General features: G+C 43.9%; 3 protein-coding genes across 6 annotated transcripts; 2 read left to right on the top strand and 1 right to left on the bottom strand.

The window, feature by feature from the left end:
- Positions 1–61,366: 61,366 nt before the first annotated feature.
- Positions 61,367–193,916, bottom strand: EBF2 (EBF transcription factor 2). Of its 2 annotated transcripts, none has more exons than XM_063175219.1 (16): positions 193,351–193,916; positions 190,983–191,139; positions 189,952–190,015; positions 189,632–189,687; positions 189,190–189,263; positions 183,305–183,373; positions 98,102–98,183; positions 87,881–87,998; positions 86,008–86,138; positions 84,993–85,119; positions 79,321–79,409; positions 76,902–76,967; positions 76,054–76,231; positions 73,663–73,848; positions 70,857–71,024; positions 61,367–63,689 (listed from the first exon to the last, which is right to left on the bottom strand). In XM_063175219.1, exons 1-16 carry the CDS (start codon positions 193,479–193,481, stop codon positions 63,658–63,660), a joined length of 1,728 nt encoding a protein of 575 aa, XP_063031289.1. In that variant the 5' UTR covers positions 193,482–193,916; the 3' UTR covers positions 61,367–63,657. The 2 variants fall into 2 exon arrangements, with proteins under 2 accessions (XP_063031289.1, XP_063031290.1); XM_063175220.1 differs by having other exon boundaries at positions 61,367–63,585.
- Positions 193,917–229,109: 35,193 nt separating this feature from the next.
- On the top strand, positions 229,110–269,154 carry PPP2R2A (protein phosphatase 2 regulatory subunit Balpha). Of its 2 annotated transcripts, none has more exons than XM_063175275.1 (10): positions 229,110–229,185; positions 231,614–231,688; positions 261,213–261,310; positions 264,145–264,310; positions 264,773–264,885; positions 265,106–265,283; positions 265,908–266,072; positions 266,598–266,767; positions 267,267–267,358; positions 268,168–269,154. In XM_063175275.1, the coding sequence occupies exons 1-10, from the start codon at positions 229,179–229,181 to the stop codon at positions 268,445–268,447; spliced, it is 1,344 nt and encodes a 447-aa protein (XP_063031345.1). In that variant the 5' UTR covers positions 229,110–229,178; the 3' UTR covers positions 268,448–269,154. The 2 variants fall into 2 exon arrangements, with proteins under 2 accessions (XP_063031345.1, XP_063031344.1); XM_063175274.1 differs by lacking the exon at positions 229,110–229,185 and adding an exon at positions 230,949–231,000.
- Positions 269,155–275,265: 6,111 nt separating this feature from the next.
- Positions 275,266–287,111, top strand: BNIP3L (BCL2 interacting protein 3 like). 2 transcript variants are annotated; one of them, XM_063175377.1, is made up of 7 exons: positions 275,266–275,438; positions 279,690–279,876; positions 280,360–280,432; positions 281,705–281,808; positions 282,582–282,731; positions 283,870–283,961; positions 286,716–287,111. In XM_063175377.1, the coding sequence occupies exons 1-6, from the start codon at positions 275,354–275,356 to the stop codon at positions 283,916–283,918; spliced, it is 648 nt and encodes a 215-aa protein (XP_063031447.1). In that variant the 5' UTR covers positions 275,266–275,353; the 3' UTR covers positions 283,919–283,961; positions 286,716–287,111. The 2 variants fall into 2 exon arrangements, with proteins under 2 accessions (XP_063031447.1, XP_063031446.1); XM_063175376.1 differs by lacking the exon at positions 286,716–287,111 and having other exon boundaries at positions 283,870–286,650.
- The last annotated feature ends 1,247 nt before the right edge of the window (positions 287,112–288,358 follow it).

Raw genomic sequence — 288,358 nt, 5'->3', positions numbered from 1 at the left:
GCCTGAGTGTTTGGATATTTATCAGAACATCTGCAGGAATGGAGTGGGGCATCTTGCCATGGTAGTTTATTTCTTGGATTTCTTGGATTTCCAGCACATGGGAAATCGGCTGGTGGGGTTCAGTGCCACCAATCAGCCCTGAGGTGCTGTCTGGGGTGTGCTGTCCTGCCTGAAAGGTTGGAGGTGCTGGGAATGGATTTCCAGCACCTCATCCCTGTGCAGGGAGGACAGTTTGGCTTCATGCTGGTGGCTCCAGTGGTGCCTTTGACCCCGGATGCCCAGATGTTGATGCACCATCACCAAGGAACTCGCTGGGGTCACCAACACCCGTTCCCCTGGGGATTTTCAGCTGCCCTGCTCCATTCCCTGGGGCTCTGTGCAGGTGGGTTCTGCTCAGGCTCACAGAGCTCCCTGTGCTTGGGATGACAGGACAACTTCCCCGCTTTTCCAGCTGAAAATGTTCCTGGACACTCCAAGCCCGTGGAACTCAGCGTGCCAGGAATCTTCCAGTCCCCTCTGGCCAAGGGAGGATTCAGAGTGATGGATTTAAGCTGAAATAGCTGTGATAATTCCCTTTTCTAACGACCTCATTTAGGTATGAGCGTAACCCAAAATCTGGGCTGGGTAATCTTGATATGCTGAGCTGGGAACTCTGTTGGTTCTCCAGCTGCTCTGTGGGTTTTTGGAGATCTCCAAACCCAAGAGCTGAGCTCAGGAGCCCTTTTCCCAGGTGAGAGCCCACAAACAGTGCAGCTGGGAGAGAAATGGCTGTAAATGAAGATTTTTGGTGGCTTCTCCAGGTTGCCAGGGCCATTTCCCCAGGTTTCTCCCAGCTGTAGCACTGCAAGGCCCCTGTCCACCTCCAGCCCCACACCTGGGGTGCTTCCCTGCCTTGAAGAAGAAAAGTTGATATGTACGTACACCAAAAAGCTTTTCCTCCCCAGACAGCACCTCAAGAAATGTTCTGGAGGACACAGGAAGCACAAAGAATGTTGAGCTCCTTTTTTTTTTTTTGCCCCCATGATCATACAGCAAAGCCAGGAAAAAACACAGCTCCAGGGACTTTGCTCTGGTGTTTTCTGTGTCACACTCTGGGTTTTTCAGGTGTTTCCAGCCTGGTGACAGAGCAAAGTGACCAAAGCCCAGCCTCTGGTGAATAAAATGTTCTTTGGTGAGCTCTCCTTGGGAACCTGGGGGATTTTTGCAGAGTAAGGAGTTCAGGAGAGCTGAGATGTCCTGGGAGGGCCATTGTGAGACTTGGGGGTCCTGCCCCAAGCAGGGAGTGGCCACTGCCCTCTGAACCTGTCCCCTGCTTATCAGAACCAATTTTATCAACTTCATCACTTTATCAGAACCACCTCTGATAACCTTTGCTGTGAAACAACAGCATTTTAGTTACCATGTGGGACCAGTAAAGCCCATGACCCCAAACTCATCTGGCACAATTTAATGTGGGATGCTGTCCCTGGCAGGGTGGAAAATGTTCATCCCCTTTGCCTGGGGCCAGAAAATAATGGGGAAACATCTTCCTGCTCCCTAAAAACCTCCATGGACATGAACTGACTTCCCTGACACCTTGTTTAAAGGATAAATAGTGTCAGACATCAGTGTGCTCATTCTGGGGATCTGGGGGGCTCAGTGTGGGGCTAACAGGGGTGATTGAGTCACTTCAAGTGAAGCTTCTTCAAATATTTCTTCTTTAAAACTTTTTATTAAAATAATTTTTTCTTTAATTGTTTTTTATTTGTATTGTATTTTATGTCTCTAAATGTCTTTTCTTTAAACTTTTTTCTTGTTTATTCTCTTGAAATGTTTTTATTTAACTGTTTTTTCTGCAAATGAATTTTTCTGCAAATGATTTTTTTCTTCAAATGTTTTTTAATGTTTATTATTTTAGTGGTTTTTTCATTAAATGTAGATTTTTCTATGGTTTTGGTTGGTTTCCTGTTATTTTGATTGACTGGGTGTGAATGAATATCTCTGTTGGAATTAATATTGGTGCTTGATTCATGGCATCTTCCTTATGTCTTCTCAGTCCTTATTTTTCTATATGTGCAATCATTGATTTTGTGATCATTTTGTCTTTTTGCTGGCAGCAAAATTCAGAGGATTTTTTTTAATGGCATGGTAATAATAGGTAAATTCTAGGAGGAGTTGCCACTTGAGAAGTTCAAGGGGGGTTAATAGATGAAGGTCCAAGGATGAGTTGCACTTTTTTCTGTGGGGAAACTGAGGCAGGGAGACTTTCTGGGGTCATCTGGCAGGTGATGTGAATGTCTGAGCTGTTTTTATTGGCAGACACTGAGCCAATGTGTGATTTAACCCAATATCCATAAATCTCCAGGAGCAGGATTGAGAATAACAACTCCTCCAGCCCCAGCTCCTGCTTCCCTCTCTCGCTGTTGTGAACTGGGAACTCAAAAAGGGCACAAACCCTCCCATTTTTCAGAATTAGCACTGTCCCATGGCGTGGCATCAAATAAATGACATTAAACCCTTTCATCCCTGGGTAAACTGGGAGAGGAAGGGCCAGGAGGGAACTTGGATCACATTGTTCATGACAAAAGAAAACTTTTCTTTTTCCCAATAACCGTTAATTTAGTGCCCTTTTAAATGCCTCAGTTCAGGTTTTCACCCCTTGACCACTGCTTGATCCATGAAATTGCAGAGCAAACCCTTTGTTTGCCATTTGGCACAAGTTTCATCTGCTTTCCCCTTCTCTTTCATCTTCCAGCCAGCTCTTCAAACTAATTAAAGGAAGTTAGACTTGACCCAGGCTGTCCTTTCACTGAATTTTTCAGTCAACAGGGAAAAAAAAGTCCCTTTATCAGAAAAGCAAACACCAAGCAGCTGATAACACAGTGGAATAGGAGTTCAGAGATAATCCAAAGGGAAAGGTGCTGAGCTGGGCTGAGAAGGAGACTTTGGGCCTTTGCTCGCAGCTGGGATTTTGGTGTATATTTTTCATCCACGAGATGGCAACAAGCAGCCACCTACAGAGCCCTGAGAGAGCAATCTGGGCTCCCCTCCTCTCTCGGGCACTTTGCGGGGAGGTTCAGCACGGAGTGAGTGACCTTTGCTGCCTTGGGCTCTGTGGAGAAATGTCTGAGCCGTGTCTGACGCGCTGCCTTTGTTTGAAGAGACCCTGCCAGGGTGTTGGACGTCTGTCACTGCCCCTGGGGAGGATCGCAGCAGAACAGGTTTTTCTAAAAGGCATTTTGTCCCCTGCACATGCAGGGCTGCTCGGGAAGGGCTGCTCCCTGTGCTGAGGGAGAGGCTGCCCTGAGGATGTGGCTTTGGGGGGGACTCTAGGCCCAGCCTCAACTTCCCACCTGTAAAACCAGGGTGCTCAAAATTCATTTTTGTGAAATACTGGGAAAGGCTTGGATGAGCAGGGCAGGGAATGGACATCCCTGGGGTCTGGAGCCCCAGGAGAGGCTGAGGGAGCTGGGCAGGGGCTGCAGAATCCCTGAGGAGCTGGGCAGGGGCTCAGCCTGGAGCAAAGGAGGCTCAGGGGGCCCTTGTGGCTCTGCCCAGCTCCTGCCAGGAGGGCACAGGGACAGGAGCAGAGGGAACGGCCTCAGGCTGGGCCAGGGCAGCTCAGGGTGGGCACAGCAGGAATTTCCCCACGGAAAGGGGGCTCAGGGCAGCTCAGGGTGGGCACAGCAGGAATTTCCCCATGGAAAGGGGGCTCAGGGCAGGCTCAGGGTGGGCACAGCAGGAATTTCCCCATGGAAAGGGGGCTCAGGGCAGCTCAGGGTGGGCACAGCAGGAATTTCCCCATGGAAAGGGGGCTCAGGGCAGGCTCAGGGTGGGCACAGCAGGAATTTCCCCATGGAAAGGGGGGTCAGGGCTTGGAACTACCCAGGGAGAGTTGGAGTGCCCATCCCTGGAGGGGACAGCTGGAGGTGGCACTCAGTGACAGGGTGGAGATTGGGTACAGCTGGGACTCCATGGCTGGGAGGGATTCTCCAGCCTCACCAGTTCCATGATTCTGTGAGTCCATAATGGTGCTGTATGGGGAGGATTGCTGAGCATGTGCTGGGGATGTTTTTGTTTGCTTTGTGCTTTGGAAAGTCCTGTGAAGGGAATTTAAAGGCCTGGTTTGCTGAAAGATGCTGTGGAGCGGCAAAACACTCAACTGAGAATCCAAAGCAGTGTGAGCAGCACCTTCCCTGCAACTGCCCTGGCAGGAATTTCTCTACTGAGGCACAAAACCTTCCAGGATGTTCTACCACAAGAGCCAAAGGGGTATTTTCAGTGTTTTCTTCAGGTGGACTTGAGCATTTTCAGTGCAAGCCTGACACCACCACCTCTCATCCCATGATCTATTCAAGTCCAGGCTAGAAATGGGAAATTCTGACAATTTCTACAAATATTTGGCAGCTGAGGGAACCTTGTGCCCTCTCAAAACCCTGTGTGCTCAAACCCCTGTGTGGATTGAGCCGTGTGTTATCACTTAAAAACCAGCAGGCTCTGGGGTGGGGAGGGGAATGTGTATCCTTCAATAATTAGACTGGAGAGTGCCCAGGGACAGCACAGATGAATCTTCACTGAAAGATGGGCTGAATATTTAAACTGAATGCACACAGCTGGGGAGCTTGCTCTCCATCACAAGGCCCAAAGCTGCTCACCTTGTGCAGGCAAGTCCTGGACACTTCCAGGTGTTGTTGGTATTTTAGGGTTTTAATTTTAATCAACTTTGGAGAGTCCTGGTGGAGGGAATGTGTTTTCAAACCACTTTAAATAGTTTAAAAGTGCAAAACAAGTAAGCAAAGGCATCAAACCACCATTCAGCCAGGTGAACTCTGCAGTGTTTGGTGTGAACACCATGGGCAGGGACACCTTCCCCTATCCCATGGTGCTCCAACCTGGCCTTGGACACTTCCACGGATCCAGGGGCAGCCACAGCTTCTCTGGGAATTCCATCCCAGCCCCTCACACACTCACAGGGAGGAATTTCTTCCCAGTATCCCATCTAAACCTACTCTCTTTCAGTTTAAAGCTTTCCCCCCCTTGTCTACTCTATCCCTTGTAAACAATCTCTAGGAAAAGAAAAATAATAACAAAAACTAAGTACAGTTAAATCCCATGCTTCTTTCTTATGTTTGACATCAGGTTTTTTTCCTTTGTACCTCACATTCCTGTCTTGAAAACCTACTGTGGTTTTATTTTCCCTTCCCTTCCAAGTTCTCTGGGATTTGCTGGTGAAGAGTCTGAAGTTTATCTCTGATGATCTGAACGTTCCTTCTGGGAAGGAGGAAGCCATTGACATCTGGCCTGAATCTCCATGGCTCTGTAGAGATGCTTGGATCCTGAATTAAAGATGTCAGGCTCTTGGAATTGTGCAATAGAATCTGCACTTTGCAGCTGGACTTTGCAGCAAGGGGATTTTTTTGAATCCTGGGAAAGATTTGGATTGAGTATTTGGTCTTAGTCTTTAACTGGCAGAGGTTGAGGATGGTGTTTTAAGGTTCAGCAGTTTGGGGGGCGTTTTATTTGCTCAATAATGGAGCAGAGCAATGTTCTGGCAAAGTTTTCATTTGGGAACCTGGGGGTGCTAAAACCTGGAATGGTGTTTTGGGGTGGGGAGCAGGGAAAAACCAGGGAATAGGGGTCCAGAGCAGTGTGAGGTGCAGAAAGGAAGCTCTGGCAGTTGGGTGCAGATCCACAGCCCACCCTCTGCTCGGGCTGCAGGCACAGACGGGGATTTGTTGGCATCAGCCAGGTAGTGCTGGGAAGTGTGAGATCCTGGAACATATGGGCTGCAATATCACAGCACAGTACCCTGTGAGAGGGAGGCAGCAGCTCAGAAAATATCCCCGCTTTTGTCAGTTTAAATACATGCTGTTGGAGGCAAAACATTTGGATTGGGAAAAAAAATTATAGAAATGCTCTGCAGTGCGTGTCTTGAAGAGGTTCCCCTCCCCCTCCCAACTCGGGTTGTGTTTCTGTGGCTGCAATTAAGAACAAAAAAACCCCAAGAGAAACCCAGAAAAGTTTATTGGTCTAAAGAACAGCTCCAGTGCAAGAAAGTAAATTAAGGTTTTGGGGAGGAGAAGTCAATGAGAGCCTTCATTGCCTGAACAAGTTCCAAGGAATAAATGAAGAGTTTGGTTGGGAAGGAGCACGAGCCCTTCCTGCACTGCCCCTGGCACAAAAGGAGTGCATCTGAGGGCAAAAGCACTTTGCAAATGCTATAATATATATCATATATAAATCATAATACACAGTAAATAATATATAACATATAATACACAATAAATAATATATAATATATAACACATAATCTATAATCTATAATCTAAAATATATAATCTATAATATATGATATACAATATATAATATATAATATATAATATATAATATATAATATATAATATATAATATATAATATATAATATATAATATATAATATATAATATATAATATATAATGTGTAATATATAATATGTAACATATAACATATAACATAACATATAACATATAACATATATAACATATATAACATATAACATGTAATATATATAATATAGATAATACATATGGTTCTGATTAAAAACCCAGTGATTTAGAGGCTACAGATTTTATGATTTTTTGACAATAATAGTTTTTAATTTTGTTTGCCATCAATGGGAAGATGAAATTCCAGCCCTGTTTGTTCTCCCTGCTTTTTGCTGAACCCAACTCCAGCTCTTGTCACTCCTTTGGAGAATTTGGCTTCAAATGCCTTTTGCATTATTGTAACCGACAAGTCTAAGACACTGCCTAATGTTAATGCTGCTCATTGCTGCCAATTATAATCAGAGCTAGTCAAAATAAACAAATTAAACAAATAAACATGTCAAAACATCTCAGTCCTAGAGAAAATAAGCCAAGTCTGAGCCCTCTCAGTGCTGCAGCGGAACCGATGTGCTGCGTGTTATGAAATGTTCCTTCAGGTTTTCCACCTTTTTTGGGGGGCAGGGAAGAAAAGTTGGGTCAGTTTAGAATTATGGCCGAATTCTGCCCAGCTCAGGAGGCTGCAGCTGAAGCCAAATGAAACCCAAATGTTCCTTTAGCTCCTTCAGCCACCCTAATGATCATCTGCTGTGTTTTAACTGGGTTTTAGTGTTTGGGTTTGGGTGGGTTTTTTTTGTTTTGTTTTGTTCGAGTGATTCTTTGCTGTCAGAGTGCCAAGATGCTAAATCATTGTAGGGACCGGACGAGATGCAGGTGAAAATATCCCAAATGTGGTTGTGCACGTCAATATAAAACATGCTGCTGCTGGGACCATCCCCAATGGTAAATGCAGGGAAATTTAAATTAAAAGCACGCCAGGTTTAAAAGAAAAATACACAAAATAGACGAAACGTATTTTTGCTGCACAAAGGGGAAATCACAGCCTGGATTTGCTGAGAATTGGTGGTAATGGGAGGAGGGGGCATTTTTTTTTAAATGGTATGCTAACCTTAAAAATCTGTTGGGAGGTTAAAGGAAAAAGCTGTCGCTTCAGACAGGTGGTTCTTGTAAAGAGGTGATCTTTAAAGTGCACTCTTAGCATGTCAGAGTCTGGGCAGAGATAAAGCTGTAACACAGGTGAGTGCTGGGACTCTTCTGGTGTCTGTCACAGGGCTTTAAAATCCCATTCAGAGCTTGCATTTGGAGAGGCACTTGCTTTTTTTTTTTTTTTTTTTTTTAATAAAAGACACATGCAGCAAATACCTGCTTGCAAGAGCGACGAACCCTGGAAATGTGAAGCACAGAGCCCTCACACACCTTGGGACATCCCTGTGGGTGAGGGGGATCAGAGCCCCCACTGTGGGGAGACTGCTCTGCATCTCTTGTAAGGAGCCTCTGCCTGCTGTAAATGGCAGTGATCCCACTGAGATCAGGAATTCCGCGTGCTCCAAGGGGATGGAGGGAGAGAGATGTCCTTGAGGAGCCACCACAGAGCTGCTCAACAAATCCTCCCTCAATCCTGCAATAAAGCTGGGCAAGCAGCAGCGTCCTGCTGCAGGAAAATTCAAACAACTTCTTTGAGGTGCCATTTGGAGAGAGTGTGAATTCCCCACAAAAACACACCGGGTCCACAACTCTTCCTCCTCTCCCTCCCTTCCTTTTCTTCCCCACACGATGTTTTTAAAGCATGCAGGGGCTGGGGGAGCAGAGGAGCCCCTTGCCTTTGAAATGCTGTTTGCTGCAGACAGTGCAGAGAATCTCAGTTATTAACAGCCTCTCACAAGACAGTTATTTTTGGAGTGGCCTCTGAGGAGGCAACCTCTTGGAATCGAGCTCATTTATTCTGCGTTTCACTGTCCTGCCATTTCCTGCAGAGAGAGGGGAAAAGTGAAACCACATGTTCGGAGGAGCGAGCGTAGGAAACCCCACTGAAGACAAATGACTGCTCCTCTCCCCTGGCAATTAGTCAGGGCCGGGCCGGGTGCCAGCCCAGGTGTTCCCGACTGTGTAGAAATTTGCCAAAGAACAATGAAAATAGCAGCTGATTGTGCTGACAGATTCTTCTGGTAATTTCCTGTTGTTTGGCATCTTCAGGTTACTTTCCCACAATTATGGGTCCTGATGAAGTCCTGGGCCTTCAAATCCACTTTTTTCACTTGAAACAAAGTAATTGTGTGTGTGTGTGTGTGTGTGTAGATCAACCTGGCTCTGCTCTCCAGCCCCTGCCTTTCCTCCTCACTCCCAGATGTTTTAATTTCATTCATTTTGCAAAATACATATTTTAATGAGTCCGAATTCAAACAGACAAACAAAAAAGCAACAAACAAAAACCCAACCAACCAAACAATAAAAAAAACCCCACAAACCTCTTTGCACCTGCACCATATAGAATTTCCTGGCAGCCCCACTGTGGTTTTGCCAGGATTCCTGCTCGTTCCATCACCTAAACCTGCCACTGGGAGGATTTTCCTCTGGTGCCTTCCATTATCTTTGAAATCAGGGCTGGTCAAGGAACACTCGTGGATGGAGCCAAGCCCTGGGCTGGCCATGGGACAGGAAGGGAGATCTGGCAGCTGGAGGTGCTGGGGAGGGGGTGTTGAAAGCTGGGGTGTCTCAGCCTTGGCTCTGCAGATGCAGAAATGGCTCAGCCCGGGTTTCATTGTCAGGAGAGAGGAGGGAGCACAGATTTTACAGGGCCTTAAAGCTCTCTGCAATCCAGCCTGGCAGGAAGTTAGAAAGACTTGTTTGGGTTTCTTGAACAACCTGACAGAGTTTTTGGGCTGGATGGGCACCAGGGGACATCAGCTCCGGGTCCAGGCTCTCGTTCCTTGGCAGAGCAGGACAGGATGGGACAAGGAGGGGGAGTCTGTCCAGCCTTCAGTGACACTACTGTATTCTTAGGAAAGGAAAAAACCTTTTTTGTTCACAGCAAAATAATGTTTTACATTATCTGAAGAAGACTTTAAGAAGCAAATTTATTTGGTCTAATGATAGAAGATTTTTAATGTCACATAGAAAATGTAGCACCTTTTGCAATATCCAGGAAAATATCTCAGCAATATCTCAGCATCCCCTGCCAGTTCAGTTCTTCCTACAAGATCGATTCTAAGGGCGACCCTGAGTTCTGGATGCTTTATATGTGTAGTTTAAATGTACATTTTGGCAAGATCTGACTCGTGTGTTTTTAAATGAATAAATGTCCTTTCTTGGCTAGAAAATTTCCTAACTTTTTGTTGTCCTTAAAGGGAGGAAATTTTGCATTACTTGTGGGACAGGTGAATTGGAAGTGAGGTTGATTAAAACCACCCTGCTTTTAAACTCTTTCTCAGAAAATTGCTGGTTTGACTGAGTTCAACTCTCTGCCTTTCCTTAAAAATGCCAAAGGTGCTCAAAAACACCAGTTAGAAATCTCAGGTAGACTCTCCAAGCCTGGTTCTTTTGGAGGAAGGGAAGGATAACCATTTCTGCAGGCTGAGGACCTTCTCTCTTTGTCTCTTTGCAACTCCCAGTGCCCAGGTACAAAAAATTGTTGAGGAATTAAGTCCAGTGTGTGACTTGAACTGTTTACATGTGTCCCAAAGAGTTCTGTTCCTTGGGGTGACTCATGTAAACAGTTCATGAAGCATCCTCTGCCTCCCTCTAGCACCCATCCCACTGTGAAATTCCTTGGGAGGGATCTCTGCTCCTTCCAGAAGGTTCCTGCTTGTGCTGGCAGCCTTTGCAGGGACCATCACAGCTCTCTCAGCACTAATGGCTGTTACCAAGGAATGTCCCAGGTGGATTCCACCAAGCAGGTTTAGGAAAAGCAGGGAAATAATGTTGTGAAACTCCCCCCTCCCCTCACCCCCTGGTTTGCATCAAAAAAACTGTTTTCGGTGGAAATCTTCTCCCAGCTGGAGTGTCACCTTCTGTTCAGATCCCTAAAATTAGCCTGAGAATCTTCTCTCACTTCAACAAATCTGTGCTGTCTGCCTGGCAGGAATGTTCCTCCTGGAGCAGAGCTGGGCAGCTCTGAGGGGCTCTCTGAACAGGGACAGCCAGGCTCTGGCTCAAGAGGGAGTGCCAGGCTGAAAATCTTCTCTGCCAGGCAGGACTTGCAGCCCATGATGGGAATCCACCTCAAGGACCCATTCCAGGGTTCTGGCTCTGGGGAGCTGCTGCTTTGCAAGCCCCTCAGCCTGATTCAAAGCCTGCTGAAGGCAATTAGAGCCCTGCTGCTAATTATTGTGTGAGCACAGGATGGTGTGGGTTTGAGGGGACCCTAAAACCACTGGGTGGGATTTAAGGTCCCTTCCAACACAAACCATCTCTTGATTCTGTGGTTTCTGTTCCAAATCCTCTGCTGATGAATTCTCCTGCCCCATTTTCCACCCTGTTTCCCAGGACAAGGACGCTCCCTCCCAGTGCTTGTCCAGTTCTTCATCTCTGTGTGGATTTATGCTTTGCAAACACTTCAAACACTGTTGGGTCCTGCCTGAGCTGGGGCAGAGAGCTGGAAGGGAGATCTCTCAGGATCTGCTCCTGCTTCTTTTCCACACTTCACACATGACTTTGGACAGCTCTGGGCCTCCATTTTATGGAATCCTGGAATTGGTAAGGTTGGAAAAGACCTTTAAGATCATCAAGTCCAGCTGGAAGCCCAGGACCAGCATGGTCACCATTAAAACACACCCTCAAGTGCCACTTCCAGGGTTGGGGACTCCACCACTGCCCAGGGCAGCACATTCCAATGGCTTAGGACAATTTTCATGACAAAAATAATTCTTAATGTCTAATCTAAACCTTCCCTGGCCTGACCTGAGTCCATTTCCTCTATCTCTGGCACAGAGACAGGACCTCTGTCCCAAACACTGCTTCAGAATGTCCAGAACAGAGATTGGTGCCAGAGCTGACCATCATTTTATTCAAATGAAATGAGAGCCAAGATGTTTAAGACCTGATTTTGATCTGTCTTGTGACTTCATTCTGTGCCTGTTGGCTTTAAGCTGGCAAAACGGTGCAGAACAGGTCATAAATTCACCCCTAAATGGCCAAAGCTGAGAATTTGGTGTGCAAAGGAAGCCCTGGAGCAGGTGGTCAGCAGAACAGGGGACTGGATTGTTGGAAAAGAAATGAAATTTAGCAAAATATTTAATTCTAGTGAGTTGTGTGTGAACTGGTTTGTTAAAAAGTAGTTTTGTAGCCGTTGAAAGTGTGTTGGGTTTTGTGTGTAACCTAGCAGGCAGTCTTAGGGATTTAATAAATAATGAAACTAGTGCAGGAAAGTAAGAATGCTAACCTGTCTGGAGGCAGCATACAATGCTCTTAGAATAAGATAAGCAGAGGATTAATGATCTTGTGTGTGAACCAAGGAATGTATCACAAGGGGTCTGTGACCAGGCAAGGGGAACGGGGAACTGTTTCTTGGAGACTTTGTTGTGAATCGCATGTATAAGAGGGAAGCACCCAAACGTGAATTTGGGGGCTCGGGTTTTAGGGAGTCCCCCCAGTTCCCCGGGCCCTTAATAAAGCACCCACAAAACTTATCCGAGTTTGGTGTCATTTATCAATCGGGCAACAGGATGAGCCTGTGCTGGAGCTGTTTCCCCTCCCAGACCCCCCCAGCCAAGCCCTGCAGAGCTGAGGAGGTGGCAGGGCCTTTACAAGGATTTTACTTGCACCAACTGGGATTTTTTATTTTTATTCTGGTTTCAATTCAGTGAAAAAAACACTGCTTTCAGGATGTCCCCGTGCAGCCCAAGGAATTTGATCAGGCAGTTCCCCATAAAATGGAGGCAACTGGAATCTAAACCCTGGTGGCTGCAGTAAAAATTGATGTTGGGGGGCTTGGTGTGGTTAGATATCAACACTGCTGAACTGGGACATGGGGTGAAGGAGCTGAGCAGGGCCCTTTGTTCAAATAAACTCCCTGGCTCCTGACAAGTGTTTTGGGTTTAAATCAAACTGAGTTTTGTAAAACAACAAATGCTAATGCTAATTTTTAAATCAAACTAAGTGAAAAACATCCAGGCCTTCCCCAACAGCAGGCTGGGGAGCTAAAGGGAAGTTTTCTCTTCAGAAAAGTATCTTGAAAGAGCTTTTGTGTTAAAAAATAAAAGAAACCAAACTTTTTTGTATTAGACTTTCTGTAAAGCACAGCATGCTAGCAGAGAGTCCACCTGTGTTTCCAGAAAAAAATAGGGAAAACTCTTGTACTTTGTTTTAGCTAAGCATGATAATACATTATAAATCCTGATTATAATGGAATCCTGGAATGGGTTGGGTTGGGAGGGACCTTAAAGCCCATCCAGTGTCACCCCTGCCATGGTGACACCTCTCACCATCCCAGGGTGCTCCAAGCCCCTTCCAGCCTGCTCTGGGACACGTGGAAAGAAATATTTTTGTTGCTATTGCAAGAATTGCATTGAATTGTGTGAGTGGGAAGAGTGGGGATGGGAGAACTCGCTGGGAGGTTGCACTCCAGTGTTTGGGATAAGCCTATTAATGTCTTTCAGCCTTGGTAATTCAGACTGTTTAGGAAACAAACAAAACTTGCTTTAAAATGGTGAGCACAATAATTTCCCCCTCTCAGATCAGCAGGAATTTCCATCCCAGATCTGCTTATTTCAGCTGTAGAATTTGGTGCACAATTTTCTCTGGTTTCTTGGAAAAAAAAAAAACAACACAAAACCCCCAAAATTTTATGTGCTGTGAATGAGAGGTTTTCAAGGTGTTGTTGCAATTTCTGAATGTTTTGAAATTACTTTTCAGAAGAGATCCACGTTAAAGACATTACATAATACGTCTGTTAAATTATCAGAGGAATCCTTCTGGATTTGTCCTGGTAAGAAAGATCAGGCTCTTCCCTCCCTGTTTGTGCCTTAATGTTCTTCCAGTAACTTTCAGCCTCAGGCTTGTGACCTCTGAACACAAACTCAAAAATTAATGATTTTCTCCTCTTTTTTCGAGCCAGTGCCTGCGTTTCTTCAAGTCACTTATCATGTGTCACATGACAAATGAGCTTCTGGAGTACTGAAACTTCTAAGAATATTATTTTTCTTCTTTTTTACTCTGCTCTGTCTGAAAAACAACTCAGTGTTGGACAGAAAGCTGAGGCAGAGAAAATCCTTTGGGCTGCAGTGAATGCCTTCACCAGTGCAGTGGATTTAGGTGTCATTTCACCTCTGATGCACCTTTTTAGCTGCTGGTTCTAAAGGTGGATATTTTATTGATTAATAAAGGTTGGGAACGACTTCCAAGTGAATCCATTCAGTCTTTGAGCAAACCCCACCATGCCTAGTGCATCACTTTGGGAAGGGACACCTCCAGGGGTTCCTCCAGGGACAGGGACTCCAAACCTCCATGGGCAGCCCCTCCAATGTTTAACCACTCTTTGCATTGAGAAATTCCTTCTGATTTCTGAACCCCACCTGAACCTTGCTCAATTTGAGGTTATTTCTCCTTGGGCTGTCATAGTTGGCTGTAAACCTGCATGGAAAGAGAAAATGTTCAATTCTTGCACTGCCAGCAGGGATTTGCTGGGATCCAGCCTCCCATGGGCAGGGGCACATCCCAGCTGGGAGGGCTCAGGAGGGGCCTGAGAGGCATCAGGAAAGGAGCACTTGGGGTGTTGGGTGTTTGTCTGGGTGTCTGTGTGAGCTGACAGAAGCCAGCTCCTGCAGGACACGGCTGTGGGCTGTCCCAGTTGGATTTGCAGAATTTAACTCAGGAGAATGAAATGAATAAATTCATCTTCTACTTCCCAGCCTCGCTTTCCTCAGCTCCTCTCCCTTCTCCCAAGGCAGCAAACCTGGTTTTCATAACTGCAAAGAGGAAAAGAGGGGGGGAAATCCAACAGGACAGTGGTGTGGGGTGTCCCAGTTGGATCTGCATCATGGAGGGTGTCCATCCAGCTCCAGAAGAGTTCATGGAATCACAGAATCCCAGAATCACAGAGTCACAGAATCACAGAATCACAGAATGATGAGGTTGGAAGAGACCTCTGAGATCATTGAGTCCAACCTGTGCCCCGACACCTCACCCAGACCATAGCACCCAGTGCCATGTCCAGGCTTTTGGTAAACACATCCAGAGATGGTGATTCGGTGATTCCACCACCTCCCTGGGAGGACCATCCAGTACTTTGTTATTCTTTCACTGAAAATTTTTTCCTAATATCCAACCTATCCCTTCCCTGAGGTAGCTGGCGACTGTGTCCTCTGGTTCTGTCAGTGCTGCCTGGTGGAAGAGACCAATAGGTTGGACCAATATAAAAGAATAACAAAGTACTGGATGCTCTTCCCAGGGAGATGTAGAATCACCATCTCTGGATGTGTTTACCAAAAGCCTGGACATGGCACTGGGTGCTATGGTCTGGGTGAGGTGTTGGGGCACAGGTTGGACTCGATGATCTCAGAGGTCTCTTCCAACCTCATCATTCTGTGATTCTGTAATTCTGGGACTCTTTGATTCTGTGATTCTGTGATTCTGTGATTCTGTGACTCTGGGATTCTGTGACACTGTGATTCTGTGACTGTGATTCTGTGATTCTGTGACTCTGTGATTCTGTGACTCTGTGACTCTGTGATTCTGTGATTCTGTGACTCTGTGATTCTGTGATTCTGTGACTCTGTGATTCTGTGACTCTGTGACTCTGTGATTCTGTGATTCTGTGACACTGTGATTCTGTGATTCTGTGATTCTGTGATTCTGTGAATTCTGTGACTGTGAATCTGTGATTCTGTGACTCTGTGATTCTGTGATTCTGTGACTCTGTGATTCTGTGACTCTGTGACACCTTCCCTGCCATAGCTGGGCTGTCTCCTCTGGTTCTGTCAGTGCTGCCCGGTGGAATAGACCAACCCCACCTGTCTGCAGCCTCCCCTCAGGAAGGTGTAGAGAGCAATAAAGTCACCTCTGAGCCTCCTTTTCTCCAGGTTAAACAGCCCCAGCTCCCTCTAACATTCCTCACAGGGTTTGTGTTCCCAGCCCCTCACCAGCCTGGATGCCCTCAAGCATCTCAACATCCTTCCCAAACTCATCACCATGGAATGGTTTGGGTTGGAAGGGACCTTAAAACTCCCCCAATTCCACTCCCCCACTCTCTCTTCCTCCCACTCCCACTGTCCCAGGTTGCTCCAGTCCCCACCCAGCCTGGCCTTGGACACTCCAGGGATCCAGGGGCAGCCCCAGCTCCTCTGGGAATTCCATCCCAGCCCTCCCCACCCTCCCAGGGAGGAATTGCTCCTCTCTGTAATTCAGGAAAGCACAAACCACGTGGGCATTGGAGAACTTCTGAACCTTTTCCTGCCTGTGGACACTGGAGCTGTGCTGCTGGGGAAAGGATTTTGGATTTTGCCTGCCCTTGCCCTTGGCTGGAATGCCCAACCTGCTCCGTGTTTGTGCAGTTTTGCTGTGGTTTCACCCCAGGGCTGAACTTCAGCCAAGCGCTGAGGTTCCCTCTGAAACACTTTGTGACTCCATTAGGGAGAAAAAACCAAGATTGATGTTATATTAATGGCAAATCTGGGAGCTAAGTTTTATTTCCAAAGTGAAAAATCTGACTGTAGGTGAATCTGTTCCAGGGCTGTCCAGTTTGACTTATCTGAAAGGGAATCACTTATCAGCAAGGCAGGTGTTTTTCACTGGATTTCACTCTGGGTCCCTGAAAATCATTACTCATGACTGGAAATCTTGTTCCTGTGTTTTAAATTTTCCTTTCCCCCTCTTTTTCTTTTTTTTCCTCCCCTCCCTCTCAATTTCTGAAGCTGAGCAGCCAAATGTTGGGAATTACTGGTCTCTTGGAGACACAGAAGATTTTCAAATGGTTTTCATGTTTTTTGGAACAGTTTACATTTGGCTGGTCTCTTTTAGTAGGAATTCTTGGATTTCCCCCCCTCTTTTTCTCTTTGCAGTTATGAAAACCAGGTTTGCTGCCTTGGGGGAAGGGAGAGGAGCTGAGGAAAGCGAGGCTGGGAAGTAGAAGATGAATTTATTCTGACTTTATCTTTATTTCATTCTCCTGAGTTAAATTCTACACTGCTTCTCCGTGGCCAGCTGGTTTTAATCATTCCAAGAGAACACTATTTATTAAGTGTCTGTTTCAGGCAGTGTCAAATCCTTCAGCTCCTGCTCTATTCTCCATTGTAAGCAGGAACATCAGTAGCCCAGGTGGGCTTTGAATAGCTCTGGAAAGTGGGGAGGTGAGAATCTATTTATTACTTACTGTGGATCTCAGTAGACAGACACTCCAATTAAGGCAGGAAGCTGACACACTTTGCCAAGCAGAGGATGCAAAATGAGGGAATAAAAAATTAAATAAAATACCCCAAACTTCTCTGCGTTCTCTCCCACAGCCTGGAACTGGAATTCCTCTGTGCTTTGCTTTTTTTCTTGCCTCCTTTTGTGAGCAATGAATGCAGGAAGCAGTGGGGGAATTTATTCTGGGGCACAGGTGATGCTCAGTGCTGGAAAATCCATGAGCCAGGGGATAACAGTCAAATTCTTTTACCCCAGAACTTGATCCCCCTTTATCTCTGTGCCTGAAGTAAATGAATTTACACCTCTGAAACTGATAATTGATGTCGTTGTAACTCAATTGTAGCCTAAGATCATGATCAGATTTACAGTATCTCATTTTTAGAGCATCAAATTTATGCTCCTGTTTAGCCAATACTTGCATTCAAATCCACAGGAGAAGTCGAAGATATCAAAAGACAGATTTTTTATTGTAGCAACAAATGTGTGGATTTTAAATACACCAAAGAGCAGGAGGAAAGTAAAAAAAAAAAAAAAAAAATTAAATTACTGATTTTAACTTTAGTCTGCTGACATCTAACTCAGAGATCACAGAATCTGCAGCAGCTCTGGTAATTCCTGCTTTCCTTCTCACAAACCCCAGTTCAGCCACAGGAGTGTCAGCCCTAGGTACTTCCTGTAATCTCATTCCAAACGATTTGATTTGTAGAAATAGAGTTTTTTAAAAATAAGATATTGTTTTGTGTAATGTAGATATAACTGGAATTTCCACACATGACACACAAGCTAAGGCTGGTTAAATCTAGAAGTTATTCACATGCTCATTTTTACTGCAAATTTGATTTTTCTGTAGCATTTCACCCCCGGTTAAACTGCTTTGAAAACAAAGCAGAGTAAAATAGGAAAGAAAAAAAAAGAAAGAGAAAAAAACCCACCCATCATCAAACTTTCCAACTCTGGATGTTTTCCAGTAAACTATTCCTGAATGAAACCAGTGTTCTGTCTTCAGTGTTCTGCTGGCTCTAATGGAGATAAATCAGAGCATTCAGTTACTCCACAGAAATCTTTAAAGGAGAGGGAAAAACCCCAAAGAAAAGAATGATCCTGATCATTACCATTTATTTAGCAGCTCAGGAGGAATTTGTGTCTGGTGAAGCCCAAAGTGCAGCTACTGGTGCTTGAGGAAGAAAAACTCTCCGTGTACTTTTTTATTCTCTTTTTTCTGGAAAACTCATAGGGCTGTAAATATTTGCATGGAGCCCTAACCCTGCATCCTGGTGCAATTCAAAATAGGTTTTATTTCTTCTCCCTACCTCCTTCCAGTTCCTCCAAAAAGCCTTTTCTTCAATCAAAAATAAATTCAAGATGCTGCATTAGGAGATTTTTGGAAGCCTTTTCCCACACCTCCACTGGGGTAGTTCCTTTCTGCACCTGTTGCTCAAACATTATTTTAAGGATAAATCCTTGGCTCAGGATTTGAAGCTTTCCCAAGCTTTGAAATGCTTCAAATTCAGCTGCAATTTTTTCTGCCATTGATGTCAATCTGTGAAATAAATACATAAAAATATTGAAAGCTGTGGAAAGAGTGGCGTGAAAATAAAAGAAGCAGGGAATTATGAAATGGTTTGGGTTGGAAGGGACCTTAAAGATCATCCGGCTCCAGCCCCAACACCTCCCATTGTCCCAGGGGCTCCAACCTGGCCTTGGGCACTGCCAGGGATCCAGGGCAGCCCCAGCTCCTCTGGGAATTCCAGAATTCCATCCCAGCCCCTCCCCACCCTCACAGGGAGGAATTTTTTCTGTCTATCTGAGCAAAATTTCTCTTCTTTCACGCAAATTCACAGAAAGAGTTACAGGGGCTGAGTGAAAGAGATGCTGATTTTTTTTTTTTTTAATTTGAGGCATTTAAATAGCTTTTGACATTTCACATTGGTATTGATAATATAGGGAATTATTGTCTTCTAAAGCAGATTGGAGAGAATTTTTAATCAATTTCTCATTTTTAAGTTTCTGGGGTGGCTGCAGTGAAGTCACTGGAGCTGCAGCCACTGGATGGACTGGGGGTAACTTTGCTCTGCAGAGTCAGCTGTAATCTGATTTTGGGGCACTTAAAGGACTCCTGACTCCCACAAACTTCTGTAAGGGTTGAAAATGATCCCAGTGGTTTTACTGGGAATTCTGTGACAGATCCCCAGCTGGATCTGTTTGAGCATCATTTGGGGGCCAAACGTTTTAATGCAGCACATTTTTGGGGGTGTTTTGTAAAGGGAGAGCTGGTGTGGTCCAGCAGCACAACAATTCAGGAATTATGGAGACCCACCAGCACATGGAGAGGACTTCATTGTTCACACACATCTCCTCCACTTGACATTTCTGCAACCTTGTGTCATCCTGCAGCATACCCTCTTCAGATTAACAGCAATTCATCATTAATCCATTTGAATAACACTTTATTTTTTTTTTCCAACAGAAAGAGACAGAAAACATCTGCATATTGAGTAATATTAGCTGCAGTTTGTGTCTCAAGTGAGCCTAAGTGACAACCCTCATTTGTTATGACTGTGGAGGCTTAATTGGGTTGACGTAGGATTTGGACTTTATGAAAGGAGAAACAATTTGAAAATGTTCCCCCCCCCCCCAAAAAAAAAAAAAAACAAAACAAAAAACCCACAACAAAACAGTTTTAGAGAGGGAAAGATCAGTGAGAGGAGCAGGGGAGGAGAGAAAGAAACACTGAATATGTAAAATAAAATGCTGAATGTCCTGGTAAGGCCCAAACGTTCAGGAGGTGTTTTAATAACGATGCTTAAATGAGAGATTAGTTATTAAGCCATATGGTTTGGATTACAGCTCTCATCTTTTGTTTCCTGCTTATGCTGTCAGGCATTAATGTGATTGTTTTGATTCTTTAATGCCTTAATGCATCATTCCTCCCCATGCATTAGGATAATAACTTTGCTCCTCCAAAGGGCAGCGCTGCCATTCATTACTCTTCTGATTTTTGGCTGACCAGGGACGTGGAAATTGCTTGGAAAATATTCCCTGTTCCAGCATTTCTGGAGGCAGCACGGGGAGATCGCCCAGGAAAGCTGAAGGGCATCGGGAGCTGCTTTGTCACTGTGCTGGTGCCACTCGTGCCATGGCCAGGCCGCCTCCCTGGGCAGGGATGGGATTTGGGCTCAGCTCTGCCCCGGGCACTTCTTCATGGAACCTCAGGAAAACAATGTGAGCAGTTGGGATTTCTGACTGCAGCTGTGTGCGTGAGCCTGGTTTTCTATTCAAACACATCTTTTATTCGTTAACAGAAGTTGCTTTTTGGGTGAATCACAGCAGTACCCACCCACCACAGAGGCTGGTTCTGATCTGCTGTTGTTCAGGAGCTCTGAAGTCACAGTGCCCCTTGAAGCTGGATTTTACAGAGCCTTTACAAAGCTTCCAGCCCCAGGTGAGAGCTGGGATTTCTAGTAAAAGGATCATCCCTGAGGCTGGGAATTGTCCATATTGTCACCCTTCACAGCATAAGACTTTCAGTGCATCCAAGCAGAGTCAATTGTGCAGCTGATTTCATAAGCAAGGGCCTAATTTTTTTATATTCTAATAAATCAAAGCAGTAGTGAAACAGGCAGGTTTATTTTGCAGGGTCTGCTGTGAAGGCTTGACCTTGAAATGATAAAGTTTTGATCAATTCTAAGAGTTTTGATTAAATGATTAATTTTGAGTGCCTGCGTACATGGACAGAGCAAACAGGCAAAACAGACACATCCAAAATACTAAATCATAAACAGTCCTTAGCAACTGGGATTTGAGAAAAATCAACACATTTTCTTCAGGGCCATTTGGTCACATTTTTATAATGGGGTTATTCCCATTTTTTTCCTTCTGAAACCCAGGCTGTGATTTCCCATGGTACCAAAGCTCCACCAGGCAGGGCTGTGGGGCAGCAGTGAGGCTCAGGTGAAATGTGGAAATCACCCAGCAGTGAGGCTCAGGTGAAATGTGGAAATCACTCAGCAGTGAAGCACAGGTGAAATGTGGAAATCACCCAGCAGTGAAGCACAGGTGAAATGTGGAAATCACTCAGCAGTGAGGCTCAGGTGAAATGTGGAAATCACCCAGCAGTGAGGCTCAGGTGAAATGTGGAAATCACCCAGCAGTGAGGCTCAGGTGAAATGTGTGAATCACTGAGCACTCCAGGGGGATGAACAGTGGTGCATCAGCCTGAGATCATTGTCATTCTCTGGTCACCCCAATTTATCCAGCGGGAAGAGCAGAGGCAGAGGGAGGATGAGGATGGAAGGTGTGACAGGCTGCTCACAATATTCCAATCCTGCTGAGCACTGTGGAGCCTGCTCTGAGTTCCACTTGGCTCTGGAACATTCTGTGCTGGGCTGCACTGGAGGAAGGGTCCATCTGAAAGACAAGTCAATGATTTAAGCACCCATCAGGACTGTCACACAGCCTGGAACTGAAACACACAACTGAGAACTTGTCCTCAGGCTGGGAAGGGCAGGTGGGAGAGGATTTTTACCAGGGTGATTATGCAGAGCTTGTTAGGTTTGGGGGTTTTGGGGCAGAGGGTGTTGATGATTTTTGCTTTTTTCTCCTCACAGGACATTTCTGGTGTATCTGTAAGCAAATTGGGCGTGTTGTGCGCAGGAATGCAACAAACCTGGAGACACTGGGAGGAGCTGAAGCTGCAGATTTTATCCTGGGGAAGAGAAGATGAGCCTGGGACAGAACATACATGTTCTTGGGCCCAGCAATTGTTTGTGCTCAGTTTAAAGGAAAAAATGGGGATTCCTGTATTTTGTTGTATCAGAGTTGATATTTCCTGTTGCTTGGCAGAACCATGTCCTTTCATAGACAGCAGCAGAGGCGAAAATGCTTTTAGGGTGGAATAAGTGAGGAACTCATCGAGGACAATCTACGTTGCCTCCTTCCCCTTGAGCCTGACCTAGAACCCAGCAGTCCCTTCCCAGGCAATGTTTGTGCTGATCCTTGGAGTGCTTGGGCAAAATCTCTGGTGGATGAGGTGAAAAAACCAAAACAGCTGAAAAAATATCTCTTTCTGAAAATAATGGGAATAATTCAGCAAACCCTGATGTGATACAAAAGTGTGATGGTGTTTGAGCTTCCCCAGGACAAGGGAAGAGATGAGAATCTTGACTCCATGTTTCAGAAGGCTGATTTATTATTTTATTATATAGATTATATTAAAAGAAAATTATATACTAAAACTATACTAAAGAAACAGCAAGGAGACATCAGAAAGCTAGAAAGGAATGATAATAAAATCTCGTGGCTGACCAGAGAGTCTGACACAGCTGGACTGTAACTGGTCGTCAAGTAAAAACAACCACATGAGGCCAATCACAGATGCACCTGCCACATTCCACAGCAGCAGATAACCATTGTTTACATTGCATTTCTGAGGCCTCTCAGCTTCTCAGGAGAAAAATCCTAGCAAAGTTATTTTTCAGAAAATATGTCAGTGACACAAAAGTGTTTTCGCCAGAGCAAGGGAAGGCAGACAGGAAGGTCTCTCTCAGAGAGGGTGATTTGAGTTCTCTTTCGGCTGCTCAGGGTTACAGGAAGGGAAGAAGGGATCTGGGAGAGGAGGGGGTTACGGCAGCCCCAGAAGCACAAGTGAAGGATGGGTTTGCAGTTGGGAACAAGGACTTGCTCCCCTACCCAGCCCCTTCCCAGAGCTCCTCAGCTCTGCAGAGCGTGTCATTCCCAGACTCTGCATCCTTCCCACCCCAAAATCCAACCCAGCACTATTGGAATAAAATCCCAATATTTCCAGTTAGATTGTGCCTGGGCCTGTCTGACCCTCGCTGCTGGGCCAAAGGCAGAAACTGTGGTGTTTCACCTCAGAGATACCTTGGCTGGCTGGATGCTGCAGCTGGGCACTGAAACAAACCCAGGCTTGTAGAAACTCAGTTTACCTCAGGTGGGAAGGCTTCAGGCGAGGGTGAAGAGGAAAGGGGGATGGATTCTGTTGGAGGGTTAATATCCAGAGTTTTATTCCATGGTCACAGAAGTCTGAATCTCAGGTAACAGCTCCAGCAGAATCCTGAGCACATGGTCCTGGCTCAATTTAAGCCCAGGGACAGGGGGAGGGGAAGGGATAGGTGAGCACCAACCAGGTGAGAGGGGCAGGGTCTCAGGGGACAAGGGACACACAGACAGGCCAATGACCCCAGGCCTGAATTGCATCCTTTGAACTCGACCAACCACACGATGGCCTTGCTGGAATGTTAAGCCTGATTGAGAGAACTCACTCGGCAAAGGGGCGAGAGGGAAGGGGAAGAAAGGTATTGCCACACCTGGGAAGGGGCTGGGAAATAAAACAGGAAATTGCAACACACTGCAACACAGCAGGGTGTGGGCAGCAGGGGGTTAAAGGCTCCTGGCCCTGCAAGCGCAGCCCTGGCTGTCTGAGGGGTCACCTCCATCCCCTGGGGTGTGGGATGAGCTTGGGCTGTTTGCTCCACATGAGCATTGAGTCATCTCCCTCTGAGCTGCCTGTGCCTGGCTGAGCCCCCAGAGGAGAGCTCAGGCTCTGCTGAATGAAACAATGAGAAATATATTCCAGCTCTTTCCATTTGCTTATTAATAGGTTCTGTGTCTGGTGCTCCAAGGGGATTGTCCTTGCTGTGGAATTGCTGCTGGGGAAGCATTCAAGCATTCAGTGCCCCTAAATGGAGAAAAATGGGGAAGGAGAGCTGAGGCTTTCAGGGAAGGTTGGAGTGTGCCTTCACAAATGGGAGACTTTGCAGAAACGGGGATGCTTGGTTTCCAGGAACTTGGTTTAAATGCTCAGGGTCTCTGTAAATGGTGGGGTTTCCTGATACCACAAGCAATTCCTTGGGCTGGAGCATCTGTGCATTCATGGGACACTCCACTGTGAAATTCCAGTTTAGATCAGTAGGTTCACTGTGATATTGTATGAAGACAGGACTAAATATTTATTTTCTTCCCAAATTTCCAGTGATTTGTGAACATGGGTAATATTTGTGAATGCAGACATGAGTTTTGAGCTCCTCATTCACTTTAAGTCTTTGGTTTCCAGTAAATCCTTTAATTTTTAGCCTTAATATTTCTCAGACATTAAAATCCCAAGTATTTCTCAACTAGTTTTTTTCTTACTATTATTTTATATTCCTCTCTCTCACTCTTCCCTTTCAGCCTTTTTTTAGCATTTTTGTCCCCTGGATTTAAATAATTCAGATTTCATCTTACCTTTGGCATTTCTCTTGGTGCTTGCCAATCTGAGCTAGAAAACAACCTGCTGGAGAATCTCCCCCATCCTCAATATTTTTTATTCAGTAGTTCATTGAAATCAGGGTGTGGCTTCTGGTCTAAATATCCTCCCCTTTATTTCTCCTGAGTGGTATTTTATTTTGCAAGCAATTAATTTGATTTTTAAGGAATTAAATTCTATTTACTCCCCCAACTTTCCCATGTTTTACCAGTTGGCTTTTCCCCATGTGGTGCAAAGCGATGGGAATCCTTTGAAAATCTCAGCTTTGTGGTGGTTGTTTCCCCAGAAATTCCTGGTGGTTTAACAAATAATTATATGTTCCTGCTCAGATCACTGAGGTTTCAGTGTTTAAAAGGCTGATTTCAGTCCATCCTTAGCCTTCTCTAATGGAGTTATAGGATAATTTGGGTTGAAAGGATGTGTGGAGGTCATTGCTCCAATCCCCCACTCCAAGCTCAGCTACTTTTGGATTAGATCATGTTGTTCACAGCCTATAAACAGATTAAGACAAAAGGAAAATAAATCAGGCACAAACCTCAGATGGATGGAAATTTAAAAGTGCTCATGTGATCCTTTTTCAACAGAGATTTTGGAGATTAAATTCCATTGTCTCTCACTGTTTGGGGGTTTTTTCTGCCCCAATTTTTGAATGACATTGTTAACTTGACCATTTTGGAATCCAAAAATTAATTTTCTTCGGAAAATGGAACACAGGCTCCCAGTCTACACACAGACTTTAACTCCACATTAATGAAGTGATTTCCTTCAATTAAACTGTTGAAATTCCTCACATGAGCATGGCCACAATCTCTGGATGATGCTTCTAAATGATCAGATAAATAGATAAACTCTGAGCTGATGACTTTTAGGTGCTAAACAGTGGTTTGAAATCTTGAATGAAGAGTGATAATGGGTGAAGGGATGCAGGACTGGCTTTATGGTTTTCCAACATGATCTTACACAACTTTCTTATGGAAAAACCTGTGCAGGAAACCCTGGGCAGGTGTATCAGTAATTTCATTTATCTGGTGTTGTGTAAGTGACTCAGGAATATTTGCATGCACAGGATTTATGTGAATTTGTGAAGTTTTTATGGATGGAGGGTTTGATTTGCACTGGAAACCCAAACATTTGGACTTGGTGATTTTTGTCGGGTTTGATTCTGTCATTCAAGACTCTGTGATTTTGCATCCAGGCAATTGTTCACATTCCCCTAAATTTCCCGTGTTGGGCACCCATGGGCTGAATGACCCCAAACTGGGCAAACCAAGCATCTTATTTCTGCTATTCCACCAGAAAAAGCAGTGACACCTCCCAGAGCAGCCAATCCAATGAGTTAATTAAGGAAGAATTGTCTATGATTTCATCTCACCTTATATTTCCACCCCCACCCTGTGCAGTGGAGCTGCCTCTTGGCCCCCGTGCCAGGATGATGAATGGGGGGAGCACAACAAGGTCAATTAGCTGGGTCACTTTGGAGCTGAGAGGTGCAGAGTGTTTCTTTATTGAACGCTGCATTCACACTCCAGCCCCTGACCTGGGCTCCAGTGATTTATTACAGGGGCAGTGTTTTGATCACTTACCTTCAGTACCTTACACTGGCTCCAGAAATCAGCTTTTCACTGTCAATTAGAGGCTGGGAAAAGAGATCCCTTCAAAATCCAAAGTGTGAGCCTCGAGAAAAGGGATGGGGAGCCTGAGGATGCTTTTCAAAACTGTCTTTGTAAGTAACAAAGAAATTAGATTGGGTTCTCTCTATCTCAGAGAGAAAAAAAAATCATCCACAGCTGAAATTTTACAGCATTTTTCCCCACTGAGCTGAAACAGAGGAACCAAATCTGTCCTAACAAATTAGGAAGCACTGCTGGGGAAAAACGCCTGCACTTACCATTTATATGGATTTGTGGTGGAAGTCACAGGAGAACAACCTCCTGCTGTTTTTGAAGGGTTAAAAAGCTCTCATATGTCTAGAGAAGGTGTTTATTAATGATTTTTAGCAGTCATGAGGCATCTTTCACCAGAGGATACTGAAGTGAAGCTTTTGTTGATGGAGTTGGGGAAACAAATCTCTGCTGGTCCTCCTTGGAGTGGTCAGACTGGGATATACAGGGGTGGGTTGGAAGAAAAGAGGAACTGAAGCACCAGGCAAAGTGTTTGTGGTTTCGTTTGGGGATTTTTTGGGGGTATTGATTTGTCTTGAGGGTTTTTTTTTGCAGTTGTAGGGCTGGGTTTTTTGGTGGTGGTTTTTTTTTTTTTTTGGAGGGGCATTGGGTTTTTTGGGGGGCAGTTGATGGTTTTTTGGGGTTTCTTGTGTGTATTTTTGTTTGTTTTGTTGTTGTTTGTTTGGTTTGGGTTTTTTGTTGTCGTTGGTTTGGTTTGGGGTTTTTTTTATAGCCCAAATTTCGATTTTTATTTCCCTATTACCTCAATCAGCATCTGAGCCCTTTGCCTCAATCCTTAATTTAGGTCTCATGCCTTGATTTATGAAGGATTTGCTTTTTCTTGTTGTGAGGTACCTGTTGTTGAGTGTGGGCAGAGCCTTTCCTGTGTCCCAGAACTAAATAAATCCAATAACACTAAAAACACAGAGTAAAGATGGCATTCACATGAACTTCCTAAAACATTTCTCAAGTACAGTAAAAACCATTCCAGTTCAGCTGAGATGTAACACAGGACTAATATTCTCTCAGCTCTGGACAAGTAGTTTCATATTTCAAGACACAATAGTGTGTTTTCCCCTGCATCTTCATAGCATTTAATGGTGAATTATTTCCTCTTTTAGACTTCTTTCAAGTTTTTACTGCTACTGCAGTATTTAAAATATGAGCATATGAGAAAAGAAAACGTATTTAAAACTTCACCTGTCCTTGTAGATTTTGGAGTAATTTCCATGGCATCCTGTTTTATTCCTATAGACTGCTGTTGACTCAGTGCCTATTAATTTTTATGAGACTCTCTCCATCAGGCTTTGCAAGGGAGAGGCAGATATTTAGTCCCTGGCCTGGTAAATTTTAATGACAATTTTTGCATGCTTGACTTAATTCCTATTTCTTATGTCCCAGTCGTGCCTCTCCTTCACCTTGTTCTTTTAGGGCTTGATTCTTGTCTTTTGAGGTACAAGTACAAGTACACCCTCAAGCTCTGCTCCCTCAGATTTAACAGAGGATTTTTCCACACTGAGTTGGTCCCCAGATCTCTCTGGATTCCAGAGGGAGCTGAATCCCAGCTGCCCTCCTGCCTTCCACATCAGAACTGTGACACAGGGACAGAAGGAGCTGTAAAACAGGAGGAGAAAATTTCCCTTAGCACTGCTCGAAACCTTTTGAATCTTGCATTAAATCCCACATGCTGAAATAGGAAAAAGAGATGATTTCCCACTATTTTCTATTAAATAAAAGTAAAATGAAACTATGACAGTTGTTCTCCTGCTCACTGTAAACAGTGACTCTGTTCAATGCCTGGTCAAAACTGTCCCTGCCTGGGGAGAATGAGGAGAGAAGAACTGGTCTTCCCTTGTACCAACCAGTAGAAATGTGACCGCAGATTTCTGGTTCTGGATGAGCACTCCCATACCCATTACACGCATCCCATCACTGCCTTTGGCACTGGGACCCAGCTCCTGCCCTGGCCTGTGCCTGGAGAGTTGTACATCCACAATAGGATTAATACAGACTTTGGAGAAGCTGGACCTAGTCACAAATTAATCCAAAATTCAATGAATTGGCCTCACCTCTTTCTGCCTCAGAGGTGGCCTGAAACAGTATAAAAACTATTGATATTTTCTAACACCTGTCTTGGTTTGAAAAGCCAGGTGTCTGCTAAGGAGGGCAGGAGCCTCCCCTGAAATGGAAAATGTAAACCTCTCCCTCCAAATTGCTATAAATTTGAAATTAAGGGGCTCTCAGGCAAAAAATATGGGAGCAGGGAAAAACAATTCTTTAATAGGGAAGAAAATAAAAGGATAAAATAAACAATGCAGTGAACTAAACCAACCCTGCCAGAGTCAGAACCCAGCCTGACACCCTGTGGGTCAGGGTGTTGGCAGCAGTCCCATTGGAATTGTGGCTCAGCCCTCCTGCAGTGTCAGGGCTGGTTCTGCTGGAGCAGGGATCCTGGACAAGGGTGGAGTCTCCTCTGGAGATCCAGGGGCAGAGGCAGCTGCTGCTCCTCTGGGGAATCCAGTGGAGAAGCCATGCTGGTGTTCCAGAATCTCCAGATTATATCCAGGTAGGAATGCTTGGCTGGTGTTCCAGAATCCCCAGATTATATCCAGGCAGGAATGCTTGGCTGGTGTTCCAGAATGCCCAGATTATATCCAGGTAGGAATGCTTGGCTGCTGTTCCAGAATCTCCAGATTATATCCAGGCAGGAATGCTTGGCTGGTGTTCCAGAATCCCCAGATTATATCCAGGTAGGAATGCTTGGCTGCTGTTCCAGAATCTCCAGATTATATCCAGGCAGGAATGCTTGGCTGGTGTTCCAGAATCCCCAGATTATATCCAGGCAGGAATGCTTGGCTGGTGTTCCAGAATCCCCAGATTATATCCAGGCAGGAATGCTTGGCTGCTGTTCCAGAATCCCCAGATTATATCCAGGCAGGAATGCTTGGCTCCTCCCTCTGGGCTCACATCTCCCAATGGGATGCTGTAGTTCTTATCAGCCATGCAGTGACATTCAGTGGCCTCTTATCAGCAGATGTCTCCCCAGAGGGAGGAGTGGGTGTGGAAGAGATAAAGAGAACTGCCCACTGAACAGGAGACAACTGCCATAGAGATGGGGAACAGAACACAATTTGCTTGGCAGCCCAGGACAGCACCCAAAGTACCTCTGGCTGTACCCCTGTCCAGGCAGGTTTGTCCTTCCATTGGTGGCTGAAAAACCCGAGACAGCTCAATGCCTGCAGGCCGTGGACTCCTGCCTGGGAGCTGGCAATCTCAGATTCCAGGGCTGGTTCCCTACCCACTCCATCATAAATCTGGGAAGGTGCTTTTCCCCCCTCTCTGCTCCATTCACCTCTCTTGCTCTTTGTTTATTTCCAGAACCCCACAATGATTTGGGGAGGGACCTCAAAGTCCAGCTCATTCCAAGCCCTGGGATGTTGCCTGATCAGAGCTCAGGATTTGGCTGCAGTGGGACAATTGTTTCCTAGCAGGATATTAGGAATGGAGTAGAAGTAAAGCCCAAGTTGTTTCCATCCCTTTAGAGTTATTTACTGCCTGAGTCATAAAATACAGTCCTGGGCTTCCAGATAATCTCATGTAATTGCTCTTCAAATAAAACTACTGGTTTTCCTTTCCAAAGAGCAGCTTGCAAGCCAAAATCCCAAATTATTAATCTATTTGTCCCCATTGTAGGCAAGATTAACTTGATAGAATGCTCCCCAAGCCCCTGGGTGCCCTCAGGACCTGACCCTACCTGGTTTTCTCCTGTGAATATTTACTTGGGAATGGTGCAGCAATTACAGCTTCTCATATTGGGAATGAAAGCTGCTAGAAATCAACAACCCCCTCTCCTCCCCACAATTAGAAAATAATACCATAATGAATTTTCCATTTTGTGACATTCCTACAGAATTTCATTGAGGATTGGATCCAAACCATTGCATTCCCCAGGACACCCTGCAAGCCTCATCCTTGAAATAACCCACAGAAATGATCTGATTTAAATCCTGGAGTGTTTTGAGGTGTATTTATAGAGGTCCCTTTTGGCTTTCTCCCCAGTAATCACTATAAAACTTTCCCTGAAGGGAACATGAATATATGTAGACCTTGGTGGGAGCAGGAAAATAAAAATAGAGCCATGAACCAAATTTGCAGCAAATATCAACTCTTTTAACTCTCTACAAGATGAATAAAGCAGCTGAAGAAAAAAGGAAAGAAAGGTTTCTCTCCTTTTCTGAGCTGCAAATGAATTTGGGGTTTATCCCTTGTTTTCTGAGTAGTCCCAATGAATTCATCTCCTTTCTTTGTGTGGGCACAGAGCGGGGTTGTGGTAGCTCCCAGCAATGCCTGAACATTGGCTGTGGCCTTGTTTTAATCTGGAACCCCTGACTGGGCTTATGGGAATGATTGGGATCATCACTGGGGTGATGACCAGGGTGGGGGCACATCTGACCCTGAGCAGGGACACCCACCCTGCACCCACAGGGCTCCCCAGCCAGGGCTGCTCTCTCCGCCTGAGCTGCTGCCCTGCACCGAAATAGGGCTGGGGAATGGAGATTTCCCCTGCTGGGAAAGGGCTGCTCCCCCAGCCAGGGCTGCTGTCCTGCACAGAAACCTCCCCTTAGGGCTGGGGAACGGAGATTTCCCCTCCTGGGAAAGGGCTGCCCTGCTCAGCCAGGGCTGCTCCCTCAGCCTGGGCTGCTCCCCCAGCCAGGGCTGCTCCCTCAGCCAGGGCTGCTGCCCTGCACAGAAATCTCCTTTAGGGCTGGGGAACGGAGATTTCCCCTCCTGGGAAAGGGCTGCCCTGCTCAGCCAGGGCTGCTCCCCCAGCCAGGGTTGCTCCCTCAGCCTGGGCTGCTCCCTCAGCCTGGGCTGCTGCCCTGCACAGAAATCTCCTTTAGGGCTGGGGAATGGAGATTTCCCCTCCTGGGAAAGGGCTGCCCTGCTCAGCCAGGGCTGCTCCCTCAGCCTGGGCTCCTGCCCTGCACAGAAATCTCCTTTAGGGCTGGGGAACGGAGATTTCCCTTCCTAGGGACCCCATTCCTGCCCCTGGCATTGCCCAGCCCTCCCAAACAAAGCAGGGCAGAGCCCATGGGGTGAGTGGCATCAGATCCCATCCCATGGCTGCTCTCGCTCCCTTTAAGGCTTTTTCTGTGCTTTCATTCACTCCCCTTCTCCCCATATTAACCTGCTTCTATTTTTCAGTAAAAATTCTCGATTTCAAGGCTCCTTTCAGCCTTAAAATAATTCCACAAGCAAACACAAACTGCTAATGCTACCAGAGAAGAAGGTTTTCTTTCTTTCATTATGATGTTGATAATGATGATGATTATTATTATTATTTGGAAGAAGGTGGTAAAAAAGGGAGAATTTGTCATTACTGTATAATTTAAAATTGCACAGCCTACAGCCCACAAAACAGAGCATGTAATTACACACTTACTAGAGGTAACAGCAGTGCTGATAATTATTCTTTACACAAGAGAATCTCGCTGATATCCCAGAGTCGGAAAGTGGGAACTACAATATCTTTAATACCATCCTTGGAGACCCTCATAAGCAGAGGAGAAGTATGAGGAGGCACACAGGGTCCAGAGCAATATCTTCATCGTGCTGGAATGTCAAGGGCTTTGCTACAGCACAAATCAATAGATCCAAGTACTTCTATTTTTTTCTCTTTTTTTCTTTTTCTTTTTTTTTTTTTTTTTTTTTAAGGTACAATATTTTTTTTATGACCCAACCTTGGGAAAGTGCAGTGAAGTCAGAGGAGCAGCCCTGGGATGAAACAGTTTGAGTGGGAGCCATGGTGGTTTAGGAGAAGAGAGAGCTGAGATTAATTAATTTATTAATTTATTTATTTTTAAGGCATGTTTCTGCTGCAGGAATTTTTAACAATGTCAGAGCTATAGCCTTAATATTTCTCAGACATTTAAATCCCAAGTATTTCTCAACTAGTTTTTTTCTTACTATTATTTTACATTCCTCTCTCTCACTGTTCTCTGTCAGCCTTTTTTTAGCATTTTTGTCCCCTGGATTTAATAATTCAGATTTCATCTTACCTTTGGCATTTCTCTTGGTGCTTGCCAATCTGAGCTAGAAAACAACCTGCTGGAGAATCTCCCCCATCCTCAATATTTTTATTCAGTAGTTCATTGAAATCAGGGTGTGGCTTCTGGTCTAAATATCCTCCCCTTTATTTCTGCTGAGTGGTATTTTATTTTGCAAGCAATTAATTTGATTTTTAAGGAATTAAATTCTATTTACTCCCCCAACTTTCCCATTTTTTACCAGTTGGCTTTTCCCCACATGGTGCAAAGCGATGGGAATTTACCTGCCAATGGTGAACATTAATGGAAGGAGGCTCTAAATTCAGGTGTTCCTGTGGAGATGGGGGTAATAAACCACACAAAAATCCTGGTGGCACCTGATTTTCCTGAAGGTGTCTTAGAGGGCCCTCTGGGCTGCTCTAACTTAAGCCATCAAGCCAGGTCTGCAGTGGCTGCCCAGGGTGAGCTGATCCTGCTCCTCCTGGATGGTCACAGGGAGGCAACAGCAATAATGATGTGCATGGAGCACCTGGGGAGGAGTCAGGGGACAGAAAGTTAATTAAAAAAAATAAATCTGCTCTTCCTATCCCTGCTAACAAATGGAAAACGACATCAAGGTCTCAGCATTGGTGTAAAGGGGAAATGGAACTGCTCCGCTCCACCTCCAGCTCAGGGAGAGCTGGGAGCACCTCAGGCTGAAATCAGAGTCTTCCCTCTGAAAGGGACATTCCAACAGCCTCTTCTCAATGTTCTGGACATCCCTAAACGTGTGGATGTGGCTCTGGGGGGCGTGGCTCAGTGGGGAACACAGTGGCTGAGTTGATGTTTGGACTTGATGAACTGAAGGGTCTTCTCCAACCTGAACTGTCCTGTGATTGCATGGGAGGGAGGGAGAACAAGGGAGGAGAACCCTGTGGGTTCCTCTGCTTTGGGAAGGGGTGGTGGGAAGGTCTCAGTGCTGGAATGCAGGAATTCTCCATTCCGGTCCTGGTGCCCACTCAGGATGCACCAGTCTCCCACCTGCAGCCTGCCTCGGGGTCAGAAATTCAGGTGATGTTCAGCACAAAGTGCTTATTTTTTCCTTTAAAAACCCCTAAATCTTTCAAATTCAAAGTGTCTCGCTGCAGATCTACCACAGTAAATTGTTTAAAATAGCAAAACAATGGAGGAGGAATGGACTTGTGGGAGTCGACTCAAATGACACTAATTTTTATTTGCTCCAAATCCTTGGTGTGGATAAAAACTTAAAGCAGTTGAACATTTTGACTCTTCACACTTAATAAAGTAGGATAAATGGACCTCTGGTAAAAAACCCAACAAATGTCTTGCAAGAATTTAGGACTTTTCTTGAGGTTTATTAATAGTGATAGATCTGAAATGAATCAGGGTCTGGGAAGCTGGAGCAATGTATTTTTTATATATATATATTATATATGAGCTAAAATGCACTGGAGTCCCTTAGAAATCTCGTGTTTCTGGGCTAGTTCTGGTCCTGCTTCATTTTGTGGTTTGCAGGACAGGTCAGAGATGCAGGATATTGAAAATGGGAGCTCTGGGTTCAGCTGGTGGCTCTGCTGGAGGCTCCCAGGGTGACCTTGGGTGAATCACAAAACCCCTTTGGGCTTCAATTCTTCCCTTTCAGAACTTCAATAAAAAAATCAGAGCAAATATAAGCACTAGGTTTTCTAAAATATTCTATGTGCTGTGCAAATGTTTCTTTTACCCTCTGCCTATTGTGCCCAGCACAAAGGGAGAGGAATTAGCAGCACACAGGTGATAGTAGTGGGTTATCAGCAATTAATTATTTATTAATAAAGGATTGTTTCTCCTATGGTTTCTCCTATAATTTTCCAGGAAAACCCCAAAATTTCACATCTCTCTGAATTGGCAGAGGTCAAGTTATTGTCAGAGAAATGAAGTCTCATGGAGCAATATGGGATTGGGATTGTGTGGTTCTGTGCAAGCTTCTTCTTCTCCATTGTTTTAAAATACAGGTGCAACTTCTGGCACTTTGGAATTGTCATGGTTTGGTTTTGAATGACAAAATACTGCAGAACCTCATGGTTTTCTTTGAAATGCTCATGAGGAGCATCTTGGGGCTTTTGAAAAAAATATTCAGATGGTGCTTGGAGCTGGTTTGTGCTGCCAAAATTAGAGCTCCGGTTCTGGCTGCTCTCAGCTTGGTGTTGAGCTGATAACGAGGTGTCTGGGGCACTTGGGGATGTTGTGTGTGAAGGTGGGACATGGGAGGGTGTCTGGTGGCACAGAAGGAGGTGTCTGGTGGCGCATGCATGGGGATCTCCGAGCCCAGGGGCCCAATGCCACACCCAGGGCCAGGTGGGGACGTGCAGATGGCACCACAGGTATGTTGGGAGCTCCATTCCCAATCCTCTCTGTGGAAACTTCCACCTTGTCACCGCATTTCTCTTCACAGAGAAAAGCAAGGCACAATTCTTGCCAAGAATATTTCTGGGTTTCACATTCTCTGAACCTCAGAGAAAGGAAAAACAATTCTTATCTTTCGCCGTGCCTGTGTTTGTGCCAAAGCAGAATGCAATATGGAGATTGTTTACCCACAGTGATGGTGTTTTGGTTCCTTGGCCTGTCAGGGCCAGGTGTGTGTGTGGGGATGTTGGCAGACAAGATGAGCGCAGTTCTGTGCAGAGTTGAGTGCTTGGCAGATTCAGTTTGCATGTAATGTAAATAGTTTAGTATTTACTATTTACATTATAGTAAATATAATAGTATAAAATAATATAGTATAGAATAATATAGTCTAATAAAGTAATTAATTGGCCTTCTGATAAGATGGAGCCAGATGCTTCATTCTCTCCCCTCGTTGGGGCTGCATGCAAACACTTTACCACCTTGCTCCAGTTTTACCTCTCGTGGAGCTGGAGCAGGAGGAAAAGGTCAGAACAGGTCCCATGCTGGGGGCAGGAGCTGTGACAGGCCTTTTGTCCTGGACTTCCTTGTATTTCAGAGTCAGATAAGCTGCTCCACCCGGGCTCTGTCCCTTGATATTTCTCCCCTCGTCATGCTGGGCCCTGCGGGATCCCCCTGTGGTTCCACAGCTCAAGCTGACCCTTTTTTCCAGGACTTCCCTCAAAGCCTGGTGCCAAAAGTGAGGTGCCATTTCCATGTTAATGCCTGCAGACATCAGTGGTGGTGCTTGAGCTGATATCTCTCTTTGCTTTCACAGCTGGACTATATCTGGTTTGTGATTCCCATGCCATACCCCTAATTATTATTATTTCACACTTCATAACATTTTGGTAACCAAAATGCTCTGGGGCTCCAAACTTATCTATTCCATTTTAGCCCAGAGGAAACTTCGCAGCCAGTTCCAAATTCTAAGCCCCCAAATATGAATTTAGATTGGAAATTCTGATGGATCCTGCCCAGGATTGGTGCAGCCCTGATAGAATATTGAAAACACCGACTTTGTTACACATTGAGAGGGGGGTGCTTTCTCCCCCCCTTCCTTTCTTTTGTGTAAATCTGTTTTCACCACAGGAGCACATGCTGTCTCTTCTGGCTACAACACTACTTACTAATTCATCGATTCATCTTTAATGAGGCCCCCTGCCAATGTTTAAATAGCATTCGGAACAAAAAAAAAGGCAACATTTCCAAAACAGCTGCTTCTCCCAGTCTTGACATCTCAGCCTTTCAGAATTTTAAAGGTTTTTTTTTTTTTTTGTGCCCCCCAAAGTTGGTAATTTATAATTTAGGTGTAGCGTTATAATTAATTGTTTGCAAGATGGAGGGGAAATAGGAAGAGCTAGGAATGGAATTAGAAAAAAAGAAAGGAATAAAGTTTCCCCCAGGCTGTTGTGAGACATGAAACCAACACTGTGGTTTCTGGGGCTCACTCGGCATTGCAGATTGAGCAGAGGGAGAATTCTCCTTGGCAGCCAAAATCATTTGTTGTGCGTGGCAAGTTGGTCCAAGGACACGAGAATAAAAAGTTTCCTCTTTTCCTACAGCTTCTCTTTCCCTGGAAGTGTTACAAACGTTTGGGCATGTGGCACTGCAAGATGTGGTTTAGCAGTGAATGTGGTGGTGTTGGGTTGAAAGTTGGATTTGATGGTCTTAGAGGTCTTTTCCAACCTTAACAATTCCATGATTCCAACAGTTCAACCCTTCTCAGAGCTGAGCTGGCTCCACAAACTGCTCCCACAGGGGTTTGGGGCACCTTGCTCACTCCTGTTCCCATCCTGGGTTCTCTTTTACTGAGAGTGGAGGATGATCAGAGGGATGGAGCAGCTCTGCAGGCAGGAAATGCTCAGGGAATTGGGAATGTTCAGTCTGGAGAAGAGAAGCTTTGGGGTGGCCTCACTGTGGCCTTCCAGGACCTGAAAGAGCCAACAGGAAAAATGGGGAGGGAGTTTTCCAAGAGCCTGAAGTGCCAGGACGAGGAAAAACAGCTTCCCACTGCCAGAGGGCAGAGTTAGGTGGGATATTGAGAAGAAATTCTTCCCTGTGAGGGTGTGAGGGGCTGGGATGGAATTCCCAGAGCAGCTGTGGCTGCCCCTAAATCTGTGGAAGTGTCCAAGGCCAGGTTGGAGCACCCTGGGACAGTGGTAGGTGTCCCTGCCCATGGCAGGGGGTGGAATGAGATGAGCTTTAAGGTGCCTTCCCAACCCAAACCCTTCCAGGATTCCAGGATCCCACGAAAATTCTGTGTAATGGTTTCAGACCAGGAGTCTGCTCTCCTGAGCACTTGCATCACACTGAGTTTTGATATTCTGCTAAATCCATGTACCTCTTTCTAGGATTAACTTGCAACTTCTGGATGCTTCCCAAAACAGGAGCACTTCTTACATTCAGGGGCTGCCTGCCCTTGGTTCCTCCTCTGGACTCTCTCCAGCAGCTCCACATCCTCCCAGTCCTAACCCCCAGCACTTAACAAGGCCATGGAAAATCATCCTCGTGTTGATAGGAGAGGTGAGGGTGAGCTACAGGGCTGGACCTGGACCTGCTGTGGGACAGATCCCTGGGATTGCCCAGAGGTGCTGGCACTGCCCAGGCTCCCCAGGAATGGGCACAGCCCCGAGGCTGCCACAGCTCCAGGAGCCTTTGGACATCGCTCCAGGGATGCCCAGGGTGGGATTCTGGGGGCTCTGGGCAGGATCAACGATCCCATGGGTCCCTTCCAGCTCAGGATATTCCATAATTCTGTGATTCTCTTTTCTCTTGACCATGACAGATGCAGGGAAATCAGTGAATATTTTAATACCCACGTGCCATCCAAACTGCAAGGCCAATGTTGGCAAAGGAGCCCCAGGCAGAAGAGGGGAAATCCTTGGAAAAAAGAGGATATTTCCCACTTAAATTAATGCTGCACCCAGTTTGGTTCCCCAAAAGGACATTTCTACATTAAATATCAGCAGAAGTCCTACAGCCTCAGCGTGCACATGCAGCAGACTTGTCTAGAAAGAACAACAAAACCAAATGAAGGCAGTTTGGAGGCATTTCCTGGGAAAAGATTCATGATTCTGTTTCCATGGAAGCGACAGCACATCCCAAGTGGCAGAGGGAGCTGACAGAGCGCGGCTGGGAGAGGGAAAGTGCCATCTCCTCCCTCCCAGCAGAGCAGGGGGGCAGAGCTGGGGGGAAATGGCTTCTGGAAATCAGGCAGGGAAATCTGAAAGGACACATGGACATATGGTTCCACGGGAGGCCTGGGGAGCTGGGCTGGTTCCCAGCTCTGCCATAAACTTCCTGTGTCCCTTTGGGCAACTCACACAAGACGTCTTCCAGTTCCTGTGGCAATCAATAATTGATTTCATTGAGCACTAAATCAGAGCCTTAAACATCCTGGGCAGGGTTCAGGCTGAGTCCTTTGGCTCCCAAGGCTCAGGTCCAAGTCCAACTTGGTTTTCCTGTTGATCTTTTGCTTTCCTTAGGAATGAAACATTCCCCATTTCCCGTGGTTTCTGATCTCCTCAAAATGGGGGTTTAGTATCTGCCCCTCCAGAGCTTTACACAACAACTGTTAAATCCTGGTGACTCCACAGGACTAAAGACTCCTTCAGGGAAGCATTTCCTTGCCTCTGGATCCGACACTTACATTTGTCACTGCGCTTTTTTTTAAATTTTAGATATGGCATAATGAGTAGAAGAGTTAAAGAATGAGAGAGGTGAGGATGGGGAAGGAAATAACTCGAATGTGTGTAAATATTACTGATTGCACTGAAAATTCCTTCTCAGCACCTGGAACCAGCCACATCCAGAGACAGGAGGACCCCGCTGTGCTCATGGAGTAGGATCTGGAATTTGTTCCCTTTAGAAATGAAAGCCCAGTGTAAAAGGACAGAAGAACATCAGACTGCAGCTTATTACAAATATCTCATGTATTTTTGTTCCACATATATCCCATGTTCAGCTTTCTAATTCTTCACTTCTCTTAACCTGAAAAGTATAGCTGGCTCGGGGGGATTCTTTTGGAAATGTTGTAGGGGCATAGAGAGCAGAGGGAAAAAAAAATCGGCTTTTTGGACAGAATTATTTTGGCTGAAGTTTAGTTTGTCTCATATTTAAACTTAGCCTTTGCCCCTGGGACAACGACTGTGATGGATTCTCAGCCTTTCCCCTTCTCCCCTGTTTGACTGAGAGACTTTTTGGACAGCAGCAGGAGCTGGTGAGCCCAGGGTGTGGGGAGAATTCCCCAGGCTGTGCTGCACAGGAGGGGAGGCAAAGGATGGCCCTGCTGCCCTTCAGGTCCAGCACATCACTGCACAGGCTCTGGGCCCACGGGAGGAATTCTGCACACCCCAAACAGTAACAGCGGCTTTGCACAAGGCCTGGCCACAGAGCACCAGCTCTGGCTACCAGGGCTTCCTCCATGGCCAGAGTCCAGCCCTGCCTTGGTCCTGCCCTGGCCAATGCGTTAATTAGTACAACTTCTGAATTTTGATCCTCTTTCCAAGGGCTCTGACTGAACTGGGGTGCTTTAACTGGAGTTCCCAGAGCAGGAGCTGGGCTGCAGGGCCATCCCCAGCAGGCAGGGGAAGGAGCTGCAGTGTCTGGGCTGCTGGAGGCTGGTGGGTTTTTATTTTTAATGGTTTCTGGCACTGCATTACACTGAGGTAAGTGCTTTGTTTCTCCCTCAAGTGGCACTCAGCTCCCTGGGGTTTGCTTATGAATGCTGAAGGAGAATGTCCACTCGCTTTACTTCTGTTGTGTTTGTACTGTACAAGCTTTTGGCTGTCTTTGCCAAAGGAAAAGACAGGTTGCTGCTATTTAGAAGAAATATTTTTAATTGCGTAGTATTGATTTTCTCTTTTCCTTGGTGGAGCATTGCTCTGTTGCTGATGGATGCAGCAGAACGTGGGGCTGGTTTGTGTGGAGGGATCAGCTCTGAAATAATAAAATTGTATTGGGGTTCAAACCCAGCCAGTTTTTTGGGGCAAGTTTTCCTGCTTTGAGCCACACAGAATTTGGCTTTTCGTGACAGATTTAATGAAATACACACAGCTGAGCTTCTTCCCCTTTTTGTACTGTACTTTGTGCATTAATATAAACCATAACAGCCCCACACACTGATGGTATGGCCACACTTGTGTTGGATTCATGTGCTGGATTCCTCCTCCTGCTCCATTCCACAGCTTTGGAGTGGATCGTGGCCAAGGGAGATGCTCTCAGGTTTTTATGTTGTTACCCCTCCCCAAATGAAACAAACTGCAGAGCCCTCAGCATCCCCAGCAACACCTCAAGGAGAAAAAGAGTAATTCTGCAAATCCTTGGATGCAAACAGGCTAACCTAGAGCTGTGGAGCAGAACCATTTCCTTTATCATTGCTCTCAAGTTAGGATAATACCCAGCTCAGAGCTGGTAAAAGGCACATGAATGTTGATGCAGGGCCAGGGAGTTCTAAAATTGTTTTCACATTTATATGTAAAGCAATTACTGATGATTTTTTTTTTCTCTGCCTCATAACCTTGAGAAGTGGAGCAGACATGCAGGAAGTGTTACTTTTTATTTCACTCTGGTAGACTTGTAAAGCAGGCAGCCCTGGTGTACAGAGCAACAGGAGTCAAATGAAACTGGATTTTATTTTATGGCATTACTTGCAGCCCCATAATGCAGGCAGATCCCTTTGGGGTGGGAAGGGGGTGACTGAAGCCCAGCATGTTCTGACAGCCCACAAGCATTTCAAAGGGATTCCTGGTGACCACAGCATGGTCCAGCACCCTTCTCTTTGCCCTGGCTGTTCTGATCCATCCTGTTCAGGGCACTGGGGAACATAATTTCATTTTTTTCACCCATTGAATGCAATTTAATTTTTTTCACCCATTATTGCTTTGCAAACTGCTCGCTCAGACCCTCCTCCAAGCCCACACCTTCTTTCCTGAGCTCTAATTAATTCATTTGCAGAGTGTGTGCTGCTCTCCCTGCTCATCCTGCAGACGTGCTAAGTCTTGCAATCAGAGAGAAGGAACTTGAACAGATTTGTTTTCACACCCTGCGTTCCGAGGCTGATGGAATCAGACCCAGAACTGGAAAAATGAGACATCTCAGAGAGCAGCAGCAGTGTTTGGGTCAGGATTGTCCTGTTTGCCCAGCACCAGCCCCTGGAGCTCTGAGCATCAAACCCTGGCCCTGCTGGGGCTCAGCCCTGGCTGGAGCAGGGAAATCCTCATTTTCCACCCTGGGCTGGGAGCTGAGGGAGGCTGTGGAGTGCATGCCCAGTAATGAATAAATAACCCATTCCCGACACAGGAACATGAGTAGTTTGGATTTGACTTTATGTGCTCATTCCATAGTTTGAATTTGACTTTCTGTGCTTATTCCACCCTTGTAATTATGCCTGGATGTGTATTAAATACACAGTTTAGGGTCCTTTTCTGGAGGACAAGGGGATGTACAGTAGCACTAGAAAGAGAGTCCACATCATCACAGTTATATTTACCAGAGGTCTCCCTGACCAGGCAATTTTGAATGCTCAAGGCTTCAAAAAAAAACCCCAAAAAACAAAAAACAAAACAAAACAAAACAAAAAAAACCCAAAAAACAAACAAAAAAAAACACCCAAAAACCAAAAACAAAACAAAACCCCCCCAAAAAACAAAACCAACAACAACAAAAATAAACAAAAAACCCCAAAAACAAAAACAAAACAAACAAACAAAAAACCAAAAAACCCCAAACAAACAAAAAAACCAAAGAAAAACCAACAAAAAACCCCAAACAAAAAAACAACAAACCACCACAAAACAAATTTAAAAAACCTAACCAAAAAACCCCGCAAACAAACAGAAACAAAAACTAAAACCAACAAACAAACAAACCAGAGGAAAAGTGGTTACTAACAATAATTTATTGTGGAAAAATATTTACATATATAAAAATATTGCACTTGGCACGTTAGGACCAGGAATAAGCCGTCTCTTGTCCTGTAGTTCTCATCTATTATTCGTTCTTGCTGTTTGGCTCTTTTCATTTTGAGATGTCAGAGCACTTTGCAAATGAAGATGTAAATTGTTCTTGTTTTCCGGCAGAGTGGCTGAGAGGGAAAGGACTGCACTGCAGCAGCACTGGGATTGCACCTGGAATGAAGGGGCCTCCACCATCCCAGGCCAGGGTTCTCCACTGGCTTCTGGAGATGCCATTTCTCCAAGGGTAGCAAACATGATGGGATCAATTAGCTCAGAGAAAAATCGAGGTGCAGAGGTTGGTGCCAGGGGGAGAGAAGGGGAGCACAGAACCAACGGCCGAGGGGAGTGAGGAGAGGTGGGAAAAGAGAGGTTGGGTTTTCCCGACACCTGGGAGTGTTGGGGAAGGAAACACTCCACGTCTCAGGGACAGAGGGACATGCTCATGGTGCTGGGGCTCTGAGCTCTGCCCAGTGTTTTGCGGAGAAAAGAAGAAAACCCCACAACTTTGTAAAAGTTGTAACGCCGGTGTGTTTGTTACAGCGCTGGACGCATGTGGAGATTGCTCTCCTCAAAAAGGCATGTGTGCCTCTGAGAACTTCAGGTCCCTTATTATCTCTCTCTCAAATACGTATGTATACAATTTCACAATAGGTTCATACATATTCATTTTTATGGCTTTTGTGTGACATTTACCTCTAGTTCCTTTTTATCAGAAAGAATTCCGGGGTCAGGCTGACTTGCCCTTACAGCAATCCCTGTCTCTCTCTATCATCTTCAGTCTCCCCCCCTTTATCTCTGTCCTTCGCTGAAGTAACTTCACTGAGCTTAGGCCTTGCAGTCAGGCTAAATAACTATGGGTTCTAACCACAGACTCAACTCAAAAATGTACATTTCACCTAAATTAAAATGGATTTCTATCCTGGAAAACTTTCAGTTTGCCTCACCAGGTGTTGGTTTACAGTGAGTGAGGAGTGCAGTGGGCTGACAGGGATGTGTGCTCTGGATCTGGGTGCTGAGAGCCTCTCAGGGAGTGGGAAGAACTTCCATGAGCAGCTGCGTCCATGGCTTTTCCAGCAGCTTTAGGGAATCACAGAACAAGCCGACCTGCAAGGGACCCACAGGGTCATCAAGTCCATTGTAGGCATTGACTTGCAGCCCTGCAGAGGCTCCCAAACTTGTTTTTGTACCTTCATAATTAATAACAAAAATCCACCTGACTTTGCAAATGGGAGAATTCACAGCTCAGTGCCTCACGAGTCTGTTAAAATATGACCCCTTGTCCTTGTTCTTGATGCTGACTCCGTGTACAAATGATGCTGATGGCTCTGCCTCTGAATATCCATAATGTGCCCATCCAGGTGCTGAAACATCCTAAATTTCTGAGACTGGAAATGTCACTCTGGGCCTGGAAGGATGTTTGATTTCATTCCAGGAATTGAGTAACAAATTGCCTTTAATGGCAGCATCACCAGAAATAGGCCTCCCTCGCTTTTTCATGTCACTTCCAAGTGTCTTGTTGATATTTTTAGGGGTTTTTATTATCCAGCTCGTTATGCAGCAGCCAGAGCCATGCCAGGTTCTCGGGGATCAGCAGGCAGGGGGGGCTCAGCTAGAATAAGAACTCCTGCACTCGAGGTTTTAATATCTTTTACTTCAAAGCAAGGAGCTGATGTGATCTTTCATCATCTCAGCTGTTGTTTACCAGCTTCCTACAGATGCTGTTTGAACTAACAAACCCCACATTTCCTGGCTGGAATGAGGAATTCCCTGGGTGGCTGCAATCCCTTCACTCAAGGCTGAGCCGTCCTGATTGAATGATGCCACTAACGAGAAGGGGATAAAAGTTCAGGATCACCTTTCAGGCAAAGAATAACTGCCCAAATTACTCTGGCTCAGCTCCTCAGCCCTGCTCCTTATTTTCTGCTTCCAGGGAAAACCAGCAGCAGCTCCAGGGCTGGGTTTGGGGTCAATTTACTCCATGTCTCAGGGACAGAGGGACGTGCCCGTGGTGCAGGGGCTCCTCTTTGGCTCTGAGCTCTGCCCAGGGGTCGTTTCACAGCAGCCTCTGAAATGAGCTGAAATCCAGGAATTACAGGTGAGGAAAGAGCTGCAAGGTCACCTGTGCCGAGAGGAGCAGAGCAGGGTCTTCAGTGCCTGTGATTAAAGCGTGTGAGAGGCTGGGAGGGAGAAAATAGCAGCAGTTGCAGACAAGTTCTTTTTTTCTCCCCTGCTCCTCCTTTTTCCCCCCTTTTCCCAAGCCCATCAGCGGTGTGCTCCTGCTGCTTTTATCCCTTTTCCTGGAAGTTTGCTCCTGCTGTAGAAGCTGATGAAGCTTTCAAACACCCTGAAATAAATATGTTATAATAAAAAATGGGCTGAAGCTTTTGTGTTCCAGACTGGTCTTCAAATAGGTGCTGATTTTCCTTTCAGGATAACAGGATAGCAGCCAACCAGGACTTTATTTTCCCATTGTTTATATCATAAATCATGGAATTATTTGGATTGAAAGAGACCTTAAAGATCTCATTCCACCCCTTGCCACAGGCAGGAACACCTTCCACTATTCCAGGTTGCTCCAAGCAACCATCCATCCTGGCCTTGGGCACCCCCAGGGATGGGGCACATTCCAGTAACTTTGTGTATTTGTATTTTTATGGGAACATTGTTCAGCTGCAGAGCCACCATGACATCAAACCTGCTCACCTCTCACATCCAGGTAGCTGCTGGTCTGAGCAGGGAAGGGTTGGCAATAAAAGAGGATTTGGGAGGTGATTTGCTTGAGGTGATTCAGTGAGTAAGTGGCAGGGATGGGAAACAGAAGGTGATTTTATGGGCCACTCTTTAGTTCTGTAGTTCTCTAATTGTTTTATTGGTGAAGAAATGCTCCTTAAAGCTGAGATTTGTGATAGACCTAAACAGTGTAAACTGCAGGGAAAATTGGCTGCTTCTGGAAAGGATAGTCTGGCTATAATGAGTTTCTCAGTCCCAAAGAGCAGGGGAGACAGCAACCATCAATTTAAAATGTAGGTAATGATATGAAAATGGATAAATTTGTGGATATATCTGAGTTCACTTGGTCTGAATCCCATGAAGTTGTCAGTCAGTGTGGAGACCCAGGAGTCCACCATCAGAGGATGTGAGGCACCATCACCCAGCTGTGGAAGACTGGTCCCAATCAAGGCTTTTATGTTAGGGTGAGGAACTTGCTTCTCCCATAGATCTTTGCAGGCACATGCTGATTTCTGTAAAGTTATGTTACCCCATTGGCCCAGTTACCCCAGTTCAATCCCTATTACCCATCTTTGGTTAATGTCTGGAATGTTCTCCTCTCTCTGTCCCTCCATTGGCCTCAGTTTGCTGCATTCCTCTGCCTCTGTTTCCCCATTAGCTGACCTGACCTTAACCCATCCTTTGCACCATTTCCCCAAATCCATTGGACCCTGACCCTCAGCTCCACCCTCATCATCCCCAATAAAACCCCGTGCCCTCAGCTTGCACCCTGTCTTTGTGCCTGGACCCTCCCAGCTCTGTGCCCAGTTCCTGCACCAACAAACCCAGTTTCTGGAGACCCCATCCTGCCTGTCCTGCCAGCTCTCCGAGGCAGCAGCGAGCCTGGGGCTCGGTCCTGCTGGGTGCTCCAGGCCTTGCCAAGGCTCCTTCCTTACAACGCTCCCTGTCAGGAGCTGCCTTCCTGTCATGGAATATGAGCAATTTTGTCTTGGTTATGGGCAAACCTGGGGGAAAACCTCTAAAGGGGTCTTTTCGACAAAGCAAACTTACACAGCTCTTCTCCTTAACTGGTTTGGGAAGGATTTCTCAGAGAGAAGTGGAAAGAACCTGTTTATTTAACAGGCACAGCACCCCCCAGCACACAAAATGAACAATACCCGATGACACCACTCTGACACTGCTCTGAAAGAGATGACAAGTTCAGGAAGTCTCTCTTGGCGGTGGTCACTCTGTTCTCAGTCCCTCCAGTGCTGGCAAAGGCTGCGGCCCAGAACAGGCCCTGCTAGGCCACAAAGGGGCCCAGTCTAGAGCAGGCTCGAGTTGGTCAAAGAAAGGGAAAGAAAAAAAGTCCAGGGAAAAATTCAGACTGCTTAGCTAAACTAACTAATGAGCAGAAGCAAAAAGCAGAAGCAAGAGCAAAGCAAAAAGCAAAAGCAGCACCATGTACTGCCCTGTCTCTGTGTCCCACCAGCCGTGGGGGAGTGGCTGATGGCAAAACCAAAACAAAACATTCGCTCTTCAGAGCCAGGTTTGAAGGCACAGAACATGATATCCAGCATGAACAGAACACAGGAATGGGGATACAAGCATCAGAACGTCACCCTAGGACAAATGTCCATGGAAACTGTGCTGAGCAGCCATCACTCCCTTTCCTCCCCATCACACTCCTGCACGCTCCCTTCCTCCTTGTCCAAGCATTTTTGTGGAAAATTGTAGCTTCAGAAACCACTTCTGCCCAGCCAGCTGAAAATGCTCCTTTTTGGGTGCTGGCAGCCTCCAATCAATACCTCCTGTTGGTAGACTCTTGTCTCCAGTGCAATTTTGGTGAACAAAAGTGTTATTGACCTGAAAGAGAAACTAAACTGCTTTTCAAAGCCACCAGTGCTCCTAAGCAAAATAAATAATCTGTAGGGCAACTTCCATGTTATTTCTCTGTTGACTTTCTGGGTTTTTTTCCTGCCAAACAGCCACCTTTCAGAGCAAAAGGCAAAACCACTGTGTTGGAGTCTCCTCTGTTTTTAATATTTCCTAATAAAACAGCATTTTAAAATGAAAAGGAATTTTTTTAAGGAGCAAGTGTGGGAAAATGATGGCAAACCTAATTTCATGCAGATCCAAGAATAATTTTTCCACTGTTCAGGGTGCTTGGCTATTTAGTCTGCATCAGAGGCATGGGACTTTTATCAATCAAAGAGCCACTTTGTCATTAAATGGAATCTGAGAGTTGCTCTGAGATTCAACTCCACGTAGAAATTGAGAAATAAGGGTCTGCTTTTCAGGCACACTGAGGCTTCTTTGTGCACCTACAGTGCCAAAAAAGGCCCCCAAGACTTCATTTCGCTTCAGATCTTTCATAAAATCTATTCACCCAAAGTGCTTTAGGGTTAAAATTAATTCAGTTAATGAGTTAAATAACTGCCAAGGGAGAGAGAAATTAAGAGTCATGGGCAAGGGGGAAAAGAGATGCTTCCAGCTGAGTTTAGAAGAGAGTGTGAATGAGTTGAAGGGGAAAAGAGATGCAGTGATGGGCAAGAGCTGCAGAGGAGAAAGCTCTGATGCCCTGGGGTCAAATTATATGAAGGGAGGAGGAAGAGCCTCTTTCTGCAGGGGAATTGTACCAGTGGCAGCTGATTTAACACTCAGCACAGAAGCAGCAAGAGAAGCTGAAGGTTTGTACCCAGTGTAGTTCCCAATTCTGCCCAGGCTGCACAAACACTCATCTTTTATTGTTTATAATGCAATGGAAATATCATGGAATGGATTCCTATTGCATCAGGCATTTCAGGAAAGGAAAGGCAGACTCTGACTTGATGTTTTGACTCCCAGAGTCATTTGAGAGGATCATGGAAAAAAATGAGGCTGGAAAAGGCCTCGAGGGTCATTGGTCTGTGCCTGAGGCCCACCTTGTTCCCAGCCCAGAGTCCTGAGTGCCACCTCCAGGCCTTCCTTGGGCACTTCCAGGGGTGGGGACTCCAAACCTCACTGGGCAGCTCATTCCAATGTTTAACAACCCTTTTTGTGAAGAAATCCTTCCAGAATTTGAGCCAGACGGAGCTGTAGCTGGTGCATGACAACTTCCATTCTCCATTCTCTCTCTCCTCAGCAACCCTTTCATTTGTAGTGGTTGAACTCCTCTGGATCTGAGTCTGTCACTGGTTTAGATGACAAAGAACATTTGAACAGATGTTTTCCAAGTGAGCCATTCTTTCCCAGTTTTTATAGCACCTCTCACTTCACATGAGGCAGGGCTTAAGTGGGTCTGAACCTCAAAGAAACTGTGCTACACTAAGCTTTAAACAACCCCCAGCCCCCAGCATGGTCAGACTGATGACGTTCCCCACACTTTAAGAAGCCTCTGAGGCTCACAAACAGAAGTTTTACATTTAACAGTTTGGATATGACCAGCCCTGATTCATTTCCCTCCTTTTTTTCCCCTCGGTGCTCCATGACGGTGCATTTATGGTGCAGGAAGGTGCCTTGGAAGCTTGAGAATAGTAAATGCAGGCCTGCTTTTGCTCAGCAGAACTTGTTCAGGGCTTTACAAGAAATTTTCAGACAAACTCATCCAACCAAAGTTGGTTTGAAACAAAAAGAAATAAAAAAAAACAACCCCATAGCCCCAAGTGCCTTATTTGAGGAATGTAAATAAAACATGTCCTGGATGTTCTCTTAACTTTGGCTCATGTAAGAGAGAGTTTGCCCTTGCCTGATGCTCACTTTGTGTTTGCTGCTCTGTCCCGGGTTCCTGGGGGCTCCTTAGGGCAAGGCAGGGAGAAGGGATGGTGAGGGAGGAACTGTGAAGTTCAGGGGATGTACCCTCAATGTCAGACACCAGCAGGATCCCCTGGAGATGCATTTCTCCCCAAGAGCCACTCAGACAGTGGAGGGAAGGATTCCCAGGACATTGTGTTGCTTGAGAAGGTCCTGTAGAACAGCTCTGGGTAAGACACACATCCACAGGGCTTTTCCTGCTTGAAAAGGCTCAGATTTCCATAAATCCTGTGAAACCAGAGGCAAAATTTGGCTTTCAGATGTTGAGTCAGTGTTGCTTTGCCAGGTCTAAAGCAAAAGCTGGGTGCCCGTTCTGAGGGAAAAGAGCAATTAATGCAATTTCTCCAGACTTTTCATATTCAGTGCCCATGGACTCACCCCTCCCACAGGGTCTGGTTTCTTCTCCACTCATGTCTGGTCTCTGTGGCCCAGGGATGAGCACATCAAACTCTTTAAAGCAGGGTCTGCCTGCAGCCTGTTGTTTTTGGATCCTCCTGCATCCCTGTGTTTGATTTGGACATACCTTGAATCACCAAGTGCAGGTCTGAGGGAGTTTCTCTGCAAGCCTCATTTGCTCTCCTCTGTGAACCAGGATAGATAATTCCTGCCTTGTGGGCATGTAAATTTTAATAGTTTAGTCCCCCAGTTCAGCAAAGCACTTGAGTACATTCTGCTGAAGTAAATGGGATTTTAATTCTGTGATTACATTTTTTTGGTGAACCAGGGCCACAATAAAATACTGGGAGATCATTGGAATTAGAGTTGTTGGAGAACTGTAATGTCATTATCAGTATTTTGCAGGAAAAAAACCACAGGGTGATATTTGAATAAATGAGGTTTGGTCATCTTAAACATATAATTTAGATGTGACAAATAGCCTGAGATGCTTGGGGATAATGGTTTGCCTGGTTATTTTGGGTTAGATTTGTTATTTAAAATGCAGTGACTCAGTGGCTTCATGTGCTTTTTGGGCTTTGGGAATAGAGTTTCAGCTCCTTTCTGCAAGTGGCTGTGGGGTGTGTGTGTGTCTGTCAGGGAATGGGTGTCAGTTTAGGATTAGGAGTTCTGTGTTTGCAAAAATAACATCTCAGTAAGCATAAATAATGTCTGGGAATGGCCCAGCCCCAGAGCTCTGGCTGCAGGGTGGGGAAAGGCTCTGTGCCCACAGCTGGCACGGGGCAACTCCAGAGATGTCAGACAAGGAGGAGGAGGAGGCTGCAAAGGGAAGCCCGGTGGCTCAGCAGCTTGTTCTTATCACCTCCCAGGGCTGATGGCAGCTTATCACACCCAGCCCGGGCTCCCTCACCCAGACAATCCCCTAATTGTCTGTCCCTGTTAAGTAGCAGCTCTGGTGACATTCCAGACCTTGACCTCTGCCCTGTCCAGCGCCACAGAAGTGCCATTAGGAATCGTGTAACAAGGGGAATTAGGGGCTGCTGGAAGAGGCCAGGGGTCAGCCTGGAGCAGCAATGGCACAGCCAGCTGCCTTCCCCTCCCCAGAGCTGGCAAACAGGACACCAGGCTGGGCTGGAACGTTCAGGGAAGGAGGAATGGACAAGCCCAGGATTGCTGAGGAATTCCAGCCACTTTATAAAGAGTTTGGGCAATCCTTGGTCAAGAAATGTGCTTTAAATCTTTTATATTTAAGTAGTCTTGGGACTTGGAGAGAAAGTGTCAAAGGTCCTGCCAGCCATAGTAGCAGGTTGTATGTGTGTGTTAGAGCACCGTGAATGCCAGCTGGGATTCAGGGTTGGGGAGATGGGAGTCAGAGCAGCAGCCACTGCTGGAACTGTCCAAGAACCTGCTGAAGGAAAAGGCTACAGAAGTTTGTGATTGCACTAGAAAATATCAGCCATCCAGGACATTTTCTGTATTCAGATCCCTCCTCTCCAAAGGGAACCTTGTGCGTAACTTACCCAAATGAGGATCCTCCTGGCTATGGCCGTCCAAATCCCACATTCTGCACATCCCAGCCCACAGATCTGCCACTGGAAGCGTGGGGTTTTGGCATGCTGGAAATGAGGCACTGAACCTATGAACTGAGGGTCCAGTTCAAGGAGATAACTGAGGAGATTGATAGATTCAATAGATCTCCCATTAGGCATGTCCTGAAACACAGGCTCCACGTCGTCTGGAAATCTCTTATTTAATAACAGCTGCTCTTATCACTTCAGTTTGATTTTCTATGCAGTATTCAAGCCGAGCCTTTTACATAATGAGAAATAAGCTTGTCTGAGCTTGTAAATGTGCAAAAATTCTCAGTGAACCCTCCAAGTGGTGCAAACCAAGGTAACCATTAAAATCAGTGGAGCTCTGCCAGTTTACATCCGTTAAAGACCTGACTCTCTATTCCCAGGCATGTTAGAGGTGTTACTGTGTAAATGACTGCAGAAATTATTGCTGAAAGGTTTTTTTATGCTCCAAAGGTAGATCAGGTATCTGGTTCAGGGAGGGCACATCCATTGCTGCAGGAGGAAATACAGGAGAGAAAATTGGGAAGTGTTTACAGAGATTTTTGAGAAGCTTTATAATGACAGGTCACATTCCCAAGGACTATAAAGTGGCAAATCTAACACCAATTATTCAAGAGGGGCAAAAAGATGCAGCAAGCAATTACAGCTTAACACCAGTTGTGGGAGAAATATTAGAAAGCATTTGAGGGGGTATGGGGAGTGAACAGCTTGAGAAGTGCAATTTGATTAGAGATGGCCAATGTGGGGGTTTGAGGTGGGTTTTAACTGACTGAGGATTCTTGCCAGGTATTGCTGCCAGGGGAGGGCTGCATGGGGAGGGGATGATGTGAGCTTGCATTTTTGCAGTGCCAACCTGGGATGCAGCAGCATTTCACAGGGCTGGGCTGCAGAACCCATTGGAACACGTTTAAATGAGGAGGATGATGGATGCTCTTTGCCAGGAAGGGGGGTGAAAGCCAGATTTGGTTTGAAGAAGTGAAAAGAAGGGCTTGTTTTTTGTGTTTGGCTTCCTGAAAGTCATAAAAGACCATCACACAGGGGAAAAGAGAGAATTGGGCAAGCTGGACTCCCACTCCAAGCTCTGGCACCTGGGGAAGGGTCTCTAAATGAGCTTTCCTGAGTGTCAGTGCAGTTCAGGTGCTCTCTCGAGGTCATGCACAGATCAGGGCAGTGGTTCTGTGCCAGTGGGTCTTTGCCCACACACACAAATCCTCTTTTTTTGTGAGTCACTCGGAAAATGTCCTTTCTGTCGCCTTTTTTAATTGCAGGCTGCAGCTCTGGGGATGTCTCTGAGGGTCCCCCCATTTCTTGGCCTGTGGATCTGGACAGGTCTCTTTTCTCTGCTGTTTATTCCCCCTGAAACCTCCTCTGTAACTGGCAAGGGCTGTTTGGGACATTGTCCTGCCACCTGAGGGACACAGGGAGCACAGGGTGTCCCTGGCTCTTGAAGCTCCTTGGTGCTTCTGGGTAAAAAATTCTGATATTAATAATAATCAAAACAGCTTTAAACAAAGAAACAGAGGTTTCTCCTCCCAAACTACCAAAAAGCAACTTAAGATCCATAATTCACACACACCAGGCCTCTTGGTGGGGCCAGCAAAGGACCTCAGTCCCTGACTGACTGTGCTGGACCCTGGGGAACCCACTGGATTAAAAAGGTAATTTTTGGTTATGCAGAGATAGCCATTTTGGGAGGGAATAACTGCAATATTGCAAGCAGCATCCACAGACTCCCTTTTCTCACTCAAAATGCTTTTTCCACTCAGTTTTAAGCTCTTTGGGGCCAGCTCCTTTGGGTTTTGTGATTATAAACACCTTACAGCCACAGCATTCCCTGGGTGCTGCTCCAGGACAAATAAAAACTGCACAGAAGTGCAAGGAAATGCTTGGGAAATGGTGAGTGACCGTAGGCTTCTGTTATTGTAAACCCAGAAATGTTTACTCATTATATTGAAATAGGTTTGGATCATTGTGGATGAAAGTGAAACAAGATATAAGCCTGCAATGGCATGCATAAATACATAATTAAGTGTATTTCCTTTCCATATGGAGAGGATTAAGTGCCTTGCCTCAGCAGGGAGTTGCTTTATTTGGTGTCTGCTTTGGTGTCCCTTTCTCTCTGACAGCTTACAGGGGACGCTGAAAGGGAATTTCACTCGCTGCCTAATGAATCTTGGAATAAGGACTTGCAGGGGAAAGAATAAGTGATTACCTCAGAAAACAGAAGTTTGGTGACCTGAAGGACCGCCCTGATTTCTCTTTTTGACCTTAAGTGGGCCCTGTGGGATGGCAGTGCCCACCTTTCCAAGACTTATTGCTTAGTCATAAATCCACAAGGAGGGGAGAGGGATGTGTCTGGTAAATGCTGAGGCATCAGCAAAAGCTCCCGAGCTCAGGTTTCATAACTTGAGAAATATTTTATCACCCCTGTGAGCCAAACCTCTGAAAAATCAATAGAACTTGAGAGTTGCCTGTATTGATCTGAAGGCCTGAGTTGTACTGAAATATTCATGGCCCCATGTGTTTGTCTATGTGTGGTTTGGGGACCCAGGCGTGGGCAGATTTCAGAGGGAAATATTCTCATTTTTCACTTTAACTTCATTAAGGTGCCTTGCAAAGCACACCCTTCAGAGGCGCTGAATTTGTTTGTCTCACAACCAGGTTCCTGCCAGCCAGCCAGAAATGCATTCTCATTATTATTATTATTATTATTATTTTTCTTAAATGACAAAGTGTTGGGAGGAAGGAGTCGAGGAGATCTGATAAAATTAGCACCACGTCCTCCTGGGGATCCCCGGGCTTGCTTTGTTTGCAAAGCCAATTTGGACACTGCCTCTTTGATCTTCACTTTCAGTATTTGAGCAGGCATGTTTAGTATCACTCATTTCACTGGAGATTTGGGATTCAAGTTTCCTCAACAAGCTCCAAAGCAGTGCATTAGAAGGGGAATTGTCTGCCAGGCGTCTCAGAATCTCAATACCCTTGATACTAATTTGATGTGATGCATTTCACCAGATGTGTCTACCTGAGCACTGCTTCATGCCCAGGGGGGTTGTGCTACTGTAGAGTATTAAAGTTTGCTCTCCCCCCTCCCCTCTTTCCTTTCCTCCCTTTTTCTTCCAAAAGCAGGTGAATGAAAAGCATCCATAACTTTAATCTGCATAGAGGTGGATATTTGGAAGGAAAAGTGTGTGTGTGTGTTTTTGTGTGTGTGGCAGGATTTATGCAAAAATCCCCCAGTGATAACAGAGCTTCAAAAATATATAAAGGAACTTCAATAAAGCTTCAAATATATTTTAAGAAACTGGTGTTTAAATATAGGCTAACTGATTAATTTATCCTTTCAAACTTCAAAACCTGCCTTTTAAATTTTTTCCATAATTATGGATGTAGAGGGAAAGGCTGAGAAAAGAGAAATGGAGAAAAATAAGGTGAAAACTAGTCTTTAAGAAAAAAATGTTGGCTAAAAGGCTGGCAGGGGACTGACAATACTGTTATGGGACTAAGCACCTCCGTAACCTTTATCACAAAATTGTCGGGTTCAGGCTATCAGGGGTCTGTGGGTGGTGTTGGAGCCCCACATCTTAAAGGGAAGGAGAAATAAGGGCAATTAGAGCTGATCTCTTCCTTAGCTCTCCACCCTGTGCAAATTCATCCATGGTTAAAAATAGTCCTGTGAAATAAAAACAAGCACCCTGGAGAGGCATTGCTCCAATCAGTGCCTCAAACTAAGCAGCAAACAAGGCTTTGGGCACCTGAGATTTGCTGGTGTTGCCAGAGAGACCAGGAACAGCTCGTTCCCTCCATCCAGGGAAGTGTCTTTTCCCCAGGGAAGGGCTGTGAAGGCTCCTGGTGCTGGTTTGGGATCTGGATCACCACAGTTGCTTCCCCACCCCCTTTAAAATCCAATAATCTGAATTATTGCTGCTGTGTGGAGCTTCCCACAAGAGGGAACCTCCAAATTCTGTGTCAACATCAAGTGCTGCTGGAGTCACACTGTGGCACAGTGTGACCAGAGCTGCTCCCGGTGACAGGGTTTCATTCACTGAGACTGAGATGGCATTTTTTGCTTGCAGTTATCCCATTTTTATCCATGTGACTGTTACAAACCTTCCCTAGTAGAAAGCAGGAGGGGATAAAAGCATCCTCAGCATTCTTTATTTATTTCCATTCCTCAATGGCAAAGTAAACGGAATGTTTAAGCAACTGACATCAAAGATGTGATTTCTCTGAAGCTAAAAAGCCCATTAATCAAAATTTTAAAGTGTTCTTTAATTACCCTGTAATAAAACGACACGCGCAGAGCGGGAGGAGAAATTGTGTATTTTAGAGTTCCTCGTGCTTGTTTGTGTTTCAAATCTCCCTGGAAATCCCTGCTGATCCCTCCTGCTCCTGCTGCTTAATTCCCCCCTGCCCCAGCTCCTGTGTCCTGTGCTGTGTGAGGCAGGGAGGGCCGGTATGGTGGCTGGAGGTGGTCATTAATTGTTGTGTATAATATCATATCATATCATGTCATGTCATGTCATGTCATGTCATGTCATGTCATGTCATGTCATGTCATGTCATGTCATATAATATAATATAATATAATATAATATAATATAATATAATATAATATAATATAATATAATATAATATAATATAATATAATATAATATAATATAATATATTTTGTGTATATATTGTGTATAATATTATATATTAATATTATATATTAATATTATACATTAATATATATATAATATTAATATGAGGGTCCCAGGACAAGGGAGATGAGAATCCTGACTCCATGTTTCAGAAGGCTGATATATTATATTATATTATATTATATTATATTATATTATATTATATTATATTATATTATATTATATTATATTATATTATATTATATTATATTATATTATATTATATTATATTATATTATATTACATTACATTATATTATGCTATATTAGCTATACTAAAACTATACTAAAAGAAATAGAGAGATTTTATCAGAAGGCTAGAAAGGAATGAATACTAAAATGTCCTGACAGACTCAGAGAGTCTGACACAGCTGGCTGTGATTGGCCATTAATTAAAAACAATTCACATGCTGGGTAAACAATTCTCCAAATCACATTCCATAGTAGCAAAACATGGAGAAGCTGAAGCTTCCCAGCTTCTCAGGAGAAAAGATCCTGGCAAAGGGATTTTTCATAAAATATGACAGTAACATCTGGAGGATTGGGAATTCCATCCTCTGAGGGAGTGAGTGAGGCACTGAGTTTACTGAAGGCTCGGCAGATGTGGTGTTGAGGGGGCAGGGACCATTCCCATCCTGGCAGTTTGAAGTGTTGCATCAGGACTCCAAGTCTGTGGTGTGTCCTGGGAAAGCTGGACCTGGAATCCTTCCCTGAACAGCAACCTGAGAGAGCAGGAGCAGCGGGGACGGAGCAGGGGCTGGGGCTGGGTGGGACCAGCACAGCTCCTTCCAGGCCTCACCCTTCAGGGTCTCACCCTTAAAATGGGCTCTGGATGGAAGCACTGAGACCAGGAGACACCAAAGGGGGGCTGGGGGACACTTGGAGGGATGGGAGCGCTCCAAGAAGAGCTGTGAGGAAAAGGACGCGGTGAAAACCTGGTTAAAAACCTCTTTGTAAAACTCAAATTCATAAAGGAAGGAGAGGGAAAAGTCAGATGAGAGCAGGTATTCCACTCCTGTCCCTTTGAGGGAGGTGCTCAGGGTTGTAGTAGCAAAGAAAACCTTGGGTACACAAAGTTCGGAGATCAGCAAAATCACAGGCCTCACCTCAACCAAAATCCTAAGCCTGCAGTCCAATAAAGCTTTGCAGGTCCTAGAAACCCTCTGCAAAATTTTTTTTAAACCTGAGCTCATCCATAAAAGTGGGAGCTCCAGCTGTGAGCCCCGTCCCTGTGGGCAGTACTGGTGCATCCTCATCCTGCTGGGGAGGAATAACTGGGAGCTGGAGGTGGGATGGCACCATCCCCTTTTCCACACCCAGCTGATCCAGGCTGCTGTGGTTTGACTGAAATCCCTGCTCTTGCCAAACTCAGCTGAGTGAGTACGTTCTGAGTTGATCTGTTTTCAAACCCAGACAGTTGTTAATGAAACAGTTGCTGTTTTGTTGACAGAACATTAATTACTTGATCTTAGGACTTGGTAATTGCATGGGCCCCCTCTGTATACATCACTAATTACATTAGCAATTATATGGCATTTTAAAGACAAAGAAATGACTGCAGCAATTGCAGCGTCAGAGGGACCCTGCTGGTAAATTCCAATCAAGTCTCTGCAATGGCAGGGAGGTGTTGGGAGAAGTCCTTCTCCATCCCAAACCTGCACAAACCCCGCTCTTGTGCTGCAGTGCTGCCACTGCTTAAACCAGGGAGCCTTGAGAAAAGAAGGGTGCTTGAATTTCTCATCCAGGTTAGTTACACTCTTAAAATTGATCCAAAGCATTCTCAAAAGGCTGCTTGCTGTTGGAAATATTTTTTCTCTAGAAATAACTCAGTCATATCTTAAATTAGGAATAACCAGCAGTGTAAACTAAATAAACTAAAATTAGGAATAGCCAGCAGTGTAAAATGCCTCTCTGAAAGCTGCACTGTATTTCCAGGGATCTTCCCTTTCCTATGAATAGGCCAGAAGGTGATTTGGGAAAGCGCAATAATTCCTGTGCCTCCAGAAGGTGGGGGGCTGCATCCAGATCTCCCTGTGGAAAAGGATGTGCCAAGGGCCAGGCTTGTTCTCTCATGTTTTAACCTTGCCAGACCTGACACAGGACAACAGATCCCATTTCCCTTCCCTGTCAGATCCCAGGACATCCCTCTGGCTGTCCTGGAGGGCTCCAGCCCCTGCCAGGGGGCTCAGAGACCCTGGCACAGAGCCCCAGACCCCTGTCCCCTTGATTTTGACATTACCAGCCTTATATGACGAATTACAAGCCACAAAAGTTTAAGTAGAATGATAGGGTGAAAAGTAGAATTTTAGGGTTTTTAGAATGGGGGCTTGGGGTCCCAAGATGGAGGAATTTGGGCGTGCCTTGTCCTTCTTTCTCCTTCTTCCTAGCCTCCATCTTCTGGGTGATGGTGGCACTTATGGATTGGTTTTGAGTAGGAACACACTGTCTAACACAGGTGATAGGTATTGGGAAGTCATTGTAAGTAAAGTACACATAGTTTTTAGTATAAAAACTCAACACTGTCCTGAGGATGGGCAGCGTGCCACAGACTGGCCTGCTGAACGGACCTCGGCAGATCAGGAAAAGAATGTTATAGATAACGGAAAATAAACAACCTTCAGAACTGCAACAGAGCAATCCTGACTCCTCCTTCTGTTGCTGGGCTGGGACAAGAGACTGTGACACACCTCAGGGTCAGCCAGGACCACAGAGACCCCTGAGACTTCCCCACCTCCCCAGAGCTCCTCTATTGCCTCCATGGGACATCTTTTGGTGCCTTCCCTCTCAGGAGGGACAAGTCTTGGGTTTCCCTTCCCTCATCTCCTCTGGTGTTTGTTCCCTTGCTCTGTGGGCACCTCCAGCTCCCTCCCCAGCTGCTGGTTGAGCCAGCCCTGCCCGAAGTTAATGAGACATTCCTGCCTGAATAACGTGCTGCCATTAGAGCTGCAGATCCTGCACCTCAGCAGCTGTGCGTTGTCACAGAGATGAATATTTTAACTGGGCTGGCAATTCCCTGCCTGCCCTGCACTAGTGGCTAAAGGAGTGGATTTTGTTTCACCATTTATTGAAGTGAAATTAAAATTATTTCCATCTAGAAAATACCCAGAAAGAAAGAAACAAACAAAAAACCAGGGTGGGAGAGGATGTGCTGTTGCAGAAGGCCTTTGTGAGGCAAGGCAGATCAGCCTGGCTGTGCCCAGGTGTGACTGTCCCCTCCCTGGGGAAGGACAGCCTGCACTCCTAGAATTCCCATTCCCACTGCTCTTAGGAAGAATGTTCCTTTGCTCTTCCGGATACTCTGCAAATTCTCAGTGCCCCACCCACCTTGCCTTTGGAAAAGGGCCAGTTTCTGTGTCTGATGTGACCAAAGTCATTCAGCTCTACCCAGAGTTGGAGGGAATGCTGAACATCTGATCTTCCTGTAAAACCTGGTGAGCCAGGATTTAACATGTGAGGAGATTCCAAGACTTTATTGGCCTTAACATTGACCAAAAAATCTCTTTTCACAATGGAGTAAGTCTGATAATGAAGTATGTTCATGACAATAATCTTAGAGAATATTTTTTGCTTTTCAAGATATTTCTGTGAAGATAATCCTGGGTAATCTGAGATAAATTGTCTTGGAGGCAGTTGTTCATGTGCTTATTTGAGTTAAAAACTTGATTTTTTGGTCTGAGACTGTCACACATCTCCTTGTTCCCTCCCTGAGCATTTTGTGGCCCAGGGTGACACATCCCAGGCTGGTGTTTGTGTCTGTCCATCATCAGCTCCTTGAGAGATGCAAGAAAAGCAGGAGTGGCACAGCAGATCTGCAGCTTTCATCTGCCCAGCACATTTCCTCCCTGGGATACAACAGTGGGGCCCTGTTCATTCTGAGAATCTCTTTCACAGGAACCAGGAGTTTTATCACCAAAATCATCACTTAAAACACTGCTGGGATTTCTTAGGGGGGGGAAAGGAGCTGAACAAGACTTTGAGGAGAATGGGCCTCTGTTCAGAGGAGATGAAGGATATTTCATCAGGACAGTGGAAAGCCTGGGTTTCAGCTGCTGATTGCACCTTATCCTGAAAGGAGGAGTGGTGCAGAGTACCAAAAACCTCTGTTTTCTCCTCAGTTTTGGCCTGATACTGCCTCATGTTTTCAGATGCTTTCACTGACATCTGGCAATAATTTAAATACTGACTCACATTTCTGTCGAAAATGTCAGCACAAGTGACCTTCATCATTAAATTTTCATTTGTTTGAACATTTCCAGTAATTTTCATTGAAGAAAATGGAATATTCCTGGTTCAAATAACCAATTACTGTTTTCCAAGCAGTTTTCAGCACTGTTTTGTCCATCCCTGTGGCTGAGACATGCACTCTGCACAAGAGGGAGTCAATATATCCAAATGATTTTTGGGAGCCAATGTGATTCACCTCTGCAGCATCAGTTTGTTGTTTGCTCAGAGTTTTGCCCAAAGACAAAATGCCTAAAACAGGACCAAGCCCAGATTTAGTCCAGGGAAGGGCCAGGCTCAGTCAGCCCCAGTTTTTAATTTTGATTTTGTTCTTTGACCAACTGTATGCTCATAACAAAAAGGGGAGGTGTCCAAAAAGGTGTCAAATTCCCCTGCCCAACCCTTTGAGTCCTTCCTCCCCCCCAAAAAGGACTGAACTCTCACATTTGTTGTCCATTTGTAATAAAGGAATGGTCAGAAAAGACCATTAATTATCCTATTATTCCATGCCCAGCATAATCTCAACCTGGCTCTCCCTAATGTGGTTGGATGTTTTACAGGCAAATCTTCAAATCTTGATTTAAAAACTCTCACATAACGTTTTATACCACTTTTAAGTGTTATTGTAACTGTGAGCGACCCATAACTGAAATTAAGGTAATTTCCCCCTTATTTACAGTACAAAAATTTTATTTTTTTTTTGTTAGGATAATTTAAAGTTTAAAACTGAAGTAGACATACTCATTTTACAAACAAGATATTCTTCCATAAGTAGGACCATTAAAAACAGTAAACAAAAAAACCAAAAAGCTATCTTTACAAAAGCTCTGTGCATAGCAACTTCATACTGTATATAACTGACAAAGCAAAAAATTAAAAAAAAAATAATACAACCCAAAAAAAACAACCAGCCAACCCCAAATAAACCCCAAAACTATACAGGAGGGAGAAAAGAGGCCTTAAATTACAGGAGGGAGGAATGGTTTGGAGAAACCATGCATATTGGGAATGTGCAAAGAAAGAGGGAGAGGAAGATGCTGTACCGAGATAAATTATGAGATCAAACCAACTCTTCAGAAGTTATGATGAAATCTGTCATTACCTATTGCAACACTTTCATCTTCCCAGTGGCAAAGAGGAAAACTCTCAGGGAATTGTCAACAGCAACCACTCAAAGAGGACAGGTTTGCTTCTTACAGTGAAAACATTCTCACACATCAGTTCTGGAATCATCTTTTCCCTTTTGGTCGAGTGTTTTGCCACTGCCAAAGTCCTTTTTCATGGCCAAGGATTTCTGATTGTGTTTATTTAAAGACGTTTTTCTCTGTAAACCTCAATTAATTCTACACTCATCTCTAGTACCATGATTTCCCTGCATGAGCAAAATCCATGTTGTAAATAATTCCTGGGTTTCTTTTCTTTTCTTTTCTTTTTTTTTTTTGCTCAAAGCAAACCAGATTTTTCATATTTGCATCAACACAGGCAATTCCTCTTCTGCAAATGCTTGGAGCAGCTTTTCAGGGAGGTTTCTCTTTTTCACTTGGACTCATGGCAACTGGGCAACTGGACAGAACTAATAAAAATAACTGAAGGGTGAAAGGAATGTTCAGTGTTCCAGAAACTTTCCTCTTTTTTTATTTTTTATTGCCAAACTGTCATTTTCACCCCTGAATCTTCCCAACATTTCAGTGATGTCGTAGATCTTTCTTTCATCTACCTGTGCTAAGCAAAAATAAAACAGAAGGATGGACAGACCCCAGCTTTTCCCATGAAATATCTCCTATTTTTTTCAGTTGGAAACTTTCCTGACTGAGATTTTGTAATGAAAATCCCATTTGTTAAGAAAAAAATAAGAGGATTTAAGGTAGCAAACTGCTGCTCTCCAGCAGGTGGTCTAGAAATTCCCATTGATCTGGAATATTTGCCAGACAGAATATTGAGTGTATTTGATGATCAATTTTAGAAGTAGGCTGTACAGAGAAGGGCAGGGGGAATATTCAGAATCTTCATGCTTCGGAGCTGTTTGGGGTTTTGTGGGAATGGAGGAAGGGATTTGATAGAATGAGCCTGGTAACATAATTTTTGGAATTAGAACTCAATGTGTTTTGACTGAAAATTATGGAAGTTTTAATCCCAACTCCTCCAGTCCTTAATCCATTTTTATCCCTGGATAAATGCATAATTCCAAACATGAATTTGGACTTCCTACTTTGCCCTGCTGGGATATCACTACCTATGAATATATGAAATATTTGGGGGGTTTTGTTGTTGCTGTTTTGCTGTTTGGAACACCCAGGTCAGACCCTGCACCCTGTTGTTATCAGAGATACACTGACAACTCCAGAACTTTTAACATCTCTGATCCTTTGATATTTCAGAACTCACTTGGTTTCAGGGGTGCTGATTGACCTCCTTGGTGGCACGAGGGACACACAGAGAACCCCAAAGGACAACCAGCCTGCAGCTGTAACTAACAGGGATTTATTTCATTTCATTGTTTGTGGAACTCAGTTTCAATACTCCGACTGTGAAATATTAATTATATCCATGTTTCTTAAGCCCACATTATTCCCACCAAATCTCTCCTTAAATTGTCATTTTTACTGGTATAAATTGGGCCTTGAGTTTTAGAAGAGATCAACCCACCTCTACCTTTTCAAAATGGGACTCAATGACATTGAGAAGGCGCCAAATGAAGACCCTGCCAAAGCTCCCAGCACAGTCAGGAACACAAAACTCCTTCCCAACAAGTGGGACTTCCTTTAGGGATGGCCAGAGCAGCCCAGTTGGTGTCTCCAGCCCCTCTGAGATCTCCTGCAGAACTCCACGTGCAGGGAATGGATTTATCCCATGGGCTGAACTGTGCACTGCGCCAGGAAAGTGAACCTGGGGCACCCGGTGCCATCCTTGGAAGAGTTGTTCCATCCCTGGCAGTGCCCAAGGCCAGGCTGGGAGCACCTGGGACAGTGGAGGTGTCCCTGCCATGGCAGGGCTGGCACTGGATGGGCTCTAAGGTCCCTTCCCACCCCATCATTCCAGGATTTTCTGGTTCCCTGCCCTGCTCTCCCAAACCCTGCCCTTCAGCATAACTGGAATTTTTAGAATTTAGAATCACAGAATCACAGAATTTCTAGGTTGGAGGAGAGCTTTCAGATCATTGAGTCCAAGTGATGTTCTAACACCTCAACTAGATCATGGCACCAAGTGCCACATCCAGTCTTTTTTTAAACACATTGAGGGATGGAGACTCCACCACCTCCCTGGGTGGATGATTCCTGTATTTCACCACTCTTAATCACTCCAAGCACCAAGTGTCTGAGTCCAGGTAAAAGCTCAGGGACCATACCTATGGATTGACATACCTGTGTCAGTAAAGCAGTGATTCCAAAGTCTTGCTGATTTAACTGGAATTTAGAATCACAGAATCACAGAATTTCTAGGTTGGAAGAGACCTTTAAGATCATCCCCCTCAGCCTCCCATCATCACCCAGCTGTGGACCTGGAGAGGATTTTTGGCTCTCCCTAATCCCAGTTAGCTCCACAACAGCCCCAGAAGAGCTCAGCCATGTGAGTTGTCCCAGTTTCACCATCCCAAGCCCAGCTCAACTTCTACCATCCCTAAAGATCACCAAACCCACAATTTTCCTTACCCATCCATTAAACTACTGGCAAATGGACAAGTTCAGATCCTGGGGCCTTATTTAGGGTTTAACATCAAGATGTTTCCATAGGAACAACTGTCCATGCAGCCATTGTGTGGATTTTAGAGGGGTCTCTGGAGTGTAGCTGATTTTATTTTTCCCCCCACTAAAAATGGCTTTCCAACAACCAAATTCTTTTGAGTGTTCTCTGGTTTAGTTAGATAATTCATTATTTATTTTATCAGACTTGTCCTCACCTTCCAATTTCAGGAGAGGAGATGCAAAGGAGAACTGAACTCTTTTTTTAGGCTAAAATGCAGAAAAACTCAGAGCGATTGATTACCTCTATGACTTCAATATATAAGTGGCAAATACTTACCATTTTTAATGACTCAGGATAAAAGTGCATAAATCATTCAAATACATGTTCACCCTTTATAAATGCACCCTTAATATGAAGCATAACTGAACTTAAGGTGTTCTAACTACATGGAAAACCCCAGAGAACCCTTCCCCTCCTAATTCATACATTGAATCTATAAAATAAACTCAGTACCTCATGAAAAATCCGATTCATTCAAATCCCTAAGTGCCACTCACTCATCAGCTGGGTCTTTGAGACTTAGCAGTTAATCTTAGTACCTGAATATTTTAATTGAAGCAAAAAATGGAAAGAGGGGAAAGATGAGGAGGGTGAAAAAACTCCTACATGAGCTGTTTACCACAATGTAGGGAAACGTTTCTGAGGGTTTTGTTAATCAGAAAGAATCCTATACATCCTTGCACATGAATTCAGTAAGGGGTGGGGGGAAGTGAGGAGCAATTGCAGCAGTAATAATATATCTCAAAGTTATCACTACATTTTTGCATCATCTGTCTTCATTGTACAACTGGAGGAAAAAATCCAAAACAGGGTTTAATTTCTACCTCTACATACAATAAGTTACAAGTTTATTTATTTAAATAATTGTAAAACATCTTACATTTTTTAAAGAGGTTAAACTATAAGCAAATACACACATACACCAAAGTTCCATCATTCATGTCAGTTTGTCCTAGAAATTCTTTCATGCTGGTACCCTGTTTTGTTGAATTGTTTTTCTGCATAAACTAAATCGATATCTGAAAGGCTCCATAGAAAATAGAAACTTCAACTTTTTTACCCCTACAAAGTAAAACAAATTGTATCCAAAATATCAACCTTGAATCATTTTGCCAATTTCCTTTTTTCCTTTGAATATTTTACAAATCTTAGGAAGGTTTTCGTGTCTTCCAGGAAAGACTTTGCATTTCTAATTCCATTCTGCCAACTCTTGTTCATCCTGGCTCTTGCTGATTCTTCGTTCCCAATGTTTGAGGAGTTGATGTGGTTGTGTCAGAAATATGAAACAGGTAAAAGATGCAGACTTCTATCTCGTCCAATCCATAAAAAATGTTCCTTTTTTTCCCCGGGCCTGGCTTTTCCCCAAAAAAGAGCTTTTAGTGCTATTTTTTTCTTTTTAGTGGTCCATCACAATAAGTAGTTTTGTGCTGTAAAAGAAAAATGAAAAAAAAAGGAGGAAAAAAGGAAGAGGGAGGGAGAGCTGCAAAGCTGCCCCTTCCTTACATCGGGGGAATGACAAGACCAGTCATGGCTGAAAAAGAAAAGTGAAAAAGATGAAATTGTGACAAAATGTTATGGAACAAAATCTATTTGAGCCCTTCACCGTCCTGTGAGCAGTCAGGAATCACAGGAAGGGCCTGATCTGAGGTCACATTAGAGTTTTTGTGTCTGTAAATCTTTTGGTGCTGCGGTGAGATCTGTGAGGACTGACTGTGACACAGGCAATGGGCAAAGGGCTGCTCCAGGGTACAAAGGAATCAGTTTTGTCCTGTGAGGGTGGGGATGGGCTGGGATGGAATTCCCAGGGAGCTGTGGCTGCCCCTGGATCCCTGGCAGTGCCCAAGGCCAGGCTGGAGCCCCCTGGGACAGTGGGAGCTGGGGTGGCTCTGGGTGGGATTTCAGGCCCTTCCCAAACCACTCCATGGTTTTCTGATTCTGTGAAAAGCCCAGGCCCACCAGGGTTATTAAATGGATGAAAAAGGGAGAGGATTAATTCAATTCATGCGTGTGAATTGCAGAAAAACCTTCCCATTTTTGGGTTCTTATCTCTGGAGAGAAGTCCTTGGAGGTGGACATTGCTCGGAACCGTCCCCAAATTCAGACTTCTCAAGCTGAACACTCAAAACCATCCTCAAAACCCAAAACTGAGAGCAGGGTCTGTGCTCCCTACCCACTCAGCTTGGAAGGGCTGGGAGCAGGGAGAGGTGTGGAAGCAAAGGGAGCTCCCCAGTGCTTCTGACAAGATCAAACCAGGGAATTCCAAGCCCTGGGTTTGCCAGTCTGGTTCCAGTGGAAACGACCTCACTTCCTCACTGTGCTTCCCCCAGTGTCTGAGTCACTGCAGCCCTACCTGGCACCCTCCCAGAGCACTGGGCTTATTAATTATTAGTAAATTAATTATTAGTCACCCTCCTGCCTTTAATTGAAGCTCCTGTAGTCACCAGCAGCAGTTTTGGAGCTGCCTGGGACCAGTGCTGCTCCCGAGGTTTGGGGGGTAAGCTGAGTTTGGATGTATTTATATAACAAATGAGTCAGTCACTTTTTCAAAGGGGCCTCGCTGCAGTGCAGGGTCCTAGTCCTGCAAAGATTTGTGTTCACTGCAATTTGGGGAATTATTGGTGTGTTTAAAGGCCCGGCCCACTGAGAATTCATTTCACCCTTTCCTTGAGAGGGTTTAAAAAAGTGCTTTGGGCAAGTTCCTCAGCTAACACAAGTCTGTTACTGGAGCTGTGTTTTTAAACAACTGTGGATACGGTCTGTGATTTAATACAATAGGAAAATAAATATTTTCATATTTTCTTACTGACTGGGGCTAAAGTCCTTGCCAATTTTAGCAGATAGCTGAAAGGGAAAGTGAAACTCAACAGCCTGAAGTCAAACAGATACCTTTTGTAATTGCTTTGGAATTTGCTTCGTATTTTCAATCCTAAATAAAACAGGTAAACACTTTCATGCCTGTTTTTGGGATATGTGTGAGTGCATTAGAAGAGAGATTTTATGATGACGCCAAGGATGCTACTCCATTCCTTCTCCTCACCCCCAAACCCCAAAACTCATCCTGCTGGAGGTGTCCCAGAGTGACATGGAGAGCTGGCTATTGACCCCACGCCTGCCTCTCTGTCCCTAGAAAGGAAAACTTCATTTAGCCTTGGATTTGTGCCCTGCTCCAGGCTCTGCTGGGCTGGAGGAGGAGGTGAGCTCGTGCCCTCTGTGCTGGCTCCATTGTTTTGCAGAGAAAAGAAGAAAACCCCACAACTCTGTGGAAGTTGTAAAGCGTGGTCTGTTAGTTACAGCGCTGGACGCATGCGGAGATTGCTCTCCTCAAAAAAGGCATGTGTGCCTCTGAGAACTACAGGTCTCTCATCTCTCTCTCAAATACATATGCATACAGTTTCACAATAGGTTCATACATATTCATTTTTATGGCTTTTGTGTGACATTTACCTCTAGTTCCTTTTTATCAGAAAGAATTCCGGGGTCAGGCTGACTTGCCCTTACAGCAATCCCTGTCTCTCTCTTTCATCTTCTGTCTCCCCCCCTTTATCTCTGTCCTTCACTGAGCTTAGGCCTTGCAGTCTGGCTAAATAACTATGGGTTCTAACCACAGACTCAACTCAAAAATGTACACTTCACCTAAATTAAAATGGATTTCTGAAAAAAATAGAAAATTCTGGAAAATTTTCACTTTGCTTCACCATCCCACAGGTGTCCCAGGGGAGCAGATCCTCGTGCCCTGCTCCGGGCAGAATCACCCAGGCTGCCTGCAGGAGTTTAGAGGGTTTGTCTGAGGTGTCCTGCCTGGGTCTTTGCCTGAAGCAAGTAAAGGAGCACCTGCACAGACAGTGCCTGGCTTGTCCCCATCCAGGACAACCTTTCCTGGCTGTGGGATGTCTGGGCACAGGGGCTGCACCCCTGGAGCAGCTGAGCACAGCCTAATTTCAGCCATTCAGGAGCTGGTGCCAGTGTAGCTTCAGCTCTGCTCCCAAGAGAAACAGTCCATAATGGCATAAAAGCTGTTTTGTGATGCTATTTTTATTGACAGTATTTTTGCTTTTTTTAATCAAGGAAAATTTCCAGCAAAGCAAAGCAAAGCTAAAACCTGAGTTTCTGCCATGTCTCTTCAAAGATATTTTGAGAAAACTTGTAGATGCATCATTTTGGGAAGTTGCTTCGCTTTAAATGAAAGCCCATTTTTTACTGTAGGATTAGAGATATTAATAATAAATAATGTATGTATTGGAATGGACAGGTTTCCAGAGAAGCTGTGGCTTCTCCATCCCTGGAAGTGTCCAAGGCCAGGTTGGATGGGGCTTGGAGCAGCCTGGGACAGTGGAAGGTGTCCTTGCCCTGGCAGGGAGTGGGACTGGATGGGTTTTGATGTCCCTCCCAAATGATCCTGGGATTTTGTGATTCCACAATCTGATATAGCAAATTCTCTGACACAGAAAATACAAGCAAAGCCTGATATGTGTCACTGGCATTTCATTCTCAGCCTCACCTCCTCCTGCAACAAAGAATGAGTTGGTGCAGGAATATTGGCTGGAATTCTCACCTGGTTTTCCCCAGCTCATCTCTCAGCTTCTCTCTCTTTTCACATACCCTGCTCTGCCCATTTCCACCCCACCTCCACTCCCCGTTGGGGCTGCACTGTCAAAAGCCTATTCCCAGCCTGGATCGCTTTTTATTGAATGTTTGGGAGGTTTGGATTAAGGTCTTACACTGCTAGCAAAGCTGTAATTATTTTTGCCTGTATTACTATATATTGAATCGATGTAACTTTTCAATAAAGGTGGTTCAATGCAGGACACTCCCTGATGAGTTGGGAATATAGCAACCACCAGTCATTATCCCAGAGGGTCTTTTTTTTTTCTCTTGGAGGGAAATGGAAAAAGAATTAGAGATGAGCCTTATTGTATTAACCTTGACAGCTTGCAATTATCAACTGAAACACTTGATTAAAATTGTCACAAGGTTGGGGAATTTTTTTATAAATAAATAATCAAAGATGGGTAGCACCCAGATGATCTGGTGATAGGCACCTTTAATGGGTGTAATTAATAATGATCACAAGCCTGGTGAGTACAAGTGGCCTTTGGAAAACTGTCTTGGAGTGGAAAAGGACTCGCTGCAATTCAAACGTGAGAACTGGGAAGGGAATTAGTGCTGAACTCCAGGATCATGGAATGGTTTGGGTTAGGAGGGACATTACAGCAGCTCTCATCCAGCCCCTGCCATGCAGGAACACCTCCCACTGTCCCAGGCTGCTCCAGCCTGGCCTTGGGCATTCCCAGGGATGGGGCAGCCACAGCTGCTCTGGGAATTCCACCCAAGCTCCTTCCCTCCCTCACAGGGAGCAAATCCTCCTAAAATACAGTCATGGGGAAAAAACACTCCCTGTAAACTGCTGGAATAATGGGAATGCAAATCTGAGGATGAAGATTGCACAACTGCTCCTGCTTAGATTGGTTTTAATCCAGGCTTAAATACTGATGTGGTTAATGTTTATGGAAGCTCTAATCTAGATTTTCATTGCTGCCTGTAAGGAGAGTGGCATGCTCTGAGGGGCTGGTGAAGGAGATGAAGATGAAGAAGAAGATGAAGAAGAAGAAGAAGATGATGAAGGAGAAGGAGAAGGAGGAGGAGGAGGAGGAGGAGGAGGAGGAGGAGGAGGAGGAGGAGAAGATGACAAAGAAGAAAAAGAAGAAGACAAAGAAGATAGAAGGAGATAGAGAAAGAGAAGAAGACTATCATCCTCTAAATGTAGATATATAATTCTATAATATATCTATTATTATGATATATGGAGGAGATGTTTTCCACATGTTATGGGTGGTGAAATTCAGCGTTAATGGGCTTTGGAAAGGGGCCTGCACATATTCACTGCTTGCCCTGTGCTTTTGCTATTCTCTCTCCAGCAGCATTTTTGGATACCTAAGTTTGATAAATAAGTAAATAAATCCTAAATTCCATGCCCAGCACACCTATCCCTGGTTTCCAGCCCCAGGGGGGGCATGGCAGAGGGCATTATCCATCTCCCACTGCCTCAGTCCAGGCAAGAAGCCTCTTTGGGAGCCTCCTGTTGACTTTTTGGCCACATCTGTCTGTCAGCACTGTGGGAACGTTAATTTGGATATCAGGCTGTGTGTACCTGGATCTTTTCCAAAGCATGTGCTCCCCAGCTTGCATCAATTTAAATATTTCAGTTGGAATTTGCATCCATGGCTGAAAGAGTTCAATAGTTACCAAGACCTGGTGTAACAAACCTTGTTTCTGCTTGCTGTGTCACTGAGCAGTCCTGCTTTATTGGATACTTAAATTTATGAGTATAATTATGTTTGTGTTGATGTACAGGTAGAAATCCCACAAAGAAAGGGATGTCGTTAATAAAGTCTGTATCTATTTATCTCTGATTTTGCTAATTCAGCAATTATTCACAACCTTAACTCATAGATTAATCCTGACCAGCTCAGGACTGGACTTTGGTGAGGAGAAATGGATGGATGTCAGGTTTTAGCTTTGAGATTTTGTTATATTTAATATTAAAGCTCAATTTTTAGAATCTCTCATTGATTACTGATTTATAGACTGGATAAAATACGTTGTGAACACCAAATGGCATGGATGGCACCAGCTGATCTCCAGTACTTTATTTCTTTATAGGTTGAAAGAGAGATAAACTCTTTCTAAGCAGAGCATTGAGTGTTACCTTAAGGAAAATTATTAATTTAAATATTTCAGTAATTTCTTAATCTGTCCTTTTTCTGTCTCCCAGAAGCAGCCTGAGTGGTTTTCTCTCTGATCTGTGTTTAGCACCACCTCAGGTAACTCCTTAGTATTTAGGCTTAATATTTAGGCCTTCTTTACATAACAGTTAGACAAGTTTAAAGCAGACTTAAATCTGTGCATTCACATGGTGAGATCAATGGATCTAGCCATTCATGAGAAGAAAATTACCTTAGGAAAGAGTGGATTTTCTTGTAATTGAGGCAGGGGAAGAAGCTGTTCCAGAATTCCCTGAGTTAGCTCTTAAAAATGTTACTGTTTTTGTTCAGCACACTTAGAATTTCCTTATTACACACAATAATCACACTTTCTGCAAGTTCCTGTGGCCCAGCTAAGGGTTTCTATCACACCCAGCCAAACAGGTGCTGTTTGTGGGGCTCATTTGGAATTACCACTGGCTCTTGGCACGGCTCAGTTCCCAGAGCTGTGTTTCCTAGGCTATCTCCAGTGAAGTCTGAAGGAGCCAGATGACTTCCCAGGCCCAATAAAGGCATTTTTTATGGAGACTTGGAGCATATTTATGTGCTGCACACACCCCCCCCAGCCTGTTAAAAGCAAGAATTCGGTACAGGTTTCCATTCTTATCTTACTGCTTACATTTGTTTCACAGATCACCTTTAAAAGGGCTGTAAATGGGCTGTGGGGCTCAATTCCCGGGCTGAGCCTAAACCTTGCAGCAGGTTTGTGTTCTGGACAGAGCTGGGGATTAACTCTGCTCTGTTTAACAGCTCCCCCAAGCCTGAGGAGAAGTCATTCCCCACAAAAGAGCTGATATTCCCCTATATTCCAGGGAAAGGTGTCCCTGCCTGTGCTGGGGGTTGGAACTGGATCTTTAAGGTCCTTTCCCAGCCCAAACCATTCTGGGGTTGAAACTCATTGGGTCAGAACCTTCCTGTGAAAATCAGTGCCTGGCCCTTGCTCTAAAGCCAAAAGTTTGGATTGATCCTCTAATACAGCTGGGCTGGGGCAGGTTTTCACTCCTGAGCCCTGTGGTAGCCACGTGATGGCACTCAGGGTGGCACCTGGTGGCACTCAGTGGTGCCTGGTGGCACTCAGGGTGGTGCCTGGTGGCACTCAGTGGTGGCTGGTGGCACTCGGTGGTGGCTGGTGGCACTTGGGTGGTTTTCCCAATGGAAACTTTGGTGTGAATGAACAGGAGCACATCCCACTGTGATGGGAATGAACAGGAGCACATCCCACTGTGGTGGGAATGAGCAGGAGCCCATCCCACTTTGGTATGAATGAGCAGGAGCCCATCCCACTTTGGTATGAGTGAACAGGAGCCCATTCCACTTTGGGACTTTGGGATAAGTGAACAGGAGCCCATCCCACTTTGGGATGAGTGAACAGGAGCCCATCCCACTTTGGGATGAGTGAACAGGAGCCCACCCCACTGATGGGAATGAGCAGGAGCCCATCCCACTGTGGTGGGAATGAACAGGAGCCCATCCCACTTTGGGATGAGTGAACAGGAGCCCACCCCACTGATGGGAATGAGCAGGAGCCCATCCCACTTTGGTATGGGTGAACAGGAGCACATCCCACTTTGGTATGAGTGAACAGGAGCCCATCCCACTTTGGGATGAGTGAACAGGAGCTCACCCCACTGATGGGAATGAGCAGGAGCACATCCCACTGTGGTGGGAATGAACAGGAGCCCATCCCACTTTGGGATGGGTGAACAGGAGCCCAACTCACTTTGGTATGAGTGAACAGGAGCCCATCCCACTTTGGTATGAGTGAACAGGAGCACATCCCACTTTGGTATGGGTGAACAGGAGCCCATCCCACTGATGGGAATGAACAGGAGCCCATCCCATTTTGGTATGAGTGAACAGGAGCCCATCCCACTGTGGTATGGGTGAACAGGAGCACATCCCACTGTGGTATGGGTGAACAGGAGCGCTTTGCTCACCTCTGAAGCCGTTCCCGTTGCCGCTGGAGCAGGCAGGGGAGGGGGAGCCCTGGGGTCTGATGACAGGAGCAAAGGCACTCTTCTGTTTGACTGCAGGGAACACCGAGGAGGAGAACGGGAGGATGGAAGAAGTGCTGGAGGAGCCGACTGTTGGACTTGAAGACATCACTGCCAAAGGGAGGAAAGGAATTTCTTGTCAGAAAATCGGTAAAACTGTTTCAAGAATCCATTGTGTGATTCCGTGTTTTACCCCTCAAAGGAGGTCACATTCTCTCAGTGAGTAAAATTAGAGTAAGTCTGAAGTAGAGAGGGACTTAAACTGAATAGTTCAGAAAAAACAGTGCTTAATTATTTCAAAATTAGGGATGAGGGTGCCAGAAAATCAAAAATCTTCAAGGGAAAAACAGTCAATAGGAACTGTAATGTCCTGTCCACTCAGTGTCCTTGGAATTTGGAAAGGTTGGCAAATCCCGAGTCTTCTCCAGTTTTTAAAAAATTAATTTTCCTTGGTTTCAAGCTGCTGCTTAGATTTTATTCTAAATTGGCTACTTTTTAAGGAAGTGCCTTGCAATAAAAGAGCCCCTTTCTATGTCCAATAACTTGTCCAGGAACTGTTTGCTGAGCTTCCAGAACAATATCAGCCATTCCTCAGCAAAAGGAGGAATAAATAACAATATTTCCTGTGAATTCCCAGGTCTCTTGGTAGTATTAGTTTGAAAGCACAGTAACACAAGAGAGACCTGGTCCTTTCCTTATGGAAAGCTCCAGAAGAGGGGATAATAATAATAATAATAATAATAATAATAATAATAATAATAATAATAATTATTATTATTATTATTATTATTATTATTATTATTATTATTATTATTATTATTATTATTATTATTATTATTATTATTATTATTATTATTATTATTATTATTAGAAGAAGAAGAAGAAGAAGAAGAAGAAGAAGAAGAAGAAGAAGAAGAAGAAGAAGAAGAAGAAGAAAAGAAGAAGAAGAAGAAGAAGAAGAAGAAGAAGAAGAAGAAGAAGAAGAAAAAGAAGTTTAGCTCTTCATCCTGTTTATATAAATATACATATATAACATATATATAATTATTTACTTACACCATAGCTGGTGGTGTATACATTTTTTGTTGTTGTTGTTTTTGGCACATTCCCTAGACAAAGGGTTATCAAGGTATGGAAGGAAAAGTGGCTGTTCATAGTAAAACAAGCAGAAATTGAGAGATTAATTCTATTATATGTTATATTTCTGGTTATGAAGTTAATATGGTTTCACAGGAAATTAATCCCCAATTCAGCTCTCAGGTATTGATAATGCTTTCAAACTCATCAAGATTATTTCAGAGTGTTTTTTACCCAGGATTTGCCAAGTCTCTGTGCTAAAAGCAGTGGCTACTCCCTTAATAAAGCTGCAAATTGCACCTCATTTCCCACAGTGGCTTCGCCACTCAGGAATCTGAATAAGGATAAAAAAAAGGAGGAAAATAAAATTCAACGCTCAGAAAATGGGAGCTTTTTCTCATTGGGACCTAAGACACCCAACTCCAAAGAGAGCATTTGGCTGCATGTGCCCTGATCCATTTGGGGTTTCTGTGGCAGAGGGGGTCCCTTTGACTGTGTGCCCTGCTCCCCCTGGGGTCTCTGGGTCATTGGGGGTCCCTTTGGCTGTGTTCCCTGCTCCTTTTGGGGTCTCTGGGTCATTGGGGGTCCCTTTGGCTGTGGGTTCTGGTCCCTTTGGCATCTCTAGGTCATTTGGGTTCCCTTTGGCTGTGGGTTCTGGTCCCTTTGGGGTCTCTGGGTCATTTGGGTTCCCTTTGGCTGGCTTCCCTGCTCCTTTTGGGGTCTCTGGGTCATTTGGGGTCCCTTTGGCTGTGTGTTCTGGTCCCTTTGGGGTCTCTGGGTCATTTGGGTTCCCTTTGGCTGTGTGCCCTGATCCCTTTGGGGTCTCTGGGTCATTGGGGGTCCCTTTGGCTGTGTGTTCTGGTCCCTTTGGGGTCTCTGGGTCATTGGGGGTCCCTTTGGCTGTGTTCCCTGCTCCTTTTGGCGTCTCTGGGTCATTGGGGGTCCCTTTGGCTGTGGGTTCTGGTCCCTTTGGCATCTCTGGGTCATTGGGGGTCCCTTTGGCTGTGGGTTCTGGTCCCTTTGGGGTCTCTGGGTCATTTGGGTTCCCTTTGGCTGCGTTCCCTGCTCCTTTTGGGGTCTCTGGGTCATTGGGGGTCCCTTTGGCTGTGTGTTCTGGTCCCTTTGGGGTCTCTGGGTCATTTGGGGTCCCTTTGGCTGCGTTCCCTGCTCCTTTTGGGGTCTGTGGGTCATTGGGGGTCCCTTTGGCTGTGTTCCCTGCTCCTTTTGGGGTCTCTGGGTCATTGGGGGTCCCTTTGGCTGTGTTCCCTGCTCCCCCTGGGGTCTCTGGGTCATTGGGTGTCCCTTTGGCTGCGTTCCCTGCTCCTTTTGGGGTCTCTGGGGGTCCCTTTGGCTGCGTTCCCTGCTCCTTTTGGGGTCTCTGGGTCATTGGGGGTCTCTTTGGCTGTGGGTTCTGGTCCCTTTGGCATCTCTGGGTCATTTGGGTTCCCTTTGGCTGTGGGTTCTGGTCCCTTTGGGGTCTCTGAGTCATTTGGGTTCCCTTTGGCTGTGTGCCCTGATCCCTTTGGGGTCTCTGGGTCATTGGGGGTCCCTTTGGCTGTGTTCCCTGCTCCTTTTGGGGTCTCTGGGTCATTGGGGGCCCCTTTGGCTGCGTTCCCTGCTCCCCCTGGGGTCTCTGGGGCAGGGCACCCCTTTCCGGGTGCCGGGGCCGTACATCCGTAGGGCGAGCCGCTCGGGGAGCCGTTGATGAAGCCGGGCGAGCCGGGCACGCCCAGGTTGCCCATGGGCACGTTGCTGTAGCCGTTCATGCTGCTGCTGGACGTGCTGTAGCTGGACTGCTGCGGGGTGGAGCTGGACGAGTAGCCCCGGGGGGAGATGCTGCTGGTGTTACGGATGTAACCTGTAAATAAAGCACGTTTCAGAACGCCTGAGCGGCTTAAAGCTCCCTCCTGCACACCCCCTGCTTTCACAGATGCCATTGAAACCCAGATTATTTAAAAGGTTCAGGCAACACAATAAATTCAGTGGTTTTTCCTGGTGTAACCTGGAAATGAAGCATGTTTCAGAACCCCTCCGTGGCTTAAAACTCCCTCCTGCACATCCGCCGCTTTAATAGATGCCATTGAAACCCAGATTATTTAAAAGGTTTTGGCAACACCAATAAATTCAGTGGTTTTTCCAGCAGTTAAGGTTCTGAACCAACTTTTTGAAGTGATCCAATGTACATTTTCCCAATCAAATTTGATTTATTAATTTATTCAAAACCTGGACCACAGTGTATGTGCTTATATTTACCTGGGGTAGAATTTATAATATATGGGATTTTCTACCATTGAATGGGAGAGGTTTTACTCTTCAAATTATTGTTGAATTGTTAAATTACAGATAAATTGCAGATAGAGCAAGTACATTACTAAGGGGAAATGATAACCTGTATAAAGTTTGTAGTTTAATTTTTAATTTCCTCTAAGTGGGAGAAAGAATAAACTGGATAAGAAAAACCCACTTTTGTTGTATTACAAAATGCTATCAAATATTTGAGAGACAAAATCTAGCCTTTTTTTACTCCAAAAAGAGAGCTTAAAATGATAGCTACCAGCATAAAAGGACAAAATCAGTATTCCAGCTGTATAAAGGGTCTTTCCATAGAAAAAGCTTTCATTAAAGAGATTGATACAATAATTACATTAAGAGTAGTCACTGTTTAGATATAATATTTAGGTATATCAAGTCAGGTAATTTCTGCTCATTTACATTAAGAGGTTCTAATTCAGGGCTGGTAAGACCTTGAAAAAAATGAGCAAAATTATCTTCATGATGCATTTTAACTGGACAGATAGAAAATTAACTTTAAACGACCTGAGTTTGCTGCCTTAGAGTGTTGAACACAGCCAATTATTAAGATCAACCACAGACCGTGTGTGATAAAATCAAAACGCTCAGGATGCAGAAAAGTTGATAATTCTTTCAATGAAAGTTCTTTCAAGAAAATTCTTTCAGTGTTGATACATTGTTTTATGGGTTGTTTTCCTCACAATCAATAGTGTATCTGGACTAAGTGTAATACATACAACATGTGAATGTTGGTAAAATTAATACTGAAGCAGCTACCTTAAAAACAAAAAAAAGAGGATCATTTCCCACCTCTGTGTGAGGTTTTTTTCCAGCTGCTGCCATTGCTATTTGTGAAAACAGAGATATAATAAAAAAATTGATATTTTAAGGGGGACAGGGAGGGAATTCAGGGGCAAGTTGGTTTTGAAAGTAATCAAAAATTATTTCAAATAAGACACAGGGGCAGTACCACCCTTTGGGATGCCCAGTGTGGGAATCTATAAAATCAGAGGGTTTTGGGAAAGCTTCTTTTTAGGTGAACCAAGAGGGGGAATTGTGGGAATCCATAAAATCAGAGGGTTTTGGGAAAGCTGCAAAAGGCAGGCCTCAGAGACAGCAGAACTGTGATTGGAGCTAAGCAGTATCCATAAGATTGGTCAGCAGAAAAATTATGTAAAAAGTAGAAAAGTAAAGACAAATAGAACAACGGTCTGGGTACTAACACTTGTCTAGACTTACTCCCTAAGCTACAGAAAAGTTTATCTGGTGAGGTTTTAGGAAGTTCTAAGCTTAAAAATGGAGCTCTTTGCATTGTACCTTAAGTCTTACAATGCACAGAGAAGCAAGCATTGTTTTGACCACAGGTATCTGTGTTTATAGTGGTTGATAGAACTACTGTCAATGTGCTTTTGCTTTGTGTGATTGGCCAAAAAGCTTTTAAAGTGAGTTTTAGCATCAAGTTCTTTGTCTGCTGCCTGGGATGTGAGCTGCTGGCATCTTCCCATTGTCATAACCATGGAATGAGGCTGATGCTGGAAAATAAAACGGCTCAAGAGGCGTCCCACAGCAGCCCCATCCTGCTGGGGATCTGTGCACAGACCCCCAGCCAGCAATGCCCAGAGTTAAAGGCACCACTGGGCACAGGGAGAGGTTGGCAATCAGATCTGGGAAAAGAGATTGGGAAGGAGAGGTTGGAAATCAGATCCGGGAAAAGCGATTGGGAAGGAGACTGGGCTGGGGTTTCCAGCTCCAGGAACGCTCCGGGGCTCACCCTGGTTGTTGCCCTGCGCTGACTCGGAGATGCTGACGCCCAGCTGGCTGCCGTAGGAGTTGATGCCCATCATGGAGCTGTGGGCAGGGGAGCTGGGCAGCGCGGGGATCTGCGCGGGGTTGCGGGGCACGCTGTACAGCGCCTCGGCGATGTCGGCCGCGCGCTTCAGGATCAGCTCCTGCAAGGAAACAGCGGGGCACGGCTCAGGCAGGAACGGGGCAACGGGAACCCCCGGGAACCTCCTGGGAACCCCCGGGAACCTCCTGGGAACCCCCGGGAACCTCCTGGGAACTTCCCAGGAACCCCCCAGGAACCCCCCAGGAACCCCTTAGGAACCTCCCAGGAACCCCCCAGGAACCCCTCAGGAACCCCTCAGGAACCCCTCAGGAACCTCTTGGGAACCTCCTGGGAACCCCTCGGGAACCCCCCAGGAACCTCCTGGGAACCCCCTGGGAACCTCCTGGGAACTTCCCAGGAACCCCCCAGGAACCACCCAGGAACCCCTCAGGAACCTCTTGGGAACCTCCTGGAAACCCCTCGGGAACCCCCCAGGAACCCCTCAGGAACCCCTCAGGAACCTCCTGGGAACCCCTCGGGAACCCCACAGGAACCTCCTGGGAACCCTCCAGGAACCCTCCAGGAACCCCCCAGGAACCCCTCAGGAACCCCTCAGGAACCCCCCAGGAACCGCTCAGGAACTCCCCAGGAACCCCTCAGGAATCCCTCAGGAACCCCCCAGGAACCCCACAGGAACCTCAAGGGAACCCCCTGGGAACCTCCTGGGAACTTCCCAGGAACCCCCAGGTCCCCCCCGGGGCCGGCTGCACCCCCACCCCCGGCAGCCTGACCTGGTTGTTGTGGGGCGTCCCATACAGGGCCTCGACCAGGTCAGCAGCTCTTTTCAGCAGCATCTCCTGTGGGGGCACAGGGAAAGAGGTGTTGTAAAGGCAAGCTCTGGTCAATAAAATGAAGTAAAATAAATATATAATAAATAAAGAAAATTAAAAAAAAATTAAATATATAATAAATGAAATAAAAATATATAAATAAAAGAACAATAAAAATAAGTATATAACAAATAAAAATTACAATTATTAAATAAAAGTATATAAATAACAATAAAAATAAATAAGAAAATAAAAATAAATACAAAACGCAATTAATTAAATTAATATGCAATGAATAAAATGCAAACAAATAACTAATTGCAATAAACACAATAAAATGGTAAAATAAAATGGAACGGGAAAATAAATAAAATAGTAAATTAAATAAGACAGAATAGACTAGCCTAAAATAAATAAATACAATAAATAGACGAATGGAATGGAATGGAATGGAATAGAATAGAATAGAATAGAATAGAATAGAATAGAATAGAATAGAATAGAATAGAATAGAATAGAATAGAATAGAATAGAATAGAATAGAATAGAATAGAATAGAATAGAATAGAATAGAATAGATAAATAACTAAACCACGAGCAAGTATTCTCTCAAGTGACTCCAGTATTTGCGTGTGGTTACTCTGAAGCCCGGGTGCGTTCAGGTGCTGTGTTCAGGTGTTATTTGCCAGGTCCCTGAGGGATTTAAGCCCTCCCAGCGGGTCAGAGCAGCCCCCCAAAGCACGAGTCCCTTCGGGGCCAGCGGGAGCCGATCCCTGGCGCGGCCGTGCCGAGCGCGGGGCTGCTCCGTGACCCGGAGCTCTCCAGAGTCCTGAACCCGCTGCACCTCAGCAGCGCCAGAAACGGAGACAAACCCCAGACCAGCCCGCTCCCCCGGGGACTTCAATGGATACCTTGGCATGGACACGTGAACGTGTGTGGGATTCAGTGCATCCCTTTGCATGGACTCACAAACATGTGTGGGATTCAGTGCATCCCTTTACATGGACTCATGAACGTGTGCAGGATTCAGTGCATCCCTTTACATGGACTCACAAATGTGTGTAGGATTCAGTGCATCCCTTTACATGGACTCACAAACATGTGTGGGATTCAGTGCATCCCTTTACATGGACTCATGGATGTGTGTAGGATTCAGTGCATCCCTTTGCATGGACTCACAAACGTGTGCAGGATTCAGTGCATCCCTTTGCATGGACACATGAACGTGTGTGGGATTCAGTGCATCCCTTTGCATGGACTCACAACATGTGTAGGGTTCAGTGCATCCCTTTGCATGGACTCATGGATGTGTGTAGGATTCAGCACATCCCTTCACATGGACCCACAAACGTGTGTAGGATTCAGTGCATCCCTTTGCATGGACTCACAAACATGTGTAGGGTTCAGTGCATCCCTTTACATGGATTCATTAATATGTGTAGGATTCAGTGCATCCCTTGCATGGACACATGAACATGTTTAGGATTCATTGCATCCCTTCACATGGACACACAAACGTGTGTGGGATTCAGCACATCCCTTTGCGTGGACTCACAAACGTGTGTAGAATTCAGCACATCCCTTCACATGGACCCACAAACGTGTGTAGGGTTCAGTGCATCCCTTTGCATGGACACACAAACGTGTGTAGGATTCAGCACATCCCTTTACATGGACTCATAAACATGTGTAGGATTCAGTGCATCCCTTTGCATGGACACATGAACGTGTGTAGGATTCAGTGCATCCCTTTGCATGGACACACAAACGTGCAGGATTCAGCACATCCCTTTGCATGGACTCATGGATGTGTGTAGGGTTCAGCGCATCCCTTCACATGGACCCACAAACGTGTGTGGGATTCAGTGCATCCCTTGCATGGACACATGAACATGTTTAGGATTCATTGCATCCCTTTGCAGGGACACACAAACGTGTAGGATTCAGCACATCCCTTTACATGGACTCATAAACGTGTGTAGGATTCAGTGCATCCCTTGCATGTACACATGAACATGTTTAGGATTCATTGCATCCCTTCACATGGACACACAAACGTGTGTAGGGTTCAGTGCATCCCTTTGCATGGACACAGCCTTTGGGCTCAGGGATGTGCCACCAGGGATAGGGCAGAGCACAAGGACAATGAACGGGGAACGTTCACTGAATTCAGTTTAGCAGCAAAATTACACAGAAACCGTTTGAACTCTAACATATAAAAATCACTGTGGGTTCTACCCAGTCCCATTCTTGCCAGTTTTACAACTAATTGGTGAATTCTGATGTGATTGTAATTTAAGATGGAATTGTGTTTCTTTTATGAATTAGAAGTGAAAAAACACATTTGGTGGGCTAAATGAAATGCTTAAAATTATTTTACCTTAGCTAATCTTTCGGGGTCCCCAGGATGTCTTGGGATGACCTTCTGCAGTCTTTGGAAGCCGTAATCTATGGTAGGTTCATTTAAAGCTGGAAGGAAAACATCAAACCCCACCACATTATATCACTGTATCTAAACATGTATTTTTATAAGGTTCTGTCTCAACAGGGCAACAAAGAAATCATGACTTCTGCACTTAAAACTGCTCCTACCTCCCTGGCTGCCTTCTCATCCTCTATCAAGGGCTGAATGAATAATTTGCAGGATGCAGCAGCATTGTCACAAAATACGCCTTTAAAGATTAATGTTTCACTCTGGACAAAACCATGACAGCAATAAAGCAAATTATGAGACAAATACACACTAGAACAGGTCTTCTCCTGCTGGTTGCAGAGCCAGAAATCAGACAGCCCTGTTTGCTCCTCTAATAAACACATTCCACACACGCCCCCGATGTTCTGCAGTCCTGAAGTAGGGCACAGCTATTCATTAGACACATTCCCTTCCCCACTTGTGTGTTCTGCATACGCTGCCACTTCCCTGTAATGATCTTAATCTCTGGTGGATAAACCAGGATATTTTGACCCAGATCCTCAGTTAGCAATAGCTGGCAGAGCCCTACTGGCATCGCTGATGATTTCAGAAAACTTCAGACACTTTCATAGTCTCTGCTAGGAAACAGCAGCAATAATACTGGGATTTCTGATTGTTCAAACTCCAGTTTAAATTGATGCAGAACCCAAAAGTCAGCTTGCAGCATTCTGTGTGCTCAGGCTCTGCCTCCAACACCTCAGCAGTGCCGCTGAGCACCAGCACAGTTACAGGGATGATTTTCTTTGAATTCCCTCATTCTTCAGAATGCACATTTAGTACAAATGACACATTCATGCTGAGGATTCTGTGAAGAATTCCATGACACATTTAATAAGTAACATATGTAAGTCCTTTAGCACTACCCTCAGTCAGTGCTGGCTTAGACCTTCCTGTACCATTTGTGGTTCTTTTGGGAGGGGAAAAAAATCCTTTTTAAAAATAACTGGCACTGGCACAGCTGAAAACTCCTGATTACAAGAGATGCTGATGGTTCTTACTGAATGATCCAAAGTATCCTGAGCACCTCACAGGAGAACACAGGAGCCCCAGAAGAGACAGACTTTTACACTGATCCAGGTTCCCTGTTTATCCCTGTTCCCTGTTTGTCCCTGTCTGCCTTTGGTGTAACTTCATGAAGGTAAAAGGTCACATTCTCCACTGAGATACATTTTATATTTACTTTTTATTAAATAATTATGGCATGGCATGAAGTTTAAATATTACAGGAGATAATCAAGTGGGAATTGAGCAGAGAAAACCCAGACCTGAGAATTTAGTCTTGGCTATACTTAGAATGTCTTTGCTCTCCACTGGGAGCCATTCTGGTTTGCTCAAGGAGTTTAATAATACACATTTCAACAGCCACAGAATCTACATCCCATTTGGGAAGATGAGTTTTTGGGGGGTGGGCTATTTTGCCAATAATCCTGAGAATTAGAGGCCAATTCTCTCATCATTATGTGGCATTTCTCTTCTTGATCACAAATCTATTCATTTAAGTGATATAGCTAAAGCTAAAGAAATACATAGAAATTCAAACATGTGAAATATACAGGGATTCAAATATATATAAAGTTACTAAAAATAGCTAGTGGGAATATGCAAAATGCTAATTCAGGAAGAAGAAGCTGGCTATTATTCAACAAACATTTTTCCAATGGATTGACATGGACAGTTCCATCCTGACAGATCAACAGCAGCAAATCATTTCCCAACAATGCTGAATTGTTCACAGGGCTCAGCCATCCTGAATCAATGTGTACATTATGTCTTTCAGCACAAAGGTTTTCTGTACAGCCTGCAACAAAATTGCCCACTACTGGTTTTACTCATTAATGGAACAACAATATCTCTGTTGTGAAATCCTGTGAAAAACCAGTACCAAGTATTTGGAGGAGTAAATTGCACCTTCCCAAGTGGAGGCCAAAGATGAAGAATCCACCAGCAAGTTTAAGCGGCTTCCCAACAATTCTGCTTCCACTGAGGAAAGAGCTGCTGGGTCAGGAGTGATTTATCTGTGTATTACATAGAAATATGCTGGAATTATGTCCAAATTCTTTGGGGTTCATGGATTCAGAGACCATAAAGGGGTCTGACACACAAGCAGGCTGTTCATTGTTTCCTAGAAATCAGATGTCTGACATGAAACCCCTCAGAAAATGGACTCAAGTCCAAAATCCCATTGGCAAACCTCAAATCCAGAGTTTCAGGCTTAAGGGGTCTCTTTAACTTCCCAAAACAGTTTAAAAAACTGGGCATGGCATGAGATAATTTACGCACAAAAAGAGAAGCCATCTAGGGAATAAGCTAAATTATCAGTGAGCCTGTAAACCTCCCCCTAGCAAAACTGTTTTAACAGATTTGTTGTATAAGAGTAAGGATGGATCTAAATGTGTCACCAACTACCTGACTTTGTTTATGTGAGGCTCAGAGTCTGGACAATGCCCCTTCTTTGATGTTCTTTACCCCTCAAAAACTGTTTTTTTTTACCTTAAACACGTATTCTGACTTGCTGGGATAGGAGGGGAAGGAGAATTCTCACAGCTGAGCAGGTTCTTCCATGGCCCGTGGCTGCATCTGGCCCTGTCTGCAGGGCCTGGCTGTGACACCCTGCCAGCAGTGCAGGCACTGGGAGGGGTCACTGTCCCACCACCCATCCCAGCACATCACATGCTGCAGGAGGAGGGTGCAGATCGACCCTGAGTGGAGCAGCCTCTGCTGGTCTCACCCTGGCAGATCTGGGAAAGGGCCATGTCCAAGGGTGTCACCGACATCTTCTCATAAAAATCCTTTCTTTAGGATTTTTCCCCCTTCTGAGAAGCTGTGGCCTCAGCAACAAAAGGTAAACAATGGTTATCTGCTGCTGGGGAATGCAACAGGTGGATGTGTGATTGGTCTCGGGTGGATGTTTGGATTTACTGACCACTCAAGGCAGAGCTAGGTCTCGCTCTCTGCTGAGACACAGCCCTTTGTTTATTCATTCTCTCTCTATTCTTAGCTTAGCTAGCTTCTGAGAACTTTCCTTCTATTCCTTTTAGTATAGTCATAATGTAATATATATCATAAAATAATAAATCCAGCCTTCTGAACATGAGGTCAAGATTCTCGTCTCTCTCTTCATCCTGCAACCCTTGTGACCGCTGTGACACAAGGGCCTCAGCACAACTCTGCAGCTCACCTTGGACTCACCCCACAAAGCACAGCACAGGGAAAACAGGAGAATCAAAGTCTGCATATCTCTAGAAATATCCTGAACCCATAAAGCTGTGGCAGCAGGAGAGCAGTTTTTGCAGTGGGCTGCCCAACCTTTAAGGTGTTAACAGAGAAAAGGCACCTGCGACACCCAAGTTTGAATCATGGAATGGTTTGGGTTGGAAGGGACCTTAAAAATCCTCTTGTTCTACCCTGCTGCCATGGGCAGTCACACCTTCCACTTGTCCTGGATGCTCCAAGCCTGTCCAACCTGGCATTGGACACTCCCAGGGAGGGGGCAGGCGCAGCTTCTCTGGGCAACCTGTGCCAGGTCCTCACCACTCCACTGGGAGGAATTTCTTCAGCAAATCTCACCTAAATTTCCCCTCTTTCAGTTTGAACACATTACTCCTTGTCCTGTCACTACAGACCCTGATGAAAGGTCTCCCTCTGGTTTTCCTGTCAGCCCCCTCAGATCCTGGAATTCTCTGTTTCCCCATGCCTTTCACAGGCTAAAGCAGTGACAGCAGGAAATGCTCTGTCACCTCAGCTTTTTCTGTCCAAGGGAACTCACTCTTCCAATTTATGGAGCTCGCTGCATCCTTGTAAATGTTGTCTCTCACAAGCAGAAAACAAGAGCTCCAGTCTCCTTACAAGATTTAGCAAACCAGCACCTTCCCATCTCTGGATCCTGGCACAGAGGCTGATACAGCACAACCTAGAGCTCAGCCTCTCCCACAGATGATTTTATATTGCTTTGCTCTGACAAGGTAACCCCTGGAGGATTTGTGCTCAGCAAGGAAAATTATGTTCCAAATCTCCCTGATATACACATTTCCAGGTTAGCATCTCTGTGACAAAGTAAATGCAGAGCTGTGATCAAAGCTGAACTAGGAAAGCCTACAGACGTGCCCTCAGCTGGCATAAACGGGTGTGTTATTAAAGCCAAGGGAACTATAACAGAACCACTTACAGCAGCAGAGAATTTGAATTTGTGTCATATTAAAAGCAGAAGATGAGGCTACAGCAAGATTAGCAGCAGAGAGCAAATGTCTTTTTATTCCAGGAGCAGCTGATGAAATGAAAGCAATTCAGAACAGGGATGTGTGTGCAACCTGTATCCTCACCAGATGAAGGCACACGCAGGGAACAAGTGCTTGGGTGTGGTTGTGGGATCTCACCCTGTCAAGATTTTTACCTCAGATGCTTTTAGAGAGGGTTTTGACCTCAGACCCATGGTGGACAGCAGACTGAGTGGGGGCACCTAGCTGGGTGACAGTGGGAACTGTGGGTCCCTGGGAGCCAGCATGCTGTCAGGACTGTCCTACATTGGCTCAGCTTTCCAGTTCTTTATGTCTGTTGGATCAGGACCCTTTGCTGATAAGGTTCTGGGTTCACATTTGGGATGGGACCTTTGCCCTCAGATGCCCCCATGCCTGGCTGTGCTTGCCCTGCCCACGAGTCCATGGAATCTGCCTCTGTAAACTGTGGTTGTCACCTTTTGTTATTTTCACTAGTAAAGTTTTATTTTCCAGGCTAATCCATCGCTCCCATTCCTCATTGTTAGCCAGCTTCTCCCAGCCAAGCCGAGCAAGGACATCACAGTGAGCTTGCAGCTCCTTATGTGGTAATTTAAAAACAGGCTTTTCTCTCTCATTTGCAGTATTTCATCTCTTCCTTCAGCTGCTAAAGTTGGTTCAGCCACTGCCATTCCCCTCCAGCGAGCCATTTGTCTGGGCTTTTTCCCAGCACATCGTTCCATGTCTACAGAACCCTGCTGGCCTCACTCCTACAGGAAGTTTTCCATGTGGGAACCTTATGGAAGAGTCCACACATCCCATTCTGGTGAGGAGAGGAGGCTGATGGCTGGGTTGCAGCAGCCCTGAGTGAGAACACTTGGGAGTGGAAGCACTGAGAGCCCCAGAAGTGCAGCAGTGCCAGCACAGCACACTTTGCAGAAGCCCAACATTAAGACACATTAGAGGACACAGTGAGCTCCCACAACAGCCTCACTGTGCCAGTTAGATTTACCCTTGAAATGTGCAGCTAATTTTTATATTAATCTTTCCAATAGTTTCAAACAATCTTAGTGTGACTCCTTCCAAAAAAAGAAAAATAAAAAAGAAAGAAAAGGTCAAATATAATCAGGCTGAATGTAAATATTTGGTTGTATATTCTGTAGGCAGACCCATGTTGTGACAGCAGTTGGGAAAAATATTAATGTGGAGTAAAAATGCCTTATGAAATCTCCTCCTTACACCCCCATGTGTCACCACTGCCAGAGTGGCCTTGGACAAGCAACAGGGTAAATTAATTAACAAATTAATTAATTCAAACCAATACCAGTCACTGACACAGCTCCTGCAGCCCAAATCCCAGGCACCCACCTGTGTAAATGAACCTGCCTGGTGCTCCTTTGCAGAACTGTTTGGATTTGTAGGACAATGTCACCTCCACCACGCCGGGGATGTGCCGGGGCGGCGTCTGCACGCGGATGGCGTGAGGTGTGATCAGCTGGGAACGGCAACACGACAGCACCATCAGGGCTCTGCTCTATCCTTTCACTTCACCAGTAAATTACAGAAAAGTTTGGGTTGGGAGGACCCCTAAAGACCGTCCAGTCCCACCCCCAGTGAACACCTTTCTCTACCCCAGATTTCTCCAAGTCCTGTTCAACCTTGCACACTTCCAGGGATGCAGCAGTGACAGCTTCTCTGGGCTACCTGTACCAGAGCCTACCCTAAAAAATGTCATCCTCATTTCCAATTCTACCCTTGTTCACTTTAAAACCATTCCCCCTTGTCCTACCATCACAGGCCTCAGTAAAATATCTTTTTAAAAAAATTATCACTATAGATCAGCAGAGGGATACACCTCGGTTAGATCCTCGCTTCCAGGGAGAGGATCACACATTTTAGCATGAATTGTCATCAAGAAACTTGTACTGTTAAGCCCATTGGTTAATTGATGGCTTATTCCTGGGCCCAGATGGATTTTTTTCTCCTTCCCAAACTTAAACCCTTTCTTTATTCCTCAACCTTTGCTTATGTAAATAAACCTGTTTAAATAATAAACCCTGCGGAAAAATTGGTAGAGTAGCATTCATTAAGTTCATCAGTAGGTAATAAAAAGATGTGGGAATATCAAATGTCTCCTTCAGCTCATATCAGGAGACAATTTCTAATAATGTCTTTGATTTTATAGACACCTAGAATTGTTCAGTTCCATTCTGGGTATCATTCAATAATATCACAGAGAAAGGAAAACACATTCCATGAACTCCCTTCACACAAGCTTCTGTGTCCCACCTCACAGCATGGAACAGGAACAGGAATTAACCCCGTTCCTCCTCAGAAAAGGGACGTCTCCCCAGCTCAGGAGCACAGGGGCAGCTGTACCCACCTCGCTCCACACCAGCATGGTCCCAAACACCACCTGCAGCCCATCGAAGAAGTTGTCCCCGATGATGATCACCATGGCTCCCCCCGTGGTCCAGCCCTCGCTTGGGCTGATGGCTTTGATGCAGGGCGTGGCTGCACAGAACAAAAAACCATCAAAACAGCTCTTGAAGGTGTCTGTTTTCATCCTCCCAACAGCTTTGAGGCCTGGCTGTAAATCCCTGGAGCAGTTCCTGTAAGTATCAAACATCCCAAGTGATGCAAAACCGGCATCACTGGTGGAGAGCAGCTCCACCCATCCACACCTGGGAATTCCTGAGTTCCCACTGCTAGCAGAGGCCTAGGACAAGTCCCTTCCAGCCATTCACCCAGTGAGGCTTCTCACCACTCCACAAAACCCAGTATGCTGAGAAATAAATAAATAAATAAATTCGTGTTTTCTGCCTTGCAAGTGTTAATTACTTGCCTATTCATTACTGGCACTTAACATCGTGTCATTAAAGCCTAATAGGCCAACTGTAGTGGGTGTAAAAATGAGATGCTTAAATGATTGTGCAGAGGCTGCTTAAAAAAAAACAAAATAACACCCACTGATTAGCATATGATCCCACAGACACAAACCCTCTGGAAAAAAAGGTACAGTCACATTCATTACATTTATCAATGGGTGAAAGAAGATATGGGAATATCAAATGTCTCCTCCAATTCATATCAGGAGATAATTTCTAATAATTTTCCTGATTTTATGGGGCCTTTTTTTTTTTTTTTTATTTCTCTCTTCCATATGCTCAAGGCCTATGGACTATGCATCCCATCAGGAACCCAATATGGTTTCCAGGCCATAACCAAAGTCAATCCATCACTCCATTCCCAATGTTGACAGGGTCAGAGGTGGAGGGGAACTTTGGCAGTGCTCCAAAAACATGAGACTCCTTTGAACAGCCAGTCAATCACATCCAATCAGTCAAGGAAAAACTGGATGGCTTCCTAGGCTAGGAATCCTGGGATTTTCCTTCTACCATTTCACTGCCCGCTGGGGGAGAATTAACACCACTCCGAATTCTTTACTGATTCAATCATTTTCTTCCAGTTCATTAATTCTTCTTTTAGGTTGATACAGGGCACAGTTAAGAAGTGGGGCAGCAAAACATTATAATGAAATAATATCCTTGCTTGTCTTTTCTACTAACATCACCAGCTCTTCTCACTTTCAGTGGCTGCAGGAGAGGGAAAAGCAGACACTGATAGCACTTTCCAGCATTTTCCAGTCGGTTTTGAGCGCTGTCTGCATGAGGGAGGTGGAATGTTTTGGGAACGAAGAGGGAGAGGAGGGGCCGAACGTTTTGAAACTTAACAGATACAAGAATTTGTAATTGCTTGAACACAGTCCCCAACCCATCCTGGAGCTGGCCATGAGTCTGGCTTAGCCAAACAAACTCACATCAATTAGTGTCAGCTCCCTCTGCGCATCGTTAGGCTCCGTGCACAGTTTGTTTAAGGGAACCAGTGACACTTTTTCATACACATCTTGTGCTGGAACGGCTCTGTTTAACTAAGATGTCATCTTGCCTAATTTGCCTGAAATCAAATCTATCCCAGCTGAATGAGAGGGCTGAAATTTAGATAATACTTAGTGTTTCTGTGTTTTTCATCTTTGCAGTACATACTAATTAATAAATTGCAGGGGGATGGGGAGTCAGTCCCTTAGATGTGAGGAGGATCATATTTTGCATGCAGTAGACACTGTTTTCCTGCCTCTGCCTTCCCCAAACCCCCTGAGGCTCTGCAATTCCCCCTTAGCTCTCCTTCCCTCCTGAAAACAAACAGAAATGGAAGAATGGGTAATTTCTGCTCTGCTCTGCAGACAAAAGTCCCACCTTCTGAGGGGTCGAGTCTTCTTGCTCTCCGCCCGTGCTTGGAGTTGTTGTGCACGAACATGTTGTCAGACACTGCCAGCACGTGCCCATCCACGTTCACTGTTGTCGATAGCACCACCTGGATATTTAGAAAGAGAAGGAGAAAACAGCCAGGTAAACAATTTATTTGAAATTCAACTTGTTAAGGGTTAATTATTCAGTTCGGCTAAACTTTACACCCTTGTTTTGTAAAATGGCAGGACACACTGCAGGGGTTTAAGAAGGGGAAAAAATATTTTCACCCTTCATTCAGTGCATTAATTGCATTTAACACAGCATCCTGTGGGCTGTATAGAAGCCTCACTGTAAAATGACCCAGCTCCTGCAGGATGGCAACTCCATGAAAACAGGACCTAATATCATGCCTGGGTTTGATATGGTGCCTCCTGAAAAATCATCTGAGCCTGAGCACCCCAAACCAAGAACAGGTTTTAAACATCAACCTCCATGACTGGGCTCCAATCTGATTTCTTAGAGGAAATAACTCTATATATTAATTAATCTCACTTTAGTTTTTACAGTATCCAAAGCTCTAAATCCCATCAATCCAGATAAAGATATGTGACTTCAAACCACAAACTTTTGGGAAAAACAAGTGTTTTAACTCCTGAAAGAAGATGCCCTCTGACTGACTGGTTTTGACCATTAGTTGGTGTAAATGAGCTTAATTCCATCCCACTGCCACACCTAGAGTACAGCACAGCCATGGAGAGTCAAACCCTGCATGTGTTCATGGATTTTCACAGCCTCAGATGTCACAGCTGAGGTAAGAGAATGTCAAGCTCTAATTGTTGATAAAACTCTATCCAGCACAGAGCAGGAGAGACCTTGCCCTCCCCAGGCTTAGGCGAGCTTAAAGAATACTTTCTTTCTCGAGACAACTCTAATTCATTCCAAAAGGCTCTTGTCATCCTGTACTCTTATACTTCTCAAGCATTCTTGTCACAGAATGTGTTGCTTTTGTGTGCCAACTGATTTCCTCATTCCCATTAGGGTGGGGTGTGACTCCATCCAAAGGGAACGTTTCCCTCATGACATAGCTGAGCCCACTCAGATGCACTTCATTATTTTCCCTTCAACAATGGAAATAAATTTTAGTCTCTCACTGGCCAGCCCAGAACACTCTGTGGCAAAGGGAAATAGGCCTGAATTATTCCAGTGTCTGAGATATTTACGACAAGTGTTTAAATTGCAACCAAATGTAAATAAAAAGCGTGTCTTGTATATACAGTTGCACTATGGAATAGAGACATCTCTGAGCTCACTTACACGAGTGGGGTAAATACACACCCACTTGCTCTCAGGAAGAGAACAGAGGCAGACCTCAAGTGTTCACACATAGAATAGAGTCATGGAATGTCCTGATTGGAAAAGAGACCCGCTGGGATCATCCAGTCCAACCCCAGGCCCTGCACAGACACCCCAAAATCCCACCCTGGGCACCCCTGTCCAAACCCTCCTGGAGCTGTGGCAGCCTCGGGGCCGTGCTCATTCCCTGGGGAGCCTGGGCAGCGCCAGCACCTCTGGGGGAAGAGCCTTTCCCAAAATCCAACCTTTCCCTGATCCCCAACATTTTCATGGTCTCCAGCCTGACCCTCCCTGGCACAGCTCCAGCTGTTGCCTGGTTCTGTCCCTGTCCCAGAGCAGAGGTCAGTGTTGGAATCACCGTTTGGGTTGTGCACAACACAAGGGCCACATTTTGGTGGGAGATGTAGAGACCCCCACAGCAATGGCAGAGTAATGGCAAGAACCAGTCCAGAAGACAAGTGCTGAGCATCACCTGCTCCCTGAGCCAGCAGGAATGGAAGATGCACTTTCAGACCTCTCTCCATGTGTGGCTCCATTTTTATCCACCTCTCCCATCCATGACAGGAGGGCCAGAGCCACTTGGCCTGTCACAGGCTGGGAGCCAGGGTGAATAAACAGAGCATTCTCATGGACAGGACAAGATGCAAAGTTCAGACGTGGAGCAGAACCTTCTCAAAGTTTGGGACCTTTTTTGCTGTAACCTGAATTTCAGCAGAGGTCTTTGTCATTGCTACACCACCACCACCACCCAACTCCTCATCCACGGTATGGAAAAAGGACATGTGAGAACATGGACATCAAAATGACTGAATTTCTTCACTTTGCCCCAGCTGTTCCCTCTTGCCTGATGGAGATCACAATACAATTGTTTTATTCTGGAGATTAAAAGCCAATGTTTTATGGATAAAAGGAGGAGGAATGTGCATTCCACCATGGTCTCTAACTCCCAGGCCCTTCCCTTTCACAAGCCAACTGCTTTCCCCCAGTGAGTATTTCCTGGGTCATGAAGGGTGACCCTTTCCATCTGGAATCAATCAGTCAACTCCTGACAACTTCCTGAAACACCTCACTCCATTTCCTGTTCTCTCCCCCTTCCCTCTTTCCCCCTGGTTTGCTTCACTCTTCAAAACTGCAGGCCACAGCAGCTTAATGTTAGAGGGTCAGACACAGTTAGACTCCAAAACACTACACAAGAACACCTTTGACCTTCAAAAATCTTTACATCTTAGCTAAACAAATCAAGGTCAACATTTCTTACCATTACCTTGTTAACCATTTCTATGCACTTTTGCCAATACCCTCTTGAACACGTATTTATCAACCACACTTGTTCTCCCAATGTCGTAAAATAGTCCAAGCTCTTTTTAAAAAACCCTGAATTTAGTGCTGATGAAAGGTGATGTGCAAACTTCCCTGGAGATTTAAATTCTGACTTTTGCCCACAGTGCTGGCAAATGGTTCTGGTGAGTTTTTCTTCTCCTGCCCTGACGCCACCACTTCTCGTGTATGATAATTTGGCTTCTTTGCCTATTCTCTGTGGATGATCTTTTACCTAACACCAGTTGTTAATGCAAAATTTAATCTAAAGGGAATGATCTGAGAACAACAAAATAGGTCAGGTAGGCCGTGGATTCTGGTAAGTGAGGCTGAGGGCCAAATTTTAGGCACAGACAGCTAAAAACTTAAGATTTCGTGCCACCCAAAAGCTGGACCAAACTGTAACCTCTGCTGAGGTTTCAGAGCACAGCAAGCAAGCAAGAAGTAGAGAGGACAATGTGTTATTCCTTCATCCTTCCAAACACAGACCCCATCTCCCTCAGAACACCAGGGGAATTGAGGATTCTAAGCTGTTTTCACGCTCCTTGAGGTTCTCCCTGCCAATCTGCAAAGGTCTTCTTATCAGCTGAGAGGCCACAGCCGTAAAGCTGTGGTTCCCCAGCAGTCCTGGGGAAATGCTGGAGCTGTATCCACATTATTTTTGTTTCCCAGGTGGATTTCTGTAATGCAATCCTTGCTCAGAACCCACAGGGAGGGTTCACCTCCCGTGACATCCAGCCAAAGTGTCTTTAACACTTTAAACTCGGCTTCTCTGAGCCCTGCTGCCCCTCTGTCACCTCCCTGCACAGCTCAGGGGGTTGGGTTTCTTTACAAACCTTTACCTGGGTACTACAAATTTCCCTCCCCTAGCTGTGTTATATCAGTATTTTTATATTCTAAGGGGTGCTGCTCTTCAAATCACAGATATGCAAATCCATTCACATCCTCAGATATAAAATCTGTATCAGTCACAGACACCTATTTAGACATATGGTACAAACATTCCAGGCATACAGGCATTTACTTACATGTAACATATCTCATCACTGTGTAAATGATCTCTCTCAAAAAATTCCTGTTACCATTCCAAGTGTGGAAAAAATTCTTTATGACATTGTACATCTGGAAACAATATTGGATTCCTGATGCACTTTCCCTTGTAACTCTCTAGTCACAGCACCATGTTATTTTAACTTTTCAAAAAAAACCCCACCCTGTTATGAGGATTTATTATTATTATTATTATTATTATTATTATTATTATTATTATTATTATTATTATTATTATTATTATTATTATTATTATTATTATTATTATCCAGCTGAGTGGAAGGAAAGATGTCAGGCCTCATCCTGCTGCCTGAATTTGGACAGGGCTCCCATTGATGTCAACAGGAATTTTGGTTGAGGGAGTAACACAGGAGGAGAGCCTGGATATGATGGGTTTGCCTCAGAGTTGGATTGGGAATAAGATAAACAATGTGGAAAATGCCAGCAGCCTCGCTCTGCTCAAAACTTCCATGGAATTCTTTGGGAAATCCTCTCCACAAGCCTGATCCTGCAGACGGGGGGGCTGACAGCAAACTGGGCACCCTACCTTCACCCAGGGAAGCTGAAGGTTCTTGGGACACAGGCTTGGACACCACTCCTGGGTCACTGACACCTTGTCTGCTGCTGTTATCCACAGACAAACCACGGAGCTGCTTTCCTAAAATCATTTGCAGCCATTTCCACCTTCTGCCTTTGACACTCGTCTTGTTTTAAAGCCTGGTGATGAGGGAATTTATGGCTCACAGCCTAAATTTATTCCTAGTCAGTTTGTACTTAACATTAGCTCTAACATTATTATTTCCCTTCCTGACCTTCCTGAGGGTAATTTCAGAGAGCAGTTCCACCCCTCCCCAGTGCAAGTATTTGAGCCAAGCTCTTGTCCTGCCCCTGTCCCCTTAATGACCCATTCCTGCACCTGTTCCAATGTCATTTTGCTCTCCTTTGGCTGTAGTTAATCCAGTGTATTGTACCCAAACAAGAATTCAGAGGGGCCCACCACAACAAATCTGCCTCCTTTGTGCTGGCAGTCTGAGGCTGAGTGGATCTCATCTGTAGTTTGTTTTTAATGGATGAGACATCACTCTGGGAACTCTCTTTCCCCATGGATATTTGGCCTTCAGATCTGAGCACATTAAGCTCCTTGAGTACTTTTTCTCTTGCAATTGAGTCAGTCCTTCCCTTACTCACTCAGAATATAAAATAACATCACCTTTTGTTGGGCCAGTCAGTACCCGATGAAGAAATCTGCCCCCACCAGGAACAGGCCCAGGCTCTGCTGACAGCAGCTGCATTTGTTTTGCAATCTCTGCCTGGGAAATTAGTCTCCCATCATGCTTGTTCCATGCAGTGTTCACCTCTACCAGCAGCTCAGTGATCCCTGCCCACACCCCAGCCTGACCACAGGAGTCTCTGGCACTTTCCTTCCCCAGCAGCCTGAACAGGATTCTCATTTAGAGCAGTGATGTTTTATCCTTGCCATCCTTTTGGCTTCCTGCAGCCTTCATTCCTAACTCCCAATATCATCCCACCCCTCTCCATCATTTTCCACGTCCCTGAGTGCCACAGAGCCCTCAGAGCTCTGGATTAGAGCGAGCTGGGTGAAATCCCAGCCCCAGCCAGCTCTGCTCACGTGCCTGATGATGAACTGATCCAACCACTCCGAGGTCAGGAAGGAAACCTCCCCAGGGGTGCACCTTGTTATTTTTCCTTTCTCTTTCTCCCTAGAGCATCTAGAGGAGGGGGGGGGTACCTGCCAGGAAACATTCCATGTCATGTTTTCTGCTGAAAACAGAGGGCAATTACTGACCTTTCTCATTTTGCTCCTAAGAAAGGACATTGGTTCAAAGCTGATCACTGTTAGAACCAATGTCTGCTGCCTGCTACCCCTCCCTGTTTAATCCCTGTGCTCCTGGAGGAAACAGGATTCCCAACCAACAGGAGCCTAATGGGTGAGCACCAGGTCTCAGCTGAAGAGCCTCAGCTTAATTTTACAGAATTATTGTCCCCCTTCACACACCACTCGTTACCATTAAAGTATCACTGGGCTTCAATCAAGTTCTGCAGGAGAATTCCTCATTAAATGGAGGGCATAGTTTTTAGGGGTTTTATTTTTAAGTTCCATTCCTGGGAGAATCCCTCACTGAGAACACAGCCCTGACTAACAATACCTATGTAAACTCAATTTGCAGAGGAGCTGAACTCAAACCCTCTGTTTAAATAAGTAATTTTGGGATGATTTTTGCCTCAGTTTTCCACCCATCAGCTTTATTTGGAAACATTTTAATTTATAAATAACCAATATTTGTTTCAGTTAAACTCACAAGGACATACTGCTTGATCCCTGTGGGTTTTGGGCAGCCATCAAGTAACTATGAAAGTACCCCTTAGTTCTAGAAATATTCCCTTTCCTTTAGTTCTAGAAAGAGTCTCTTTCCCTGCTTTAGCCACTGACAGACATTGAAGAAGTGATTCACAATAAAATCATGTTACTACAGGGGGAAAAAAACCTCACTAAAATAATGATCACACATTCCTTAACTTCTGATGTAAAACATAGTTTTCAACAGCACAAAATCATTGCATTTGGTTAAATAAGGAAGGCAAGAGGATCACAAGGCAGCTGGTGTTGCTCTCCAAACTAAAGAATTATAGTAAAAAAACCACAACTCTTCAGGCATCTGGAGCTGCATTAAATTTACAACACAATGTTAATGCAACCTTTCCTCCCCTTTCTCTCCCCACCCCCCTTTTTTAATGATACACATGAAATCTAAGATTTAATTTATCTTAATATATTACTAGTATAATATGAAATATCTAAATCTTGTAATGGCTCTGGAAGTGAAGCTGGGGCCAGGCTTGGCCACTGGATCCAGTGCTCTGGAGCTTTGGGGATGAGCCAAGCCAAGCCCAAACTGTGCAGCTTCACACCCATTTTAATCAGAAGCATTGCTTGATGCTTTTCCATCATCAGTAACCATTGCTCTGTGCTGGAAAGCTCAGCAGGATGCATTGCAGGGCACTATTTCCACATCTCATATTTGTACTTGTGCCTCAGCTCTGGGCTTTCATTCAGGCTCCATTAAAGAACAAAAACAGCCTTGGACAAGACCCTTTCAAGCCCAGGTTTCAGCAGTGATTTAAATGAGAACTTTGGTAGAAGGATTTTCTCTGCTCTTTTGTTTAATAACCACAGAGGAAAAGGAAGATCCTGATGTCTCCTGGAGGTTTGACAAGCACTACTCCATTGAAAATGAAAATATTTGGTTCTGCAGAAGAACACAGATAGGAATTGAAGCACACTTAGATGAGCATTGCTGCAGAATTTTGTTTGCATAAGGAAAGCCAAGTGCTTGGAAGTGTCTGGGAAAGGAGGGACTTAATAACAACAGCTGTACAAATAATTTATTGGGGGAAAACCAGCAGAATTCTTAGATATGGCCCAAGACTGAAACATAATGAATTAAATAATGAAATGAATAAACCACTCTGCTGCCCTGTGGTTTTTGAGCCTGCTTTTACTCTGCTCACAGGTTTCTGCACTGGCAGGATGCACAACTACCCCTTCAAACTTAATAGACAACTCTGCACATTCATTACTCTGCCTGGTGAATATCTTAACAATTAAAATGAAAATTAACATGTCCAAAGTGTGCAAACAGACCACTAATATTTTAAAGTAATTTTTTCCCCCCACTTTTGACTTTCAGGGTTGCTGACAGGCCATGCCCAACAAGCAGCAGGCAAAAAGAATTTATCAAACTTTTAAAACAGAAAACTCAACAAACACACACACACAAAAAAAAAAATTAACCAAAAATAAAAGAAGTGTCCAGAGGCCACTGGAGTGTTTAAGAACACTCCTAACTCTGGTTATGTTCAGGGAAGTAATGATGGTGTCCTTAGAAACCAGGAGGCAGACAGAAAACAAGCTGTCTTTGCCCATTGTCCTTACTGTTCATCATGGCTAATTTGCTTTGGAACACGGAGCTTTGTTATTCCCAAGGTGTCAAATTTTAGCAATTTGAGCCACTTTTTGTATCTTTTTTTATCCACACTGACCTCTGCAGCCCAGAACAAAGCTCAGCAACCCACGAGTCCAGCTCTGAAGCAGCCTGAATGAAGATCCTGCTCTCACTCAAAACCTCAAGCATTCTGCCATCTGTCTCAAAGGTTTTCATTCTGTAACTCTGAGAAAAGGTTGACATTTTTGGGGGGGTGTTGATATAAACTAAACTGAACTTAGGGGTTTTAATGCCTGATCTTGATTAATTTGGGGGCCTGAACTGAACTCTCACGCTGAGACTCCCATTGACTGAACGTGCAGGAGGGGCTGAAATTACCCCAGAGAAACAGAACCCTGGAGCTTCACTTGGCTCTGTTTGCCCAGCTTGGCATGTCTGGGGGCAGAAAACCCAGCTGAGGAGTCTATCCCAGCTCATTCTCCTCAATAAAGTGCTGATTTTGGTGCAGAAGCCAAAAGCAAGGCCAGGTGGGAGAGCTGCCCTGTGGATGGGCTGAGGAATGGAGGAATTCCATCCTCATCCACGGGACCCTGCAGGATTTGGTGCTGTTTCCCTGTTTCAGGTTTCCCTGGACATCTGGGGCTGTTGGGCTCTGTCACATCCCCATTCAGGTGAGGTGACACCAGGGACAATGCTAAGAACACAGACAGATTGAAGTTTGATCCAAACTCCTCCTTCAGCTCAGCATCTGATGGACATCAAGGATTTGAGGATTTTTTGGGAGTGGCCAGCATGGGTTTGAAATCAGAGCTGAATTTCTCCAATATTCCAATGTGTTTGGGTCCAGGATTTCTCTTTTGGCAGCTACAGCCAATATTCTGTGTATTATGGCAGTGCCTCAGGTCCCCAGGTGTTCATCAGGAGAGGCCTGGGCACGATTTTTTACAAACTCAGAACAAAACCCCCCCAAAAAAGGAGATTATTTATGTTTCCTGACATTCTGCAATCAGTTCTTCTTGCTGGCTCCAAAAGCCAACAAGATGTGTTTACATGCTGTAAAAGAGGTTTTCTTTTACTTTCCAGATTTTTAGCGTTCTTGGCAGATGATAACTAATTGCTGGTTCTTTTCTTTATGGAAATTGCCACTTGAAAAAAAACTTCAGTATAAATTCCCTAACAATGAGCACCTCTTTTTTTCTCATGTCTTATCATCTCTAAAGAACACAGAGTGAAGAAGTCACTGCAGTCTCTTTAAACTACTGGTGAAAAAAATTAGGTTGGTCAGGAATTTTTCTTGAAATTTCTTCATGCTCCAAACTAAAAGGTAATAAAACTTTTTTTTTTTTTTGCTGCATTTCTTTAATTTTTCTGAGCTTTCAGAAGATTTTATTTTGCAGGATTTCTCATAAAAGTTGAAACTTATTTTTAAAATTATTAAATTTTTCAGCGCTAGCCGAAGCGGAAGAAAAATAAAAATGACAGCATTTTGAGAATGCATTTTGATGGAAAGTCTGAAGCAACTCTGTAAACTCCAGTGGAGTTTTAACCCTGTTTATAAATGAGGAAGCTCATGTAAGTAACCCCATTTGGAATCAGCGATGAAAAGAGAGGGAAAATGGCTCACCAAAGGTCCCCCAGAAAAGCTGGGGTGCAGCCCAACCCCCTGATTCCATGGCTGTGCCTCAGCCTTGCCCCAGAGTCAGCTCCAGCCCCACTTTCTGGCATCTGACAGCACATCCAGGCTCTCAGAGCTGCACCATCCCCTTGCTGCTCTACCAGGGGCTGAGCTAAAGGGGAAACTATTTATTAAACAGAGCTGCCGAAAAGGTGAGGGCAGGAGAGCCTCTCCTCTCCTCTCCTCTCCTCTCCTCTCCTCTCCTCTCCTCTCCTCTCCTCTCCTCTCCTCTCCTCTCCTCTCCTCTCCTCTCCTCTCCTCTCCTCTCCTCTCCTCTCCTCTCCTCTCCTCTCCTCTCCTCTCCTCTCCTCTCCTCTCCTCTCCTCTCCTCTCCTCTCCTCTCCTCTCCTCTCCTCTCCTCTCCTCTCCTCTGACATCTCAAAGTGACCATTGCTATTTTGGCTTCTTGGTTTGTTGCTGTTGTTTTTTACAGAAGCTGAAGGGAGGATGTGAGAGTGTTAGAAAGCAAAACATAACAGGGAAAGAGGTAGGAAATGAGGAGGTTGCTTGTGTAGCACGTACAGAGCTACTTTGAACAATTCTGAGGCATCTAAATATCACAGGCACGATCCCTGCTGTGGGCAGCTGGATCTGCGAGTGCTTTGCCCGAGGGTGTCAAATCAAATATCCACTGCTGGTTGGTACAGTACAGCACTTCCCCCTGGGGATTCAGGGTGGAGAAGGAGGGAAGGAAAAGAAAGGAAAAGGGAAAAAAAGGTTTAAACACAACAAATGGAGAAAAACTCGAACGCTGTCTGATATGGCTTTTGTCATCGTGTTTGTTAGGGGCAGTGCAGGGGAGAGGAGATGGGAAAGGAAAAGAAGAACAGAGGCAGACAGGTTAATGCTGAGCCTTGTAAGACTTACCTGGAACCGTCTCATATCTCTTGGGTTTCCTGCTGTTTTCAAGCAATTCTGATTGCACTTGAGAAAAAATTTTAGGAAGAATCTGGAAAGAGAAAGAACCACATCACTTCTATTAACCACAGCAAAAGGTGTAGTTATATTCTGGTTTAAAATGTACATGAAGTGGTTTGCATCATACTGGGTCTTACAGGACTGCAAGAATTTATCAAAACACAAACAAACTAAACTCTAATAAATGGAATTTACAAAAACCAGCAGGTAAAGTATGCCCAGTGTGACTGAAATCCACTGTGGTGTAAGTGAACATCATTCCTCTGATCTACACCCAGTCCCTCTGCACAGGTTTGATCTCACAATTTTAGTCTTTTCTTATCTCTCCCTCACATTCAAGGTCTTTTTTTGGCTGTCTGGAGGGACTTCCCATGAAACAATATAGAAGGATAACGGTATTGTGGAGACCACAAAACCAACAGGGCAACTCCGAGGCAGATAAGCCTTGGAATGTATGAAAAACCCAGGAGCAAACACAGCTCCTGATGAGGGTTCATTCTGATGGTGTTTCTTTCTGCTGAAGATTCCTGTCACAAAAGCAGAGGAACAGAACTGCCAAAAGCCCAGACTGTTCCTACCTAGATTCGGAGGGAGGATATGGAGAACACGAGCTCAAGTGAAACGTGACAGCTCACGCTGTCCGAGCAGATAAACCCCTCAACATCCCACAAAGTTCTTGTGCCAAATATTTTTGTTCTGTCATATACACCCATCTTCATATGGTTTATTATTCTGTGGAGTTTAGCTTGTCATGTACCCAAGTTGAATCTCCAGCCTGTTTGGTGACTCACCCAACACTGCATGGAGATTTTAGAGTTTAGAAATGTTCAGCAGGAATTTTTCCCTAAGCTATTCCACCAAATTTTGTCTCACATCCACGGAGGAAAGGATTCACCCCTTTGTTTTCTGATTGAATCTGGACACTTCAGAGGTGAAGAAATTGTGTGAAAAGCCACAGTTGTTGGAACAAACAAGTTTTCAAAATTTAGGCATAAGCAAGAAATATTTTGGCATCCTCTGTTGCAAGTGAAAATATTCGCCGTGATTCTTTCCGTTTCTATTTGTCAGACAAGATGGGTTTAACCGCAACAATTATAATTAAAAAAATAAATCAAAGACTTTGAGATAGATTTGGAAGGAAAAAGAGTCATATACAAGAAAAAATAAATAGTTGAAGAATTGATTTTGAATACAAAGAACAAGTTATTTATTTATTTCTCTTGCTGAGTGCTTGCCTTTAAAAAAAAAAATAAATCTGCTTTTGCAGTAAGTTAAAGTCCCAGGTGAGCCAGGCCTATTTCCCTTTCTGTTACTATGACAACGATTTTTTACCGCAGTCCCTAAGTCCCTTCAGAACTCACACATTCATGCCTTGAATTAGAACTTTAAAGGAGAAAGATGGATATTTCCTGGGTTTACCAACAACACCCTCCAAACCAGCCCCAGCACAAGACAATAATGCAGAAATCTGCTCCCCTTGTTAGTGCCACTTTCTCTGCACTACTCCCACCACAAGATTTCTCCTCCATCTGCCCAAAATACAAAGAAAAAGCCACGGGTTGGAACCATTTGTGTGTTGCTTGAACAAACCAAACCCCTCTGCAAACCTCACCCACAAAAAATACACAAATTGTACCATATAAAACCACTGCCCAAAACCCACCATGACCAGGGACCCTTTTCAATTAAAATGTTCTCTTTTTAACTATTACTCCCTTTAATATCTCACAAATACGTTAGATATTTTTAAAATGTTTATTTTCTCAAGGTGAGACTGTTATTTTCTCCACATTTCCTTCTCATTTCAGGTCTCCCTTCAGCAGGACATTGAGGTTCAGCAGGACAGAGGTGTCAGTGCTCAGCTCTCGCAGGGCAACTTCTGCCAACAGAGCCCTGGGCACCTCCGTGGCTTCCAAACTAAAAATCTTACAGAATTTCATGCCTTGGGAGCAGCACTGAGTATATTTTATTAAATAAGTCCTGTCAAGTCCATGCTAAAACCTGTGACCTCTTTTATACGAAAGATTTGGTGAGATTTTATCCATAAAAACGTTTTCAGAAGGAAAAAAATCCCCTGCATGCTGACACTCTCAGAGACTCACAGGATAATGTGAGGCATAAATGTTACTCACAAACACTCCTTTTTCTCTTTCCCTCTTCTTAGAGATATAAAAAAGAATATTTGCAGATATATAAAAAGCTTATAGATGTGTCTGTGCAAAGGAAAACTCCAGAATGAAACCAAACTATAAAATGAACCAAGACAAGGAACTTTTATATGAAAATCAATGAGCCTCTGGCTGATCATTCTGCAGGAAAGCCACCAAAAAAAAAAAAAATTCACAAATTGTTACTTCTAAGGAAATAAGAAATAAATTAAGCAGGAAAATGGCCAGCTTATTTTTTAATTTTTTGAATGCTTGCATCCCTTTTAATAGAGATGAGAAAAATTATCAACATGAACCAAAGAACGAAGAAAATGAGCAGGGCAAAGTGTTTGGGAGAGAACTTGCAGTGTCAGCTGGGCTGGTTTTGGGAAGAGGACAGATCCTGGGGGACTGTGAGTGACACAACCCCTAAAAGGCAGATTCAGAGAGGCAAAAACTCCAAATGTGCATTTAACAGCATCCACGAGCAAACTCCGCGGCACGGTGTGGCAAGGAACAAAAATCCCCTTTTTCTGCTAAATGCCTACAGAAAACCAGGGTTCAGCCCCCCAGCAAACGCAAACCAAGAGCACACCTGAAAATGAAGCTGGGCTCCAATTAAACCCGGGCTGATTCGTGCCGGGGGGGGCAATGGCCATTAAAAAAAAAACACAGAAAACAAAACTTGCCCAGTCCCTGAGCTGCGGCAGCGCTGAGGCTCCCAGTCCTCCCCGATTGCTCTGCACCAAACACATCCCAGGCACGGAGCCTGGCACGGCCAGCCTGGGCACTGAGCCCTGGGCATCCCACTGAGGGGTCCCACTGAGGGCTCCTGGAGGTGCCTTCGCTTTCTGGAACTGATGAACAGCTCAAAATGCTGAAAGTTTTGCTGCTTCAAGACATCACAAAATTCAGAAAGGGCTGGGTTTTCTTTTAGTGCTTAAATATCATGGCAGAATTTATATTTATTTTGCTAAGATGTTTGTTGGAGATCACTAGATATGCTGCGCTGTGACAATTTCCCTCCTATCACCCCAAAATTTAGATTTAATTTCATTTAGCTGCCCACACAAGGATTTTTATCTTTTTTAATTTTTTTTTCCCAGTTGAACCACACCTTTCTTTTTCTCTTTTCCAGAGTTCCTTCAGTCAAATTTGAGCTGCAAGTGGGCGTCTGTATGAAGTATTTGGGAGATTTATGTGTATGTATATATATACACATATACACATATATACCCATATACATATATGTGTGTGTTTGTGCATGTACAAATGTGGGGGTATTTTTTAAGATGTTGGATCTGGGAAAGGCATTAATATTTATTGCAGCATTAGAATAAAAATGACTTGGGGGGGAGCAAAGAGGAGGGAAGGTTTAGCACTAAATGAAGCTGATTTAGGGGTAACAAGAGAATTGCAGAAAGATTTTATTAATTTCTTTAAATGAGACACTTTAGCCAGTTTTTGGCCTTAACCTATATATACATGAAAAACAATAATTATTTTTTTAAACAGAATTATAAAAAAAATAGCTGATTTTGATGGCTCTGGCCAATCTTTAGCCTTGCTGAGGACAGAATTAGGGGGGAGTTTAGCAGGGGACTCTGGCTCCAGCCAAGCAAAGTGACCTTGGCCCATGCTCTCAATATTTCAGGGTGGTGGGGGAAAATCTAAACACATTTCAATAACTACCCCTGAAAACTCTGGCATTGCTGTGGAAAAGCAGATTGACTTAATGCACAGACATAAAATTAATTAAGATATAAGTACAGATTTCTGTTCCTGTTGTGTCTCTCTCATCATTGACCTCTCTGGGCACAGATTGAGGCACTTGAGAGGTCTCCAAAATGCCACCTTAACTCTGCCTCCCTCTTTTTAGAGCTGTTTTAAAAGTTACTGCTCCTCCTGCTGGGAGCTCCCACCAAGCCCAGGAGTTCAGCTGGGGAACGGCTCAATTTCCCCTTTTCCACTCCAGGACAACGTCAGCTGTGTTATCTCAACTCTATTTTATTTTATTTCTCAACTCTATTTGAGCAATCCTCGGTGGGGAGCACCAGGAGAGCTCCCAACACAGCTGAGGGGTGCGTGGGCATGGAGGAAGGGTGAGGGCAAACAAAGCCAGGTCTTGCATCAGTTAAACTGTTCCCAAAGCGGGTTTAGACCCACAGTCCCATCTTGCCTGTCTATGCCCAAATAATCAGGTTCTGTGCCTGGCTGGGACTGGAACCTGTGCTCCACACCTGTGAGGATGTTTATCCACCTCAGATGAGTGGGAAGAATCAAATTGACCTTAATCAAATCCTGCTGGAGTCAGAAAAACCTTCCTGGTGACTTTGGCAGGACTAGGCAGAAGCCCTAAAGCTCAGTCCCACATGCAGCAGAAAGTGTAATTTAAAAAAAATAAATAAATCAATTAATAATTTTTATCCCCCATCCACATTTTATGCTTCATTAAAATAGAGGTACAGAATCAAGAGGTCCAACATTGGCCGTATGTTGGGAACAGCCTGTGGATGCACCTAAAATTCTGGACATAACTAAAAATTCTCCCTTGTAAAGCAAATACTTCTGGCTTTTTGGGGTTGCTGTGGAATTTGGAGTTGTGGCCTCAGTCATTTTTTGGCATGAGAAGACACCTACCATCTAGGATAATTCTGAATTTGCCTGCCAGCAAATCCTGTGATCCCAAAACCCAATGAAAATATAAAGATACAGTGCAATTCTGCTTAAATAATTCAGTGCTTCCAAAACCTCACAAAGAGAACAAAGAAAAACCAGAAGTTGCTACTATGGGTATCAGTGGAACAATATTAAATTAAAATATTCTGTGAACTGCAAAAGTGTTATTATTGCAATGAGGGCCTGACTCCAGCTCCATCAGAACAAGGGAATTCTGGATCAGGTCAGATCCTCCCCTCGGGTCACCTGTGTGTGTCTTGGCGTGGCAACCTCTGAGAAAAGTGGGACCAGAGACCCTGCCCAGTGCCCCACACAACTTCAAACTCCTGCCTTTCCAAGGGCCACATTTGCAGGTCGCTCTTTCAAATCAATTAATTGCATTTCTTTGATATCACCATCCTGATTTTAATGAATATCAGAGTGGAAGACTTCTTTGCAATCTGGATATTTATCTCTGGAGTAATTTCGATCTATTATGTCAGGGTGTATTATTAGGGAGCTGATGAGAAAATTTCCCATTTTTTTTTGCAGGAGTTACAGCCAGTGTGGGATCAGGCAGTGCACAAAGGCACTTTAAATGAATGTACACCTTGCACTGTGTGAGAAATGAGTGGGGTTATTGCACTGAGCCAGAGTATTTATATGATACTCCACAAACAGCAGCTAATTAATCTTCACGAAACTCCTGTGCATAAAGTGTGAACCCAGTTTAACAAACGTGAAAACCAACATATGTAGGTCAGGAGACTTTTCTGAGTCTGTCAGAGATTCGCTGGGAGAGAAGGGAGCAGGAGTTGGATGATGAGAGCCCAAGCCCAGGCCAGGAGAAGAGGAGTTAGCTGCTCATTTCTCACTTGGGGTTTGTTTAATAGAAAGACTCCAGTTGCACAGAAAAAACAACAAACCAACCAAAAAAACAACAACAAAAAAAAACCCTGAAAACACACACACAAAACCCCAAACAAAACAAACCAAAAAACCAAACAAACAAACCAGAAAGCAGATTAACACTATGCCTGTTATTCCTACATCCAACAAAAACCACATTTCCTGATGGGACAAACCAGAAACACTTCTCCATCCTCCTGCCTTGATTCAAAGCAATTTCTTCAGCCTGGTTCGACCTTTTTCTAAGTGACTTTTCTTGCAGTCACTCACTCCAATTTAGATTTTAGGTTTAAAGTTTAAGTTTTGATGTGGGAATGTTATCTAGGATCTAATCCCTGAAATGCCACCTGGGGGAAGGCAGAAGTGTCTGATTTCCTGTGGCTCTGAGCTCAAAAAAGCCAATGTTTGAGTCAGGTGTGAAAAAGGAACAAAAACAGGGTTAGGGAGTCCAAGAGATCTGAACAACTTAAAAAACAACCTTAAAGATGCAGCATGGCAGAACCCATCTTAAAACTGCCTCTAATTGTATTCTTTTTGCTATGCCAAGATGTCCTGCTCACACTTGGGTGGGTAATACTCTCTGCAATGGATTAAAGAAGAAATGGGGTGAAAATATTTCAGACGGATCAAGAGAGAACATTGCACACAAGTCCACAACAATGAATCCATGTCCAACTTCCAGTCCTTTTCCTCAGCCACAAAACAATTCCTCCTCAAATATCCCCTCTCTCTGCAGCCTGGAACAACATATTTCTCTCCATCCTTTATCTAGTGGATTTGTTTGTTTTTTGAAAAAAAAAGCATAGTTTCAAACCAATAATAACCAAATGTAAACCTGCAATGTGTCACCCAACCTCCAGACGTGTCAGAAAACTTGATTTTTTTTTCCCTGCGGATTTTCTATATGTTTTGCAATTTTTATCTCTGAAGCAGAATGTGTCCCTCTCGCCCAAAGAAGGGACACACCCCCACAACTGAAATTCACACTCTTTGGGGTAAATAAATGCTTCTTCTGCTACAAAATTATCCCATTTTGAAGAAGCAGGGGCTGGGGGAGAGTGCCCTGCCAGGTACCCAGGCAGTCATTTCTCGCTGCTCAATGTATTTCCTTCCCATGGCCACATTTGCTTGGGGGAAAAAAAACCAAAATCTCCAAGGAAAACCTCCTTGTTTGTGCACTCTGATGAAAACCTGACACCATTAATGAAAATAATAATTGAACTCTATGGGCTCGAATTGAAAATGAAACACAACACTAACAGTGTGTTTGTAATTGCAATTGTTCTCCAAAAAGTCTTTGGAGGACTCTTTGCAATTTGAGCACTTTCCCCTTTATCCTTTGGGCTTTCCCCTTTCCTCCCACACCAAAACTTTCCAGTAACTTCCAAGACAATGGTAAAAGCTTATTTATCCTGTAAGTTCCATATTATTCATGCCATTTGGCACAGGCCCAAATGCCAGAGCATAATCAAAAGTCAATAGGCAGGGAGGTAATAGAGGAGAGGATTGAGCTGACGGGCTGCTGAAAGGGACCTTCAGATAATGCTCCCTGGTTTATTACAGTGTCTGTGGGCCCCAACTGTGCTGGGCACGGCCCAGCCACGCTGTGAAATTGTTATTGAGGAGGGGAGGCACAAAGGACAGCAGGGAGGAAATGCTGCTGTGCAGCTCAGGGACGGGGAAGTCGAGGCACAGGGAAATTCAGAGCCAGTGGCTTTTCCAGGCAACCGCCACATCCCGTCCCTGCAAGCCCTGCTTGGGATTTTACCGGTTCATTTTAATAGTGACACAAATTTCACAGAGCTCATTGCTGCCTCCACACAAAACACCCAGCAGGATTTGGAAAACATGGCCAAATTCTTGTTCTTCACACTCCCGTCAGCATCAGCAGCACACACAAGATTTGGAGCTGGGCCGTGTCACCAAACACAGGCCCAAGGACACTGCAGTCCTGCTTAAATCCAGTCATTTTTGGTATCACTTTACCCTCAGAGCTCTGCACAGGTGCAAATTTATCTCCAGATCTCCTTTGCAGACCCTGCAGATCCCAGAAAGGCTGACAGAGGAGTCAAATGAGCGCCGACCCCAATCCCCACACATTTTTATTTTCCATACTGAGAGAAACCTGCAGTTCCTTTCTCTTGTGACTCTTCCATCCTCCCAGCCCATGACTCTCCATAACCTCAGTGTGCTGAGCCATGCTAGGCTGAGCAGTGAGCACCAATTACACCAGTGGCCCCTCTCTGCTGGCTCTGCTGGTTTTTACTGTTGCTGCCAGATGGCAGAGCCCGGCACACAAAAACTCCCCACCCTGCAGTTCATGCAGAACTTGGAAATAACTTCCCAGAGAGTCCAGGAGATCACAGAGCTGCACTGATGCGAACATTAGGGATGGAACCAAGGCTGGGATCCCATTTTACACCTGCCAGGGTGGAATTCACTCAGGTCAGAGCTCTCACTCATTTGTGAAGGCTCTGTCCCCAAACTGGGTTTGTATGGAATAAACGTGCATTCATTTGCTAAAGAGGCAGATTTACATCCCAGCAGCTCAGGATGCAGGCACATTCTGCCTCCTCCCTTCTGCAGGGCTATTCAGAGGGTAGATCTGCACCTATTGTACTTCTGGGTCTGGGCACAGATGACCTTGAATCCGAGCACTGGTGTAACATTATATTCCTATGACAGATTTATGGATTGGCAGATAGGGGTGCATTCAGCGCATTCCTTCCCTAAGACAGGACAGCATCCAATGTTTGTTAGCATCATTAAACTAAAACTGACTTTTCACCTGCTCCCATACCATATGCAGCTGCAAATTTTTAAATTAAACTATGAAGCCATGCATAAATTTACATATATTACAGACTAGCCTCTCCATTTAACATGCAAATGTACTCCAATGTTTCAGAACACCTTCTGTCGCTAATTAATTTGCTGAATTATAATTAGACTAATCCTGCATAATTAATAAGCACAGATTTTTTTTTAATTTCTAAGCAGCTTGATGAGATCATTCACTTCCTTCTATAAACTGCTAAGTAACTGTTAAAAAAAATCTGGAAAGAACATATGTGAAAAGGTATGTTTGATGTCGCATACAAATTCAAACTAGCGGGCAGGCTTCAAGAAAGTCAAGATTAATAGAGGTGTGTGCTTGAAGAGACCGTCAGCACATTATTTTCAGGGGCATGGACCAAGATTTTCTGTGTCTGTTTTATTCCTTTTTTTTTTTAAATTTTACCCCTCGGACCTTCCAGGATCACGGAGCGAGCAGGGAGGGATGGCAGAGCCTCGTGTAGGATCTGAGGCCACCCCAGGCTGGCTCCCAACCCCTCACCCTGGACATGCTGGGTGTGGATCAGCTCCTTTGATGGGATTTGGAATTGTTTTCATCCCGGCTGCCAAAACCAACCGAGAGCATTTTAGAGAAACAATTAAGTGCTATTAGCACTGGATTCACTCTCTGCTGATTAAAAGGAAGGGTTGTGTTTTCATGTTGGAGAGCTGGGCTGCAGAGAATGGCACGTGCCAGAGCAGGTTTAAATGGGCTGGGTTAGAGGCCACAAACTGATGCACAAAGAATCCTTGTGCCTAAAACAGCTCAGTCTTGAGATCTGAAATACATCTTCCTAAAATAATCATGCAGGGAAAGAGGGAGATCCAAAACAACACAGAATACTGTGCAAACAAGGGTGTCCACAATAATATGAGTCTTTTATTTACAAACACTGGGAGCCCACAATAATATGAGCCTTTTAGTCACAAAAATATGAATATTTTATTCACAAAAATATGATTATTTTATTCACAATAATATGAGTCTTTTATTTACATACACTGTGCCTGTATTTATTTACCTACTTTGGGATGTAGTATTTCAGCTCTACTGCTCCTTGTTTTGTCTTCCCCTCAATCCACCTCAAATTCAGCACCGCCAGCATCACCCTTTGTTTGCCTCAATTGTGAGTAAGCAAAATCTGTGACAAGACCTCCTAATTCCCAACAAAGGGAGCAAGAAAAAAATTAATTCTTATCGGAGGAAATTGCTGAACCACTTCAGGTCTTTCAGTGTGACTTGTCTGCTCCAAACAATGCATGTAACATCCTCATCAGGCACTTCTGCCTGAAGTTTCTGTTGTTTTTATTAACTTGGACAAGTGCCCTTTTTCAGATAAATATATCATTTAAATTGACCTGGGTTAGGCATAAACAGAAAACAGAAAAGCTTAAACAGGACAAGTTCTTGGCACAGTGTGCCAACCAAGCCTCTTTCTAGTATTTCCTACTGGACAGTCCATAGGAAAACACTCTTTTTTAAAAATAAAAATCAAACCAAATAACTTTTTGGCCCAAGGAAGACGGGAAATTATTCTGCTGTGCTTGAACTCAACAGAACCTCTTCAGAGCAGAGAGGTGCTTTGAATGGCACATGTTGAACAAAAGTCTCTCTTTGGGGGAAGAAATATCACTTTGAAATTAAAAATACAAAAAAATTGCACTCTTGGAATCCTGTCCACTCCCAAAGCACAGCAATATCATGAAATCGCCGTGGAACTGAAGGACTGAACATGGAACAGCTCTAACAATTCTGTGTTATAAATTTACAGACAGCCCCAATAGATGTTGTTTTCTTAATAGCCACTGGACACATCAGCAGATGATAAAGGAACTTAAAGGGGAACAAAGAAAACATCTCTCTGCCTCATCCATCTCCATTTCTTATCTTCCAATATCCCAACTCAGCAGACAGAAAAGATGTAATGAGTTATATATATAAAAAAATAAAATCAGCATTAGGCCTGTATTTTTTCCCTCCACATTTCTGCCTGCACTTATTGGGTTTTTTTAAACCACGGATGAATTGGCCCAAAGATGCCCAGGTCCCACGGCTGGGGCAGAAATAGAATCTGTATCTCCAGAGTCATGGTTCTGTACACGAGCAAGTCCCTGACATTCTTTAAAGCTATTCCAGTTTTGCAGCCACAGTGTGAGGCCAACCCTAGATATCAACACCCACATCCTTCAGATTTCTGATGTCCAGGGCTTCCCACCACTTCCCAGCTCTTTGGCCATGCAATCTGCCACAGCTGAAATGATTTTTCACTTTTTTGTAGTTTCAACTCCTGATAAAGACTCTGTGTGTGCACATCTGCCTATGTATGGAGATGCAATTCAGTTTTAAAGATAAAAATTCTGAACTCTGAACCCCACCTTTTCCTATATTGTAACATATATCCTCAGAAATCCACTTGTTTTCCAGAGACTTATTATTTTAGACACATATGCACCATCTTGGGTTTATGAGGAACAAGAAAATACCTTACATGCTGTAAAAAAATGAGTTCATTTAAAGTGATCCCACCCTGTACTGCAATCATTTCATTCATACCTGGGTACTGGCTTCCAAATTTAATTAACTTTTTCAGTACCCTTTGATGCAGCACATACAGAGACCAAAAAGCAGCAGGATTTTGGGGTACAAACTCTGTTAACTTGCAAAGAGGTGATGCATCAGTGAAGAAAGCTGATGTGTTTTTTTCAGGATCTTAATGTGGGGCTTTAGGAAAGGGCAGGAGGTTGTGGGAAGGACCAGGACAAATTCTAAGAACAGGTTTAATGCAAGAAAAGCATATACAGGTGCCAAGTCTCAGCTCCAAAACAGCCCAAGTGTTCCTGAAATTCATCACCAAAACCACACTCCTTAGAGGTGCTTTAAATTGAGCACCCGGAGCTCCCAGCAAGGTAAAATCCAAGCCCTGGGGCAGTTCCTTTGCTGGAAACTCCTGGCTGCAGGAATTTATTTTGCCCCTGGCCAATACTTCATGCTACAGGAGAAATTGCTTCCCTGCCCTCCCTCACGTGTGCACAGACACCCCCAAACACCCCACGTTGTGCAATGATGTTAACAGCAGAGAAAAATTGCTGCCTGCCCTTCCCAGTGATCAACTGACACCCTGGAGCATGAGACTGCTTCCACTGGGGTGAGGATTTGTGGCACTCCCTCCCACATGGCAGCAGACAGTGCAGGACCTGCGGCTCACCTGAGCTCACCTGTGCAGACCTGGCTTGAGCAGGACACACAGTTCTGCTGAGGGAGCTGCTCCTCCTGCACAGGCTGTGTGGGGAAGGTCTCTGTCACAGACATCTTTTCATAAAAATCCTTTCTTTAGGATTTTTCCCCCTTCTGAGAAGCTGTGGCCTCGGCAACAAAAGGTAAACAATGGTTATCTGCTGCTGGGGAATGCAACAGGTGGATGTGTGATTGGTCTCGGGTGGATGTTTGGATTTACTGACCACTCAAGGCAGAGCTAGGTCTCGCTCTCTGCTGAGACACAGCCCTTTGTTTATTCATTCTTTCTCTATTCTTAGCTTAGCTAGCTTCTGAGAACTTTCCTTCTATTTCTTTTAGTATAGTAATAATGTAATATATATCATAAAATAATCAATCCAGCCTTCTGAACATGAGGTCAACATTCTCATCTCTCTCTCCACCCTGAAGGCCCTTGTGACCACTGTCACAGGTCTCAGCTTTGTTTACCCCTTGATCAGCCCAGCACACCTGAGTGCACATTCATGCAGGTTTTGTGTTCAGCTGCAGAGCCTTTCCCTCTGGCTGGAGCCAGGAGCACGCCCAGAGAGACCCTGAGTTACCCCTTGGTAATTTCAGCTCCTGACCTTCCACCCACTGAAGGTGCACCTGCATTTCTCTTGCACCAAATGCAAAAATATCTCATTACTGTGCCCCTTTTCCATGCTGGTTACAGACCTGGCTTTGGACTCAAAATATCTAAAGGGGGCTACAGAAATGGGGAAGCGTCTGGAGGGGCCACAGGAGGAGCAGCTGAGGGCATTGGATTGTTCAGGGGAGACTCATCGGGGTCTGCAGCTCCTCTCTGTTCTCTGGGGCAGGGACAGGAGCCAGGGATGGCTGGGAATGTGCCAGGGAGGGTCAGGCTGGATTTTGGGAAAGGCTCTTCCCCCAGAGGTGCTGGCACTGCCCAGGCTCCCCAGGGAATGAGCACGGCCCTGAGGCTGCCACAGCTCCAGGAGGGTTTGGACAGCGCTGCCGGGGATGCCCAGGGTGGGATTTTGGGCTGTCTGTGCAGGGCCTGGGTTGGATCAGTGATCCCAGTGGGTCCCTTCCAGCCCAGAACATTCCATGATTCTGCATCTCCTCCAGGGGAGTTGCAGGAGGCTGAACACTGTGGGTAAGTGACCAAGCTTTCTATCCCACCCAGTTTCTGATCACACAGCTCCATCCAGTGAGGGACAAAGACCCCAAGGCCCCAACAGCCCCCCAAAGTCACCAAGAGCTGGTCATTCCCTCAGGGGCTGTTTGGGGGCGGTTTAAATTCCATTGAGGGAAGACTTCTGCAAGACTCTGCTTTATGAGCAGACTAATGAGCTCGTGTGAGCACTCCAGATGTTTCCAAACCTTCACTCACTTCAAATCCTGGTATTCCTCCCCAGTCTGTGGAGATCCCAGGGACTGAGGTTGGTGCTGAAGGAGGCATTGCAAAAGTCAGAGATGAGGCTCTGTCAAGAGTGTGGCAGTGTCAAAGCTGGACACAAACCCTCACTGAACTGAGCTTGAAAGACTTATCAGGAAGAAAAGCCAACCTCCTTTATCTCTTGGAGATGTCCAACAAAACATCAATGTGCACATTTCTGTGCACATTTGCTACAAGTTTTATGTGCAGGCACACACACGTCCCTGAGAGCACAGATTGCCAGCCAGCCGTTGGCTTCTTGATTGGAAAATCCTCCTGTTTGGATGCCTTAAATAACAAGGTACCGTTCCAGAGGCATCATCACAACGTGCTCTCCACTGAAAAAAGGTCTCTTGGCAGTTCCCAGCTTTAGGGCTTCCTGCCCACGTCCCTGGTGTGACAAGAGCCTGATGTGTGCAGTGAATTTTGGAATTTTTTTTTTTCCCTTCCCAAGTTCTACTGCAGCCCATAATTCCCGGAGAAAAGTTTTCGAGTGCCTGAAACATTTGCTGGATGTTTTCTTCATTTATGGAATCCAGATGTTTACATTTTAAATAATTGAGAAGCTGCTATGGTAAATAGACATCAAGGAGGGCTAATGGGAGTTGTGCTGTCGTTAGGGAGAGCTTGTAGGATGAGACACTGGATAAGGACTCAGTCCCTGCCCTGTCAGGATGGCTTAGGGGAAGGAAGGAGTGCAGCTTGTTGGAAAACATTAAATCAGCGCAATCCCTGACACTCAGAGAGATGCTGAGCAAGGTTTGGTACAAACTGCACAGAGCTTGTAAGGGAAAATAGATCCTGGGCTTTGCCATTGTGGAAGCTTCTGTTTCTTCATATGGCTTGCTTTTAAAAAAAAAAAAAAACATTTAAAAAGGTAATATTCCCGTTTCTCCACAGTGCAGACCCTCTCACTAAGCTCATGGAACATCAAGGGGGGTTTCTGAGGCTCCCAAATGAAACATTGCAGTTGTTGCTTGACTTAAGCCTAAGTAGGGTTGCTTTGATTTGAGGTTTAAGGATTGACCGTGAAACTTTCAGTCTGAGGAAAAGTGGGTTCTACTCAAAGCACTGGAATTTGCTGTTCTATTTTTTTCCCTCCATTGTTAAACTCTTGTTTTGTTTCAGTTTGAACATCCTAAAAACCAACCTTAGCCTCACTGAAGTCAAGTCAGTATAAAAAGTAACACAATGTGCAGGTCGGAAGTAGCTTTGATAAATTGATTCTTTAAAATCACTTCCTAAATTCTACTGCTGTAACTGAGAATGATGACAGCCTTGTGATGATTGAACTTTCTACTATTTCTTACAGGCCTTTTCCCCAATCTTCTCAAACACTCAGCTATGTAAAGTCACAGAGATATTGTGAAGTTATAACTATTTGGAGCAGGTAAAGTCTTTTATCCATGAAATCAGCTCCTGTCTATTCTCTCTCAACTTCATTGCACAACTGAGGTTTTCCCCCAAAATGCAGAAAGATTTCAATGACTCCACATCATGATGCAATCCCTTGTAAAGGCTCCTTTGGAGCTGTTAGGAAGCATCTCCTGGCATATCTGTGGAACAGCAATTTTACAGGAGTTACGATCTATTGGGCCCAAAATCCATCTTAAAACAGCATCAGGAGAGGGGAAAATGCTCCATAAAAGACCAGAAGATTTTCAAAGGTGTTTTTTGCTATGAAGAAAATTAACTCTGCGAGGTTCCTTCACACCTAAGTGGGCAATTGCAGCCCTGGTGAAAGCTGTGGACTCAGAGCCCCAGAACCTCAGCCTGAGCTGGGTTTGCACTGGCACTGCCCAGAGATGCTTCTGAAGGGTCTCCATGGGAAGTTGTGCATCATTTTTAGTAGGACAACTACAACAACATTTGCCTTGTGAGGCCTTACATCCAAAAATTCAGTTCAGTGCAGAGATTTAGGGCTAGGTGATTTTACAGACATTAATTATTGCAAAATGTGTTTTCTTGGGGACCCACGACCAAAAGCGTACATCTCTTTCTAGAAGAGGATTTAGTATAGATGAACTAAAAGATTTGCACGTCTTAATACTTGTCCTACAAGGATGTGCCACAGCTCTGAAGCTCTTGGGGTTTAAATCTATTGATCACACTCATAAGAAATCATCAAACCAATGAATGCCAAGGCAACAACTCTGATCTCTGCCAGGACACTTAAAAATTTTTAGACAATTAATCAGTTCCTCTAATAATGATCCCAAATCCCTCCCTTCTCCAGTCCTCTTCTTCCTCTCTACCTTCCACCAAAACAAAAAATTGAACAGTTTGTCTCAATTCTGGTTTTGTAATAATTCAGTGAATGCCAACATAATTTTTTGTTGCTTAATTAGACTACCAATTTGGAGGACAGCTTAGGAAAACATTCACTACAATTCTTGAAATGAGGCATTAGAAACCATTTAATCTGTCCTACATAATTACTTTGTACTTACCCATTAGCAAGTAAAATATTAGGGGGAAAGTGTCTTTTGCACACAACAGAGCATTTCTTTCTAATAAAATAAAAGCCTGCTCATTTTCTTTCTGTGTTGAGTAAGCTCATATTCCTGAGCACCTGAGCAAAAATAATAGGGCAGTTATTATGCTTGGCACTGTTTGTGCTGGAGCTTAGAAAAGGACAAAACTCTGGAAAAAGGTGAAATTGGTTTTATTTTTTGTGTGGCTTTTCCTCTCCCATTCCCTGCCACAGTTTGGTTTGGCTCCCTGTGGCTGTGACTGCCTGGGCTGCCACGCCTGGGGACTCATGAACATCTTTCCCTCTCGGTGACAGGAGTTATTTTTACCAAAAGACTCTCCAAAACCTTTAAAGAGGGATCAGGGCCTCGCTGTCCCAGCAGTTATAAAAAAGCAGGAGGCAGAGCAGTCCCTTTCCTGAGCCTCTAAGGATCCAACAACGAGGGGAAATCGCCTTCAAAGCCTTGCTTGGGTCCAGCAGAAGTTTTGTTTTACCAATAACTGCTCCCACCTCAGAGTGTCTGAAGTGGGAGGAGAAGCTGACAATAGGAAATTATTCAAAACTCTGAATCTCCTGGTTAACAAATCCTCCTGCTTTCCCAGAACCAACCCTCCCACCATGAGCATTTTGTTCCTTTTCTGGGTGGGAGAGTGATTTTCATTTTCCTGGAGCATCCTGTGGGGAACTCCCTGCTTGGGCTAAACTTTGGGCTAAATGTTTCAAACTGCCTGTCTCAGCCTTGGTGTCAACCTACCCATTGAATTCTATCCCATGGAACGACCCATGGAATTACCATCCCATTGAACTACCCATGGAATTTCCATCCCAGTGGTGGTGGTTTTGTTTTTGTCATAGCTGTTTACAAGAACAAATCCTGCTCTGACAAACTCAACTCCAAATATTCCAGCTCCATTTCTTACTAAAAGTTAGCAGGAATTCTGTGATGATTAAGACTTAATATTCTACTGCAGCCAGAGTCATACTTGCACACATAGGATCACCCCAAACTTTGCTCTGCATCACATTATCCCCATTAATCACAGCAAAATCATAGATCTGACCATGGAACAGCAGCAGACAGAAGAAAATAGAATGGCATTTATGATTCAGAGACCTTGCAACAGGAATTTTTGACAAAGCCCTACTCAGACCAGGATGGTCCAGCAGCCCTCAGAACTTCCTTGGGGACAGCAAAGTTTGTGCTGTTCTTGCCCTTCCATGTGCATTTTATGGTCAAACAGTTACTGCTCACTAACACCCACCAACCATTGCCCTCTTTGGCCAAGTTGAACTTCTGAACAGGCGGAAAGTCATCCTACAGTGGGGGAAGAAAGAGATGAAACTTGGGCAAGAGAAACTTTAAAAGCGGCAGGTAACAACCATCACATTCACTACAGACCAAGAACTGCCACCTCAGGGGAGAAATGCGCCAGTGTGCAGAATACTCCTGATGAAAGCACACCAATAAATGCATGGGAGGGCCTTGGGGGGGTCTTTAGGCCCTGTGACAGACTGTACACACATGAGTGAGATGCTGGAGATGGCTCATACAAGCACTGAACCATGCTCTGCTTGTCAGGAGTGTCATGAGCTCAGAGCTTCCCTTTCATTTACACTTCAGGCTCAAGGGGAACTTGGGCTTCTTGGAGAGCTTAATATCTTTAAAATCTCCAAAAAATAAACTTCTCTAGTCCTTTGCATTCCCCAGCTTGCCTACATCCCTCTAAACCAGGCACTGTCTGGCCTAGGTCTGCACAAGTGCCCTGAGATTCTCTATCAAGTGCCCACTTTGAGACATCTTCAGATGAGCCTATTTTTTACCAAGACTGCTCACCAGCCTCTTCAGTGTCTTAAATTTAAAATCCAACATTTCCAGATGCTTTTACTCAATATTTTCATGGCTGCCACCAAAAGAATTTTGTTTCCTTACTTGAAGACACTGGATTTTGGTGAGTGTGCATATGCAGAGAGGCTCAGAGGGGCAAGAGGCATAAATCATTCCAAACTACTGCTGTAATAAATGTGGACAAATGAATAAAATTTGTCACCACCCTAATATCACCATCACTGTTTTGTTTAGCTACATTTCTTCCAGTTTCAAAACAGTTCAATACCCCTTTTACCTTCAAGTAGCAGCACTTAATAAACAGTGACGGATGCTTTTTATTCCCTTTCCCCTGCCCACCCCCTTCCTCCCATTCCAGGCTTTCCTGTGTCTTTTACAAGGGGATTGTTTAGCTTGGGGGAGATGTAGATCCTCCATCCTTCTTGCATTGACATGCATCCCTCAAGGAATGACGACCATATTTAATTCATAACCCCCGTTGGCTACACAAACATACAACTTCCCATCAATTAGGCAACACAGAGATGCTGTTAAAAATCAATGAGCTTATTATTAAATATATTTTCTTTTCATGTAACAATAATAGTTATTGCTGCTCCATTGTTAGGGCTGTTATATCAGCTGGTTAAGCAGCTCTAAAAAAAGGGGTTGATTGCTTTTTGATCAGCTGGGGTAATATCAGAGCGTCAGGACATTGTGTGATAGACACTGGCAGATGAAGGTGACAAAAAGTGACCAAATAGATGTTTTTGAATAAAATTATCTGGCGTGAGTGGAACACAGCCCAGCCTGAATATTTACCTGATTGTCATAGCTGTGCACAGATATGTGTCAGTACAAGGCACTAAGCATCCATTACACCCCGTCAAAGCACGGCCAGACTGGTATTTGTGTTCTCACTGTGGTGTGTTTATCAGGAATTACTGGGGTATTTTGACACATGCCACTAGTGAGGGACATCCCTGCCTACAACAGAGATGTAAAATCTGTGCCAGCTCATGCAAAGGTTAAAAAAAAATTACACACACACACTAAAAAAAAAAAAACAAAAAAACCCACAAAAAAAAAAAAAAAAGCCCACAGAGCACAGATTTTGGCAAGTGCATCAGATGCTGTCTGGCCACAGCTGATCTGAAGCGAGTCCCCTGTAATTACGGGAGAAGGTGGAACAGGTTTCCTGCTAATTGGAAAATTCTGCAAATGGCACCACTGAAGTAAATTGACAGTCGTTAGAATATTAGCAAAATGAGGGAACTGATTAGGAAAAAGCTCAGATGTGGATTTCTGGTTTGGAGGGTTTTTTTTGGTTTTAAATAGTGCCTGAATCTACCAACAAATTGGTAATAAAAGCTGAACTTAAAAATAACAGCTGTTATTTGACCTGGATGCAAATAGATTTGTGCAAATATGCATTCATACACATATAGGTGCTATACACACATTTATTAAGTTTATAAACACACTATTCCTGTCACTTTTCCCACATTAAGACAATTACACAGAATGTTTTCTAACTTTTTTTTAGAGAAAAAAATATTTTCCCCAAATATCTACACCTAGTAAGGGAGAAAAGCTCCATTTCAGGACACAGGCAAGAGGCAGATTCTAATGAAACAGTAATCACTTCATGCTCCAAAGAAATCTTACAAGGGAATTGTTTACATCCTTAAATCTTTCAGAGGTTTGTTCTGAGGGGAAGCTGAATTTTCCATTGTAAATGTGGTCTTGATTGACTGCTGGGGAGAATTCCAGTAGCAACTCCTCTTTGTGTTTGAGTTTGAGCTGTACAGGAAGCACAAAGTGGGATTTGGCCACGACTTTGGGCATCCATCAACGGCCCTGGTGTTTGTACTCCTGATTTTCCTCTGCCAGGAGCAGGGGGAAATGAGACATTCTAATTAGAGACACTCCTACAAATGCCATCAAAGCCACCTCTCTGTAACTTCACCAGGAGTCTCCTGTTTCCTTCCCTACAATCCTGGTTTTAATTTCAAAATAATCTCCAGGAACTGATCTTGCTCTGGCTTTTTTGGGAGCTCTGCCTCTCTTTGCTAAGGACTTGTGCTGGCACTGGATGATCCCTCTGGTCACTGAGACCCCTCATTCCACAGAACCCCAGACTGGTTTCAGCTGGAAGGACCTTGAAGATCATCTTTTCCAACACATTTCCTACCTGCTCCACTAAAAGATGCTCAGTTGGCCACTGGCTTTGAGGCAAGAAGGATGTTTCTGGATTTTTGTTCCTTTTTAAAAACCTCAGACATTTACCCCCCCTTCTTGCAAAGAATTCCAAAAGGCACTACTATAACTTAGCCAGAGATTCCTAAAAGAAATTCCTATAAGATCCTTCCAATTTAAATTTAATTTTCATTTAAAAATTAGGTGCTATCAGTAGATTTGCAATATTTTTTAAACAATCCAATAGAATTATGGAATAAAACCACAACTGACTGTGAAATCCTAGAGACAATCCAATAAAATTTCATGTTGTTATTTCATTAAGACTTTTCCTCGTAACAACCACCTCAGAAATTTTTATTAATCCAAACCAGTGCAGACTATGCATTTCTGCTACGAGTTTGAGATTACTTTATTCATCCCAGTGATGTCATAAACTTAATAAAAACTTCAGCCTGGAAGATTATATCCCAGGAAGAACCAAAATAACTGCAGAGTATTCTCCATGCCTAACACAGTCTAACCTTGAATTGATTTTAAGTATAACATTTTCAGACTGCAGAGATTTCTCTTTACTGAAGCCCTTCTTCCTGTTCCTTAAACATTTATAACATTTTATTTCCTTCTGTGTAATTTTTAGTGTAGGTTTGGTGTCTCTTATTGCACTTCACTGTTTGGGGGTTTGTTCTTCTACCTGTGTGTCATCCAATAACAGAAATTTTTATACCTAACACACAACCTAAAACAATGAAATACTCCAGAATTGAACAAAGAATGAGGATTTATAGGCCAGATCCAGAGTTAATTTAAATAACCATATGTTTGGGCTTGGGGAACCTCAGCTGGACCTCCACCCTGAGACACAATGCTTTATAGAGCATTTCCAGCAAAATAATATCAGTTTATATCCTGTTAAAATTCTACAGGACTTTGGTAGAGTGATTTTTTTTTCCAGTACATTTTTGCTTGATCTGATTAGCAGAGAACCTCCTGTTTGCATTTCAGGCATCCCCGTTTATTTTCACATATTTATTTAAACAACTCAGGCAGCCCAAACACTGCCAGCTCCGCTCTGCCTGTGGTGCTCCCTGGATGAGAGAGAGCACACAGCAATTCCCAGCCCCTCGTGCTGTTCCAGCCACCTCAGCATCCCACCAGAGCCGCTTCCAGACCACGGGCTGATCCTCATCAGCTGCTTTTGGGTTTTTGGGTTTTGGATCATCTCTTTGGGCGCCAAAATCCAGCGGAACATTTCCACGGGAGCAGGTCTGCTGTTGCTCGTGGGGAAAGCCAAGGCACAATGGAAGCACACAGGATTCCCTTTTAAAAGTACTGGGAGAAAGGATAGGAATAAAGGTTTCGTGGCTCAGTACATGATTTTCATTACTATTACTGTGCGTGTTGAGCATTCTGTCCCAGTTTCCAGCCCCCTCAGAAGGAATTCTCAGTAGAGAGACACAAAGATCTTCAAGCCATTTGTTGGCAGTCCTAGGAGTAGGTGGGCTTTGACAGCTTTTAGAGGAGTAACCAGACTCCTCTCCATGCAAACCAAGTTTTTCTCTCCCACCTTTGCAATTTTTTTGCTTCGTCTTCCATTTTTGGTGTTCTCCCTTTTCTAGTTTTCATTCATCCTGACAATGAAACAAAAGAAGGGAGGAGGGGGAGAAAGGAAGAGGAGGAGGAGAAATCTACCCAAAATTTAAAAATTGAAAAAAAAAACAAAAAAAAAAAATTAAAAAGAGTCAATCCAGACATTTTGTGCCAAATACAGTTAAGGGTGGTTGGGGAGAGGGGGAGAGGGAAAAAAAAAAAAATCAAGTCACTCTCAATCAAGTGTCACACCTTTAAATAGTGGTTAAATCTTTGCATTATGCAGCTCATCCCTTTTACAACACGGGGTTCCCGTGGAGAATTCCCTGTTTACACTGGGAATTCCTCCAGGAGAGCATCAATAAAGCCGAACAGATGTCGGGGTGGGATGCCAGCGGCGGTGGCTGTTGTCAGGGTGCGCGAACAATGAGCGGCGGCAGCTGCGGCCCCGGGCCCGTGCGGGGCAGCGCTGCCCGGGCCGCCCCCTTTGTCCGGGCTGTGCCCCCCTCGTTCCGCCCCGCCAGGGCCCGCACATGGCACCAACCCGCCCAGAGGCCATTGGTGCGGCTCGGCGTGTGCGGCAGCGCCTGCGACAGCCCTGCCGGCGAGGGACTGAGCCACCCTGGCAGCGGGAGCAACGCGGACAGGAGGGGAAAAATACAGCAAATAAAGGAAATACACCGCCAACCTCACAGGTCTTCCCTGAGACACAATTGGGTGATGCACTTTGTGCCCCGGTTGGGGATGCACTTTGTGCCCCGGTTGGGGATGCATTTTGTGCCCAGGTTGGGGATGCACTTTGTGCCCAAGGTGAGGATGCATTTTGTGTCCAGGTTGATGATCCATTTTGTGCCCAGGTTAGGGATGAATTTTGTGTCCAGGTTGGGGATGAATTTTGTGTCCAGGTTAGGGATGCATTTTGTGCCCAAAGTGAGGATGCATTTTGTGCCCAGGTTGGGGATGCACTTTGTGCCCAGGTTAGGGATGCATTTTGTGTCCAGGTTAGGGATGCATTTTGTGCCCAGGTTAGGGAGGCAATTTGTGCCCAGGTTGGGGATCCATTTTGTGCCCAGGTTGGGGAGGCATTTTGTGTCCAGGTTGGGGAGGCATTTTGTGCCCAAGGTGAGGATGCATTTTGTGTCCAGGTTGGGAATGCACTCTGTGCCCAGGTTAGGGATGCATTTTGTGCCCAGGTTAGGGATGCATTTTGTGTCCAGGTTGGGGATGCATTTTGTGCCCAGGTTGGGGATGCACTTTGTGCCCAGGTTGGGGATGCACTTTGTGCCCAGGTTAGGGATGCACTTTTTGCCCAAGGGGAGGATGGAGATGCCCTGCTTGTAATGAAATCGTGTTTGGTGAAATCTAACTCACAGGAAAAAAATACCCAGAATGGGAAATGCTTCTTGAAGGTGAGTCCTCACGTTTGAAAATTTGATTCAAATGCCTGAATCAAATTTTGGGTTGTAATAAACGTATTAAAAAATGTAAGTTGCCATATTAAAAAAATGAAAGTTACCATATTAAAAAAATGAAAGTTACCATATTAAAAAAAATGAAAGTTACCATTCTCTTAAAAAAAAAATAATCATACTAAGCGGCAGGAATAAATGAAAATATTTACAAGCTGAGCTCTATTTTGACTGCAAATTTCATCACATTAAGTAAAAGCTTGCAATAAAACTCTCATTAATAAGCTCGTACAGAATTGGAACCTCAGTGTGACTTTGCAGTCAGATCTCCTGATAGCTTAAATTACCTAAAAAAAAATAGAAAACTAAATAATATAATAAATGCATAAAAATAATAGAGAAATAAGGAGAGAGAAATTAGAAAGCAGGAGATGGTTGTGTGGTACAAAAGCAGGTTGCATACTGGGGCCCCCTCCCTCAAAACTGGTTAATTGGGTATAACTGAAGATCCACAGTGGAATTTTGACAAAATCTTTATCCTTAACAAGAAATTTTATCCTTAACAAGAAAATAAGGACCATTTGGATAACTTTTCCCCTTTACAAAAAACTTACCACAGTATCCTTCTCCTCCATCAATATTTAAAAGACATTTTAAGATAATCTTCACTCAAAATCTAAAGCCACCCAAGAGAACGCTTAGCTCTGATTGCCTCTAAAACTATCATTCCCCTGCAAACAATAAATCCAGCCCATAACTAAAAATTTATTAATTTTGAGTGCAGGAGTGAAAATATCGAAGATATTGGGGTGTAATAGGGAACCTTCAGGTGGGGAGGTGCCCTCAGAGCAGCCCAGCTGGCACAGTTCCCTCCCTGGTGCCACCAGGCTCTGGCACTGATGCTCACCCCGGGTTCTGCAGCACGGGGACCCCATTGCCAGGGGAGCAGCGCTGCGCAGAGCAATGGACAGGCTGCAACGAAATTTCCACCCAAGTAAAACCGCCTGAGCTGAGACTTTCCCCATCATCTTTTGTCTCCCAGCAACATCCTCGCCGTGCAAGGCAGGGATTTCAGCCAACAGCACCTCGAGTTCCCGGGGAAGGGGAGCCTGATCCGGTGTCCGAAGGGATTTGGGGACGTTCTGGGCTACAACAAGCAGAGTCGAACCTTTGAAATTTCCCCGCTCCACATCCCTTCGTTCTTTTCGAAGTGCAAAAAGGAAACCCACGCGGGCAGAGTTTAGAATTCCTCTCTGATTAAATGCTGGCGAAATAAAAGAGAAATCTCACTTTTTAAAAAATCTTTATATGCTTCAGAGACGCAGTGTTTGGGGTGAGGGTTTTTTCCCCTTTTGACAATTAGAAATTATTTTTGGCTGCTATGTAGCTAGCAAAGGTTAATTGGGTTTGCTGCTGTAAAATGCAGAATTCTGATCACTTGATTAATGAGGTGTCAGAAGCCACAAGTAACCAACACTTTTTTGAAGGGAAAACACTGAAATAAAATGTAGTTTTAAAGATTTTATGTTTCTCCCACTTTTCTTCCCACCCCACAACAGGCAACTATTTCAAAGGCAGTTGAGTTTTTAGTCAAAAAATACAATGTAATAAAAAAAAATCAATACTCTGGTTAAGATTAGAGTAGGCACAAGTTTTTTTGGAGGTGTAACCCCTTTAATCATGACTATGAAATGGGATTTTTGGGCCATGTGATGTGATGAAGCCGTACAGGAGATGTCTGAATTCCCTACCTGCTTCCTTCCCTCCTATTCCCACAATCAATAACAGTATAGAACACACAAATTTGGATGAATCCTCAGCTAAAAAAAACAAAAAAATTCCTGTGGAGAATTTCAATAGACTCCGCACAATTTAAGGAACATAAGTTTATATATATTTGTCAAATGCCTGCAACGAAAAAAAAAAGCAAACCAAAAAACAACCCGTGGTAAATGGTATTCTGCTCCCATTTGACTCCACTCAGGAGCAAAGCAATACCTCTCTGGTTGTGGTATAGATGCACTTTGTCACAATAAACCACTGTATATTATGTTTATATATGTCCTTCAGGCATGTCACAACAGTTTGGCATCGGGGGCTGCTCTACCACTGTGTACATTAAATAGTCATGTAGTTACATTAAACAGTGGGGAGTTCACACTTCACAAGCACTCGGTGCTTTAAAACAGATGTGGGCTGTCTGCTGTCAGCCCGAGAGGAGGCTGAGGAGGATCTTGGTGGGAATTTAACCTCCAGATGATTGAGGGCTCCCCCGTTCTCCTCCCACCCCCCTGGTTCCAGAGGGGGAGGATGGGAGCAAATAAATAAAGGAACAAACAAACACGCGGCCCCACAAGTTTGGGAGCCAGGAGAGCAGCGAGGGGAGGGAGGGAGCCAGGGGGGCCGCTCGGAATTCGGAGGGCTCTGTGGCTTGGAATATTTTTAAGTGGGGTGGGCTGGAGAAAGAGTACCCAGGGATTTACTGACAGGAGAATTTTTGACAGTTGATGGACAGATGAATTCCGTCATGGAAGCGTTAGTCGAAAGCGGCAAGGCCAGATGGAAACTCACAGCTTGTCTTTAATATTAATTTTCTCCCCCCTCCCCTCCTTTTTTTTTTCTTTTGCAGGAGATCAGAATTCCCTAATTCCCTAAAATGTTTCAATGCATCTTGAGGTATTATTTTTCCAATGCCTTTACCCACCTACTCTTAATAAGAAGTGCTCCTTTGTGTTAATGTTATTTTTTTCTCTTTCCTCTCTGCTTATTCCCTTCTTGCCCCCCTCCCCCCACCAAGAGTCAAAAGAAATTAAGGAGAAAGAAAAAAAATAAATCACTTTAGCTACATGGCTGTTAAAAAGTCTGTCTGGCTTAAAATACACCGAGATGCCTCATATCTTAACCTTGTGCAGAATTTTACAGATCCAGATGCATCTCAGAGAGCTTTAGCTAAAAAGAACCAAATAAATACCTGAAAGAAATGAAAATTAGGAAGGAAATCCTAATGACATCATCTGGTTTGTAATGGAGGAAAAAGCCACAGGAGTGGGAGTGCAAGTGTGTCACCATCTAGAGATGATTTTTCAACAGTTGCACAGAAGGAAGTCTCTTGATTAAAAAAAAAAAATAGATATGACAGAGAATCAAATATCAGCCAACAAAAAAGTCACACATTTCTAGATTTTTCTTCCATATTTGTTCACAGGCTTGACTGTCAGAAACATCTCTCTTAGAATCAAAATCGACTCCCACCATCCCACAGTGGCCCTTCAAAAAAAAAAACAGAAAATGGAATATTTTAACAGCTTCATTTCCCTAATATATACTTGTGAAACTGATGTAAATAGACAATGATGGTTGTACTGAAAAAAAATTATGCCACCATCCTTCTTTTCAGAAGTCCTATATTCAGTTGGGAATAAACCATATGGTTCTATCATAATTTAGCATGTAGGATCCTATGGATATTTACTCAGTAGAATTCCAAGAGGGAAGAAATAAATATTTTTTCCAGCTACTACTCTGGTGAATTAATTCACATTGATGCAAGATTTAGAGACACGTTCACAGAAGTGTCAAAATACTTGGAGAAATGAGATTTTTTTTTCAAAAAAAGTCACAGAACTCATATTTAACATTCCTAACAAAAGGAGGCTCGTCCCAGCTCGGAGCTCTCAGCCAGTTCAGAGGGAGTCTCTGTAAGTCTTGCTCCAATCTTGCTGCACATTAACAGGCTCCAAGATTAGTATTTCACATTGAAATTAGAACATATGCACATCCTGTATATTTGTTTTCTTCTCAATCTTGGTTATGTGCAAATATTTGCCAAGCAGGATGATTGACATGCAGCACGATGCCCTTTTGTAATTGCAGTAATTAAACATTTGGCCCAGCTACTGAAATCGGGGGGATGTGATGGAGCTGCAGTTTGGGGGAAGAAGCAAATCCCACTTCCCTGCTGCAGGCAGGCTCATTTCCAGGGATGTGCTTGGGGCAGTAATGGTTTGCACAGAACTTGGGCCCCAGAGCTTCCCTGCAGCAGGAATTGCCATTTGCACACCGCAATCCAAAACCTGGGCAATGTGCAAGGATCACAGAGAGGCCAGGCAGGAGCAATTATTCCAATTTTAATGCAAGCCCTATGCCCAGCCAAAGCATTGCTGCTTTAACATCCAAGCTGCAAATGCTTCATCAGGCACGTGAGATCTCCAGTTGGACCCGCGGCCCTCCTCAGGAGGAGATTCACAATTCCTTGGCTCCAGCACAGCTCTGCCCTCCCTGACAACACGCTGGAAATTCAAGGGTACAAACCTCCACCAGTTCAGGCTGCAAAATGAAGGGAACAAAACAAGCTCAAAAAGAAAAACACAAGGATCTAGACTGGATCCAGCCCAAGGAGTAGCTCAGACTGCAACCTCACATCCCAACGCCCATGCCTGTGAATCTGGAAATGAATCCAAACCTTGTGGCTCAGACACATCCTTATTCATAGCTGCAGCTTTCACATAGTTTCAACACAAAAACAGCCCCATTAGCCACCCCCGCAGATCAGGAAGTCCTCTCAACCTTATTTGCAAATCTGGTCCTGTTTCTGAGTGTGGAAATGCACCATCTTCCTTCTCCAGTCTCCCTGCTAGTCCCACATCTTGCACAAAATATAGGATTTGAAGAATTTTACATGTGCCTTAAAGCAGAGGTTGGGTATTTTGACCTCCCTCCATTGTTAATAAAATAAAACTGCCCAGAACCTTGATTAGAGGAGAGTCCCACCATGTCCCATTTATCCTATGGGCAACAATCTCATGAATCAGGAAAGTTGGATGTCCCCAGAAACTGGGTACCCACCAAAGCAGTGAATGATTCAGGCTGAAATGGGAATCCCATCACACACAAAGACAGCTCAGACAACTGCCCAAACTCAATCAGATCATTTTAAGCACATTGCAAAGACCTGGAGTTTTAAAACTGAGATCAATTTTGTCACAGCCAGAGTTGCACATAAGACAGCAAGATCTGAGCTGTGGAAATATTTCTGATTCCAGTGGATGATAAAACCTTTCAGTCACTGATATAGATCCCATCCAGCATTCTCAGATAAATTAACAGGGTGATTCTCCACAAACCACTGCTTGGCAGCAAAGGGGTTTTTTATGGTGAAGTGGGTGATTAGAAAGAGGTGTCATGCAAGAGTTGACTCATTTTTGGTGTGGGATACAGCCTGTGGAAAGGGAATGAGTCAGGGATTCACTGGAGCAGGGCTTTCAGATAGGGAATGTAACCCAAGCTCATCACAGTGGGCACGAGAGAGCCCTGGGCACTGAGGAGGGGATTCCCAGAGGAGACGGCAGCACCAACCACATCCAAGAGCTGCCCCATCCCACATCAGTTCCCTGACAGCATGAATCAGAAGGTGGATTTTTTTTTTCCAGGCCTATTCTGTCTGCAAAAACTATTCCCCTTTCCTCTTTGTTTTATTTTCCAATAAATTGCTGCTTCTCTTCACACTTCATCCCCTTCCTTTGACCCGCTCTCCTGCGCTCCGTGCAGGGTGTGGGAACAGCACGTAGGGGTGGGAAGGCTGGGTGGAATCCCGGAATCACCAAATATGTTGGAAGGATCACCACAGTCCTGCACAGGACAGCCCCAGCAATCCCACCACGTTCCTTGTGGGTGGAAGGAGATGGAAAGGCCTGTCTGCCCAGCATTGACTTTGGTATTCATGGGGTGAATTTTGGGTGGAGCTGGGAAGGGTTTGGTGCTCTCCTGAGGAGCTGTTTTTGCCCTCATGTGACAGCTCTTGCCTGCCTGACTGCTCTCCCCACCCTCACTGCAATGGGCCTGTGACTCTCCTGGAAACACTTTTGGGGTGACATGTGCCAAATTCTGTAATCTATAGATGATCATTAGTGTGGTCATGTGTTCTCAGCAGCAGACATGTGTCTACAGATGCAGTTTTTCAAAGCATTTAATAAACAACCACTAAATGTCAACCCTCTGCACCTCTCTTGTTTCTCACCTTTTTGTGTCTTGCTTTGTTGAGCATTTTTCTTGCCCTTTTTTTTTTCCAAGACGTTTCTATATTTCAAGATAATCTCACCAACCCCAGCCTCAGGGTTTGAGGGGCTTAAGCATTAATTTTACACCTTTTGGCATCTCTGCCTTGTGCTCACACAGAGTTTTTTCACTCATATGCCTATAGGATTTCTCCTGTGTTTGTCTCATTGGTCCAAATTTTAACCCAGGCCTGGGATCAGACCCAATCATGGAATCCTAAAGAGTCCAAGGCCAGGCTGGATGGGGTTTGGAGCACCCTGGGGTATGAGAGGTGTCCATGCTCATGGCAGGGGCGGCACTGGATGGGCTTTGAGGTCCCTTTAAGGCACCCAAACTATTCCAGGATTCCATGGGGACACATTCCCTTCCCAGCCTACCCAGTGAAAACCTTCAGCAAAAGGAGTTAAACCTTTGAGCAGAGCCCTTCTCCACTCTGCCCTCCCAGCGAGGGAAAAGGGGCAGGGTCCAGGCTCCCATGTGGTGACAGTGCTGCCCAGATGTGCATCCCACCCCTGCACATCTGTTCTGCATTTCCAGGGGGTTTGCACTGGTAGTTTTACAGCTGTTTAGGCATGTAAGTAGCATCTACACTTAAGAGATTCCATAAAAGGAAGGATGGGGGGAGAGGGGATGAGATATGAAGCAGAAATGGAGAAATGGAATAAAGAAGGTGGCCAGATGCTGCTTAAAAACCTGGGATAACACTCCTTTAAATTTTCTGTCCGTTAAAAACACATTTCATTCTGCAGCTTTATTTTTTTCGACAATACCCTGAAACATAAAGGAAATGTTGTGCAACCACTAGTCATAGTTAAGAGCAAAACAACAGCTGTGAAAAGGCTACAAATTCCTTCTAGAGCTCAAAAGACAATAAAGACTTTCTGGAGTGAAGCTACTCGAGCTAAATACCAAATGATGCTTAGATGCCAAAATATCATTTATTTTCTGTTTAATAAAAAATAAAATCTGGAGTCATATAGCCATGTCCTAGACTGCAAAAATTAGAAGTAAAAGAGCAAACAGCCTACAATGAGTTTATTAATATATAAAGTTAATATCTTATAAGTAATACAGAAATTTTTATTTATTATTGTTGGTTTAGGTTGCTTAAGGTCTTCCTTTCTGTAAAACCTGGCTCATTAATTGCCATGATCATGGGATCTAAGCTCTCATGAAGTCTCAGATAACAATTTCTATTGCAATATTTTGTAGAAGCTGATATCACAAAGCACAAAGATCTAGGACAGAGCTCAGAGACAATCCAATTGTCCATATTTTAGCCTCACTTCCCTGATCCAAGCCTTTGAGGCTGACAGCACCTGCCAGAGTTTTCATCAGGACAATCCAGCCTCAGATTTTCAATGGTCAGACTGAAAAAACCCAGAAAGTTTGGGCTGGTTCCACTGAGTACCAGCAAGATGCCAGGGGCTTTAATCAGGAATCTGTCCAGTGGTTACACAAAAATATAAAAATAACCAGGAAACACAAGGATTGGCACATCACATGCAATCCTACCTTGTTCCATGTTCTTTTACAGTAACACTGGGCCCTTCAACCTCAAACTTGCCCCTGACCTGAGCCAGCACCAGGAACCATTTTAGAAGAAAGGCAGCAAAAAAGTTCATCCTTAAGCCTTGAAATGGGAGCTTTAATGTCTCTTCACAGCTTTCTTTTGATTAATTTGATGAATTGCATCTTTCTTGGTAGGAGGGTTAGGGGGAGGGAGCAGATTTAAATCCATATAAGTAGTTCTCTTATTAAATCCCTGTTTTTACATTAAACTTCCTGTCATCTTTATCAAAGCAGTTGTTTAACCCCTTTGTGCTTTGGTTTCCTTTCAATCTCTCCATGCCTTGCCTTTTACTCAACTTCTCTAACCTTTTTTCCCTCACCTGGGTTGAGCCACAATAATACATGAAGTCCTCTTTGTGAACTTTGAAGGTAAAAGTCAAATAACCACTCCTTTGTAGGGGTTATCTACCTTTACCCATGGAAAGGGCTAAAACATCAGTAGCTGGTTTTTTTGCAGGGAAACAATTTTCCTGGACAGGCTCTTTAAAGTCAACAGGGCCTGGGAGAGATTGAATTACAAGATGAGGGTCTAACACCACGAATCCATAAGCCACAGAGTTGTTTGGTCCAGCATCACTCAAAGGCTGCCATTCATTTTGGCTGCTGTTTGCAGGGAGCTCTGGCCTCATGCAGCCCTGCAGGTCATTTATTAACACTGACTGTGGAGCAGACACAAAACACCGACTTGCTGCTTGGCAAATGACACACAGGACAGGGGTCAGCAGAGAATCAGGCCCTCCAGAAACCCACCACGACATTTGTAACAGATTTTATATTTACACAGATTTAACTTGTGAGTTCAAGGCACAAAGCATCAATTAAAAGTAATGACGTTTGTAGGATCTTCAGGGTGAGGCAGCTCCCTGCAAAGAGGACATTCCCTGAGCTGGTTATTCCCTGAGCACAGCATTGAAGGAATTGGCTCAATAGCTGAAGCCCAGCCTGAAGTTTAGAAAGTCCAGATCCTGCCCTGAGCTCTGCTCCAGGCTATGGGATTACTTGGCCAGTTGCTAACACCATATTTGTTATTTTGTGGGCTCAGATCAATAGGAGACAAATGGCTGAGCGCCTCCAAAGCTCCTGGCTTTGGGTTTGCTGGGTGTTCAGCAGCAGTGACAGGACTCCCCCTCATCACTGGAGCAGGGAGAAGCCAGATCCCCACACAAGAAATCAGAAGCAACTGCGGAGAGGGCCATGAAAGGACTTTGGGGAAAGAACACAACAGCATCACTCATCAGATGAAGTGCAGAAAGGGAAACAAACCTGTCATTAGCCTGCCCAAGTGCAGGGGGAAATGGGCTCCTATTCACAACAGTTTAAGCAAATCAGCCTACTTTGTAATTAGCAAGAACATACCCACTGTCAATGGCCACGGTGTGGGCTTATTTAAATAATACATGATAAATTTTGATTGTGCTGCCATATGCCTGGAGTTGGGCATAAATACTCCGCTGCAGAGAGGTAGGAAGGAATAAAAACAATTGAGAAAATGATAACACCAATAAAAACCTGCACAGAAGACTTTACATCCCAGGCTCTTTATGAGAGGTCCAGAATATAAACGTGCAGTCCCAGCAATGACATCAGCTCCTCTTCCTGAAGAGATTCTGTCAGATGATAAATGAACAGATCCCCAGCCCCACCTCACACCTCCATGTGGAACAGTCCAAAGGAATGTGGGGCCAAAACACACAAGGGGCAAGAATAAGTTAAATGTAAAAATCTGCTCCCTGTAGAACACAATGCTCGAGCTGAGCCCAGACCTGTCATTCTCTATGGACCCAGAGAGAAATTGTTCCAAAAAAACATTAAACATGAATGCACCTACTTTCAGCATTATTTCCCCTCAGTTTTTTTCTTTTTTTTTCCTTTTCTTTATTCCTCTCTCCCCACCAGCCCCCCTCTCCCTGTTTCTACATCTGTACTTTATTCAATGAACACATCTGCATTCTTTCTTTCTGTTTTTGGCCAGAAACTCTATCCAACCTTTATCACTGACACCTCTCTGCAGTTTCAAATTCCAACCTTGTGCCAAATCCCCATTTCCTGCTGCTTAATTTCCATTCATTTACTCTTGTTTTTGCTTCTTCTGCCATTCCCAGCATGGACCAGCTCCAACCCAGCTTCTTCTAATTTTTTAAGGAAGGCTCCCTATTGAGTGCTATTGGAACTTGATCCCCTGCTCCAAGCCAATGGCTGGCTATTGTTTATACTACCTAACAACAGTTGCCAATATTACTGCTTTTTTCCTTTTCTTTACTTCACTCTCTAAGTGTATATCCTAAGACCCAAGAGAACTCCTCTCCACATATGGTGACCCATTAGGTCTGGTTTTATTATTACTTCTGCAGAATCTGAAGTAGCCTCTTTATACTTTTTTTTTTTTTTTTTTTTTTTAATGGCTGAAAATCAAAAAACAAAAATCAAGTAGAGAGTCTGTGGTGTCTTGTTTACACAGGTCTGTTGATCTGGCTCTGGACATGTGGAATAATCTGGCATTAGGATTGTGGTCTGTAAAGAAAAATCATCCTCTCAGTGCTCATTTGAGGGTGTGTTTCATGCAGGTGGAGCCCAAAAGCTGAACTGCAGCAGAACTGAAGTTCTCACTAAAACTGTCCAGAGTTAAAGAACTTTCCAGGTTCTAAATTATACGGAACTGTTCTGGGGGGCTTGCAAAAACTCTCTCCCCTTTTCACACATAAAGGAAATGCTGTTAATGAATGGGAAGCAGAGTCCCAGTGCTGCCACTCACCCTGAGCAGGTGTCAGGCACCAACAGGTCACAGAGCATCAGGGAAAGAACCAGAGCTGAGGGAAAAGCAGCCTGAACAAACCAGGGTTACAGGGAATGTGTTTACCTCAAGGCACAAAATGGAAGAGGCTGGCTCTTCCCTTCCTGACTGCTGGGTTTGGTGCCTTTCTTCCATAATCATCAAGTCTTCCTCTAGATCAGCTTCTCCTCAACACCTCCTTGCTCCAGCTCAGCTCATTGCAGCAATCCCAATGCATTTTCTTGGGCTTCTGCTTCAAAGCATCCTCACAAACCTCTCCACCTCTCCCCAAGTCTCTGCCACTCTTGTGAGAGCTGACCACTCCATAAGCAATTTGATTCAGGACTTTTAAATTTACATTAATATCCTTGACATCATTATTTGCAGCAATCCCCTCTCCAAAATAACTCCTGCACCCAAGAAGTAATGGCAGAATTAGGTCCTTCTGTTCTTTCCCCTGGGGTATAATTCAGAATTTCAGCCTGCACCTTTCAAAACCTTCACCCCTCCTTAGATTTGGGCCTTTCCCTTTAACCTAACAACTGCAGATCTGAACTTTGGACAGTGAACTATCATTTTTCAAATATTTCTTCTCCTTTTCAGATAGGAGAGGACCTAATTCTGAGGGAGACCTGCTGGTTTCTGCAGTCTCACTCTGTCCCTTAAGCTTCTCACTGGCCTCCCTGTGAGAGAGAGAACTCAACAACACTTGGGTTCCAAACACACCCAGACACAGATAAAATGTCAGGCCCTGAGTGTGCACTGTGCTCCAATGCCTTTCCTGTCCCTGTTCCTTTCCTGTTCAAGCTCAGCCTTTCAAAGGCAGTTTTGCCTCCTTGGAAGCTTTTATGGCACAAATGCGTTGCAAACCTCTTTACATTGCCTCTTAATTTATTTATTTATTTGCTCTATTCAAAGTAATGATAGTAAATTTAAAAGGAATGTGGTTTTTCACAGTTACGGTCCTGTTTCCTCATTTTCCAGCAGTGCTGGGGGCTGACACTGCCTCTCACAGCTCTTCCACAAGCTTTGCCCAAAGGAAACAGTCGTGTGGCCAAGTCCACCTGCCAGAGACAAATTGTAATTATGAGGAGAATAAAGTGAGGTTTCAGCTTCCAGACAGGGAGTGACACAGCCTGGCAGGCCAGGAATAAGAGTAAGCCTTGGAAAATCTGTTTTCTCTGTGAGTCTCTGAAGCAGACAGTCAGGCAGGGTGTGAAGGGCAGCGTGGGTTCCATGAACCACAGCAACACCCCAGGACTGGTGTGAGCTCTCCTGTTCATCTCTCCTGCAGCGCTGCCTCCTCATCCTCAAGGTCAGTACTTGTTCTTCGCTCTGTTTGGACCGGGAACTCATCAGAGCAATTATTCTATTCCCAAATCCCTAAGCCCAGAGTTTTTCACCCCACTGGTGTGTCTGGCACTCTGACAGAGCTCCCACCCCACATTCCAGACCAGGTCAGTCAAGGTCAGTGAAGGCCTTCCACTGACATCAGCTTTCTGTTCAGAAGTCACAATTCCAGCTAAGTGCATCCTTATCCCATGTTAATTAAGAGTGCAGATCCCAGCAAAGAGAATTCAGTTTTGTATGAATGAGCTCCAGTGACTCTAAATAAAACTCCGTCCTCTCTCCTGTTATCTTGACCTGCTAACAAGTGTGAACATTAAACCTGAGCTTCCTCTCCACTCCATTCATCCTGGCCCTTGCAATCCATGCATCTGTCTCCCATTTATTCCTATGAAGATATTGTCCTCAGTTTAGAACATTCCTGTAACATAAGGGATTTTCTCTAACCTCTGTATTTAATATTTCTTTACATGTTTCAGTTGTCACACAGCACAGCCTGAGCCCAGCCCAGCCCCACCCCAGCAGCATCTCCTGCTGTGGGGCATTGAGATATGAGGCGCAAGCACAAATATTCTTTTATTGCCTCCTTTTATTGATTAACAGCATTTAAATGGCACGGAAAGAGCCAGTCCCTGCCATCAAACTGGAGCAGCAGCCAGACAGCAATAACACAGGTGTGTTCACACAGCCAGTGACTGGAGATAAAGTGATTTACAGGTGAGATAAAGTGATTTACAGGTGATCAAGATCAGTGCAAACTTGTGTCTGCTGAAACAACAAGCAAGCGTTTTTAAAAAAACAAGTATTATCCTGAAGCTAGGGTATTATACCAGTTTTTTCCTCACTAGAAGGATATTCCTGCTGGAATTCTGATTGTTCCTGCTGACCCAGAAGTAAGGGTCACAAAAGTGATACATATTTATCCTCAAAAATTTTGCACTTTTAATCTTCTAACCACATGGCTTAGGAAAAAAACTAAAAATGTCATCATAGTGATTAGCAGCATTTTTACAAATACAGTTTCAATACACCTCAACTTTCAGTGTGCCAAAAGCAAAAGGAGGTTTGTAACCATTTGTTACACTTTTCACAGGGAGCAAAGGCATTAAGACTGCAAAAATATTTTATTATCACCTTTTAAAATAAGGAGTTTGATTTTAAGACAGAATTTAGTTTTTAGACTCAAAATCATGAAAAATTCTAATTTTAAATTGGCTTGAATTTTTTAGTATTTCAAAACTTTTCCTTTGGGATCTCTAAAATGTTTTAGGGAATAAACCAAGAAGTTGATTAACAGCACACCTTTGTGGAAAATACCAAGTTCTGCTTAATGCAAGAACCATTTGGCAAAGTGAGAAAACTTTGCAGTCAGAGAGAGAGGAAAGAGCCTGGGGAGGACAAGACTTGCACAAGATTTAACAAATTACTCACATCTCCCCCACCCTTCACTGAGAGCCTCACCCCCAGCCCAGCCAGCCCCTGCAACCTTGCAGAGATGACACACCAAGCCCAGCACAGCAGGTATCAAGATTTTGGCAATAATTTTTGCAAGTTTAACACTGGCCAGAACTCAGCACCGTCATCTTTGGCCAGGAGCTCAAAAATGACAAATGTGAGATTATTCACCCAGAGACAGAGGGGCTCAGCCAGCCCCAGGCCGGCTCTGCACCCAAAGACCCAGCAGGGAATGGGGCTTGTCCCCAACAGCAGAAAAAACCCAGCTGGGCACTGTATGCTTCAGCTTGCCCACTTGAAAAACAACTAAAAGAGAAAGAAAGAGAGAAAGAAAGAGAGAAGGAAAGGGAAGGAAAGGGAAGGAAAGGGAAGGGAAGGAAAGGGAAGGAAAGGAAAGGGAAGGAAAGGGAAGGAAAGGAAAGGAAAGGAAAGGAAAGGAAAGGAAAGGAAAGGAAAGGAAAGGAAAGGAAAGGAAAGGAAAGGAAAGGAAAGGAAAGGAAAGGAAAGGAAAGGAAAGGAAAGGAAAGGAAAGGAAAGGAAAGGAAAGGAAAGGGAGGGAAAGGGAGGGAAAGGGAGGGAAAGGGAGGGAAAGAAAAGAAAAGAAAAGAAAAGAAAAGAAAAGAAAAGAAAAGAAAAGAAAAGAAAAGAAAAGAAAAGAAAAGAAAAGAAAAGAAAAGAAAAGAAAAGAAAAGAAAAGAAAAGAAAAGAAAAGAAAAGAAAAGAAAAGAAAAGAAAAGAAAAGAAAAGAAAAGAAAACCATGGTAAAATGCTGTCATAACAGACTGGGATTTAGGGAATACACACTAATCCTGGTGCTGCCCCTGCCCTGCTGTGAAACCCTCAGGAAGTTGTTCCACTGGCTGCTGTGGTTTCTGGGCTCTGTGTTTGCACACTCTGGTTAAAAGCGAGTTCTCTGTCTGACAGGGACTGTGGTGAACAGCACCCAACGGAGCCAGGCCAGCTCCCAGCACTGCTGGGACACAAATTGGTAAATTTTGATGCAAATAACTGTAAATGTCACTGTAAATTATCAGAAGATGGGAAAGGCATAATCCGAATAAATGTAACAACATGAATAAACCCAGACAAATAGATGCCACATATTTTGCTGGTGACTGGTGTGTCAGAACAAATTCCCATTTTGTAAGAAACCTCTAAGTTATGACATCATTTTGAAAGTATTTTGGTGGCTCTTCCCCCCTCCCAGATCAAGTCTGCTTCCCTCTTGGTAGCTCTGCCCCCTCTGCAGCCTGGAAATCTTGCTAAGGATAAAAACCAGGGGTATCAGCACAAGGCACAAATTCCCCCTGTGCATTTAAGCCCTTCTTAAACCTCTGAGAGGAAGCAGCTTTCAGCTCACTCCAGCACACGACTGCAACACAGGATATTTTTCCAGCTCACTGATATTTCATAAATACCATTTGTTGTCATGTGGTAAATTAAAAACTCAGGATATCAAACATCAAACAGTATGTTAATGTCAAGTATGCTTGAATAAATACTAAAGAGTTCAACTGACTGAAATATGTGGACTACGAGCTAATTAAGAAAGAAGCAGGTGTGAAAAAAACCTAATTTAAGCAATTTTTTTTTTTATAATTAATAATGTTTACTTGTAGTTCCCCTTATAATAAGGCTCTGGTTTAACCTCCAGAGAATTCGTAGCTGTAATCCAGCATTTTAAAAATAATAATTGAACGCTGGCTTCTTAAAAGGAGATCAGTTTCCAAAACTGGATAATCCATGTGGCATATACTCAGAGAGGGTTTTTATTTTAAATAATGGTGCATCTTTGTATCCAATGGATCAGTTACCAAATTATTGCAGCAAATCTACAAAACAAGCCCAGTTCAGTGTCCATCATGCTAATTCCTGCAGGGATTAGAGCAGGAACAAGGTGGAAAAGGCTCAGTGCTATTGCTGCAAACCTCATCCACTTGGCAAAACAAACACAGGTAATTTGGAGGCTGAGTTTTCTCCAGCTTCTCAGAGGAGCAGTGTCTCTGTGACATTATGGTCTAGTTTTACATAGGCAAAAAAAAAATAAAAAACAACATTAAGGTTTTTATTTGAACTGTTCTGGCAGCACACACACATAGCCAATCAACTAATCCAAGGCTGTATTTAATGGAGAGTTTCTTTCCAAGAAGGCAAATGGAAGTACAGGAGGAGAAAATGGCTACAGATGTAAAAACAGACCTGGAATATTTCATTGACATGACATATCTACTGCATTTAATTAAAAGAAGAATGTATGGGAACAATGCATCCTACTCAATTCGGGTCGGGGGAACAAACCAGGACTGGATTAGATAGGACAACCCCAATCCCCAGGGAGATTCCCATATTTAATGGGAGCACCACATGTTTGATATGTAGGGAAGCAAGTGGGTGTTCCTGGACTTGATCCACTATTCATCATAATACCACAGCCTTGTTCATTCCCAGTGAGGAGGCTTAAAACCATGAAACCATATGTGGAATATTAAAAATCATTTAAAGTTGAAGCGAACATCATGAAGCTGAGCACTGGGGCTGAGGCTGCTGTCCAAGAGCCTTTGGAGGCTGGCTGTTCCTGGGGAGGGCAGAGAGGGAATTCACACTCGTGTGCTCACACACACACACAGCCCCTCAGAGCGGGATCTCCAGTGCAAAGAATTCCTCCCTACTACTGCAGCGAGCTCATTATCAATAATTGATGCCCCTTTAATACCTACAGCATCAATGCTTTCATTTATAATTAAAGATCAGAAACTCCACTTCTATTTTTCCCCTCCTACTATCTGGTATTTAAACTTTTTATTTTTTCTCCCCATTTTTCTCCCTGATGTTAAATTGTTTTTCAGACACAGTCAACAACTTTACTATATTCTCATTGCCTCTGAATTAATCATGGCTCTGCACTAACCACATGGAATTCAATTTCCCATAAGAGAAATGTTTACTTTGGTTTACTTAGTTGGAATTCGACGTACTTATACAGTCTATAAAGATTTACTGTAACATATTTTGTTAAGCAACATTAAAGCCTGTGCTGACAGATCTTGTCTTGCATTACTTCACTTATATTCAGGTCTTTAATGCTTTTGCTTTTTAGCAATAGGGCAGCAGGACCAGCTTAGAAATGCAGGTTTTAAAGTACATTAAATGCAGGAATCTTGGGGCCATGTTCTGTCCCGAGTTTATTCAGAGCAAACCACTCCTTCCTTTGCATGAATTTTTATTGCACTCGTTACAGCCACGGGGATGAATGAAGAGAAGACAAGAACTTTGCTATTTAATTCCTTGTTACGCATTAATTGGATCTAAATTTATTGCACACGAGAAGCAAAAGGAAGTTTAAAGTAAAGATAAGATAATGCCAGATAAAGCAGTCCAGGGAGAGGGAAATTTGAGGATTGCAGCCTTGTGGTGCAGCTTGATTAGATATTGGGAAGGAATTCCTCCCTGTGAGGGGCTGGGATGGAATTCCCAGAGGAGCTGTGGCTGCCCCTGGATCCCTGGCAATGTCCAAAGCCAGGCTGGGACAGTGGAAGGAAAGCAGAGACCCCTGTCCTCCAGTGCTGCACTGAAATACTCAGAGATTCTGTGCTGTAAGTGCCACCCAAATCCATGGGAATTGATAGATTCCATAGATCAGTGCCAATGGAAATTGAATTTGAGGTCTCAGAAGCAGAAAATTCCCATAAATATCCAAGCACTGGAAAGCAGAGCTGCACACACACATCAAGCAGTCCCACTGCATTCGAGCATCCTGCTGCTAAATGTTAAGCAACAAGAACTAAAATATTTACTGTGCCACTGAGCAAATTTGGTCAGGGAATTTAGTGAATTCTACTTAGTGCTAGCTGGTTTTGGCAAAAGAATCAGCACAGTATCTGGTGGTAACTGCGACCTGGTCACCCTGATTTTCCCTTTCTCCATAGTCTAATATTTAATTCACATTGTAACTGTGAGATGGACTTTCATCCCAGATCCAAAATACACAGGCAGTGGGAGAAGGGAAAAAAGAAATTAAAAAGGAACTATTTTAAAATAAAGAAGTCCAGATCACATTAAGTTCTGGTGAAATCAGTGCCTGCGGATATGAATTCAGTTCACATTCAGATGCACATTCTGGGGGTGGGAGTTGGCAGCTGGGTGGAGGAGAAAGGAAAAAGTGATTTTGAAATTTATTAAATCACTGCTGAGAACAGAGGGGAAAAGAGGAGCCTGGGAATCTGCTGCAGAGGCTGAACCGATGAGAAGACAAAGAGGCCACAGCGCTATAGGAAAGGGAACTTTAAAAAAAGAGAAAGAAGTCACCCCAAATTTCCACACATCCTCTAAGCAAGAGAAACATTTGCTTTAAAGAGGCAGGACAAGTACCAGTGAGACAATTTGATATCAGAACACCGCCTTGCAAACGTTTTGCACGAAGGCAGCGTTTGCATCCTCACCAGCTTTACACGGAACTGTTCATGTTAATGAGCTTTTAGAGTAATTAACAGTTTATTGCAGGGCGTGGTGATGCTGCAGATAAACAGGACTCCATCAAAGTCAGGGCAGCTTGCCCTGGGTGCTGCTCTGGCTGGTGGCCAGCCCTGTAAATCCTCAGGACTTGTGCCAGAGGGGTGGAGCAGTGTCCAAGGGTCCCAAAGCAGCATCTCCTCACCCCCAGGTCCTCTGGGAAATCCTTGTCCTGGCACCCTCGGGGAAATCCTTTCCTTCCCGGAGCCAACCCATATTCCCTGCTTGCTAGGTAGCTTTCCCTTGGCTTGAGGCTCCAGCAGACAGTAGAGAGAGGAGAAGGAGAAGACGCCAGCTGTTCCACGAGTATGGCTTTATTGGAGGGGTTCGGGAAGGGTCTCAGCTCTTCTTCTTCCCAGTTAGTAGGGGTACAGTATGCTACTTTTATACCTTTGGCCCGGATCCAATCCTGACCAATGGCAAAGTTTAGAGGGACCATAAGTGACCAACAGTAGGGTTAACGAGATGTTGCCTTACGTGGCTATAGGGATAGGGTACAGGGTGGATGGCCCTGGAGTCAGGGAACTTCTTTGCTGCTGTGTCAGAATCTAAATCTATTATTTAGATTCTCCACGGGGCTGTGGCTAAACTTGATTGTTTCACTACAAACCCAGACCCTGGGGAATGAACCCAGAACTCCCTTTATCCTCCCCTCAAGCTGGGAATGGGGGAGCAGAGCAGGGACAGCCTTTCCTTCACTCTCCAGCAGAATTCCGGGATCTCCTGGGGTCACCGGGATGCTGGGGACCAGGATCCCACCTGCAGTTCCTCAGCATCGCGCCAGGTGGCTTCATCACCTGTGCCACATACTCCCCGAGTGATTATTATCATAAATAAGTATTATACAACACTTATTTATAATGTTTTTCATGTTGCATCATGACACCAAAATTCCATCAGAAGATTGGGCTGTACAAGCAATAATTTATTCTAAAATCAGAGCTGGTGAAATACTATTTTTTAAATTTAAATGAACAAACTTGTTGTTGAGGGTACCCTCTCCCCCACATTTTTCCTATGATTGGGCAAGAGGGAGAAAGACAGTGCTTTATTACATTTTTATTCCTTTTGCTGTCTTCTTCTCCAACATCAATTTTCTATATACAGATCCCAGAATAAAATAAAATAATAAAATGAAATGAAATGAAATAAAATAAAATAAATAAAATAAAATAAAATAAAATACACAGAAAGAAAAAATAATTGTCTAGCTACTCTTTTAAAAAGCTGTGAATAACTAAACAATAAACATAGCATTTGGAAAACTAAAGTGTTATTGGATAAGAAAATTTTTTTTTAACATATATAGAATTTGCTCATATTTGGGAATTTTCCCCATGAAACCCACTTAAATTCCACTTTTATTTCTCCATATTTAAATCCAAACATAGCATCTGAAGGCTCAGGAGCCTGGATGAATAAGAACCAAACCTGACTCTCTCCTCCCGGTGTTCCCCATCTGCCCCGGCCTCCTGGGAGCAGCAGCATCCCTGAGTCCCACAGAAGCAGGTGGAGGGGTATTTTAGCTAACAGAAAATCAGTTTAATTAAGCTCTCCTCAGACTTGCAAACTGCAAGAGTTGCTCTCCTCCCTCCAATAAAAGAGCCCACAACAAACAGAGCCGCTCCTGGGTCACTTCTCCCAGACTTTCACACCTCCATGGAATGCACAGACTGGGAATGATTTTGGAGCACGTCCATGCTCAGGAAAGGTTTAGGGGAATTGGTTTTGCCTCATCTGAGTTTGTGGCTTGGAAAACCCATCATCAGAGGGCAGGATCCTGCTGTGAATCTCTGAATCCTGCAAACTCCTGAAAAAGCACAGGCCCCATTGCCCCAACCCTTCCAGCTAGAATGGAGCGTTGGGAGCACTGCAGTGGAAATAATACCATTAATCTGCTAAAAAAAGTCATCGTTTGTCCATTTCTCATCAGTATCTGCAGGAATATTTGTATTTCTCCATTCCAAGGTAGTGGGATCCATACGTAGGGAACTGAGGTGCATGAGGCAAAGGCTTGGCTTTTCTAACTCAGCTTATTTCGTCATTTTTATAAAAAATCATTCTGGACTCTACACATGCCCTTAGATACCTCAGCTTTTCAGGGCCATAAAAATAACCTACAAGGTGCCCCTGAATCCAGAGCTGTCTCCCAAATTGCGTTGTCTCCATGGCTGATCTTCCCATTCTTTGTTCCAAGAACCCCTGGCAATTATAGTCCATGTAAAATCAGGATTTTTTTTCACCACAGACATTCCAGTGGTGTAAAAACTGCTCCATGCCCACAACTGACTTAATTTGCCGTTTCTCCAGATCTACCAACATTTATGGAAAGTTGATCAGAAGCTTCCTGAAATTCTTCCGCTCAGCTGAGGTACTCATAATGGTTTGGATGGAGCAACTGGGCTAGTGGAAGGTGTCCCTGCCCATGGCAAGGGGTGGAAAAAGATGGACTTTAAGATCCAACCCAAATTATTCCATAACTTACTGGTTGCATATAGTAGAGGTGGCCTTTGAGTCATGGGAAAACGTATGTATTGTAATGTGGCCTTTGAGTCACAGTGAAAGATATGCATTGTGTTGAGGAAATATAGGTGGCCTTTGAGTCCCAGTAAAATATCTGTATTGTAGAATATGTAAATATGCCTATGTAAAACCTGTTCCTCTAAGTAAAAGAAAAAGGGGAAATATAGCAGAGGTGGCCTTTGAGTCCCAGTAAAATATATGGTCAATATCTGTATATAGGCCTTGCCCCGAGTTGATCTCGATGGGCTGCAGCTGCAATGTCCTTCATTGGGCTGCAGCGTGGCTAGTAAAGATAACTGGGATAAAAGGGGGTGGGTTGGCCAATCAGGGAAAGCCTTGAAGGAGTTCTGACCAAGAAGGAATAACATGCAGAAGAAGGAGTCTGTGCTGTGAAGATCTGCAGCCATAAGAAAACACCAAAAGAAGGAATGGGACTCTAGAAATGTAACAACAACAATTGGTGACCCCGGTGTGATAGTTGGCAGAGATAAGACAGCCATAAGAAAACACTGAAAGAAGGTATGGGACTCTAGAAATATAACAACAACAATATGGGACTCTAGAAGTATAACAACAACAGTTGCATTCTCTAGAGGTGTTTGAAATGCAGGAAGAGCTGGGAGTTGGAAACCTCACACCCCTCCAAAAAGGGTTCCTGAGAGAAAACCCCCAGGAACATGCCAGGGTGGGATGCAAGCACCACTGGTGGCTCTGGATGTTGATTTATGAACCCTCAATGATATTGTAGCAAAGTCTGGAAGGAGCAGTTTGCAAGAAAAATGATTGCAGGCAAATGGTGGTTGGCATTTTAAATGTCTCACTAAAATTGATAAGTTTGTGTGTGTGTCACACTTGCTGAAGATTCCTGAACCAAAAAAACACCCTCATCTTGTCTTTGTTGCAGCCCCAGCAGCCCTGTGCGCTGCTGAAGTCTACTGCAATATTTACAGTTTTCTGACTCACTGACTTTCATTTTACATCTGGATTTTGGAATTGTGTTTGCAAAGTCAAACACAGCCAGGCCATTTGCCTGCCTCAGCCTCCCCTTTTTCTCTGGGGGAGTAGTGGTAAAAAACCAGCATTTTTCACCTTCCCTTTGTTTCAAGAAAATGAAAAATAACTTTACTCTTCAATATTGTTTGAGCCAAGCCTTTTTTTTTCAAATTTTCATAAAATCTGAAAAAAGTTAAATAAATAAAAAAGTTTTTGAATGAGGTTAAGTGTCTGGCTTAAGCTGACAAAGCCCAGGAAATTGAAAGTTAAGGCTGATAGTAACAAATTCTGGCTTGTATGGAAAAGAAAAGGCAAAGACAAAAATCATCTGAGCTATAAATAATTCCTGCCAGAACTTTTCATCTTTAGGCTCAGGCCCACTTGTGCACAGATGGGAGTGCAAGGACACTCTCATAACCCTCCCTGTGTTATTTAAATGTTGGTTTGTGTGTTTAATTCTTACCAGCTTCATAAAACACATAATTTACGCCAGGGAGCCGGGGGGAGACCTCGGCTAAGGATGTTAAGTAAGCACTTCTGTAAAGGGTTCATTATTTACCTTGAAGACCAGAAAACCACCACTGGAGATGTTTGGTCTCTCAGGTAAATAAGGATTTAGTCTGCAGGAATTAAGAATTCAATTTTTTTTTTTAAGGCTCATTTGATAAAGTACTCAATTTTTTTTTTTTTTTTTAGTTTTCTTGTGGAGCACGATAAACCTGATTTTTCTCTGTTAGGGCCTTGTTGCTTTGACAATACTGAACTGGATGAAAAACAGAGGCAGTTTTGATTTAAACTTTCACAAAGGTCTAAAGTGACCATGATAAAGAAGCCCTTTTGCTTTTCCTGTATCCCTTAAAAAGGTGCTACTGTTCAGCATCCTTCTGTTTTTATTTTCAAGTAGCAGACCAGACACAGTAAGAATTATTCCTGTTTCAAGAGTAAAAGATCAGAATTTTGCATATACAGTACAAATATTTTAACTATATTAGTTATTTCTGCTGATTTCTTCTGTTAATTAAGAAATTTTTAGCATGTCTAAATGATTACACCTCATCAAGAACAGCATCTTAAAAAAAACAATCCCCATCATCCATGTCAAGAATATTCAAATTAAAAAGCCAGTGCACCTTCTCTATTAAGGTGGCCCAGTAATGAAATCCCATCAAGAGCCAGGGAATGTTGATAATAATTTAGCAAATCCAGAACAATGCCTGGCCTGACTGCTGCCTCAGCATCTGTGCTGAGATAAGGAGCTCATTTGCAACAGCAAATCATTTAAACTCCTTCAAAATCCAGTCTCAGTTCCACCTAAACATCTGGGGGTTTTCCTTCAAGATACAGAAACCAAAGCATAGACAGTGAAAAGTTAATTTATTCAGCCTAAGCTCAACTTTTATTCTCAACTCTTCAGTCCATGCCCAGCATTGTGGGTCACATTGGGAAAAAGGGGAGAATACACTTGCAGTGAACTAAGAGGGAGGGCAAGTGTGTTCATTAAAAAAATATATAATTAGATTAAAAAAACAAGAAAAACACAAATCCAAGCCCTGAAAAAGAGCACTATAGAAACTGTAAATCAAATACACTCTCCTGTCCTCTAACAAGGAGGGGGAGGTGAAAAAAAATTAAACCTTGGCTCAGGAGCTGAAACCTTAAACTGTTGACTAAACTTTCTGCAAGTTGTCTGCTCTCCATACACATCTCTGGATATTGGCAGAAAAGATCTGGAAGCTCCTGTGAGCCCAGAAATTGCAAGAGCAGTGCCAAGCAGCCCCTCTGCAATCAGCCCTGTTATTGTGCAGCCCCATCCCAAACAATCCCTGGGAATTCAGAGCAGCAAGTGAAGGATCCATAACCTGCCCTGCCTCCAAATGAAAAAAAAAAAACAAAAAAACTGTTGCCAAGGAAACACCCAAATATCAAAATTGAAATATAGCTCAGCCCTTAATGAGCCCAAAAGGAGCTGTAGGAAGTTTACTTAAGTTCAGCAGAGATTTTTGGCTGAATGTGGGGAAGAGATTATTGAAAGAGATCCCAGCCCTGTGGTGGAGGAAGAAGAAGGAGCACAACACAATTCTGCGATGTAAATGTGCTTAAAAATCCTCTCTCACTTTTTTTTTTCATTTCTTTAGACAGCTGCAAACACCCAAAAATGCAATAAAAACATGAGCATTACTGCAAGGATAGAAAATAAAAACAAAAAAAAAAAAAAAAAAAAAAAAAAAAAAAAAAAAAAAACCCAAAACATGCATTTGGGGACAAAACCAAACAAAAAGGAGGAAAACTTGTAATGTTAGCACAATGATGCAATGTTTAAAAAAAAAAAAAAGGTACAGTTTTCCAAGAACTGCATTTTTCCTGACATCTTGTGCATATTGAGGTCCGTGGAGACTTCCCATTTTCCACACTCAGCACTTTGAGGGTCAGGGAGGTCAAGGCACCAGAATTCCCAGGGGATGGCTGAGAGTTCATCCAGAACAATCAAGCTCCTGGCTGTGCCTCCCCCCTCGTTACTGGGCTGCCATGGGGGAGAGGAATGGCCACAGCCACGAGCGCTGGGACACCCCAAGGCACAAGATTAATTGGGGATGACCCCTTCCCTCAGTGCTCCCATTCTTTTAAGTCATAACCCAACATCTACCCCCCCAAAAAATACAAATGAAAGTTTACATCCAGCTCAAAGCAACTCCGGGCCAAAGTGACACTTCTGGGAGCTTAGCAGGGGCAGAATTTCTACATTTTTTAATGGGTTTATGTCATGTAAAATTAGAAACTCTTGGAAGTGCCCTGAGACAGGAAGGGCCTTTTCTCTAAGCCATTCTGAAAACACCTGGAACAAAGACACTCATGTTTGGGAAATCCAGCAGCAGCTGAATTAACTTCTGGTTCTGTAAAAAATTCAAACGACCAAGTCCAACATCATCATCATCATAATCATCATCATTATCATCACATCATCATCATCATTAATATTATTATTATTATTGTTATTGTCATTATTCACATTGATTCCCTCATTCCTGGCTATAAACTATCACCATTTGCTTGATAAATTAGGTAGCAAAATCATTTTCTGGGGAAAATAAAAAAAAAATTAAGCAAATAAGTAGAAAAGCAAATTTTCCTCCTTTTTCTTTTTTTTCCAAGGAATTGTTTGCATACCTCAACTAAGAATCCAGATCAGATTCAGTGTTTCCATTCTCTAACACATGTAGTTGTGCGTTCATTCAATATGTTCCCTAATTAAATCACGTGATTTAAATATTCCATCTCTATCTGCACTTTAAACTTCCAATGCAAAATAACTGAGAAGAGGCACCCAACGCACGTTTTTATATTTATCTAAATAGTAGTTTTCAAAATGTGTTGTTACTTTCATCACAAAATAATATCCAAAACAATTAAAAAGCACCCCAAGCATTCAACCACTTTACATCAATGCTATTTTTCAAAACAGAGAATTAGGCACCATACAAATTTAATGTGTATTTGAAAAACACCAACAAGCCATGTAACTGTGTTTAAATAGTAATGGTTTCTCAGGAATGTTTGTCAGAGTTTATATAGCTACCAATGAAAAGTCAAAATTTAAACCAAGAAAATTAATTGATGCTACTGGCTTAACCCTTTACAAGATTCCTAAATAATGTTTAAACCAATAACCAATTTAAAAATAGACAACCATGCACACATTTATAAATGATAGAAATTATGTGTAATGTATGATTCTGATGGAGATGTTCAGGAGATGAAGCATTGCATCAAGCACTTCATACAAAGAAATTAATTTTTTTTTAATAGGATGTGGTTAAAATGGTTAAATCCTTATTGAACAGAGCTCTTCCAAACCACAGGCACTTTTTCCATGTTATTTCCTCACTTCAGACTCAAAATCAGGATAATTTGGCCAATTTGGCAATCTCCCATCACAGGCTGCTCTTAAAGCCCAGCCAAGTGCTGAAATTGCTGACTGCCATAAAGGTTTGTGGGCCCCGGTAGGTGCTGAGTGCTCACTTGACATCTTTAGGACCTCTCATAACAGTCTGGGCATGAGACTTTGGAAAATGACACAGAGTGGGAACGAGCTGCAAAAAATACCCTCTGAGCACAGCGATTATTTGGGTATGATTCCCCATATTTTCTTGCATTTATTAAAGTTTACAGGGGGAAAAAATTTCAATTTCTCCTAGGAAATGTCTCTGCTAAAAATTTAAAGCCTAGGTTTCATTCCTACAGTTCTGAGAAGAGAGAAGAAAAAGAAAGGAAGAAAAAAACCCCCTCAAAATGATTGTTGCTTTCTCTGCAGTTACTGTAAATATTTTATGAATGGATACCTCAGAGCAAAGAATCCAGATAAAAATTCCCTATAATTATTTGTCTAACGCACCGAGGAAGGATTTGGACTTTGCCATAGGTCCTTAATGCAAAGAACTTGTCAACATCAGCTTGTTGAGACATTAAGAGGATTTCTTTAGGTGCCACCTTTTAAACTCCAGTATTAAGCACAGCTTCTAGTAAATTTACTCCATGGTAAGCAATTCCAGATGAGTTCTAGTGACAGGCTTCAGTCTCAAGGTACTTTTTCACTGCACATTAAAATCTCATGTTCCCAAGGCTGGGTTGTTTTCTGACTGATATCCAATTAGGGAATAGAGAAAAAAGGCATTTCCAAAGCTGGAGCTGAACAAAACAACCCAGAGCAGTAACTCACTGATAACCACCAGCAGCAGCTGATGCTTTCTGTTTACTCACGAGAAGTTACAATGGAAAGAGATGAGATCCTGAACAGCAACAGCTCCTCCAAAATAATTGCCCAACAGAGCAGGAGCAGCGTTCCAGCCACTGAATCATCTTCAAAGCAAACTGTGGGAAATATTTGCACTAAATCATCAACTTTCAGCCCTTTTAGGATCTTCCTCATACATTAAACACTGTGAGTACTGAACCCCAGAATCTCAGACAAGGAGGAGTTATAAGAAAATACTACGAAAACCATTTCCTGGACAAGAAAGCAAAATTTTTGTGGAACTGAGTAACCCCAACTCACCAAGGAAGCTCGTGGCAAAATCCCCTATTGAAAGCAGGCCACTTTTAAGCATTTAATCTTAACTTCAGCCCTATTTTCCTGTCCCACACCTGATAACATTAAGGGTCCCAGTAGAACAAGTATTGTCCTCTGATAACCACTGGAATAAGTTTCTCTACAATCAATTAATACAACACGCAGGGACTGGTGTAACACAGGCAGTGCTTTCCCACAACCGACCAGCAAGTTTAGCAATGAGGAGCCCATTAACTTAAGCAGACATAACAATTTATAATTCCTGTAGCACAGGAGGAGGGTGTAGAAGGGACACAAACCCCTTGTGAGGGGCTGGGGATGCAGGGCAGGTGTCTGGTTTTGTTTGATTGCCTCACTGCCACCAAACCAAAGAGGAGCTGTACCTGCAGGATCAAACTGGAAGAATTTTCTTACTCCCTAATTGGATGAGTGCTTTGCTACCAGTTTTGCTAAGATTATGAAGGATTTCTTATGTGCTGGGATAGGAAAGGGGAATTTTAGTTCTTGCTTTGGAAACTGAATGTCAAATCCATTCAGGAGTTGCCAAGGTCCCAACACTTGAGGCACTTTGTCTCCATGAACGATGGGTTATGGAGGAAGCCACCAGGAAAGAGGAAACAGGAGTGAATCTGCCTTTCTCCTCTTGTCCCCATTGACCTGCCCTTTTCCTGGTCTCTGCTAAAAAATGACCCTTGTCACTTTAGAAGGAGCAGATGAAAGAACACCGGCCCCATCCAGCAGCAAAGCCCGTTGTCACAGGCTGGTGACATCGCAAGCGTCACTGAAATCTTGTCAGGCCATGGAAACCAAAGAGCTGCACCCCTTGAAAGGAACACTGACGGGCAGACAGACAGACAGACGTGCCAGCAAAGCTCAGACAGGTTTACCTGCAGCTCAGCAAGGAGCAGAGCTGCTGCAGGAGCAGGGAAATGCGGTGTGGGGAGCAGCAAAGCCTCCCCAGCAGCAGCAGGAAGCCTTTTCTTTTACGACTCCTAAATGCCTGGCTTTTCCCTGAGCAATTTATGGTGCAGCCACATGGCAAGATGACTGTTGGGAACCAAGATGCTCCAAGTTACTCAAAATAGATCAGGGATTCTACTGACAGATGCCTGTGGTGTTTGCCTGGCTAATTTGCTTTTATTATGGTGAGCAAGGCTCCTGTGAAATGCTGGCTGTCTGCTGGACGTTTGTGGGGATGGGGAGGTTCCTGCAGGGGTTTGCAGGACTCTGCTCGTGTGACAGAGGGGGTTGGACCAATGTTTGCATTTGCCCACTTTCATCATGATGGGAATGAATGTTTTTAACAGCCTCCTTCGCTCTAATTATACTGGAGGCTTTATTTAAGAGGTCCTAACAGCCTCCTTTTAACACATTTGTGTGAAGGCTTTTTATATTCTGCTGCTGTAACGAAGTAGAAGAGTTGTTGTCCCTGGACCTCCTGATACTAAAAGCTTTCCACATCCACAGAGCTGCTCCCAACAAGATTTCCACGTAAGGAAACAAATATTTGCAAAGAACTGGCAGAAGTTTCAGTGAGTTTGGCAATGTCCTGCACAAACACTGCCTGTCCATTGGGTTTCCTACACAAACTGCAGCCCACTCCAGAGGAAAGAAGGAAGGCAAAGATGGCAAAGTGTGGATCACCACAAAAGTTAGTGCTAAAGGTGATTTTATAGAAGAGTCTGGGAGATGTTTTCTAAGTTCCCAAAGGATTTTAACAACTTGAGAACAAGAAAAAAAAATCCTCATAAAAAGGTCTGGAACGGACAACAACAGGGAAGAGGTAAGAAGTTTGTTCTGGTGCAGCAAAAAGGAATTATGAAATTAAGATTCACCTTGAGCTTGTGATTCTTGAAGATAAGGGAGCACAAAAGCTTCTTGGAAAATAATCTGACATCATTATCAGAACAAAAGTCAAATTTACCTTGCAAGGCTGCTGCAAATCATTGGCCATGAAGGGAAACAGAGCATGAGAAACACAACAAAGGAAAAATATCTGAGGATTGGTTTAGAGAGGGAAAACACTGAAACAAAGTCAAATTGTGGAGGATCAGTCTGAGAAGAGAAAATGAACTCAAAAATAAAGTTGTCTTGGTTTTGCAAAATGCAATAAGAATAAAGATTTCACAGAAGGGAACACAGCACCCACCAGACTTGAAAATACAGTACCTAACAGGTGCCATCAAAAGCAGCCAATCTAACCCATTAAGTTTTACACCCTGATGGGAGGCAAAGAAAGTATCTTAATCTTTCAGATGGGACAGATGGGAAATCCAAGGCAGAGGCCCAGACCTCTTTTTTACTCTCTCTTTTATTTTCCCCCTCCATTTTTTTTTTTTTTTTTTGACTCTTCTGAAGTCAAAACCAGACCAGGCCTTCTGTATTCCCTGATGCCCTTTTCTTCATCCCCTTTTCTCCCAGACAACTCCACCCCTCAGAGCAGGGCAGGACACCAACAGCTCTGATCCCCTCTGTCCTGGTCTAACAGATCAGGACCTCCAAAGTCCAGGCCCTGGCTGAGGCCCCAGCACTGCACCCAGGGCAAAGTTAAACACATGTCCTCAGTGTCTCCAGCATCGAGGCTCCATTGGGAATTGCCTCTGCTTTCACATTGTTTGGGAATCAATCAATAGGAAAAGCAAAACATGGCAGATGTTGGATTTATTACCTGCCCCGCCCAAAGTAAAAAGCCCATAATAATATTAAAATCTCAATAATAATCTCAAAATCTCTTAGTCCTACTGGCATTTGGATTTTCCTGACTGATCAGAGCCGTGTTTGTATCACTTTGCAGTGGGAAGGAGGCTCAACTCACCACAGCATGCAAAGCTTTTGACAGAGAGCCCTGTAACATCATTTTGCATCATCTCAGAGGCTTCACAGCTCGGGGAGGGCAGCTCTGATTCTCATGAAATGAAGAAAAAAGTGGATAAAGCTTCTAGGGACAGAAATAGGACTGTCAAGCACACACAAAATCCTATTTCAAGGTAAGAAGAAGCAGAATGTGAGCGAAAGCAGAACACAAATCAAACCAGAATGAGCAGCCAGCTCCAAATGGGGAGGAGACAGTTTCCTTTTCCTTTTTATTTTATTTTATTTTATCTAATTGTTTTATTCTATTTTTAAATTTTATTTCCTTTTTATTCCTTCTTCTACTGTGAAGAGTTTTGTGTAATCCAAAGTGCTCAGGCCCCAGTGAAACCACACAGCCAGGAATTCCCCAGGTGAGCTGTGCTGTCAGAAACCAGCTCTACCTGCCAGCCTGCTGCACCCAAAAATGCACCTCACAAACTGACACTTCAAAACAGGCAGGGAGAGGGAAAACACAGCAACAGAGCCCAAAGTGCCCTCAGAGTGAGCATGGAGCCAGGAGCAGGGATTGCAGGAGAGCGGACAGAGGCAGAGCAGGCCCAGTGTCTGCAGCCCCATAGGGAGCAGGGGAGGTGCTGCTGTGCCTAAAACTTGCTCCTGGCCCTTCACCTTGCAGTGCCATCTGTGACAGATGCTGATTTTCACAGGGTATTGGAATAGGATCCCAATATTACCAGGTAGATTGTGCCTGGGCCTGTCTGACCCTCGCTGCTGGGCCAAAGGCAGAAACTGCGGTGTGTCACCCCAGAGACACCTTTGGCTGGCTGGATGCTGCAGCTGGGCACTGAAACAAACCCAGACTTGTAGAAACTCAGTTTACCTCAGGTGGGAAGGCTTCAGGCGAGGGTGAAGAGGAAAGGGAGATGGATTCTGTTGGAGGGTTAATATCCAGAGTTTTATTCCATGGTCACAGAGGTCTGGATCTCAGGTAACAGCTCCAGCAGAATGCTGAGCACATGGTCCTGGCTCAATTTAAGCCCAGGGACAGGGGGAGGGGAAGGGACAGGTGAGCACCAACCAGGTGAGAGGGGCAGGGTCTCAGGGGACAAGGGACACACAGACAGGCCAATGACCCCAGGCCTGAACTGCATCCTTTGAACTCGACCAACCACACGATGGCCTTGCTGGAATGTTAAGCCTGATTGAGAGAACTCACTCGGCAAAGGGGCGAGAGGGAAGGGAGAGAGGTATTGCCACACCTGGGAAGGGGCTGGGAAGTAAAACAGGAAATTGCAACACACTGCAACAACAGGGTGAAAGGAGGGCAGCAATGCCAGGCCTGAAGGCTGCAGCCCCAGTGCCCTGACCCCAGCTGGGCACAGCCCCCGTGGCTCTGAGGGTGATGATGGTGCAGCAGCAGCAGCAGCAGGGCCCTCTGAGGGTGATGATGGTGCTGCAGCAGCAGGAGGGCCCTCCGAGGGTGATGATGGTGCAGCAGCAGCAGGAGGGCCCTCTGAGGGTGATGATGGTGCTGCAGCAGCAGCAGCAGGGCCCTCTGAGGGTGATGATGGTGCTGCAGCAGCAGCAGCAGGGCCCTCTGAGGGTGATGATGGTGCAGCAGCAGCAGCAGAGCCCTCTGAGGGTGATGATGGTGCAGCAGCAGCAGCAGGGCCCTCTGAGGGTGATGATGGTGCAGCAGGAGGGCCCAGCCACAGCCAGGGCACTGCACACACACCCCTGAACCCCCATGGGAGGGGAAACGTGTCCTGGCCACTCAGACAGGGAGCTGCTCACAGAATCAGGAATTCAGCATTTATTTCATGCACTCCCTGCCTCTACAAGGATATGGCACCTCTGGAAAATCATGGCAAACCTCCTTTCCGATGCACACATTTTTCATCTAAAAGTCAAAGATATTCTCCTCAAAATCACTATCTGAACACTTGTGTCATCATTTCCCTTCTTTCACCACATCTAATTCTGTTTTTTCTTATCAATGAAACTTTGGATCCCTTTGCCCTGTTTAACCCTTGTCTGATGGTCCCTTACAAAAATTAAGCACAACTGGTTCGTCCTTGTTACAACATAGACTTTGCATCACTCTAAGCCAAAGAAAGTTATAATTAAATACAAAGAGAAAGGCACAAAATCAGATTTATTTCTGCAAAGCTTTGATTAAATTACAAATAAGAAAAAAGGAAACACACCAACAAAACACCTCAAAAAAACCCCCTCAAGACCCCCTCTGTGATTAAAGCTGTGGTTAAGGTCACACTGGGGGAACATTTCACCTGCCAAAAGAAGGCAGGGGTGAACATTTGTTTGTGCTGATGGTGGGAAGAAGAAAAATTACAGCTGAGTAATGTGCATTCATACACTCTAATAAAAGCAAACCCTTCATTTCCTCCTCGGCAGTGAAGCACATCAGACACTCCCAGTCCCAGGAGTGCCACCCCCATGGACCACCAAAATAAAGCTGAACAAAGGAGGCTCATTTAGAGCATATTCAAGGAAAATATCCTGTTTACTGAGCATCATCATTTTTTGGAGGAGAACAGCAGCTGAAAATTCTGTCATTACTGAAGTTGTGGAATGGAAATGAGAGTTTCTGGCTATTGTTTCTTGCTTTGCAAGCAGGAAGGGGGGAATTGAAGAGAAGAGACATTCAGGGAAGTTTACACTAGCAAACATAATCAGAGGGGATGTTCACAGCACTGCTAAAAAAGAAAAAAATATTAACATTTCACAAGTTCCCCCTGTGGCCTCCCTTGCTCCTCCTCCCCCATCAAAAATTCATAAAGGGAATCAGCATTCTTCCCCCAATGGGTCCCCGAGGTGCCATAGACCTTGTTGGAGAGAGGGGCTGTAAATTCCGAATTACCCCCAGGGGAGGGCAGGGCTGGGGCTGCAGCTCCACCCCTGTGCTGGCCCCTGGGGAAGGGCTGGGGCAGGGAAATGGGGAAATCTGCAATTCTGGGACCTGGGACACCTCCAATGACAGCCCAGCTCCTTCTGCTGCAGGTCCTGCTGCCCCCTCCCCAAGCACCACAAACTTCCCAAGTGCAAAAACAGCCAGGGCAGCACCAAGGAGCTCCACAATCTGCTCCTGGCCCCTCAAAGCGACATCAGGGCTCAGGTGCTCAGGTTCATCACTCATCTCTGAGCCACAGCAACCTCTGTGTAGGTTTTGTTCCAGGTAAAAAAAAGCAAACTCTGTTGGGATTTTAGCCAACTAGAGATTGGAAAAGTACAAGGCTGGGCTAATTCTAAGTCTTGCACTTGCAAGATAGCGTGTCTTTGGGCCTAGTATGATAACAAATAGTGAAAGAGACATGAGAAAAGAGAGATGTAACCCCTGAGGAATGGGGAAGAGCTGGTGTTGTAGTGTGGCCAATGGATGGTATAAATTACAGAATATTCATGAGCTAATTACTTGCTGTATAAGTGTCTGATGCTCTCTTCAATAAACGGAACTTGCTGATGACTCACATTGAGCCCCGAGTTTTCCCCTCACCCGACAAATGGCTCATCCCCGACAAATGGCTCATTCTGCAACAAAACTCCATATTATTACACAACGCAAAGCTCAAAAACTGATTCTTTTTTTTATATATATATTTTTTATATTCTGAAAGCATTTCCAGCTCAAGCCACAATAGGAGATAACAGGTGTAAAACATTTCAAAAGCCGAATGAGCACCTTTGCAAAGAAATAAATTAAAAAATCAAATCAATAAAAGTCCTGTCTGTAGACACAACCCAGCAAATGTTTGCTGCAGAGCTGCAGGAGGCCAGAGGAGCTGTCCATACCTCAATAAGGAGCAACTCCAGGTCTGGCTTCTCCCCACATTTTTGTCATCTTTGGCATAGGCTGGTGGAAGCCAAAGCCACCAAGAGCAGAAAACAGAAAAACAGTTTCTAATTCTCTTCCCAAGCCAAGCCCAGCACACAACACCTTCTATCACAGGTTTTAAAGAAATTATGATGGAGGAATACATCCAAGTAGTGCCAGCAGGAATTAGAGCCTTGTATAGGTCACAGCACAGAGGGCCAATGCTAGTGAAGAACCTCACTAGGAATCACAGGTAGAATGGGATGACCCAGTGCCCAAAAGAGGATCTGCCCCAAGGACATAAGGGCCATCAATTCCCCTTCCAAAACAAACCATCACAGTATTGTAATGCCACAACGTATTTTCATCATAAAATAGAAATAAAATGGGGTTTAACACACTGTGATCTTCTGGGAAGGTAAGGAAAAGATCCAATCTGCTTGGCATCTGTCCTCCACCAAGTCAGCCAACTCTACCCATCAGGAACTGGGGTGGGAGCTGGTGGGATTTCCCTTTGCAGCATAAATGTGGTACATGCACAGCCTGGAAATGTCCCAGGCAAGATTGTTCCTGATGTCTGACCCTGGAATTTGTTGAAGAAAACATCCAAGGTTGAGCTTCAGGGGCTCTGTACAGACACCACTTGTAATCTGGCTGCAGCTCAGCAGCAGCACAGTTCTACAGCAGGCGAGGCAGGCTTAGACAGCATTATTTCTGATGTACAGCTGCTACCACGAGGGTCAAGTACAAGGGAGAAGATGCCACAGTGAAGTGGTTGAAGGAAAATATTACAACTCAGAAATGCCAGGTTCCAATCCCAGAGCTCAGATTCCCAGCCTGGCCAAGGGAACCAATCCCACAGCTCAGATCCTCAAAACCCTGAGCCAACCACAGCTGGCTGTGCCAGGGAGTCACCAAAGCAACAACAAAAGTATTGCTTGACAGCATTCTGTTGTCATAATATATAAATTATGTAGTCATGGAATGGTTTAAGTGGTCAGAAGGGACCTTAAAGTCATCTTCCACAATCCCAGGTTGCTCAAGCCCTGTCCAACCTGGCCTTGGACACTTCCAGGGATGGGGCATAAATATATGTGAAGATATTTTGTTAAACCATTGAAAGTCCGTGCTTGCTTTTCTGTCACATCTTCCCCAGCCCAGCTCTTCTGTGAATGGATTTGTACCGTAGGTGAGAAAATTTCTGAGCCTGAAGCCAAAGTAATTCTGTGCTGCAGGAGGGAAACTCACCTTTCTGTTGGGTTATGTCAGGTGGCAGGAGGACAGACTTGATTCCCCAAAAGGGATAAATTACAAATAGTAATTGTAATAATTTTAAAAATATTTAAAACACCAAGAAATTCACTCAGCTAGGAAGAGTTTTTCCTCACACAGCCCCCCATCCTCAGCTTGGACAGATTCTCTCATTAAATCCCATTGAAAACTCTCTTCCAGGCGATGGCATATAAAAGGATGAACTCCACTAATCCATCATCCCAGGGGACAGCAGGTTCCTGTGGATCAGCAGGTTGGAGATGATGGGAACTGGGAGCCTCCCAGCAGAGAGAAGGCCATGCTCCAGGTCCCCACCCCTGAGGCACAATGAAGACAAGACCAAAAGGTTTTGCTGACTGGCCAAAAAATTGTAAGGGATGTGCTCCAAACAAGTAAAAAACATCTAGCTGGTGCACAATCACACAGACAGCTCTACAACCCCAGGATGCAGCCAAACCTCTGTTAGCCCTCTTGTTCTCAGATTTAGTGAGTGAATAAAATGCTGAGAGAAACCAGATGGTGGTTGGTCCTTGTTTATTCTGAATTACTGGGTACAGGAGAGGCCACAGCCACACAAATGCAGTGTCTCACACCAAGGTTCTCTGTCACTGCATTCCTGCACATCAGTTGATGGTTTACAAGTCATTTCTGGGATGTTTTACAGGTACTTTTTGCAGGGGAGAGAAGAAGGGAATCTTGTGGAGTGCCCATCCCTGGGGGTGTCCAAGGAAGCCTGGAGGTGGCACTCAGAGCTCTGGGCAGGGGACAAGGTGGCATTGGGCACAGCTGGGACACCATGGGCTGGGAGGGCTTTTCCTGCACATCTCAGCAGGAAGCATTCTCTCTACACAAGAGGGAAATCACCTTCCAAACTCATCCCCACCCTTCTACTACCACCTCCCCAGCCTGAAAGCACTGCAATATTTAGCCCACATCCAGCGTTTCACGGAACACTACAGTAGGAGTCCTAGTAAAATATCTGTATTGTATTTGAATATCTGTATATAGGCCTTTCCCTGATAAGCCCTGGTTGTTCTTGATGGGCTGCAGCTGTAGCTAGTGAAGATAACTGGGATAAAAGGGGGTGGCCTTGGCCAGTCAGGGAGAGCCTGGAAGGAGCTCTGACTAAGAAGCAGCAGCAAGTAGAAGAAGTCTGTGCTGTGAAGAACTGCCCCCAAGAAATATCACTGAGAAGGTATGAGATTTTAGGAATATGATTGCAACAGTGTGGGACTCTAGAAATATGAAATACACCAACATAACAACAAGTGGTGACCCTGATGTGATAGAGTAATGCAGCCTGAGAGCTGTGGAGGAATATGCAGCCTGAAGAGCTATGGAGGTTAAGACAGCCAGGAGCTGTGAGAAATATGGCCTTTGAGTCAAGAAGCTGTGGGGAAACGTGGCCTTTGAGTCATGGTAAATATATGTGTTGTGCAGCCAAGAGCTGTGGTAGAATGTATATAGCGTATTGTGTCCATCTAAATATGTTTCTGTAAAAAGGGTGTACATATAGTAGGAGTCCTAGTTGTATTGTATTGTGCAGCCGAGAGCTGGGAAAATATATGTATTGTATATAATTGTAGGTAGAATATGTAAAACCTGTCGCTGTAAGAAAAAGAAAAGGGGGAAATATAGTAGGAGTCCTAGTAAAGTACCTGTATTGTATTTGAATATCTGTATATAGGCCTTGCCCTGATAAGCCCTGGTTGTTCTTGATGGGCTGCAGCTGTAGCTAGTGAAGATAACTGGGATAAAAGGGGGTGGGCTTGGCCAGTCAGGGAGAGGTTGGAAGGAATACTGACTAAGAAGCAGCAACAAGCAGAAGAAGAAGACTGTGCTGTGAAGAACTGCCCCCAAGAAATATCACTGTGAAGGTACAGGACTTTAGAAATATTATTGTGACAGTATGGGACTCTAGAAATATGAAATACAACAAGATAACACCAGAATGGTTTGGGTTAGAAGGGACCTTATATCTCATCTAATTCCACACCTTGCCATGGGCAGGGACACTTTCCACTAGTCCAGGTTGCTCCAAGACCCATCCAGCCTGGCCTTGGACACTTCCAGGGATGAGGCAGGCAGTTATTTCAGTGATTTTTGTGGCAAATGTTCCTACAGGCCTTTAATTTTTCTTAATCAAAACCATTCAGAGCGTTGGAGCCATGTTACCTGCCTGCAACTTTATAAGCTCCCCACTTTGACCATGTTTCCACCAATCATTTCTGCAAACCAATCTGCCCATGGACACTCCAGAACTGCCCTGTTTTCCTCCCTTTTGCTTATAACACTCCTCACATTGTGTTTGGGAGCATCATTAAATGCCCTTTTATTGCTCCCTCGTTGTAAGCACCTGAGAACCAAGCAGAGCCTCAAGATTTACAGCCTATTTTGAACTCAGATAATGATGTTTAATTTGTTATTGGCCGTGTAAGGGTTAACAAAGAAATAACTCAAACTATTAGCAAAGGAATAGCACATTACAACAGGGCAATTAAGAGCTGTAGCTGGCACTGCATGACAAGGCTCATCTCGTTTCCAGAGGAGCTGATGATCTAAGTTCACAACTCATGGAGCACAAGGGTGGCCTGCATGTTCATCCTCTGTGCACTCTATGTGTTGTTCAGTTAGTTTTTATCACTAGACTTGCACCAGGAAGAGCTGAGAGATGTTCTCACACACCCACCTGGGAAGGCTGAAAGAAGTTTCTGCCCTCAGCAGTTCATAATTCTGACTTTTGGGGGTTACTCCTCTCAGAGCAGAGGGAAACAAACAGCATTTGCCTGCCTGTAAAAGGAACTAAGCTTGGCTTAAACCCAACTCAGCTGCAGTTTGAGCCACATCTTTGTCCATAGTGCGAGTGAAATCCAGGCACATTTGTTGGCTCCAGCTGCCTCTGAATCCCTGGAAGTGTTCAAGGCTGGGCTGGATGGGACCTGGAGCAACCTGGGACAGTGGAAGGGGTCCCTGCCCATGGCAGGGGGTGGCACTGGAAGGGGTTTAAGGCCCCTCTCAGCCCAAACCATTCTGGGATTCTGTGATTCACTCTACCATGTGAGCTAATGTACTGTAAATAAACACAAATCAAAGCCCTAAGTGAGCAGATTTCAAACTGATTTTATGGCACTGCTCAAACTACACCCCAAGGCCTTGCTTTTAAAACTCCATGGCTGTGGACTCCATGGATCACACATTTTCCTGGGGAGGGAGGACTTAGCTTTTCAAATTTTATTGCAGTCTTACAGTCGATCTCTCTCTCTCAATCTGTCTATCTATCATTCTCATGCAAATAACCTGTTTTATTTTTTTTCTCATCCTCATTCTGGCTCTTGGGCAATTGCAGGGATCAACTTTTGGAAGAGCTGGGGAGAGGTTATTGGATGTACGCCCAACAGCTTTTGGAAAAACAGAGCAGAAAATATGCAGAACTCATGGAAGAAAGACAAGCAGATGCTGCTTGAAAATATGGTTCTATTCTTATGTCAACAAATTAGTGCAAGGGCAGCCAAAAAGCCCACACAGAGGTAACACAACAAACGTGGCCTTAAGATATTGCAGGGAAACACAGACTCTCCCTGTAGGATCTGCACGAAGACCTGACTCAAGAACAATTCCCACAATTTGGGATCAAGGCAGTGGGAAGGCTGGGCATGAAGCAAACCCAGGCCTGAGACTCCTGCAGCTGAGCTCTACAAATCTTTTCTTGAACAAATCTTTTCACTCAGAAATTATTCCAAACCACCTTCCGTGGGGATGAAAAAAAATACAGATGGGATTAAGGGAACATGGATTCTGCAACTTTGGCTTGAACAGCATCCATTTTATTTCCTTAAACACTCACCCAACACTGCAGCCAAAGGCAATTTCCACCAGTTCTTCCTAAACATTCTCTGGGAGAAGAATAGACCTCCAGCTGGTATCCAATGGAGTGGGAATTCAACAGCTTTAGGACTATTTCCTCTAAGCCCAGGGTCTAACTTCATGTTCATTTTAACACCTCTTTCTTAGTTTTTTTCTACGTGCAAGCCCTGTGTCTTTTCTGAACACCTCCACCCAAATTTTACATCTCTTGGCTCTAAACTTACAGAAACACTGTGTGTGTTTGTGTGTACACTTTCCCTGTAGGACTTCAGCAGAAATTCTAAGGACTCTTACTAAATTCAGTGGAACCCTCTCGTCCTACCCTTCCCCCACCTTTTTTTCTTTTTTTTTCCTTTTTTTCTTTCTCTTAACTCTTACCATATGTTGTAGACACCAGACATGAGTCAGACCAAGCTCCTTGAGCTGTGGGGAGGGGGAGAGGGGAAGGTTCCCTTATCAGCTAAGAGGGGTCAGCTCCCAGTCTGCCCATTCCAAACCCCAGTACAGATACCCCCCTCAAAAAGTCCCACCAGGCAGCTGAAGACTGAGGACTATTAAGGAAATTATTAAATCAGCATGAAAATGGTGGAGTTCATTTTTTTACTGACCATAAACTTTCTAGTGGGTGCCCAAGGCCTCAGGGTCAGTACTTGGGGTCTCCTGGGTTCAGTGGAGCCTGAGCAGAAGATAAACCTTAGATAACACTTTCACACTGAAACAAGGTGAAATCCACAGCTCCCAGCTCTGGACTGGCTTTTCCACTCCTTCTTACTCTTTATCTACTCTCACCAATTTCCAGAATCTACTCCTAAAAGGACTTCCAGAAGCTTCCAGAAATTTTCAACAGCTCCATTTGATTTTTTTGCTGGGTTATCAGTCTTGAATTTCCACAAATTTCTATTCCATTCCCATCAGACCCACAGAGACAAACAGGCAGCCTAAAAGTCCATGGAGAAGTGATGATTTTGGGGTATATCAGAGGACCATGGAAAAGTGCAACTGGTCATTTTGGGGCAGATTAGAGGTCCATGGGGAAGTGCAAGAGGTGATTTTTGGATTATAAAGTGCCATTCAGGCTATGGCAGTGGCATGAAAATCACCAGGAAATTGAATCATCCAGCTGGATTTCCTGCAGAGCCAGCTCAGACATCTCTCCACATCACATTTCCAAGCTTTTCTGGATCCATGAGCATTTGCTAACTTGGTTGTGCTCCACACAGAAGACACAGAACAGGCTCAGGCTCAAAGGTTGGACCCTTCCAAGCCGTTCCAAACCCAGCAGAGCCGGGAAATAATGATGCAGGAGCACAGGTGGTTCTGCTTGGGATGCATTTAATGCTCCCAGCTCTGGACAGCCCTTGGCCCAGCAGCGTTTGTGAGCTCTGTGCCAGCACAACCAGCAGCCCAGGGAATCCCACCTGGATACAGGAACGACCCACAGACAGGGATATGAAAGGACAAACTGCCAATTCCTTGATTAAAGAGCAGGCTTTCAGCACCCAGCAGCAGCAGCAGCTCTATTACTGCTGAGTTTCTCCCTAAGGCTACAGCACAGGAACAACACAGGAGATTTTTGCTGCTTCTGGGAACGTGGTGTTAAAAAAAAGAAAGAAGAAATACATTGATGAACTACTTTGTCATTGTTAACAGCACTGCTGACAAACTCACAGCAGGCCCACTGTGAGGAAGACAGCAGCATGTCTGCTGAATGCCTCTTGGAGCTGAGACATGTGCTCTGAATTAGGCAAGGTGTGTAAATTACGACAGCCAGAGCTCTTTGGAGAACGCCCAGGTCTGAGGGATTCTGGTGCACTTTTGTTGTTGCTGTTGCATTTCCCCATGGTTCTCCTCTCAAAAGAAACCTTGCTCCTTGGAGGGAGCTTTAACAGGCTCCAATTCCTCAAGTGTCATTTGAAAGAAATAAAACCGAAATGCTAAAAAGAAACCCCAGCTTCTTTTCCTCGTTGCATTCATTATTTTATTCTCTCTGACTGTAGCTTAACCTCAGAGGAGAAACAACCACATGAGGATGGGGGAGGAGAGAAGATGAGACACAGCCTAAAAACGTGGTTTGCCTTACAGAAAATCATGCATGAAACTGCCACACATCTGGGAACATCTGGGAATACCTTGCCTGGAACACAGGCTACCAGATGGATCCCAACAAGCTCAATTTCCAGGAGTGCCCTTACCAGGGCAGGAACACCCAGAGTTGTTGTATTTTGAGGGAAATTAGGCTACACCACCCTCAATCTTTAAAAAATAACACTGAGAGAGACCTTGGAGGGACATCAATTTGTTCTTCTACCTTCAGGCCTGGGCTCAGACAATGACATTGTCCAAATTTCCAACCAGAAATTTCATAACCCTTTCAAGATGGGATTATGGATCTTTCCCTAAACATCAGCCTTATCATAGAGTCTCATATCCCACATACTCATATTCCAAACACATAACAAAGTCCCAGTCACAGATTAATTTGGACACCTGGAGGTGGCTATTTTATGCTTTCAAAAGCAAAATCCATTAACTCAATTTGAAAATTGCAAAGGAAGTGTTTTTTATTAGGAAAATTGTCCTGAAATTAGCACACAATCACCAAAATGGGAAGCTGATAATGGAAATATTAACTGAAAAATATTTTTATTACTACAGAAGGCATCAATTTAGATAATTCAGAAATACTGCTAATCAATCCTATTCCACATCCTGCAACTTTATCTTTGAAAAAGGCTTGGGGATCTGAAGGAAAAAACAAAATCTACCAAAAATAATCTTCAACAGTCATAATAATTTATCTCCATTATTAATTTGCTCCTTTCAGGGTTCAAGAAGTATTGCAGTGCAACACTTCATTATCTTTATTGGGCATTTACTGGTTGAAAAAATGCTAATTTTTTTTCTCTGCAATAATTGAAAATACACTTACAACTTCCAAGAGCTTCTTTCCAAGAGAGGAAAATTTTGTTACTTTTACTTTTTAGAGTTATTCTGCAAACACAAAGTTCCAAAGAGCTTCCAACCCATTTTAATTATCAACCATCTGAGTGGAAGTTTCCTCCTGTCAGCTGAAGCAGAGAGATGCTGAGCTGTGTGCTGAAACAGGAGAGATTCAGTGAAAGATCTGTCCATCAGAACCCACCACTTCCTCCTGACTTCATCCCTTGGCTCCGGGGTTGTTGTGCTTTTCCCGTCGCTGCAGCAGAGTGTGGGTGGCTTTGCACTCACAGCCACCACGGCCATTTCAGCCCCATCCTGCTGCTGTGCTCAGAAAACATTCCCATTCTGACATAATTAGCGGTTTATTGCAGGGAAAATGAACCAAATGAAACTTTATCAGCTGTTTAATTAATACTCGGCTTGCCAGTGCTTTTCTGCAGACATGGCTGTGTTGGACTCGTTCATCCCGTGGCTCCTGCAGGGAATGAGCCCAAATGCCAACTGGACACTGGTGCCTCCAGTGCAGCACAGAGACACTCACAGCTTTTCCAGAGCAAACACAGAGTTTAGGAGGTGCTGTGACAGATTAATCATTGCTGGTGTCAGCTCCAGCTACGGAACCAGACACAAACCCACCTTCCCTCAGAAAAGCAAGTGCAAATTAGAAGCCAAGGGAAGCCACATCTTCTGTTTGATAAGGAAAAGTCACCACTATCAAGTTCTCCTAACCAACTTGACACTGCATTACTTTTTTTCAAATTTATTTATGGTTATGTTACTCTGGTAAAATAAATTTGGACACCAGCTGCCTGTCAGTCCTATTTGGACTATTTCTCATACAGAGATATACCAGCTGGACAAATTTTAGGCTGACATCCAAAGCTGAGAGAGTATTTTGATGGAGCAGAAATAAGACTTGTATTAGCTTAGTTCAGGGATTTTCCTTCCTTGTTTAAAAGCCATGAAAGGCACCATTGAATTTCCAACACTGTCACCTTCTATCTAAACAGACATTTACCTCTGGTTCCCCTTAGCTTCCAGCTTTCCTCTCTCTATTCCAGTCCTAAATCCATCAGGTGTCTGGGAACAGGAGACAGGTTGAGTCATTTCTCCTGTGGAGGAGAGCAGGCACATCCCTGATATCCATCCCTGGCTCCCCAGCCACAGCCAAGCCCTGGCTGTTGACATTTTACACTGGGAGGTCACAGTGCATTCACATCCTTCCTCCTCAGATCACATCCTGCCCGCCCTGCCACAGCATTCCCACCTGCTCCAAGCACTCTGCAAGTTCCAGGCAGGATTACACAGCACATTTCCAGACTTGCTTTACTCTCACTTTGAGCCATGGTACCACAGCTCTGCTTTAACAATCCCAAATGTCATTGGTAACAAGCCAGGCTGATGTTTGTGATGACCTAGACCAGGCTCAAAAGCTGCAAGTCACAATTTTTCCATACCAGAGCTGAAACTGAAAAATATTAACCTTTTTATTATTTTTCTGTCACAGTTTTGTCCCTCTTATTTATGAAATCTAATTGAGGGCTTCCTACCCAAACCAGTCAGGTCTGCTAAAATTGAAGTAAAGACATTTTAAATTACTTTGTTAAGTGGAAGTTTATCAGATATTAATCAAAACTGGAGTCCCTGGCTTCTGCTTTGTCACAGACATCTTTTCATAAAAATCCTTTCTTTAGGATTTTTCCCCCTTCTGAGAAGCTGTGGCCTCAGCAACAAAAGGTAAACAATGGTTATCTGCTGCTGGGGAATGCAACAGGTGGATGTGTGATTGGTCTCGGGTGGATGTTTGGATTTACTGACCACTCAAGGCAGAGCTAGGTCTCGCTCTCTGCTGAGACACAGCCCTTTGTTTATTCATTCTTTCTCTATTCTTAGCTTAGCTAGCTTCTGAGAACTTTCCTCTTCTATTCTTTTAGTATAGTCATAATGTAATATATATCTCATAAAATAATAAATCAAGCCTTCTGAACATGAGGTCAGCATTCTTGTCTCTCTCTTCATCCTGAAAAACCTTGCAAGCCCTGTAACACTGCTTTTCTGGTAATTCCATATCTTTTCCTGCATCATAATTAGCAGGGCTGTCTCATCTCTTCATATCCTACAGGATAGATTTTCTTAATGGCTGGGACGATGGTGTAATATTTTCCCATTGTTCAAAATAGAAGGCCAACTCCCAAATTTGAGAAGAGCCAAAGAATTCAGCAATCTCAATCTCCTTTTAGGACACAAGATGAGCACAGAGAGAAGCGCGTAGGAACAAAGGGAAAGCCAATCTCTGTGAGAAAACCATCGCAACAGGTAAAGGGAGGGGGAACATTGTTGTTGTCAAGCTATAACTCTATAAATACACCCTGGCTTGACAAATTCTTGAAGAAAAAGCCAGTGAGTGTGTGCTGTTACTGGCCTGATGAGCTGACTGTGAAATGCGAGCTAAAGACAGCTCCCTAGCGGCTGCGGGAGCCGGGCAGAGCCCGCAGAGCCATCAGCGCTCGGATTCACCCACAGCCAGGAATCAGCGCCCCGAGCCGGCTCCTGCTCGGCAGGGAAGGTGTTAAAATGCAGAGCCCTCCCTGCACACGGGGCTTTGTTCCTCCATGACCCCTCCTCCCACAGAACACAGAAGCAGCTCATCAATTTGGTGACCTGCTCCCGGCTGCAAAACACTCACCGGGCTCCCCCTGTCCCTTTCCCCCCTGAACATCCCCTGCTGGGAAGGACGAAAGTTGACGAGAAAGTCTCACAGATATGTGTGTGTTTATGCATCCCTCATTTCAGCTCTTACAATCCCCCAAAATAACACAGAAACACCTTGAGGGGGGAATCCAGAAAAAATTTTTAAATGTAGAATCTGAAGAAGGAATAGAGATGGAAGCAAGTTTTGATATAGGAGAAAATTGCTGAGCCAGTCTCACTGGATAACCAAGGAGGCAAAGGGTGTGTGAGTTAGAAGGGTTTTTATGGCTTAGAGCAAAGGAGAAACCCACCCCAAACAAGATGTTTTTACCAAGCAGAAAGAGAGCACAGGCAAACAAGTCAGCAAATGTGGCAAATAGAAAAAAAGTCTCAGAATTTTCCACTACAAGAAAACTGAAAAACAACTTCTAGTTTAAAATGTGATGTGCTAACTTTTAGTGATTGGAGAACAGTAACATGAATGTGGTAATAACAGTATTTATGATAGGCTATAGATAATAGTTAAGGTATAGATTGGTTCTGCTGTATGAAGATGCTCAGCAAAGAAAAGTAAATAATGCATTGTAACCAAAAGAAAAGTAAATAATGCAATGTAACCAAAACCAAAGGGTCTCCAGGCCTGCCTGCAGCTGGAGCTGACAGCTGTGGGCACAGCTCTGTCACCCACAGCCCTGGGCTGCTGCGACACCTTGGAGGTAATAAAGTGCATTTTGGATACAATAAACTGCATTTTGTATACAATGAACTGCATTCTGTATACAATAATCTGCAGTTTGAAGAGCCGCCTGGAGTCCTGCATCCCTCATTTCGGCTCTTACAATCCCCCAAAATAACACAGCAACACCTTGAGGAGGGAATCCAGGCAGCTGCTCCCAGTGTCAGCTGCAGAACTCCCAAATATTTTGTGTGACTTTTCATCCTACAAATTTATTTATTTCCAAACAGCAGCCACCTCCTTCTGTACCTGACAGTTTACAAGCACTGAGCTCACCCAAGGAGATTTACAGGAAGAAAACTGAGAAGTCAAACACCCTACTGATGGTACCTAACCTGTAGGATTCCTATCTTAATTATAACTTGGCTTTCAACACTGAACATGTAAGCCTTTATTATTATTATTGTTTCCCCCAAATTTGCTTTTAAAGATTAAAAAGGGATTTGCAGAGTTTTGCATTGTTTCTGTTTAAGAATATGCTGATAAATCTGGGGTTGGAAAAACAGCTCAAAATTGATCACTGCTGGTTCTCAAACACAAATATTCAGATGTTCATGCAGAGAAACTTCATTTCTATGAAGACAACTGCAAAAGCCCTGGAAGATCCCCCTAAATAGAGGAAATTCAATACAGGTGGCAGCGCAGCCAGTACTGATTACACACACAAACCTTGCCTGCTCACACAACATGCTTCTATTTTTGGGTTTTTAGGAAACAAAGAGCCGTTATTAATGGCTAAATCCTTGTTTGGGGTAAAGGGAAGGGAATAATTTTGTTTATATTTCTCCATCAGCCTGCTGGCTTTCACACAAAGCTCTGAAGCAATTACACTGGCTGGTGCACTGGATGAGAGATTTAGCAAACATCATTAATGTGATTATTCATTTACTTCATTGAGCTCTTTCTTCTCCTGTTCCTGGGTACAGCACATCAAGGGTCTGACACGTCCCTGGGCCAGTGGATGTAACTCCCACCAATGCTGGACCCCTGCCTTCAGGGAAGCAACTCTCCAAGCAGGAGATTATTAATAAAATACAGCGAGAGATTCTTGAGCAGGACCACACCAGGGAGTGCACAGGATGACCTAATCCAGATGGAAAAGACCCAAATTTTATCACTCTGATTCCACTCACAAAGCCGCCCAAGACTGGAGGACTCACAGAGAAGGACACCGCAAGCACATTGTGGACACTGCAGGTTAAATTTTCTCTTTGGACCCTGATAAAAGGTGCAGCTCATTCTCTCTCCTGGAACACTCATGTTATGTACATTAGATATAATGATCTAGAACAGAATCCTTAAATTCAAAAGCAATATGCTGGAGAGGGCTTCATTTTCAAAAGTTCTCAGGAGCCAGCAATTTCTATAACATCAGCTGCTGCCTTTAGGCTGATTTTTCCAAGCCAGCCAGTAGATTTGGATTCTAATTACTGCTTTAAACTCCTAGGCAGCATGGCAGATCTGGTCTAAATAGCAATGGGAGAGCTAAAGATTCAAGTTTTGAAGGCCAAGACCTTGGTGAATAAGCAGGTGAGCTTCAGAGAAGGTTTCCAACTGCTGGTTAAGACACAGTCTGCCACCAGAGTGGTAAAATCCAGCCCTTCAGTGCTGAACCTGTCCTGATGTCACTGTCAGAAGACCTCCTGCCACTCCTTTAGGAGTTCCTAAGCCTTTTAGAACTCTCAAATGATGGATGGCTACAAAGCCTTGCTGGGCCACAGCAACCAGGCTCTGTGCTACCACCAGTGACAAAGTGCATCTGCATTCCAAGTTGAAACCCATTCAGGGCAAAAGATGAAGTGTGAGATGGCAGTGCAGACAAGCTGATCAGACAATGGCATCATCCTGCACAACACCGGGCATGGTTATGGCAAATGGAATTGTTTGGTGACTTTCTCCTCCACCCACCTACCCAGCACACGAGGCTCCAGGTTTCAACAGAAGATACAGGGGTAAACATCAGGGAAAACTGCTGCTGCTCAGGGTTTAGCTTAGATGAGCATCCAGCTAAGCAGAGGAGCTTGAAAAATCTCATTAAAAGTCTCCTTAATATAGACTCTTCCTCCTTCTAAGTCACATTTATACAAATTGTCTGTCCCCATTCCTCAGAGCACATTTACAGCCATTCATGTGTAGGACTCAATGTATAAAGGGGCCATTCTTACCCAGCTCAGCCCAAGAGCAAGGCTCCAGGCTGAGACAAAACCTTGGGAAAAGGAGAGCCCACAGTTCCTGTCAGCACAGGTAGGCAGCCCTGCCTGCTCACAGCTGGAGCTCTGAAATCTGCTGGGCACAGCATCCACCGAGGGGCTTCTGCCAATTCTGCTCTCCCCAAGTGGAGCTTTCACCCTCACAAAAATATGTTCCTTTTTTTTTTTTATTATTGCTCTCCTCTTTAGCTCTAGTAATTTGAGGAGATAACTTCTACCGGTACAGTCTGATTCAAATTTCCAAGCAATAAATGGGAATATTTTGGGGTTTGGGGTCAGATTCTGCTCTCACAGACTGAGGAGGGAGATGGGCCAGGCTAGTTCTGGCACTGGCACAGGGAGTGAATTCCATCATCTCTGTGTCCTGCTTTGCCTTCTTTACATCCAACCCCTTTCTCCCACTCCATGAAACCACCTCTCACTTCTTCCTTGCTGCCCCAATCCCCCAGGGTATTTCACCCCACTATTTTTCTAAGCCTGTTCAGATACCAAGATAAGGCAACTGGAGATTAAAAACCCCAACAGAATGGGGAGAGATGAAGCTCATTATAGTAAATAATATTAAATTGGGCAAGGGTGAATCTATTGCAGCCTTACAAACATTAGAACTCCTTGCACCAACACAGCACAGGGGAGCTCTGCTTCTCCCCAGGCAGGGGAATTTGGGTTGATCCCTCCTTTGGGGTCCCAGCAGGGCCCTGCCAAGGCCTGGAGAGCATCATTAAGGTGCATTGCAGAATATCTCAGAATAATACCAAGATTCAGACATTAAATGTGGCAGTTTTGGTTTTTTTATCCAGCTCTTCACTTTCCCCAGCACAATGTGAATCTTCCTCCAATCCCACCCTTCACTGCAATCTTGCCACAGGCAATGCTGCCTGTTGATAATACCAGCCTTTGTGTGCATCTCCAGAATGAAGAGACGTGCAGGGGAATTTGGGGGCTGCAGGGAGATGATTTCAAACTGAACCTTAAAAATAGGAGAATGTGCAGAGCTGGGTGGTGTGAGATAAGAAAAAAACGCTCTCCCCTCTGATCTGTACTATAGATGTCCCCGTGTCCCACTGCCACACACACATCACTCTCCCTTCTGTCAGCACTGGGTACTGAGGAGGGATCAGCTGGAGTTCAGCAAGTTTAGGAAGGTCCACTGTCCTGCCACACTGGCTGCAGGACTATTTTTGACTCGAGGAGCCCACAACCCAAACCAATCACAGCTGAACAGCAAGAGCTTCCTTCTGTGAAATTTAAATTAAAAGGTGTTAGGAGCAGTCATTTCACTCCCAGAGTCTTTACCAATTAAGCCAAGTGTTCAATATGGTCAGGTCACCCTCTAATTTGGATTTTTCACCCACCCACACGTCAACTCAAAAAAAAAAAAAAAAAAGATTTTAAAAATTAAAATTATTGTTGCAAGTTGCTCAGCTTAACATAAAGCAAGAGCACAGTGAAGGCTACTGGTGAACAGTGCTGCAAGGGACTGCACAGCCTGACCCTTACTCCTAATCCCCTGTAAATTCACCCAAAAAGTCACGAACTACATAATATTAGTTCTTACAGACTGACATATTTCCCTGATCTTTCATGGGCCACATGGGGAAACAGTTTTCGCCTGATCTGAATGAAGAAGAAAAACAGTGATCCTAATCAACCATTTACCCTTAGTGGCTTCCCTAAACAAATCTGGGAAAGAGCTTAAAGGCTTGGGAATATCCTCGACCCTGCTTGATGCACTGTAATAACCCTACCTAATTATACTGATATAAAAACTAATTGGAAAGATAGCAAATGTCAGGGTAAGATGCAAATTGTAGGGTGTTAATTGCTGAACAGGTGCTGGAATAGAATTAAATGAGCATCTTGATTAGGAGAGTGGAAAAAACAAATGTGGACCCCGAAATCAAGTTGGCCACGTGAATTATTTAGCAGCCTCCTCGTAGCAGCAAGGAGGTCGTGTGGATGTGACCTCTGCTTTGTGAGGGGTGGGCTGGCCAAACAATGGTGAACTCCAGCAGAAAGCATGGCTCAGGAGACAGAGATGGGACTGTGGAGCAGGGGAAATTTTCACTGGGGTAAGGGAGGAGGATTTTTTAGTACAGCAAGACAAGGGGAAGTTTTCTGTGTGAGTTATGGGGGTGATACAGAATCAGTGATCCCACAGAAGCCCTGAGTGCAGGAGAACACTCAGGTGTCCCACCTGGGCCCTCTGCAATGATGTTACTGCAAATATTTGGGGATATGAGACCTGGCCCAAACAAAAATGGACTAAAAGCCAGTTTCTGTGTCTGCCCACAACAGGAATTCCCTCCACAGCCAGGAGCCCTGCAATGACACCAGCATGGCAGTAAATTGTTTTCACACAGACCCTTCAAAACCCATCTCATGTTCCAGTTGCCACTCAGTGCCCAGCAAACAGATCAGATCAAATTGCATCAATTAGAACCAGCAGTCTGGAAACAGGAGACCACATCGTTAGCAAGGATTATTTGGGGCAGAAGAGTAGAATAATTTTCATTAAGGATTTTATCCCTACTTTTTAATCTGAGATTACTTTATCTTGGTGAAACAATTAGAATGCTACATGAGCATGCTGAGTATAGAGCCAGGTTTTATAAAGAAAAATTTCTTATTTTCAAAGAGTTTCAACAAGTGACAAAACCTACTGAAATGTTTTGCCAGTTATCAAAAAAAAAAAAATTATGAAGAATTCTAGAGTACAATTTTTAAAAAACTACCAAAATATTTAAATAGTTATTCAGTTTTATGAATTACTTTACACACAATGGTTCAAACAGCTGTGGTGTGGGGAGAAAATAAGCATTTTGTTTTAATCCATTTAATAAACAAACACATTTCCATGTATAGGAGTAATCACTATTAGGGGCAAGTTGAAATTATTGCATTGTTTAGGAAACAGCCACAGACTCAGTGTAGAGCAGGATCCCAATTCCTTAGGCACAGCACAAACCCCCTGCACTCCAGAGTTTCCCAGAGAGAAAAAATAGAGAAAGAATAGCTGGAACACAAGAAAAACGGGACAGTTGTCCTGGACAGCCCTAAAATATGAGGAGCCTAAAAGAGGTATTTAAATTTATATAGGCAAGAGCCAAATGTGAGGCTTTTAATGCAGTCAGTAAAGTGCAGAGGACCCACAGCATAAAAGCTGGATCTTGATATTTTTGTCACTAACTAACTACACTCTCCTTTTAAATGTTGTATTACAGAATATTCCTGCAGCACAGTGCTCTGCAGCTGTCTCCAGACTGATTCTCCGTTAAATAGTTTTACATCAGACCCTTTTTTGCAGGAGACAGCACAAAACAAAGTTCATACAGACAATAGGACTTCCAATATTCCTCTGACAGCAGGCGCAGGATGGGGCTCAGGCAGAGGTGGGAATACAACCCTTCATCTCCTGACAGTTCCTCCAGAGGAAAAACCAACCTGCACAAGGTGACAGCCGACGTCAGTGACACAGACACACAGAGCGTGAGAGTGCAGAGCCCTTTCCCCCACCCAAACACAGAAATCTCAATAAAAAACATCTGCAACAGCCCCAAACCTTCAGAAAGGGACACTTTTACACTAGGAAATGCAAGAAAGAGACAAGAAAGTGTCTAGGAAATGCAAGAAAGGGACAATGTGCTGCTCCAAGGTGGGTCTGCACACACGTAGAGGATGTGCTGCCGTCACCCTGTGTCAGAGGGACAGGGATCATGGCAGGGATGAAATATCTCACACAGACCTTTGGGGACAAAGGGGGATGAATCCTTAACACTGAAAACTGAAGATTTATGTCACTGGCAGCTGTCTGCCCTTTGCATCCAGGGGACTTGACGTACCACGGGTGACAGAAGAAAGGAGTGGGCACCACTTCCCATTCCCATTGCCCTGGGTGGACACACCAGCCCATTATCCACAGCTCCCTCCTGGAGCTGCCATTCCCATTCCCATTGCCCTGGGTGGACACACCAGCCCATTATCCACAGCCATCCCTCCCTCCTGGAGCTGCCATTCCCATTCCCATTGCCCTGGGTGGACACACCAACCCATTATCCACAGCCATCCCTCCCTCCTGGAGCTGCCACTCCCATTCCCATTGCCCTGGGTGGACACACCAGCCCATTATCCACAGCCATCCCTCCCTCCTGGAGCTGCCATTCCCATTCCCATTGCCCTGGGTGGACACACGAGCCCATTATCCACAGCTCCCTCCTGGAGCTGCCATTCCCATTCCCATTCCCATTCCCATTCCCATTGCCCAGGGTGGACACACCAGCCCATTATCCAGAGCCATCCCTCCCTCCTGGAGCTGCCATTCCCATTCCCATTGCCCTGGGTGGACACACCAGCCCATTATCCACAGCCATCCCTCCCTCCTGGAGCTGCCATTCCCATTCCCATTCCTATTCCCATTCCCACTGCCAGGCCCGTGAGTGGACACACCAGCCCATTGCCCACAGGGAGCTGCCAGGCTCCCTCCCTGCTGCACTCTCCTGCCCTTCAGTGCTCCCCAGCAGCTGCAGGGAGAAACTGGCTCAGGGAATTTTCCAAGTTCAGCTCCATATCTCGGAGGGGAAGGGGCTGAAACTCAAATCCAGTCGTGTCTTGATTGAACTTCACTGTTCAGGGGCATGAAGGACCTGAAATATTGTGTCTGGGGGAGGAGGTGGTGGTGGCAGAGAGGCTCAAATCATGACCTGAGCAAATTCCTGGGGGTTTTGGTACAATCCTGGAGGTTTGGTACCTGGAATGAGCTCAGTTGTGCTGCAGGCTTATACTGGGATTTGGAGCTGGCGTGTTGAAAAACACCCTGTGCTGCTCTGCCAGCGCTTGCACTGCCCCAAAACAGCTCTGAAACAGCTCTGGGTTTCTCAGACAGAGAGAAAAGTAAAGTACATGGAAGATACAGAGAAGAATTATTATTATGATTGTTATTATTATTGTTAACACTCTTATTAAAGCTTGCAGAAAGATCAAACCTCACACCCTCCTGCAGCTGCAGCAATATGAAAGGGAAATCTTTCACACACCAAAGATCTGAAGTACAGGAATATTCCTCATAAAAACTCATTCAGGGGTTACAGAATGCTAGAATTAGGACAAAAGAAGTAACTCTAAATTAAATCCTCTTGGACATATCCAGTACAATCCTGAACTCTATGACAATATTTTATTATTCTAAGGAGCCATCAATTTATGAGTGCAGAAAAACTGAACTTCATGAAGACGTTATATTTGTCAGTAAAAAATATAATATCTAATAATTTAATATATAATAATAACACCACATAATGTATAAGGTAACTATTTAAAATCTATTGTATTGTAGGTATATATAAATATTATACTATATACTACATATTATATACTATATTATATATTAATATATTTATATATTATATCAATATATAGTATATAATATATAATATATAATAGATAATATATAATATGTAATATGTAATATATAATATATAATATATCTATATAAAATAATATATTATAAATGTATCTATTTCTCTGTAAAAATAAAACCCAAGGGGTACACACTCCCATCCCAGAAATGGTTTCAGTCTCTGCTTCTGGAGGGCAGCTACATTTTATTTATAAATTTATATATAGATAAATTCCTGGGCAGAACCAGTGTCCTGCCTGTGCTGCTTTGCTGAAGAGAAAGAACTGACAGTGACACTTTTGAAGGCACCAAAGGAAAGCTGGAAAAAGAGAGAACCAGATGTCCCTGAAGGAATGCTGGGAAATGTTTCAGATAATGAGGAAAGGGGGAAAAAAACCAAAACATCCAAAACATCCCAGAGGATGGGGGGTTTTTTTGAGGTTCTGTGACCAAGTGACACTGACACAACACTGTACAGCTTTTTCTCCCCTCTTTAGCAGAGGAATTTTGACTGAGCAGATATTTTGTCAGCATCAAAGGGAAGGATTTATACTGGCAGGGATTCAGCTGGAAAAGTTGTGGTTACTTTTCCTCCAGGCCCTGAGCACCCACATTCCCAAAGACAGTAAAGATTTGGAAAACCAAATGCAAGCACTCCTAATGCAAATTACAATTTATATTGAAGCACTCCTAATCCAGGTTACAATCCAGCACATGCAAGTTTGAAGACCCAGGAAACTTTCTAGCAGCCATCAATTCCAAGATCACTTCCACAGTAAAAACTAAAGGTAGGTGGGTGTAGGAGGCAGAACTCAGCTTTATCAGCCACCCAAAACTGCATTTTGTGGTTTAGAGTCATCCGAACACAAGAACCTCAAGTTTCATCTTTTCAAAAGAGGCACCTTCACGATCTGAATTTTCTTACAGAAATGTTGTGACTGTGAAAGAAAGTAGGACCCCTCATATCAATCTTTTCAGTTTCACTTTTCTTTTCAAGACTTACTTCATTTAAACTATTTACACACACCCTTCTTGGTGTTGATGCTAGATAATACAAAGTGTTAATTGCTTTGCTGAACCAGGATCCATTTAAATTAACTTTTTATGATAGGAAAACCTAAGCACACCTCTTAAAAATTAATTAAATATGATTTGTAAGACATCAGCACTCAGCTTTAATTTCTTTATGCCATGAGCTGGTCTCATGTGTTTGTTGTGTGCTGTTTTTAATGCTTTAAGCACCTCTGGGATTGCCCTCAACCCTTCCCAAACACTCCAGGATGTTCTTCTCAGGTTTGGTTTGGAAAAAGAAGCTGAGTGTTCCTGGTTGATGCAAACCCACCTGGTGCTGCTGTGCCCTCACCACAGCTCTGGGACGCAGAGCCAGACAATTCCTTTTTCCCTTTCTGATACACACCTCTCCCACTGAGCTGCAGAGAGCCAAGACGAGGACCCAGAGGGGAAATGAAGAAGTGGGAAACTTTTCCCCTGGAGCAAAAGAAGAGACCTAAGCAGAGAGCAAGGGAACACCTGCAATAATCAAGCTGAAAAGTACAGAATGTGCAGAATTCCTCTCACATTCCATGGAGAAAGTTGCCTGGTTCTTTGAGAGAAGCATTGGGAATGCAAGGGAAGGACAGTCAGAGGAGAAGCTTCCTACAGGCTACACCCAAAACTATTGTTTTCATTTTTTTTCTGTTTATATAGATATAAAACCACTCCTGGAATACTTAAATACAACCTTCCTGCTGCTTCCACTGAAATAAATAATGGATTTGCACAAGATAAATACCCAAACCCATAGTACACCACGCACATGGGAGCTTCAGTGGTTGTTCTCTGCTGGAATAATTTTGATTTTTTTTTTTTTAATCTCATTCAGCATGAAAAATGCTATTTTTTGGTGAAAACAGCCTTATGTTAACCCCTGTCAGTGATAGCCACTGAGAAGGGCAAGGGATTAAAAGCCACCACAGAGCAACCAGTTGCCACTTGATTTTATTTTATTTCCTTGCAACAAGCCTTTGTAGGAAGACACAAACTCATGGAGGGAAGAGCTGTTTGCCTAATGATTTGATTTTATTGATTTTATTTTATTTCCTTGCAACAAGCCTTTGTAGGAAGACACAAACCCATGGAGGGAAGAGCTGTTTGCCTAATGGGTTGGCAGCCACTGAGACTGAACAAGCTGACTGCTTAAAAACAACTCAGGAGCCACAGTAAAAGATAGAAAATTATTGCTTCCTGTCGTGACCAAATATTAAACACAGCACACACCTAATGGCTCTATCACTCCCCAGGGAAGGAGCTTTATGAACAATAAAATCCCAGCAGACTTGCACTGTTTGGACTCAGAAGCCTCATTATGGGCTCACTGACCCAATACAATTCACAGGCTGGATGGACTCCACTTGGAGGAAAGCCACCAAATGTGGAGCTGTAAGTGGGATGCCCATGGAGACATTAGCATTTATTTGTGAGGAAAAGTAGCAGAGGAGATGGGGAGAAAAAGGAAAAAATAATAAGGAGTAAAAAGAAGGATGGCTCAGATGGCAGCAGCATATTAAGGATCCAAAGCAGGGAGAAAGATGGGAATGTGAGTCCCAGCTGCAGGGGGAAATGCTGTTCCAGGACATGATCCAGCCTGGAATACAGGACTTGGGTTCCACTCCTTCGTGTGGAATGTGTCCTACATCCTGTCTCCTACATCATCTTGGGCAAAACACAGCTTTAAAATCACATCTCCAACTGATTTAAGCTTCAGATGCACATTTTGTACTTTCAGTCTCAATCTTTTCTTCACAAGGATTTGGGGTGAGGTCCCAAGCAGGACAAATTGTTTCATCTCCCATCTGAAAGCAGAAGCACATTAATTGGGAGAACTTTGAGGTGAAGAAATCACCTTCAGAGAGGCTGAAACCCTGGGATGTTTACAGGGCAGAAAATATGGGAGATCCCACCAGAAACAGATGGTGAAAGGAACACACAGGGAAGGGATGAAGAGAAAAACAAAAGGTTCAAAAGGAAAGCCAGAGGCAGTAACTAACAAGCTTAGGGCAGATGAAGTGACAAGTCCATAAAACCAGGTCTAGACAAAGGCCAAGAGGAGTGCAAAAGTGAGAAGAGTATTTCAGGTCATAAATACCCAGAGGATGCTTTCATTAGGATGCAAATACTCTGAAATATTGGCATTTTTATTGATGAGTGCAGATGGAGCCAGGCAAACACAGAGCCAAGGAGTGGAGCTGTGCAGATCCCATGTCACACACTGCTGCTCTACATAACCTGAATTTCTTCTGTGCTGTTTGCACAGTGAATTTATCCTCAACTTCTATTCCCAGAGGTGCTTCAGTCCATGGGAAACTTGTTCTCCGTTCCCCTTTCCACTACTTCCAACCTCATTGATTCCAATGGCTCCTTACTCTGCTCTCTGTCCTTCTGAGGTCAGCAGCCCCTTAACCTCCTCATTCACTGTTTATGAGCACAAACTGCACCAAATTCTCCCTATTTACAGGGAAAAGCCTCAATCTAGAAAGAAACAAGGATCTCCCACACCATGTGTAAGCTTTACTCCCATCTTTGCCTTGCTCATGCAGGATTTAGCCCCAGCACCATCAACATTTTTATCTCAACTGATCTAACAAGACTGGAATCCATCCATGCTTGTGTCCAGGGTGCTCTAGAGCATCAGGGAAGTTTATCTGATTTATGCAGAACTGCTAAAAAACTGCTAAAAAATCCTTTGGGTCTTGTCTTCATTGGACTTACTTTCTTAAGGCTTCCAGGCAGTAGCAAAAATAGTTAGATTTTATTTTATAAATTATATAAGGTGCCCTTGCTTAGGCTCAGCCATGTTTTCCTCACAGTTCTCAGATGGGGACGTGAGCTAAGTGTTGTTGTTACAGATTTAATGGAACTGAAGTGATCAGTATTGGTGGGCACTCCCACACATCCTGAAAGGCATCTCTCTGTTTGAGGGCAGAGATGCTCACAGTGACAGCACATGACCAGGAGAAAATCTGCACAAAACAGAAATGGAAACAGGTGGAAATAAAGTTCCAGCTCTGTTTAATTCCCCAATAATCCATGCTTGAAACCAGCAGTGATTTAAACCCATCTCATTTCTTGCTCCATTCCAGAAGCAGCAGCACCTCCAGCCCAGGCAGCAGCAACCAACAGTGCTGGGGGAGAGAAACTTTACAAATTGCACTAATCCTGAGTATTTCCACACGTCAGTCCTCAGCAGCTGTGTCTCTGTGTTATCAGGCAAAGTCAGAAAATCACATACATAGTTTATAGCTAAACACAGACCCTGTGAATGGCTACAAAAATACAGGGACAGTGATGGGAAGAAAGGAGCAGAACCCAGGACTTCCACGGACACAACCAGTCCATTCTTCATTTTTCCAGCACACTCAGAAAGATATTTAAGCTTCTTCTGACTCACCAGCTTGCTGGAAAATCTGTTGTCTGTCAACATTAAATGAAAAAGATTAAATGGCACAAGCTACTCTCCAGTTTAGTCTGTTTACAAGCTTTAAGTGTTTGCACACATCAAAGATTTCAAGATGTTTTGGACAGCAAACTAGCAAAGAATTTTCTTTTTGTCTGAAAGAAAGGAGAAAATAAAAAGAAACAAACAAATTAGGCACTAAGAGAACCACTTGTCAAATGGCTGGGATAGTGCAATTTGAAGTTACTGACTCCCCACAAACATCCAGTCTACTAAAAAATTCATAAAGAGACAGATGGCACAACAGCAGCTCCTTGCAGGAGAGCAGGGTTTAGCAGTGAACAAAGGACTTTGACTCCCTAGGACAAGGGGAGAGATCATTGTGGGTTTTGGGGGCTTGGAAGGGGGGACTGGGGCACGCAGGGAAGAGCTCCTGCTTTCACCCCACAGCAGCAACAGACCCCAGACATCCCTTCTGCCTTGGCAGACTCACAGGGGCCACAGAGAACAGGGCAGAACAGGAACAATCCAACTCTGCATGCAGGTTCAATCCTCCTGGCACCAGGAATGTGAAAAACAAACCCCAAAAACTCCTATTCAGGGATCTGAAACCGCTTTCCACAGCCAGGTAGTTGCTAATGCTTTGTATTAAGGGGGAAACTGAGGCACAGACTTATGTCACTAAAGGTGACAGGGCAACCCACTGCCAGTGGGAATTTGATCCAGGCCTCTCCAGCCCTGCTGTTCTGCCTCTGAGCATGAGGAAATATGCTTGTGTTACCCAGTGGGTTTTGGAATCACCCCAAAGGGAGGTGTAAGGGATAAACTCCTTTTCAGGTGGCTGAGATGGAGAGAAAAGGAAGAAAAAGAGAAAAGAAAGAAAAAAAGATAAAAAAATCCCAATCAGAACTCTGCACTTATCTGAAGTTAGCTCCTTCAAAATGAAAATTCATCTATGTGTTCTTTTGGGGTTTTTAGGCAGAGGGCAGTGGGCAGGGAGGGAGGTGGGGTGGCAGGGAGGGACACACACACACACAGACACACACAGGGGAGATGTAAAGCCCATCCCTATTAACCCTGAAGGGACTTTTAGTGCCTGTGGGAGAGCTCAGCCCTCGGTCCCTGCAGCAGGGAGGGCAGGGCACCAGCAGGGATGGAAACCTCAATTCCACGGGGAGGGAGGGACCCCCACGGCACAGGGATGTCATCCAGGCTCTTCCGCGCCTTCCAGAGAGGCTGACAAGTCACCAGCTGTGCTCAGGCCTTGGCTTTTTGTTAAAGAACAGCTACAAAAGCCTCATTTTTTCTCTTGCAGCAGCTGCTCCCTGGTGCCCTTCAGCATCCCCCAAAGCAGGGTGCCCAGGGCTGAGCTGGTGCCGCTGGGTGCTGACCCAGCTGGAGATGCTGGCACTGCTCTCCATCCCCTCCATTCACTACCCAGCAACAACCACTACAAATAAATTAATAAAACGTGCAACACACACCAGACCCTTCCCAGGACAATCAGGAACGGTTTAGGAAAAGGAGTTTAGTTAAAAGCAGAAGGAATTGGACCCAATGTCTCAGATTCTAAAAGAACCTGAGCTGAAAGACCTCATTCCATGGGCCCAAAGGGAGCACAGGACCATGGAGGCAGCAGCCACAAACAGCACAGGGTTTGTGCTCCCAGCTTTTCCTGCTGTTCTGACAAGTTTCCCTTCTAGGAACAAAAAAAATTCTGTCCCACCCTAGTGACACTGCGTTTTTAATTGAATTAAGATATTCATTTGAACGACGTGAAATTTTCTTTTGACCGTTTAAGATGTTTCATTTGAATTACATGTAAATTTCTTTTCACTGGTTCTCTCTATTAGGAAAGGGGAGGGGAAAGGCAAAAAACCAAAAAATCAAAATTTTCATCTAAAAATCTCACACCAATTCTCCCCTGTACCACAGAGGCTTCAATTAAACCACAGCTTAAGTAAACTCAGCAAAGCATTAAGAGTAACAAGTACACAAAATAACCTCCTCTAAAGAGTTTGAATCTTCAAGAACACAAAGAAAACTAACAAAAAATTAAAAGGTCATTGCCATTTGACGAATTTATATCCAAAATTACACAACTCACCTACAATGAGAGAGAAAATCTGCAGCAAAGTGATTAATTAAATAAATTTGCCTCTTCCACGACCTCTTAATCCTCATACCAAGGTTCTTTTTATTAGCATAAACAGGGTAGGAAAGGCAACAAACTGAGTAATTCTAGCACAGGTGTAACAAAATACAGTTTTCAGTTGGCAGTGCCATCTTCAAAGGAATGAGCTTCCCTCCACCCTTCCACCCAAAAGTTCCCCGGCACCCGCATCTCATGTCCCTGCCTGTAATTTCCATAAAGGAAACACAAAATTCACTCTCCAATTTCAAGGAACTACCAGGAACATCAAGAACCAGCACTTCAGCCATGAGAGAAGGGAGGGAAAAGATAATATTTACATATTTGATGTCTCTTAAACCAACCAATTCCACAGATACCAAGTTCCAAAGGCGAGGAGAAATCCAGGATGAATCCACCACAGGAACACCAGAACCAACTTAGCTCTCACTAATTCTGGTTGTGCACACAAAGTTAAAGCTTGCTGTGACATTTTGAGAACTGATTCTGGCTCATGCTGTCCAAAACCTTGGAATGCAAGTGCTTCTGGATTAAAAATGCAATCCCAGGTCCCTCCAGCCCTGTGCTCCTGTGGAATTCCCAGCGGCACTGCAGGATCTGAGCTGTGCCATCCCTGTTAAATCAGAGGCATCACTCTGAAATCCAATTCAGTCCAGAGTTACACCGGAATTCTGGCTCAGAACATCACAGGAACCAAAATATTCCAATGTATCCTGCACTCCTCTGCCAGCAGGAGAGGGCACACGCTGCATTTCAGCGGAGAAGTTCCCTTTCGTATGGAAACGTTCTCATTTCCAAGAGGGAGTGGAAAAATAACTGCAAGGGCCTTCGGATCTAAATCCAGTCCCCAGAGCAAAGGTCACTGCAAAAATGTTTTATTCAGCATCAGAACTTTTGGAATTCTTTCAAGGAGGAGAAAAAAACCAACAACAACAACAACAACGGGGCTGACATTTTTTTCCCACTGAACTATTTCTTGCTTTTCAAACAGGGTTACAAGTCCCCGGGATTTGGTGAACACCAGGGAATTGTGTCTCCCTCCAGCACACAGCAGGTAAAAACGTGGGGAGAGAAACAAATAAAGGGGAAATCACTATATTGGTGATGGTGTTACAGTTGAACCCAGTGATCTTAGGGACTTTACTAATCTCAAAGATTCTGGAATTTTATTCCATGGAAATTCTGATTCACTTTGCCCACACTGCTTAGGCAGAGCTCTGTAGAACACAAAGATGTTTTTGCAATTCTCCTCTCTCCATTTTCCTTTTTTCCCTTCTCCAGAGACATGAGACAATGCCAGAGCCAGGTTGGTACGTGGCAGATTTTTACACTGACCTATGATTTCACACCAGGGAAAAACACCTGTATTTCAATCACTATTTAAAGAAAACCTGTAGTTCACTTTAAATTAACAGCAACCCACCATGAAGGCATCACTGAGCTGAGAATATCACCATATTTATCGATCCACATGGCTGCAAGGTGCACTTCAGAAATTACATTCCACATGCTGCCAAGTCCCTAGGCAGAGGTGTTTTCCTTTCAAGAAGCTCTAGAAAGACCCTCTAAATGAATCCAAGCTGCTGTCCAGCAGGTCCAGAGCACACAGGACTCTCCTTGTTTGAAAGACAATAAAAAATGACCCCACGGATGCATCCAGAGGAGTGGAGTGTGCAGCTCAGCTGTGCTCTGGTGCTGTGCGGGTTGGTGAGGATGAGAGAGGAGCCAAGGACGTCTCTGTGCACAGACAGGCACAGCACAGCTCTGCTGCTTTATTTGCATTGCATGTGCTGATGGAGATGTGGCTCACAGGATTATCCCTCACTCCTCAGGCCCTGCTCCGCTGGGTGAGGAGGCAGAACAGAAATGGCTGTGCAGAAGTAACTCTGCCAGAAGGAGGAGTCGCTCTCTTGATGCTGCACCACCAGTCAGTGGTAGAAAAAAGAAAAATATTTAGCTTTGAGTTTTGCTTCTTTCAGCAAGCCAAGCCTCCTCCAGACAGCAGGGCAGAGCTGGGATAAATTCTTCTCTCTGCAGCCTAAATCTGATTTTAAAAGTGACTGCCTTTAACTGAATGGAGCAGCTTTATCAGGCTGCACCCCTGACTTATCTCCCACATCTACCCTCACTGAGCTCCAGAGTTCACCTGGAAAGGACACACACACAGAGAAAGGGAAGAACCCACACACAAAAAGGAACTGCCAGACTGAGCCTGGAGGATGCTTCCGTGCCAAGAGAATGTCTATTGCTGTTAGCAGGGCAGGCAGGAAAAAGGTTCTGGGCTCAGAACAAATTAGGAGAGGTCTAGACAAAGTTAGGAGAGGTCTTAGAACAAAGTAGAAAAGGTTGGGACTCACTGAACACAACAGGTGATTTGTGATGCACATTTTACGCGTAGTTGTTAGAAAGAAAAATCCTGTCCTTTCTCAGAACTTCCATTCCATTTTACATCAGCAGATCCCAAAGCCCCCCAGGACACATCAGAATCTTCACTTTGCATGAGGATAAGCAGCTGGCTCGGGTTTACAAATTCAGCTGGGGCCGGAACTGTCCCTGTCCAGGTCTCAATCCAGGGCCTTCCATCCTGAGCTGCTTCCCAGAAAACTCAGACTTGGGGCTGGAAAGTTCCCAAATGCACATTCATACCAAGCATCAACACAGCCAAAAATAAGCTTTAAATTTCATAGGAAAGGTCAAGATGGCACATCCAGGACTTCTGCTCCCCAAAGAGCCCAGTTCATTGCTCTGGATTGCTCTGTGGATTGCCACAGCTTGTGAGCACAGAATTAAAAGGCAAAACTATGGGGTAAAGGGAGAAGGAGAACCCATCGCCTCATCAGAGTTCCAAAATGATTTAGATTAACTCTGTGATTATAAAAAAAAGGAAATTATGGCAGATCTTTATTCAAACTAGCTTCACTGCTCTGAATGCCGAAACAAGTCCACCAGAAATACTGTGACAAATAAAGCTTATTAGGGAGGAAACAGAACAGGCCAGACACAGGCAGGCACAAAAACTGGCTCTAAAATCAATCCACTCCACCACCAGCCCTCTTGTAGCATCTGCTTCAGGGAAAAGGAACCCTTTAACAGTTACTACAGAATAATCTGGGGGAAAATATTTTCTTGCTGGCTTTTCCTTATTTACTGTTCCCCTTCTGGAGCCCTTGTTTGTGTGCTCCGTTCTGAAGCAGCTCTGCCTGGTTTTATTTTCCCTGTCTGAGCCTTGCTGAACTCCAGATTTCAAACCCTTCCATGTCAGTGAGTTCCACAAGGAAGTTTTTTAAGCTCCCCCAAATTTTTACAGAGCCACTTCATGCTTTAACAAACTGCTCTTCTCCCCATTTACGTTATTGACCTAAAAACTAGCAAAAGAACCTAAACCTGGAACTGAAACTGAGTAAAACACAAAGCTGTTCTACATAAAATTGCTCACAATCCCAAACCTGTCAGATTTAATGTTGCATTTTTGCCTTTCTACCCCTCCCTTTCCCCCCACATTTCTACAAAAATATTGCTCTTTTGTTGAAGAACATTAGTGAAGCTGCCAGGCTGCTCAAAGCTTTATCTGTCTCAGTAATCCAGTTGGATCCCATCCCTGGTGAGGAGAGAATGTTCCAGGTGCACACATGGAATATTTGGTCACAATAAAAACAGAATTTCATTTTAAAAATAAACATAAATTTTGTCAAGGTCCCCAAATGGCAGAGATCAACAAATAATCAGTGATAAACAATCTCTGACGATTCAAAGTGAAAACCAATAATTTTGGGATGCTTTTGCAGGAAAATGGGAATTCATCTCCTACCTGTCAATGATCACAGGGTCAGATGGAGTCTCGTTTCTGTTGCCACAGCTTTTCTTCTCACAGCACCGACTGGAGAGGGAAAGAAAAGCAAAATTAAAGAACCAGTGGGACAGATGAGGGCAAAGAACCAGCTCAAAGTCTGGAGGAAAACCTTCAGCACTCGATATATGCCTGGAAGGGTAAAATTTCTGCTTTCCAGAAGGGAAAATTAAGGGAATTGGGTGCCCAAGTCCTGGCAGGTTGAAGCTGGAGTTTGGCACTTAGCTCCCTGTAATCTATTCTGAATTACCCAGCCAAAAATGAGCAGCAGTATGGCCACACTTGAGGTGATATTCATAAAGGTCTAATAAGTGATTAACAGATGTCATTAACAGGCAGAACCAAATGGGTTATGTGGGGTTAAAAGTCCATCAAAAGGTGTTAGAACTGACTACAAGCAACCTAATGGTTTGGTATATTCCAATAATATTTTTTATATTACTGTATTTTTTTTTATTATTAAATATCTAAGTTTTATATGGTTACTGAAAACTTCAGCACTCCATGAAAAGCCAGAAAGTGAACATATTTAGATGCTACAAAGGATCTGAAGAGATGTTTTTCAGGTTGGCTTTTGCAATCCCTTTGCAATTGCTTCAGTGATAAACCCTTAAGACTAAGTATTAATTTATACACATTCAGTGGTAATATTAATTATAATAAATAATAATAAAAATTTCATAATCAATCGACAGCTCATTATTTCCATAGATATAATCACTGACATGGGTGATGCTCCTGCACACACAGTAGCTGAGTACCAGGAGTTAAACAGACTTTAAAAACAGTCCTTGCTCTGAAATCCTCACTTTTAATAATCTGAAGCAACAGAGAAGATTTAAGCTGTTTTCATGCTCAGGTTTTTTGTTCCAGTCAAAGCCAACATGGGACAGGGTGGATGGACGTACCCAAAAGTTTAAAAAGTCTCTATCAGAAGTCCCACATATCTCAAAAGTCACCAGATCAGATGCTTTTCTAGAAGATATTTTCCATATTTTGCAGAGGTTTCTGTTCAAATTTACACACATGGGATGAAGAAATTTTGGTGGGTTTTTGTACAGGGGTGCTGAATGCATCTGCAAAATTCTCAAGCATTCTGAGTGTCAGAGCTTCCCAGCTGGGGAGCAATTCCAAGCACAATAAGATTTTTTAAAGTAAATAAATAAATACTAAAATAAGAAATAAATAAAATACTTTAATTCATTAAAGGCAGAATAAAATATTAAAGTGGGGATTTTTTTCTTTATATGCTTAATATTTAATTATAAATGCCTAAAATGAGCATTTACACCAAAAACCCTCTTTCAGCTCTGAAAAATCCCAACATTTCCTCCAGTTTCCAGGTAGTTCCTGCTCTGGGGCTGAAATTGCCCATCCACATGATCTGGAAGGAGCAGATCTATTTGAATAACAGCTCTAACTGTTTCAACATTCCTACATTCCCCTTGCCTCAAACCTGCACTTATTCATCGATGCTACTCCTTTTAAAATAAAAGGATACACTAAATATTTAAAAATCCCTGGGGCAGTCCCTGTAGCTGCTGTAAATTGTCATGGCTCCATCGACTTCAGCGCAGCTCTGGTAATTCACACCAGCACACAACATCACTCTCCCTCCCTCTCCCAACTTTATTTTAAGTGCATCTTTTATGGATTTCAGTGCCTAACCAGAGTTTAGAAAGAATGGACTATTTTCCTACCAGGAGCCAAGATGGGAATGCTTTCTAAAGGAGAAAATTATAATAAACCCCCCGAAAAAAGCAGAAAATCCCCTCAAAGGAACATCAGTTTGGGATGTACTTTGACATGTCCAGTATAGCAACACATGGAAAATAACATTTGGAATAAAATCTTTGCTGCTTTACAGGCTGTTATAATAAAGCAAAAAAAAAAAAAAAAAAAGAAAATCTGTAGTGATTCCAGGGATGGTGGCACTTCTTGACAGAGCATTTTAGGATGAATTCTGTGAGACTGAGCACAATGTGGCTGGGTTCAGAAGCAAGTGCATCTTGTTTTATTTCTATTTCCACTATTATTGCAGTTCTGAACTTTGTGTTTGTAATATTCAAACATTTTCCCTCTAAAACTGTGGCTTGCAGCTGAAGTTCTCCAAATATTTCACTGATATCTACGTGCCTATCCCAGCTGGGGAAAGATCTTTGTAAGTGATAGACATTTTCCCCCTTGACTGTGGTATTTTCTGAGCCCAAATATATGAAAAAAAATCTTGATGAGGGAGAAGAGTAATTCCAGTGAAGGAATTACTGTTTGCCCATAAATCAGAGTGGGACTGAGGATGTTTCAGCCCAACATTATAGCAAAAATACCTCTTAAATCTTTAAATCCCCATTTCCAAGAGTTTCACCCCACATCCAAGCAGTACCATTTCCACTTGGTTGGTTTCACAAGTGCTGCCTGTAACAGAATTGGCTGGTTCCAATTTCAGTCCAAGCCAAAACCCCCAAACGCTGGTGGTCCAGGATCAAGCCTTCAATATTCTCTTCAAGCAAATTATTGGCATAACTTCACCAACATTTACATTTCTGCCACAGTGTTGGGCTGGGAACACAATTTTAGAGATGCTCATATGCTTAAGACAAGAATATCAAGGCTTAAGATGATTTTCTGTATCTTTTCTTGTTATATTTTCTCTTCTAGTGAGATCTACATGGTGAAAGTGATGGTTTATGTTTAGAATGGTCCAGAAAAAACTAAAACCAAACCCAGAAAGTTCCCAGGGACAACCCCAGCCCTACAAACTGAGCACCCCAGAAACCCCATGCCAAAGCCAAACTTCCATCCTTTCCCCTCCTCGCACTTGACTTAAAATGGTTTTAAAATTCATCCCTCACCCCAACACAAAAAAAAAAAAAATTAAAAAAAAAAAATCTGTCTCTAATTTCAAACTCAAATAAGCTCACAGCATGGTGGCCTTTGTTTTGTTTTCTTCTGCCCAACTCCTCCCTGCAATTGCATAACAAAAGTGTCTAAATTCACACCATCTGGCCGATAAAGACGCGGGCCCCAGTGGCCGCCTGGCCCAGCTGATTAGAGCTCCCGTCTAGTCTGAGCCTTGTGGCGAAAGTCACAGCTGTGGGGCTCACTCCACTCAATACAACTCTGTTATTAGCCAGCTGTAGACCCTGAGACTACTTCTGTTCGAATTATAATACCTTTTAACCCTCTGAGCATTGAGGGCGTAGGGGGCTGCTGGCAGCAGCATAACAACGAGTTTCCTCTTAGTGGATAATTGAAAGAAAAGGAAGAGGATGGGGGGGGGGGACTTATTCCAGAAGAGGAAGGTGTTTTACCTTGATTTCCCACCCTCAGGATGTTTTATTCCACACAAACACACCTAATAGGAACTGTCCCTATTAGGCCATAAGATGCAAATGGGGGGGAAAAAAAAATCAGATTGGAGATGAATAAATGGAGGCTCGCACTGGAAGCGCTGAAAGCACTAATTATTGAGAGCTGGACTTTCAATGGCTGTGACAGATTGGTGCAGCCGTATCAATATTTAGACAACTTTCCTGCTAAGCAGGCATCTGTCACCGTCTGAGGGAGAGACGGGCACTTTCCGAGGAGCTCGTCTCCACACAGCAAAAAATATCTTCATGTGTGGTTATGTACAGAAAAATCCCCCCTAAAAAACCCTACCTCCAACCAGGGAGGATTGGAAGAGGGGCAGAAAGACAGACAGACCCTTCTTGTTTTCCTTTTCAGAAGCAGTAGGCATCAATTTCGACAGCAGAGTGGGTACAGTGCATTAAAATTTTATGTACTGTTCCTAATGCAAACTAAACTAGAGGCTTTAAAAATTGATGCTGCCACTTAAGCAGCACACAATGAGGAAGATTTGATTATTGTACTTAAAAGAAATAAAATAAAATGTCAAGTTTAACTAGAGTTGGAGCCATTCCCCTGGCATTATTCAAAGTGATGTGTGTAATGCCTCTTCAGAATACACAGCGTCCTGCTCAGAGATACTTCAGGAAAACACGACATTTAAAATCAAATGTCTTCATTAGGTTACAGAGTGCTTTTGATTCCCTTCACTAATCTGTGTTTTACATGGGAAGGACGTCCCTGAGTTGTAATTCTTCCTTGGTTAATCTATCAAGCAGCAGAGCTGAGAATAATCAGAATAATAGCTTAGATTTGTGCAACGCTACCTGAAATCAAGCACAGAGGAGGTTTGCAGGCATCACTGGAGCTCAGAAATATCAAAGTTGAGCAGAGCATTTGATAGCATAAAGGCAGGGAGAGGAAGCAGGGGGAAAGCCCAAATTAATTTTAAATCAAACATGTCCATTTGGATGAGAAGGTGCTGAAATACTTGAACTTCCAAACCAGAGCTGCGCTCTGGGCAGGGAGAGTGGAGAAAAGAAATGGGCTCACTGCTCTTATGTTATCACAAACCACAACCCAACTGCACGAGAAATCAGACTTTTCTTCTCTAATTCTCACAGGTTATAGTGAAACCTTTCAACAGCATGGATGCATATATACATATATATATATATATATAATTATATACACAAGTTCTAAATGTGCCAGAAAGTCCCTTACACACCTTTGATCTTTGCCACTACATCACCAGACCCATGTAAAGCCCACCCAGTGTAACCCTCATATGTGATATACATTGTGTTTGGGCATAAATATGAAAATACTGGTCAAAAGCTAATTTACTTAATTAAGGAGAGCTACACACAGCAGAGAAACAATACATTTGTTTCATACTGAATACCTGATTAATATTCTATTAAAAAGTAACGGAATTGTTGACATAATTAAGTACTGAAACTGAGACTTCCCCTTGATAAAAACTCTGTCCAAATAGGCTTCTCTCACTGCTACATTAACTTAAAAAGGCTACTTTAATTAAAAAAAACAACAATCAGGTAGCAAGCTGAGCCATTAAAAGAAGCAACATTGAGTCCACCAGCTTAACCCTCTCCCACTGATACAATAAATCAAAAACTGGGTATAATAAAGGTCACAAATGGTTTTTGTCTCTTGTTTTATGAACGTTCTATGCACATTTTAGCACATTTTAATACAAGAACATTGACTGTTTGCATTATTATATGTATTGAAAAAAAAAATTTAATTACCCGAGAACAGGAAAAGTAATAAGTTACCATGGAAGCACGACATACATACATAAGGTACATGTAAGTTCAGACTTATACAAAAGTTATTAAAAACATCCTCAAGTCATTTCACCCTCTAATTCATAAATTTAAATGCTAAAAATAGTGTCCTTTTTTTTTTTGTTTTAATTAAAAAGTAGAAGGCCCCTAAATATTGTTCACATGTAGAGAAAGGAAGGGTTTGAGGGTTTTTTCTTGTGGGGTAGAACTGTCCAAAATTAAAGAACATTAATGACGCCACTTTAACTGAGAAAATGAAAATATTTCACCAAAGGAAATTGCATTAAGAACATCCTGCAGTTTCCAAGCAAAAATATATAAATTAAACTTAAACTCATAAGGTGAGCAGAAATTTTATGAGCAATAAGCATATAAAATTCTTGATTTAAACAACACATGCAAAGGCCTACTTTAAACAAAAATAGTGCAGCTGTGGTTGCTGAATCTCCTTCAGGAAAAATTAATAGCAAAAAAATAGGAAACCTGCCCCAAAAATGTGTTTTGAACCCAAGCAAGCATCACCCACATAAAGAAAAAGTCTTCCTACACGAAGACCCTCTCTGAGCTAGCAACAAAATAAACAAACAACAAAATCAAAATCTTCCTACTTAAAATTTCCTTGGAGAGGCTCTTCCAACATTTTGGGAAGCAAAGCTCACAAATGATGTGTTAATCAAGTCATCTTACCTGCACATGACTTCGTGGGTGAGCAGCACTCTGCACATCTCTGGGTTCTTGTTCTGCCCTTCGTAAGTTATGGGCTACAAAAAAGAAGAGAAGGGTGAAGCCAGGAGCATCGGGGGTTATTTATTCCTTAGAATCTTCACATGTGAGGGGAAGGGATTTTACCACCTGCAAACAAACGTCTTCCCCTTTATGTGCAGGGAAAACAGCTTTACAGAAATATTGCTACAAAGTGGATAAAAACCAACAGTCCACAGAGGGGAAAAAAAAAAAAAAAAAAGAGACTTAAGAGCACAATTTTCAATTACTCTCCAAAATAGGTCTGCAATACAGCTGAGCAAGAGATCAAAATGAAACAGAGAAGGAAAAACATGCAAGGAAATGTTGAGCAAACAGGAAAGATGAGGTGGGACAGGACAGCATGGCACAGATCAGCCCTGCTCACCTGCTTGGTGACAGAATCAATGAGCCTCACATAGAGATCCTGCTCTGTCCTGACACCTGGAGTGAGGGAGAACAGGGACAAATCTCATTCCGCAGGCACCTTGCCCTGAGAGCAGCAGCACAAACCCAAACCCGCTCAGTTTAAACACCCTCAGCATCCCAGGCACTTCTGGTTCCCAAGCCCATCCAAACCCCAGGGCCCATCCCTGAGCTGAGGAGGCTCATGCAAGGGACTCTCAGTGTATTTTGGACACCACAGCACCCTCGGGCAGACCCTGGCTCGCTGCACAGCCCCGGGAGGGGCCAGGGAAGGGCGCTCACCGTTGCTGTAGAGCAGCTGGAGTTTGTAGTGCGTGCCGTTGTTCGTCTTCTCGTTGCCTTGCTCCTGAAAGGGAGTTTGAAAAAGGGAGGGGGGAAAAAAATCCTTCCAGAACTTACACTTGGCACATTTAAAATGCAAGAGCTGATAATCGTGATGGAAGTGACAACAAAGTTGATTAAAATTCCAAGAGGTGAATCCACTGATTGGGATGTATTAACCTTCCGAGTGACCCAGGACAAACTACAAAATACTCCTGACATCTTTTCCTGTAGGAGTTCAAGAACTTCTTTCCCTCTTTTATTTGCCACTATGCTCTCAACTTTTTCAAGGGAATACATTGAGAAGAATTTGTGCATTTCAAATAAATTAATATAAAGCAGATTGACACCAGGAAAACACAATGGCTTTTGATTTTACTGTGATCATTGCTTTTCAATAGTGTTACTTTGAGTCAAAATTGATATTTATTTCCCGAAGGTCGTGTTACAGGGATATTTCTTATGTCCCTTTTTAATGTAATTTCCTGTAAAATAATTATTTATGATTCACAGTTCAAAAAAATCTTGTTCATGGCTAAGAAAATAACAGAAAAAAATGCAAAGTGGTCAAGATATGGAATTAAAATCCAAAAGCAAATGCTTTTCAAGTCCTGCCATTGACTTTGGAGCCTTAGGAAATACATATAACCACACTCAACAATAATCTGACATATTTACAGGTCAGATTCCACTTCTGTTTGGGTACTAATAAAACCTGGCAGATGTGGTAGGTAAAAAAAGCTAAGTGCATTTATCCCCCATGAATTTTATTTATTTTCGTTTTAGTGGGTGAATGAAATTCACGACACAGAGCAGAGGCTTCCAACCCTTTTTAACCACAGCAGCACACACAGGGTTACAGCTCTACCACAGCACCTGAACCCTGAGCAAACCATGGTTATATTTTTTTATAGGTATTAGAAGCTGGCAGTCAGTGCGGGGAGAAGACCAAAATTGGAGAGGAAAAGAAGAAGAAGAGTAAGGAGCCTTACTTTATCATTTTCTACAAAGTCCACAAAAGCTGTTCTCTCTATTTCCACGGGCTGCCCCTGTCTGTCGTAGAGAGCCAGAACAAAGTGAAAGAAATTGGATTTCCTCAAGTTGGAGGGTGGCTGCTTTTCAAAGTGGGCTCTGGACAAAGCTACTCCGCTGTGGAGGAAACACACGGGATGGGGTGAGGGGGAGAGACAAAGACATTACCAGGTTGTGCAGCAGAAAGGGCAGAACAACAACAGCAAAGGCAGAGCTCGCTCGGACCGTCCCTGCCCTGCAGCCCCAATTGCGGCGTGGCCCCGCTCCCTGCACAGCCCCGGACACGCTGATTTACGGAGGGGTTGGTGCTAAAGGCAGCGAGTGCTTTCCTCGCCCCGCTTATTTCCCTGCCCGCCACCGCTCCCTGCCGGGATGCGGCACGGTGGGGAGCGCTGTCAGAGGGGCTGGAAGGGTTCTCTGCCCATCCCGGTCCTGCTCCCTTTCCCTGGAGGAGAAAACAAGCCGCCCTAAAAATCATTCCTACGGGCAGGATGTCAACCCGGGGACCCCTCGTTTTGCTCAGAGACAACGACTTCCGAGCAGAGCAGCCACTTGCCTCGGCTGCGAAGTTTGACTTGAACTGATTCCTGTGAATTGAATCTCTGATTTAAACTGAAAGAATTTAGTCTCGGGTTAGCCAGCCCTTGAGGAAATCTTGTCCCTGACTGCAGAAAACGTTGTGATGTTTCCCACGCATTTCCCGGCTTCGGAAGATTCAAATGCTTCTGTTTACCCACGATATCCCCGACTGCAGCTTTATTTCTTTGTGAAATTAGTTGCAGTTCCCTTTCCCTAAAGCAAATTTCTACTTACTGAGAAGAAAATAGGTGAGTATGAGCACCTCCAAATTACTTAATAGACAGATTAAGTCTATGTGCCAGACTAGTTAGGAGTTGGACAGCTTTGGGTTTTAGTCCCCAAAACAGATCCACGGCACTGGCAAAAGTATTTGGCTCTTTCAGAGCACTACAGATGTTTCCCGGTGTTCTCCTTGCCAATGAGGTACGGTGTGAAATCACCACATCCGCCACAACTGCACCTAGCTTGGGGATTCCTCTCATTCTGCGTGTAAAAATTGGGATTTATTGGTTTGTTAGGAATATCTGGGAGAAAAACCTGGCGATGCCAGCAGGCTGCACAACACAGCTGCACCTCCACGCTCCCGTGAATTGGAGCCTTGTCAGAAGCTGTTTCCTTTTACTTTCAGTTTCCTCAAGGATAAACCTCTTCCCCCTCAACCGTATTTATTAAACACTCTATCGACATTCATGAAACTCTGATAACTCCTCCCATGGTGCTTGGAAAACCTCGCTGCCAGATCAGGCCGTGGGTGGGGGCATGGATGTGCTATTTCTAAAACATCTGCTTCATCTGAAGTCCCCTCTGCTGTTTCATGCCTTTCACCCTCTCTCTAATATTAAATAAAATCCTGCTTACTCCTGGGGTTCCCAATTTAGTCTTGCCCGACGCTACTGCTTAACTTTTTTTTTTTTTTTAAGTTATCCAGAGGGGCTGGAAATTTTTTTCCAAGGGGGAAAAATATTACCCCGAAGAGTTTTAATCATCTTACCCCTAACGGGAAGAGACAGCAATAACTGTCCTGTGCCGACTTGGCTGGGAAGAGAAAATAAAAAGGGGGCGTAAAAGGGTGATAACCCGCCCGAACAAGTAGAAAGCGAAGAGCCAGGCCCCAATTTCGGGATGTTCGGAGCCATTTCAGCCCAGCAGGGACCTCTCGGACGCTCGGGCAGGTGCTGCAGGCACGGGATGGCCGCAGGGTGCGGGATCCGCCGTGCTTGTGCCCTGCCCTGCCTGCCCTGAAACCGCGGTGACCATTTCGGCAATGCCCACCGTGAATTAAGCAAAACAAGACGGGCCGGGGGAGCTCGGGTTTGACATCTGCATTGAAGTTAATTCTAACTTGGTCCCCTCTGTTCGGCTGTGTGGCCGAGCAAGCAGGGAGGAGTACCCTGGATCGCTGGGAACAACCAATCCAGAGCCCCACAATCTTCCCGGGGCAGAAAATAAAAGGGTAATCCCGTCTGGCTGTCATCTGAGCCCCGCGCTGGGTTTTAGGGCTCCTGATGCTCTCCGGTTTTGGAGCGCTGCTGCCTAGCTCTAGCTCCAACCTGCACTTTTTGCTGACTGGAGGAGATCGGGAGGAGGACAGAGAGGAAAAAAAAATAAACTTAATATCAAGTGCTAACAACGGGGTATAATGAAAAGATTTGCTAAAAAAAAAAAAAAAAAAAAAAAAAAAAAAAAAACAAAAAAAAAACACGAAACAACCAAGCAGAGGTAAAGTGGGAGAGAAATAGTCTCAGTTACCTTTGTGCTGCTACGTTTGCATCCACAACCCCAACGTTTCTGACCCAGGACCTGACGGAATCCATCTCAGAACCTAGAGATTTATCTTTCAGAATTGGTCCTCTTCCTAAAGTATCTTGAATTCCAAACATTTAAAAAGTCTATGCAAACTAGCAACAGTTTCCTTTTGGGAGATAAGGGAGAAGGAAAAAAAAAGAAAAACAAGACGACGCAGCCTTTGAATCTGACACACAAATCCCAGGAAAGTGAAGTTCAGCTTTAAAACCAACTTCTTCTGCTTTTTAACGCTTCGTGTTTTTAACGCCTTCAAACGGGGAAGAAAGTTTTTCCTCTTGCCAAGTGAAAGTTACGCTGATTCAGCCTCGCCGGGTATCATCATCCTTCACACGCACACCCGGGAGCCGCATCCAGAAACCGATCGCCGCTAACGAGGATCACCTGTTCCTCAAACAGACAACGGGGAGAAGGATTGATCTGCCTAATCCAGGAAGAAGGAAGGAAGGAAGGAGGGAGGGAAGGAAGGGGGAAAGCCGCGATTCGCGGGGCGATGGCAGCGGCGCCGGGGCCGGAGCGCGGCCGGTCCCGCCCGGCGCTTCCCGCGCGCCATCAATGGCCACAGGGGCGGGGCGGGGGGCGGGGCCCGGACCATATAAGGACATCTCATTTGCATCTCGCGCCGCCATTGGTTGGCTGGCAAGGCCGCGCTCCGCCCCCCGCGCGGCTCCGGGCTGGAGGGAGCGCGCCCGGGGCTGTCGCGACCGGGATGTCGCGATCGGGCCGTGGGGACGGGTCGCGGTCACAGCCCGGCAGCCCCACGGCGAGCCGTGCTGCCCCAGGCCGCACAAACCGTGCTGAGGCAGAGGGACCGGGCTGGAAACAGCGCGCCCGCCGCGCACCCTGGCACGGCTGGAGCACGGGCAGGGGAACGGCGAGTTTATCGTGATGGGTTTATCGCCACAGCCCGGCGGCTCCACAGCAAACGGCGCTGCCCCAGAACGCACAAACTGTGCTAAAGCTGCGGGACTGAGCTGCAAGGAGCACGCCCGCCGCCCGCCTCGCGGCTGCAGAATTCCGGGCACGGGAACAGCGGTTTATCGTGACGGGTTATCGGGATAGGTTATGGCCAGGGACCGGCAGCCTCACACCGAGCAGTGCTGCCCCAGCCCGCACAGAGTGCGCTGGAAGCGCGGGGCCGGAGCGGGAGGAGCGCGCCCGTCCCGGGACAGGCGGAGCCGGGCACGGGAGCCGCGGGCTCATCGCGGTGTCCCGGGTTCACTGCGGTGTCCCGGGTTCACTGCGGTGTCCCGGGTTCACTGCGGTGTCCCGGGCTCATCGCCGTGTCCCGTGTTCATCACCGTGTCCCGGGCTCATCGCCGTGTCCCAGGTTCATCGCTGTGCCCTGGGTTCATCACTGCGGTGCCCCGGGTCCACTGCGGTGCCCCGGGCTCATCCCCGTGTCCCGGCAGCCTCACCCCGAGCTGTCCTGCCCCAGAACAGCCATACTGAAAGCTCTGTCCGCTGAAAGCTCTGTCCGTCTGACCGCCCTGGCTGCCACAGCCCCGCACGGGCAGCGGCCGCTTCGCTCTCCGGCGCGGGATTTGAAATGAAAAATTGCCCAGAGGGAGAGCAATGGGTCTGGGGCAGGGTGTAGGCAGAGGCTGCCTGCGGGGCAAGAGCCAGCCCAAGGCTGCCAGGCACCCGGCAGACTCCAAAGTTACACCCTGAGAGCTGTCAGGTCTCACCTTAGAACTTTTTCTAACATCCCATGTAGGCAGCGTTTCCCATTAAAGGAAACCGGAGCTCTGCCCAGCCCGGCCCGCGGTGACCCAAGACCATACCTACGTCTGCATTTATTTGAGTTTATTTCTTAAAACTGCCCTGCCTTGGCGATATTTTCCTCCTGGCCCTTTTGTATTCTGATCTGTGTATAGATCTGCCTCTGAAATCTATATAACACCAACGCGAAAACAGATTTCAAGACAATGAATGCAAATCTGTGCTCAGAGACCATCTGCCAGATGAGGGAATCAGATGTTCGGTAGTTAAAGGCACAGCACAAGGATTCAAGGATTTCCTTGACTCATTATGTGCAGCTCCTCTCTTTAACCTGCTTGGGTTTTGTTTTTTTTTTAAACGGGATCGAAGTATAATTTCCATTTCCAAATAAATCGGAACTCCTTCCATCCACGTTCAGCCGTGATTCAAAATGCCACCTATTAAATGCAGGATTATTTTCACGGAGTTTTATACAGTTCTCTCCAAAAACAATCTCAAATGAAAATCTTCCCATGAAACTTCCATTAAAATGTATCCTTAATTCAGGCACGATTGAGGGCAAAGCCAGGACTCAGATTTATTCTGTCTACATAAGTGACAGACATGGTATTGGATGAACTAATACATCTCACCCAATCTTTGTTCAAGGAAATTCGCCATGCTAACCCACCTCCCCAAATTGATAAATATGCAGGAAATGATTTTGCCAGGTTAGCAAAAGGCGAGGCTGGCGTTATTTCAACATTAGAGAAAAGCAACAGCAGTTTGACGGAGCTAGAGGGTGCAGGTTAATCTTTCAAGATATGATCTTAGCACCTCTGAGACGCAATTTCTCTGTATTAGAAAGTCCAAACAGGGCAAGATATTTTTTTTAATACTTTAAAAAAGTGAAAAACCAGAGCATTTAAGATAAATATATCGGCGATGGTAAGGCATATTATAGCGGGGCTTTTTTACCTTTTTGCAATAGGCGGGGAGACATTTCCTCGAATAAAAGCCCCAAGATAATTTCTGGCAATACCGCTCCGACCCTTCCTACGTTTGTTCCTAACCCCTAGGCAGGGGCGGAAGGGGAGGGGGCGGAATTCCCTCTCGCTGCAACCTTGGCCGATGCGTTCGCAAGGGGAGAACGCTCCCTGATGAGCCGAGCCCATGTCCCCAGGAGATGAAGCCGAGCCCATCTCCCCAGGAGATAAAACCGAGCCCATCTCCCCAGGAGATAAAGCCGAGCCCATGTCCCCAGGAGATGAAGCCGAGCCCATCTCCCCGGGAGATAAAACCGAGCCCATCCCCGCCGGGTCGGGTCCAGCCCGGGCCGGGGGCTGCGGCCCCGCGAACAAAGGGGACTCGTGTGCCCGGCCCCGGGGGACGCCGCTCGCAGGGGGGATCCCGGCGGGTCAGAGGCCAGCAGCGAGGTCAGGGGCAAGCGCTCCCCTCGCCCCAAGCAGCTGCCGCCTGAATTCGGCGCTCGGGGCGCAGATGCGGGAGCATCGTCCCCTCCGGCCGTGGGCCGCCCCCTCCCCACCATCTCAAGCGGGGGAGCTGCAACGCTCCGGGCACGGAAGCGCCTCCGGGGACAGAATTTGGTCCCCCAACCAAGTTTCTCGCCTTTAAGATACGCTGCAAAAGCACGGGAGTCCTTGAATACTTCTGAAATTATAGACTGCTGACCTAGACTCCCCGTTTCAAGCCAAAATTGTAGTTAAACCGAGGGAAAAGCCCATCGCTCGGACTCTGCTGATGCAAATTCATTCCTGAAACAAAAAAATAAAGAAAAAAAAAAAAAGAAAAAAAAAAAAGCAGTGTTTAAACCTGTGCGATCGGCGGTAAATCTGGATTTGCGCTTTAGAGGTTTGCGCAGTTCGGCTCGGGGAGTCGGATCCACCGGCAGGTAAAGAGCACCGCGGGACTCGGGGAGGGAAAACAGCCCCAAAACAGCCCCAAAACAGCCCCAAAACAGCCCCCGGAAAGCGCGGGGAGGGTCCAGCAGAGCATCTGCCGAGCCCTAAATACAATTGCAGCTACAAGCGGGAGCCGAAGGTTGGGGAAGGGGCTGCGGGCGGAGGGAGGGGAAGGGCTCGGGCCGGGCACCCCCCGGGCTCGGGGGTCCCTCCCGGCCCCCCCGAACCCCCGCAGCTCTCCATCCAGCCGGGCTCATTCTGCCGAGCGCTTCGAGCGATTTCCCTCCTCGGACTGGAAGAGAAAGCGCGGGGTGGGGGCGTGTGAGAGGGTGCAAAGCAACTGGTTCGGTGAGTGCTGATCGTTCCCTCCTGCAGGAAGAGTTATTCCCCTCCTGACTGCCGCGCTCGTTTCCACATGCAGGGGTCACAGTGACAGGTGAGGCAGATTCGACGTGGGAAAGAGAGATGCTCGGCTTTGTTAGCAGGTTTTTAGCAGCGTCGTTTCATACTCCGGAGTCAACTTTCGCTCCTCGGCACATCTCACCAACTCCCAGCGCGAAGAAAGATGGATAGAAGATAATATTTAACCCATTTAAAAGCATAACCTTCAAGTACTATTATTTCCTCTCAGGTTTGAGGGGAGAATGCCAGCAGGAAGAAAAAAAAAAAAGTGAACTAATGCTAAAGACGACACTTGGAAGGAAACCTTTAATTCTTGTTCCTATTCATTTGTGAGAATTCACCAACCTTCAGGTGCCTCAAGGGAACGAACTGGAGGTTAAAATTATGAGTGTCAGAACGGAGAAGGACAACTAATATATTTTCCTCTTTATCCACTAATCTCACTGGAAGGTTCATTTTTCCAGTACACCTGTACCAGAAAAATAAATGTGCCTTTTAGAAATGTTTTCTTAAGCTGGTAACAACTTCCAGTTCTGAGTCATGTGTTCAAGCACACATCAATTGCACTTTGGGCAATACAGTAACGGTATTTACCAAACAAAGAAGTCCCCGAAAAAAACTTTCAAGACCCGAACATCAGCATAAACAAAATATTTACTTGCATGGGATAGCTTGCAGCTTGCGACAGAATTGTGGCTACAAAAATCAGGAGCAGGCTGAGTCCTAAGCTGTGGAATGAAGAGTGTGAGGAGGGCAGAGCGCTGCAGAGAGAACCAGAGCAGAAAATTGCTCCAGCTGATGCAAGACTACTCTGGATTTACACGACTCTCCATGTAACTAAAATAAAAACATACAAAATGAAAAAATGCTTTTTAACAGGGGAGGTTTAAAGTGGTTCAGGTGGGAGCTACCAAATCCTGAAAGCAGCTTGAGCTCTTAACGGTGGAAACTGCAAAACAGGGTCTAAAGTGTTGCAGTGCTCTCCGTTATATTTATTATAAACCTGGTTTTATACAATCAACACATTTCTCAGAAGACAACTCTCCATGTGATTGCTGGAAAAAGTTGAACTCCCAAGTATAAAACAATAGATCCTCATCACAGGCTCCCCAGGCCATCAGTAAATAAGCAGAAACAGGGGTTTACAGCTGGAAAATTGTGAAGCCTACCTGGTCTCTGCCTCTCTCTCTCCCCCTTCCCTCTGGCACCATAAAGGCACTATTTACTGGAGGCAGCTCTCCACACTCATCAGCCCTCACTAACTGCCAGTCGCAGAGATTTCACCAATCATATTTATAAGCAGTGAACAAAGGAATGCTTTCAAACTTACAAACGCATAAGCAAACATTTAATAACGTCCTCCCCACCTCATCTTTCCCAAAAGAGAGAAAACATTGTATCCATCAGATCCACTTCTGAGTATCCTGTTCATTCCAATAAGTAGGTGTTTTTCTTTTCACTAGAACAGAAAAACACATCTGCTCCATTTTATATCCAACTTTTTTATTTTAAAAGATACTTTTACTGCCTTTTGCCTAGCATAGTTTTGGAACACGTTAGCAAATAATATTTTACCATGGGGAGTGTGTGTTCCATTTTATTTTATAATGCAAATTTGAGGAGTCGTAGCACTGAAGTTTGTTTTTGTAACCACATGGAGGTTGGAAGCAACAAACACACTCAGGAAAAATACTTGAAGCGGGTGTATATTTGTGCTGGGATCCTCTCCCTCATTTTGCACTTTATGGAAAGCAATCAAAATAAACTTTTCAATATGTCTTTGTACATAAACTAGCTGAAATATTCACCAGGAAGGAGTTTAGGTTATCACAGCCTTTCTAGTTCCAGGTGCGTGCTTAGGACCCAATCCCAGCTGTCAGAAAGAGTCTCCACAAGCAACTGGATAAATGCAGACATACTGAAGACCAGAATTCAATTAATTCATTAACATATGAACCAAATAAAAGTGGTCCCCAGAACTGCAAACATTGTTATAGTGGCACTTAACCTACTCTAGTCATTCGAGTGGTTTTACAAGAATTACTTGACAATAGAGACGTGCTTAACATCATGCTCAAACATCTGCACAGTGAGGGCCTAATTTTTATTTCTTGACTCAACTGAATGCAGCTCTGCCTTAAACAGGTGTCTCACTTTAATTAGATGAATAGTGACTCTCAAGTGATACCACAGGGACACTTTGCCAGCTCAAAAGTCAGCAAACCTTAAGCAACTCACTAGACAAAACCCCTTCTTTTAAAAAAGTATTTAAAAATGTAAGAATTGTAGATTTCTGTAGTTCTTCCATGAAGTACAACCTAACATTTAAACTAGAATACTCTTGAGTGACAGGGATATAAAACAATTTTGATGCAAACTGGTGTTGTAGCAGGAATATGCAAATTGTGTTGAACTCCAAATTTGCCAGCTTTGCCCTTGATTGATAGGAAAGGTGGGGCACATTAGGATTATGAAAATCACTAGGATGGTCAATAATCATAACACCTGCCTCCTGTAAAGCATCCTGTGCCTTCTTTTAAAGCATCTGGTAACAGAAGCTAAAATAAAATACACACACAAAAAAATCAAATCTAATCTGACTATTCCTACATTCTTTCCATAAGCTACAAGAAAGAGGCTTTTAAAAGCCCAGAATTCTACAATTAAAGGTTTACAACCTTGGAGAGACAGCTCAGCTCTTCTTTGAAGCACATTAAACAAAGAAACTTCAGGTTATTTGGTGGAAAAGAACTGTTAACACACCTCACTCCAGAAAGCCAACAGGATCTCAGTACATTGCCCTAGAAAAGCTGCCAAATTACATAGCCAGATTCTGATAGTGAGAAGATTTGCACTTGTATCAGAAGCAGGGAAGCTGATTTTATGTGATACCACCTCCTCTCATCAGATTTTTCCATATTTACTTCCCATAACCAGTAAAAATACCAAAAACAAAAGCTCAAAATTTAAGTCATCAGAATCTAGGTTAGTCTAAACATTATCCTCTAGAAGGTAAGAAATTTTCCCAGAGTTTTAGGCCTTCTGCACTGATTAATTACAATTTACCATTTGAACTGTTTCTTTCATCACTGATTTTAACAGGCTAAACTGCAATGCTTTGAAAGTTTCTCACACCTAAACAGTTTTGATACTTAAAAGAATTTGCTCAGCCTGGTTGTAAACCACCACCTTTTCATCAGTTAGGTGAGTAAAAATAATATCTTTTACTAAATAATATGATTCTATTTCTGAATTCCTAGCTCTGCTTGCTAGACAGAAATGGCTACAGAAATATCTTCCAAAGAAAGCTGGAGCTTGTTCTTACCAGGACTGATCTTGCTGCAGCCTGTGAATGAAAGGAAGGAAATTATATGCCATATGCTTACACATATTCCAGCCTTCAGATGCTCTGAGCACGTGCTCCTGAAAACAACAGAGGGTGTTTTCCTCCCCTAAGGCCAAAGACTGCCTGTGGACCGCAGAGCTGGGTCAGCTCAGGGTGCTCTGAAGCCCTCTGAACCTGCTCATCTCTTTTGTTGTCGCTGATGTCCTGGGGACTTGGGATCAGCCAAGGTCATTTTTTGTCTTCAGCATCATCTTGAGGCACGTGAGTGTCAGAAAAGTGTTCAGTGACCGTTGCTGTGGATGGGCTGAGCAATTTGCTTGGTCAAACGCACGTCACACGTCTTTAAGACATGTCACAAACCTCTAAGATTTTCTATCTGCCCTCTGCCTCCACTGATACCTCATTTTGGAGGCCAAAGCACCAAATTATGATGCTTTCAACTGACTTTGTGCTTTTACACCATCCTAGTATAGGATCTAGGTCTAACCTAGATGAGATAAAGCTCTTTCATTGCACTGCTCACAATCCAAACTTTAGAAGAAACAATGAGGGAAATGAAGAGGGAGCAGAGGCACAGACAGGGAAGCCAGGAGGAGAAAATACAACCTCAGAACACTTAGTGTTAGCGTTCCAAAACACATAATCACAGAGGGATTTTTTATTAAGAGCTCTGGGAATCGGGGTATATTCAACCCAAATCTGATTCCGACCATACATCCAAAATGATCATGTTTTATACTCTATAGTTATATAACTGTCATGTTAATTATTAAACTTATATTGTTCTATTGTATACATAAATTTAGCCCCTCTCTGAATTTCCAACATAGTTTCTCATTATTCTTCTTATGCTTATATAATAATTATATTTAATTACTAAACAATCATCATATCTAACAATTATGTAATTTATCATACTGCTCACACAGGTGCAGTTGATCTGGGAAAACACAAAGATTAACATTTTAGATTCTATCTTTAACTTTTTCCAGGGCTCCACTATCATTAGGATGACACAATGTCGTTAGTAAGTGACTAAAGAACTTGATGTTCCCTGACTTTCCCCTTCACTTCCCAATTGTTCAGAGCAGTGTCCAAGTACCCAGAGGACAGAAGGAAGGAGGACATCACCCTACAGGTGTTACAGACATCTTTTGTGAAAAATCCTTTCTTTAGCATTTTTCCCCCTTCTGAGAAGCTGTGGCCTCAGCAACAAAAGGTAAACAATGGTCATCTGCTGCTGGGGAATGCAACAGGTGGATGTGTGATTGGTCTCGGGTGGATGTTTGGATTTACTGACCACTCAAGGCAGAGCTAGGTCTCGCTCTCTGCTGAGACACAGAACTTTGTTATTCATTCCTTTTCTATTCTTAGCTTAGCTAGCTTCTGAGAACTTTTCTCTCTATTCCTTTTAGTATAGTAATAATGTAATATATATCATAAAAATAATAAATCCAGCCTTCTGAACATGAGGTCAACATTCTCACCTCTCTTCATCCCACAACCCTTGCAAGCCCTGTAACGTACAGGAGGGACAGCCCTGGATGTGTGCACTGCCTCAAACCTACAAAGCACTCAAGACTTGATATTTGAGCCACAAAATTCGAGGTGCTCATGGGTTGTACCCCAGGATAAACCCCCCGGCCGTGGGTGTTGCCCTGAGCTGTGCCAGGCACCCCCAGAGGCCAGGTTTGCTCCGTTGGGGTGAGTGGGCAGGGGGATACACAGAGGGAGAACAGCACAGCCCTGGAGGGGAAGGCCTGACCACAGGATGCTCTGTGGCATCTGATTTCTCCTGTGGCACAATATGAATAATGTTAATGGTGACAGAGCCTACAGGCAATAAAGGGCCTTGGCAGGTATCAAACAGCTCCAAACTTTGCTTTGGCTCCCTGCCAGCTGCCACAGCCAGCCAGCACTTCCTATTCCAGTCTAGGACCAGTGGCCATTAAGGAATTACATGGCATTACTGGTTTCCAGTGAGAAAACAGAAAGAAAATGTATTATATTTTCATTTTTTTAAAAATCCCCCAAAAAGCAGACAGGAAGAAATTTGTGTTTCACACATACCTGCCCCAGTTTTTAATATATATTTCTAATGAATAAGGAAATTGTTATCATTCACATATTCAGCTGCCAAGGCTCCAAACCAGAACATAGGTTGGGAAGACAATGAAAGAAATCCCTACTTTTATTATCATCCTTTGTCCAAACAGCACATGAAGGCTCAAACCAAGAATCCAGAGCTCCCCAGTGCTAAGCTGTTCACTGGATATCATAAAGAGTTCCAATGAGAACTCAAGTGGGAGAAGAAATAAGACTACAGGATGAAATAAGTAAGAAAGCAGAATTTTTCTGGGCGTTATTAGTCCAGCACAGCAGTCAGCTTAAACAGATTTGGCCAAGTGGTAACAACCTGCATTTTAAAACAAAAAATACACATTCTACCATTCCACTGCTCTTCTTTTTTTTTCTTCCTTTTTTTTTTTTTTTTAGTCAGCTAGGATAAGCAGCATTACCAATCAGGCAAAATACGTTGTATTAACTAATAAATCATATCAAGAAACACTTCTAATCTCCAAACCGTAAAAGAAAGAAGTTTTCTTCAGTGACTAGTCCAGCTTGGGAGAACTGACACAGTTAAATTCTTCCTATTTTCCCTTAGGTTTTCATTTCTTGACTCTTTTTTCCCTGGTTTTGTTGAGCACTGTAGTTTATATTCAATAAAATGATGTAACCCAGTCAGAGTCAGAAGGGTTGTTTGTTTGCTCATTATTTGGCCCCAAGGTGTCAAACCCCATTTCAGTGAACACCAAGCCCTGGTGCTCAGCACCTGCTGTAGGTAAATGCTGCTGTACCATTCCTGTCCCATACAAGGTGGGAACACAGGGAAGCCAAAGCTCTTCAGGTCAATGGCAAGGATGGAAATGGATTTCAGGAGCTCCTGAATCCTGGGACAATGCCATCCATGGACACATGCAAACATGTCCCCAGAGCTCAATTATTGGCACATTTGCCACATGCCCTGCAAAATAACAACACTGAACAAGTACCAAAGCCAGCCAAAACACAAACATCTGTTTTAGGGAATGTCCTTGTGGGCTGGGAACAAAACAACTTCTGCCTTTCCACCAAGGATTGGTTACATGAGCCACAGACATTCACTTGGATTGACAACATCATTTAAAAACTTGATTTTACTGCACTTACACACTCTTACATATTCATGGTATGCATGTATAAGATATGTACATGTCTAATATAAAATTATAAAGTTCTTCTTGCCACTACAGGTAAAACTTCAGCTATTGATAAAATGTTCTCTCAATGGCTGGAAGGTTTCCACTACCACACCATTTCTAAAATGGGAAATATGATTTACAAGCTTTAATAGTTTGCAGATCTCCTGTTTTACACCTGGCCTAATTATTTGGTAAGACAGGAACTAAATATTTGTTCATCTGAGGTGTTTCAACACCTGCACTGAATTCCTGTCCCCAGATCTCGGGTACATTTGTTGTTCATGGTACAACAGATGAGAATCAGGGATCTGATGGGCTGGTGAAGTTTCACTCTCAGTTTCAGCAACAGCAAAGGTGTTCTTGGATCCCTGACTTCACAACACACCCCAGACTTGTTCTTTGTCACAAGAAAATCCCCAGCTCCAGACCAAATTTCTCTTGTGCTGTGCAGTGTGACCCAGAAACTCCAAATATCCAGGAATTCAGAATCTGTGTGCAACTCAAGAAATACAGGTTAGAGGAAGTAAAAAGGATATGTGTGTAGGTTGAGAGTAAAAGAGCAATTAGTACAAAAGCAGAAGTCCATTCAGTTGACAGAAGCCCAACACAAACAATATAAAATCACAGTTCTATGATTTAAACTCTTTAACACACTTTAAAGCTTTTCAGAACAAAGCAGATGAATTATGATCCACATTTCCCCCATACCCTGCTACAAAAGTCACCTTCAGATCTAGAGAATTCCTAGAAAAGCAAAGGGAGAAGATCACCAATCTTGTTTGAAACTTTGCAAAGTGTGAAGAGTTTGTCAGGCCACTTTCTCCTCAGGTGCTGCAGGAGGAAGGGCTGAGCTGGAAGGTGATGGAGAACACACTGCTACGGCTCTGACAGCACCAGGGAAAGATCCTGGGAAAGGATGGGTTAGGGAATAGCAGGAGGCAGTGTGGCTGAACCAACACCTCAACTGATCCCCCTCAGTACCACACACATGGGGGGCACTGCCAACGTGGCCACAGGGGCAGCACATCCCTGTCCTACAGCCCAGGCCTGGAAATTCAGGTAGAAAGACAAGGCTCAGATCTTTAAAATGTTATTGAGGTGTGAGTGTTGAGGCTTATTCAAGTTTCAAGCGCACAGGTCCAGGAATTGGGATCAGCACTCCCTCAACACAAGCTGCTCCTAGCACTGAACCCCCAACACTCAACTCATTTGTGCAAATTTATCAACAACGACCAAATGAAAGATGTTTTGGTGCTGTGGCTCTTGATTGTGCAAGGATTACACTTTAAATACTCAGGAAAGGAGAGGGTGTTAGTGAGGGAGGAAGCAGCTGCACATGACATGGAGGATAGAAGAGCAGAGGCACATTCCCAATTTACAGATCAGAAACAGGGTCCATGAAATTTAAGCCACTTTCCTGAAATAATACAGGAAGAACTCAGCCCTGCTCTCCCACTTTCCAGAGCTGTCTTTCAGAGCACAATTGCACTCAGACCCTTTGTAGCACAGCTAAATGTTATTCAAATTGCTTAGTATTGGGAAAGCAGGAGAAGAAAATGTTCTAAAAGTGAAAATAAGAGTCCCTGCCATCAAGAAAAGTATTTTACATTCCTGATTAATTATGCAACAGAGTCAAATATTTTAACTGGTATTTCCTTTCCCATAATAATGGTGGTACAAAAGACAAACCTGCAGTTCAAACACACAGAAATATTAAAATCATGATATTTCACGGACCATTTACCTGGGCAATGCCACCACCTTGTGGTCTGCACAGCAACTCTCTGCTCCAATCCCAACATCTTCAGCTGGGACTGAACCTAGAGCTGCTGGCTGCTCTCTTTTGAGGGAGCTTTGCTCAAACCCCACTGCTGAACAGCCCTAGCAGGGTGCCACTGATTCAATTGAATTAGATACGATTTTTAGCTAGTGTTAGCACAAATTAATACCTGTTCTCAACACAAAGTTACACTTACGCAGTGAGCACAATACCTCTTATTCATGTAACTCTGAAAAATGGCCTTTTTTGTACTGTTATTCCAGAATAGATTCCTTCTCTCTCTTCTGAACCATATTCTATTCCAACAGGCTTTCCCACCCAAACTTTTCTTTTTCCTTACAGCATCTTGAGGTCAAACTGATTCCCATAAAGTCTTGCCACTCACCACTTTGAGCAGTACAGGTACTTTATTTTGCTTCCCAAGTGACGCTTCATAGAAATGTTTGCTTGCTCTTTATGTTCAGAGCAGAAACTCAGTGTTCTGCCACTATTTTACTGCCTGAAATCAGGATTGTCAGCACTGCCTGCTCTCCAAGAGGATGGAACATTTCCTGCCATGCGGCCCAGGCACACACAGATAATGACTCTGACTATGGAGTTACTTCAGCAGTGGCAGCAGAGTCAGAGAAGCAGCACCACAAAAGTCAGTCCTCACCAAAAGGGAAATATTTTAACCTCAAGCCTGACTTTTCCCTGTCACACTACCCTGGTGCCACCACCTGGGAAGATAAGGGAACACTTGGACAGCTCCTGGCCTCAGAAAAACCCCCAAAACCCAAACAACAACATGAACAAATGTGACAGTGGTCACAAGGGTTTTCAGGGTGAGAGAGAGATGAGAATGTTGACCTCATGTTCAGAAGGTTTGATTTATTATTTTATGATATATATTACATTATAACTATACTAAAAGAATAGGAAGAAAGTTCTCAGAAGGCTAGCTAAGCTAAGAATAGAAAAGAATGAATAACAAAGGAGCTCTCTCTGATTCTGTCCCAGAGAGAGCTCGGTCTTTGATTGGCCATTAATTGTACACATCCAACATGGGCCAATCACAGGTGCACCTGTTGCATTCCTCAGCAGCAGATAGCCATTGTTTACATTTCATTTCTAAGGCCTCTCAGCTTCCCAGAAGGGAAAATCCTAAAGAAAGGATTTTTATGAAAAGATGTCGGTGACAGACAAACCACACACAAACCACTGTCTGTCTCGGGAGTCAGTGGCAGCCCCTCTGATGGATTTGAAGCACATCTTTTGGCTGTTTTGGACATGCTGCCTGTTTCAAGCACAAGATCATCTCCACCGGGCAGTTTCTCTGGGACAGCAACTCGCCCTGCAGGTCGCTGAGCAGAAGCCCAATTTTACAGCCCCACTCAGTGAAATTTGTTAAGACACAATGGCCTCAATCTAAACCAAGTTCCACAGAGCCAGGATATAAAAGCCTTCCTCCACATCAGGCTTTTGTCCCCCAAGCACAAATGGCAGCGCAGATTGAAGGGATGCTCTGTACAGGAGGAAAGGAAGGAGTTGTCCCCACCACTCCAGAGCAGTTCTGCATAAAGGCAGATTTCCCTCTGGATTAGATCCAGCTTTCAGCGCCCACACAGGTCAAATGGAGGATTAACAATCCCAGGTTCTGCTAAGGAGTTTTGCCTTTGCAGTGTGACTAAAGACCCTCAGGTGACAGGCAAAAAGAAAAGTGGATATCAAACTTCTCATGTTTGGTCACATGAGCATTTATTGCAAAATCCTAAGTAGAAAAAGCCTATCTGAAGCTACCATAAAGATATAAAAATACTTTGGATATCTTCTACTGATACAATCAAGACATCCAGTATGATGTGAGCCCAGACTGCTTTCCAGTGCACAAAAGCATTGACAACAATTTTTCCTGCCCTGATGAACACAGAACTGATTCAGGGTAACATCAGAGCCACGAACAGCACATTGTCAGCCTGCAGCATCCTCCTCAGAGGATTCTATCCTCTGTTTGCACTGCAGCTCTTGGACAAAAGCACCACCTTGCCAGTTTTATATTCTTTTGCCAGCTAATTTTGCTATCCCATTGTTCCAATTTACACTTGCCAAATAGTCATGGACCTCAAAGAGTCTTACATCATGGTCAAACTCATTCCAGAAACATTGAAAGCTACTACCTTTCTCCTTCTTTACTTTCCTGCTTCTTTCCCATCTCAGAGGAGCAGCTTCAGGGGTCTGTCAGTGAACCCTGGGGAAGGGTGGCTGGAGCAGTTTATTACAGAATCAGCCTTTTACAACTGCTCTCATTTTCTCCAAAGCAGATCGAGACCAGGATCTTCGATCTAAGCCAGGATCTTGAACTGGAAACATCTGCTTTGGGAGAGATTAATAACTGCTATGGAGTCATTCCTGCCATTTTCCTTGCTCAGACAAGTTCTAGGGTCCAATCTCTGTGTGCAATTGAGCACCTTATTCCCTTGGCTCTCTTTGAAAGTTTCAGCCCATAAAGTCTTCCCCCTAAATCCCACTGGCATTTGCTACATTCACATGCTATATTTAAACCTCTTAATCTAAATTACAAACTCTATAGCCTCTTTAGAGCCCTTTTAGTACACTTAACAGGATCCTCATCACCAACAGGCATTTGCACAGTTATTAGTATAAAAAGCATATATGGGTGGGAAAAAAGTAACCTCATGGTCTAGGGCTTGAATTTGATTTACAGGCATTTTAAATAGCTGGCAGAACAAAGAGTCAGCAGGAAATGCTTTATCAAATGCAACACAGATAGCAGCATATCTGTGCTAAATTTTGCTAAATACTTGTATTTTTGTGTGCATTCAAAACTCTCAGGGGGAAGAAAAATCACATCTTGGCAAGTTAGAGGTGACCATAAACACAGGGAAGTCTCCAATCTTACCCGCAGCAACTGAGTGCCAGGTTATGACACAAAAGCCATGCTAGTGATGACTGAACTTTGTCTTATAAACAGCACCCGAGAATTTGAAAATTTATCCCTTCCTGCTAAAAGGTGCAACAGCAATGCTCTCATTTATCCCTGGATTTCCTGGTATTCCTCTCCATATTTCACCCCACAGTAAAAGCATCTTCCATTTATTATATTTTTAGGACTAAAGTAGAGAACAAAACCATTTGTGAATATTTATAAACTCATCTTTCTGCAGGCCTTCGTGCTTCACCTCAAGGTGCCCCACCAACATTCTGGAGAAGTTTTACTGCTCCTTGTTTCATTTCAGCATACCAATTACAGTAAACCCCCCTAAACTGGAAACAACCCAAGAACACCGCCAGAAAGCTGAAGACACCATTTTACAGACAAGAAGGGGCAGCCCAGCCCTTCCCAAAACTTTCCAGAAGCTCAAAAGCAAACAGCACCATCTGGGCAGGACCACAGGAAGCTGCAAACCAAAGGGAAAAAAAAAACAAACGACTTCAAGCATCACATAGAGGCATGACTCCATCCTACCACTCTGCTGCAGCAAATTCAATCATCTCCTACATGGAGAACACTCTCAAACACTTGTTTGTCCACCAGAGAACGTTCCCCACCACCTTCTTCCCCAGGGAAGGGGGAGAGGAGACCTCAGCACGTCAGGAACCAGGGCTGGCCCCCCCCCCAATTCTGGAAGGTTCTGCAGCCCCCTCAGCACCCCCTCAGCCATCAGCCCTTCAGAGGAAACACCTGGCACAGCTCACACCTGATGTAACTTCTCTCATCCTCCCCCCACAGCCTTTAAAGCTAATTTGCCCCCTCCCTTTCTCCTAATATTTTCCTTTCTTCTCCACAAGAAGAGAAATATGAATACTTTTACCACTTTTTAATCAAAATTTTCTGTTCCAGGGCCCTGTGCAAGGTGGGGGGTGGTCAAAGTTTTCCTTGCTTTCCTCCAAGAAAAAAGCACTTGCAGACAGAGCTTTACCTCCAGCCTTTGGGGTTGGCTTCCGCAGCACCCAGTAAGCAGAGAAAAACACATTTTCAGTATTTGCTAAACATTTATTTCAACATTTCTTGAACACTTTGAGTATCTTGATTTTGTCTTGTGAGTCCCAGCGTGGAAAACAGGCACTGATGCCAAGAGACTGTTTTTGACTGTAGAACCTGTAGCAGTGGTCAAGCACATTCCTCTTTCTCCTAACTCCAAAAATGTGGCCTCTTCCCAGACCCAATGTGCAAATTTCCTACCAGGTTTCTATTTTCATACCCAAAGTGACACAAATTAAAGGGAAAAGGCCCCAACTTCCCCATTATGTACATCATAGAAAATATATGGGGACAAGATGGGGATGAACTTCCCCATCATATACATCATAGAAAATATATACACTCAGCAAGTTAAAGTATATCCCTGAAGAAGGAATTTTTCATGAAAACTTCCTCAGCTGTATCATTAAAAAAAAAAAAAAAAAAAAAAAAAAAAAAAGGAGCTGGAAATGCTGCCCAGCTCTTTGTGGTGTTTTTACAGCACTTAAAATGATGCTTTGCCTTGGGACCTTGAGCTGCCACTGTCAAGCAAAAATATTGTCTTAAGGGCCAATTTCCAGAAGCAATTTCAATTTCAAAACTAATTTATTTGTGAGGAAGTGAATTTGTGCCTCTTCATGTCAGGATTAAATATCCAATAGAAAATAGGGAGTTTTATCAGCAGGTCAGAGGAGCACACTCAGATCCTGTTTTCACAGCTGTAAATGCATCAGGCAGCCTGCAAAGGTCGGGACTGGAGAACCTTCCATAGGTGGCAGCATTACTGCAGGATTTTAGGGAGAAATCCAGATGACCAGGATGATGCTTCAGCATGGGCAGGAATCTCCCTTATGGGAAAAACCTTCTAGGAAATAATTATTTTATTTCTGTAGTGCAGTCACCCAGACCAGGCGGCCATACAAACCTAGGTGGTGCATTTTAAAATCCAGTTGTGAAATGCAGCCACTTCTGGGGTAGGTTTTGAAATCTTTTTTTGGAAAAGATCGCAGCATGGGTCAAAAAGAAAAAGATCCTAAAGTTTTGTTTTACAGAAATGAAGGGTGAGGAATTCCAGCCAAACAAGGCTTAATAATGATAATTGATTGATAATTTATGGCTGGATTGATAATTTGTGGCTATTAACAGGCCTATAATTATCAATAAACTCAGCTTTTACTTTCAGAGGCAGAATAAGGGGGTTACCCCAAAACAGAGGTTCATCTACAAAGTAATTTTCAAAGTCAGAGTCCCACCACCACCCCCACAGGAGGAGCAGAAGCCTCCAGAAGCTGATTTTCCTCAGCTGCTCAATCAGCTTCATAACGTGCATGTGATTCAGAATTCCTCCTTCCCCTTTCTCATCTCTTTTTTAGGACACTGGTACAGAAATGTCCCAGAGAAAGCTGCCTGGCACCTCCCTGCTGCTGTGTCACAGCTGCCTCACCCACTGAGGCTTTTGCTCCCCTCTTCTAGCTGATTCCACCTCCAAAAATAAGGAGGAAAAGGCAAAAGCATCAACCAATCCTTTTAAAGGAGGCTGAAGACGTTCCCTGTTCTACAAACCACGCTGACAATGGAAACTTGGGACAGAAATTACCCGAGATTTGTGAAATCCCACCTCAAACCTCCTGCCACAGCCGACACTGTGCCCACCCCAAATGTTAACCTTCAAGGACAAATACCCTGAGTTGCTCTGAAGATCCTGGAAGTGTTCCTGGATGACATTAAATTCCACAAGGTGAACACAGATGAGAGGGACCCAACCAAGGCTGTCCAGGGTATCTTTTTGAAGGGATCCAAAACAGATTTCAGAGTTGGGGGGTGAAGGGTGTTCCCATTTCAATTTTGATTTGAAGCATTTTGGGGCTCCTACATTAAAAAAAAAAAAGAAAGAAAAAAAGAAACTGAAAATCTCACATAAATTGTTATTTTGACAATAGTTTTACTCTAAGGATCTGAAAATTAGTTGTATTTTCTCTAGGTTTCCCTCCTCTTTCACAGCATTTTAACAAAACAGCACCCATTCCCACTAAAAATAAGGAAAGTTTGCATTTGTTCTTTAGATATTCATAAAACTTAAAAATCTGATTTTTTGGTTTGTTCTCGTGACTCTCCAACACCTTCCTCCAGCGAAGTTCTTCCCCATAGTCTCCTCCCCTCTTCAACTATTACACTGAAATTCCTTGTATTAAAGAGACCCAAACCAAGCTGCCATTCCTATTTTAGTACATTTTTCCACTCTTTTTTGAATAACCTCCCTAAAGCATGGGAATCTCTTCTGCCATGACCCATGATTCCTAGAAATGATCGATCAGATCAGTGCTCTGAGAGGTAAGCAAAATCCAGGGGAATGATGATGATGAATTGATTTTTGTTTTCTTTAAACAAATTGAAAAAATGCAACTAGCCTGCAATTAATTGTTCTGTCTACCACGCAGATTGAACTTATTTAACTCTTTAATTAAACTAGCAATTAACGCTGTTAGAAAAACGTGGTCTGGGTGATGCCTTCCTCATTTTCTCCTCCCCTCCTCCATGCATCCACTCGAATTTTATGACACAGAGGCCTCTCTTTGTCACAGCTGCAAACAGTGGCAGCATTGAGTGATGTACTCATGAGGCCAAAAATAACCCAGCAAGTGTTCCCTCAGCCTGGGGGCATCCAGCAGCATGGCCAGTGCTTGGCACGGCCCTGGAAACCCAACACCTTCCCAGATAGGAAATAAAAACCCAAGAGCCTTGTGTATACAGTTAAAGGGATGATGACTTCATTTTCCTTCGCATGTTTAGTGTTTTTAAAGAGGTTTTTATAGCTATGTATTTTTTCAGGGTGTTATTTTCATCGTTCTTAGCTGAATTCTACCAAGGGTCATTGTTCCCTGCCTTCAGTTTCCCAGTTTTACATAGAACCGTGGAATCGTGGAATAGTTTGGGTTGGAAGGGACCTTAAATCCCATCCAGTGCCCCCCTCTGTCATGGGCAGGGACACCTCCCATGTCCCAGCCCCAAGCCCCATCCAACCTGGCCTGGGACACCTTCAGGGCTGTGGGAACCACAGCATCTCTGCAAATTCCATCTCAGCCTTCCACTACCCTCACAAGCAATAATTGCATCCTAATATTTCATCTAAACCTGACCTTCTTCATTTTATGATGTCTTCATCTTGTGTTCTTTTATAATTTTTCTGAGATCACATGAAATCTTACGCAGAATTTACTTTACACATAGATCCAAAAGACTTTCAGGTCTTTCTTAGTAAATAGCAACCCTAGACATTCATGTGGCACTAAGAAGTTAGGCTCTTGAATGCTAGGTGCAGTAAGATGTCCAAATGTATGGATCTGGCTAAAGAAGCCATTATTGTTCCTACTTTTAGAAGAAAAAGGAAGGAAGAAATGAGATATATGCTTAGCTGGCACACCAAACATGAAACAGCAGAGAACAAAATCTAGATCACTTAAGGTCCTTCTCAATCTTCTAATGAAGAACTTGCCCTTCATTTCTGTAAAATAAAACTATAGGATCTGTTTCTTTTTGATCCATGATGTGATCTCTTCCACCAAACAGATTTCAAAACCTACCCCAGAGGTGGCTGCATTTCAGTGCTACATGAATCAGATCCTACAATAGATACAACTGAAATTTGTCAAGCAAAAAGGGAAGTTTCAGCTTAAAACCATGACAGAATCATTGGGTTTGCTGATTCCTAGGGAATAAAGCTTGTTTCCAAGACCAATAAACTTCTTTTATCTTCACATTCAGCTCTGGAGTGATTTTTGACATGATGCAAGTGAAAAGACTTGCCTGGATTATTCTGTTGGTGTGGACCAGAACAAAATGGGGAACAGCAATATTTAACAGTGCACATCGCCATACCCTCTTCAGGAGTCCTGGAAATATCAGAGACTGGGAAAACAAAGGTTTGATAGCTTATTACTGCTGTCAACAGAAGTCCTAGGTGGACTGGAATGCTCCTCACAGAGCTCTCAGTTTGAGTTGTCCCGTGGCCAAAACCTCTTTTCCAAGTGCAGGGAGTAGCTGGATAAACATCCTCTAGGTTCATGCAGAGTTAGGGATGTCAGGTTGGGCCCTGTGGATGGTGTTTTCCAATGCTCTGTTTATTGCTTCTCCAGCCTCCCCCTCAAGGGAATGTCCCATTCCAGTCCTGGAGGGATGTGGCAATGAATCCACAATTTAACACATTTCAGATTTCACAGGACTCTCCTGGTAAAACAACCACCCATCACCAGGAAAGTAAAGGCAAGGTGCTCATTCCAGAGGAGCCCCATTTGATCTGGAGCACTCTGCAGAAGCTGTGAGGATGGCAAACACACCACCAGCTTGGGAGGGAAGGAGTGGGCAGGCTCTGAGAGCTGCACATTTTGGCAATGCTGCATGAAACTGGTCCTACACCCAGGCTGTTTGCAACAGCTCTGCTGATGCTGGCATTGCACAGGGAAACCAGGAGGAGCAGCAGAGGAAGAATCTATTTCAGGCTGCTGCAAAATGAACACTGCAGCTTCTGGTTCCTCATGGCAGAGCATAAGTCCAGTTGGCTCCTCACTATTCCAAGAGAACAACAGAAATATAGTGCTTTAAACAAACAATTGCCTCCTTATCCCAGCTGATGCAAGAAGAGAAGCTCTGAGCAAAAACATGGCCAAAAAAAATGAGAAAGCAGGGACATGAAGGTGGATCTGTATGTGGCTGAAGGGATAGAAGGCTCTTTTTGAGCAGGAGAGCAGAAGCAAGGTGCCAGGGCTATGGTCCCTCACTAGAGGCTGGTTCCTGCAGACAGAAGTTCTTATATGTACTTTAAACTAAAGTCATGGTTGATGTGTTCAAATAACCTGCTATGAAGAGGGGTTTCATGTTTGGTTTTCAAAATGACCTGATTTTTAGAGAGTACAAGTAAACCAAAGTTTTGATTGCAACAACTACTTTGTTGCTGAGGATCCCCGAAGAGTCTGCCTGTTTCCTTAGTGCTGGGTAAGAGCAGGCAGAGAGGATTTTGTAAGTTTTACATTTTATTTTTATGCTGGGAAAGGAAGTTTTCCAAGCTTTGAAATGTACTCTTTTTTTCTACAATGTAGAAAAACTAAGGCCTTTTAAAACCCTTTTGTTGTTACTTGGCAAAGTACAGAGAAAGAGATTCAGCTTTTGCTGATGATGGCCAGCAACAAATTTAACTAGGGCACTGATTTGCAGTGTGGCAGACTAAGTTCAAGAACTTGGGCAGAATCAAGCAGAACAAGAACTTAAATTAACCCTCTTGTGTATGGGAAACGCTTGCTAGAAAAAAGCAAAACACTCCACCTTCTCTTCTTATCTTAGACCATTTCATTGAAATTACAGCCTTTCTTTAAATAAAATGCTATAATTAGCTTTGTCTCTGGGTGTGGAGACCCTGAGAGGCATTCCCTTAGTTTGGGAGACACAAGAAAAGCTGTTAGAGGCCTATAGTAGGAGTCTTAGTAAAATATATGTATTGTATAAGTGGTCTTGCCCGGATCCTAGTTGTTCTAAAAGGGCTGCAGCTGTGATGTCCTTAATTGTGTAGCTGTGGCTAATGAAGATAACTGGGATAAAAGGGGGTGGGTTGGCTAGTCAGGGAGAGTCTTGGAGGAGCCCTGATGAAGAAGCAGGAACAATACTGCTGTGAAGAGATGCTTGTGAGAAAACCAGCCAGACAGAGAAGGTATGGGACTCTAGAAATACAATAGCAACAATTGGTGACCCCGACGCGATAGAAGATAGGACAGCCGAGAGCTGTGGCAGCCTGAGAGCTGGGACTCTAGAAATATGACAACAACAAGATGTGATAGAAGATAGGAGAGCCAAGAGCTGTAGAAGAACATGGCCTTTGAGCACGGAGCTGTGTGTGTTGTACATGGCCTTTGAGTCCTGGGGAAATGTATGTATTGTACTTGAATATCTATATTGTATTTGAATATCTGTAAGTAAAAGAAAACGGGGAAATATAGTAGGAGTCTTAGTAAAATATATGTATTGTATAAGTGGCCTTGCCTCAGTCCTAGTTGTTCTAAATGGGCTGCAGTTGTGATGTCCTTAATTGGGTGGCAGCTGTGGCTAATGAAGATAACTGGGATAAAAGGGGATGAGTTGGGCAGGTCAGGGAGAGCCTTGGAGGAGCCCTGATGAGGAAGCAGGAACAACACTGCTGTGAAGAGCTGTGTGTGAGAAAACCACTCAGAAGGTATGGGACTCTAGAAATATAATAACAACAGAGGCTGTTGGCTCCTTCCTCTTGATCCTATGTCCCTCAGCCACTCCCTATTCCCCTGTTGGCCCTCATCTTTGTGCTGCCCCATGCCCCTGTTCAGCCCTTGCCTCTCGAGACACAGAAACCTGGACTCCCACCACGAGTCTTGCCTTGGGACCTGAGCATCTCCCCACGTGGCTGATTTAAACATCTGTGGTTGAAAAATGCCGATCACCTGTTTTTAAAATTTTAAAAGTTTAATAGTAATAAAATGGTTATAAAAAAATAGCAATATAATTAGAGTAATAATAACTTGGACAATTTAGATTAGGACAATATGAGACAATAGAAACAAAGAGTTACAGACAGGCTGGGTACCTCTTTCTGGGCAAAATAAGCCTGAAAAAGGACCCACGTTAACAGAGGATTAACTCTTAAAAGCAACAACCTGTTGTATATTCATACACCTCATCCATGATGCATAAATTCCATTCAAACACAGGATTCCGTCTGGTCAGTGTCAACTTCTTCTTAATCTTAAACGGCATCTTTAGGGCTGAGTGAGGCAGGAAGAAGTTTGTTTCTTCTGATAATGGAGCAATAAATTCTCTTTCTCTGAAAGATTTAGGTGTTCTGTGGCTGCTATCTGGTGCAAGTACTTTATTATTTTCTTTAAAAAAATCTCACATACATAGGTCTTATTTTAACTACAAAAAGACATTTACCGTATTATTAAAATGTTAAGATAGCACTATTTATCAATACAAAAATATATAGATAGTAAATATCTGCATAGAGCCATATAATATGCACTTTTCACATGTGGATACTGTGCAAGGGCCCTTTTTGGCTTCCTTACCCTGGACTTTACTAGCAGTTATTCCAGCTGCAACATCCAGCTATGGTACAATATAGCTGCTGTCAATGTGTTTGATTCAACTCATTATTGTGCTCGCAATATTGACAAGAGCTGCTCAAACACATTCTGAGAAACCAAACACTGTTTTGCTGAGTGCCAAATGTTCCATTTGAAGCACTGAAAGTTCTCAAACTTTCACATTTTGCCTGTAACTGATGCATTGTTCCTACAGCCTTTCTTGTATAACCACCAGGAACACAACTGATCGACTTCTTGGTTTCCCAGAGTCCGTGCAGAGCCCAGAGAACTTCCAGATTCTGGGAAAGATTCCTAGCTTTGTCCAGTTTTGGAAGGAAGAAGTTTCTCTCAAACCAGAAATGCTTTTGCTTTTTGGGTAGAGGGTAATTTTCTGCCACTGAGTATTTATGTGCATTCTCTCATGGCTCAGATTTTTCTAGAGAACAGCTCTGTACTTTCAAAGAGCGGGTCTCATTTGCCACCCACTTTCTTATCACTTCTTGCAAGTGTGTTAAAATATGGAATGTGAAAACTGACTTATTCTAACCTTGTGGTTTTGTCCATCAGGGTGGTTCTTCCTAGGATCCAATGTCACCAAGAGGAGAGGGTTCTACACAAAAAGCAGAAATGAGCATCTTGGGAAGCAGGAGGACTTGGCAAGTCTGGTCCCTGTGACACATATTCTTCATGGTGGGACTCTCTGCTGTCCAGAAGGATGCAAATTTTGATTAAGGTGTTTTGCACAGATAAATCATTTTAATACCACTTTTCCAGTGTATATTTTCTGGAGTTTACCAGGTCAAAATTAACTGTGCAGGCAAAAACTCAATTTAATTTTCTTGAAGTTGTTAGCAGCTCAATATTCTTGGAACATCTATTACTATAAAACTTAATTGGAATGGATAATTGAGTAAAAAGTTCCCATATGGAAATAGAGAAATAGGAATTTATCTGTAGAGATAGAGGCCATGACCATGTAAGCCTCATGTTGGTTGAAGCAATGGGAATAGGAGAAGCTTACTTTTTATGTCAGTGACCATAAAACAAAAACAATGACACTGCAGAAATATAGCTTTACCCAGTGGTCCGGCTCAAGGCTGGGAATAACACTTGAAACTCCATGAAAAATCTCATCTGCTGTCAAGCAAAGTGAAAGAAGTCAATCTGAACCCCTTTTTAATAGTTAAACCTTGTGCTAGTGGCTCAGATGAACTAATTTCTCTTTGCATGCAGCAGGCTGGGCAGATGTTCTGTGACTAATTATTGCAGCTCAGTGCAGTGCTTGTTAGACATTATCAGCTGGATCTTGTGTCCTTGTGTGACCACATTCTAATTCCACCTGGTTTATAGGGGTGGCTCTTTTCAAAGACCCCTGGATACCTAATTCTGGCATTCTGCACACTTATATTTGCCCAAGAATAGTTTGAATGAATTGATAGTTAAGTATCAGTAAAGGAGTTTTTACTTTCTATCTCTCCATGCCTCTTGGAGTCTTTCATAAAATAATTTTCAGTTTAAAAAATAAATGGCTTTTTCCCCTGGGATAGAAACACCCAGGTCCCTCTGTTGATGGGCAAAGCAAGAAGCAAGATCACGTCAAAGCCAGTACGTACAGGGAACCTCAAAGGAAAATTTATTCTATTCCACGTTGTGCAGTGCAAAGATGATACAGGCACAGAAAGGGAAAGGAGAGAAAGTCAATGAGGAAAGTAATCCAGGGCTTCCTGTTGTCTAGGATTTTTAAACAGTATCTAGGTTTGACCGACTAAGAATCCCATTAAACAACTTGCCCTTTTCCAATTTCTCAGGGGTCTTCCCTTCACAGCCCTTTTGAGCTGTATCTTCTGTTGCAGATCATGGATCCATTGCAGTTCTCCTTGAGGAAGGGGACACCTTTTCCTCCTTCATGGCAGTACTTGGCTGCAGCAGTATTGTTGTGATCTATTGCCAGGCTTAATTACAAATAACTGTGTCTTTCATTGGTGTCTTATAATTAGCTTCCCATTTGCCAAGTTGAAAACGACGTTGTCTGAAGCACGAACACAAAATTCAGTGATCAGAATTCTGATCTTGGAAACCACACAGGAGTTACTTGGCCTTCTGCATGTACTGGCCCTTCCCTGCAGAGGAACTAGCACAGTGCAGTCAAATGAAAAGAAAATGTATGGGCTTGCTGGAACTTTTGTCCTGGTTTTGCTTCTTTGACATACAAAGGTTCAGATTTTGAAGGGGAGGAAGTGAAGTAGGGGAATATACAGAAAATACGTAAGAAGGAATGGAAAAACATAGGAAGACTAGATCATGCAAACAACGGAAGATGCTTTTGGACAGACAGATGGACACTCTGCTCTTGTGAGACCCCACCTGCAGAGCTGCTTCCAGCCCTGGGATCCCAGCACGGGGAGGACAGGTTGGTGCTGGAGAGAGTCCAGAAGAGGTACCAGGATGACCAGAGAGCTGGAGCACTCTTCTGGGAGAAAAGGCTTGGAGACATGGAATTGTCCAGCCTGGAGAAGAGAAGCTTCAGGGTGATCTAATTGGACCTTCCAGTACGGTCACAGACATATTTTATGAAAAGTCCTTTTGCCGGGATCTTTTCTCCTGAGAAGCTGAGAGGCCTCAAAAATTAAATGTAAACAATGGTTATCTGCTGCTGTGGAATGCAACAGGTGAATCTTTGATTGGTCTCATGTGATTGTTTTTAATCAATGGTCAATCACAGTCTGGCTGTCTTGTACTGTCTGGTCAGTCACAAGGTTTTATTATCATTCTTTCCTATTCTTTTCCTTGCTAGCCTTCTGATGAAATCCTTTCTTCTATTCTTTTAGTAGAGTTTTATTATATAATTTTCTTTTAATATAATATATATAATAAAATAATAAATCAGCCTTCTGAAACATGGAGTCAGATCCTCATCTCTCCCCTCGTCCTGGGACCCCTGCGAACACCACACAGCACCTGAAGGAGCCAACAGGAAAATGGAGAGAGACTATTCACAAAGGCCCGGAGTGATAGGAGAAGGGGGGATGGCTTCTCCCTAACAGAGGGAAGGGTTAGATGGGACACTGGGAAGAAACTCTTTCTTGTTAGGGTGGTGAGTGCAAACTCCTGGCAAAAGTTGCCCAGAGCAGCTGTGGCTGCTCCATCCCTGGAAGTGCCCAGTGTTGAATGGGGCTCGGAGCAACCCGGGGTGGTGGAAGTTTTCCCTGCCCATAGCAGGGGGGGGGGCACAGGATGATCTTTAAAGTCCCTTCCAACCCAGACTATTCTATGAATCTGATTCTACAATTCTTATAGCTCAGCAATAAAAGAGAATAGGGTTCTACGCATTTAAAACTTCATGGCTAAATTCAGGACATCATACCAGGCTCAGGACAAATGATACACAAATCAAAACCAAGTTTCTTTAGGCTCTCAATGTTGTTTTTCAGATTTAGCCTAGTTAATAATAGCTTTTCAGGGCAAGGATGAAATGTGCTTTTAAATACCAGCAGTCACAAACAAGCACTGAGAAAGTGGTCTAAATTTCAGCAACAGTTTAGAAGTTTTGACAATTCAAAATGTTTGCAGTCAAGTGAAAAGCCAACAAGGTTTGGTAAGTAACAGACAACTCTTTAGTGAGTTTTCCTCCTCTAATTATGTGATGGAAGAAAATTGTCACTCAGTTCTAGATATTTTCCATCACTCCTCTGGACTAGCACTAGCACAAGCTGTGTGTGCTCAGTAGCTCTGAAACTGTCTGTAAGCAGTGAGAGAGAAACAAAAGTGAAGTACCTGAGGTATGGACACTTCCCACAAGTCTGGACTTCAGCCTTTTCCTGCTGCTATTAGCACACACTTTCACTGCAGTTCTCCCTAACTAAAGCAGGATGACAAGCCTGTAAGTCTGATTCATCACTTACACCATCATTTACCTCAATACAGAGAATCTGCATTAAAAAAAAAAGGAGAATCTCTGCCCTGACTCCCTGCAGGGCTGTCACATCTCTCAGCTCTGTGTTCCTGCATGATTCCCAGCACCATCCTCTGCTGGTTCCAGGACCCTTCCCATCAGCCATGGCTGAATTATTGCCAGGCAGCCCCCACTGGGGTGTGGGGCTCCGGGGGACAGGGCACTGCTGTTACAGGGCTTGCAAGGGTTGCAGGGTGGAGAGAGAGACAAGAATGTTGATTCTATGTTCAGAAAGCTTGATTTATTAGGTTATGATATCTATTACATTATGACTATACTAAAAAAATAAAAAGTTCTCAAAATGCTAGCTAAGCTAAGAATAGAAAAAGAATGAATAAACAAAGGTCTGTGTCTCAGCACAGAGTGAGACCCAGCTCTGCCATGAGTAGTTAGTAAATCCAAACATCCACCCGAGACCAATCACACATCCACCTGTTGCATTCCCCAGCAGCAGATAACCATTGTTTACATTTTGTTGCTGAAGCCACAGCTTCTCAGAAGAGGAAAAATCCTAAAGAAAGGATTTTTATGAAAAGATGTCAGTGACACACTGCCACTGCTCAACAGCCAGAGCTGAGGCCTCTAAGGAGGGTCAGGCACAGCCCCACCTCCAAAGGCACTTTCCTCAGTGGGGCCTCCCCCTAACATGCCCTCACTCACGAGGATGCAATCCAAGGTGAAAAAAGTAAGAAATGTGATTACACTTGGCCCAGAGGATGACAGAGAAAATCACACCAGGCAATAGGAGAGCACGTTTCCTTCTGTCCCCTGTGAAGCATCTGCTTTACACCTGAATGAGTGAGAGAAGCACAGCCCCGTGTGCGCTCTGGTGACTCCAGCCCCAAAGGCCCTCAGAGCAGAGAGGGTAAGGAGATACCCTCAGAACAGGGGATGAGTTGAGTTCAAGCCCCAGTGTCATGAGCTGTTTTCACACACGTTATGAATGTTTATGAAAGTGAAAGGCTGCTCCTTTGAGCTAGTTAAGGGCTATCATCCCCAGTTTATTTCCAATTAAAAATCCAGGGACAGAACGCATTTGCTGAAGGTCTCCAAGGGAACCAACAACACAGCAAGGATTAGAACTAAGGATTTCCTGTCCTATCTGCAAACCACACCTCTCTCCTGTTTACAATGTGAACTTATTCCCAAGCAGAAAAGCCATGTGAATGGAACAATTAATTCTGCTATTTTGGCCTCCCTTCCTTCCCTTCTCAGTTCATTCCTGGCACTACCTTCAGGTTCTTGCAAATCTGGTACCAGAAGAACTGTGGGACAAAGCAAAGCAAGAAAAGAACATTTCAGAACAAATATTTCAGCTGCAAATACTTGAATTTTGATTTATATACTTGCTTGCTTAAAGAAGTTTGAAGCACTTTAGAAAAAGTGCTTCATACCCTGAAAATACAGTGCTCTTGTTAATGAAAAATGAAACCAAAAGGTAAACTAACTCCTAAGCCAAGGAGTAAGTTAATGAATGACTAATCATGGTAGTTACCTGCACATGTCATTTTTTGTACACATGACTTGAGCAACACTAGAGTGATAGTGTTACTACTCAGAGTAAGTAACTATCAACAGAGTTTTAAAGAGACAATACCTTTGGTTTCCTCTTTTTTTTTTTTTTTTTTAAGTTACATTTTCACATTTCCTGGAATCAAGAGCTAAAAGCTCCTGGAAAAATATAATCTGAAAATTTTTCATGCCTTTCTGTGTTTCCAGGGCTTACGACATCAGTGCATTCACACCCTACCAAATACCATGGGAATTTGGTAACACCAAGTTGATTGAAATTGTCTATGGCCTGGGATCAAGAGCAAGAATGCCTCAGCTCAAAGCCTAAGGTGACATTTTAGCCCAAATTCAATATTTAATCATCATTCCCCACAATCCATGGTTTTTAAGGAACATTTTTTCTGGCAAAGTGGGATCTTTGATAAGCTCATATTCCCTGCTAGCACCGCTCAGAACTACCAATCAACTTCTTACTGCAAAATGGTACTAAAATTACAGTCCTCTTCAAAGTGCAAAAACACGATTCCAAGGAGCTGATCCTGCTCCTTTTAGATCAGTTGGCTTTTTAGGTGTGTTTTAGTAACAGCTTCAGTGATACATACAAGATAACTACAGGCCTGAGCTAAGACTAGTAAGTAGTTACATCACCCTCTTCAAATACACCTGCACAGGTTTAAGATTTTGGTCTTCTGCTGAAGGACAATAGCTTGTTAACTCAATTAATGTGTAAAAGCACTTTGCCTTAGTAAGAATCTAAAATAGAAGACATTAAAGCTCACTGTTAAAAATAACAGGGAAATCCTATGGATAGCAGTGTTTTTAACACGCTTGCTTTGCAGCTTCCTGCTTTTGTTAAACAAAAATATTTCATAAAAGTCTCTGAGGTTTTTCTTTCACTTATTTAGATACCCTAGGCAGGTTTATTAGTAAGGAAAAATTAATACTTCTTTTCCTTCAATAACCCTGCAATACTTCACCCAAAAGGAGAAACATTTCTGTGTCTAGGCCATGAGAGTTTGAAGGCTTAAAAAGCAAAAATAACCCAACCCTAAATGAAAACTCCTCAAGGCTTTTGGAGTTGTGTATGCTAGCTCCTCCCCTTCCTGGAAAGTGCCTGCTAAAGATGGTGGGGATGAGTGAGGCAGCTCTCATCTCAGTTACCTGTGCTCCTGAGCACTGCACCATGCTATCTGATAGGGCTGTGCATCAAGGGCTGAGGTTCCCCCCCAAGGTAACTTTTTCTTCTTATTGTTTTTATTTCTGTTATGTTCCTTTCATTGATCTAAATGTACTGAAAGAGTCAAGAAATATTAATTATCCCCTTTCTAAAGACTGAATAGGATGAGAATTTAATAGCTTTAAAAGGATTCTCTGAGTAAGGATTTATTGGTTTTGGTGTAACTTGATTTTGTCACTGGTACAAAGAACCTGTGTTCTCAACTGCAGAATCTGTTTCTCTGTTGGGTGATGAAATTGGGGCTGGAAAAGACTAAAGCAGCATCCCTTGCCCTTAGGCAGGGAGAAGCTCTACTTGGCCTGGTCCCAGGAAGGGACTCTGGGCTTCAGAGTGCCTTGTAGTGGGTGTGCTGTAAGTGTTTTCTGGCAATGTAGTTCAGTATTTAATCACTTTTGGTAGAATAAAACCACTTTGTGAGAGCCTTGTGTGTAGTTTGGGATGACTGTTCTCATTTGGTTTCATTGATGTTGTTGTTTTCCTAGTGTTTTAGCTTTCACAGTTCCAAGTTATGTCCAAATTATCCTGAGTTGGAAGTTGGAAGACTTCAAGTGCCAGGTTATCCTGAACCAAACATTTAATTGTAGCTACCTTTTTTTAGGGAGGGTTAAACATATACCTTGTGAACTTCTTATCTTCTCCCATGGCTCCTCTCTTAGTTTTAATAGGATTATTAGCATGCCATATCAGTTCTCTTATTTTTCTGTTGGACTCATCTTTCCACAGTACTACAGCTTGTAAAACAACCCAAAACACAAAAACAAAACAAACAAAAAACCCAATAGTAAAATAAACAAAAATAAGAACGAAAATTTTCTATGAACCTCAATTTACCCCTCTTCTCTTAATTTTTAATTCTGAAATACTGGGACACTCCTCTCATCACCAACAAGCTCTCCAAGTTGAAAAATACTTGTTTTCTTCCCTCCAGACAGGTGCTTCCTGACTACCTCTAACACCTTTTCCCTTCTTTTCCAGGAGCTTTGTTTCCCCTTATCTTTCCCTGTATTTTTGCATTTGTTTTAAAATAAAATTCAGGTGCGTGCATCCTCTACAAAATGTGCTTAAATAATCAATTAAAGCAATGTGTTGCAAATTGTAGTCTCAGTAACAGCGTCTTAGCCCTGCTCTAAACAGATCAAATTTGAAACTGGTTTTAAACCTGTCTTGCAAACTACTACTGTAATGAACATATGAATTGTTTTTCCAAGCCTAATTACCTCTTCTGTTTACTTATATCAGGCTAAAGTTAAGAATAAAAGTCTTAATAATTTATGGGAAAAAAATGCTGAGGGTTCTTGTAATAGCAGGGCTTTAATCCAATAAACTTTATAGTTTTGGGGTGACACAAACTGCTTGTTACCAGGATTAGTGAGTTTCCACGGCAGAGGTTTTCTCAATGAGGAGTAGTTTGGAGCACTCAATTGCAGAACCATTGGCTGGTTGTTAGACTGGGTTTTCTTGGAACTGGGTCACTAAAAAATTCCTGGCAGCTGTAAAGTGAACTGCAAGATATGTATTATCCTCTTCCACTTTTTTATCATTGATAAGACTTAAACTAAACTACCTAGTGACTGATCAGATGATATTTTATGCCCAGGGAATGGATGTAGATGGTGCCCTCCATCCCAGAGCATTCCATGATTTCCCCCAACAGTACAGATGCTCAGTCATGTAAGAAACTTTAATTTCAACATTTCCCTTTCCAAAAATAAAGCCCAGTGACTTTGGAAGTGCCCCAGTGATACAGAGCACAAGAAATATCTTTATAGTGTTTAGGTTTAGGACACAGTGTGGCAGCAACTGGAAATGCTTAAACCTTTATTTTCATTCGGCTTTTAGCTGAAAAATTGTGGCCACTGGCAGTTGAGAGTTTGCAGATGGAACCTGGTTAAGGTGAAATCGGGCTGAGCAAAGCCAGAAAAAGCAAATGGAATTGTGTGTGCCCACAGAAGAGGCCCTGGGCTGGCAGCTGGCACCAAGACCAGCAGTAGGGACCCAGCTGCCTGAGCCAGCTTGGTGTAAGAGGTGAAGAGTGGATGGGTTGGGACTTGTCCCACAGGTAATTTTCCTTGAGACTCATTGCAGAAGCAGGGTCTGCCTGACCTTTTGTTCAGCTTTCCGGCAGCAGCACCAAGATGTGACTCAGTGCTGGTTGGGTAATAGCTGTTTATGTGAAATTAAGAGTGGGAAATGGGGGGTGAACATTAGCAAATATTTTCTAGGAGTTAAGGCTGTTATTCTCTGAAATGTTCTGCAAAAACACAATGGAAACCTCTCAGTGAGACACTTGAAGCTGAACAGAATAAAGTACAGAAAGCAGGGAATTACACTGCCCTGATGTTAACGGGCACATGGCCTCAGATGGCTCTCCTATTACTAAATTCCAATGATAATTCTGGTGATAATTGTTCCCTTTATTTCTAAACTGAATTGTTGTAATTCATTATAGTCTTGTCTAACAGGTCAAATTACTGGAAAACTAAAGCAGATACAAAATGAGTTGCTGATAGTGCTCTTCTTTGGAGCCTCAGTTGTTTGATCAGTCATTTTACATTATTATATGTTTTTATTGGTTGCTGGTCACATTCCACTTTGATTTTTAGGTTATTTTAACTTCCACAGTTCCTGGTCTAGGCTGCTGTGAGCTGACCATTCTTTATGTAGTTTTCTGACAAATATCACAGCAAACAGATCCAGAAATGCTGTTTTGTGAGTCCTTGTTCCTGTAAGTCCCTCCCACTTCCCAGAGGTGTTCTTCAGTCTCAGCTGAAGGAGTTTGTGTGTAGAGTAAGAATTAGTCATTAAAGGTACACAAATGCTCATTAAAGCTCTGTGCTGTTGGTGGCTGTGTATAAATTTAACATCATACAGTTACAATCCCCCCAGAGCACCTCAACCAATGCTCAAGCTCCAGAGAAATCCGAGTATATGCTGACAAACTTTGAATCAGGGCTATGGAACACAATCTGCCTAATTTGCACCAACCATTCATAGTGTGAGAGCTCTGAAATACCAAGCAAGTGAACACCCAGGCAAAGGTTGTGGTTTCCAAGATGTCTTGCTAATTGCTCTGGCTGTGATTTAATGTTATTTATTTATTACACTCCATTATTTTCTCTAGCTCAGTTAGCTCATAACAAAACCCTGAAATATTGGAGTTCAAATCCATCGTCCTAGCACCATGATATTAAATCTTTTCTAAGAGAAATTTTATTTTAATTATAAGCTTTGTACTAAGGCTTCATTAGTTTCTATTACAGAGCTAATTGCAGGTCTCTTTTCCTTATTTAAATTTTTTTAGCAACAGAAGTTCTTAAACCAATGCTTATTCTACTATGAGGATAAATTCTGCAGTAATTATACAGAAGGCAATGGATGAATTGGACTAGATTTACAAATTTTCCTGCTAAACAGTTGCAGGACAATTCTGCTTAGGTTGAAAAGAGTATGTTTAAAGAATTAATTTAATTTATTATTTAAATTCAGAATTTAAGGAATTCTGAAAAGAGAGGAATGCCAGCTTTCATGCAGGATTTGGTATCAAGTAAACATAGCCACAAATTTGTAGAATTGAATTTTCTCTTGAGCTCAGGGAAATGTGGACTGGGATGTTTGGGATGAGGGAGTTTGTCTTTGTTGTGATTTTTTCCAAACATGCAGTGCTTTTGTTTTTAGGTTTTTGGGTTGCTCTCAAAACAATCTAAGCAAAACACTTGGTTTTGGAGATTTCCAAACTTAGGTAAGTTGCAATTCTTTAGAACATCCCATACATGCTGAGTGTTCTTTCAAATGTTATTGTTCTTTCCAAGATTGATTTATTTGCCAGTGCAATTTTTTTACTGGGGATGCAGAGACAAATTTGAATTCCAAAATAACTTGTAATTTGGGCCAGTTGTGGGTTTCTGGTGGAGGTCTGTCTATTTGTGTTCATCAGTGGCATTCAGTTCCCACAGCTCTGTTTCATGCTAGACTCGACAAGCAATTCAAAGATTTTTTCATTTATAAAAGCATCCTCTTAGGTGTTTAGACCTGGAAATGCAGAAATCAGTGTATGGGATGGTTTTGGAGGCTTATTCCAAGTCACATTTCAAGTTTGTGGCAGCACTGGGTTTGCAGGATGAGTTTATGAATCTCCAAGTGAAATCTGGATTAGCAAGATCTACCCAGCCCAAGAAGAAAATGTTTGCACAAACATCTTTTAAGGGAAACTGATGACTTTCACAAGATCTTAAATAGATTGTACTGAATTAATTATCCCAGTCCTGTAGTTAACTACACACGAGACTGTAACTGGGACCCAGCAAGCTAAAAAGGAGCCTCCATCCTTCCTGAGCCAGCAGGAGCTGAGCCAAGCTGGGCTCGGCTGAAAGCCCTTCTTTGTGGATCTTGCTGGCTCTCAGTGTGAAAGGTGGATGGAGGCTAAAAATGGCTCGGGAGCTTGGCTGGTGTATGCAGGGAATAGCAATGAGAACGGAGTGAAATCAAGAGACTGAGCCCTGGACATTGTGGAAAGCATCCAAGGGGGTGGCTGCTGCACAAGCAAACAGGTTATGTGTGGCTGCTGCACGGGGAAATGGCAGAAGGGAGCAAAAGGAATGGAGGGAGGAAAAAAAAAAAACAACAACAAAAAAAAAAAAAAACAAACCACAAAACCAAAGGACAAATGAAAGGGAGATGCTCTAAGAGACACGAAGGGATTATCAGGGTAATGTTCTTCCCCCCGAGGGCGGTGGGGTACTGAACAGGGGCACTGAACAGGTACTCGGGTACTCGGGGAGTGGGCGCGGCCCCAAGGCCGTTTGCATTTGAGCAAACGCTGCCAGGGATGCACAGGGTGGGATTTTGTGGTGTCTGTGCAGGGCCAGGAGCTGGATCGATGATCCCGGTGGGTCCCTTCCAACTCGGGATATTTGACTTCATGAAGGGCGAGCCTGCGGGAGAGGGGTCAAGGAAGGAAGCGCTTCCTGCAGGGGAGTCCGGGGGGCAGCGGGTGGCGGACACCGCAGCGCGGAGGGGCTGAGAGCGGGCGATGGCGGGCCGAGGGGCGGCAGCACCTCCGTGACAGCGGGCTGGGGCCGAGCTGAGGGACGGAGCGCCGCCATGAAGGCGGCAGATCGATGCCAGGCCGAGGGGCGGCAACCCCTCCATGAGGGCGGGCAAGGGCCGAGCTGAGCGGGGGTCGGTAGCCCCCCCTTCCCCGATGAGCGACAGAGCCTCGCCACGGGGATTGCCGATGCTAGGCTGAGGGGCGGCAGCCCCGCCAAGAGTGCGGGTGGAGCCGGGCTGAGGGCGGCCGATCGATGCCGAGCTGAGCAGCAGCACCCCCGCCATGAGGGCTGACAGGAGCTGGGCAGGAACATGGTGGCGCCGCCCGCCCTCCTGAGGGCGGCTCGCTCCCGCCCCACGCTGACGTCACCCCCAGCTCTGCCGGCGCCATTTTGGACGCTCACCGCCGGGGGGGCCGGAGCGGGGCCGCCCCAGCCCCGCCGCGGCCGCGCCGCCGCCGCCTCCTCCATCCGCCGCCATCGCCGCCCGCCGCCGCCGCCCGCCCCGCGCCGCCCGCCCCGCCCGCGCAGCCCGCTCCGCCCGACCCGCCGCGGCCGCTATCGCCAGCACAACATGGCAGGTAAGGGCAGCCTGCCCCCCCTGCCCCGGCGTGGCTCGGGGGGCTCTCCCCGCTGCCTCCCTGGCTCTCGGCCGCCTCTCCTATTCCGACTCGCTTGCGCCTTGCTGGTTGTGGGGTGGGTTTTTTTATCCTCTCTTGTGGGAATTCGTGCTTTGCTCCCACCCACCCCTCCTTCCCTCCGTTCTCGGTGGGAAAAAAAAAAAAAAAAGCATGGAAGAAGCAAGGTGGAGCGGGATGTGGTGTGTTTTGGAGTTGAAGAGCTTGCAGGCAGGGTGGGTCTGCTGCCTTTTCGTGGAATCATGGAATGATTTGGGTGCGAAGGGACCTTAAAACCGGTCCAGTTCCACACCCTGGCATGGGCAGGGACGCCTTCCACTATCCCAGGGTGCTCCAAGCCCCGTCCAGCCTGGCCTTGGGCACTTCCAGGGATCCAGAGGCAGCCACAGCTGCTCTGGGCACCCTGTGCCAGGGCCTCTCCACCCTCATAGAGCAGAATTACTTCGCAATATCCCAGCTCAACCTACTCTTTGATTTTGAGCCCATTGCCCCCCTGTGCTGTCACTACACGCTCTGGTGAAGAGTTTCCCCCTTGGGGCTTTGGGGTCGGTGCTTGTGGTTATTTCTCAGAAGTGCTGCCGTGCACGGAGAGGTTCCAGGTGCAGGCGGTGTCCAGATTGCAGTCGCACCCTTCTGTAGGGAGCAGCCTCTGAGCATCTGCAAATGCCAGTAAAATTTGGCACAGGGCGTAATTAAACAGCACAGGTCTCGCTGTGTTTTCTTTGCCATTCCTTCCACTGCTTGCTCCCCATTTCACATCCCGAAGTTGGTAGGCTTGGGAGTGTTCGTGCAGAACGGATCTCTTCCCTCTTACTTTTCCTTGCAATTCCTTCATTTGGAAATTTATTCATCCCCCTCCTCTGCACATGAATTGTCTTTTCAGTGCTTTGCATGTGGAGGAGCAAAGCATAGGAGGCTTTGTGAGGCTTTGCCTTTCCCCCCTACACCATATGCACATGCTCCACCCTCCTCTTGCCGTTTTAGTCGTGGGGGGAAAGAAGTGCCAACTTAGTTCAAGTAAATTGTATGGAAAAGAGGACTTGAGCTGGAAGTAGCAGGAGCAGTGATTCTCTCCAAGCTGTTCCCTTTAAGTGCTGCTGTGGTGCTGGCTGCTAAATGACAAATGAAGTTGAAGAGAATGTGTTGTAGGATTTTGGGGAAATGGTGGGGGAGGGAAAGCATTTTGCCATCTCCTGCATAACTTGGTTCTGTTGCTTGCCTTCACCTCCCTCCTCAGGTTATGCAGCTGGATGTAATCCTTCAGGGAAGAATTTAAAGCAAGTGAAAAATGCAAACTCTATTCCAGGACTTCTTATTCTGAGGCGCTTCGTCTTTTCTGGAAAGATTATTTTCAGGCTGCTGATTTCTTTCTCTTTGAGTTTTTTTGACTCCCTTAACTTGGGAAGAGTCTCCTCCTGTGTTCTTTGTTATCTCCAAAGCCCTACCAGAGCTCGGGATTAATGTGTAAATGCCATCTGTTGCTCAGCCGGTTTGAGTTGTGTGGAGGAAAAGTTCCATTTTGACAGTGGCTTTTGGAGGGAAAAAAAAAAAAAGAAAAAAAAAAAAAACAACTGAGGCAAGCCCATTTCTGGCTCTTCCTGTATGTCCTCAGCCCTGCAGTGATTTGCTCAGAATGAAATGCAAAAGAAATGGGTGGTGATTTTTGGTGTGTGTTTTGGTGGCACGGTTCAAATGAATCACTGCCTTCAGCCGAGGCAGTAATGTTCCTGAAGTTTTCTCTCCGATCCGTTTTCTACGGTAGTAGAACTTGCCTTCCTCCGATTGCTTGTTTGCTTTTCTGCTCGGATTTGCTGCTTTTTTCTTAGGCTGCTAATTGCTTTCATTACTTCTGCGAAGAAACTCTAAAATTGTGGTAAAATTCTTTTTCTTTAGCTTTGAGTGCGTAGGGTCGGCGCAGTGGGTTGGTGAAAGGAGGAGATGAGTTGTGTGCTTGGTTTGTATTGGCTGGGAGATTGAAATTTTCTGAAAAAGCACAGCTCTGAGAGTTTATATTTAAGCTGTTTGTGTGTGTGTTTAGGGGGTTCTGACTGCTCAAAGCTTTGTGTGAAACACAGCCGTGAGTGCACTTGAATTTTAAATTCAGAGTTCATGTTGCTCAGTCCAGCGAGCTTTGGTTGAGTGAGGCTTTTACTCTGCTTGTGCTTCCCTGTTTTTGACAAACCCTGCATTGAAGGCTGACAAAAACAATATCCAAAGGAAAAAGGTGGGGAGGGTGGTGTGTGATTGTGCCTCAGCCCCGCTGAGGAAGTGGGCGTGCACAGGCTCTGAAATGTGCAATCTGCAACCATTGTGTGCTTGTGCTGCTGCTCTTGGGGGGGCTCGCTCTATTGAATTGTTTTCATTTTTTTAGGAGCTGGAGGAGGAAATGACATTCAGTGGTGTTTTTCTCAGGTGAAAGGCGCTGTAGATGATGATGTAGCAGAAGGTAAGAATAATATTTTTTACTGTTTTCTGACTTTTTAACCATTTCTTAGGTGGGGAGATGTGGATGTATCCCAGTGCTGCTGAGTGCACGTTGAGCAAAGCAAAGGGACATTTCCTGTGCATTCCCATATCCAGATTCAGGTTTAAACTGTGGTTTGAAAGTATCATTCAACACTCTTGTAAAAAAGTTCAGGCTTCCTAACTTTTTTTTGCTGGAATTGTTTTCTAAGATTGTGAATATTTTTCAGATCTTTTGGCTTTCGATTTGTGTTTTTTCTTAATCTGCAAAATGGGGAATGTGATACTTTAATTCCACAAGGAGGTGTTGCTAGAATTAACATTTGTGCTCTTTGAAGATCTAAGTACTAGATGAAGTAATTACCCCAATCTTTCTAGCTCTTATTAACAAGAGGCAGAAGAAATCTGAATATTTGTGCGTGCCTGCTTAATACGTGAGGAGCAGCTCTGGCTTTGAAATAATACTGGAAATTGTCTGAAACTTTTCCAAGCTGGCAGTGACAAGTGTCATGTTACACTAAGATGGCTGCCTCTGAATTTCACTGCAAAAATTGCACTGTTTGATTTTTTTTTTTTTTTTTTTGGGAGGAATAGTGCTTTTCTCTGTGCTGGAGAGCAGAATCTCTGCTGTGATTGTCCTCTAGGAAAGATCCCCTGATTTTTTAATTTCTTTGGCCATAAAGTCCTGTTGGCACCAAGCAGCCTTTAAGTTCATGAGTTAAAAGTTGTCTTTTGCAAGCAGTTGGCCTTGTCACTTATGTAATTCCTGGGTTTTTTTTCTTTTTCTTGCATATCTTGAATGCTCTGGCATACAAGTGAGATGAATGTTATATTTAGAAAAGTAACTACAGTTTCCACTATTTCTCTGCTTGACATGTGGTTCAGAGTAGCTTCCAAAGGCCAAAAGAAAATAAGGGTATAAACAGAACTGAATTGTTTTTATTTATTAGCTGCAGCATGTGGCAAGCTATGCCCCGAGGCTTCTGTTGTTTGCAAGTTGGAATATGTTTTTTGGAAATGAGAAATCTATAACAATTTCAAGTTTAATTTTAAATTCTTCAGGAAGTAGATTTTAAAGCTTGAACTCAAAAGTACTGTTAAATGTGGTATAATTTTTCCCCTGACAGATTTAAAATTCTGTAACCTTTGTTTTATTTACATATCAAACAAAATCCTTAATAAGTGCAAGTATTGCAGAAGTTGTGGTTATGGTGAAGTTGTGGTGCTTGCAAATAATTCTTCATTAAGATAGATGTTGATATGCTTCTAGTAGTAATGAACTTATATATAGGTATAGAAAAAAGCCTGTACAGGGATCTGGAAATGCAGAAGTGAGGAAATAGGCAGGAAGGACAGACTGAGCTGTCCGGAAGTGTTGCCCTTAGCGTGTGAGGAAAGGTGCCTTGCCAGCCTCGTGCCCCTGGCAGGCTGGGGGCTGCACTGAGCCCTGCTGGGATCCTGGGGTGGACTTCAGGGAAGCCTTCGAGAGAATTAGCTGGCTGCAGTTTCAGCAAGCCAGGCAGCTTGGTTTCCAAAACACTGTAACAATGTCCCGTTTTTGGTTTATAGACAGTGTAGCCTTCTGATTCTGTGACCCAAAGAGTGGAAAGAAATTTTGTATCATTGTCAGCTATACCTGACTTGGGATGAGTCTTGAGGTCCAAAGTGTGTTATACTGCAAGGTGCTGTGAAACTGAGCTGCCCAGGGAGAGATCCCAAGTGTTGTTGATGTTGTGTGTTGTGGTGTGCTGTAATGTCCCATTTTGGCCTTCCAGGTCACTTCCCCAGGTGTGCCTGTACCTCTCTCCCTTCCCCCTCGCCCCCATGCTGAGTGAGTCCTGTCAGTCAGGCTGAACATTCCAGCAAGGCGTCGTGTGGTTGGTCAAGTTCAAAGGATGCCCCTCAGGCCTGGGGGTCATTGGCCTGACTGGGTGTCATCTTCCCCTGAGACCCTGCCCCTCTCACCTGGTTGGTGCTCACCTGTACCTCCCCTCCCCCTGTCCCTGAGCTTAAAAAGGTGATCAGACCATGTGGTCATTATTCTGTTGGAGCAGTTGCTCACGTTCAGACCTCTGTAACCATGGAATAAACCTCTGGACATTAAACCCTCCAGCAGAATCCTCTCCTTTTTCTCTTCACCATCGCCTGAAGCCATTCCTCCTGAGGTAAACGGGGTTCCTAACAAGCCTGGACTTGTTCAGTGCCCAGCTGCAATCTCCAGCAAGCCAAGGTATCTCTGGGGTGACACACCGCAGTTGCTGCCTTTGGCCCAGCAGCGAGGGTCAGACTGGCCCAGACACAATCTAACTGGGAATATTGGGAGCCTTATTCCAATAGTTGTGCTTGGCTGTAATTCGTGTGTGGAGCTGAAATTCTCCTATTCCCGTGTGTCTGGCTCCCACAACCCCTACTGGAAGTTGGTGAAAGCAGTTGTTTCTATTGATTTCTGGGTATACATCACAGTGTCTCGCTGTAATTCTGTTGGAAGCATTATGTATCAGGATGGTTGCATTTTTCCATTTCCTAGCAATATTTCTGGCTTGAAGGTTCACCTCATGGTTCACTTCACACAGACATGGAGCCTCGTGTGGTTCTTGCACCAGATGGAGCAGCAGCTTCTGGTCTGTTGGAATGTCCAATGCCAAATTGATGGTGGGTCCAAGTGCAGTCTGAGGACCTTTTTTGTTCCCTGCCTTTCCTTCTGCTTTCTTGGGGCAGGCCCACAGTGAAAGCTAAAGGAAATCTTCCTGTCTCAAGCTGTAATGACTCTGTAACCACTGTGGGCTGCCAGAGAACAGGTCTGCACTCCAGTCACACCTGTGGGGTGAGCATGGCACCAGTTTGTGTGCAAGGTTGTGAAGGTCTGATATTTGAACAGCTACAGAGCTCAAAATCTAAATAGCAGTTTGTTGTGGAATGTTGAACTTTCACTGAAAACAAATGTAAAGTATTGGGAGTTTTACTTTCTGTTTTCCTTCTGTTGGTAACTTGGTGTTGCAATATTTACGTTGGAAAGCTGTCCTGAACTAAACTAAAGCAGAGATAACCAGGAAAACGAGATCATCTAATTGCATCAATCAATAGGATCCAAACCCAGTGGTCTCCCCACAGTGTTTTTGTCTATAAAACAGGCCCGTGGAGAGCAACATTTTGGACAGTAACATTTTTAATACAGTAACAGTTGTACCAACTTTAAAAAGCCTGTCAAAAATGCTATTCTGTAGCTTCCAGTATGGATCAGGCCAGAGCTGACCTCCAGCCTTCCATCACATGTATCACCTATAGTTCTTTAGATACTTGCACTAGGCTGGCTAGTTGTTACAAAGTCAATATTTGGTGGCTTTGGTGGCTGAAACATGAACTCTGATACACAGTCTTTAATTTTCTGGCCTTCCAACCGCTGTGTGATGGATGGATGTGACATGGAAGGGGAAGGGGGGGGAAGTTTGTGTCACTAAAGCCTGGGGAAGGATGGCACTGAACTTGCATGTGGGGCCTGCATGGGTTACTGCTGTGGCAAAGTTTTTCTACTGGAAATGTGAATGTGAGGGGCAGAAGTAGCCTCTGTTCCCTTGGCATGTATGGAATTTACCCTTGCTTGTAAGCTGTGGCCTGGCTGTGTCAGATCACAGTTGAGCACAGAAATCAGGTTATAAATTGAAATACCGGTGTCAGCTTCATTATAACTCTGGTCCTTAATTTTAATTGATTCTAGTGATTTATCAGTGTGTTGTATGAGGACAAAGGTTGTTGTAGTGTGTGCTGCCTCTCTGAAGTAGCTTTCCTCCCTACTTAGTTTTGTGTTTTCATAGTTTCATAGCCAGGTCTTCTGGGCTGGAGAATGCAGAGTGCCTGTTTGTGCTAAGTTCAGTATCAGGTTATCAAAAGTGTCTGTAATATACAGATTTCTTACTTTTGTGCCGTCACAGTTTCAGTACAATTGAGACTTAATTGTCCAGAAATGCTCTGGTGTTTTCTTAGTGGAAGCTTCTTTTATGAGGATAATTATAGAAAAGGGTTACAAAGATTTTGTTGGTTATACTCTTTTGCTGTTCTTCAGAATGTGACATAATAGCAGCTGCAGTTGGGAGCAGCTGAGAGTTCTGAGTTTGAACTGCCTCTGCAAACTACACACTTGCTTAATGGAGTGAGTTTGTACTTCAGAACTCATTCAGTCAATTTGTTTAATTGCTCAACAGAAGGAGAAGAGTCAAGCAGCTCTATCAGTGTTCTTTCAGGTGTAATTCAAAGATATGTAAAGGTCTGATAGTCCAGGTCCAGGGCTGGGAGCCACGAACTTGTGTCCTCAGCTTTAACCCTGAATGATTACTGCTCATCTTGGACAAGTTGGTTAACTGTTTCACGCCCAAAGAAGCATTTGAATATCTGCTGTGGTTGCTATTACTAACTTTATTTATGCTTAATGCTTAACCTTTCTGTGATGCTTTGTTAATTAGCTGTGATTTGCTTCATGTCTTCTCTTAGAGCCAAACATGGCTGTGTCTGTTTTAGAGTGCAAATGATGATCAGATAAAATTCTGTCCCTGGCTTGTGTGTGGTAGAAGACTGAAACAAAATTGGGCATTTCCCTGGTTCAGGAATGCTTTCTGTGTTTGGTTCTAGGTGTGTTATGTCTGTCAAGTGTAGTTTGATTCATACTTTTGACAGGTTTCAGAATTGCAGAGCAGCAATGGGGACTGATGTCGCTTCAGCAATGGTAGTTTTGTCTTGAATGCATGAAAAGTGTTATTTCTGAATAAAGAGAAGTGAAGGCAGGAATATGGATGGCTATAAAAAGGTTGTTTACTGCAATCTGCAGGTTTTGGGTGGTTTGGTGGCTTGTTTTTTGGTTTTTGTTTGGTTTTTTTTTATTTTGGGATTTTTATGTTTAGTGTTTTTTTGTTTTTCTGGTGGTTTTTTCTATGAGGATCGATGGAATTGAAGAGGAGAAAAAACTCTCAGAGAATAAGAGTGACAGTGAGGTTGCAATAATATTGCTGAGGGAAGATTGGGATATAGTTGTGGGAGGGAAGCTAATTTGGGTTTTAAGAGCTGTGGTTATGTTCTCTATGCTCATGAGGTACCATCATTTACAGGGAGCAAGGCCTAGTAATAGATTTGTTTTTAAGAGCTAGTTTGAAATATGCTGTGGATGAGAAAAGAAAGAGCCAAGGTTATAGTCCTGTTCTGTATTCCTGAGTGTGCTTCTGTATTTGAGCTCTTCAGCTGTTCAGAGAATGTATCTGGAGAGAGAAATGGGCTACTGTGTTCTAGGAGCTGCTGCTCTGCATGGACTAGAGTGTGCATTTAAAGTGTGCAGTGCCCCAAACAAAGAGCATTTAGCAGGCAGATAAATAAGCAGTAACTGTCCAGCTCCCCAGAAGTAATTCAGTTCTCTCTCTTGCACGGGTTTGGAAGCTGGGGCACTCCAGCTTGTCACTCAGGGATTTTTCTGTCCCTGTGAGGCGTTGCTGTTCTTGGAATCTCTGTCTGAAGTTAAAAATGAGTTATTAAAAAGGTTTTTGTGTTGGAAATGCACTGCTGGAGTGTGGTCAGGCCATCAGACCCCACAGCACACACGAGTGCAAGCTAGGCTGTCAGCAGCAATCTGGATGGAGAACAGCTCTGCATCAGTTTTGCGAAACTTTTTAGCTTTTCATCTTATGGCTGCTACCTAAATGCTTCTGCTTTGGCCAGTTCTACTGTAGGAATTCAGTTTGTCTTGAATGCATGAAAAGTGCAGTAGCTGTAGAATGTATTTTTGCAGAGCTAAAATGAAGACTAAATCTCCCAGTGGCTGCAGAGCTGAAGGAAGAGTTAAAGCTGGGTGTTCCAGGCTGTGCTGTCTGTCCAATGAAGGGTTAAATAAAGCTGGGTGTTCCAGGCTGTCTGTCCAATGAAGGGTTAAAGCTGGGTGTTCCAGGCTGTGCTGTTCCAGTGAAGGGTTAAAGCTGTCTGTCCAATGAAGGGTTAAATCTGGCTGTTCCAGGCTGTGCTGTTCCAATGAAGGGTTAAAGCTGTCTGTCCAAGGAAGGGTTAAAGCTGTCTGTCCAGTGAAGGGTTAAAGCTGGCTGTTCCAATGAAGGGTTAAAGCTGTCTGTCCAGTGAAGGGTTAAAGCTGTCTGTCCAGTGAAGGGTTAAAGCTGTCTGTCCAATGAAGGGTTAAAGCTGTCTGTCCAATGAAGGGTTAAAGCTGGCTGTTCCAGGCTGTGCTGTCTGTCCAATGAAGGGTTAAAGCTGTCTGTCCAGTGAAGGGTTAAAGCTGGCTGTCCAATGAAGGGTTAAAGCTGTCTGTCCAGTGAAGGGTTAAAGCTGTCTGTCCAATGAAGGGTTAAAGCTGGCTGTTCCAGGCTGTGCTGTCCAGTGAAGGGTTAAAGCTGTCTGTCCAATGAAGGGTTAAAGCTGTCTGTCCAGTGAAGGGTTAAAGCTGTCTGTCCAGTGAAGGGTTAAAGCTGTCTGTCCAGTGAAGGGTTAAAGCTGTCTGTCCAATGAAGGGTTAAAGCTGTCTGTCCAATGAAGGGTTAAAGCTGTCTGTCCAGTGAAGGGTTAAAGCTGTCTGTCCAGTGAAGGGTTAAAGCTGTCTGTCCAGTGAAGGGTTAAAGCTGCTGTCCAGTGAAGGGTTAAAGCTGGCTGTCCAGTGAAGGGTTAAAGCTGTCTGTCCAGTGAAGGGTTAAAGCTGGCTGTTCCAGGCTGTGCTGTCTGTCCAGTGAAGGGTTAAACCTGGCCGTTCCGTGTTCCAGCCGCGCTCCCTGTCCCCCGCCCCTCTCTGTTCCCCTCCGTGCCCGGCCAGGCCGCAGCTGCGGTTTGGGGCGTTTCTGTTGCGGGCGCTCCTTCCCGCTCCCCGGCATGGCTGCTCGCCTCAGAGGACGGTGAATTTGTTGGGGGAGCTGATCCATCTGAAAAACTGGTAAAATCTTGGTTTTCACCGGATTCTTTTTCGGCTGAATCGAGCCCTGCTGTGATTGTCAGAGCTCTGCGTGTGCTCATGGCAGCGTGGAGAGAGCTCAAGTGGCTCAGAGGAGCAGGAGCAGCTCTGCAAGAAGATCGGTCCCTCTGTAGGACCTTACAAAGAGCAAGGCAGTGCAGGACCATGATTGATCTCTGAATGCCGTGCTACTGTGAAGGGTAAAATCAGCTGCTGAAAAGAACTTTAAACCTTTGCTGTTCAAGCTCCATACTTTGAACATGTGCTATCTGCAGGCCAGCAATAAAAATCACTGTTACAGTATCAGAATTATTTTGTGATGTATTTTTTTATAATACGCATGGAGTGGGTTTTCCACTGTGTCCACGCAAGCAGTCTGTGGAAATGGGATTTATTCACTGTTGTTTGAGCTCTGTTAGTGAAATGAGCTCATTAATATCAGTGCAAGTTAAGTTTCTTTGAAGTTGTTGTAGGAAATAATACCAATTAAATGGGAGGTGGGTTATTACTGATTGCTTTATTGTAAAGCACTTTAAAAAAAAAGATAATCTGACAAATTATAATCTTTTCTTGTCATGTTTTGTCAGTCTTAATATGATTTGAAATATGGATCCCTTTTTTAGGGTTTCATCTTCATCTAAATGGATGTATTGTCTTGCATGAAATGCTGCAGAATTAGTCTGCCATTGTTTTAGCTGCTGTTAAAGTGTGTATGCAATTAAATCTGCTCTGTGTGCCTCGTGGAGCAAAAACATCAATTACTGATGGTACCCAGTTAAGGCTGCAGTTTGTCCTTTCATCTGTGGGAAACACTGTGCTCCCACAATACTTTCATTCTAGAAGATGTTTTAATAACTGCCTTAAGGGTATTTTTCAGACCTTTTCTCCTGTTTTCAATGCTCTGTAGTATATGCAGCACCATAACTGTGTCTGCAGTATTTTTAGTGTGGAGTGAAAAGTTTAGCAGCATAAATGAGTGTTCAGCAATCACGTGAAACTCTGGTTTGCACTCAAAGAAGTTATTGAAAGGAGTAAAAAGCCTTGGCTTAGGTTGTGAATGTGAACAGTTACCCTGTTCCAGTGAAGATGAGAGCAGACAAATGCAGGAAGTATTTATTAATCCAAACCAATTTGGAATAATCTCTTTAACGAAGCAGTGGTAGCTCTTGCAGTCAAAATAACAACGCAGGGATGGTTTTCTAGGCTTTAAACTTGAGTGGAACACGTGTAATTATAGCTTTGTTAATTGCGTCAGCTCAGTTGTGCTCTTGCAACATGCACCAGCTAAATGCTGCTTTTGTAAGGTCGGTGTGTCAGTAAACTGGAAATAGATGGGACATTGCCTTCTTCTGTGTCTTTGAAAATGGGGAAAGCATAAAAAAAGTCTTAAAAGGTAAAATATTGATACCTTGTGTGTGCACACTTGTTAATAATTTTATGTAGCAGGATTTCCTTGGTTGAATGTAGTGCTGCTCACTTTCTGGCTTCCCACACAGGCCTGCTGTGGAGCACTGTTCCATGAGTGTGCTCTTGCCTGGCTCTGTAGTGGCTGCAAGGTTTTGGGTTGTTCATTTCCCTTTGAAATTCAGTACCACCATCAGGTTCTGCTGCTGTGCACTGATGTCACTGAAAACAATTATTTGAAGCTTCTCTGTGTGCCTGTAATCCAGTGTGAGAAACAGAAGTGGCTGGAAGCTTCTTGCTTTCCTCTCCTAACTTATCAATCTTTTGTTAGGCACTGGAGGAGAAGCTATTCATTTGGTCAGCCATTCTTCACCGAAATGGATTTTCCTCTCAGCCATCCCCAAGTGACAGCACCATGAAGGGAACCAGCATATTTAGGTCATGTGCAGTCCCTGAGGCAGTTCTGTTTGCATCTAATTTTGGAAGAAAATTTTAGGGTCAGGAAAAAAGTGTTTTAAAGAGTTGTATTGTAAGAGAGATTGATTTTTCCCAAATATATAGAAGGTGTTTTGTGTGGAAATGTTCCCTTTTGCATTTTCAATTGCAGTTCTTAAATTAATGCTCTGGGAATAATGAGAGCTCCAAACATACACAGTTGGCACTCTGGTTTTGAGAACCTCAGCAAAGATAATTGCATTAATTCAGGAACAGTTGAGGTAGCTGAGACTTCATATTATAGTTGCTTATTTGAAATATGGTAAATACAGTGTAATTTCTATTATATTCTTGTTTGTTGAATGCCAGTGACTATATTTTCAATGTTTTTTCAATGACTATGAAAAGTATTTCAGTGACCATTCTTTGATCCTTAGAAGCAGTTATTTTAGCTGTCATTTGTGCTGTTGTTAAATGGTGATCTGAGAAGTCATGAGCTATGTTTGTGTATAGTGCTTATAAATGCAGTCTGAAGGCCTTGCTTTATTTTCAGGTAACTTGGGAGTGAGTTGGTCCAGTGGACAAGAACTACATACTGAAATAAAACTTTGGCTTTCATAAAATTGTAATGACTCTCAAAGACACTTGTTTGAGCGTCCTTGGGCTATTTTCCAGTGGAATTGCCTAACAAGCCCCTGACTTCTCTGGTTCTGCTTTTGGTGCATTGAGTAGGGAATAATATATAGAAATATTGAAGATAATAAAGAAAAACTTGGATTATTTTTTAATAAATACCCAGTTTGGCTTGTTTTGAAGTGTGACCTTGGTGTGGGAAGAGGAATTAGAATTCAGATTCCACCCCAGCCTGCCTGTAGGTTTGTTGACACTTCAAGCATGAGAGAAATGGTCCTTGCTGGTGCCTCTGCCTGTCGGTGCCTTCAGCTGAGCCAGGGGATCCCTGAGCACTTGGGGAAACCAACCCTGTCGGTTTCCCGGCTGTTTAGGTGGTTTGGAAAGGCTCAGGGTGGCTTTGGACAGTGTGGCACTTCAAAGGACGAGGAGAGACTTCAGATCTTTTCTCGGTCTCGGTGTTTATTAATTGTTTATTTAAAAGATTTTTTTTCAGCTCAACAGAGGTTTGCACAGCAAGCTAGCTATGAGCACACTGTGAGCTCTTGGGGCAGTTACTTATTTTTATACTTGAAGTTACGTATACAATATTTATAATTTTTATTCAATACTTTCTACTTTTATTAACTGGTGCACTTCTAGCAATAGCTAATCTCAAAGTGCTACTATCACTACAGAAGATGGAGGCTAAGAAGAAGAAGAACAGGACATGCTTCAATTCTTCTATCTTACTTTTTTAGACTTCTCTGTACAGAAATCTTAAACTCTGTGTTTTACACTCTAATTAACTTATCTCTTCACTATTCACTCAGTGAAACCTTCTCATCTTCATACAGGTGTCGTCTCTTGTGTAGGATCAAAGTCTTGCTACCAGACACTTCTGGCAACATTTTAGGACTCTCGAGCTCTCTAAGGGTGATCTCGGCCACTCTGCACTTCCATCTTGAGGTGCTGAGATCTCACACAACCCAAATGAAAATTACATCTCTTGGATTCCTTTTGGATTCATTTTATTCCACATCAGCTTCTCTGGACTTAATTTGTCCAGCTTTTAGCAGATGGTGGTGGTGGGATGGGTGGAGTTCTACAGGAATGGGATGAGAGGTGAAAGGACGGATTGCTTCTCTTGGGGAGTTGGTAATGGTTCCAAGGCAGCGTGGGGATCTGTGGAATTGGGAACAATTCAGCCTCCTCAGCCTTTTCATGTTCACAGTTGATCCCTGCTTGTTCATAGTCTGCCTTTCACATGAAAATTCAGCTTTCAGTGCACTGAGATTTGTATCTGAGGACATTTCTTCTCATAGATCAATATGAACAAACAGCAGTTGAGGTTGAAGCCTGCAGTGTTCATTCTATAGCCCAGCAGTGAGAAATGGCACTGTTTATAGAGGTAATAGTCAAACATTCATAGGCTGTTTTACTGGAATGTGGAACTGGCAGGAATGGCTTTTTGCCCAAAGTTTAAAACTTTCTGTATAATCCTTTCTGCCTTTTTTCAGTCAGTTCTCCTCAAAGCTTTGTGTCATTGTTTTGGTTTAGTTTTATTTGTTTGTTTAAGCTAAATCCTACACTCCTTTCTTTTGTGTGTGTGCGTGTTAAAGAAGCATCTAGAGTCTTTCATTTGATTCCAGATCCTTCTGGAAGTGGTGACCTGCTCTGGAAAGCAGCAGGAGCTGAGAGCAGGGCTGTGTTCCTGCAGCAGGACACGTGCTGTGCTTAACCCAGCTCGTTTGTGTCTCCCAGTAATGAGGTGCCTCAGAGGAAAGGGCAGGAGGAAGACAAAGAGCATTTGAAACAAAACAAAATCCTTGGATATTCTGCACATGAGGTTCTTGGCTCCCTGCAGCTTGGGGATGCTTTTGCTTGCTGTGACCTGAGGAAGCTCATCCCAAGCCTGGCAGTACCAAACATCTGCCTGTTTAGAATATTAATATAATAAAATATTCTGCCTGTTTCTGGAGGATGTCCATCATTCTGCTGGCTCTGAATTGGCATCGCCGCTGTGCAGCCAGGTCAGGGTGCAGCGCTGCTGCCAGGTGTTTCTGCACTCAGCATGTCTGTGTTAGAAAATGCCTGGGAGACTTGGATCCTGCATTTCCCTCCTGCTGCTTGCTCACTGGCCTTTTGCAGGAGTTGTCAACATAAGCTTTTCTCTATGCCCATAGACTTTTTTATGTATACGCTGAAATTCTTTTTCCATGGTTTTATGTTGTATTCAGCTGGAAGCTGTTTGGCATCTTCCACAATAACCCCCTGCACCGATATAAGCTGGGGACGGAGTGGCTGGACAGTGCTCAGGTGGAAAGGGGCCTGGGGGTGCTGGTTGACAGTCGATTGAATATGAGCCAGCAGTGTGCCCAGGTGGCCAAGAGGGCCAATGCCATCCTGGCCAGTGTCAGAAATGGAGTGGCCAGCAGGAGCAGGGAGGTCATTCTTCCCCTGTACTCGGCACTGGTGAGGCCTCACCTGGAGTATTGCATCCAGTTCTGGGCCCTCACTTTAGGAGGGACGTTGAGTTACTTGAGCATGTCCAGAGGAGGGCAACGAGGCTGGTGAGGGGCTTGGAGCACAAGCCGTGTGAGGAACGACTGAGGGAGCTGGGGTTGTTCAGCCTGGAGAAAAGGAGACTCAGGGGCGACCTCATCGCTCTCTACAACTTCCTGAAGGGTGCCTGTGCTGAGCTGGGGTCGGTCTCTCCTGAAGGGTGCCTGTGCTGAGCTGGGGTCGGGCTCTCCTGAAGGGTGCCTGTGCTGAGCTGGGGTCGGGCTCTCCTGAAGGGTGCCTGTGCTGAGCTGGGGTCGGTCTCTCCTGAAGGGTGGCTGTGCTGAGCTGGGGTCGGGCTCTCCTGAAGGGTGGCTGTGCTGAGCTGGGGGTTGTTCTCTTTCTCTGGGCGACAACGGATAGAACAAGAGGACACAGTCTCAAGCTGCGCCAAGGGAGATGTAAGTTAGAATTAAGAAGGAAATATTTCACAGAAAGAGTGGTCAGATACTGGAATCATCTACCCAGTGAGGTGGTAGAGGCATCATCCCTTGAAGAATTCAAAAAAAGACTGGATGTGGCACTTGCTGCCATGATCTCGTTGAATAGTTAGAACATGGGCTGGACTTGATGATCTTATAGGTCTCTTCCAGCCTTGAACTTCTGTGATTCTGTGATTCCACTTCATGTTTATTCTAACCAGGGTCTTTGGTCTGAGGTCCCTTTTCTTACAGAACTCTTATTACTCTTTTGCTTTTTGCCAACTTCAGAGTTTCAATTTCAGTGTCATTGTCCCAGGGCATAGTGGGGAGACTGATGGAAGACTAGAAATGGAGATAACTGAAAGGAAATCATTGCAGTTGTTTTCTTTGGAGTCATTTTATTCCTTCCCTACTTTATTTTCCCTACTTGTGAGACCTGTGTGCTGCTTCCTAAAATAAGGTTCCAAAGCCTTTGATAGTTTTTTGTAGTGATCTTTGACAGCCTTGCAGGACACTAACGCTACTAAAATACTCAACTTTGTTATATATAAAACATATATGAACAAATTTTATATGTATGTAAATATATTATTTTAATCTTTATATATATAATTTTTATCTATTTAAAGATAAAAATTAAAATATAATTTATATATTTAATTTCTAAGTTATATATAATTAATATAATTTACATCTATAAATTATATATAATATTTTACATATATATATACAAATTATATATAGATATATAGATATAGATATATAGATAGATATATAGATATATATATTAAATTTTTATATCTATAATTATGTATATATGTATATATAATCTGTTATACAATTCTTCCAAAACCCCCAGAAAAGGTCCTGGTCTATAAACAGACATATTTGAAACAAACACTTAAAAATAAAGGTTGGTATTTTGCTTTGACTAGTGGACTATATATATAATCTTAAGAGGTGTTATAAATATGCCTTGGAGTTGTCAAGATTCCATGTGTTAGGATTCTCAAAGTCCAGGCCAGAAATTAGAATTGGCTTCTGTTTAATAATGATTTTTTTCAAAGAAGCTGAAGCATGTATGCATGGCCAGAATAGAAGCACAGAAAGCTCTTGCCAGGCTGGGGGTGGGGGAGGTGGGGCTGGGGGAAAAGGCAGCAGGGCAATGGAGGGTTGTTCTTTAGGCTTGCAAGTGCCACTGAAGGTGCATGAGGTACTAAAAGGAACTGAGAGCTGAATGAGTGACCACAGTGAGAGAAGAAATGGGAAATTTGGATTTTCCAGTCACTTGATGGAGCTGTGTATTTATCTCTGCTGGAAACTTCAGTTGTACTTGTGACCTTCACAGGCCCTGTGCTCCCCAGCAGGCTGCCTGAAATTCTGCTGGAGAGCAGCCCTTCCTCCTGCCCTCCCTCCCTGCCTTTCTGCCAGGCAGGAGGAATTTCTGACTTCATTTCTCTTGCTTACAAGGAGGCACTTCATGCATTGTCTGAGCCACAACAGCCTCCTGCGTTCTACACACCAAGATGAAAAGCCTCCAAACGTTTGGCCTGAGCTTTGCACCTGAAATCAATCTTTTGGTCCAAGAATGTGTTAGAAGAGTGTGAAACAGCAGGACAGTTTTGAGGAGTTGTTTTTATTATATCTAAAACAGGAATGCCCATCAACTCAGAGAGTTCTAATTTTGAAAGGCATTGCTGAAGTATTGCTTTTTCTGTAATAATGCTAAATTTTAACCTGTGGTGTGCGTTCTGGAGTGGCTTCAGCAAAAAGAGAAAATGAAGGTATTGCAGAGCTCTGTCTGTAGCTTTCTCAGTGACAAGGAAGGCACTGCCTGAAGGCTTCTTTTCTCTGTGTGCAGAACAATGGCCCAGTATGTTATTTCCAAATATATTGTTATTTGCAAACAGAGCAGAGCTCCTGGCTGCTCTGTGCTGTGCAGCCTATTGAAATTCTGGCTGTGATTCCAGCAGAGATTTTTCCATAAATAGCTCTGTACTACTTGGGAACACAAACAAACCCTGAAAAGATCTGAGCTAAGGTCTGCTGAGGGACTGCTTAGCCTCTTATTAGTGTGTACTTCTGGGGAGGTAGTGTGCTGGATGTGAGGAATTTTTCTATAGGGTTATGTAGGGGCTGTCAGCAGGAATTAAAAAGTAAATAATTAGCAATCAAATTAGATCCAAGGACTCACAAATCACCTGTCTTGAGCATAGGGGAAAAAAGGATAATAAAAATAAATATGAGGAGAAGCAAGTAAATTCTCTTTCTGGATTTTTTAAAAGAAAAGCTATTAGGTAATAACTAAGCATTAGGTTAGGGTTCCAGTAAATACAACTTGAAATTAAAATTATTTATTTTTTCCATGAACAGACATCAAAATTTGTGCTGATTGGATGTTTGTTATATGAATTAATATCTGCACTGGGAGATGGGCTGTATTTTTCAGTGCTGTGTAGGTAAACACCCACCTGAATAAGCAATACAGTAATATTTTATAGAATATTCAGTTATAATTGGTGTAAGCTGTCTTGAGTAACTTGTAGTCTTGAGGAGGAACTTTTAAACATCCTGTGAAATAGAAAAGAGGTGAATAAATACTTGTGTGTTTTGCCTGGGTCCCAGGGCAGATTCTCTGCTGATCCTGTTGCTCATAAACTTTTTTCTAAGATAGAATAAATCCTATTTTAAAAGCAATCAAAGAGCATAAAAATAACTTTGGCATTTGAGCAATCCCTGCTCAGAGTGGGGACTCTGGAGTGTCCTTAGCCCCTGGTTCCCATAGCAAGGGTGGGATCACTGAGAACAGCCCCACAGGACATCCCCAGGACTTTGTCCCAGTGCAGGTCTCTCACCCTCTTGGATGTTTATTTAGAACCTTCAGCTGTGGCCACGGAGCAGTCTCAGAAGCTCTGAGATCCTCACTGCCCAGAGCCTGGGGTGTGTGAAGTGAGCTCCCAGCACTGCCCTGGGGTGTGGGGTGCACGCAGGGCTGCAGTGGAGATCAGCTCTGACCCAGCTCTGGGCACTGACTTTGTGCTGGGAACCGGGGAGAACTTGGAGTCACAGAGTCCTGGAATGCTTTGGATTGCAAGGGATCTCAAAGCCCATCCAGTGCCACCCCCTGCCATTGGCAGGGACATCTTCCACTAGCCCAGGGTGCTCCAAGCCCTGTCCAACCTGACCTTGGACATTTCTAGGTCTGAGGCAGCGACAGACCTTGGGAATTCAATCTCAGCCCCTCACCACTCTCACAGGGAGGAATTTCTTCCCAATATCCCATCTTGACCTACTCTCTTTCAGTTTGAACCTATTCCCTCCTGTCCTGTGTCTCCAGGCCCTTGTAAATAGACCCTCTCCCTCTTTCTTGGTAGGAGGAGCAGCTGAACTGCTGCCACCCTTTTCCTCTTGAAGGCCTAGGTGGTATTTCTGAGCTTGTTCACATTTTTTTATTTCATGAACACTCTATTACTGTGCCTGAGTGGGTCGCAGCTGGTGATAGAGAGACGGTGAATCTTGTATCTTGATCAGAAGGCTGATTTATTAAGATATGATATATAATACATTATGACTATACTAGTAGAATATAGAGAGAGGTTTGCAGAGCTGCTAGCTAAGAATAGAAAGAAAGAATCTCAAACAAAGTTGTGTCCAGGGACTCAGTCCCCTAGCTTGCACTGGTGATTGGCCCTTAATTATAAACATAGAAAATGAGCCAATCAAGGTGAATCCTATTGCATTCCACAGCAGCTGATAACAATTGTTTACCTTCCCTTCTGAGGCCTCTGCCTTCCAGAAGACACAGAAATCTGAAAGAAAGGATTTCTGTAGAAAAATGTCTGCGACACACTCTTTTTCATTCTTTGGAGGCACATTGAGAGTAGCTCCCTGAGAAACTGGGAAGTGTAAGTAAAGCAGCTCTGCACTCAGCAAAGCTCCTGCTACCAAGGGGTAATTAGCCTGGGTTTGCAAAACAGATACATTCCCACATATTTATGATGGAGAGAAGAAATAAAGCTTTAAAGCTTCAATAAGGCTCAGTCAAATACTTCTAATGCATTTTGGGGAATCCTTATACTCTGTATAAGTTGCATTTCAAAGCATGTCTTAGGAGAATTATGGAGCACTTGTGTGAGCATTAGGGATAAACCCTGAGGAGCTTTGGGAGAATGAACTGTGCCTTAGCTCTGTGCATGCAGGTTTTCCAGGCACTGGCGGCATGAGATGGAGTTGGGGTCTCCTGAGTCTTTGTAGATTCCTTTATCTCCAGGTCTGCAAAGGTGCTTTCTACAGCTCACAAATGTCATAAATAGACATTTAATTTCTTTGTTTCAGCATGAAGTTTATTCTGGAAAATCAGTAAACGTGAATTTTTGGCTTCAGCAGTGCTACAATTGAGTTGTTACCCTCTTGGAAATTGATAGGCAGTTTATTAATGAGAGGTCATCAAGCTTGTAAGTTAAAGCTCTGCAGGCAGAGAAGATGTTGGAGCAAGTCATGTACCAGAGTATTAAACCCAGGCAAATGCTGTGTTAGAAGTTAAATAATCCCGTCTGTTATTTATAAGTTTTTTTGTCTCAGTTTTCCTTCTATTGCTCAACAAGTCCCAGTTTTGTGAGTGATGTGACAGAACGTTCAGGCACCTGAGGGGATCTCAGATTAGGCAATTGTGGGCATGAAGTTGGTTCCTGCTGGAGTTAATTTTGTTCCCCTGTCATTAGATCTGTATGATCTGTATGCAGTTGTACAAAGGACAGCAATGATGAGTAATTCCGAAACTAAATTCCACACAACACAAATGTAACTGAGCCATTCTGTCATCTCTGCCTCAGAAATCAGTGTAGGTTTTGGTAGCTGCAATGTTTCTGAAAGAGCTGGAGCTGGTGTGGATTGTGTGTAGCACTCAGTGCAGCTGCTTTGTTTAAAGGGATGAGGTGTGGTTGAAACAGGAAAATTCCAAGGAAAGGAAACTCGTTCTTGTGTGATTTAGCCAAATTATCTCTGTGTTAGAAGCTCGTTCTTGTGTGATTTAGCCAAATTATCTCTGTGTTAGAAGCTCGTTCTTGTGTGATTTAGCCAAATTATCTCTGTGTTGCAGTGATCCCTAACGTTTTATCTGGATTCAAAACTGTAGAAGCAGAGTACCCTGACACTGCCAGTCTCCAAACAAACAGTAGATTTCATATTCTTGCCTTTTAGCAAATATTTCATTTGGGGATAAAAGAAAGTTGCTTTTAGGTAGAGTTTTATTGCTGCAGCTCCAAAGAACATGTGCATGCCCCTTTTTTCAGTGCATTTAAGGAAGGCTTGGTTCTGACTCTTGTGGGTTGTTAAAAACTTCATTGGTTCCCAGAATTCTGTGGCACTGGATGGAAGCTTGAGGTTCTGGGCTGCTTTGCATCAAAACAGGAACACAGTTTCTCCAGATGAAGGGTAATGGACGTGGCTGTGATAGCAGCAGGGCACAAGCAAACCTAGGCCAGGTACCCAGGGTGTCAGGTGGATTTTGTGGCAGATGATGTTTTGAAACAAAGTGACTTAAGAATTATAATGCATTTAACATAAATGTTGCTTAGGTAGGATTTTTTTTAAATTTTATGTGTCTGGTTGGTTTTTTCCCCCCTATTTCCTATCAAAGTCATAATTTCTCATGGAGTGCTTAGGGGTGCACAGCCTCCAATTGTGGTGTTATCTAACCTCTGGATAACTGCTGCTCCCAGGCTTTTTTTGGTAATCCTAGACTGTGAGTGAAGAGGAGTTTGCACTGTAATTGAAAGGGGATTGATGCAACAGTGAGTGTGACACATCCTCAGTAGGAGGGCCACTCTTCTTTTTCTCTTCCCTGCCTGAAAATAGATTTTAGCTTCAGGAGCTGGAAGCTCTGAGCAGCTGAATTTTGTCTTGTTGGGAAACTGAACCCCACAGTAGCTTTTTCATCAAACAGGTGTCTGGTATTTAAAAATGCTGAAACGCTGGATTTACTGCTGATTACATTTTTGTTTAAAAGCAGAACAATTCTGCTTGGAAGGAGGATAGCTTGTGGACAGATTGAGCCCTTTAAAAAAATTAATTATTATTATTCTGTAATATTGCAGTAGCTGCAAGGAAAAGCCTCAAGGAGATGCTGTGACCTTCAACTGCTCATTCCTGGTCCTGGATAAATGTTGTAGTTGCACAAACTGTGAAACACTCACCCTCCTTTCTGAGGTGATTTCAGCTGGGTGCCGGGAGTGGGGCTGGATTTCTGCCACTCTGGCCTCTCCTGTTAATGATATTAATAAACTGGTGTCAAATGTCCTGGGAACGCTTTCTGCAGGTTGAAAGAGCTTTGTTTCAGCCAACAATAGACCTGAATTAGTATGAATAGGAAAAGCAAATAGGCACTTCCTGTCAGATTTGAAGGAATATTTGAGTTTGGGAAGAGTGTTTATTAAGACATGTGCACTAAATGCTCATCACTTGCTCTTTCTCCCCAGCAAAATGTTCCCTGTGTGTTTCTGTTACCTTCCTAAATATGTTTGCAGTGCTGCTAACATAAGGTGGAGTTCCCTGTTTGAATACATTATTTAGGATATTCTTTGGGGGAAAACTCAATACCTGTGTAATGAAGATTAAAAAGGGGTAATTGACTTAGTTATTGCTTTCCTAATCACTTTTTAACTCTTTATTTGGCTCTAGGAAGTAACAGGAAAAGCTTTATTTATTTTAGGAAGTAACAGGAAAAGCTTAATCAAGCAGTATCAAACTTTTATTTTAGAGAGCTAAATAAAAAGTTAAAAAGTGAGAGGAGCTGCCTTTCACAGAGTGCTGCAACTGCTCTATGTGGTTTCTGAGCAGAAAATGCCTTTGGAGCCTCCGGGGAATTCTTGTCAGGTATTAAATAATCCTTTATTATTGAGTCTGAAGTATTTTCAAGCTGATGTAGCTGATGTTGAGTTGAAAAATGACTCTGCCTTGAACTGGTGAGGTCCCCACTTTGCAGCAGTGCTGACATGGAGTTACTGGGACAGTAGCAGTCCCCCAGAGTTGTGGAGCTCTGGAAGAAGCTCCAGACACACGGCCCCTCAGTTCCAGGGCTGGACTGTAGGGTAGATTGCCTTGTACCTGTAAAACACATCCTCAGGGCTGGCAACTGCAGCCAGGGCCGTGACTGCTGTTCTGCTGATCCCAGGGTGTTACACATTTCTCACATCACATCAGCTACTGCTGGAGCCAGGTTAACCTTTACCTGTTAAATATGCAGTGCCTGGTGTGGGCAGCCCAGTTAGCAGGAGTTTTTGGGCAGTTTCTTTGTGTGGTCTGTTGTAAATGTGTTTATTTGCCTGCGTCTCTGCTCACGCCTTCTTCTGTTCTCCCAACTAGATCATGTCCAGCCAATGGGCAATGCATGTACTGGGAACTTGCTTTGCAGCATCTTCTGAACTAAATGCATTTAGTTGATATTCTTTTTCTTGTTGGAAGGAGGGAATTTTCCTGTTGATCTCCTGTGGGATCTCAGCACCTCAGGACTGATGTGCAGAGTGACCGAGACCACCCTTGGGGGGCTCGGAGGTCCTGGGATGTTGCCAGAAGTGTCTGGTGGCTGGACTTTGATCCTGCACGGGAGACGACACCTGTATGAGGATGGGAGGATCTCACTGGGATAAATGGTGAAGGGATGGGTTAATTAGAGTGTGAAACACAGGGTTTAGGATTTCTGTACAGGGGGGTCTGGAGAAGTAAGATGGAGGAATTGGGGCGTGTCCTGTTCTTCTTCTTCTTCTTCTTCTTGGCCTCCATCTTCTGTGGTGGTGGTGGCACTTTGGGATTGGTTATTACTAAAAGTGCACTGGTCAATAAGGGTGAAAGATATTGGGGAAAATTGATAAATATTGTATCCGTAATTTTGAGTATAAAGATAAGTGACCGCCCCGGGGGCTCTCAGTGTGCTCATGGCTGGCTGCTGTGCAGACTCTGTCGGGCTGAGAGAAAATCTTTTAGATAAACAATTAATAAACACCGAGACCGAGAAAGAACCTGAAGCCTCTTCTCGTCCTTTGGAGCGCGGGCTGTCCAAGGCCATCCCGGGCCTTTCCAAGTCATTAAAACAGCTGAGAAACCAACAATCTCCTTGCATGTGTTCTGAAGGGAACTGCAGTCGTGTCTTAATGTTTAAAAATAGAAAGCAATAATCAGCATGATGAGGGTTAATGGTTTCTATCCAGAAACCAAACAGTTTTGCATTTGTTTGTGTAGAGAGAACATTTTTCTGTCTGCTGTTGTTGTAACAGGAGATGATTTTTCACAATAATTTTTGAAACACTTACAAATAAAAACTTATTTGGGGTTAAAAACCCCAAAACTATTAAACTCTCTCATCAGATGCAAGGGTTTCAAGGGGCCAGTTCAGGACTGTTTCCTGCTAAGAAATCCTAACCCCATAGGGTTTCTCTCTTCTGTAGGTTTGTGGTGAAGTTGGCTTGAAAGGAGTTTCAGAGTGTGGTGCCAGACTTGGTGAGCAGAAATAAAACCCACAGCCAGTGGTTCCAGGGAGCATGGGACAGGCATTGCCCTGTGGGTCACAGTTCTACATCAATTTAAGGTGTAAAACTTCCTTCCTAAAGCTCATGGTATTATTTATCAGTGTGAATGCTTTCTTTTCACAAAGATAAAATTCAGAGCAATTTTATGCATTTTCAGTGGTAGGAGGCAGGGCCACATCAGTATCTGACACCTCTGTCTTCAGAGTGCTTTGGCGTGCTGCTCTTTGTCATCTCTGTTTTTTCCCTGCCACCACAGGTGTCTTGGAGTCCTGTGTGCTGGAGACTCGAGTTTCCTACTATAGATGGAGACAGGAAGCCAGGGGGCTGAGCTTTAAATAAGTTTTCTTTCTGTTCTAGCAAAGCTAGATTCTGGCCTTGATGTAGCTGGAAGCTCGTGGAGACTGCAGACAGAAATGCAGTTCATTGGCACTTTGGGTGTGGGCTCGATGGCCTGTGTAAATCCAGTTGTCTAGCTGGAGATGTGGTTGCTCCTGAGTGTGTTCCTTGCTTTCCCCCACTGCAGATTTGCCCATCTGATGCCTTCAGCTCAGTCTCAGTGAGCTCTGTTAGCTTAGCAGAACACAAATTGTTTAACAGAAATGAAATGTGTTGCCATTGTTCGCAGAAGTTTGAAGTGGTGGTGGTGTCTGTTGAGGAGGATTAGAAGTGTTCCCTGGAGTGATTTCTGCTCCTATTGAGAGGTGCTGGGTTTGCACAATTCTCTGTTGGTCTCTTACCTTGGCCCAGGAATGGACTGTGGGGGAACATAATGGTAAATTTAGTGGTGGAAACTTGCCCTGAGTGGAGGTGTTGAAGCAGTTGCCCGAGGGAGGCACAAGTGTGTGCCAAACACAAGAGTTAAAACTTTCAGTGTGCTGCTGCCTATCTGACCTGGATTGTAGTGTTGACCATAGATTGTGCTTCTCAGAATTCTATTGAAATGAGGATGTTACTTTGATGCCACAGTTAACTTGAGATCCCATCAAGATTTCTGGATGCATAAGAAGCTGCTGTTCTAGATGAGAGATTAGCAGATGGTGATTCTGTTCTCTGCTTTACTCTGATCTTGTAAAACACTTAATCTACATATTTGTTCCTATCCCAACTTGTAGAAGCTTTGGAGTCACTTCTGGGATAATCCTGTTCTCTGCAGTTTCAATGCCATCCTCTCACTTTGGCTTTGAAGGGAGGAACAGCTTCTGGTGCATGGGCCAGATGGATTTGGAGTTGTTCTGCTCTCAGTGCCCAATAAAGCAATTTAGGAGCATTACCAGCCTTGCATGAAACTAATGGCAGCAAGATTAGGGCTGGTGCCACTCTTCTGCTGTGGGAGAGGATGGAAGTTTGCTCTTGTGTTTTCTAGGAAGCCATGAAGCCTGACAAAAGTTATTTGCAAAACCACCAAAATAACATTGTTTTGTACTTGAGTATTGAGTTGCATTATCTCTAGCTATGTGTTACAAATTCAGTTCTATGCTGCACATGAATCTTGGAGCGCTGATTCTTTCCCTTGCCTCCAGTTCCACCTCCCATTAAAAAAAGTGACTCATTCCAGCTCCTGCTTCTGCAGACTGGGATAACAGAGTGTTCTTGATGTCATTGCTGCTGCATGGATTTGACAGCACCAAGAGTGATCTCAGAAGGATGTGGCGCGCTGAGCTGGGCTTTGCCATGCAAGAGTAAAGTCCTGCTTACCTGGGAGCCCACAGTGAGCAGGACAGGCTTAGGAAGCAACAGGAAAAGCTTAATCAAGCAGTATCAAACTTTTGTTTTAGAGAGCTAAATAAAAAGTTAAAAATTAAACGTGTAGTAGTAATAATAATGAGTAATAATAATGGCTTTCTAATCCAAAGTTGAACTCATTGTTGAACTAGAACTTCCCTAGTGTATCTTTCCTCAAAGGATTGGCAAAGTTGGAGAAGGAAAGGGAGACGAAATGGTGAATAAAAGAAAAGGGAATATAGAGGAGTCCAGGCAATTAGAGTGAAGTTATGGTGGCTTAGGCCTGCTTGACGAGGTTTATATTTGATTATTTTACTTAGGTGAGTAATTTATGCTGTGGAATACAATACTATGTGTATTCCCTGTTTGGCCACTGGTATCTTGTGTATGCTACATGTGGGTAGGGATGTAAATAGGCCTGGGTGAGTCTCAGCTCTCAAGTGCTGCTTCACCAAACAGCACTGAATGCTTTCAGCATCAGCAGAACATGATGACTTTGTCATGGTCGTGTTTTGAATTGTCAGCCTCCCAGGGCTGTTCAGGTGAGCTCACTCACTTGGAGGGAATGTGCAGGGCAGGGAGCACTCAGTGAATCTTCCTCCTGTCTGTACAGCTCCCAGGTTTGCAAAGCAAAGCCCAGCAAGCCCAGCCTCATCACTGTGTGCTGGAGCTGCAGGCTGGCTCCTGTGTGTTTGTGTCTGCCCCTGCAGGGCAGCAGCCCTGAGGAGAGAGCTGCCATCAGACAAGTTCCCCTCCCTGGCAAGGAGGGCAGCTTTGTGCTGCAGAACTCCAGTACTTGGGAGAGAACAAGGAACCAGCTGCCTTTGGCAGAGATGCATGGCACAGGGGGAGGGTTTTTGCCACCCTCTGCCTTTCTGCCTTGTCTATGTCTATGTGCATTTCTTCCTGTCCCCAGATTTTAAGGAATTAATATATTTTGAATGCCCTCTCTAACAGAGAAGAGATCTATTGAAAGGACTTCTGGAATGAATCTCAAGTAGGAAATTGAGCAGTGAGAATGCCTTCTCCCAGCTGCCTTTGGGTTTGTTACCTGGTCACCTCAGGGAGATGGAATGAATGCAGGGAATCCTTCAGGCAAGTGAATGAGGAGGGAAATGAAGTCAATAGTAAAACTGGTCATGGCAACTTCAGAGCACACAACCCTTGTGTTCCCTTCCCCCTCTCCACAGACTTAAATGAGGGGTGAGGCTGGAATGCAGAGGGTGTTTGCTTTTACACCACCAGCACTAAACAGGTCATGGCATTTTGCTCTCACTCTTTTCCTGGGCTGTGAAGTTGGGGTACCCTGTGTTGGGAGCTCTCCTCTGCACACAGACATGTGGTCACCCTGCCTTAACCTCGTTTAAACAGCTTCCTGTTCACTTTAGGATTAACACATCACTAGCTACCTTCAGAGATAAATACACAACACATCGGGGCTCTGGATAAAGGAGTAAATCCAAATCACAAACAGTGGGTTGTTGGTGGGATGACTCAATGCATTGTGGAGCTACTTAAAATATTTGAAGCCTTGGAAGAGCTTTTGTTTTCTCTCCAGTGTCTTTCATTGTTTGATTGGGGTTTGTTCCCAATGATGAAGTACAAAACAAAACCATTATTGGAAGCAAGAAAGTCCAATCAAAAGCCATAAATTTCTGTCATTAGCTGTGACTTGAGCTGGAGTTTCTGGAAGCTGCATCTGTTCAGTAGTTTGAAGCAGGGAGGTTTTGCCTCACCCTGGATTGGAAAGGACCAAACAACCCACAAGTGATTTCCAGACAATGTCTGCAGGTTCTCCTGGACAGATACGCTTGGTCTCTCTAGGAAGAATGACTCAGGTATATTCAGCAATTGTGCATGGAATTCAAATATTTCACTGGAATTCAAATAGTTCACTGTCTCTATCTCTCATGATGTTTATCCACTCCTCTGCTGCTTCCTCAATTTGAGGCTGTTTGAGCTTCCCTGGATTTTAATATTAATCCTAAAAGTTGGTTTCTTAATGTTTTTTCTTTTGAGACCATTTCTGAAGTGTCTTTGGAATGATTGATTGATGTTTAATTTGATGAAAATAGCTTTTCCAGGCTGATAAACTGAGGATGTGGTCTCCACATTAGGTCAGCAAATTCAGTTTTCACTTGCCAAGACAGAATTGCCAACCTGTAAATCATCTGCTCTGCTTTATGGATTTTTATAATCTTTTAAAGATTATTTTGAGTTGGTCCTTTGGAAAATTCCAGAAATGGTATTTTGAGCCACTGGGAAGGTATATAAACAATACATTCTAAATAATTTGAAAATGCTTTTTAAATGTTACAGTTCTTTGTTCAGTCCTTGGAAACATCAAGAGATTGCTGCACTTGTGTAAACACTCTGATTTACTTGCTCTCTGCTCAGGCAGCAGATCAACGTGATTCCAGAAACTTGCACAGAAACCTTTTGGGTCTGGTGAAATAAAGACTCTCTTTGTTCTGCCATGATTGACTCACTGCTGCAGAGTGGGTGACATGTTTTGCCTACCAAGCATGTTTTCTAAGCAGAGTTTATATAAAGTTCATGGAACATTAAAACAGATAGCCTCTTCTCTACTAATAAAATCCTCTTTATTATATTATTGGAAACAAAGTTAATACAGAATTGCTTTTCAGGTTTGTGATGGGCCTTCTGGAATGAAGTCATTGGATTACAGTTTGCTTGTGCTGGTTTGGATTGATGGAGCTGATTTATTCCCTTTTTCCATAGACATTTGGACACTGATAAAACTCCATCACAATCCTTTCTTTAAAGTTTTGGAAAACTTGATGGTGACAGTGCACACATTCTGCATTCACTGCAATGTGTGGAGGGCCCCCAGAGTGTGAAAGTGTGTTTGAGTATTTGTCACTGAGTTTTTCTGGTTCCAAACACTGCTTTTAACAGGGGAAAAGGCATTTGAGGTCTGTTGGATTCCTTTATTCTTTTTTAATTTGAACTGGTTCTCTTTCCAGTGCACTGGCCTAGTGGCCTCAGAGCCTTACCTGAAGCTCTGAGATGTGTTTTGTCCTTTTCCTATTCCCTATCAAACACCATGTTTTGGTTTTATTTTATTGGCTCCTCCAATTTCTGTCTCCATGTCTGCTGTGTAAGAATTTAGTCCTGCTTGAATCCAGCCAAGTGTCCAGATCTTGCTGGTGGTTTTGATTTTTGTTGGAGCACTTGAAAAGTGAAGATGTCTCATTGAAACTTAAAAAACTTGAAGCAGGTTGTGAAGATAAAGATGCTGTGCAGAAGGAGAGGAAGGCTTTGCCAGATTGTAGCTCCAGGATCAGGGAGAGCTGTAGGAAGCTTTGCATGGCTCTGGGGGAAGCAGTCTCTGCCCTGTCTCTGTGTGCTGGTGGATCAGGGACCAAAACATCTCTTGAGTTTGAGATGTTTGTGATCAGTGGCTTGGTTTGACTGTAGAGTTTTGTATCTCTGAGGTGGAGATAGAACTGTGCAGCAGCTCTGTGTTTCCATAGGGTTTTGCTCAACCTGCTGTAGAACATTTTCATTCATAAATAGATTTCAGGTTATGTAGGTGATTCCTACCCCACTACCCCTTTGCTTTCAGGTCACTAAAAACATTATTTGAAACCATTTAGCAGTCTCAGAAGTGTTTCTACAACAGTAAATGTCTGTGAAGGGATGTTGAATGGAACTGAAGGACACAGATATAGATCTGTGCAGAGAAATAATTGTAAATGATGTAACAACCTCTGAACTCTGTGTCCCAAGTTATGCAAGAAGGAGAAACCCGGTTCACTTGGTGCTGGTGTTGCAGGTGCCCTGCAGGAGTGAGGTGTACCTTGCTGTGTCCTGGTTTTTGCCTCTGTCACAATCATGTCTCCATCTCCTGTCATTGATGCTGCCATGCAGTGTTTGCAGCCCTCAGCGCTGGCACTGTCACATCTTGGTGTCAGAGATGTCCTGAGATGCTGGAGAGGAGGAGAGGACAGATCTGATCTCCAGCTGATGGTGTGACAGCAGATAAGCTGTGGCCTGGGAGGGGTTTGGGTATCAAATAAGGGCTCAGTGGTTGTTTATCTCTGACATTGTGCTGAAGAAAAGGGCACTGAAATGCATCCATTTCCTGCAGCCATCAGTGAGGGGGCAGTGGGGCCCTGCACAGCTGCTTCTCCCTTCAGCATCCCTTCAGGAGCTCCTGCCACTGCGAGGGGATCATTGCCCAGGGTGTGGCAGCAGGAGCAGCTCTGTTTGCAGGCACCCACCCAGGGAGAGGAGAGGAAACACCACAGCTTGGGGATACTCTCTGGTGGTGCTGAAGGGCCAAAATCATCAAGGAATTCCAATTATCACAGGAAAAAAGCAGGGTAAGATGGGTACATGCTGTGGGCAATGAGGATGTTAACACAGATGAGAACCCACGAGCGAATCCAGGCACTGGGGAGGTTGAGAAGCTCCCTCTGTCCTTTCTCCAACACCTGTAAACCCAGCCAGCTCAGCACCAGTGTTTGATGTGTGCCTGTTGCTCTGATGGAGGGGTGGGAATGTGGAATTGCAAACGGGACATTGCTGGGTTTGCATGTACAGCTGCTTGTTTGCTTTCTAGTACAGATTTCTTTGTAAAATCTATATCTTGGCCCCGGTTTGGGATTACTTAAACAGAAATCACTTTTTTTCTGTCACATTTTTAGCGCCTTTTTTTTCCTTTGGAGAGGGAATAGTCCAAGATTACACTGTGGAAGGCACATTGGATTTATTGATGTATCTTGAGTTTTAAAACAAATTCATATTTTTTCATTACTGCTAAGGAATGTATTTGGTTTTAATTTAAAACTGATCCAATCCTTGGAATGATCTGCATGGTGTCAGTCAGGCACTGGAGAGGTTTCAGTACCTTGTCACCACTGCCTGAGCCTGTTGGACTCTTTGGAGATGTGGGATATGGGTGCTGAAAATTTATTTGTGCATTCGAGTCTGTGATAGCTGGATCTGCATCAGCTTGGAAATCACTGGGGGAAAGCTTGGATTCTCCTGAAAATCAAAAAGGCAAGAATGTCTGGGATCTACAGAAAAGTGGTTGTCTTTCTGCTATGTGAGATTTGTATTATTATTAAATACAATATATAGCATCATCAGACCTAGGAAAATAGAGATTTTTGTCTTAAACAAAGGTTTTTCTGGCTGCTGTTGCTGCCTGTTCTAAATTTTCCAGTGACTTTCATGGAATAAGTACTTTGATTAATTTATCCATGTGTTCTTGTATGGATATATGAGACTTCTAAGGCCGTTTTTTCTATGCTTTTTCCACATACCCGGACACATTGAGTTTGCTAATAATTCACTGTATTTTCTCACCAGTTTCAAGACTGTCAGAGCATGTAGTGTTAAGTCTTTGTTTTTCTCAGCTGTAATTATTCTGTGTATTTCTCACTGCTGAGATGTGTTAGTGTGTTTTTCTTCAATTAATTGATAATTTTTTAAGTAAGGTCATTTCCTATTGGAGGAGTACAACCATGTGCTTTGCATTGGGACTGCTTGGTTTGCACCTCCCTCTTTCTGCACATTGATGAATTGTTTCTTATCTCCATGCCCCCTTCACCTGGGAGAGGTACCCATGAAATCCCAGATCTGCAGCTCAGTGCTTTGCACCTTACAGATGTGAGATAATCACTTCATCCTGGTCACACACAGAAGAGTGGCTGTAGGAGCTGCTGCCTTCTGGGATGACAAGATGATGAGCTCTGGAATGAAAGTTTGTGTGTGTGTGGTGTGGATCCAGGTTCAGCGAGGCACAGGCTGTGGGTGTATTTCTGTCTTTAGCTCTGTCTGCAGACATTGCAGCCAGGGCCAGGTGACAGTGGCAGGGACATTGCTGGGGGGGATCTCTGGGGCAGTTTGTGCCAAAGAACACAAAACTCTGTGGAGCTGATGTTTGGCTCCAAGTCCAGCAGGTATTGATCTTGTTTAAGTCTAAAATGTTATGAATGCAATGGAGAAAAAAGAAACCATCCCACAGAAAATACTGTTTATCTAGTGCTGGCTGGCATGAAAGTGAAATGGCCTTAAGACTTGTGTATATAAAACTCTCAAGTAGCTTCTGTGGCAGAAAATTAGATTTATAGAATTGTGTTTTCAAAAATAGTTTGGCTTCTGATTCAACTATTTGGGAGTCCAAGGAGCATTTGTACCTTTGGAAATGTGAATGGGTGGGCTTGAGCTTAAGTTGTAATTTGTCCTTTCTGATGTATGAACAGCTCAGTTTGATACTGGAGATTGCTGTTTGTGTCACTGTATATTTATCATTTAATTCTAGCACTCCCTATAAAACCACTTGTGATAATGTAAACCTTCTTCATCCAGAAGAGGTACTTGGGTGTTTTGAAGACTGTTGAGGTTTTTTCCTGATTTTCTGCAGCTGTTTATTCCTTGCATTCTTTAAACACAGATATCTGAACTTTTCTCCCCTGATACCTTTTGCCTTTAAGTTATCAAATGTGTACGAAGTCCTTTAAAAAAAAAGGTGCTTTGAGGTGATATGGATAATGATTGTATCTAAATCAAGCATTAGGAAAAATGGAGAAAATAAAGGTGCACAGTTGCTCTAGAAAGGTACAGTCTATATTATCTAGAGTCAGAGTAGAAAAAGCAGTTCTAAGAAGCTGAGGATATTAAACCTTAGGAACAAAGTAATGCACAACACTGTGCTTGTAGCTCTGGCATGGTCATCTAGAAATGCTTCTCAAATCTACAGCTGAAAAACTAGGGTTATTTTTTGGAAGAAACTTTTACTTGCATTTTATAGGTGTCCTTTAAATAAAGTATAATTTTTTAATGGTTTGGGTTTTTTTTTAATCATGGCCTTCTTGGCCACTTGGTATTTAGAAGAATGATTAACGTGAGGGATTTATTTTTGTTGTTCTGCAGCGGATATAATTTCTACAGTAGAATTTAACCATTCTGGAGAGTTGTTAGCAACAGGAGACAAAGGAGGGAGAGTTGTCATCTTTCAACAGGAGCAGGAGGTGAGTGCTGTCTAATTCCATTGTTCTTCCTATTCCCTTTTCAAAGACAAGGAGCATGTTTTTATAAAACCCCTTACACAAAGTGCATGCCTGTGTGATAAGTGATTACAACACTGATATTTAATTAACTTGGTGATAGAAGTTATTTAAACACTCTTTGGTTGTGGTATAAAGAATGTTGAAAGGGAAGACCAAAAAGGGGTAGGACACAAAAGCCCCTTGAGGGAACTGAAGTTGGTTCTTACACAGTGACTCTTCTGGCTGTGATGATGATTTCAGTGGAGCTGGGGATATTAAAAGTGTGTGACTGTGACCTCAGATGTCCTTTTCCACATCAATCAAGTAAAACCACAGAATCCCCATAGCAGAGGTCTCTTTTCTTCCTTTACCCTTGGTTTTTGGGCTTTTGGCTCTACCTCTGTCATTGGGCAGCTGAGCTGCAGTGCCTGATTTTAACTGAGGCTGGAAGTTGGAAGTTTTTGTGGTTATAATGTATTTCAGGGAGATGCCGCTGTTAGTTTTGTGTAGTTTTTCCTTCAATGTCCATTTTAAAACTCCCAGAACTTGGCATTTCTGCTTCCCTGAGCAGAGGGCTGATCTGTGGGCAAGGCACCGTCCCTGTGCCAGCAGCTCCCCTCGGTCAATGGGGACATCTAGTGGGGCTGTGTGGCACCAGCTGTTGGAGTATTTTGTGGCTTTTTATTGTTTTCCTTTTATTTCTTTATTACTTTTAATTCTGGAGTTGTAGCTTGACACTTTTAAGAATCCTCTTGTGTAGCTTAAAGTTGCAGTAATTCCTTGCCTGCTTTTAGGTGAGCTGTATTTCAATGACTCCTTGGTTTTTGGAGCATAATCCAAGCTCACATCCTTAGGAGCTGGGATCCAGGGCTAGGAAGAACAGCTGGGTTGTCAGGTGAAATTGCACAGAACTGTTTTTGGCATTTTTTTTACTTCTCAGTGTTTAGGGAATGATTTGTGTTTATGGACTGGTAGTTGGTTGTTCCAACAAACTGTCTAGAGCAGATTTTATGTGAAAGTATATCAAATAGAAGTGTTCTGTTTGCAATTCTGTGCCCCTTTCTGCCACCCTCCCTGCAGAGCTTTGCAGACCACGCCTGCAGGAAGGGAAGCACTGCCAAGGGCTGTGTGAGGAGCTGTGCAGACCTGTGTGCCTTCCCCCACTGCCAAAGTGCTGCCACCTCCGGGCTGGAATGTGGCAGCCAGTGACATCAGCTGGGTGCCAGGCAGGAAGTGAATCCCGCAGCTCCCAGGAACTGAGCAGGAATTTGCGTGGGCACGGTGCAATTACCTAAACTGGAATTTAACATCGGCCGCTTGGGCCGACACCTCGCCTTGTTTGGAATTTTTTGTTTTCCTTTGAGCACCATGAGACTGAGAGTTTAAATTTGGATTTTAGCCCAAGGATGGATTTCACATATTACTGGGCTTATGTATTATTGTGATCCTGTAAAGTTTTACTAGAATGCACACATAGAATATTTAACCTCGGTCGTTACGGTCAGTCTGGACTTGAAGAAAAGTTCCCAGTTCCCTGGATTTCCTAAGGCATTTCCTACAGCACAATAGATTTCCTTTCCAAGTTGTTCCATGCAGTGACCCAGCTTCAGTTGTTAGTTCTGACTGAGGCTTAGAACAAAGTCCCTTCCATTCTCCAGGGTGGGAAAAGCAGTGTAAGGGACAGGTGGGGTACAGAAATCCGGTGCCAAATGGGATTTCTGAGTGTTTTGCCCCATTATCCCTTCCCTGCCCCCAGCTTATTTTCAAGTACAAGAATTCCTGCCGGCTCTCAGGGTATGAAGCATGGGAAAATGATGCAAAGAATGTGACAAATGTGGGCTAGCAAGGGTTGTATCAGATGTGTTTTGGTGAGCTACTCAGGGATTAAATGAGCCCATGGACATGAGACGCCAGAGAAGGAAGGAGCAAAGTCCCCAGCCAGGGACATATCACAGCAAAGGCATCTGATGGTGCAATCTCTGGAGTTGGTGGGACAGGAATAAATCACAAAACTCAGCTTGAAACCACTACAAGTGAACATGGGGAGTACTACATCAGAAATGGATCCAATTTTTTGCACCCAGTGGATGAAATTCAAGGTTCAGTCCATGCAGTGCAATATTTTGGTGCTTAAGACACAGCTTTTGGAAAGAGGAATTGTGTAATTTTTCAGTTTTGTAAAACCAGTTGTACACCTGGTCAGGTAACTGCAGGGGTGACTCTAATGCCAGAGCAGAGGTGATGAGCTTTTTCCCCTTCTAGAAAGAGGAAGAAAAAGCTGCTTAAGCAGTTCAGAAGCTACTGGGGGACTTGGAGATTATAAACCAGAATCGTGGAGCTGCTGGTATAAATTTAGAGGTGCCATGTGGGATTTCCATAGTGTGCCTGGAAAGCTGAATGTACTCACAGAGTAGATTTGCCATTTGTGTGTCTGTGTTGCAGGGGAAGAAATATTCCCTTTAAACAGCAAAGGTGGAAAAATTAAAGATGAAATAAGTTGTAGTTTGTTTTTGTTTTGGTGGGGTTTTTTTTGGTTTTTTTTTAATAGGTAAAATATTAGTTTGTTCAGCTGCTCAGCATTAATGTGAAAACTTGTTGGAGATGTTACATTCTGTGGAGAGTTTCTGGAAACTTAAGCTGCTGCATGAACTGTCTCTTCTCTGATGTTTTCTTAGCCAAAATAATAGAAACTTTAATAAATTTCTTGCCACAGAGATGATGCTCATCTTATTTGGTTGACAGGATCATGAAAATCAAGTAGGTTGTACCCAAATGTACATTGTATACATGTCTTGATCATTTAATTCTCTTTTTAGAACAAAACCCAGTCTCACAGTAGGGGAGAATACAATGTTTACAGTACCTTTCAAAGCCATGAACCAGAGTTTGACTACTTGAAAAGTTTAGAAATTGAAGAGAAGATCAACAAAATTAGGTGGTTACCCCAGAAAAATGCTGCTCAGTTTTTATTGTCTACAAATGGTAAGTATTTTGCACCATAACATGTTCTTATGTAGGTTTGTTATTAGGATTTGGTCTAATTCTCTCCAAAAGGCTGGAATCAAGCAGGGTTTAACTGCAGGGATCTGGTGACGTGGTTGTGGCTTCCCTGGCACAGGTGTGCCAGCACAGGGTGGGGTATTTGGGATTTTACAGCCCCTGTGTACAGCTCACGTGAGACCCTCCTGTGTGTGAGAGTCCCTGTGGCAGAGCTTACATCAATCATTCATAGCAGTCCCTGTCCTGACTGAAACTTGCTGGAACTCTTATAAAAAGAACAAACTGTGGAGGAGGTTTTTTAATGCTTTTTGTCTTGTTTTCCCCAAGCAGCATTTTTGTCTTTTTTTGGGCACGTGGGCGGCCTTGTCTTTTTAGAAGGCATCAGCAGTGATGACTGGTGTCTCTCCACAGCTCTCATTTTAACCTGTGCTTGTTTCATTGCAGATAAAACAATAAAGTTATGGAAAATCAGTGAAAGGGACAAAAGACCCGAGGGTTATAATTTAAAGGAGGAGGATGGACGGTATAGGGATCCTACTACAGTTACAACACTACGGGTGAGTAGCTCACAATCAACTCATTCCCCTCTCCAGCCCATGGCTCTTGGAGGAACCACCCACCACATCATTAACTTCATCTTTGCTGTGCTGGCCCTCGGCAGAAATACTGACTTGTAAGATATTTCATCCAGCTTGGGATGCTGAAGGAGTGTGCTGAGCAGTGCTGGTATCTGTGCTAGGTTGGGGGCTCACTCTTGCCCTGCTGTGTGTGCTGCAGGTGCCAGTGTTCAGGCCCATGGACCTCATGGTGGAAGCCAGCCCACGCAGGATATTTGCCAATGCTCACACGTATCACATCAACTCCATCTCCATCAACAGTGACTATGAGACCTACCTGTCTGCAGACGACCTGCGGATCAACCTGTGGCACCTAGAAATCACTGACAGAAGTTTTAGTATCCTTTTGCCATTGTTCTGTGGGATGGGAACAGGAAAACTCTTGGGTTTTAGTTCCTTCCATGAGAAGTGTTTAGTATATATACAGAGAATTCATCTCCATTAATCCTGGCTATTTCTCCCTAGACATTGTAAGGGCTTTTACTTCTGGAGAAGGAATGGTTTGGTTTGGAAGGGACATTAAAGCTCATCCAGGTGGGCAGGAGCAGGTTGCTCCAACCTGGCCTTGGACACTTCCAGGGATGGAGCAGCCACACCTGTGTGAAGTTTTTAATACAAAATAGCATTTTATAACATAGCAGTATAATTAGAATTTAAGCAAAATGAAGTTTTATATGAAATACTTGGGAGATAATTTGTAGTATAGAATTAATTACTGCTGGAGTGTGGAGCAGAACTGAAGCAGGTTTCTGCTGCTGTAAGAACTATCCTGAAACCGATTCAGAGTGTGATGTTACCACCTTGCTTTGTAGAAAAATTGTGTGGCTTGATTTTAACTCTTACCCTGGGTTGTGCCTGGGTCCCACAAACCTGAGGCAGCATTTCTGAAAGCATCTAAAACTGAAAAATACCTTGGGAAAAAACCCATTTACTGGAGGCAATTCCTTAAAGAGCTGCTGCAGATATTGTAGATATCAAGCCTGCCAACATGGAGGAGCTGACAGAGGTGATCACAGCTGCAGAGTTCCACCCCAACAGCTGCAGCACGTTCGTCTACAGCAGCAGCAAAGGCACAATTCGCCTGTGTGACATGAGGGCATCAGCCCTCTGTGACAGACATTCAAAGTGTGAGTGCTGCAGTTCAGTGTCTCCCTGTGCCAGAGGACATTTGCTCTTAGAGTATATCAAACACTGAATAGTCTGTGTGGTTTTGTATAGAATTCCTGTAGTATATTGAGTATATCTAAAGCCTAAAATCTAAATAAATCTTATATTTATGTTTTCCTGGAGTAAAAGTAGTGAGTAAAATGAGTAGCAGCTTCTGTTTGGACACCAGGAATGGCTTTTTGCAGACTTCAGGTGGTTAAAGGCCATTTGTTCTGCACTTGGTGCTGGAAATCCGGTGCATGTGTCAATCGAGACTTTACATATTACCAAATAATTCATTCACTAAGGAGCTGACCTCAGCTTGCTACAACAATAGAGGGTATGGCAACTGTATTACCAATGTTTCTTCTGAAAAGTTATTTTATGTAACACAGAGTAACACAAGGTAGAAAGCTTGTTGAGACAATGTTAAAGTAATCCAGGTGTATCTTGTATCAAAGAGACACAAACTGACCTCTTGAAATGCCTGTCTTATTTTCCTGCAGTGTTTGAAGAACCGGAGGATCCTAGCAACAGATCATTTTTCTCTGAAATCATCTCTTCCATATCTGATGTCAAATTTAGCCACAGTGGTCGATATATGATGACTAGAGATTATCTGTCAGTGAAGATCTGGGATTTAAATATGGAAAATAGACCTGTGGAAACATACCAGGTACTGGGTGAAAATCATGTGGGCTGGGAATTAAGAAACATGGACAAGGGGTGAATCTTACTGATGGTCTTGATGTGGCAGTTCCAGTTCTGTCTCTAGATTCAGGCAGAGCATCCCTGAGCTTTGGGGATTCCACACTCCTGCTGAAAGGTTGTGCTGTTTGCAGGGTGGTGGCAGAACCCAAAGCCATGTTTGGGGCTGGGAAAGCATCACTCTTACCCAGTGGGGGTTTGGGATGTGGAGAGGCCATCTCCAGCCATGACACTAGGACAGGTCTTTGGCTGTCTTTATGTTCTGCGCTATGTCCTGAAGAAAACAGGAGGTGAAACATTTCCTTTTCATAAAATGTTTTTAGCTGCCACTGAAAGTTGCTGTTTTCAATATAAGAAAGAGCTCTTGTGAACAGTCTCGGGTTCGTTGCTTTTGGAACAGTCTGGGAAGGCTGTTTTACAGGTATGAGTCCAAGGCTCACTCAGTTTCTCTGATCCCTCTTTTCCAGGTGCATGAATACCTCAGGAGTAAACTCTGCTCACTGTATGAGAATGATTGCATTTTTGACAAGTTTGAATGCTGTTGGAATGGATCAGACAGGCAAGTGGAATTCTTATCCCTGTGCACTTCAAATCTTTCCAAATTATTCTTAAAATGGGCAGTGGACCTCAAATACCTGGACTTGGACAATGCAGTAGTACTTTAGGAGACTGTAAGATGTGCATTATTAACTGTAAGGATCTGTACCAGACTCTAGGGGAACCCGTGGGTAAAACTTGCAGGAATGTTCTTTTTCCAGTGATTTACCATGGTAGTGACCTGCCAATAGCACCACTTAGGACAGCTATTGCTTCTGTGCTAATCATGCCATTAACTGCTTATTTGTGGCATTTAAGGCAGCTCAGTGGTTCCTTGTCAGTACTGTCAGACATGGTGTGCTTCTTTTTATTTTTTTTGAAATCTGACATCTGTCTGCTCAAATATTTTTTGAGGCAGAGGAAGGACAGGGAAACTTGTAAGTCTGTTTTTCTTACTGGACAGCTGATGCAGAATCAGGGGCTATAAGGAATTTTCACAAACTAGATGTGCTGCTTAGTACCTAAATTTGCCCACCTTGTGTTTCACTAAAAATCTGACGTGTTGGCTCTCTCCTGTGTGTGTGTGAAAAGCAAATTAAATAATGATATTCGAGGTGCTTCGATAACAAAATACCTCAAAGGGCCCAGGGAAGGTAAAAGGGTATTTTTGGGAAGTTTTAGATTTATAAAACCTGCTTCCCTTTAGCTGTAGCAGGTGTGGGTGATGCCACCCGCCTTCCATTTGCGTGATCTCAGTCGAGACCCTCTGGCTTGCTAAAAGGAGAAGGCGTTCCTAACTGATATCTTTCTTCCTTCTCCCCCTGTGTGCAGCATTGTCATGACAGGGTCTTACAACAACTTCTTCAGGATGTTTGACAGGAACACGAAGCGAGACATCACCTTGGAGGCGTCGCGGGAGAACAACAAACCGCGCACGGTGCTGAAGCCGCGCAAGGTGTGCGCCAGCGGCAAGAGAAAGAAGGACGAGATCAGTGTCGACAGCTTAGACTTCAACAAGAAGATCCTGCACACAGCCTGGCACCCCAAGGAGAACATCATTGCTGTAGCTACCACAAACAACTTGTATATATTTCAAGACAAGATGAATTAGGGTTGGCATTCCTAACTGAAGAGTCACTTCCTGCATAGTTGAAATAGTTGAATCTAGCATTTGTACCTGTAACAAAAGCAAGTGAGAGGTCCATTATGGCACCCCTTTCCAGTGTTTAAAAATGTGCCATATGACAACACACTTTTATAGCTCCATGGAGAAGGCTCTGTGGTTCTGTTGTCTCCGTTCCTGCTAGCCATTTAGGTGAGGATAGGGCACTTTTTAATTTAAATGACTACTTGCACCATCTTGCCTAATGGACTAGACTGGACTGTCTCAACATCGGTTTACTCCACTTTTTATGCCTTCCATTGTGATGACGTCCGACACAGGGAAAGCCTTCAATCATGCTATGGGATTTAATTGTGTAACCTCATTACTGTATCATTCGTGGCCCCCTTTTTTTATTAAATACAGCTCATTCTTGCTGTGGCTTGTAGCATTCCTCCTCCTTCTGGCCTCCTGGACTCCCCCTTCCCCCTCGTCCCCCCTCCACCTCGCCTTGGTGGTGGTGTATGGAAAAAAAATAAACAAAATAAAGCACATAAAATGGGTCCTTTTGGGGTCAGTGGTAAAGGGGGTCTGTGTTGCAACAAGTGTTTTAATAAACAGTTGACTGTAATCACTCCTTGCCATGTCTGGCACCAAAAAAAAGAGAAAATAAGGAAAAAACAAACTACTGAATAAAAGTGACAAAGAATGGAGAATCTGTTTTCTTTTTTTTTTTAATCTACCTCTTTATACAAATACTCTGTGTTTTACCTTAGATGCATGAAAATAAAATTATGTTTTTTGTAATGATTTTAACCAGTATTAATTATTTTTCATGGGAATGAAGAGAGGGAGGGATTTCACAGGTACCTGCATTCACTCCTGAGCAATCTGGGCACCAGCCAGTGTATGACCACTTCCATCTCAGCACCACTACTGCTGTCAGGTTTTGATCTGAGCAGCCCCTTCCTGTGCCCTTGAATGCTCCTCTTTTTAACCTGTTGCTTTAATCAGAAAGGGAATAGAATCTTCAGGTTTTAAATTCCATTTTTTGGGACTGATTTCTTAATGTTTAGTTTCATCCTGGTTTCTTCAATGCCTTGTTTTAGGATAAAATACCTTTAATGCCTTGTTTAGAGCACCAAGTCCCCTGTGGCTTTGTGAGAAATTGTCCAAGCTCCTGTGTGGTGTTCTGTAGTACAAGCCAGCACCATGGTTCCATAGCTAATGACTGCACTGCATTCTGCTGCTCTGTTTTCTGTATTTATTGCTAACTGGAAATGTAGTTTAACCATGCAAATGTTTTCTTCTGGCTTTTGGCTTTGCAAAGTTCCTGCACTTATAGAAATGTTCAGTGGTGCGAGGAGCCAAACGTGGAGTACAGAAGCTGCATGAAATAAGTGTTCATAGTGATGTGAGAGATTTCAACTCCTCAGCACATAAGGCTTATCCAAAGATTAACTAGATATTGATGCTTTATAAGGCTCATGAGTTTTTACTTCCAGTATTTTTGCTGATTGTGCTTTTAGGTTTTGTTCCTCCTTCATGGAAATGTTCAGTAAAGTTTGAATTCATGGTGAATTTACCTTGACTGGCAGAATTTTTGCTTTTGAGTTACCTGTATTTAATTATTTCTGTGGCTTAGAGGTAGTTATTAAAGTGAAATTATGATTTGATCAACTGAGATACTATTTCTGCTGTAAAATTTTGGCTGGGTTAGAGGTTATTAACAAGACTACTATTACAATCACTCTTCAGTTTTTTTAAGTCCTTCTGCAGTGGTGTGAAAATGTAAAAATTCTAATATTTATTAATCCAGTTCTCTTAAATGCAGTATTTGTCTTGTACCATGCATGCGTGACCATGAGCCTTTGTAAGGATTTGACCTTTTTTTTCACCTGTTAGCCTTGTAAAACAAATGAATTGCCCCAGGAACAGAAGCTGTTTTCCAGTGGGTGAATAAACAAGTGGGCCCTACTCCTATTTAGTAGCATGTGACTAATCTTACTCCAGCAACCAGACCTTTCAACAGTTTGAGAAACAACTCGTTGAGTAACATTAATCACATGTGCAGCTGTTTCCAGGGCCAAAGCTTATATTCTTTATCTTGCTGTGAAGGCACTGAGGTGATGAGATGCTTTTGCTGTGGAGCTGGTAAAATCCTGTTCTGTGAAGGTGTCGGTTCAAGGATGCTGGATTGGGAAGATGAGGGCCATGGGATTGAGGCTGCTGTTCCTGTGCCACCAGAGCCCCAGGGATGCACTGAAGGTGCTGAGCACAGCCCCACGTGGAGCTGAGCAGGTGAAGATGGCACAGAGTGACCGGGTGCAGTCACCCAGAGCAATACTCCAGTACAGCTTCCTCTGGCATCACAGCTGGGCCTGCTGGGATGGGTTAAAGCTCACCGTGGGAAAGGGTTTGGGTTTGCTGGTAATGGTGGTCCTTGTCATTCACCTGAGGTTTAACTTGTCCTCACCAAACCCAGCTCCTGCCTGTGCTGTCACGCTATCCATTAGAGAATTCTCTAAGCACACTGTCTGCTGATACATGCTGTAAATCATATATTTTATTAATAAAAGTACACAGAGAATACACTTTGTCAGGATGCTTTTTATGCTCTTTCCTGCCCCTATCCTTTTCTGTGTTTGCACGTATTTTTGAATGAGTGGTCTCTTCCCTGTGCCTGGGGAACTGTGTCCCTGTTCCTGTCGTGGGCAGGATGGTTCTGGTCACTGCCTTCAGCTGCTCCAGTCACACAGCATCCTCAGTGCCCAGTAAAACCAGTGCAAATCTGCAATTCCCAGTCCCTGAATGCCAGACTGAGCATTCTCCTCCCTGCATCTTGTCCTTATGCCACTGATGGTACTGAAACGCCACCAACCACCACTTGGGTCGTTTGTATCCACAATGTGACAGCAGCAGTGTCACTCGTGCCACCAGCTACTGTTCAGAGTGAGGTGTTTGTCCAGCTGACACAACGCCCAGGTGCAGGAGAGCCCCGTGCCTCAAGTCCTTTGTCATTTCCCCGCTAGGATGTGGCTGCTGCCTGGAAAACACGCTGGGTATGCAGCAGCACCTGCTCCCCTACTGCTCTGTTCAGGGAGGACAGGATCATTTATTGCTTAACTGCAGATCCTTTTATTATCAGCCTGATTGGAAAAAGCTCGGGTGGTGCTGACAAGCAAAAACCTGTGAGATTTCCCCTCCTGGAGAGGGGCTATGGATGATGGAATACCAATATTTTAATAGAGACTTTTATTGTCATCCTCTTAGGCACAGCAGAGCTGGGAAGCAATTTCCTGTGTGCTGCTCTTCTGCTCTTCCCCTCGGGCTGTAGAGGTGTAAAACATCCTGACTCCCATCAAACACTCCTTTTATTGAATAAAAGGTGCCTCCTTTTGCCCTTTTCCATGGAATTGGCTCTTGTAAAGGGAAGGACTTGGATCGAGGTGTGCTGGGAGTGAGGCTGCTGTGTATTGACTGTGGCTGTCTGGAGCTGTTTGTTTGCCTGCAGCAAACATCTTATTTAACTTGGTTTGGGCTTGTAAAGATAAGCAGTGGACTAAAACCAATGTTTGTTTCCCAGCTGCGAGAATAAAAACTGTGAATTCGATTTCTCTACACAGTGAATTTTACCCTCCAATCTGAACAGTCTCAACCTTTGCAAGGAGGAGAACAGCCCTGGCTGGTTTTGATAACGCTTTTCTGAGCCAGGGCTCTCCACTAGGAGGCAAACGCTACCGTAGAGAGGTGCAGGTTTGGAACCGCGAGTGGCCACGGCGAGGTGTGGTCACTGTCCCTCGAAGTCACCTCCGGAATCAACAGCCATCACTTGTTGCTAAATATGAAACACTATAAAAACGTTTCCAGGGTGGATTGATGCAGTACAAAGAGTTCAGCCGAGGTGTGCAGGGCCAAGAGCCCTTGTGCAGGGAGGATGCTGGGTGTGTCCAGCTCAGGAAAGGGCACTTGTTCAGCTTTGGGGAACTGAAATACTAAACAAACCAAATAAAAATAATCCTGGCATGTTTTAGGCTTGAGAATCATGCAATGTTTTGGGTTGGAAAGGACCTTAAACCCCATCCAGTGCCATCCCCTGCCAGAGGCAGGGACATTTTCACTGTCCCAGGGTGCTCCAAGCCCCATCCAACGTGGTCTTGGACACTTCCAGGGATCCAGGGGCAGACAGAGCTCTCCTTCTGTGCTTGTTTCAAACATTTAGAATACCTTGGAACCATGAGATATTCCCAGTGGGATTGTCACAGACATCTTTTCATAAAAATCCTTTCTTTGGGATTTTCCCCCCTTCTGAGAAGCTGTGGCCTCAGCAACAAAAGGTAAACAATGGTTATCTGCTGCTGGGGAATGCAACAGGTGGATGTGTGATTGGTCTCGGGTGGATGTTTGGATTTACTGACCACTCAAGGCAGAGCTAGGTCTCGCTCTCTGCTGAGACACAGCCCTTTGTTTATTCATTCTTTCTCTATTCTTAGCTTAGCTAGCTTCTGAGAACTTTCCTTCTATTTCTTTTAGTATAGTAATAATGTAATATATATCATAAAATAATCAATCCAGCCTTCTGAACATGAGGTCAACATTCTCGCCTCTCTCTTCATCCTGCAACCCTTGCAAGCCCTGTGACATGGGATTATCTTGGCACAGGTTTTGTTAACTGTTTGATTTCAATTGACTTAAAGGTTTTGGGTTTTTTCCTGGAAGAAAAACCTTTGTATTGCACTCCAGTACAAAAAGCTTTTCCCAGGAATCTGTGGCCATTGTTTCTCTTCTATTAATAGGTGGTTTTGTGTCCATCCAATGCCACCATTGTCACAGCATTTTCCATCCGAGGATTCAAATTACAAACATTAATTACATCATTCAAGTGCCTCAAGGAACCTGTGGAGTGGTTTGAGCACAGGGCTGAAAGTCAGGCCTTGTGAATGCTATTTCTGGCTCTGCATTGACTCACTCTATAATCTTGATCAATTTATTTCTGACTCAGAAATTTTAATAGTCCCACTTGACTGATAAATATTAATGCCACAAGTGTTGTGGCAAATGCTTCCTGAATGAGGGTGGTGACAAATGCTCATGTTAGCCTGTGATTTGAGGGTTGCAAAGTAGGGTTAGGTTACCTGGGCAGGTTTTTTATTTAAAATCACAAGTAGCTCATTGTTCTGATTTCAATCTCAAGTGTTTCTGCAGCCCCTCCACCTGTAAATAGATGTTTTGTCAAATTAATTCAGTTGCTGCTTTCTTTCTACTACTAACATAGCTAATTCTCTCCCAGTGCTACCCCAGAGCCATCCAGATTTTCCACAGGGTCAGATATTTGGTACAGTCATGCAAGGCCTGCAGTCAAATTCAAGAGAAGTGAAAGGCTGTTACAAAAGGCAGATTTCAAACCTCCAACATTAGTGTAGAGGAATAGAAGATAAAAAATACTTATAACTGGTATTGTAGTATAGGATGATTGTGACACTTGTGCATACAAGCTTTTTCTCTCGCTAAAAAAAGTTGACACAGAAAGAAGTGATTTTTTCACACATTTGTAATGGGGAGCAAACAAAGAACACTACTGGAGTTGTTTCTGCGTGGCTTCACTCTGATAGTGTTGCTGTTACTGAACTCCTTCAGTGAGTAGAGTAATGAAAAAAACACAATTTATGTTCTTGTGGCTGTTGATGGGAGGACTTTATGGTGTAAAAGGCTCCTTTACAACTTTTGGTAAGCAAAATGCTTATAAATATAGATATACGTGTTAGAGACATGAAACTGAAGTCACAAAATTACATCAAAAAGAGTCTAGGCCTCCAAATAAATCTTGACATTGAAGTGATGACAAAACAGAATGAAAAGAACAAGATGAAAAGCAGTCGGGGGGCAGGGGGGGGGGCCCTTGTGGCTCTGCCCAGCTCCTGCCAGGAGGGCACAGGGACAGGAGCAGAGGGAACGGCCTCAGGCTGGGCCAGGGCAGCTCAGGGTGGGCACAGCAGGAATTTCCCCATGGAAAGGGGGCTCAGGGCAGGCTCAGGGTGGGCACAGCAGGAATTTCCCCATGGAAAGGGGGCTCAGGGCAGGCTCAGGGTGGGCACAGCAGGAATTTCCCCGTGGAAAGGGGGCTCAGGGCAGCTCAGGGTGGGCACAGCAGGAATTTCCCCATGGAAAGGGGGCTCAGGGCTTGGCACTGCCCAGGGAGGGTTGCAGTGCCCATCCCTGGAGGGGGCACCTGGAGGTGGCACTCAAAGGGGACAAGGCGGCGATCGGGCACCGCTCGGGCTCGGGGCTCTGGGAGGGCTCTCCCAGCCTGACGGGCCGCGCCACTCGCTCCTGGTCCCTGTGTCTCTCCCTGTCCTTCTGTCACTCCCGGTCCCTCTGTCGCTCCTGGTCCCTCTGTCACTCCTGCTCCCTGTCTCCGAGTCGCTCCCGGTCCCTGTGTCGCTCCCCGTCCCTCAGTCGCTCCCTGTCCCTCTGTCACTCACTCTCGGTCCCTGTGTCGCTCCCGGTCCCTGTCCCTCAGTCGCTCCCTGTCCCTCTGTCACTCACTCTCGGTCCCTGTGTCGCTCCCGGTCCCCGGCCCCCAGTCGCTCCCTGTCCCCCAGTCGCTCCCTGTCCCCCAGTCGCTCCCCGTCCCTCAGTCGCTCCCTGTCCCTCTGTCCCTCAGTCGCTCCCGGTCCCTCAGTCCCTCCCTGTCCCCGCGTCCCCTCCCCGCTCCCTCAGTCCCCGCCCTGCCTGCGCACGCGCGGGACGTGCGCGGGCGCGGGTCGCGCCATGGAGGCGGAGGGCGGGAGAAGCGCGTGCCGCGCCTGCGCAGCGCGACGGGGCGGGGCGGGGCGGCCGGGCCCGGAACGGAGTCCGGGTTTGTTGTTTTTGCCCCAGCGGCTCCTCAGTCGCCTCAGCCGCGCCGCCGTCGCCATGTCCAGCCCTCAGGAACAGCCGCAGCACAACAACAACAACAACCCGCCGGCGGACGGGACGCACGGCGAGCCCGGCCTCAACAGTGAGTGCGGCCGCGGAGGCGCGGGCGGGGAATGGCGCGGGGGGCCCTGAAGGGGCCGCGACCCCCTGGCGCCGCTCCGGGCCGCCATTGGCGTAGGACGCGGCGCGCGAGCCGCCGGGGGCCAATGGCCGGGGCGCAGCGGGTATAAAAGGCTCGGCGGGGGCCGTGAGGGGCCGGCTGGCGGCGGGAGCGGCCAAGGGAGCTCGGGAGAGCCCGAGGGCCGCGCCAGTGCTGGGCTGGATCAAACGGGCTCCGGGTGCCGGGAGAGTGCTGCCCTGGCGGGACCCGAGCCGCCTCCGTTCGCAGGGGACTGAGGGCCATCGAGTCCCCCGAGGAACGGCCCGAGCTCGTTGCGTGGTTACACGGAGTTTACCCGAACAGCGACGATGGGATACAGCGGGGTAGGGGGAGGAGCGTGGCTGTGGGAATGAATTTATTCAGTGGCTGAGTCAATAGCACTGACATGAGCTATTTCCCTCTATATCCGGCATCTCTGTCAGCTGCTTTGCTGCATCCTTTTGTTCCTAGGATAACACTAGTAAGGCACATCATGTAGGCTCTGGTACTTACTTGGCCAATGCTTTCCCTTCGTTATAAACAGCTCCTTCGGTATGTCTTTTCATCTCTAAATTTTAAGGATGGAAGAGGTGAATAAATTGCATTAATGGTTAACTGTAGCCTCCGTGGTTTACGATGTAGTTTAGCTGACCACAAAATAAACTCGTTATTTTTGCTTTTCCATAACTCAGTGGAAATTGTATGAAAGGAAGAATAAGCTGTGTCCTTTTCATAATGCTGCTATTGTGTTGTGGTAACACTCCATCGTGTGATAACCGCGGCACCTTAAACAATGTTACCCGAGTCAATAATCTTGGCAAATTATTCAGGCCTGTTATACTTAAATAACAATTAGGCTGTTAAAGTGACGTGCTGGCTGCCTGACTCAATCCTTACTTCAGAAATGGCCAGATTTGACGTCTGTGTATTTTACGTTTAATTCCTGGCAATGTGGTCGCTCCGGGAGTCGTTAATGTGCTGCTGATAGGGGCGACAGGAGCCGAGAGCTCTGTGAGCCAGGGATGGACCTGCCCGCGGGGATTTTGCTGCTGGGGCACCTCAGAGGCTCACCCGGCTCACGAGGTACGAGAGGAAATGTTTGACGCTGTGCTCCAGCCACAAAACAAATGCACCCCGTCGGTTCCCCACAGACTCAGTGGTGCTTTTAGATGTTCGGCCCCTGCACAATGCTTTGGTGAGAGAGGTGCCTTTGCTGCCATTCTCTCAGCTTTTCAGTGAACTTTTCAGCCTAATGAACTGAGACATCTTTTCATGGTGTTCTGTGTGTCATTTGTGTGTGTTTAGGGCCTTTTATTCAAAGATTCCCTTAGCACTTGGAAGGCAGAAGAGCTGGGAATAAAACTGGTAACCTGTGCTTTATTGGGTTTAAAGAGATAAAAAACCCAAGTTGCTTGCTTTGGGAATTCTAGATGCTTCCTATATTTTAATTATTATAAAGCTCTGTTACATATTGACAAAAAAAATCCCACCTTAGGCAAGAGCCCATCTAGTTCTGTCATGGAAAATCTGCTTAATAATTACCATTGTGGGAGTCTGGTTGACTTTCTTTTCCTTTCCCTCTTCTTTATTTTTTTTTTTGTTGTTAATGTTGTACTTCATTGTAAAAGTAATATTTATTAGTTAATTCAGGTCGATCATGTCTCAGACTACTTGTGAGCAACTGACTTGGTAGTAGCTTGGAGTATTTTTATATCTATAAAATGTGTACAGTATTTAATTTATATATTGCCTTTGATATCTCCACTTCATGTACTGAGCTGAAATCAGAGGGAATAAACAAAATGAGACCAGTCTTCCCCAACATGTTTAACCCATGCTGTTTAAACAGTCCCCCAAGTCATGGAAAAACATAGAATTAAAGTCGGTGTATATAAATTCGTAGTGAAATAATTAGCTATAGAGCAAAGCCAAAATTCAGACAATTTTGGAGAAAAATACCATTGATATGAACAATTGTTTGTGTTTTCTTTTTCTCCAAAGAGTGTGTGTGTTGTGTGATTTGTGAAGGGAGGAGATGCTGCCACATCTCTTTATTGTATTACTCTTAAATCTACCGCTCTTCATTCTGCCACATTTCCTATTTTACTGTCAGGTAGAAAGATGTGAAAGTAAAAGTTCTCAGGCAGGTGATTAATGTACAGAAAAGCTCGGGGCAAACCCCATTCTCTGTTGTTTGGGCAGTTTATTCTCCAACACGTTCCTGTCCATCTCTTTAAAGAAACAGAGGTTTATGTCCCTCTGATGAGTCCCTGTCACATTCCCCACTCCCTGAGTGCCGTGGGAGTGGGCAGCGTGCAGGAGCTTGATGGCAGATTATGCTGCCTTAATGTGTTTTGAGTCATTCCCGGTGAGGTCAGCTGGGAACGTGCTGCTCCTCATGTCAACTCCTACTCAGCTCCCAGGGACTCTTTACTCACAGGAAAATTGGGGATTTCTTCCTACTACGGCCACAGTGTGTTTTAGATAAACACAGAATTTGTCAGCCCGAGGTAAATGAGTAAAAACTTTATTTGTGACAGTGGATTTAGAGCTGTGTGTCAGAGTAAGGAGATCTGATCACCATCCTCTGGGTGTTCTAGTGTCAGAGGAACACATCCCATCACGCTTTTGTCCTCTGCTGATTTTTTTGGTCCTAGATGCTTTGCAGATCCTGATTTTTCCAATAGCCACAAGTGCTTGTTGGGGAATATAAAGCTCTTTTACCTAACTTTTGACCACTTGCTAATTGCATTTGCCGCCTGCTTTTTTGCAGGTGTGGTCTCTTGTGCAAGGCAGAACAACCTTTCTGATGAAGCCCTTAGAGTTTGGCCATTTTATTTAGGGATTCAGACACCAGCAATCATCAGCAATCTGGAATGACACAGTCTCTGTCTGCTGCTGACTGAGCAAAGCTGCCTGTTCCCAGTTAACACCTGCTTGTCGGGAAAGCTCGATGTGCAGTGCTGAGCAGTGGCTGGGCACTCCCAAAATTCCCTTTTGTGAGTCCAGCCTGGGAACCACCAGAGCATGGTGCTTCCATGGACATCTCTGTAATGGCATGGTGAATAGTTGGTGCTAAAGGAGAATTCTTCATCAAATCAACTTGGAAACAGGCTCATTATTAAACATCCCTTCCTGTGTCACCGATGGAGCTCCCAGAGACAAAACCATGCTACAAAAAATAAGTGCAGGCACTCCCAGGTACATTTCAGAAATCAAAAATCAGTGTTAAAATGTAGGACTTGTACAAATAATGCTCAAAATGTTGTATTTGTAGCTTCAGGCTTGCTTTTCTTACTTGGATATTTTTCCATCCTGGGGGAAGATGTCCAAACTTTTAAAAATAGTTAACCAAATACAAAAAGAACCCTGAAAGCTCCTCGCTTCAGGTGGAATAAACTAAATTACAGAGGAGTTGTGGTGACGTGTATCTCTACATGTCACCGATTGAAACATATCACTAAAGAATGTATCAGAACATACACTCTCATATTTGGCTAATCTGCACATAAAATATAAGTGATAGACATTTTAAAATAAAAATCCTCTCTTTATCTACACAGTGTGTGAACTTTTTAGCAGCTGCCCTTGTCATCTAGAGTACACTCTTGCTCTTTGTTGGATCTTAGTGCACGTGAAGATGTCCCATTGGTAAAACTACCAAAAAATGGGGGGAAAACAGTAAATTGGAGCTTTATGAGAGATGTTTGTGCCAGGCCAAAGCAAGCTGGAGGAGACCTGAGAATGGCAGGCTGGCTGATGTATAGAAAAACTGGGGATTGATCCAAGGCCTTTGGAAGTAAAGGAAAGGAGGATATAAAGCTGCACAGGGGGGAGGAATGAAAATTCTGTTTAAGAAAGGAATGTAGAACAGGATGAGGTGCAATGGAGCAATCTGTAGTTCACAAACTGCAGAGAGATGTGGCTGATTAAAGAATTAATAGTTGGGGAGAAAGGAGACACCTTACTGACCAGCTCCAGAGTTAGGGAGCAGCAGCTCAGCTTTTGGGGGTGTTTGTGTTGGTGAAAGAAGAATCCTGTGGCTGTTGTCCCTGTCCTGTGTTTATGAGCTCTCTCGGGTCAGTGTGTGTTATCTGAGCCCAGCACGCTGGTGTTTCCCTCTGGGTGCAGTTGATAAAGTGAAGGTGTGTGCAGTGCTGGCTGTCCATGAGGTGACGTGTGGCTGCCCCGCAGGTTCCTGGGTGGAGCTGCAGATGAACGGCAACGGCAACGGCAACGGCAACGGCAACGGCAAGAACGGGGGCCTGGAGCACGTGCCATCCTCCTCCTCCATCCACAATGGAGACATGGAGAAAATCCTCCTGGATGCACAGCACGAGTCAGGACAGAGCAGTTCAAGAGGTAGTTCCCACTGTGACAGGTAAAGGAGTGTTGGCTACTCTGCCTGTGATTCGTGGCCCAGTTTGTCCCGTGGGTCGGTAGAGCTTTTTGTCGGGGAAAAGTCTGTTGTGCTGCAGTATTTGGAATAGCTGCTGGCTCGTGGTGACTGTGTGATGATACAAAAACACATGTAATTCACAGTACTGGTAGTGTTCCCTATAAGAACAAAGGGAGTTGCATCTTTTCTGTAGCAGCTGAACTTTTGGGCAGTGCTTTCTTTGCTTTGGGGAGCAACTGTGAACTCTGTGGAGAAAGGTAGGATTATAAATTCTAAAATAATTGAAGAGGCAGGGGAGTTGGGAAGACTTTCTAGTGCTGGTATTTGGGATCTGAAGGGTGGTGCAGTCAGTAACTCAGCTGAATGATGTCCAAAAGTACATGAGGAGATAATTCAGCTGAGATTTACCTACACTGATGATTCTTTAGTTGACAAAATGACATTATGATATCAATTTCTCTTTAGCCCGTCACCTCAAGATGATGGACAGATAACTTTTGATGTGGAAATGCACACAAGTAAAGACAGTAGTTCTCAGGTATTTTCTTCCTTAACTTTTAAAATATACTTTTGTAAGTTATGGCTATTTGATCTGGGCTTGAGGTGTAGAACATGCTCTTTGTGATGTCAAAAGACTTATATTCTCTATTAATTTAAATTTGACTTGGAGATTAATAGTGTTGGAGTGAGGGAAAAATGAGTCTCCATCTGTACAGCTGGGAAATGCTTCTTTCCTGGCAGTCATGTTACTGTGTAACCCTGCTGGCCCTGGGTGTCAAAGCTGGGTTTAAAATGTTCACATTTCTGCACAAGACTTCAGGGTGTTCAGTGATTGCTGTGCAGACACTCACGTGACAGTGAGTGATCTCCATAACACAAAGTGAGAGGAGACTCATGCTGAACTCTTAGTTGGATAATTTCATAAAATTTGCTGTCTTCAGCAGTATAAATAAAAAGCATTCCTGGAAGAATGAAACCTTGCATTTAATTTTGTCAAAGACCTGGGACTGTTGCAGTTCTGCCCTGAGAGCCAACAGGGTCTGAATGAAGGTGTTGGTGAGCTCTGCGTCTCACTTGTGACTGTGCTGTTTGATTACCTCTGGGTTTGCTGTGGTTCTCACTTAATGTTGTAAGTGGCTTATCTTATTTTAATGAGAGTCACTGAGGAGATTGCTTTAATACTAAGTAGGAGTTAAAGTCAGTGGTGTTCTCTACTGTCCCTAATTTATTTCTTTTCTTGTATGATAACATTTGCATCTATTGATGTGAAGTTAAATCTTTATATACAATTAGAGTGAGTGCTTGCTTTTCCCTCTTGCATCTGGGATTCACCCAGTCCAAGCTACTAGTTGCAAGTAATGTAAATTTTAAATTATTAATAACACCTTTAAAAAGTCAAAATAGTGGTTTTGAAACCATTTTATTTGACTTGCCATGCTTTTAGTCACGTTCTGTGGGCTTTAAATGGAATGCCATCAACCTAATGTTTTTTTCCATTTGTAAATATTTTTTGCACAGTTCTGGTTTATTACACTTAAGATTAAAATAATAATTTGTTTTTGTTAGTTAAAAAAACCAAATAGCTTGCAATAATGTGGAAATCCTGGCTACAGTAATAGAATTTGTGGTTTCCTAACTTCTGCTGGCAAAATCAAATCTCTTTGAAGTAATCAGCAGTCCAAGAACAGTTACTGGTTTATCAGGTGCCACCATTTGGTGCTTATCATGTCACCACTGTTGCTGTCACTCTCAATGTAACACCCTGAGGAGCAGCTGATCGTGTGTTACAATTGTCCCCTGTGTGTTTCAGTCCGAAGAAGAAGCAGTAGAAGGAGAGAAAGAATTGGAAGTTTTGAAGAAAAGTGCAGACTGGGTGTCAGACTGGTCAAGTAGGCCTGAAAACATTCCTCCCAAGTGAGTTAAACTCCGTGTTTTTAATGAATATTAATCTATTTTAATGAATAGATGAAGGAAAAGATTGTCACAGTCTCACAATCAAAATAAGTTCATCTTAGGAAGAGATTGATTTCTCTGTGGGGAGGCTAAAAAGGTTGAAAAAATGAAGTATGAAAATCAAAATAGCAACAGAATAACTTGAAGGTAATACAAAGCCACGGCAAGCTGTGACAAAATTCTAATTAGTGGGAGAGCTGGGTACTTGGAGCTGGGATTCATGAGATTTAGTCTTGGCTTATTGAATGGAAGAGTGTTGAGCAAGTCTCCTAAATTCTCTGTCCCTTTTTTTCTTTCTATGTAAAATATGTAATGTTCATCCACGGAAGGGGAAACCTTGAGATCCTTGAATGCAAAGCATTTTTATTAAAATAGAGGATGCTGTCTAAATCTGGCAGACTTCTGTATCTGTGTTTGGAACAAAAAATGAGGCCTCTTGCTAACAAATCACATGCTGAAATTCCCTCTCTCGGACCTACCTCTCTCTGCAGCTCCTGCTCCCTTTGTGTCTATACTGTCTGTGTAAGTGGTCTCTGCACAATCCCTCCTCTTACTCTCTTTGGTTCCTTACTCTGTGTAAGGGATCTTGGGCTTTGATCTCTAGCTCTTTGTACTTAAAAAAAAAAAATGTTCCTACAGAGATCTGTGCATTTGTGTGCAAAAAAAAAAAAAAAAGGGGAAAGAAACAAAAAAGTCTTGTTGAATTTTTTCCCCCCCTCCCCCTCTTCTTCCAGGGAATTCCATTTCAGACATCCTAAACGTTCAGTGTCTCTAAGTATGAGAAAAAGTGGAGCAATGAAAAAAGGTGGCATTTTCTCTGCAGAATTTCTTAAGGTTTTCATTCCATCTCTGTTCATATCTCATGTTTTGGCTCTGGGACTAGGGTAAGTATTAACCTAATTCTCACTTCAGCTTTTGCCTTTCCACTTTGCTTGTATGTCAGGTGCTGCTGAAAAGGACTTTTCCTAGAGTAATGATTTTTGCCCGTCACTCAGATTTTACAAAAGCAGGAAAACTTTGCAGCAGTTAGAACTTTGCAGCCTTTAATGTGCTTTATTTCTAGAATAAATCAAGTTATATTGAATATGCATGGATGAGTTTGCAAATAACCTTTGCAATTGTAACATGTGCAATTTGATTATGTGCCTTCTATTTAAATGCTTCAGGTTATAAGGGGGAAAATTGGAATAGATGAAAAATAACTTCTACTGACCAATATGAAACTCCACTGTACAAATAATGATGCTGAGGTGGTGTGTGTGGCACAAACCCTGTCATTTCCAGTGTAATGCTGCAGTGTGGTGTTACTGAAAGTCAGAGTTTCATACTTAGAGAAAGAGAGATGAAAAATTGGATGTGTCCTGCAAGATGAGCTGTGTCTCTCCTCAGCAGTGTTTTCATTGCCTGTGTAATCCAATATAATCTCTCACTTTGCCTAAATCCCTACGTTCTGTTTATCCACCTTAAATTCTGGGATGAGGCAAAGGCATGAACTCAAAACATGGTTTTGTTTAGCTTTGTGTTTGATTTTGTGGATGTAGTTTAAGTTTCTCTTTAAATTCTTCTAAACTTTGAAATAAATTAGGATAGAATATGTGAGGATATACTGTGAAATATTTGTACTACAGCAAAATTGTGCATTTCTGCAATGATTGAAATCTAGCTTGTGGTCGGTGTTTGGATAGAGTCTTAAAGCTCCCCTCACTCCCTATAGGCAGCACTTGCTATGTTTTACCTCAGTTGTCTGAGAGATTTGCTGTGTCAGGTACTCAAAACACAAAAGCTTTTGGATTGGGGTTTTCAGTTGAGCTGGCACTGGAGGAAAACCCACTTTGGGTGAGTACTGAGAGCACTGATCCTTCCAGACTCATGCAAAACTCACTGTAAGTAGTTTTAGAGAAGAGAAGTCTTTGGATGGATCTCAGACTTGAGAGAGGGATTAGAGCAGCTAGGTGTGTGGGGACTGTGGGAAAGCAGGGAGTATTCCTGTGCAATATGTTATCCTTATACTTTTTATTTCAGCATCTACATTGGGAAACGCCTGACCACACCTTCAGCCAGCACTTATTGAAGCCATGGAGTGCAAACCTGGACCCCATGTGACCTGTGAAGGTGTTACTGTCTCATTTAGTACATTTGACTTGAGACCATTTTAAGCATGACCCTGACTTCACCCTTTCCTTCCATATCCAGGTTTTTGCTAACTCTGGAATTCAGTATTGTGTTGGAACTCTGTTGAGGTGTTTGGCTATCCACATTCTTTCCCTCTCTCCCATTCCCCTGCCTCTTGGCCTGCAAGACACGTCAGAGTTGCTGGATGGAGTTTACAACTGTCTCTATGTTGCAAGGGCTTCTCTCAATGCAAAATGCCACCAGCAAGTTTAATTTTATCAGTGATGCTGTTGCCTCCTTAGTGCAACCTGACTTCAGTTGCAGTTGTGCATGATCTAAGTGTTGACTGCATGGTGGTGATAAAACAGTCTCTTTGGAAGGAAATTACTGATTGAAGTGGGAAAGAGTTGTTCTTTTGTAAAAAAGCAGCTGGTTGTGGAATAAACTAAGAAATCAGTGGCAATAAAGATCCAGTTTAAATCAGCTTTCGGGGGGAATTTGCTCGGCCCCTTGTATTGGGTAACAAACACCATTTGAATTGCAGGAGGCAAAGACTGCATAAATTTTAAAGTAGGATAACTAAATCCATCAGCATATTTTAATACTAGGTAATTGTTGTAATCTTGTCTTTTCTATGAAGTCAGCTCCTTATTCCTTGTAGGAAAACCTGTCTGATACCTAGGAACTATTAGAAAAATTGCATTGTTTGCATGTGAAGAAGCTTTTTTTTTCTTTACCTGTTTTCTTAAGGGAAAATTTTCAACGTGAAATTTTCCTTTTCACAGTAGTTCTAAATTAAGGAAAAACCCAGCAGCTGTAGTGTAGGTAGGCTCTGTGTAAAAGGAAATTATTCTGTTTGTGGTGGACCCATTTACATCTCTGAAGATTCGGCGATTTCAGCAGGAAAAGCGTTTGGCTGATCCTCAAGGGGGACAATCTTGCAGGTGCATAAAGGTTCAGAAGTTGTAAAAGCTCTGAAATGTCTTCTGCAAATGAATTCTCAATATTCTTCTCTCTCATTGTTTACTGTACAATCTCCTTTTTGGGGATACTTGGAACCTGAAAGTCACTTGTGATGTCTCATGTTAGGGTAGATTTCTCACTGATGTTGTTGAACTTTTATCTTAGGGAACATTAGGCCTTGTCCTCCTTCAGTGACACTTCTTTTCAAAATGTGAAGCTTTAGTACCAAATTGTTACAAAGCATTGGGACAGTCTTGTCCCTAAATATATTTTATTGGATTTCAGAACATGTAGCATGAACTCTGAAGGATAGAATACTCCTTTTATATATATATATATATATGAATATATATATATATATGGTATAGACTTTAATACTAAGTATTTAGGGAACCAATGCTAATTTTTAGACTAGCAAAAATCTCATTTAAATAAAAACTTTAGTCGGCTGACTTGTAGAAAATAAGAAAATCCAGTCAGCCATTTGGAGAAAACAGCTACCTATGATTGTTTGATTGCATCAGACTTTATAAAGTTGATTATTTGATAGAGCAGTGATTGCATGAACCAATTGATGCATAGCAGCTAAATCCCAGCTGAGATTAGGGTTAAAAAAAGTTCAGTTAGCTCCCAGGAAGTGAAAAAGTTAAGTATGAATCCACTGCTAAACTGTATTTATTTTCATTCTCTACTTCTGAATACTGTCGGAGAATGCTTTCAGGGTGAGCAACAAATCCTCTTGAGTAATCTGCTTTTTTTTCCTTTTAGCTGTGAGTACTTAGTGGCACTTGAGCTGCCCACAAGTGCAGGTTTGCTTTGGGTGTGGATATTGGGTTTCACCCAGAGGTGGGGGTGGGCAGGGGAACCTGGTGGACGGTGTTTTAGAGAGCATCAAATACTTCATTTTACAGCCCTAAAATCTGAGGGGACAGGAGAAAGGCTGGACCACTTTCACTTCTAACACAGCACTTTGTTTTGTATGAAATTGGAGTAGTGGAAAAAGAGATTTTTACTTAGTAGGGAATATTTTTTAAAGAGGAAAACCCAGTGAATTACACCTTTCTAAATTAAAAGTAATTCTTCAGAATATCTGATAAATAACAGTGCTAACTTGTGGCTGGAGTATCAAGACCACTAATGACACTTGGAGTGAAACCTGTGAAACCCAGAGCTGAGGAATGCCCTGTGCTCACTGGAACACTGCCTGGGACACAATGCAGTATTTATTGAGACCCTTTCTAAGCTTTGGAGGGAAATCTGCAACTTCCACTTTTACAATGAACAGGAATAGAGTGTTGTATCATTCACTAAGGGGTTTCAATTATTGAGAGTTGAAGTTTTGTTAAGATAAATGTTGTTTAAAAAGCTTTATACCTGTTTACAGTTTTGGAAAAAAAAAGCGTAGGCTTCATTTTTCTTACATTCAGTGAAAACTGGCCTAGACTTGTAAATAGGATCAAGAAAAAATGCATAAACTCGCACATTAAAGATGCAGGCTGACCTAACTGCAGCAAATGCATATTTACTTACTGTTTTCAAAAGTGAAAGCTGAAGATTGTTAGAAATTCAAATTTTTAATTGACATTTGTTGAAATATTGGAGTTAACTGAGCCAAAGTGATTATGCATTCTTCATAAATTAGTTAGCACTTTGTAACATTATATACAGTTTACATGTATAAGTTGTAGCTTATAAACATTTTGTGCCATTAAAGCTCTCACAAAACTGCTTGTCTGAAATGACTTCATGCTGCGCCTTTATTTTGTCTTTCTTCTCTTCCCCTTTTTTTACAGGTCTGCTTTTTAAGATGTTTTATGGAACTGTTTTGTTCTGGGTGACATGAACATTGAAGCTGCTGTTTATAGACTGGAATAATTTTTTTGAGAGATCGCTTGGGTTTGTTTTTGTTTTGTTTTTTAGTGACATGGGATCATCCGCTTCATTTCCTGAAGCACTTAATAAAAATATTCCCCCTGGATGGCTTTGTGTACCTTCTCCAAGTCCTCCAGCACCTTGTCCAGGAAAAACTCTGGAAGGAAAATAATGTGGTGGCATATTAAATGTAAAGTAGAATTGCTGAGATTTTGTATGATTGATCAACTCTGTTGTATTCCTTGTATTTTCTTCTGTTTCCTCATTGGGTTTAATTTGCAGATTAAAGAGTAAGGGGCATAAACCCTAATTGTTAATCTGCCTCCCTGTTCTTGGTTCAAGAGCACAGGTTATTTCTGTTTATCCAGAGGAGAGTTGTTTATTCTAGGTGGAAAAGGCACCATTCTGATTCCTGGTACCACCCATTTTAGTTCTTTTCTATATTTTTAATCTGTAAATCCAGAACTTCATGTAAATGGGATTTATTTTTTCCAGAAGAATAAGCAAAAGTTATAAACCCTACTTTCAGAAAGTTTCTTTCTCTGGGTCTCACAGTGAAACTTGGGCCTGAATTTTTGAATTGCTTCAAAACCTTTTTGGTTATAATGCAAGAATAAATACAAGATCATCTTGCATAAGGCAGCACTTCCTTGGCTCTGGGATTATTCTGGTGTGAATCACATTTTGATGGAGTTGAGGACTGTCTTCAAGTTTCTTTTCATTCTTGTCCAGGGATTTCAGATTCTGGGCAAGTTCCTTTCTACCATGACCTGAGGGAATCTCCAGGTGCTCTGTGGTTGAGTTCAGTGGTGGGATGTTGAGTCTTCCTTACGCTGGATTCAGGCTTCACTGTACACATATGAAAAGCTTAGAATTTGAATTGTTTAGTGGCAAAGTTCACTATAAAAACATTATTTACACTTTTGTGTGAATGCATACCTGTAAAGTATGCATTTCACTGTCTGAAAGTGAAGCCCTGATTCCCTGCAAGGATCTTTGCCTTGTGTTTGTGATTTGTGAAGACTCCTTTGTGTTTTGGGCCTTGAAAACCAAAATAAACCACCAGGATTCCTGAACTCTGCCCTGTAGTTCAACCAGCACTGTCAAAACAAAACAAAAACCTGGAGGTACTCCTGGAAAACCTCGTGCTGGATACAGCATCCCATGAAAAAGAGAAAGCTCAATCAGTTTCCACTTCATTGGGTGCCTCTGTGCCCTGCCCAAGGTGAGCTGAGCTGCCTCAGCTGGGCTGTGCTGACATTAGGGGCAGAGCAAGGGGTGCTTTTCCAGGAAGGAAAGTAAACATGACTTCACTTTCTGAGCTGCTGCCAGAGAATTTCGAGTATGGAAACATGCATTTTTCTATTTTAAACTGTTTCCTAACGCTTTTCTGATAAGACTGGGAAGTTTGTTTAGAGATTTTTTGGTTTTAGTGGTGCAGTTTGCGTAACTTGGCTTTTGTCATCTGAAGACAAATCAGTGAATTTTAAGGCCAGAAAATGCTTTATTCTCGTGTTTGTAAAAAAAAAGAGAATAGGCCTACAGCTGTTGAAGTTCTTGCAGT

Source organism: Melospiza melodia, chromosome 23 (genome assembly GCF_035770615.1).
Source record: "Melospiza melodia melodia isolate bMelMel2 chromosome 23, bMelMel2.pri, whole genome shotgun sequence".
NCBI classification, from domain to species: domain Eukaryota; kingdom Metazoa; phylum Chordata; class Aves; order Passeriformes; family Passerellidae; genus Melospiza; species Melospiza melodia.
The sequence above is the reverse complement of the archived record's forward strand: the minus strand, read 5'-3'. Positions and strand labels throughout refer to the sequence as shown.

What these genes read in the sequence shown, in the direction of transcription:
- EBF2 (XM_063175219.1), bottom strand. Translation starts at nt 193,481, where the DNA reads ATGTTTGGAATTCAAGATACTTTAGGAAGAGGACCAATTCTGAAAGAT. An exon ending in GCAAACGTAGCAGCACAAAG is followed by an intron (nt 191,140 to 193,350) that starts GTAACTGAGACT and finishes TTTCCTCCACAG; the next exon opens with CGGAGTAGCTTTGTCCAGAG. An exon ending in GGACGCCCCACAACAACCAG is followed by an intron (nt 76,232 to 76,901) that starts GTCAGGCTGCCG and finishes GTTTCCTTGCAG; the next exon opens with GAGCTGATCCTGAAGCGCGC.
- PPP2R2A (XM_063175274.1), top strand. Translation starts at nt 230,964, where the DNA reads ATGTTCCTGAAGTTTTCTCTCCGATCCGTTTTCTACG. An exon ending in CTACAGTTACAACACTACGG is followed by an intron (nt 264,886 to 265,105) that starts GTGAGTAGCTCA and finishes TGTGTGCTGCAG; the next exon opens with GTGCCAGTGTTCAGGCCCAT. An exon ending in TGTTGGAATGGATCAGACAG is followed by an intron (nt 267,359 to 268,167) that starts GCAAGTGGAATT and finishes CCCTGTGTGCAG; the next exon opens with CATTGTCATGACAGGGTCTT.
- BNIP3L (XM_063175377.1), top strand. Translation starts at nt 275,354, where the DNA reads ATGTCCAGCCCTCAGGAACAGCCGCAGCACAACAACAACAACAACCCG. An exon ending in CGGCGAGCCCGGCCTCAACA is followed by an intron (nt 275,439 to 279,689) that starts GTGAGTGCGGCC and finishes GCTGCCCCGCAG; the next exon opens with GTTCCTGGGTGGAGCTGCAG. An exon ending in GTAAAGACAGTAGTTCTCAG is followed by an intron (nt 280,433 to 281,704) that starts GTATTTTCTTCC and finishes TGTGTGTTTCAG; the next exon opens with TCCGAAGAAGAAGCAGTAGA.